Consider the following 288,358-nt stretch of genomic DNA (forward strand, 5'->3'; position numbering starts at 1 on the left):
TCAACCCTTTAAAACCACCCTTAATAACATTGCAATTTTTAGAAGTAGATAATTAAATAGATCTGTACAGAAAAAAAGTAGAATTAAAGAATTACAAAAACATTTATTTACACAAAAATACGAATTTACAAATATGTGCAAATACAAAAAATACAAATAGTTTCTTAGTCATTTTCCAGTATAAGAACCGGTTCTGTGGTATTATACAGCGTGTCCCGAAAAGATTGGTCACAAAGTATACACACATTCTGGGGTCAAAATATGTTGATTGAACCTAATAGGTCTGGATCCCGCGTATGAAAAAAAGTTGGTTAATAGCAAGCTGAAAATTTGGTAATAGCTTGAGGGTGTCTAGTCGGATAAACTTTGATATATGGAAACACTGGAACAGAGGCAGTTTTAATTGTGGAACAGGTTAAAAATTTGGAACTGTCAGACCACGAAAACGGCACATTCATTTTGTCCGACAGAACAGACTTAAACTCTCCAAAGAGAGATTAAACTCTCATGCAAAAATCAGACTGCTATTTATCACCTGTCATAATTCCTGTCATTTGACATATTCTACATGTTCCACTCATTAAAACGCCCATTTGGTGATACATAGCAGTCTGATTTTTGCATGAGGGTTTAATCTTTGTTCGGAGAGTTTAAGTCTGTTCTGTCGGACAAAATACATGTGCCGTTTTCGTGGTCTGACCGTTCCAAATTTTTAACCTGTTCTACAATTAAAACTTCCCCTGTTCCAGTGTTCCCATATATCAAAGTTTGTCCGACTAGACACCCTTAAGCTATTAACAAATTTTCAGCTAGCTATTAATCAACTTTTTTTCATACGCGGGATCCAGACCTATAACTTAGCTTACTACAAATGTGCCCATAAAAAAATAAATTTTTTTCAATATTTCGAAAACTATTAGAGATTTTTTATTGAAAATAGCCGTGTGGCATTCGTGTGGCAGGAACATCTTAACAAAAAATTATAGTGAAGTTGGTGCACTCCATAAAAATTTTATGGGGGCTTTGTTTCCTTAAACCCCCCTAAACTTTTGTGTATGTTCGTATTAAATCATTGTTAAAGTACTATTAGTTAAACACAGTGTTTTTAAAACTTATTTGTCTCTTAGTACTTTGTCGAAAAGCCAGTTTTTAACGAGATATTTTGAATAATATTTGTCAAATCCAAATAATAAAAAGTTTTTCAAAAACGATTTTGTAAGATCTTTGAAGAGCTATAAGACTGTGTAAATTAAATTCCATAAGATCCCTTAGTTTATAATTGGGGTGGGTTTAAAGGGCTCGAATAAGGGGGTGTTTGCTCGTAAATATAGGTCGATATCTCGCTAACTGTCCACTGTCATGACAATCTGTGCACAAATGCATTTTAGGTATTAAAAAAGCTACAATTTGATTGTCCATAATTTTTTTTTTATCTCCAGTATTTTCGGAGATATTTTGAATAACAAGGTGAAAAATACAAAATTGCAAAAAATGAATGTTTCTTTAAACTCAAATTTTTTTATGATTGGGCTTTTAAAATAGGACAAACTTCTTAGGCGTATTGATATTGATAATAATAATATAACTACAGAAAAGCGAAGAGCAATTTTTAATTAGGAGGGCAGTTAGTGAGTTGTTTTCACTGATTTTTTCGTAGAGAAAAGCAGGTACACACCTTTTTTGATCGTAGGTCGCTCAATGTGTATGCTAGAAACTTTTTGTTATTTTTTTTAGAGGTCTAACTGTACACCTGAAAGAAGATTATGTAAGTTTTCCTCGAAAAATGCAAAGTTTTCCCGTTTTTTGGCTTTGAATATTTCAAATTATGCATTAAATTATTATGTGTTTCAAATAAGAAGCATAGTTTAGTCTATACGATAACCAAATTGATTCAGCTAAGAGCGTTTAGTTTTAATATAGCCTACTAATTGCTTTTAAGAAAGCAACTTTAAAGACAACTACAAAAAGAGTTTTAAGGCATATTGTGTTTTACTGACATAATAGTCTTGAGATCAAGTAGTTTTAATAATAGGTTTTATTAGTCATATTAGGAAAATTTTTAAAACTGCTTTAAAACTAAAAGGTAACAAACAAGAATCTAATAAAACCAAACAGTCCGGAAGTTCTTTATAAAACTGATTAGTTTTAAGGTGAACTGAGAATAAACCATTTTAAAACTACAATAAGACAAATTATCTATTAAGATTAATTAGTCTTATTTGATACTCTTATTAGATACTTTAAAACTAGTGACAAATGCTTAACAGTTTTAAAGTTCTTGCTGTATATCTACAAGGTAACTTTAAAACCATTATCTTCTTATTTAGCGCAATAAAACCTTTATAAACCTAAAATAAAACTAAAATGTTTTTCTTGTGCTACTTGGGCGTCGAAACGTTAATAAAACTATTTTTTCAATTTAATTGTGGCTTATTTCCCATCTAAATAGTTAATCATAAAAATGCCACAAGGAAATAGCTTCAGAACAACATTTAAAAACTGTTACTTTCAACCGCGAATAACTCAAAAAATATTAGTTTTACGAAGAGAATGTGAAAAACATGTTTTTCTTATAATTACTTTTTAAATCGATTTACATGGTTAGAATATAATAAAAAATCCCACCCCCGAGATGGGGTAGAAACCACCCCTAAGGTTTTAGCGTACAGCGGCATGATATAGAAAATGATCCTTGGACTATTTCCTACCTTCTGTAAAAATTTCAAATAAATACATGCTGGACGAAAAAATGGCGAGCCAAAATGCTCCATTTGCTGGCCTATAAGAGGCTAGTGAGACAATTCGTGCAGTTTGTCCTTGACAGTACCTATTATAACAGGATAATATTATTATAGAAGTTATATTTTTCTTTAGGCGCGATTGAGAAAAAGGTTGAGAGTGATTTTTTATAAACGTGACGTGAAGGTAAGTATGAAGTAGGCGCATACCGACGGTATGAAGTTAGTTGGTAAATCTTTTAAATTACTTACGTATCAATGAAAATAAAGTGGGAACAATGTCCTTGTATTTTTATTAAATATATTTTTTATAATTTTTGTATTCTGGATTTGTTTTTGTTGGAAATAATATAATTATTAGCATTAAAATAAAATGAAAAGAAAATTAAAGATTTGTGTAGAAAATCTGACGTTTTTTAAATGTTCTACGATTCATGAAGGTAACAGTAATTACGAGGAGGCTAAAACTCATAAAAATTACGTATTAATTTATTACTTTATCTCCCATTTGGTATAATTTTTTAGTTCTTCCTATTATGATATGATCAGGTTAAACAATAGAGGACTCGCGGAGTCTCCCTGTCTTATCTCATTGCCAGCTTCAATTGAGTCAGTTAGTTGTCCAACTCCTTCCCAGAGAGTGGAGAGAATAAATATTGTTAGCTTGATATATCCATTATATTTAGAGGTCTTTCTCTTGGTCTTAGGCCTTCTACCCTACCTTGGCGTAGGTGGGAGATTATTATTTAAATATATCATTATTATATCAAATGGTCGCCTTAGTAATATAACGTTTACTATAACTTAGGGTGCAACGCTAGTTCGCGTCCGCAGTATAATACTGCACGTGCACCCTGGATGAACTAAAGAACTAGCACAAGAGGCGCCAGACAATCCTTTTCAAGATCTCCTGGCAGAAGTATATTGCAGTTTTTTTAAAGTAATTAAAGATGACACAGTTGACGAATAGACTTTCCAAGGAACAAATAACAAAAGAAATTGGATCCAATGTAAGAGTTTGCCAATTAAATATAGAAGGTATAAGTAGAACAAAATGTCAAATTCTATACAGACTATTAAAAGATAACGATATTATCTGGTTGCACTACAAGAAACATACACAGAAAACGAATTTCAATTGAATTCAAGTACAGTGGAACCTCGATAACTCGGATTAATCGGGACCGCGGCCGATCCGGGTTATCGAAAATCCGAGTTCGCGGGAGAATATGGTAAAAATTAATAAATACGGTATACTTACAGATAAACTCCGTTAGAATTGACATAACATGAAATATATATAAATATGCACAGTACCTACACACCTAAATTACTAAAAACATGCAAACATAAACCTAAGCAAACGAAAGCGAACAATACAATACTGTATTCTGTACCTATTCATACAGTCACAATCGGAACGATGTTTTGTTATTATGTATTAAGAACAGTGAAAACTAAGACCATTGATTAAAAACGAATTTTTTAAATAGTCTTTCTTAAACAATGCTAACACAGTTTGAAATAAAAAATAAAGGAATACTACAGACAGGTGCCTGTTGTTTCTGCCGGCTTGCTCCATGAGTCCTTTTTACTATCGTATAGTTCAAATTACACACTATCTCTCAAATATTATATTACATACATACATTTTTATTGTTGAAATGTTTATCTGATAATTAACTATTTTGATGGGAAATAAGCCGCAATTAAATTGAAAAAATAATTTTATTAACATTTCGACGCCCAATGTTTATTTGATGAAAATCGGTCCGGGTTAGCCGGACTTCCGGGTTATCGGGGGCCGACTTATCGAAGTTCCACTGTAGTACGTTCGTTAACGGTAAAATATTGCAATACCTCTAAATTCTAAAGAACCGCTCCGATTTAGAAGAAATTTTTCAAATAAGCTCATCTTATCCTTATCTTCAAAACTTATATGACTACAATGTGTGCTTTTTATTTTTAAGGGGTAAAAACTACCCGTTTTTACCAAAAATTAAAAACAGCCGATATAAGCGTTATTTAAATGTAAATTATGTGTAGATACGTTAAATAGTATGTTAAATATAGGAATTTGATTGTTTCTCATATTAAAATGTATTTTATAGTTTAAAACTCTTTTTAAACCCTTAAAAACTACCTTCTAAATAAGAATTTGTATAAAAAATATTTTGTAACTTTAAATTAGGTAATGATGTATTTTGTAGTGATCCAAACTTTATTTTATGTTTGCAATTTAGTTTATTAAATATTTAATATTTTTCAACCCTTATAAATTACCCCTACAAATAGATTTATTAGATCATTCACTCACGGTAAAATATTGCAAACCTGTGAATTTTAAAAAACCGCTTGGGTTGACATGAAATTTGGCATTCACTTACCTAATAAGTTAAGGAAAAAAAGTGATATAGTACCGATGTGTACTTTTGCCCTGGGGGTGAGTTTCACCCCTTCTCGCGGGTGAAAAAATATAGGTCCAAAATAAGTGGAAATGAATAAACTGACTAATTATAAGCAACTTTTGTTCTATGAAGTTTTTTCACTAAGTCAATACTTTTCGAGTTATTTGCTAGTGCATATGTTAATTTTTCAACAAAAGAACCACGTTGTTAGACGGTTTTTGGCAAATAACTCAAAAAGTAAGTATTTTATCGAAAAAATATTCCGAGCAGAAATATAATTATGAAAAACTGAAAAAATCTGTGTATGTATGAAGTTTGGAGGCCTAGTAAAGTAGAACAAGAGTCGTAGCTAATGAAGTTCCAAGATACGGGGTGTTGAGATTTCTCTTACAAAGTGAAGATTTATTTATTGCTCTAAGACCGGCTGAGATATGCAAATGAAAGTTGATGGGTTTTAAGAGGTAGTTATTACGCATTTATTGACAGACTTGCTATTAAGAATTTTATATTCACCATTGGCGCGCATACGGGTAGTCGTCTGAATTAAAAAACAAATAGTACGCCACTGAGGTATTTCAAATTAAAAAGCATTTTTGAGTTACTTATTTAATTTGTGACAGAAAATATATCTTCGCTTTTTTCATACGATGCGCCTTTTTCATGAAAAGAAAAATAAAGTACTTGTATCAACGCTTAAAAAATATTCGACATAAGTTTCAATGTGGTTTTTTAACGATAACTTCTGTAATTTTCAAGATATCTTATTGTTTCAAAGCTTATTTTGTGGAGAATTGTAAGTGCTAAGAGTATTCAGAAGTTGGACTTTCTGAAGGTCTTTAATTTTTAAAGCATGCGATTCAAAAAGCTTAGAAAACTGCTTCTCACACGTGCAAACTTAAAATATAAATATCTCAATCAGTTTTTACCACGGAGACATTGAAAAAACTGAATAAGTTTTAGTATGAAAAATACTACATTTTAGTATTGATATATATTTTTCAGATTTCTTTTAGTTTTCAAGTAATTTTGGAAAAATGAAAAACATTTATAAAATATCAAAAAATAATTCAATACTAAATTGAATTCTTTTTCAAACCTAAGCAATTTAAACTGGTTAAAACTTTAGGACGCGTAGTGAGGTTATAAATAAACCTAATTGTGGTTGGAATAATGTTAATTTTTGTTTTTGTGGAAAATTCACCAATTTAAGTAATTATTCTTTTGATTTTTCAACGACATAATCGTTTTGTTTTTGTAATAACTCGGCCATTTTTCATCCAAATCACTTTTATCATAGCACCTTTTAAAGGTATCGGTAAAATATTTAGAAGATGTCTCCATAATTTTTTTCCAAAAATCTCTATTTCTTGCGTTATTTAATGATACAATGTTTGATTCAAGGTTAATTCGAAAAAAACCCCGATTTTAAGTAGGCTCTAACTTAGGTTTTGTTATTGCTATAATAATTTAAAGAACACCACTCCATTCACTAATTTAATAGGTTTCTTTTTGATTATAATGACTTTTTCGTAAAGATGAATTTTAGAGATATTTTTGAAAATCCACTCAAAAACATGCATTTTTCATGTAGTAAATCATCAATTTCGATCGTGAATAACTTGCTAAATATCAATTTACCGAAAAAGTCGTATATAAGATTTTTTACTCAGAATTGAAATATCTATCAATTTCCGAGGTTATTTTGAGGTTAAATATTTCCACCCCCGAGAAGGGGTGGTACCCACCCCCAGAGCAAAAGCACCGGCACACTATCACTTTTTTTCTTCGACATATTAGCTATATGTATACCAAATTTCAAGTCAATCCAAGCGGTTCTTTAAAATTTACCGCAAAAACCGTCAAAGAATGGACTAAAGAGGAAAATTCCCCGCCTATGATCTACTGGGTACCAACTTAATTTTTGTTTATAAAAATTAATTATTTATAATGTATTGTTATCTTTATTTATATACAAAAACTGTGATAGCCATACGATAAATAAATAAATATAACTTGATAACTCCAAAATTGACGTTTTTGAAATAACTAGTTTAAAAGATGTGTTTTCAAGCCTCCATATTGTGTAAAAACTTGCTCCAAACGGATTAAGTATTTATTTATGATTGACGAAAGTTTATAAAACTCAAATGTCCCTAATATTCAGTGCTAAAACTTGACAAGATCAGTTATCAAGTTATTGTTTAATGGAAATAATTGTGAATGCGTCATACACTGAATGCTACAACTAGCTAACTCTAGTTATTGTAGTTATCTAGTTTTAGCACGCGTTTTTCTGAAACCATTGAGATTACCACGTGATTGCTATGTGTTGATTCGGTTCATGTTAATGAAAAAATTTGAGAATTGATAGCAGATCTATCAACCTCCATGGCGGAGGGCTAATTGTCACCAAAATAATGCTTAAAATATTAGTTTTGTTAAAAAATTAACTTAGATGCAACTTGGCACGACATGCGACATTACCAAATGTTCACATTATGGTAGTGCTTAAAGTTGATAACTTTACTTTTTCATGTTATTTTCCATATTGGAAAGCAAATTTGCATCGTATTCCTAAATAGATCAGTAGTAAAAGAGTTAAGGAACAGTATTTTAGAGCTGCAGAGTAAATTCCGGATTTACTAACATCATGGTAGCAGCACAAATATTTTAAAATCTTTAAACCCGTTTATCTCAGAACTACTAATTTCGAGTTATCAAGTACCTATACATATTTTGAAATAAATACTTCATCTGCTATCAATCGTTTGATATCGATGTTAGTGTCGACAACTAAGCTCCTAAAATTAGATTGAATTGCAGTGAAAATAGATAGTGCGAATAAAATGTCCCGAAAACCATTATCAGCTGCAATACTGCAGCAAGATATTGCTAATAATTTATGGAATTTCGATGATGAAGAATCTCCTCAAGTAGGTGGCATTGAAAGTGACTCTGAAATTCAAGCAAGTGAAGAGGATGATCAGCAAGTAGTATTGAGTGATAATAAAGAAGAATGTGTAGCTAAAATTCCCAGATTTCAGAGTGTGTAATTTTTGAAACTAAGGATAGAATTAACTGGATGAGTCAACCACAACCGATAGGACTTATGCTATCTTGCGACATAATAAAAAGCAAAACGCACAAAGTAATTTTAGCCCCTGGGTCCTGATTCTAAATCAAATTTCGACACTAAACAAGTCGCTTTCAATATGGCGACGATTGTGCGAGCCTTGTGGATTTTAGTTTAACTAACGAAGTGATGTCATGAAATAGCGACTATCGAAATTAATAGCGACTTTAAAAAGGGTGTTGATATTATAATTTCGACTGTCGAAATTATGTGACACGGAGATGAATGAATGGCCAAAAGCGAGGTTAGGTTTAGTTTAGATGTGTTTTGTTTATTTCTTGCAAGGAAAACTAAAGCAAAAGGTATTATAATATAGCTGGGTTTAATTGAAATTTGCTTGTTTTGAGGAATTAGATAGAATAGTATTAAATTAGAAATATAATAATTGAGAATGTCCACAACATGAATCATCAACTCAATGAAAGATGTATGGTAATAATCTGGGAAAATTAGTAAAAAACAAGGAAAATTAATTACCAGCTATTTTATTGCTGGACATGCTGAAATCAAATCTTAAGATTTCCTATATTAGTAATATAGCTGTGCAAGGTCCACAGTTTGCTATTTTGTTTATAAACAAATTAGCACTCCGAAATCTTTTTTTTATTATTGCTCTATAACTCCGAAAATTTTAACTTTAAACCAAAACACTCACATAAAAATTGACAGTAATTTAATTCTGCACATTGATAATTTATTCCAATTTCTTTCGACGGAAATTTTCCTCGGAAAATTCGGGTTTTCCAAACAAAATCTTTAATTTTCAACTAAAATTTGAGGGAAGTAATTATTTATCAATAATTAAATAATTTGGTGACAGTGATATAAATCTTTTTGTTATGAGTGTCTTGAAGATATGAAAATTTTTATGTACAAAGAGGACCGGAATTAAAAGGTATCTAATGGTTCAAAGATTAAAATCCTGTTGTTTATAACTCTCTCGCAAATGCAGGTCAAATTTGACCGGTTATACCGGGAATGACTTCTCGAAATTCAATTTTTTTTCTTCGAAAAGGACACAGAAGCCGTACCCCTTTCAACAGCGTTAACTTAATTTAATATAATATAATATTTTCTGAGGGGTTCTATTTGTTTATAAGCCAAAAAATTGTTTCTTTATAACATTCCTGAGACCGCTCAAATAGTCCAATTTCAATCCTGAAAGGTACGTTGAATAGGTATAGTGCTTTTTTATACGAAAATCTTAGTTATTGTGGTGTATCATAATCTTTCTGGTTATTATTTCGACCGAAATTTTTTAATTAACATTTTAATTATTGCTAAACTATTGGTTAGATTGTCGCCGGTCTCCTGATATACAGAGAGGGGCTAAATTATGGAATAAATTCATTTTCTCTAAAATGGACGATTTTAGAGAAAAATCCCGAAACAGGTCGATTTTTATTTTTAAATTAAATTTTTTGGCATATATTTCAAACTAGTGACGTCATCCATCCGAGCGTGATGACGTAATCGATTATTTTTTTAAATAGGAATAGGGGTTCGTGTTGTAGCTCATTTACAAAGGCGTTCAATTATCTATTAAGTATTATAAACATTAATATCATTATTTATATAGGGAGGCCAAAAAAAATTTTGAATTAAATTAATTGACGCAAGAAGAAGAATGCATGTAATTTATTTAACTCAAAATACATTACATTGCTGTCAGAAAATAGAAAAAAATGTTTATTTTGCAAATAAACATTGCTTTTAGCTTAAATTAAATGTTCAAACTGCCAATAGGTAGGAGGGAGGCTGTTTGTGATTTAATTTAAGCGAAAAGAAATGTTTATTTGTGAAATAAACCTTTTTTTCTATTTTCTGACAGCTGTAAAATGTATTTTGAGTTAAATAAATTACATACATTCTTCTTTTTGCGCCAATTAATTTAATTCAAAAATTATTTTTTGACAACCCTGTATAAATACCTAATGATATTAATGTTTATATTACTGAATAGAGAATTGAACGCCCTTTCAAATGACCTACCACACGACCCCTATTCCCATTAACAAAATTATCGATTACGTCATCACGCTCAGATGGATGACGTCAATAGTATGAAATATATGCCAAAAAATTGTAATTTAAAAATAAAAATCGACCTCTGTCGGAAAATCGTCCGTTTTAAAGAAATAAATTTATTCCATAATTTAGCCCCTCTGTATAATGTACTATAATAAACCTTTCATGTCATCAATTATTTAATTATTGATAAATAATTAGGTACTTCCCTAAAATTTTAATTGAAAATTGCAGACTTTTTGGGAAAACTCGGATTTTCTGAGTAAAATTTTTGTTGAAGGAAATCGGAAAAAAATAACTTTGTGCAGAACTAAATTACGGTGAATTTTTATTTGAGTGTTTTTGGCTCAAAGGAAAAATTTTAGGAGTTATACAGACCACATATTTAAAAAAAAAGAAGATTTAGGAGTGCCAGTTTGTTTATAAATAAAATAACACACTTTCTGCGGACTTGTCATACCCCATATTACTAATATATGCAATCTTAAGATTCGATTTTAGCAATAAAATAGCTGGTAAATAATTTTTCCCAAAAATGGCATTCTTTCGATAATTTTCCCAGGCTATCAACAAATTCCAATAAACCGGAGCGCCAACCCAAATTCTGAGCAGTCTCAACATGATAAGGTTAATATCCCCAGTTGTAACTAATATCGAAATGAATGAGAATCGCTATACTCTGCGGCTGTCATGGCGGTGTCGAAATGAAATTGCGACTGTCGAAATGAATTAGAATCAGGCCCCTGGTCAAAGTGTAGATGATCCTGTTGATTCCTTTTGTTTGTTTGTGCACGAAGAACTTGTGAACGATATGGTGAGGTGTACAAATGAAGAAGCCAAAAAAGTCCTGGGGATAGAGAACTGGAAATATTGCGACTCTACAGAGCTATGTGCCTTTATTGGACTACTACTAACTGCAGGGAACCTGAGTACCAACATCCATAATGTAGATATACTTTAGAATAAGTCTTATGGACCTACTATATTTAAAGCTACCATAGGGTTAAAATGATTCAAAAATTTGCTAAGATTTATTCGATTTGACGATAAGGACACGAGGTCTGAACGAAGAAGGAAAGACAAATTAGCAGCAATACGCGATGTGTGGAATCAAGTCAAACAAAACTTTCAGAAATACTATTTACCAGAAAAAAACATTGTGGTAGATGAGCAACTTGTTACGTATTGAAGTAGGTGTTGTTTCAAGCAGTACATGCCTTCAAAGCCAGATAAGTATGGCATGAAAATATGGCAAATCCTTTAGGTAGATCGCACTCTCAAGGTAGACCTCATACTATAGTAGCATCTTTTATTAATCTAGACAATTTAAATTTAACTTTAGTAAAAAATGAAAAAAGAATATTAGAAATATATGGGTAAATATGAGTAAGAGAAAACTTGAATATCTGGGGCATATAATGAGAGGTAGCAGATACAGGATGCTGCAGTTAATACTCAATGGAAAGATCGACGGAAAAAGAGGAATTGGTCGAAAGAAATATTTATGGCTCCGAAACCTTCGTCAATGCACTGGCTTATCAGCAGATCAATTGTTACATGCCGCACAAGATCGAGAACGATATCGGCAAATTGTTATGGAAGCTACCCACGCCTAAAAATTTGGGCACGGTACTTAAAGAAGAAGAAGAAATAAGAGTAGTACATTTACGAAGAGTGGTGGGCCCAACGGACCCGATTTGCCCGGACACGTAAGTAAAATGTGTTGCTCGGATAAGGGTTCATTTAATAATATATGTATAATTTGAACTATATTAATGATATAATAAAGAATGATGATGATGGTGAATATAAAGGATAATGGAATATAATAATGTAGGTTATAGAAATTTCAATAAATATTTTTTGTGGTTTTAGCATAAAACAAATTTCTTCAATTTATAACTTCATACAAGGATTACTGCGTTTTCAACGAAAACTTTTCGTTTATAAATTTGCAAAAGTCTGTGTGTTATTGCGTTGCCGCTCCTGCAATACTTAGAGCAGGTGTATCGATGGATTCTTATGTAGTTTTTTCTTCTGAATACAAATCTGAAAACGGCATTTCGATATATCTAACCGTCTTCGAGATAATCGACCTCAAAGTCTAAAATGTGACGCCACAATCCGGTTATCTCCTATAGACGCACTAAACGTCAGCTCAAATGGTTGATTAGGAAGTAGGCTACTTTTTTTTAAATCTCGATTTGCCAAGCATAGGTTATTTACATTTGAGTTTGACACTTCGTGAATGTCAAACTAAATTTTAAATTAAGTATTAATAAAACATCATGACATTTGATAGTGAATTTAATTATTATATAAAATAAATAAGATGTTCAAAAATACAATATGAGTATAAATATTTTAAAAGCAATAATTTATTAACAGTTTTAAAAAGGTTTATACCAGTATAAATACGGCCTCCCCTTTATGATAAATGGACTGGTCCATTTGCTATCAAATTAATAGTACATTATATACCGCGGGACTGAAGTAGTACATTTAATCCTGAAGGTAAAGTTTATGGCCCGACCGCAGGGAGGGCCATAATTTACCTGAAGGATTAAATGTACTTCAGTCGCAAGGTATATACGATACTTTTCGTACTTCCGGTATGATTTTATTAATTATTTCAATAATTTCAATCAGTTTTTTCTCTCTTCAACTCATTTAATAAACTGTCTTTAAAATAAGTTACCATAGTAACATTGCGTTGTGACAGTTATAATTTAGAAACATTGTCATTACTAGTGTCATTGTAAAGAAACATTGTTATTGATAATTATTGGTATCATGAGTGAAGAAGGTGTATCTGATATTGATAAAAGAGCAGCCGAAGTAGGTGAAGAATTGTTACCACCGAAATCTAGAAAACTATACGAGCAGCAGTACGATGCTTTTAAAAAGTGGTGCCGCTTAAAAAATGTGAGACAACCTACTGAAAATGCGCTGTTAGTCTACTTCGATGATAAATCAAAAGCGGTTTGTGCCTCAACTCTCTGGGCACATTACTCAATGCTGAAATCGGTTATTAACATTAGAGAAGATATTGATATAAGTAAATTTCCAAAATTATTAGCTTTTTTGAAGAGAAGAAATGAGGGATTTAAGCCAAAGAAGTCAAGAATTCTCACGTCTGAGCAGGTAGATCAGTTCTTACGGGAGGCTCCGGATGATAAATATTTAATGCTTAAGGTAAATTTGGAAATTTGTTTATATTCAGAAATTTTAAGAAATCAATTTTTTTGTAGGTTGCACTTATTTTGGGCGTTGCGGGAGCTTGTCGTGGAAAAGAGTTGGTTGATTTAGAAATCGACGATGTGAGAGATTTGGGCGATTCCTTCCTAATTGCGATTAGAAACACCAAAAATAAAATTGACCGAAATTTTGTGATCAAAAATTCAGAAAACAGTGCCATCAGTTTTGTGGCGATATTTCGGAAATATGTGGCATTGCGAAAGACAGGGACAACTCATTCAAAATTTTTTGTTCAATACATCAACAAAGAATGTACTACGCGAGTAGTAGGAAAAAACATGTTTGGTACAATTCCACGGCAAATAGCAGCTTTCTTGAAATTAGAAAATGCGACGTCTTATACGGGACATTGTTTTAGACGCACATCTGCGTCTTTGTTAGCTGATTCGGGAGCAACAATAGACGTGCTGAAGAGACATGGAGGATGGAAATCCTCCAACGTGGCCGAGGGATATATTGAATCGTCTATTAAAAATAAACAAAAAATTTCAGATAAAATATTTGGTCAAGTCGCCGATTCGTCCACTATAGTTATGCCACAGTCCTCATTCTCGCTTCCTGTTTCCGCAGGATCTTCGAAACAAACACCAGTTCAATATGAAAAGGACCTATCTGTTACTCGTCAGTTACCTGCTGCATTAACCCAGGAAAGACTGGTCAATATGACGAACTGTCACAATATTAATTTGAATATTAACGTTAATTACCATTCTAATTAATTATATTTTTCAATAAAATATCCCTTAAATTCGTTTGTTTGTGATTTAATCGTTCCGGGAGTTTCGTCAATATTTAATCCCGGAGGGATTAAATGTGACACTTTAGTACCTGTCACAAGGGAGTGAAGTTGTCACTTTAGGCCCGGAAGTACGAAAAATATTATGTATACCTAGTCGTTCCCTAAACTCGACACAACTGGATAGTGATTGTAGAAGGTAATTTTTTTTTTTTGAGAATTTTGCCGAAATTGGCAAAATTACTAATTATTTAGTAATAATTATTAACTATTTAGAAATTATTTTTTTGTCGAATTGGCAAAATTATTGACTAAAATCACTAGCCAGTATTGTGTCTGTGTACATCCTTCTAATGGAAAAAAATATTTTAAGATTTTTCTCAAATTATGGATACCAAGAACGTTTTCATTTATAACTCTTTTATTTTTAATTTGACAAATAAAAGTTATTCTCCATAAAACGCTTTTCTTGTTCTAAGATTTATGAATATAACCGTGTCCCAAAAGTATGGGAACGGTCGAATATTTCGCGAACTAAACATTGGATAGAAAAACTGAAAAATGCGTGTTCAATCATTTTCAAAAATCTATCCAATGACACCAAACACCAACTTCCACTATACCCCCTGGAGGTGGGGTGGGGGTAGATTTAAAATCTTAAATGGAAACCCCTAGTTTTTCTTGCAGATTTGCATTCGTTACGTAAAAGTAAGCAACTTTTATGCAAGACATTTTTTCGAACTGTGGATAGATGGCGCCATAATTAGGAAAAAACGATTTATCCTGATACCATAGGTAAATTATAGAAACGGTCTAATATCTCGAGAAACACACTTCCAAATAAGAAACCAAAAAACAGATTTTTATTATTTTTCGAAAACCTATCGACAAACACTAAACATGACCCTACAACCCACCCCCTGGAGGTGGGGTGGGGGTAACTTTAAAATCTTAAATCCCCCACTTTTTATTGCAGATTCGATTTCGTCATGAAAAATTAAGCAACATTTGTTCGAAACATTTTTTAAAAATGCTGATAGATGGCGCTAATAAATCGTATTTTTCCAATTAAAGCGTCATCTATCAACAATTCTAAAAAATGTTTCGAATAAATGTTGCTTAGTTTTTCATGACAAATACGAATCTGTAATAAAAATTGGGGGTTGCTATTTCATATTTTAAAGTTACCCCCACCCCACCTCCAGGGGGTGGGTTGGAGGGTCATGTTTAGTATTATTCGATAGGTTTTCGAAAAGTATTAGAAAATTTGTTTGGTTTCTCATTTGGAAGTGTATTTCTCGAGATATTAGACCGTTTCTATAATTTACCCATGGTATCAGGATAAATCGTTTTTCCCAATTATAGCGCCATCTATCCACAGTTCGAAAAAATGTCTTGAATAAAAGTTGCTTACTTTTACGTAACGAATCCAAATCTGCAAGAAAATCTATGGGTTTCCATTTGAGATTTTAAAGTTACCCCCCACCCCACCTCCAGGGGGTGTAGTGGAGGTTGGTGTTTGGTGTCATTGGATAGATTTTTGAAAATTATTGAACCCGTATTTTTCAGTTTTTCGATCCGATGTTCAGTTCGCGAAATATTCGACCGTTCCACTACTTTTTGACACCTTGTATAAAATTTTATTAATTTTATACGAGGTATATAAAAAATATGAATTTCGATCAAAAGTAAACTACCTTTATAGTTCATAACATTTAAATTAGAATGATATAATTGCACATTAAAACATAATTATTAATTCTAAACTACTTTTCATAATAGAAATTTTCCATATTATGAATTAAAATACGTAAATATACAAAGTTTTCGTTATGAAAATGCTCGCATTTTCAGCTTGTATATTTATACACATTAAATGCATAAAACCATATTTTATTGCATATTTTAACTGTTTTTTGTGCATATTTGCATGCATATTTTAGGGTTTTTAAGTGCATATTTCCCGAGCTCTATTAATAACGATTTACAAAATTGTGTTAGCCAAAGTGTAAATACTGTAAAAACTGTTAATACCTACTGTAAAAACCAAACATTTCTTGTCCACAATGTCAATATTTTTTGCTAAAATTTGGTGCGTTGCTTTATTAAAAAAAATTAATAAACCGTTCAAATATGTACACTATGCTTTTAATTTTACGTAAAAATTCTAAAGCGGTATCACAAAGCGATACTCGCAAATAACGTAAAATTAATAAACCTCGCGGGTTAAGGGTTAATTATTTTTATACTGGTTGTCAGAAATCATGAAACATTGTTATAAAATAAATCATAGGTAGTAGGTATAAAATTTAGTTTCTTATGTAATATCCAATAAAAAATCTGTTAATTTTTAGATTTATATCGATGTTTATTTTATGTGTAAACCTAGCTGATTTCAGACATTATCATCATCAGCATTATGATATCTACTAACTAATATCTATTAACTAGTGACGCGATTGCCCTCATCTTTGAGATCTCTGATTCATTTGACGCGGGAAATTAATCCGAATTATCATTTAATAATTGCGAATCCGAATTGCGAATCCGAATTCGGATTGATATCCGAATTTAGATATCAATCCGAATTATCATCGAATTGCATTCGATTGGTGAATGCGTCAGAAAACTTTGTGACCCCTAGCCATGAGATAATAAATTAAAAAACTGCGTACAAAAAATGCATTCTTAAAGTGTATCTCAAACAGACAATAAAATAAATTCAGAGCTCGTCAATTATCGGCGAAAATGAGTTCAATTTTGTTACTCGGAGGTTATTGGGGTCGTTGAAAAGGAATATGTCGTCGTAAGTGATCTACGGAGTACCTGTGCCCAGTATACCTACTGTTTACCTCGTCTTGTGGAGCTTTTGGCAAATTCGTTAAAAAATTAGTCAAAAATCATTACTCGAGGGGCTTTTGGGGTCGCTAACGACGAATATGACATAGAAAGTGATCTCCGGAGAACCTGGTGTCCAGGATATCTACTGTTTACCTCGTCTTGTGGAGTTTTCGGCAAAAAATTTATTAAAAAATCAGTCAAATATCATTACTCGGGGGTTTTTGGGTCACTGACGACGAATATGACATCGGAAGTGATCTACGGAGTACCTGGTACCCAGGGTACCTACTCTTTACCTCGTCTTCTAGAGTTTTCGGCAAGTTCATTAAAAAATTTGCCAAAAAGTCAAAAATTATTACTTAGGTGGTTTTTGGGGTCACTGACAACGAATATGACATCGGAAATGATCTTCATAGTACTCGGTGCCCAGGGTACCTACTGTTTATCTCGTAACTAATGATTTTTGACTATTTTTTTAATGAATTTGTCGAAAACTCCAGAAGACGAGGTAAATAGTAGGTATCCTGGGCACTAAGTACTCCGGAGATCACTTCTGATGTCATATTCGTCGTCGGAGACCCCAAAAAACCTACGAGTAATGAATTTTAAGTAAAATGTAATAAAAAATTTTGTCCTGGTAACACGTATATTAGTTTAAAAAGCCCCTATAGGGCTACAAACATAATATATAAACAAACGTTTTCGCTCTGTAACAAGAGCGATAACTAATGAATTTTGACTAATTTTTTAATGAATTTGCCGAAAGCTCCAGAAATAGAGGCAAACAGTAGTTACCTGGAGTACCAGGTACTCCGTAGATAAATTCCGATGTCATATTCGTCATCAGCGACCCAAAAACCGCCCTTGTAATGATTTTTGACTAATGTTTTAATAAATTTTTTGTCGAAAACTCCACAAGACGAGGTAAGCAGTAGGTATCCTGGGCACCAGCTACTCCGGAGATCACTTCCGATGTCATATTCGTCGTTAGCGACCCCAAGAACCCCGAGTAATGATTTTTGACTAATTTTTTGCTGAATTTGCTGAAAATTCCACAATACAAGGTAAACAGTAGGTACCCTAGGTACAGGTAATCCGGAGATTTCTTACGAAATCATATTCCATTTCAGCGACCCCAAGAACCGCCGAGTAACAAAATTGAACTCATATTCGTCGATAATTGACGAGTTCTGAATTTTTTCTATTGTCTGTTTCAGATGCACCTTAAGAATGCATTTTTTGTATGCAGTTTTTCAATGTTATCTCATGGCTAGGGGTCACAAAGCTACCTGGCGCATTCACGAATCGAATTCAAAAAGAATTATTAAGATCCGCCTTGTCGTTTTTTTTTTCGGAAGTAAGGCAGATTTTAGTGCTTCATTGCTTCCCCTATAGGTTTTATAATTGGTTGTGAAGCCAACTTATTCTCTACACACGCACACACCCATATTTGGATATTTGACTTGGCGTCATTTACAATATTTCTTCATTCGTTCCTGTTTTGCTCAGGTTGGGTTATCCATTCTCTAACTCGCATCTCTTTAATTTTCGAGATATATGGTTCTCCCATCTTGTTTTCTGTGGCTGCTTCTGGATTTCTCCGTGCTATATCCGTGTCCATCTGAGTTTCTGTATCTTAATAAATCTGACGATGTCTTCTTCATTCGAAAGTTCTCTGTCTGTTTTCTTAGTTTATCAGTTTTCTCTAAATTCGTTATTACTTAAGTTTAGTGGGCTTACTATATTCCGAATGATTTTTCTTTGCAGGATCCCTAATCTTCCTTCATTCGTGTATATCAGGCAAAGTATTTCAGCACGATATGTGATTACTGATGTAATTGCTGCGCTTTAAATTTTCAGTTTACTATTCTGAGTAAGCTTTTTGTCTTTGAGGAAGTTGAGGAAGTTGTTTGTAGTAAGCTCTAATAAGAGATGTACTTATATAAATGCCTATTTGTACTTTTCACTTATTCTTAAAATCCAGTATTTTGTTGATGTTTTACCAAAACTATATTTAATAAGTATTCCTTTTTTATTACAGGTGAGCAAATCACGAAATACCAACTACTTTTTACTCACGGTAAGTTATACTGTGTATCTAGCATAATAGTTCAGGAATAGCTATTTGTATAACAAGGGAGGAAAGTGCTACTTTTCCTCCCGAGAATGAAGTTTACTGCCCGACGCGTAGCGGAGGGCAGTAATCATTCAAGGGAGGAAAAGGCACTTTACTCCCATGTTATACATATGGTTTTTCCACCTTCCTCAAATAACAAGTCATTTTTTCATTTTTACTTAATTTATTTATGTAACTAACCAACAAAATTTATTACAACTAAAACTAACAAGTACTTACAATATAACTGTCAACTGTCAAATATAAGTCAAATTAATAATGTAAACATTGTTAAATCAAAATAACAATTTACTGTTTTTTACCATTCTGCAAAATACAGAGTGTTTTATAAATAAACGTTAAAATGTATAGAAACTTACGTAATAGAAAATAGATATTGTACAGGGCGTCAATAAGTTACATTTCATGAATGAAATACCATGACGTCACTTATACTTTTCCTCCCTAGGGAGGAAAAATATTTACCTCCCTAGGGAAGAAAAGTAAAAGTGACGTCATGGTATTTCATTCATTCAATATAACTTATTGACGCCCTGTACAATATTTATTTATATTACGTAAGTATCTATACATTTTAACGTTTATTTACAAAACACCCTGTATTTTGCAGAATGGTAAAAAACAGTAAATTGTTATTTTGATTTAACAATGTTTACATTAATGATTTGACTTATATTTGACAGTTGACAGTTATATTGTACCTACTTGTTAGTTTTAGTTTTAATAAATTTTGTTGGTTAGTTACATAGATAAATTAAGTAAATATTAAAAATGACTGGTTATTAATTTGAGGAAGGTGGAAAAACCATATGTATAACATGGGAGTAAAGTGTCTTTTCCTCCCTTGAATGCTTACTGCCCACCGCTACGCGTCGGGCAGTAAACTTCATTCTCGGGAGGAAAAGAAGCAATTTCCTCCCTTGTTATACAAATAGGTATTTCTCAAGGGATTGTTATAGTCAGGTAGGTACTCGACAAATATTTTCGGTAAATACTAGGTTGTTCAATAAGTTTTGCGGTTCGATTAGAGAAGGAGTTGCTACTAACCTAATTTTATTAGGTTATATTGGTACACTCTACATATATCAACGTGTGTGAAGTTTAATTTCAATCTATCAATTAATTCTTTGTTTACAAGCCACTTATTATCGACGTGTCATAGTTTTTTTGACAACGGAAACAATCAAGTATCGTGCAGTGATTGAGTTTTTATTTTTTAGAAGGTTTGAAAGCACACGAAATTTATGAGCTAATGTTAAAAGTGTCTACGGACTTTTCCCCTTCAATTCGTACGGTACAAAGATGGGTTGCTGAATTTATACGTGGTCGTACAAGTCTTGAAGACCATCTACGTCAAGGACGTCCAAAAACAGCAATAACCCCAGATAAGGTTTCTGTAAAAAAACAGAACTCGTTTCCGTCTATTAATATTTCCGATTTGGGAAAACATGAGAAATAATTCTATACCACTATATAATTACTTACAATTAGGAAAAAAACCAAAACCGATGGCAGCCATAGAAGAAGACATTTGGATAAGACATTTCGAGGAATTATATAAAGCAACAGGTGAGATGACATAGGAAGGGGACATAATAAGGATAAGACAGGACGCGGAGGAATACAAGGAACCTACATACGAAGAAGTAGCAGAAAGTATCAAGAAGATCAAGAACAGAAAAGCAGCGGATTATGACAACATAAACGGAGAACTCATCAAATATAGTGGAGAAGCTCTAACTAGAAAAATACATGAATTAATTGTAACGATTTGGAAAGAGGAAAGAATGCCAGAAGACTGGAAAACGGGAATAATTTTAACGATATCCAAAAATGGAGACCAAAAAATATGCAAAAACTACAGAGGAATCACCTTGCTAAATGTGACATAATATAAGATGATGACGGGAATAATAAATAACAGACTAGCAGAGCATACCAAAAAAATTATAGGAAATTACCAATATGGATTCAGAAAAGAAAAATCGACGATAGACGCTACTCACATAATAAGACAAATCACGGAAAAAGCATATGAACACAACATGGAACTGCATATGCTTTTTGTGGATTTTAAACAGGCCTTCGATAAACTAAAAAGAGGAGAACTAATAGAAGATCTAACACGCATAAAAATACCAGGCAAATTAATACAGTTAATAAAAATGACAATGAAAGGGGTACAAGCAGTAATAGATTTAGATCAAGAGACAACAGAGAAGACTAGGGTCCAAAACGGAGTCAGACAATGGGATGCCCTGTCAACTGAGTTATTCATTACAGCACTAGATTGTTCAATAAAAGAAGCAACAAATAATGGAATAATTAATAAAAATGCAGTACAAATAGTAGGTTATGCAGATGATATCGTTATAATAGCCCGGGACAAATGATCATTAAAATTAAGACATTCTCTGAAATAGAAAAAGGGGCAAAAAGAAGAGAACTACATATAAATATGGAAAAAAACAAAGTACATGAACGCAAGCAGATTCAAGAAAACAATACTAACACAAATGATAATAGATAATTTTGTACCCAGGTACCTGGGGCCCAGGGTGGAACTCGTCGCCTGGGACAATCGAATAATTCGCGGGATGATCGAATAATTCGCGAAATGAAGATTGTATCGAAAAACTGAAAACTACGCGATTATTTTTCAAAAATCTATCGAATGACATTAAAGACGACCCCCACTCCATCCCCTGGAGGTGGGATGGGGGTAACTTTAAAATCTTAAACGGAAACTCACTTTTGTCATTACATATTTGAATTGCTTACGTAAAAATAAGCAACTTTTATTCAAGAAGTTTTTTCGAATTGTGGATAGATAGCGCCATAATCGAAAAAAAAAAAACGATTTATCGTGATACCATAGGTAAATTATAGAAACGGTCTAATATCTCGAGAAATACACTTCCAAATAAAAGACCAAAAAATACGTATTTAATATTTTCCAAGAACCTATCGAATAACATCAAACACGACTCTCCCTCCACCCTTTGAGGTGGAGTGGGGGTTAACTTTAAAATCTTAAATTGGAATCCCCATGTTTTATTGCAGATTTGGATTCCTCATGAAAAACTGAGTAATATTATTCGAAACATTTTTTAGAATTGTTAATAGAAGGCGCTAATAATTAGTATTTTTCCGATTATAGCGCCATCTATCCATAATTCGAAAAAATGTCTCGAATAAAAGTTATTTATTTTTACGTAAGGAATCCAAATCTGCAATAAAAAATGGGAGCTCCTATTTAAGATTTTAAAGTTACACCTCACCCCACCTCCAGGGGGTGGAGTGGAGGGTCGTGTTTTATGCTATTCGATAGGTTATTAAAAAACATAAATAACGTATTTTTTGGTTTTTTATTTGGAAGTGTATTTCTCGAGATATCAGACCATTTCTATAATTAACCTATGGTATCACGAAAAAATCGTTTTCTCCGATTATAGTGCCATCTATCCACAATTCTAAAAAATGTCTCGAATAAGAGTTGCTTACTTTTACGTAAGCAATCCAAATCTGCTATATCAAATGGGGTTTCTATTTAATATTTTAAATTTACCCCCACCCCACCTCCAGGTGGTGGAGTGGGGAGGTCGTGTTTAGTGTCATTCGATAGATTTTTGAAAAACATTGAACATGTATTTTTCAATTTTTCGATCCAATCTTCATTTCGCGAATTATTCGATGGTCCCGCGAATTATTCGGTCGTCTCAGGCGATGAGTTCCACCCTGGGCACCAGGTACTTCGGAGACCTCCAAAACCCCTAAATATAAAAATTGAACTCATTTCCGTCAATATTTCCTGAGTTAGTTTAAAATTTCCTAAATTTTTATTTTCCATCTCTTCGAGATGCACTTTAAAGATGCTTTTTCTCATGCACAAACATTTTTGCCGGAGATCAATTTAGTTCACAAAATTGCCTGACACTCTCACGAATCGAATACAAAAAGTTGCATGACGATTCATTTTACTGTACAAAATTCCTAGGTTTAATGCTTAGTTGCCTCGTCTATGTACTTGCTAGTTTTCTTCAAACTATGTTTTGTGTTTGAGAAATTAAAAAGAAGATTTCCTATTACTATCAGCTTCCAATAATCTTTTTTAAAAAATCTAAAAGTGCTTGTCAACAAGTTAACTTATAAACATTAAAGTGAAAATTGAGCCGGAAATTCAAAGGCTGTCGGCACCGCCGCGTTGTATGTCTTCGATATTAGTTTGGATAGGACTACAAAACGTTATGAAAACTCATACAATATGCGAACGACGTGGTCTCGAAAAGCAAACAAGGATCATGAAATTAATAGCTGCTATATGACTTGAAGGAATATTTTGCCTTGCATTTTCGAACAAGGAAATTACTTTTACAACACCGACGGCGTATATGCTGAACTAACTAATAATTTTAGATACTTATGTACATGAGATACATAGTTACACCAAATTATATGGGGTATCAAATATGGTTATTAAAAATAACGGTAATAGGGATACTATATGTACTTCAAATGAGAAATATACTAAAAACTAATTGTTTAAATTCAAACGTGGTTTAAACTCCATAACGTCAGTTGCAATGCATAGACTCTCGGAGTTTCGTTACTTGGGGCAGAGAGCACCATACCTACGCTGACGTCCTCAATTCAAACGCGGTATCTGCAAAAAATTGAAAATAGAGTTTTTTTCATATGTGGTTTCCTTATATATGTTCTACAATGTCTGAAAGCCGTATCATTTTATTTACTACCAAAATAAACAAATTGGAAAATGCCATATGTGCTCAATTCCAATAGCTGCTTAATTAAAATGCGGCATCTACAGAGTACTCAACTAAAAAGCGGTACGTGCTAGCGAGTATCATGTACTTGCCGCGTTTTAATTAAGCACAGCGCATTTACCGCGTTTTTATCGAGACACGTGTTGCCACCTAGTATTTTGAACATTTATGATATGTAGGTATTTTGCGTATATAATAAACAATTATAAGCTTTACATTTTTCTTTTTTGGTAACTATTCTTCCTTGTAAAAAATCCTATTTGTAAATAACATGCAGATACGGCACTATTTCTGATCCAGTAATATGTCCGCTGCTCAATTAAAACGCGGTATATGACTTTTCATTTACAGCTTTGATAAAAACATGATTTTCTTTTAGAGCATATTTTTAAATAATGTTCAACTATCATTAGAACATGTTTTGCGTTAAAAAGTTGTCAAAACATAGAGAGTCCTGAGAAAAAATTTTGAGAGCCGATTTCTCGGTTTTAAGTTGGCTGCACAAACCAAGTTTTATTTGAAGACGGCAGTACGCCTCTCTGATGATGACTCCAATTAGTGTCGAAAATAGTGCTGGTTTGCGCTCTCTGTACTAAGTAAAAAATAAGACAGTTTTGCCTTCGCATTACAACTGAATAAAAATGGTATACATTTTTATTTGATATTAGTATTACTCCTTTGAGTAATTTAGGTCCATTTTCCATTGGAATTTACCAGCTGAACAGACGGGGTTGTGAATTGCAAGTTTTAGAATTCCCTCTTGTCTTCTCCGCTTCAGCATCCATCTGGCTTGCAATTTTTACAAGCCATGGAGGTGTTACCAGAAAAATGGTCCAATAAGTTTTTAATTAAATATCTTTTAAGAATATTTTGGATATTTTTAAATATTTTAAATATTTTTATTAGGTTGAAAGCTTTGACTTTTAAACGTGGTTGTATGAGGTAATCCATACATTTTCTCGTTCGTGTTAACCATTTCGACTCCTTTCGGTGATAATTACTTTCGCAATTGATGAGGGGGGAATCAAGTAACAACTAATAGCCAGGGAGGTAGTGTCAAATTTAACCGGAGCATTTTAGCATGGCTGTTTACTTTTTATTTAGTTAGGTGTTCCAAAGCTTATTAACAAATGATGTGTCAGCTAGCCCAAAACTGGGGATTTTAGGCAAGAAAAGGTAAAATGTGAAACGATGGAAAAACCCTACAACTTATATGTCAAATATTTATCTCCGTGACTTACGTGTATGTGTATAATAGCCAAGAATACCTAGCTACTGGCTTTCATCCAGACGACTCGGGTTCAAATCCTGCCCCTGAAAGTCTTTTTTTGTTTTTAAAATTGACATTCTGATTTTAAAAATAATTATTTTTTGATAATACCACGTTTCTATTATTTATACGACACAATATAAAAAAGTCTCTATGTCTTTTATAGAATCGTAAACTATGCATTTGATTAGGATATGATAATATCATAATATTATTATGATTGACCTCCTTAATAAACAAAGTTGTTGTACATAATGCCCTAAGTTTCCTTAGTTAGTACGACCAATATAACTGAAAAAGGGGGTTCCCCCCTCCCGACGTTCTTTTTTATGTTTTTGGACCCTAATTTTTCACTTTTCTATCACCAACCCCTTATTAATCTAAATATTTCCTTGTTATCTATCTATAGTATATAAAAATAAATGTTTGTCTGTATGACCCTTATCGAATCGTAAACTATGCATTCGATCATTACGATGACCTCAAGCAAAGTTGTTGTACCTACATGAACCCGGGAAGTTTTCTGAGTTAATACGACCAATCTAAGTAATCATTATTTTTGCAGAGACCACAGAACAATATTGTTTATTAGAAAAAAGTATACGCAATATTTTTTGAGTATTTTTTGGCTTTCTGGTAATTTTTAGGTATTTAACTTTAAACATTATTTTTTAGTTCTAAGGCGGTACCTACGAAGTTTGCCGAGTCAGCTAGTTAATAATAAAAAAATATTCTTGAACTATGTAATTTGGCAAAGATTAAAAAGTATAAATCATTAAAATTTATGAAATTTAGATTGTAAGAAAAAAGCGTCAGCTGAATATATATGATCAAATGCAAAGTTTACGATTCTATAAAAGGCATACAGACTTTTTTATATAGTGTCGTATAAATAATAAAAACGTCGTATTATCAAAAAATAATTATTTTTCAAATTAAAATGTCAATTTTAAAAACAAAAAAGATTTTCAGGGCCAGGATTTGAACCCGAGTCGTCTGTGTGAAAGCCAGTAGCTAGGTATTCTGGACTATTATACACGTAATTCACGGAGATAAATATATGACATATAAGACGTAGCGTTTTTCCATCAAGTTTTACATTTTACCTTTTCTTGACTAAAATTCCCGGTTTTGGGCCAGCTGACACATCATTTGTTAATAAGCTTTGGAACACGTAACTAAATAAAGAGAAAACAGCCATGCTAAAATGCTCCGGTTAAATTTAACAATATCCCCCGGGCTATTTGGGGCACTAAGTTTTTGTTCCCTTTAGTAATATTTTGCTTTGAATTTCTGGTTTTTATGTTTCATTCGTGCTTAATGCATCTTGCAAATATATGAAACTTTATATACATAATTTCAATATCATCCTCCAGTTATTCAACTGTGCGTCTCTTTCTCCCCGCTATTACCTCTGATATATTTTTTATCTATTGATTATATATTTTTAGTCTAGTCTCTTTTGTCTGTTTTTATAAATTGTAAATATAGATACATATTTCTGCTTCAAGAGATTGATGAGCATTATATTAATAAAAATGTAAGAAACTTCTACCAGAAGGCGAAAAGAAGCAGTGACCAATGTGCAAGAAAACAGAACTACTACAAGAGCAAGGAAGGGCACCTAATAGGAGATAAGCAGGGGAAGCTAAGTAGATGGAAGGAGCATTTTAGAGAGCTTTAATGAAGAACCTGATAGAAGTGATGAGGAGCAAGTGGGAATGGTAGAGAAAGTCAGAGATCCGGCGGAAACAATGGAGACTCCAACCGTGCAGGCAGCAATGGTATTACTGCAGAATTATTCAAGCATGGGGGAGAAGCACTTATAACGCGAATATGTAGCCTGTTGACGAAAATCTGGGAGCGAGAGGAAATGACAAAAGTATGGAGAGAGGCCATAGTATATCCCATTCATAAGAAGAGAGATAGAGCAGTGTGTGAAAACTATAGGGATATCACTCTCCTAGACGTAACATATAAGGTACTTGCCAGAGTCGTAAGAAGCAGACTGGAAAGGCACTTAAACGAGCAGGTTGGTGAATACTTAATACCAGGGAGGATTCAAAAAGGGCAGATCCACCATAGATGAAATATTCGTGTTAAAAATGATTCAGAGCAGTACATACGAGCCACAGTTAAAGTTAAACCTCCTCTTTATAGATTTCAAACAAGCTTACGATTCTGTGATAAAAAGGCGTTTGTACCAGGCCCTAAGAGTACTTGGAATTCCGGAAAAGATGATCAGACTCGTAAAAATGACCTTAGTGAAGACCGACAATAGAGTAAGGATAGAAGGAAGACTAACAGGAAAATTTGAAGTTAAAAGGGGATTAAAGCAGGGAGATCAGCTGTGCAAAATATTCTTCAATTTCTTGTTGGAGGCAATATTGAGAGAGAGTGGACTACGAACGAAAGGTATGATCTTTGACAACAGAAACCAGGTTCTGGCCTTTGCGGACGATGTAGTACTAATGGCAAGAACGGAAAAGGAACTGCTGAGGATTTTCAAACTCTTTGAAGTAAAGGCCAAGCAGTATAGACCGAGGATTAATGAGCAAAAAACAAAGTATATGGAAATGGGACAGGCTTCAGATGAAGACACACAACTGAAAACAACCACAAACAACGAGAATAAAGAGTATTGCTTCAAAACGGTGACGGAGTTTGAGTATCTAGGAGTAACGCTAACACGTAAAGGGGAAGAAAGCCATGAAATTGAAAAACGAATTTCGAGAGGAAGAAAGACAGTCGGAGCGCTACACAAACTGCTAAAAACCAAAAACATCTACACAGAGGCAAAATTAAGACTCTACCGAACAGTGATCCAGCCCACAGTTCTTTAAGGAAGCAAAACATGGGTCATGAACAATAATCAAGAAAATATGATGAACATCTGGGAGCGGAGTGTCCTAAGGAAGATATTCGGGGGAGTAAAAAACGATGAAGACGTTTGGAGCAGACGAAAAAATGCCGAGATCAGAGAGCTGTACCGGAAACCAGAAATAAGCCAGATGATCAGAACAAAGAGACCAAGTTGGTTAGGTTGTCTTGGGAGAATGTCTGATGGAAGGTGTGCAAAGGACTCACTGCTGAGAAGGGAGGGAAAGAGGACGACCCAGGAAAAAGTGGCTTGAAGCATGTAAGGAAGACCTGGAAACAATCGGGATATCAAATTGGAGAACTGCGGCCATGGACAGGAGAAAATGGAGATGAGAAATTCCAAGCCATGGGCCTTTAAGGCCTATTGAGCTATATTATATATACAGGGTGTCCCAGACTAATTTACCCACGCTATATCTCTTAAACGAATAGAGATTTTAGAATGGGACAAAAAGTGTTCTATTCTACTTGTAATACACTTTAATATGGCGTACAAAAAAATCATCCCCTAAATAGTCATCCCTTAGTTACAACCCCTAACTTTAATTTTTTTAATAGCACCCTGTATATTTTTTTATAGTTTTGGATGTGGTCTTCTATCGTCTATTCAACACATTTTTTGAAAATAAAATCGGTTCGTAAATAACCAAGAAAATATCAGTTTAGTTTTGTTAATTATGTGTCCCAGACTAATTTATCAAGGCTATATTTCATAAACGAATAGAGATTTTCGAATGGTACAAAAACTGATCTATTACATTTGTAATACACTTTAATATGGCGTAGAAAAGAAATATCCCCTAAATATTCATCCCTTAGGTACAACCCCTAAGTTTATTTTTTTTTAAATAGCACCCTCTAAGTTAGTATATGTAGGGGATGAATTTTTTCTATGCCATATGAAAGTGTATTACAAATGGAATAGATCAGTTTTTGTGCCATTCGAAAATCTCTATTCGCTTAAGAAATATAGCCTGGATAAATTAGTCTAGGACACACAATTTAACAAAAATAAACTGATAGTTTCTAGGTTATTTACGAACCGATTTTATTTTCAAAAAATGTGTTGAATAGACGATAAAAGACCACATCCAAAACTATAAAAAATATACAGGGTGCTATTAAAAAAATTAAAGTTAGGGGTTGTAACTAAGGGATGATTATTTAGGGGATGATTTTTTTGTGCGCCGTATTAAAGTGTATTACAAGTAGAATATATCACCTTTTGTCCCATTCGAAAATCTCTATTCGTTTAACAGATATAGCGTGGGTAAATTAGTCTGGGACACCCTGTATACAGGGTGTCCAGAAACTCTACCGACAAACGAAGAGAAGAGATGCCTCAGATAATTTTAAGACAATTTAACCCAATTCACCTAGTCCAAAAATGCTTCTTAAGGGAGCTAGAGCTCTTTGAAGATGGCGTCATAAAATTAGTTTTTCTTAAATATCTCCAGAACGCTTATATTTAGAAAAACAAAAATTGGTATGCATATTTACTTTTCAGAGATGAATCGATTCCATTTATTGCAAATTTCTAGTATCGGTCATAGGCGTCCGTTTTGGGTAGAGCAACGGGTATTTTATCGCATAACTTTTTTGTCGTTAACTTTTATGCATTTTTGATACCGGAATATTAAATTGTGAGGTATTCTAGTACTAAAAGATACTCTTGCTTTAAGTCGGTAAGCCACGCCGTTTTCTAGAAAAATCTATTTGAAAGTTTTTCGTTTTTTTAATTTGAAAAAAAAATTGAAAGAACTTTTCAACAAAAAACGAAGTATTTTACCAACATAAAGTAAGAGTAACTTTTAGTACTCGAATACCTCATAATTTAATAATCTAGTGTCACAAATGCTCAAAAATTCAAGACAAAAAGTTATGCTATAAAATAACTGTTGACCTACCCAAAACGGACGTCTATGACCAGTACTAGAAATTCGCAATTAATGAAATCGATTTATCTCTGGAATATAAATAAATGGACCAGTTTTCGTCTTTCTAAACAGTTTTTTTTTTGAATTTTTTTTTAATTCAAAAAGCGAAAAATTTTCAAATCGATTTTCCTGGAAAACGGTGTGTCCAATTGTCCAACCGGTATAAAACAAGAGTACCTTTTAGTACTAAAATACTTCACAATTTAATAATCCAATGTCAGAAATGCACAAAAGTAAAAGATAAAAAAGTTATGTTATAAAATAACCGTTGCCCTACCCAAAACGGACGCCTATGATCAGTACTAGAAATTTGCAATGAATGGATTAGATTTATATCTTGAAGATAAATACGCTTACCAATTTTTGTTTTTCTAAATAGAAGCGTTCTGGAGGTATTTAAGAAAAACTAATTACAAGACGCCATCTTCAAAGAGCTCTAGCTCCCTTAAGAAGCATTTTCGGACTAAGTGAATTGGGTTAAATTATCTTAAAATTATCTGAAGAATCTCCTGTCTTCGTTTGTCGGTAGAGTTTCTGGACACCCTGTATATACTGTATTTCTGCTCTTCCTTCTTTTCTGGGAGTCATAGTGCTAATGTCATCGGTGTATCTGGTAATCTGTATTGCTTTGTTTGTTAGGAGATCAGCTGTTCCTATATTCACCTGTATTATCACATATTAGAGAGTCAATCTCAAATAATTAGTAGTTGTCGGCGTACTACTGCCCTATTAGATGCTATAAATTAACATTTCTATGATTAATTTCATTTCCTCACACTTTTGTAAAAGCTTGACAGTGGACTATAAAAATAATATTCCTCTCGATCTGCAGTCCAATGCTCTACCACTGAGCTGTAATCGCTATCTTTATAATAGATTACAAGATTTCCCGGATATAGTTACACAGATCAAGTGAAGTGTATAAAAACGTTTTAAAATTGGTCCAAAAGTTTGCTCTCAAATTTCAAAATCAATGTATTTGGCATCAAAAAAGTGGATATTTTCTGTAGAATTCCACAGACGAAAGAATAATAAAATACACATTTTTTATTACTTTTTAAGAAAAGATTTTTTCGTTAATTTTTTTTATAAAAATGCAAAAAAGCTAATAAAACGAACATTTTCTACGGAAAATAACTGCCTGTATAAGTAAAAGCCATAAACCGAGAGAGAGTTTAAGCGTATTTTTTCAAGTTTTTTCGTTATGATATGTAACATAACGTGACCCTGTCGGGATGAGAGCCCATTAATAAAGTTTCCTGAGCTCCCTGAATTACTTTCTCCATTAATGGGAAAAGTTGTAAATGGATTTATTAAACAAATATCTAAGAAAAATCAAAACCACTGATACTCCACGATCAAGCTACCAACTGGAATATAGTAGAGAAATATTAGGAAATGAAGTAAACCTCAACATATCTTTAAAAACACACCAATAACTGGAAAACCAAGTAAAAGAATTTATAGGATTAATATATTATGCCTGGTAGGAATCAACTCCACCAATGGTCAGAACCCAAAGCAGAACGAACTTCCCTCCTAGTACAAGAAGGAAGATTAAAGAAAAATGCCACCTAAGAAAGATTTGCCCAAACACGAGACATCCTGCAGATAAGATAAAAGTAACTATAAGAGGTTATTCAAATGCCTAAAAGACTACCTATCAATCATTAAAAATGATATTTACCAAAACGATATCCTACGAAAACCTACGTCAAGAGAGGATACAAATTATACCTTAAGAAAAGCAACCTAAAAATTAAAGGAACTCAAAGAACATCTCACCTATAAGAAAACCTGATGTAAATTTGGCAAAAGCAAATAAGGAAAACTCACAAATTTTTGCTTTAAATCTTAAAAAGCCAACGAATTTAAGACCAGAAAAGCTTATTACAGGGATGCTCTACATCTCCCCCAAGTAGCAATTTGTCGACGCGACAACGTTGTCTACCGCGTGGCAACGTTTTGTTACAAGGTTGTTATTGCCTAGAAGACGACCCTATTCTGCACTAATTTGGTGGACGATTTTTGAGTTATCTTGACGTTGCCACACGTTGCCTAGGCAACCTCCTATGTTTAAGCAACATCGTTTCGTAAGCGTTGCGTAAGACAACTGAAGCGACTATAAAAAGCGCCTGCGCGTGCAATGGTTGCTCAAGGAGTCAGACTGGTTATATTTTGTTACCTATATTTTTAACATCTGTATGGTGAATGCGAAAACCAAAAAGTAGGTAGGTAAACTATTTTGACATCGTATTAGGTATTTAAATTTATATAAATACATACAGGACTTATTACCTGATGTGAAATTTATAAACGCATGTCAGATTACCGTCAAATATGGATATTTCACCTTTAAAAAACACACGCGCTCCTTTTTATGACATTTTTGACAAAAAATAACTTACAGATTTCAAGTAACAGTGCAAGCAGTATTTCAGGTGTTATTGAAGAGTTCTGGCATTCGGTGAGCCTATTAGAAACTAACGATGGAAAACTAAAATATATAAGCATATATGTAACTTTGCAAAACAAAAAATGTTGTGTTTACGTGTTTCTAATATAAAATGCGAAACAATTGTTTGAAGAATTTAATCCAGACATGCAGATGTTAAAATCAGTGGATGACAAAATATTCTAGTTGTTAAATGTACCTATTCTTTTTTTTTTCGTATCATGAGGAAACTATAATAAGCATTTTTGAAAAATTTAAACGCAGAATAAAAGACTGCATTATTTATAAAAACCAAAACGTTTCTTTTGAATGAGATATTTGGAATTAAAAGACACACTAAATTTTTTCTTTTTTTTTCACCCCTGTAACTTATTAAAATAAACATTATAGAAATTTTCAGGGACTTTCGGTCCTCGGTAATAACGTAAACTTTCTTTCTGCGTTTAAATTTTTCAAAAATATTTATTAGTTTTCTCAGCATTCGCAAAAATGAAAACACTTAAAATACATTGAACATTTTAACAGGCGACATTTTGCCCTATCCCCTTAAGTTAGCTGTTGTTTTTATTATAAAAATCCCAAAAATCTTTAAGTATATTTTAGTTTTTGATTTAGTAGATTTTAGCTAAAAAATGTTAATTACCAGTTGGTGGTTTGGAATAATTACCCGTGTTGAGCTGCCCCCCCCCCCCACTTGCAAAAATTAAAAAACAAATATAGCCCTGATTTATGAGCTATTTATGAGCTCTCATATTCCGCAAACTAAAAATTTTGAGCTCGTTCCACTGAGCAGGAATTTAATACCCTAGTGGGGGGGGCTGAGTCAGCCCCCCCCCCCACTACTTAAAAATAGGAATATTGAATCGGTTTTTGCGGCAGAATTACGAGCTATTTATGAGCTCTTGAAATTATATAGTTTCGATTTGTGAGCTCATCCCCTTCGCCCCCAAACAACCCTTTAATTGATTTAACTTAAGCGAAAGATGCTGAGAAAACTTAAAATATATCGTATTGCGGATATAATTCCTATAGCTTATATACTCTAAGAATAAACTATTAAATCAAGGGCATTTCGATTATTGAGCTACAACCCCTTCGCAAGAAAACCACCCTATCTTCCCGGCTTAAGAGAAAGTTGTACTTAAAATGCGTTAAAACTAATTATTTGGCGACTACATATCATTTAATAATTTATAAGCTTCCAAATTACGCGCATTTAGATCAGTAAATTGCAATTTATTTTGTATAGTGCAGTCACTGAAGGTAAAAATCAACGATAACCTTCAATTTCGGTGAACCTTCATCGATTTTCACGAAAATTGGTCAGTGGTTAGAGGATACGTCAAGAAACAAAGGTGACATGGTACCACCTTGCGCCTTTACCCTGAGGGTGGATACCGCCCCTTCTCGGGGGTGAAAATTACTTTATAAAAAATAACTGCACAAATCAATAAAGGAACAAAAGCAAAATTTATTATATAAATTTAATAAAATAAGTCAATACTTTTTAAGTTATTAAAGATCAAAGATTTTAATTATTTGTGAAAAAAATGCATGTTTTGAAAAGGTTTTTTGTAAATCACTGAAAAACTGTAAGTTTTTACAAAAAAGTTAATGGTAGTTTAATTCGTATAGCTTATATTCTAAGAATAAACTCTAAAATCACGCGCCTTTCGATTATTGAACTACAACCCCTTCGCAAGAAAACCATCCCATATTCCCGGCTTAAGGGAGGGTTGTACTTAAAATAATTTAAATTAATTATTTGTCGACTATATATTGTTTAATAATTTATGAGCTCGCAAAATATACGCATCTCAATTATTGAATTGCCATTTTCTTTCTATAGTGCAGTCACTGAAGGTAAAAATCAACTATGACCTTCGATTTCGGTAAATCTCCATTCATTTTCACGAAAATTGGTGAGCGGATTTTGATACTATCAACTTTTTCTGGATCTTATTTTTGATGGGTATTTCTAAGTACTTTGACAAGTATTTAGTACCTAAGTGTTATAAAATGCATCTTTTTCCCGTTATTTAAGCTTGAACCCTTAGATTTGAACAGTCGCGGAAAAAAATATATATTTAATTACCAATAACTTACTTTAAATTAACATTAAAGGTTTTTCAAGTAAGCAATTTATTATATTTTTTATTGGCTTCAATTTTAGTGATGAAAACATTTTTGTAAAAACTTACAGTTTTTGAGTCATTTATGAAAAATCGCTATAAAGCATGCATTTTCTTTCCAAAAATTAAAATATTTGATCTTTAATATCTCAAAAAGAATTGATTTATTTTAATCACATTATATAACAAATTTTGCTTACAATTTGTCCCTCTCTCGATTTGTGGGGTTATTTTTAATAAAGTAATTTTCACTCCCGAGAAGGGGTGACATATACCCCAGGCTAAAACCCCAAGTTGTTATTGTCAATTCGTGAAAATAAATGGAGATTTACCGAAATCGACGGTAATAGTTGATTTTTACCTTCTTTGACTGCACTATAGAACGAAAATGGCAATTCAATAATTGAGATGCGTATATTTTGCAAGCTAATAAATTATTAAACGATATGTAGTCGCCAAATAATCAATTTAAATTATTTTAAGAACAACTCTCTCTTAAGCCGGGAAAATGGGGGTCGTTTCCTTGCGAAGGGGTTGTAGCTATATAATCGAAAGGTGTGTAATTTAAGAGTTTATTCTTAGAATATAAGCTATAGGAATTAAACTACTATTAACTTTTTTGTAAAAACTTACAGTTTTTCAGTGATTTACAAAAAACCTCTTCAAAACATGCATTTTTTTCACAAATAATTAAAATCTTTGATCTTTAATAACTTAAAAAGTATTGACTTATTTTATTAACTTTATATAATAAATTTTGCTTTTAATTTGTTCTTTTATTGATCTGTGCAGTTATTTTTTATAAAATAATTTTCACCCACGAGAAGGGGCGGTATCCACCCTCAGGGTAAAGGCGCAAGGTGGTACCATGTCACCTTTGTTTCTTGACGTATCCTCTAACCACTGACCAATTTTCGTGAAAATCGATGAAGGTTCACCGAACTTGAAGGTAATCGTTGGTTTTTACCTTCAGTGACTGCACTATACAAAATAAATTGCAATTTACTGATCTAAATGCGCGTAATTTGGAAGCTTATAAATTATTAAATGATATGTAGTCGCCAAATAATTAGTTTAACGCAATTTAAGTACAACTTTCTCTTAAGCCGGGAAGATAGGGTGGTTTTCTTGCGAAGGGGTTGTAGCTCAATAATCGAAATGCCCTTGATTTAATAGTTTATTCTTAGAGTATATAAGCTATAGGAATTATATCCACAATACGATATATTTTAAGTTTTCTCAGCATCTTTATCTTAAGTTAAATCCATGAAAAAAAAATCCAAAAATCGAAACTATATAATTTCAAGAGCTCATAAATAGCTCGTAATTCTGCCGCAAAAACCGATTCAATATTCCTATTTTTAAGTACCCCACTAGGGTATTAAATTCCTGCTCAGTGGAACGAGCTCAAAATTTTTAGTTTGCGGAATATGAGAGCTCATAAATAGCTCATAAATCAGGGCTATTTGTTTTTTAATTTTTGCAAGTGGGGGGGGGGGGCAGCTCAACGCGGGTGGAATAATTTGGTTTCCAATTTTTGAAATTCCTTTTGGGACCTTTAGGACGGATATGCAAATCACTGTATATACTGTATTTACGTGGCCTAAAAAGAATCTACTGATTTTGTGCAAGCAAAACTACTGAAAGAGTAAAAACTGACCTGGCAACCCTGTCTACCAAAGCTGATACAAAGATTAAGGTTATCAAATCTACTGATAAAACAGTGGACAATGAAATGGAAACCAGCTATTAAAAATCAAATAAACAGGTTGTTAAATTAATCGAAAATTTCCAGCAAACTAAAATATATAATAATAAGAAAAAAATAAGGTTATAAAGTAAATTCTTTTTCTCCTTCTGAAGTTGCCGCAAACGTGTCACAAACCTAATTAGAACAACATCTAGCGTGACCTAGGGTCGTGACAAACAACTACAGAGTCGGCCAGAAAACCCAAATCGGCCAGGGCGTAAATTAGTTTAGCATTATAACGTTTTTAGATCGTTCCGATTGTTGAAAAAACTGAACTGTGATATGTAGTTGTCACAATGGTAATAAATTAGTTGCTCGTGTAACTTAAGGTATTACTTAACGTTGTTGTAACATCGTAATATCAGTAGGGGTAGGGGACGTTGGCCGAAACAACTGAAAATGCTCTCGGGCAACGTTGTATACAGTGCATTTGTTTGTACTGACAACCAATGTGTCGAAAAATTGCTACTTGGGGTCGAAACTGTTCAAGATATTTTTAAAACAAATATTAAAACTCTAGAAAAGGAACTGTAAAGGGATCGGAATACTAATCCAGGACAACTTCTTGTACACATCAAATTTTGCCGATGACCAAGTGGTAACCGCTCAAGATGATAAAGATCTGTCCAATCTATATGCTCCGAAAATTAGAAGAAGAATACACAAAAAATGAACTGGAAATAAACCTAGAAAAGACCGAAAACTTATCAACAGAACAAGAACCAGCGAAAAACTTGGAAATGGACGATGACAGGGACCTTAACGGCACTGAAAAATTCAAATACTTAATATTCAAACTCTCAAAGAAAGGAACCACCGAGCAAGGGATAACCAGGACATTGGCACAGACAGGAACATGTCTTCAACTAATGAAGGGAATACTCTGCGATATACAGTTTACCAGAAATACAAAGAAGAGAAAATATATAACACGTTGGTATGTAGTATAATGACATATGGATCAGAGAATTTGGTAATAAACAAACGAAACAGGTCCAAAATTACAGCAACTGAAATAGAGTTCACGAAAAGAAGCTACAGAATAGCAAGAATAGACCGCATTGTGTAGAAATGAGAAGATAAAACGTAGAATGGCACTAGAACAAGACATACTCAGCTACATCGAAGAAAAACTTTTAATTTGATATCGTAAAAGTGGATATCAAAGATTTCGGATCGGAGCCCAAAGGAAAGAGAAGAAGACGTTGACCCCGAAGATCATGGAGGGATGAAGTGGACGAGGCAATGGAAAGTCGAGATGTAGGAGATGAGTATGCCAGATCAGAAAAGACTGGGGACGTTGGCTGAGAGAAAGAAGGAATTATTTTGCGAAGCAATTATTTTTTAAAGTCAACTTGTGCTTATGTGCTTGTGTGTTTGCACAGTAAACGAACAATAAAAAAAATTACTATTATTCACTTTTAGTTACGTTAGTTTTTCCTTCAGTTTTAAGTACGAAAGAACAAAAAAAAATGGTTCCAAATGTGTGCTCTCAAATCTCAAATTTCAAAATAAATGTTTTTGGCATCAAAAATGTGGATATTTTCTGTATAATTCGACAGACAGAGCAGTAATAAAATACACGTTTTTTATTACTTTTTAAGAAAAGATTTTTTCGTTAATTTTTTTATAAAAATGCAAAAAAGATAATAAAACGAACATTTTCTACGGAAAATAACTGCCTGTGTAAGTAAAAGCCATAAACCGAGAGACAGTTTAAGCGTATTTTTTCAAGTTTTTTCGTTATGATATGTAGCATAACGTGACCCTGTTGGGATGAGAGCCCATTAATAAAGTTTCCTGAGCTCCCTGAATTACTTTCTCCATTAATGGGAAAAGTTGTAAATGGATTTCTAGTTGATGTTTAACGATTTCTTTTTGTATTTGTGGCCACTTTGTCCTCTCTTATATACGTCCTTTTCCTATATGAGAGAATGTTTTCCTAACTACTATCAAAACTGAACATTTTCTGTAAATATCAAACTTGGACCATTCTACAAGTTTGTAATAAAAGTTCTTCTGATGTTTACCAGACACTTATTGAAATAGAAATACGAGGTTAAGGAATAAAAATTGATAATTCAATATTCAATATTCAACTCTGGAAAAAGTGGAAATCGCCTGTACTATACAGGGAAAATAGACGAAACATATGGTGGAGTAGGATTTCTTATCAAAAAGTATCTCACACCATACATTTCAACATATTATTATAAAAACGTTTCTTATAGAGTATCTTATATTATAGTAGACCTAGATAATAAAACTAAGATAAAGGTTATACAAGTGTCTGCTCCCACAACATCACATCAGGAAGAGGAAGTTGAAATGTTCTACGAAGATCTGATAACAGCATTAGATGAAAATGATACAAGATATACTATAATTATGGAAGATTTCAACGCAAAATTAGGTAAAAAAGAAGAAAATACTGAAACTAAAATAGGGATGCATGGTTATGGCACACGAAATGTAAGAGGAGAAAAATTATATAACTTCTTAAAACAACAAAATTTATATGCCATGAACACATATTTTAAAAAACAAGCAAACCGAAAATGGACGTGGATATCCCCCGATAAAAAAAACGAAAAACGAGATCGATTACTTCTTATATGGGAACAAAGACATTTTTGAAGGCATTACTGCTCTCAATCAATTCACAACTGGTAGCGATCATCGTCTTTTAAGAGCAAGGATTGTTTTTAAACAGACCAAAACCCGTAGAAACAAGCCACATAATTATAATCAGATGGATCAAACTAAAATTTGACAGAAGGAAGATGAGTACAGAGAAGAATTTGTAGGATATTATCAACAAGAAAATACCGACATGAACACAATTAATAGAGAAATGCAACGAAAGCTCTTGAAAGCAGGCCCCCCCCACTACTTAAAAATAGGAATATTGAATCGGTTTTTGCGGCAGAATTACGAGCTATTTATGAGCTCTTGAAATTATATAGTTTCGATTTGTGAGCTCATCCCCTTCGCCCCCAAACAACCCTTTAATTGATTTAACTTAAGCGAAAGATGCTGAGAAAACTTAAAATATATCGTACTGCGGATATAATTCCTATAGCTTATATACTCTAAGAATAAACTATTAAATCAAGGGCATTTCGATTATTGAGCTACAACCGCTTCGCAAGAAAACCACCCTATCTTCCCGGCTTAAGAGAAAGTTGTACTTAAAATGCGTTAAACTAATTATTTGGCGACTACATATCATTTAATAATTTATAAGCTTCCAAATTACGCGCATTTAGATCAGTAAATTGCAATTTATTTTGTATAGTGCAGTCACTGAAGGTAAAAATCAACGATAACCTTCAATTTCGGTGAACCTTCATCGATTTTCACGAAAATTGGTCAGTGGTTAGAGGATACGTCAAGAAACAAAGGTGACATGGTACCACCTTGCGCCTTTACCCTGAGGGTGGATACCGCCCCTTCTCGGGGGTGAAAATTACTTTATAAAAAATAACTGCACAAATCAATAAAGGAACAAAAGCAAAATTTATTATATAAATTTAATAAAATAAGTCAATACTTTTTAAGTTATTAAAGATCAAAGATTTTAATTATTTGTGAAAAAAATGCATGTTTTGAAAAGGTTTTTTGTAAATCACTGAAAAACTGTAAGTTTTTACAAAAAAGTTAATGGTAGTTTAATTCGTATAGCTTATATTCTAAGAATAAACTCTAAAATCACGCGCCTTTCGATTATTGAACTACAACCCCTTCGCAAGAAAACCATCCCATATTCCCGGCTTAAGGGAGGGTTGTACTTAAAATAATTTAAATTAATTATTTGTCGACTATATATTGTTTAATAATTTATGAGCTCGCAAAATATACGCATCTCAATTATTGAATTGCCATTTTCTTTCTATAGTGCAGTCACTGAAGGTAAAAATCAACTATGACCTTCGATTTCGGTAAATCTCCATTCATTTTCACGAAAATTGGTGAGCGGATTTTGATACTATCAACTTTTTCTGGATCTTATTTTTGATGGGTATTTCTAAGTACTTTGACAAGTATTTAGTACCTAAGTGTTATAAAATGCATCTTTTTCCCGTTATTTAAGCTTGAACCCTTAGATTTGAACAGTCGCGGAAAAAAATATATATTTAATTACCAATAACTTACTTTAAATTAACATTAAAGGTTTTTCAAGTAAGCAATTTATTATATTTTTTATTGGCTTCAATTTTAGTGATGAAAACTTTTTTGTAAAAACTTACAGTTTTTGAGTCATTTATGAAAAATCGCTATAAAGCATGCATTTTCTTTCCAAAAATTAAAATATTTGATCTCTAATATCTCAAAAAGAATTGATTTATTTTAATCACATTATATAACAAATTTTGCTTACAATTTGTCCCTCTCTCGATTTGTGGGGTTATTTTTAATAAAGTAATTTTCACTCCCGAGAAGGGGTGACATATACCCCAGGCTAAAACCCCAAGTTGTTATTGTCAATTCGTGAAAATAAATGGAGATTTACCGAAATCGACGGTAATAGTTGATTTTTACCTTCTTTGACTGCACTATAGAAAGAAAATGGCAATTCAATAATTGAGATGCGTATATTTTGCAAGCTAATAAATTATTAAACGATATGTAGTCGCCAAATAATCAATTTAAATTATTTTAAGAACAACTCTCTCTTAAGCCGGGAAAATGGGGGTCGTTTCCTTGCGAAGGGGTTGTAGCTATATAATCGAAAGGTGTGTAATTTAAGAGTTTATTCTTAGAATATAAGCTATAGGAATTAAACTACTATTAACTTTTTTGTAAAAACTTACAGTTTTTCAGTGATTTACAAAAAACCTCTTCAAAACATGCATTTTTTTCACAAATAATTAAAATCTTTGATCTTTAATAACTTAAAAAGTATTGACTTATTTTATTAACTTTATATAATAAATTTTGCTTTTAATTTGTTCTTTTATTGATCTGTGCAGTTATTTTTTATAAAATAATTTTCACCCACGAGAAGGGGCGGTATCCACCCTCAGGGTAAAGGCGCAAGGTGGTACCATGTCACCTTTGTTTCTTGACGTATCCTCTAACCACTGACCAATTTTCGTGAAAATCGATGAAGGTTCACCGAACTTGAAGGTAATCGTTGGTTTTTACCTTCAGTGACTGCACTATACAAAATAAATTGCAATTTACTGATCTAAATGCGCGTAATTTGGAAGCTTATAAATTATTAAATGATATGTAGTCGCCAAATAATTAGTTTAACGCAATTTAAGTACAACTTTCTCTTAAGCCGGGAAGATAGGGTGGTTTTCTTGCGAAGGGGTTGTAGCTCAATAATCGAAATGCCCTTGATTTAATAGTTTATTCTTAGAGTATATAAGCTATAGGAATTATATCCGCAATACGATATATTTTAAGTTTTCTCAGCATCTTTATCTTAAGTTAAATCCATGAAAAAAAAATCCAAAAATCGAAACTATATAATTTCAAGAGCTCATAAATAGCTCGTAATTCTGCCGCAAAAACCGATTCAATATTCCTATTTTTAAGTACCCCACTAGGGTATTAAATTCCTGCTCAGTGGAACGAGCTCAAAATTTTTAGTTTGCGGAATATGAGAGCTCATAAATAGCTCATAAATCAGGGCTATTTGTTTTTTAATTTTTGCAAGTGGGGGGGGGGCAGCTCAACGCGGGTGGAATAATTTGGTTTCCAATTTTTGAAATTCCTTTTGGGACCTTTAGGACGGATATGCAAATCACTGTATATACTGTATTTACGTGGCCTAAAAAGAATCTACTGATTTTGTGCAAGCAAAACTACTGAAAGAGTAAAAACTGACCTGGCAACCCTGTCTACCAAAGCTGATACAAAGATTAAGGTTATCAAATCTACTGATAAAACAGTGGACAATGAAATGGAAACCAGCTATTAAAAATCAAATAAACAGGTTGTTAAATTAATCGAAAATTTCCAGCAAACTAAAATATATAATAATAAGAAAAAAATAAGGTTATAAAGTAAATTCTTTTTCTCCTTCTGAAGTTGCCGCAAACGTGTCACAAACCTAATTAGAACAACATCTAGCGTGACCTAGGGTCGTGACAAACAACTACAGAGTCGGCCAGAAAACCCAAATCGGCCAGGGCGTAAATTAGTTTAGCATTATAACGTTTTTAGATCGTTCCGATTGTTGAAAAAACTGAACTGTGATATGTAGTTGTCACAATGGTAATAAATTAGTTGCTCGTGTAACTTAAGGTATTACTTAACGTTGTTGTAACATCGTAATATCAGTAGGGGTAGGGGACGTTGGCCGAAACAACTGAAAATGCTCTCGGGCAACGTTGTATACAGTGCATTTGTTTGTACTGACAACCAATGTGTCGAAAAATTGCTACTTGGGGTCGAAACTGTTCAAGATATTTTTAAAACAAATATTAAAACTCTAGAAAAGGAACTGTAAAGGGATCGGAATACTAATCCAGGACAACTTCTTGTACACATCAAATTTTGCCGATGACCAAGTGGTAACCGCTCAAGATGATAAAGATCTGTCCAATCTATATGCTCCGAAAATTAGAAGAAGAATACACAAAAAATGAACTGGAAATAAACCTAGAAAAGACCGAAAACTTATCAACAGAACAAGAACCAGCGAAAAACTTGGAAATGGACGATGACAGGGACCTTAACGGCACTGAAAAATTCAAATACTTAATATTCAAACTCTCAAAGAAAGGAACCACCGAGCAAGGGATAACCAGGACATTGGCACAGACAGGAACATGTCTTCAACTAATGAAGGGAATACTCTGCGATATACAGTTTACCAGAAATACAAAGAAGAGAAAATATATAACACGTTGGTATGTAGTATAATGACATATGGATCAGAGAATTTGGTAATAAACAAACGAAACAGGTCCAAAATTACAGCAACTGAAATAGAGTTCACGAAAAGAAGCTACAGAATAGCAAGAATAGACCGCATTGTGTAGAAATGAGAAGATAAAACGTAGAATGGCACTAGAACAAGACATACTCAGCTACATCGAAGAAAAACTTTTAATTTGATATCGTAAAAGTGGATATCAAAGATTTCGGATCGGAGCCCAAAGGAAAGAGAAGAAGACGTTGACCCCGAAGATCATGGAGGGATGAAGTGGACGAGGCAATGGAAAGTCGAGATGTAGGAGATGAGTATGCCAGATCAGAAAAGACTGGGGACGTTGGCTGAGAGAAAGAAGGAATTATTTTGCGAAGCAATTATTTTTTAAAGTCAACTTGTGCTTATGTGCTTGTGTGTTTGCACAGTAAACGAACAATAAAAAAAATTACTATTATTCACTTTTAGTTACGTTAGTTTTTCCTTCAGTTTTAAGTACGAAAGAACAAAAAAAAATGGTTCCAAATGTGTGCTCTCAAATCTCAAATTTCAAAATAAATGTTTTTGGCATCAAAAATGTGGATATTTTCTGTATAATTCGACAGACAGAGCAGTAATAAAATACACGTTTTTTATTACTTTTTAAGAAAAGATTTTTTCGTTAATTTTTTTATAAAAATGCAAAAAAGATAATAAAACGAACATTTTCTACGGAAAATAACTGCCTGTATAAGTAAAAGCCATAAACCGAGAGACAGTTTAAGCGTATTTTTTCAAGTTTTTTCGTTATGATATGTAGCATAACGTGACCCTGTTGGGATGAGAGCCCATTAATAAAGTTTCCTGAGCTCCCTGAATTACTTTCTCCATTAATGGGAAAAGTTGTAAATGGATTTCTAGTTGATGTTTAACGATTTCTTTTTGTATTTGTGGCCACTTTGTCCTCTCTTATATACGTCCTTTTCCTATATGAGAGAATGTTTTCCTAACTACTATCAAAACTGAACATTTTCTGTAAATATCAAACTTGGACCATTCTACAAGTTTGTAATAAAAGTTCTTCTGATGTTTACCAGACACTTATTGAAATAGAAATACGAGGTTAAGGAATAAAAATTGATAATTCAATATTCAATATTCAACTCTGGAAAAAGTGGAAATCGCCTGTACTATACAGGGAAAATAGACGAAACATATGGTGGAGTAGGATTTCTTATCAAAAAGTATCTCACACCATACATTTCAACATATAAAAGCGTTTCTTATAGAGTATCTTATATTATAGTAGACCTAGATAATAAAACTAAGATAAAGGTTATACAAGTGTCTGCTCCCACAACATCACATCAGGAAGAGGAAGTTGAAATGTTCTACGAAGATCTGATAACAGCATTAGATGAAAATGATACAAGATATACTATAATTATGGAAGATTTCAACGCAAAATTAGGTAAAAAAGAAGAAAATACTGAAACTAAAATAGGGATGCATGGTTATGGCACACGAAATGTAAGAGGAGAAAAATTATATAACTTCTTAGAACAACAAAATTTATATGCCATGAACACATATTTTAAAAAACAAGCAAACCGAAAATGGACGTGGATATCCCCCGATAAAAAAAACGAAAAACGAGATCGATTACTTCTTATATGGGAACAAAGACATTTTTGAAGGCATTACTGCTCTCAATCAATTCACAACTGGTAGCGATCATCGTCTTTTAAGAGCAAGGATTGTTTTTAAACAGACCAAAACCCGTAGAAACAAGCCACATAATTATAATCAGATGGATCAAACTAAAATTTGACAGAAGGAAGATGAGTACAGAGAAGAATTTGTAGGATATTATCAACAAGAAAATACCGACATGAACACAATTAATAGAGAAATGCAACGAAAGCTCTTGAAAGTAGGCCTGACTGTGGCAAAGAAAACGAAAAGTAAAGAAGACAAAATAAGCGTTGGAACAAAACGGTTGATGGAAAAGAGACGCCTATTTCTAAGCGAAGGAAAGCGAAACACCGAAGGTTTCAAAGAATTGAATAAACAGATAAGGAAGGGAGTAAAGGAAGACTTAAGGATCTACACTTAAAACAACGTAGCAAAAATTATAGAAAAGAATCGAGGCCTAAAATGCTTAAGACCAAATATAGGAAAGCCTCTAATAATCTCATTAAAAGATAAAGATGGAAAAGAAACAAGAGAAGAGAACGAAATCCTAAAAGTTACACAAACATTTTACGGTGATTTATATTCCTCAAACAAAGACCCAGATAACACAGCAAGGGAAAATCTTAAGAAAAAGATATAAATGTGAACTCAGAAGTACTCCCTAATATAGAATCCTTCGAAATAAAACAAGCTATCGCACAACTAAAGCACAATAAGGCTCCGGGCCCGGATGGAATACTTGTCGAAATGTTAAAGGAGAGAAGTTAAATTAATCTCTAAAAATTGAAAAATATTTTCAACGAATGCCTTCACAAAGGAGAAATGCCAGATGATTGGAAAGAAAGCTTGACAATAATTCTCTTCAAAAAAGGAGACAGGGGAGATCTGAAGAAATATAGGCCAATTTCCCTGTTGTTCCAAATGTACAAACTGTTTATGAGAGTAATATCTAATAGGCTATCGTCGAAGCTTGATCTATCAACCGGTAGAGCAGGCAGATTCCGAAAGGGTTACACAGTCAGAACGCTAATAGAGAAAGCCAATGAGTATCACTTGAACTTATACATTGGCTTCGTTGATTATGAAAAGGCATTCGACTCCATAGAACTTTGGGCAATAGAGAGAGCTATGAACAACTGCAGGATAGATTCTCGATGCAGAATGCTCATACATAATATTTATAAGAAAGCTACAATGAAAATACAAATAGATGAGAAAACTAAAGCTATACCAATCAACAGAGGAGTTCGCCAGGGAGACGCTATTTCACCAAAGCTGTTCACACAGGGACTTGAAGACGTGTTTAAAGACATTAACAGGGTAGATAAAGGGATAAATGTTAATGGAAGAACACTGAGTCATTTGAGATATGCTGAGGACATTGTAATATTCGCTACAAATTTCGAAGAATTACAGACCATGATGACGCAACTATTTCAAGCTTCGGAAAAAGTAGGTCTTAAGATGAACTTGGAAAAAACAATAGTAATGACGAATACACCGAACATTATAAAAATAACGTTGAATGACATAGATTTAGAAACAGTAAGCGAACACATCTACCTGGGACAGATAATGAAAGTTAGCAAAGAGAATCAATCTGCCGAAATTACTAGAAGAATAAGGTTAGCGTGGGCAAGATTTGGAAAACTGAGTTGGATCTTGAAAAACACTAAAATAGAACAATATTTGAGAACCAGAGTTTACGATCAGTATATCCTCCCTATACTTACGTATGGTTCACAGACGTGGACACTCACCAAGGCCAATATGGATAAAATAGTAAAGGCACAGAGAGCGATGGAAAGATCAATGCTCGGGGTGAGGCTCATAGACAACAAAACAAATACATGGATTAGAAGCAAAACCAAAGTAAAAGATGCAGGAGAACATGCTGCCAAATTAAAATGGAGCTTCGCAGGACACAATTCCCGACTGAAGGATAAAAGATGGAATCACAAAATACAACAATGGAGACCGTGGTTAGGAAGAATAAGTACAGGAAGGCCGCATATGAGATGGGCCGATGACATAAAGAAGTTTGGAGGACACAACTGGAAACAGGTGGCGCAAAATAGACAACACTGGATTAAATTGGGGGAGGCCTATGTCCAAAGTTGGATTACTGAAGGCTGAAAAAGACGAAAAATCCAATATTGTTGTTTTTTAAATACTCACTACACTAATGGTACATCTTTTGGCAAATATAAAGTTCCCTCTTCGGCCATGGTCACTATAGCAAATGAAATTTTGAAATAAGAAAAAAGCCCAATAATAATAAAGAATTGGATGACCGATATAATACTAGACCTTATGTAACAAAGAATTGAGTGAAAAATAATAACGAGAAATATAGAGAAATACATCGACGAATAAGATACGATGAAGCGAGGAAAAGAAGCCACAATCGAACAAAAATGTCGTGAAATGAAAGAACTACGAAAAAAAAGAACTACCATTTCATGAGAAACTCCTAAGGTAAAATAATTCTCGACTAAAACAAAAAAAACAGGAAGAATGGACTAATTAAATAAAGGGATACGAGGCCATCACTTAACACTGCAAAATATACGAATACAGTTTCTAGTATTTTAAAACGGAAGTAGAGAAAGCCATCAAACAAATCAAGAACTGTAAAACTGTAAATAACCGTAAAAGAAAACTAAATTTTATTTACTATTATAAAAAACACATTTATTACTAAACACATTTTACAAGCCATCACGTAGACGCCTGTATACGTGTAAATCACCTAGAGACAACGGAGAAGACGTCACTATAAGAAATCAAATAGACCATAATAGAGTAACGGGTACAGTTGTTGGCAGGTCACTAGTGATTGGCCACATTCACGAAAATCCGAAATATTAAGATTTTCAGAATGTATAAGAAAATAAATGTATTTGCATTGCAATTCAGCAACATTGCTATATATTTGGTCTAGCCATTATCTCTCTCAGTTAATATTGTCTAGTTGTGACGGCGTGTGTTGTTCAAAGCTTAACAGGTGCATCCAGTTTTAAGAGTTTTTTAAAGAATTTGTTAAGGAAGGCAATTCATGAGGTGGGTTATCTTGGCTAATAATATTATGTATCTGCTTATATTAATGTTTTGTGGCGATTTAGTGGGGTACATCTTACATTATCGGTGGTTTTAAGAGTAAACAGTAGCGATCAACAGGTAGCAATAAAATATAACTTCGGGAGATAGTATCATAAACTTTGGCAACATGGGTAATCTTTGACATTATGTAAGATTAATATTATTGACAATTTAACTCATAGGCGCGCTAAATGGAAGTAACCGAAAACAATTTTGTTATTAGTAAATAAATATTTATAAAAATAAACCCAAATGGGTGAAAATTTTATGTTAACACAGGTATTTGTACGAAATAATAATAATAAATAATAATTTCATTGTGAAGCGAAACGAGAGCAGTCTTATTTTATTTAGTTCATAGAGTGCCAAAGGCACTCTAGAACACCCTTTAACCCTTCTTAGGGTCCCATCAGAGGTGCATATTTCATTCTCTTTGAACTACTAAAATTCGGGCTACCGTTATCGGTTCACAACGAAATGATGGCATGAATACCGTGGCGGTATCTGCTAAAGACGAACGAAAGTTTTACTTCTAATATTAACAATATCAAAAATAAAATAAAACTTATTAGAACTAGTCTTCTGGTTAAACCAATCGTGGCTTGTGGCTTCTAAAATTTGCAAGCCAACGAATTGCCGGAGCTAAGAAGGCCGAGGGAAATCTACCAGGTTAAGTCGTACTTCATGGAATGATTATTTATTATTTTGATTAGTTCTACTCGTAATCTGAGTATTCGGAACTAAGCTTTGTTGGAATTTTACCGTGCTGGACAGGCGGGAAGTGAGATGCAGCCTGATAGATCTTCCTCGGCATTGTTAGCTCCTGCACTTTTTATAAAAATACACTTTCTTCAATTTTTTTATCCGATGCCTAGATTTTGTGTCATTTTGGAACTACTAATGAAATAAAAAATTTTAGTAGTTCCAAAATTACACAAAATCTAGGCATCGGATAAAAAATTTATTTGAAGAAGTTGTATTTTTTTGTTCTTCTTAATGGCGGTACAGGCTCGTTTTTTTAATATTTTATTTAATTACAGAGTAATTTCCACATATTAATATATTTTTCAAATTGGGCCCTGTACCGCCATTCTTTATTTTATTACGAATACGTGTGCCAAATATCTCGAAAAAATATTCAAAATTACAGCCGCAATCTTGGAACGCGTTTTTGCTACCTGTTGATCGCTACTGTATCACCTTGAAAAAACTTGTCAGAACAGTTTTTGCTTAGAATGACCCAAAAAATACAAAAAAAATGTTTTGTTTTGCGAGAAATCGCTGTTATGTAATTCCTCAAGTTCTTTGTTTATAACAATCTTATCGACATCCGGGTCAACTGTTACCCAACAAATTCGTGTTCTACGGGTCAAGATACATAAAGAAATCTTGGGTAAGACCATCTGAATAAAGGAGGCCGTTGTACCCCCTTGGCGACAGGACTATGAATATCTACCTAAAAAAAATTGGCATTTGTACTGTAGTCAGGATTTCTGTACCTAAACATAGATTTATTACGAATTTCATTTTCATGGGAAACAACTTTTCATACTTTTTTTATGTATGACAACAGTAGATTACTTCTCATAGGTACTTACATTGTTAAAATTTGTGGTGGCTCCAATTTCGATGTTCTCATAATTTTGGCACGGCTTTTAATGGACTTTTTCTTGGAATTATTCGCTTTATTTGTCGTTAGATTAACTTTTCCCATTTCGCTAAACTATTGATAATATGTTAAAAATAAAATATCCTCCTAAAACTTTATACTCGCATTAGAATTCGAAATGTTTTTACGTAAAATATACTTACCTACCTACATAGAACTGAACTAAAACACAATTAACAACAATCTATTATTTCAAACAGGCCAACAACTTATACAACAACAACAAAAATATAATAAATAACTATCAATAAACACTATTTTCCTATGAAACAACTATAACGAATTCTTAAATTAACACACTACTGCACTGGACTGATATCAATAAAGATGACAGAACAAATTAGAGAAAATCTGACGCAGGTTTGTCAAAATGACACTGATAATTTCTCTATGTTGCCTAATTAGTTATTTAGTTATAATAAGTTCGATTTCTTGTTAGAAATAAAAAATTTTAGTAGTTCCAAGATTACACAAAATCTAGGCATGCGATAAAAAAGTTTATTTGAAGAAAGTTTATTATTTTTTTCTTCTTAATTGCGGTACAGGCTCCTTTTTTCAATATTTTATTTAGTTATACAGTAATTTCCACGTACTAACATATTTCTAAAATTGGGATCTGTACCGCCATTCTTTATTATATTACGAATATGTGTGCCAAATATCTCGACAAAATATTCAAAATTAGAGCCGCAATATTGGAACGCGTTTGCTGCTACCTGTTGCTCGCTACTGTAGCCTCTTAATAGTAAGGTTATAATTTTTTGGCGGTAAATTTTCATGGCCAGCACTGTATCTTAAATATGTCCGCGTTATAATGATTGGCCTACCGGCCAATTACTGTACCTACTTTAAATTAAAATATTTATTATAATTTAGGCTCTTTTAGCTTAGTTTGGTCCAACACAACATATTTCAAGCATTTTTTCTTATTTTTTATGCCAATAACCAGTAGTTGGCCGACTGCCAATCACTAAACCACAGGGTGGACAATAACTGTAATCTGTAATAAGAATTTATTTTTTGTCCGGATTCGTTTTTCTAAAATTACAATGATTTTAGTTGTTATAAAATTAGTGTCAATGCGGGCAATCTGAATCAAATTTGAAACGTCCGTATTGTAGCTAACATTATTAGATACTATTAAATGGTTTTTATTTTTAGAATCAAAAATGCCAAATATCCGGAAAGATGAAACTTATCACAAAAAATATACAGAACAAGATCTTCAGTCTGCTTTTCAGGCCATAGAAAATGGCATGAGCCAACGGAAAGCCGTTGAACAATTTAATGTGCCAAGAGCAACACTGCAGTTTAGAGCAAGTGAAAAATTTAATGAAAAATCTACCGTTGGTCCCAATCCTATTCTTTCGTTGCAGGAAGAGAATCGTTTAAAGAATTGTATCTTAACATGCCAAGCAAAGGTTTTCCAGTAAGAGTGGAAGATATACAAGACTCGGTTAAAGGTTCTCTTGACGCAAATTCACGTGCTAATCCTTTTACTGACAATCGGCCCGGAAGAGGTTGGTATAGATCCTTTTTAAAGCGACATCCAGATTTAAGCGAGCGAACTCCAGAAGCGGTAACAGCAGCAAGTTCAGTTGCGTCTGAAAAAGATATAAGAAACTGGTTCACCGGTGTTCAAGAATATTTGCGTCATAAAGGTTATATTGATATTCTTCAAGACCCTTTAAGTGTTTTAAATGGGGATGAAACCTGCTTCCTCTTGTGTCCCAAAAATAAAAGAGTGTTGGCTGTAAAGGGAAGCAAAAATGTATATCAAATAGAACATCACTCCAAAGTTAATTTGACCGTTATGTTTACGTTAGCAGCATCTAAAGAAATAACAGCACCGATGATTATTTACCCATACAAACGACTTCCTAGCAATGTTATAAATTTAGTTCCTCGAGAATGGGGCATAGGCTGTAGCGATACGGGATTGATGAAAAATCAAAACTTCTATGAATACATAGGAAACGTCTTATATAAGTACCTAGTTGCAAAAAACACTAAATTTCCAGTCATTTTGTTCGTTGATGGACATAAAACTCCATTCAAACCAGTGAATTATGTTCAAAGTTACAAATTATTTTAGTGGCATTATATCCCAATGCGACTAGAATTATACAGCCTGCAGATGTTGCTGCATTTAAACCATTAAAGGCAAATTGGAACCGGTCAGTATTAAAGTTTAGACGAGAAAACCCAAACTCAGTAGTCACCAAAGAGAATTTTGCATTAGTATTAAGCACAGCCATTAGTCAATTAAAAATCAGATTCCATAAATTAATGGCTTTCAAGCATCTGGATTGTATCCATGGAACCCTGAGGCAATAGACTATTCCAAATGTTTAGGAAAGAACTAAGACCCGAATAAAGGTATTAATCACACTAGTTCAATGACAAAATCAATAACATATGAAGATTTTGTACACACAGTTGGAGCCGAGAAAACACTAGATTTTCAAAGTTTGGATAATTCAGAAGAACTAAATGGAGATTCAAAATTTCTGTTTAATGTATTTAATTTATTTAAAAATACCGTAGATTTACACACAATTCAGACTACAGAGATAGGTGGTATCACAGATGATATACAAGATATCATCACAGAAACTCATATATCTTCAGATCTTACACTTAAACCTGCAGGTGACAATGAAATTATATGCAACATACAAGATATTCTTGTTATTACAGAAGACAATCTTCTTTCTGATTTTCTAGTACAACTTCCCGAAGACGGTGATATTACATATAATATAAAAGATACTATTGTCACAGAAGATACAATGACTTTAGATATTCAATCGACATCCGATAATCTGCCTTTAGTAAATGAAGACAACTCATTATATAAAGAAATTGAAACCTCAATTGACAAATTTTTTTTGGCCAAAAACCCCAGAAAGAAAGTGTAAAAAGCAAACAGAAAGGTTGCCTTTCGTGCTCACTCCTTCAGATCGTTAAAATGCAGAGAGGCGTAAAATTGAAGAGAAAGAAGAACAAGAAAAAATAAAGTTAGAACGAAAACAAAAGCGAATTGACGCAAAAGCAAAAAATAAAGGTAAACAAAATAAAGAAACCAAGAAGAAAGTAATAAAAAAATTGCCACTAGAGCCAATTCCGAGAGCAAAAAATGGCAAAATGTTGTGAAGAATAAAGAAAATGTTACCCTAAATACAAGTGATATTGTAGATACAAATACTTTTAAAGCAGACACATTTCTTGATTATACAATTAAAAGCACTACTTTGGGAAGTAGAGTTAGAGTACATATACCAGAAGTGATTAACCTCAAAGAAAACCACGAACTGTCACGGAACAATTTCCTGATTCTGTAGAGGAAAACGCTATTCTGCCCTGAATTTATAACGTATTTTTAATGTCTTTAACAATAAGAATTCATCAAATTTGAGAAATATTTCCCAAAGCAAATGTACAAATTTGGAAACCAGAAAAGAAAAACGTGCTGGTGAGTCGGCTAAAAGGAAGTTGCTATTCGAAACAGAGGCATATCCAGAACATGAAAAAATACAAATTCTCTCAGATATATTGGTGAAACAATCAGACAACACCAACATACCTGTAAGGAATAATCTTTTTTATACAGGATTGTGCTATTCTTGTTCCTATAACATTTCTAAATCAAAAGTTGGAATAGAATGTTTATTTTGTGTCACAGGCTACCATATTGGTAGTTGTGTTAAGAAACAAAAAGAAATTGAAAATCTAAATAGTTTTGTGCGCTTTAACTGCACAAACAAAAAAAGAAAATTAGGAATTTTATGAGTGGCCAATAACTGTAATTCTATATGCCAATAACTATGTTTGCATGGCCAATAACTGTGTAATTTTGTATGGTTTTAAATTTGTGTTAATTTTTTATATAAATTATTATTTTTTATTAAAATAACCTAAATTTTTATAAAATTTGATATTTCATTGTTATTAAAAAACCCTTACAAAATATTTCACTTTAAAATATACCAATTTACAATTTTAATTCAATTTGAAATCCCTTAAGTGGCCATTCACTTTACCGGTTACCCTATGCTTGTTAAGAAAAGATATCGACATAGTTTCAACTGTGTTAAAACCTACCCAGGCTCTGATATTCAATCTGACCACAATCCTTTAGTGGGCGTGTTATACACAGAACAAAGTTAAAGAAAATACACGGAAAAACTATAAAAAATATGACATGAGTATACTGAAATGTAGCGAAGTAAAATAAATAGTCAGCAAAACATTAAATAGAAAATTCAAAGAAATCGATAGTACAACGGAAAGCAAAGAAGATAAGATATAATCCCTTAATAAAACGATAGACGACACTAAAGACAATTTTATGAAGAAAGAAGGAGGTAAGAATAAGACATGGATGACGACAGAGATTCTGCAACTACTGGAAGAAAGAAGGAAAAACAAGAGAGATAACTCAATGTGTAAAACATTACAGCGAGAGATACAAAGAAAGATCAGAGAGGCCAAATAGAAAGAACTGGAGAAAAAATGCCAAGAAATCGAAATTCTGCAAAGTAAATACGACGACTTCAACGTGCATAAGAAGATAAAAAAAATTACAGGCAAATGTAAAAACAGAAGAATAAATAAACTTGTTAATGAAAATGGAGAGATAATCGTGGACAAAGAGAGTATCAATAATACCTGGAAAAATTACATACGAAATTTATTTTTTGATGAGACGGAGAACCAGTCCACAATACCTACGGAAACAGGACCACCTATACTAGTGGCAGAAATAAGAGCAGCCATAATATCACTAAAAGAAGGTAGAGCTCCAGGACCAGACGGAGTACAATCTGAATTTCTTAAACTTCTTGATGATGAATCTTTACGAATATTATGTAAAATCTCCAGTTATATCTATAACACAGGCAATATCCCAAAAGATTGGCTAGTTTCAGAATTTATTACCTTACCAAAGAAACAGGAAGCAAAAAAGTGCGGACAATATAGGCTAATAAGTCTAATCAGCCATATATTAAAACTTTTTGTTAAAATGCATGGAATATACAAGCTATGCGAAGAGAGAATACAAGACACACAGTTTAGATTCATGAAAGACGTAGGTACAAGAGATGCACTATTTTGTCTACAGGTTTTATTTCAAAGGTGCAGATATATGACTTGCGATATTTCCACCTGCTTTGTGGACTACCAAAAAGTGTTTGATATAGTTTAACACCGAAAAATGATGGATGTTCTAACAAAAGCCCAAATGGATGATAAAGACCGACGTATAATACAAAATTTATACTGGAACAAATCAGCCACAATAAGAACGAATCTTGGAGGTGAACCAACGGAAGCGCTCCAGATTCTACGAGGCATTACACAAGGTTGTATAGTTTCACCTATATTATTTAACCTATATTCAGAGGAAATATTTAGAAATTTTGAAAAATTGCGAACATGGAATACTTGTAAATGAAGAATGCCTAAACAACATCCGCTATGCAGACGACACCGTTATTTTTGCAGACAATTTGAACAGTTTACATCAACTAATAAACAAAGTAAATGAAGCAAGTGAAAGATTTGGACTTCAAATAAATATATCAAAAACTAAATTTATGATCATCAGCAAAAATAAAATAGAGACGCCTAACTACTTATCAATAATACACCAGTGGACCGAGTAAAACAGTATAACTATCTTGGAAAATAGTAAACGAACAATGGGATCACTCACAAGAAATAAAATGTAAAAGAGAGAAGGCTAGGAGTGCATTCAATAACATGGCCAAACTCTTTAAAAACCACAACCTTATTCTGGAGATAAAAATAAGAGTCCTACGATGTTATATCTTCTCAATATTGTACTATGGAGTTGAATCCTGGACACTCACTGAAGCAATGGAGAAAAAACTTGAAGCCTTCGAGATGTGGCTATACAGGCGAATCCTAAGGATATCATGGACGGACAAGATAACCAACGAAACCGTATTACGAAGAGTGGGTAAAGATAGAGAGGTGATGTATACCATTAAATGGAGAAAGTTAGAATATCTCGGAAACATAATAAGAAACGGCACTAAATACAGATTACTGAAGGTAATACTTCAAGGTAAAGTATTCGGAAAGCGAGTAATTGGGAGAAGAAGAATATCATGGTTAAAGAACCTGAGGAAACAGTTCTCCACAACAACAACTTATCTATTTGAAGCATCAGTTAATAAAATAATTATATCCAGAATAATCGCCAATATTCGAAATGAATACGCACTAAAAGAAGAAGAATTATCAAAAACGTAATAACAATAATATTAAAATACAGGAACCAATCGTGCTATACGGAATAAATATATAAATAACTACACACAGAATCGAAGCCACATTTTACCTCACTCCGGTATAATCACACATAGTCGCGCAATAAAAACATAGATAGCTATACACACAGCTACCAATACAACACCTCCGGATCGGAGATGGCAGAAACCGCTCACTATGTGGTTACAAAGTTACAAGCGACCATCTCTTCAATACAGAGTTCCTTCGCCCCGGCAGGTTCTGACTCAATCCGTCGCATAACTCAATCCGTTGGGAACTGGGTGAGTTCCTTTTTAGTTCAGTACAATCAGTGAAACTGGAAAGTACAAACACACTGCGATGAATAAGTGAGACCAATAGTACAAGATAACGACGAAGTAGAAATTGCCACAGAAGAAGAAGTACAAAAAGGAATTAAAAACCACCGAAACGGAAAAGCAGTAGGAGAAGATGAAATAGCAGTGATATTAATAGAATACGGAGGAAAAGAATTACGCAAAGAAATAAACCAGCTAATACAACAAATATGGATACAAAACTGACTAGCAGACGATTGGAATAGAGGTAACTAGTTATAGAAAAGGATATCGGGAGGGGTGCGAGAGTTACAGAGCAATAATAATTTTAACACCGCATATAAAATTCTAGCGAACATACTAAACATGAAAACTAAATTATGCGCTGAACGAATATTATGGGTTAAGACCGGGAAGATCGACTATTAATTCCCTACTTACAGTAAACCAAATAATTTAATAATGGAGAAGATTCAAAATAGAAATGCATCTAATATTCATAGATGTCAAAAGCTCTTTTGACACAATAAATCTGGCGAAAATGATGAAGGATCTAGAAAATCTAAGAGTCCCAGAAAAATTAAGACATGTCGAATAGTGAGACTAAAGAACACCACAGCAAAAATTAGTTTCGATGGAACAACTTCTAAGGAGATCAATGTAAACAAAGGCGTGAAACAAGGTAACTTCATCTCACCGACAGTATCTAATATGATATTGGAAGTAATAATAAGAAAGAAAAACTTTGCAAACAAAAACATTATTACAGATCAACTTACAGATGATCTAGTCATCATAGCGTAGACGAAGATGACACTTATAAACGCAGTTGAAAAATTAGATAAGGAAGCGAAGAGAATACGGCTAGAGATAAATCAGCACAAAACAAAAAGATGACGATAGAGAAGAACGACACAACAACAACTCAGAAATATCTAATATTACAGAACTATAAATTTGAAACTGTATCCACCTTTAGTTACTTGAGAGAAACAATAGGAAAAACCGGAAAAGAGAGAACAGAGGAAAGAATTCTAAAAGGCAAAAAATGTGGAATAAATAGAAATCTGCTGAGAAAATAAGAGAACAAAGATGAACCAATATAAGACCTCAATATAACAAGAGGGGGAGAAATAAGGATAAAAACAAATACTGAAATTGAAGAAGAATTACATAGAGAAAATATAGTCAGATACATAAAATATCTTCGCTTGGAATTTATAGGACGTATACATAGACGCCCACAATTAGATATGTTCAGAAGAACAACTAACTTTACACCACTATGACCCAGTTGTAGAGGAAGGCCTAGACGAAGATGGCTAGATGATGTAGAAGAAGACGTTAAAGTAATGAATGCGAAAAACTGGAAAGTTTCTGGAAAAAAAACCTAAAAGCGGTTTTTTAATTCGCAACAACCGGTTTTACCGGTTGTTTTTTTGTCCCGGCTATAACCGGTTTTTTTCTTTTTAAAGCAATAACCGGTGAAAAATCGAATAAGTTACCTTTTGGAAACAATAATTGATTCAGAGAAAAAATTTCAGAGATTTCTATCTAGTTTCGATCTCAATCATATACATGTATTAAAAATAATATGCGAAGTAATTAACCCAAACAACCATAATTCAAATTTTATTTTCTAATAAAGAACTAGACGAAAGTGCCACATCAGCTTCTATGAAACAATTAAGTTTTATTAGTTTGGGATTTGGGAATAGTTATTTAGATAATAATATTTACATAAAACTATAAGTGATCTGCTTGAAATCGATATTGCAACCATCATCTAATATAATAATTGTTTATACTTGAGTACTAGAGATTCTTGTATGACAAAGTGGGCTCCACACCCTCGACGAAGTTACTTTGCCAAAGTTGACCAAAGTCCGAAGTACCTCTCTACATACTCGTTCTACTTCGCGAGGAACACATTCAAGTAGTGCGATACCGACAAAGATCCTTTTGACTCTGACGCGCCAGACCGACAGAGAACGGAAGTAGAACGAAGCGAGGCAAAGTTGCAAAAGGTGGCCGTCTACACTCTCGTACTTGTTGAACCTCAATCGACTTCGGCGAGAGTGTGGAGCTCAGATTATGATTGCGAATACCGAAATATGATAAGGAATCTCCATTATGTAATTTTTAAACAATACATTATTCTTTGGAATTAAAAGTTATTATACAAACGTATTAAAATACTACTCAATTATTTTTGATGGTAATAGAAATATAAGATGAATTGCGTTGTCGAATTTATTTTTAAATAAAATATCAGTGCATTTGGATATTTTTTTCAACTCTGTATACACGTCGACGCCGTCTACAATGAGCGACGAATCAGGGTTGCCAGATTGGGGTACCTACTTTCGCCCAATTTTAGGGTAATTTGAAAGCGCCTGGTAAAATTTTTATAAATTGAAATGGTTGGGCAATTTTTCGGGAGGAAAATTGAGCAAACTAAAGAGCAATAGAAATGTAACGTTTTAACCTATTAAGTACCTATTTGCTATTGGTTAAAAAAACCGAAAGCCGGTTTTTAGAATAACCGGCTTTTTTGACCGGTTATAACGGCAAGTAAAAAAACCGGTATAACCGAAAACCGTTTTTTTTTATCAACAACCGCCATCCCTACTGCAAAGACAGGTAGAAATGGAAAAGAGTCACAACAGCAGCAAAGACACAGAGCAATCCAGTGCCGGTTTAACCTAACTTCGGGCCCTGGGCGCTGGAGGTTTCGGGGCCCCATTCATTGCTATTCGTTGTCAGCTTTAACAAGAAAACACATGCATTAACTATAAAGGTTTATTGTAAAATCCATAAAATATTTTTTTTAAACAAGCAAGAAGAATAGCCAACGTAAAAAACAATCCCGAGCCGGCGTAGCTCAGGCGGTCGTATGCTTGACTCGCGTGCTGGTAGACCGGGGTTAAAATCCCAGCGTCGGCAAGCACAACTAGATATTTTTAAAATATCGATAGGCCCCAGGTCGACTCAGCCTGAATAAAATGAGTACCTTGGGTAAAACCAGGGGTAATACCCCTGGTATAATGTTCTCTTTGGTTTCATCAACATCTTTTTATATTTCTCGCATAAAGTATTAATTGACGTCTTGACTTCTTCTTTATCTAGCGTAAAAGAACATCTAAAAGCTGATGTTACATCCTTGTAGCTTGTAGCATTCAATTCTCTTTAAAAGATCTTGAGTAATATTGTCGCATATAACATTAAATACTTCAATTCTGAATATCTCTTGCCCCTTTAAGATGATTTGACTTTCACCTACTTCTTCGAAAAATGTTTTTATTTTCTTTATTCTTTGAAGGTCAGTTGTATAGTAGATGTTTGAGATACCTTCGCCTTCGCAAAAGAAAGTTTTCGCTTCTTGTTCAATTTCGCTAAACTTATTTCTTACGTCTCCAACAAAGCCCAAAAGAGATGTCATTAATTCTACTCCAATTGACACGTTTAAATCCTCAGTTTCTAACGTTTTTCTTGTTGCATTGACTCGTTCCAAAATTCTTGCTCAAATCCGTGTCAATAGAGGTGTCTCAAAGGTTATTGTGGCCTTGGCTTCACTTCTATCTGCTGATTTTTCATCTCTATTAGATATTGTTTAACTGGAAATAATATGGATCCGTAGTTTTTAAATAATGCATTTACAGCGTCAAATCGGGCGGACCATTTAATTTTACTTTTTACACAACATTTGCCGCTTTCTTTCAGTAAATTCCACCTTTGAGGAGAAGCTGAAAAAAAAGTGTAGATATTTTGAACAGTTCTAAAATAACTAGTAGTCTGGGCAAATTATCGGAGAATAGGCCATTTTTGGGAAAAGTTATTTACCAGCAATTTTATTACTGGAATCGAAACTTACGATTGTATATATTAATAATATAGGTATACAAAGTCCGCAGAGAGTGTGCTATTTTTTATAAACAAAATGGTGCACGAAAATCGTGTTTTTTTAATTTTTGCTCTATAACTACAAAGATTTTAACTTTACACTAAAAACACTTAAATTAAAATTCACCGTAACTAAATTCTGCATAGAGATGTGTTTTCCCGATTTACTTCGACGAAAATTTTCCCCGGAAAATGTGGGTATTTCCAACAGAATCTTTAATTTTCAACTAAAATTTTAAATGAGCAATTGTTTATAAATAATTAAACAACTTGGTAATATAAAAGCTCTTTTCGTATAGATTCTAATTCCACAAATCGATGGAAATTGAATGGACAGTTTAGCAACAATAGGGAACTTGCACATTTTTTTTATTACATAATCATGTTCAGTTTTGTATAAAAATGAGATTTCTAAAATGTTGCGCTTCAAAAACTCATAATAACTTAGATGTACAAATTTAAAATCTTCTTTTTCTTAAAATAGTTCAAACGAACCGTGACGTCACAGAGTTTAACTATGTGGTTCAGTTTATGGTTATATTTACGTATATGCTTCTTGATCTTCTTTAGTTTATTGGCCTCCACCTACTTGGGTATTTAGCCAGGAAATAAAGGAAAAATATTTATATTCTAATGACATTTATCGTATGTCATTTTAATAAAATATACCAGTTTGTTGAGATTGCAGTTTGATACAGTTTTTGAAGGAAAGGAAAGAAGGTTTACTATTGAAAATAAAACCATTTTGTAAAAGTACAAATTTTCTATGAATAGTTCAAACGATCAAAAACATTTGTAACGTCACATAACTGTATTTTCTACTGACGTTTATAATGTCTAATTTAAAATTATATATACAATTGGTGTAGAATGTAAACATACAACCCCGTGACGTCACGACGCGTTTTGGGGTGGCTGGTACAAGTTGAATTTTTAGTCGTCTTTAGGGGCCAAACGAAAGACAAAAAAAACTTTTTTATTTTTGATACAAGTTCTAAATTATGTTCTGTTGTGATTTATACCATTTTTTTCGAATTTAAAATTATGTGCAAGTTCCCTATTGAATTGTTAATTAAAAATTTACGATCGCTATAATAACCACAATAATTATGATACATAAGAATAACTATGATTTGTGCATAAAAAGACACTGTACCTATCTAATGTACTTTACAGAATTGAAATTTTACTATTTAAGCGGCCTCAGGAATATTTTAAAATTATAAACAATTTTTTGGCTTGTAAACAAATAGGGTCTCGGGAAATATCAAATTAAATTAAATCATGAAAACGGTATTGAGAAAAAAACAGTACGACGCTTCTTTTAAAAGAAAAAACGTTTAATTGTGATGAGTGCTTCCTGAGATACAACTGGTCAAAGTTGACCTGCATTTACGGCAAAGATATAAACAATAGGATCATAATTTTCGAACCATTACCCTTTTATTTTTTTCCTTTTTTTTTCATACAAATGTTCATATCTTTAAAGTACTTATATCATATATTATTATAATAAAAACTATCGATATTATGAGTGAAAATTGTCAGAAAAGCAAAATTCCAATCAAAAATTAGGTTGGAGAAAATGTAATCTCAAAGTTCAAAATCGGTATACATACGTTAAAAAAATGCATTTTCTCGGCTTCCCATGAAGCAATTTTCTTCATTATATTTTTGTTACCAAGCAACTCGAGTAGAGTCATCTAATTAATGCATTAACCTTCGGAGTACGAAGACTGGGTCAAACGTGACCCGAAATTCACTTATTTCTTAATATTTTATGAAATAATTTTTTTACAAATCCGATTGATCGTAAGTTCTCCTTATTTGTTTCAATCTATTTTTTCGTATATAATTCGTGAACATGCAAATTACAGTTTTTCCTCTACGTAACATCTATGATGCCGGGTCACTCCTGACCCGGTCTTCGGATTTCTAAAAATATTTTTAATATGTTTGTAGGTACACGTAAATCGCAGCCGTCTCTGTTTACGGGTATACGTATTCAAATATATGGCCGGAGCGAATTTACCTATGCCCGTTTTCTGTAAGGTATTAAAATCTGGCCGCCGGAGCGAACTAGTATATACCCATGGGAAACCATCTTAAAAAATTTAAATACAATAATCTAGGATTATAATTGTTATGTTTGTTTGTTTTTTGTTGAATTAAAGATACTGTTTATTAATACTGACTATTTAAAACATCCTTATAAATAAAATGAGAATGGGTCACGCTTGACCCATCTTCGTAATCTAAGTAAGTCAAATAATCTCCGTACTCCGAAGGTTAATAAATGTCAAAGTTGCTTTTGTTTTGTTATAATAAATTAATTTATTTATTATAACAAAATTTTTTAATTTGCTAAATAAAGATTGTTTTAATAATTATACAGCTTTCAAATGAGAATATTTGTGTTTTGAAAGTTAAAAGGTACACTTGTAGGTAGTAAGTTTATCTAAAAAAAATCCAAAACTGGAAAAATATGTTGTTTTCTTTTCTTATAAAAAAATTAATCTATTATAACAAAACAAAAGCAAGTTTGGCATTTAATACTGCGTTAGTTAGATGGCTCTATTCGAGTTACTTAGCAACAAAAAAAAAATAAAGAAAATTGATCCATGGGAAGCCAAGAAATGCATTTTTTTAACGTATACCGATTTTCAACTTTGAGATTACATTTTCTCCAACCTAATTTTTGATTGGAATCTTGCTATTTTTGGCAATTTTCACTCGTAATATCGATAGTTTTTATTATAATAATATATGTTATGAGTACATATTTTAAAGATATGAAAATTGGTGTGGTGAAAGAGGACAGAAATAAAATGGTGATGGTTCGAAAGTTATGATCATCCTATTGTTTAAATCTTTGCCGTAAATGGAGGTCAAATTTGACCGATTGTATCTCAGGAACCACTCATCATAATTAAGCGTTTTTTCTTTTAAAAGAAGCGTCCTACCGCTTTTTGTCCAATACCGTTTTCACGATTTAATTTAATATTTCCCGAGATATTCTATTTGTTTATAAGCCAAAAAATTATTTATAATTTTAAAATATTCCTGAGGCCGATTAAACAGCCCAATTTCAATTCTGTAAAGTACATTAGATAGGTACAGTGTCTTCTTATAAAAAAATCATAGCTTTTCTTATGTATCATAATTATTGTGGTAATTATAGCGACCGTAAATTTTTAATTAACAATTCAATTGTTGCTAAACTGTCCATTAAATTTCCATCAGTTTCTGGAATTATAATCTATACGAAAAGAGCTTTTATATTACCAAGTTATTTAGTTATTGATAAACAATTACGTGTCTAAAAGTTTAGTTGAAAATTAAAGATTTTGTTGGAAAAACCCGCATTTTCCTGGGAAAATTTTCGTCGAAGTAAATCGGGAAAAACAAATCTCTATGCATAATTTAATTACGGTGAATTTTAATTTGGGTGTTTTTAGTATAAAGTTAAAATCTTTGGAGTTATAGAGGAAAAATTAAAAAAAACACGATTTTCGGGCACCATTTTGTTTATAAAGCACACTATCTGCGGACTTTGCATACATATATTATTAATGTATACAATCATAAGATTCCATTCCAGCAATAAAATTGCTGGTAAATAACTTTTCCTTGTATTTTGCTAATTAGCCCAAAGTATAGTTAGTTCCAAGCTGCATTCAGATGCAAAATTCACTACAATTCGAGACATCTTTCTGACAACTTTCTGCAGTTTTTGGAAAAAGGCCCCTCCACAAACATTGACATGGGGCCCCTTTGGGGCTAGGCTACGCCACTGTGTATAGGCGTGAAGATATTTAACAATAGAACATAGGCGTTTGCAGTGTATTGGCGTATCTGCGTATGAGATTATTTTCGGAAAATATATAGATTATTTAGCTTCTGTACTTTTACTTGATCGTACTACATACGCAGTATGAGTATAATAAATAAAGTTATAGGATCGTGCAAAAAAAATTTTTTCAAATTTAATTTTTTTCGACGTTTTGAGTCCCCCTGAGTCTAAAAAGCAAATAAAAAAAACATGTCGGAAGTATGTACGTACGTATGTCGCCACCGCCCAGCAAAAACTACTGGACCGATTTCGATGAAATTCGGTATGAGTAAGTTTAAGAGAATTTTGTCGAGAAACTAAGCTTTTGAACAAAACCTCTCAAAGGGGGGCCGAAATAGGGGGGTTATTTGGGTCCCATTTTTGCAAATATTGACCGAAACGAATTAAATTTAACTTAAAGTTAGCTCATCAATAGGTAAATAGAAATACGGAATTTGAAATTTCCAAATCCAAAATGGCGGCCAGCATGGCCGACCGCCCACCCGATACATTTCCCTACCAATCTAAAAACTTGTTTAAGATAAATTTAATTTGAAAAAACATTTATATAGCCTAAAGATGGGGCTATAACAAGAATATTATCGTTTTTCTAAAAAAGTTATGGGTTGCCTATATTTAAGGGGTGAAAATTTGACATAATTTTGAACTAAATTTTCTCAAAAATGACTCCAAGGAATTTGTTTATTTTTTGATATATTTTTGATATCTTATCGGTAAATTGAATAACATTGGTCAGATTCTTAACTCCTCATAGGGGGGGAGTTATGAATTTTTTATAAAAAAATATTCGAGTGCCCGTAACTACCTCTGTAATATAAACTAAAATTTGAAATTTAGCAAACATATATAGTACTTTGTTATCTATTAGCACAATAAATTTTACCCACAATATGGCTTCCGGTTTAAACGGAAATGAAAAAAAAAATCTTAATTTTTTACATACGCCCTGTATATTTTAACATATTTTGAAAGAATGTAAAATTATCTTTCCAATGACATAAAAGTTGTTGCTGTAACTCAAAAACTCGAAAAGTTAGAGAAAATTGAAATTTTGCTAGAATCTTGTGTGTGTCCCCTCTCACGCGATCATAGCAGGGGTGAGAGCACGCCAAATAGAATTCTATTTTGCTGACGTCACAAAATCGAATTTCACAATGGGAGAATCGACGGTTGCTAGGCAACGTGACGTCACTAAAATAGAATTCTATTTGGCGTGCTCCCACACCAAAGCATTATTATAGGGCAGTCAATGAGGGTATTTGGCTCCGAATTCCATCCTACTACATCGATGTACTTAATATTTTCACAGTAAGTAGGGAATAGCTCAAGAAACAAAATCTACCCTATATACTATGGCGCTTTTATCTTGGGGCAATTCCCACCCCTTCAAGGGGGTGGAAAATTTATTGGTCAAAATAAGCATGGAAGTGGCTAGAGAACCTATTTTTAAGCAAAAACTGATCTATACTTTTTTTGAGGACTCAATATTTTTGAGTTATGCGTAGTTGAAAATTGGCCATTTTCATTTAAAAATGACACGTTTTCGGACGGTTTTTTGTGAATACCTTAAAAACTATGCATCAAAATAAAAACACTATATAAATTTTTTTTTAATTATAAATAACAAAGAGATTCGTTCCTACGTAAATTTTCTATTTGTAGTACAAAAAGAGATATGGTAGGTAAAAAGAGTTTGTTTTTTGGTGCATGCTCAAAGTCTTATGCTTTTGTAGTGTTTGAAAAGGCGTTTAAAACGAGCACCGTTAAATGTCGGTTACATTCAAACTAAGCGAGATATGGTGCAAAAAAATATATGACTAATATACTTTAAGGAAAAATGAGAAGTACATACATTTAACCCCTCATTTACCAGAATTTAAATGCATTGTTTTTCTTTTGCAATACCTCTTAATATAGTGTTATTTCTACTTTAAAAAGTTGGACGGGTGAAAAAAATAAGATCAAATTATAGAGCGCATTTTTAAATTTTCTTAAAATTCTTCCTTTTGCTCCATGCAATTCGAAAATAAAAATGTTCTATCCCCGAGAATTGGTGAGAACCGCCCCCATGATAAAAGCGCCATAGTATATAGGATAGACTTTGGGCTTATTATTATTGGAATTATTATATTATTATATTATATTATTATGGAATTAGGAGATTGGGCTTTGGGCTATTCCAAAAATTTCATTACAATCCATGCAGTAAAATGCAAATATTGTAAACTATTAATTTCTCAGAAAAATGGACTAATTTGAAATGGAAGTATGACTAATATTCTATTGATTTATGCAATAATCTATAGTGTATCCCCGAACATTTTCTCAAATGCGGGAATTAATAATGCGTAGAACCATAAAATATTTTCAAGTATACAAGTTGTTTCTAAAATATCAAAATAACGAGTAACTTTGTTATTTTTATAGAATGACAGTATCTAGTACGATAACGATAATAGATCGGTACGATACTCGGGCGGCCCTTCCGTCCAGCGTTTTTTATAATTAAAAGGAACGGGCCCTTTCGGGCCCCTCCGGGACCTGGGCCCCTGGGCGCCCGCCCCATGCTCCCAGTGGATATACCGGCACTGGAGCAAGATATAAATGACAGATGAGTGATCCACCTTACCCAAGAATAGGATTTTGATTGCCATGGTATTAGCTGCAATCCATAGGAATTGTAATGCTTAATGAATAAATGATTAAATGGGACATCCTAAAAACAAGTTTCTTAGTATGTATTAATATTAGAAATACTTGGGATGCAATTTTATTAGACTTTCAAAAACAATATTGTAATTTTCTGCTCATTAAAATGCATACCAACTTGTAATTAAACCGCAAAACACAACAAATTACTGATAACATCAAACAAACACGGAATGTCTCATCCTGCGTCCAATAACATTATGATTAATACTACTCGTGGCCTCCCATTATGATTGAATTGTAATTTATATGAACCAATGAGGCGAGGCAGAAACACAGCAATCCATCATAAGGAATGCTGTAGGAAAAAGTGTGTGGAATAAAAGAAAGGGGAAACTTTATACGGGAACGGATGTTCAAAGAAATAATTCATAACCTGCCCAGAGGAACCGGGATTCTTGCTTGTATGAAACAAAGGGATTAATAAAATTCTGATACAAATGTATTTGCGGCAAAAAATGGAAATGTTTCTCATGAAAACCAGCGATTAGTATTAAAACCCGTAGATGTTGTAAGATGTTATTTTTTAATTTAACATGGTCGCATCAACCTCTGAGGTTATTGCGTCATACATACATATACATGAGATAATTCACTTATGTATAATTTATTAAATTTTGTTCAGTATATTTAAATCTTAAGGAATTTTACCAAATGATCAATTTTACAATTTCCTCTTGGTCCCGTTAGTTAATCGGATGATGTTGGTTTGTCTCTGCAACTGGTTTCTTGGACACTCTTCAACTACATGCTTACCACTAAGTGGAATATTGCAGTTGTCACATGAAGTGAAATTAGTATGACCCACATTGTATGCACAAGCGAATCAGCAACGAAACAAAAACTTTAGTGAGACAAATAAAAAGGGAACACTGTCAGAGTTTCTCAAAACAGATGGAACACGACTTCTACGGAACAAATAAAGGAGTATGAAGAAAGACCCGAGGACAAAGAAAGGAGATAAACGAATTAATAAAAACAAAACACATTCCGAAGGAAACATGGGCAGACTACTTCCGATCTATAGGAAGCATTAAGGAATTAAAAAATAGAAAATCTCCAGGAGAGGATCGAACGATCTCCTAAAATACAGAGGACAAAATCTGACTAAACAACTATTAAAACTAATACAAAACATAATAGAATAAAACAGAATATCCCAAGAATGGAGATCAAGCATCCTAATACCGCTCTTCAAAAAAATTAACTAAACTAAAAGTTAAGAGTTAACTTATTAAACAAAACATGAAAACCAAACTAAAAAATGACATCAAATGGAAGAAAAACAAATTATAACAATCTGCTATGCAGACGATGCAGTACTAATCTCTCAAAATGAAGATGATTTACAACGTATGCTGCACCAATTCAACATAACTGCCAGAAAACTTAACATGTTAATTTCCCCAAAAAAAGACAAAATGCATGGTTATAACAGCAAATCCAATAAGATGTAAATTGGAGCTGGAGGGTCAGATAATAGACCAAAAATTATGTAGTTAAAATATCTAGGCATCACACTATCTAGCTAGGGAAGGCCCGAAAAAGAAAAGGAAGATCAAGTGAATAGAGCAAACTGAGCTGCAGGTTGCCTGAATGACACAATAGGGAGAATTAAAAATATCGGATAATAGTCCAGGGACCGAAGCTTTTGATCTCGCAATTCAGAATGGATCGATTTGCTTGAAAATATGAGAATAAGTAGTGGATAATCCAATGATCAAAATCTATATGATGCCGAAAGGCGCTTTTACCATGGGGGTGGTTGCCACCCCATCTCGGCAGTGGAAATTTTTTATTATATTTTGACTGCAAAAGTTGATAACAGCATTCATTCTAAGCAAAAAATATTGTATACATTTTTTGATAAAATTAATACTTTTAGATGTATTAGCTATCGAAAGTGTTAGTTTTATATCGAAAAATCAATGTTTTTCTATATATACTTATTTACCATTTACTCAATTTGTGCTGTAGAAAAAAATTTTTCAAACCAAGTTCTTGGGGATTAAATAACCTACAGTTTCATATTAAAACATTTTTTCGTATATCTGATGCTAATCTGTCTATTCTGAAAAGAATAACGTTTTTTAAGAAACTACAAAAAGTCGTTATTCGCTTTTAACTCCAGTTTTTAAAAACTAATCATTCTAAGCCAGACAAACCTCTATAATGTATTAACAATACATAAATAAAGAATAATGGATAAGGCCATTGACTAAAAACATCGCTAACTTAGATTATTTTGCTTCAAATTGGATTTCTCCTTTTTTTTTATATATTGATTTTTTAATCGTAACCTTTTAATCTTTATCTTAGAAAGTTTGGTAAAAAAGAAGTATGTAGGTTTTTACAAGACCTATAAGACTATTAATAGTAAATCCTTTTAAAATCCTCAGTCGCATAAAGTGAAGACTTTGAATGGGTTGGTAAAGGTGATTTTTACATGTTATTACAAGTTTTAATTGTCAATAGCTCACTCAACTTTTACCGCAAAAAAAAATTTTTGCAAAACATGTTCTCGGGAATTAAACAAGCTACAATTTCATATTTAAACATTTTTTCGTATCTCTGATGATAATCTTTCTATTCTGAAGAAAAGGGAATTTTTTACCAAACTCTAAAAATTCGATATTTGCTTTTGACTTAATTTTTTTTAAACTAATCATTCCAAACCGGTCAAACTTCTAGGACCTGTTAATAATACATAAATAAAGAAGACCACATAAGACCAATGACTAATTTTAATTAGGGTAGTGATTAGGGGTTTGCTTCCGATCACCTTTCGCTGAAAAAAATAGGGACTGACATTCTTTTTATTATAAGCCACTTAACTTTTGAGCTAAAAACTTTTTTTTATTTCTGGAGATACATATTTTTAAATACTTCAAATTAGTTTAAACAAGATATCCTCGAAAACTGCATAGTTCTCCCGTCTTTTGACTTTGAAACTACAATATTTAGCATTTGACGAAGAAGAGCTAACATATAATAAAGTATAGCTAGATTACTATTGGTCTTAAAGAAAATTAAAAAATAAAAACGGTTTTGTTGATTTTTTCAAATGGTACATTTTTGTTAAACACAGTTGTGTTGATAAAACGAAAACTTTTTGAGTTATTTGCAGAAAACTGATTAAAAACATTGATTTTTTCGATTTAAAACTAACATTTTCGATAGCGAATAAAATGTATGCAACGTTTTTTGCTTAGAATGAATGTTTTTACCAACTTTTGCGGCCAAAATATAAAAAAAAAATTCCATCCCCGACATGGGGTGGCAACCACCCCCATGGTTAAAGCGCCTTTCCGCATCATATAGATTTTAATCCTTGGAATATCCATTACTTATTCTCAAATTTTCAAGCAAATCGATTCATTCTGTAAAAATTGCGAGGTTTTGTACTATTTTGAGCTTCATTACTTGGACTATACGAAATGAAAGGCAGAATTTATAAAATAGTCATCAGACTAATAATGACATAAGCGGCAGAAACACGACCTGACCAGAAAGGAAAAAAAGATTGCTCAAAACAGTGGAGATGAAAGCCCTTCGAAGAATCGATGGTAAGACTCTATGGGACAGGGCTAGAAGTACAGATATACGACGGAGATGCAATGTGGACAACCTTAATAACTAGGTAAGAAACAGAACAATAGATTGGAATGACCACATAAGCCGAATGACAACAAATGGAGTAGTAAGGACAGCGAGAGACGGTTCCCCAAAAGGAATACGATCAGTGAGAACACCACGAAAACGATGCAACGACAACTTACTAGAGGCACACTGAAATAACAGAAAAATATACTGAATATACAAAAAAAAGAAGAAGAAAATTGTATGCTCATGGGTAAGTCGGGTATGTGCTAGACGAAGTCGAGTAATAACGACTTGATAAGTACTGTTGAGAATTTGGAATTTCCACGAATTTATATTTTTTACACTTCGCGAAGTTTTGAAGTTGAACTGTGTCACCGGATTTGCCACAACCTTTCGACCTTCATTTTAATAAATGATTTTAAATCATTTTTGGCTTCGCTCGCTGTTTCACTACTTCTTGCTTGTTAGGCTATGCCCTTTGACATCTGGTTCTTACTTTCCTTGAATGGGTGTGTTTGTGTTTTTTTTTTGGAACTGGTTGTAGCACCCAACCAGCCAGTCAATATGTTTTGAGTTCTTTCTTTTACAAAATAAATATATGCCTAGTATCTACATTTAAAACTCTTACTACTACTAGGTTTTTTACTCTGTTTTTTTTTATTTTTTTATTATATTTTTTACAATCCTTTTTATTATGCTTTTTATTATATTTTTTATTTAGTTTTTTCTTCTTTTGTCTTTTTATGTATTCTTTTAGTACTTTATTTATGTATTTTATTTTTTTTTATATTTTTTTACTACGCTAAGACCTAAACCCAATTCAACACTTCGGAGGTTTAGAACTTCTTAGTAACTTTTTATTTTATTTTATTATTATTTTTTATAATTTTTTTTATCAGAGCTTTAATTTTAAACAATTAACATAGTTGTATAAAATTTTATAAATATCTAGATTGTTTGGTTGTAAAACGTATATAAGATTAAAAGGAAATTGTACAGTAACTTGAACTCGATTGGTATAGAAACTTGATGTTTCAATAAAATGTAAAGGACATTCTAGATGTCATCAAAATGTTTATGTAGATCAGCTAACTCTCCACATAAACATTCATCATTATCTACAAATCCTATTTCTCTTTTATCGACTTGAATGACATTGTGTGAACTTACTTTCCGTGTCCGAAACACCAACAACTTTAAATTCTGTATTTCCAATGGTTGGCCACGTAGATCACCCTGTCATTTGCTAAAATTAAGTCTTTTTCTGTGCAGGTCTCTCTCATCTCTGTGCATGATAGTAGATGCCGGCTGGTCTGAACCGTGCCACAGTCGCAGGTATCGTCCTCCTGGTATCCCCATTTTTTAAGGTTACTAGCACAACGTAAAACGCCGGTTCTTAATCTGTTTAGCGCTTTCCAAGTCGGATACGGTAAATTGTGTCCAGCAGCCATTTCCTCTGAGGAAGGAAAATGTGTCGCGGTAGCTGACGCTTGCCATACGTGTACTCGGCGCGTTTCTGGCGTTTCGGGGATGGATCTTTAATTTTAAACAATTAACATAGTTGTATAAAATTTTATAAATATCTAGATTGTTTGGTTGTAAAACGTATATAAGATTAAAAGGAAATTGTACAGTAACTTGAACTCGATTGGTATAGAAACTTGATGTTTCAATAAAATGTAAAGGACATTCTAGATGTCATCAAAATGTTTACGTAGATCAGCTAACTCTCCACATAAACATTCATCATTATCTACAAATCCTATTTCTCTTTTATCGACTTGAATGACATTGTGTGAACTTACTTTCCGTGTCCGAAACACCAACAACTTTAAATTCTGTATTTCCAATGGTTGGCCACGTAGATCACCCTGTCATTTGCTAAAATTAAGTCTTTTTCTGTGCAGGTCTCTCTCATCTCTGTGCATGATAGTAGATGCCGGCTGGTCTGAACCGTGCCACAGTCGCAGGTATCGTCCTCCTGGTATCCCCATTTTTTAAGGTTACTAGCACAACGTAAAACGCCGGTTCTTAATCTGTTTAGCGCTTTCCAAGTCGGATACGGTAAATTGTGTCCAGCAGCCATTTCCTCTGAGGAAGGAAAATGTGTCGCGGTAGCTGACGCTTGCCATACGTGTACTCGGCGCGTTTCTGGCGTTTCGGGGATGGATCTTTAATTTTAAACAATTAACATAGTTGTATAAAATTTTATAAATATCTAGATTGTTTGGTTGTAAAACGTATATAAGATTAAAAGGAAATTGTACAGTAACTTGAACTCGATTGGTATAGAAACTTGATGTTTCAATAAAATGTAAAGGACATTCTAGATGTCATCAAAATGTTTACGTAGATCAGCTAACTCTCCACATAAACATTCATCATTATCTACAAATCCTATTTCTCTTTTATCGACTTGAATGACATTGTGTGAACTTACTTTCCGTGTCCGAAACACCAACAACTTTAAATTCTGTATTTCCAATGGTTGGCCACGTAGATCACCCTGTCATTTGCTAAAATTAAGTCTTTTTCTGTGCAGGTCTCTCTCATCTCTGTGCATGATAGTAGATGCCGGCTGGTCTGAACCGTGCCACAGTCGCAGGTATCGTCCTCCTGGTATCCCCATTTTTTAAGGTTACTAGCACAACGTAAAACGCCGGTTCTTAATCTGTTTAGCGCTTTCCAAGTCGGATACGGTAAATTGTGTCCAGCAGCCATTTCCTCTGAGGAAGGAAAATGTGTCGCGGTAGCTGACGCTTGCCATACGTGTACTCGGCGCGTTTCTGGCGTTTCGGGGATGGATCTTGATGTTTTCAGGAAGCTCTTCCGAGATCTTAGTCTGCTTGCCTGAGTTTGGTGGTCATATAAGGGGTGTCTTCGGTACGTCTCCTGCTTTTTTCGTTCTACCTCTGACGTGACCTTCCTCCTGATAGGTGGTGAAGCAATCCCAGCTATGGGGTATACCTCTTCGATAGGTGTCGGTTTCAGGCAACCCGATATTATACGAACCGTTTCATTTAGAGCTACGTCGACGTTCTTTAAGTGAGCAAAGTGTGCCCATACTGGTGCTCCAAACTCCGCGGCCGGAAAACATAATGCTAAGGCAAAAGTGCGAAGAGTGTGTGGTTGTGCTCCCCATTTTGTATGAGTTAGCTTGCGGATGATATTATTTCTGGCACTTACTTTCTTCTTGACATATTGACAGTGGTATCGGTAAGACAGAGTTCTAGACAGACGTACGCCAAGGTGTATTGGCGTCTCGTTGTGTTCCAGCATCTGACCACGCCATTCCACCTCCAGCGGCCTTCGGGCATGCTTGTTTCTAAGGTGGAAAGCAAAGCACATACCTATGTTTATGTAGGATTTGGCCTCAGATGGTTTCCATCGTAGTATAGAGCTAAGTCTCCCAGGGCATCTGTCAGTTTCACTTCGACTTCATTGAAGGTTCTTCCCTGAGCTGCCACAGCTGCATCATCAGCGTAAATAAATTGCCTTGTTTGTTGGTGTATGGGTTGGTCGTTGGTGTATATGTTGCAAAGAATCTGCGCGAGGACACTTCCCTGTGGTAGCCCATTTTTTTGGTCCCTCCACCGACTTTTTCTGGACTGGAGCGTTACTTAGAAGCGTCTATTCTGGAGGAGACATTTCACTAACCTTGTTAGTCGGAAATCCTTTGTGGTTTCATAGAGTTTTGCGAGTAGCCGTTGATGGTTAACTGTGTCATAGGCGACAGTTAGGTCTATAAACGCTACTCCTGTTATTTCTTTCCGTTCAAAACCATCTTCAATATGTTGGGTGAGACTAAGAATTTGACTGCAACAGCACTTTCCGGGTCTGAATCCTGCTTGTTCTGGAATAATTTTAGTCTCCACATATTCAGCGATTCGGTTCAGTATCATTCTTTCAAATGCCTTGAAAAGGTGACACAAAAGAGAGACAGATCTAAAACTCTTTGTATCCGCCGGATCCTTCCCTGGTTTTAAGAAGGCTACCACTCTAGCTTTCCTCCAGATTTTGGGGATTTGTAATGTACGGATGCAGACATTCATAATTTTTACGAGCCACTCTACGATTTTTAGTCCAAATTTCTTTATTTGTTCCGTTCGGATATCGTCCAAGCCAGCCGCTTTATTATCTTTCATTTGGTGGATCGCCCCTCTCATCTCCTCTAGACAAAAAGAAGCACCTAGAACATCTCTTTCTTCGTCGATATTCCGTTGAGCTCTCACCTTGTTCTTTCTTGATGTCGTCTTACCGTTCATTAGAACATGATGGGCTATCTGATCGGCTGTGACTGCTGTCATGTTGACTGCCGGAGCAGCGCAGATCGTTGCCAAGATTCCGAATCAGATTCCAGGCACGTCTGCTGTTTTGTTTCATGTTCAGACTCGTGACCAGCTTGCACCACCTTTCCGTTCTGTTGGCGGATATCGCATGTGTAACATTTCCTCCCCAGCCTGTATTGTTTCTTCCGAGAAAGGGTCTTCTTCATATAGCTGTTCATATCGTTTAAGTAGGGGTTTAGATTCTTCATTGAGCCCCGCTATATACTCAGTTGGACAACCTCTAGGGATATATTTCCGTGATACTTGCTTTACGATTTCTACAAATTTATCGTATGAATCAGAGCAAGGTTCTAGCTGGGAAACTTCTTGATCCAATGCTTCAGAGAATTTTTCCCATTTTGCTTTAGTAACGTTGAACCTTCTCTTGAAAGGAACAATTTCGTATATGATTGCCGCGTTGGAAAGACAAATTATTGGTCTGTGCTGTGTCTTTGGGAGCGCGTTTCCAACGATTTTTGTCACCTGGTCTCCAATTCTGTCTCTGACAAATATATTGTCTGGGTTGTAACCTCTGCGCCATCTTCTGCTGTTGAACGACGCAGGCTGCTTTGGATCGTGAATAAGTTTTAGGTTCATGCTTTCAGTCCATTTTTTCTAGTTCTTCGCCATTGGAATCTGTTTCGTTATAACCCCACGCGACACTGTGACAGTTGAAGTCACCCAGTACGAATTTGATTTGCTGTGATTGAAAGTTACTCGGTTCCTCAACAGCAAAGTCAGCGTTTGGTGGTTTGTAAATTGACGTTACTGTACAGGGGTTTATCTTTACTGTGAGGACCTCGATGTTATTTTGATCTGTTAGAGATGTGGAAGCTACGTCGGTATCTGGTCTGACGAAGACTACGCTTCCATATTGGTCGTGTGGTCTCTCCAGTATAAGCTTCATACCCCGAATCCTTGGTCTGCGGCTTGCAGTACCTCTATGGGTTTCTTGAACCAGTAGAACATCGACACCATGTCCTCTGCACATATTAGATAGTAGGTCTTCTTTATCTGCTGATAGTCCTTCAATATTAATTGAGGTCGTCATCAAAAATGGCCTTGATAAAGACCGTTTTGATTCTGATTGCATCTGTGTTGTTGGTGCACCGGTGTTGAAAGGATTAGCCGACATTACTCGTTTCCAGGGGACGCCCGATTGTATTCACAAGTGATCACAATCTACGTGGAGGCTCCTTCCATGTCCCCTATTGTCACCATTGTGTAAAGGAACCCATATAAATTGTAGAGTATGGTTGCTGTTTGGTATGGTAGCGAGTTCTTTTTTAATTAGGAGAGCAACTGGATGTGTTGTCTAAAGTCGGTTAGTCGTATTGATGAACTAAGGGAGTCGATAATATAAATAACATTTCTTGTCATGAAATAATCTACTTGTGAACGATTTTGTCCACTTGTAATAAGTTGAGATGCTCTCTTTTTTCTGAATAGAATTATATGACCAATTTCACATAATTATCGCGAAATATAAAATATATTAAAAAAACAAAATTGGGGCTCATATTAGGAACTTCTTCTCCAATAATCTTAGATTTATAGTTAAAACTGAAACAAGTTAAATATAGTAATCATTTTATATACTTATTTTTTAATTCTGAGTTGTTTTACAGTTTTTAGCGCTTTTTATAATAAAATCCCTACATGTAAACTCTTCAGTCCATTATACACTCGTCCATTCTGTTCACGATAAAATTAATATACTTCCGAAGTATCCAATCCCACACATCTGTTTAAATACAAACATAATTCAGTATACGCTTACGAGCCTCTATCCCATGAAAATGCATATAATGATCCTGAAAAGAATTTTCTAGTTGCACACTCTTTGAAAGCGTCTATCAAAGCAAACATGCAATATTCCGTTTTATTCCATATTCGTCCTACTTCATACAGTCTCTCTCTATGCATGTATCTGAGATATAAAATGTAGGCTTTATAGACAGTGATGTACTCTTTCTATCAACTTTTTATTTAAACCACAAAGAGCTGATACAGACGATAGATAGATAAATACGTTTATTGACAACTTTTACATAGTAAATACTTCATGTCATGTAACAATATAAATAAGTCACTTTTGTGGAAATAACTAAGAAATAATACAAGAACACATAATATATACAGGGTGTAACAAAAATACAGGTCATAAATTAAATCACCTATTCTGGAACCAAAAATAGTTCGAATGAACCTAACTTATCTTAGTACAAATATGCACATAAAAAAAGTTACAGCCCTTTGAAGTTACAAAATGAAAATCGATTTTTTCGAATATATCGAAAATTATTAGAGATTTTTTATTGAAAATTGACATGTGGCATTTTTATGGCAGAAACATCTTAAAGAAAAAATATAGTGAAATTTGTGCACCCCATAAAAATTTTATGGGGGTTTTGTTCTCTTAAACCCCCCCAAACTTTTTTGTACGTTCCAATTAAATTATTATTGTGATACCATTATTTAAATTTAATATTTTTAAAACTTTTTTGGCTCCTAGTATTTTTTTGACAAGGCAGTTTTTATCGAGTTGCAGCTTCTTTTCTAATATGTTTACATAAAGATTTTATGGGGGTTTTGTTCCTTTAAACCCCCCAAATGGTTGTGTACGTTCCAATTAAACTATTACTGCGATACCATTAGTTAAACACAGTGTTTGTAAAACTTTTTTGGTTCTTTGTAGTTTTTCGATAAGGCACCTTTTATCGAGATGTGGCTTCTTTTTTAATATGGTTCAAAATATACCTAAAAATGTAAATGATAAATAAATTTTCCTATTATTATCAAGTCTCCATAATCGTATTTAGCCATATACCAAAAACTGACTTTTGGAAAAAGTACAAAGAGGCAAAAAAATTTTTAAAACATTGTGTTTAACTAATGGTGCTACAATAATAATTAAATTGGAACGTACACAAAAGTTTGGGGGGGTTTAAAGGAACAAACCCCCATAAAATTTTTATGGGGTGTCTAAATTTCACTATAATTTTTTCTTAAGATACTACTACCATAAGAATGCCACATGTTCATCTTCAATAAAAAATCTCCAATAGTTTTCGACATATCGGAAAAAATAGATTTTCATTTTGTAACTTCAAAGGGCTGTAACTTTTTTTATGTGCACATTTGTACTAAGGTAAGTTAGGTTCAATCTAACTATTTTTGGTCCCAGAATATGTGATTAAATTTATGACCTGTATTTTTGTTACACCCTGTATAATGAAAAATAGAAATATGAAAATATAAAAAAAAATTCAGTTAGATATAATATAGTTTTCATAAAAACAACCACACTAGGAGCTCAAACAAACAAATTCCTGTATACTATAGAAACAGTGTTCCAGCAGGAAGTGTTTTGCTAATTTATAAAATTGTGGAGAATTCATTGCCTTATCAATATTTTTGTTTAAGTTTAAAACAATATAGATTATACTATTTTATTAAGAGGAAACAGTAGCGATCAACAGGTAGCAAAAACGCGTTCCAAGATTGCGGCTGTAATTTTGAATATTTTTTCGAGATACTTGGCACACGTATTCGTAATATAATAAAGAATGTCGGTACAGAGCCCAATTTGAAAAATATATTAATATGTGGAAATTACTCTGTAATTAAATACAATATTAAAAAACGAGCCTGTACCACCATTAAGAAGAACAAAAAAATACACTTTCTTCAAATAAACTTTTTTATCCGATGACTAGATTTTGTTTTATTTTGGAACTACTAATGAAATAAAAAATTTTAGGAAAAGGTTAAATTACCCCGGTTGCATGGTTCCCACAGCAAAATTTAAGATTTAAACGTTTCTATCTCGGTTACTTTTTACCCTATAGAAATACTAAAACAGATAAAATATTTGGCACAGAACAAACTAAAATTTAGTTATTTACAATTTTTTACGTATATTGAGTATTTTTGGAGTTATTATCAAAAGAATATGAGACTTACAATAATTTTAAAAATTATGATTTTTTTAAATTATATCTTTTTTTCAAAAATATGCATTCTAAACCGGTCAAAATTATCGAACACATTACTTATGCTAATATAAAGAAGTTCTTGTAAGGATTACTATAAATTTTAATTTTTGTGGAAATGGCGTATGTTTTATTTTTCACTTTCTCCTAAAAAATTCGAAACGGTTCTTTTATTTTAATTATAACTTGCTTAATTTTGACGCTATTACCTTGTTATCGACAAAAAATTTAACAAATTCTTACTGGAGCTACAGCTACAGCTACCAAAATTTCCTTTTTTCGAACATGACTTTGAAGTTCTGATAGACAAACCAACCCTTATAATGCCATCTTATTCAGACTTGCCAACTTTAACAAATCTTATATATAAATCCATACTAAACAAATTAGGGAAAAATTTAACAGTAATTTATACAGATGGATCAAAAAGAGATGAAAGTACTGGTTTCGAATTTTTTGTTTCAAACAACAATTATGCAGAAAAATACCGAATTCTGGATTGTTGTTCTATTTTTACAGCCGAGGCTGCTGCCATACAGAAAGCACTAACTTGGTGTGCTTCTAATTATTGCGAGAACGTTGTAATAGTCTCAGACTCTCAGGCAGTACTACAAGCTATTTGTAGCCATCCATTAGATAATTTCCAAGACTCCATTATTCTTGATATCAAAAAAATATTACATAACCTAAAATCCACTAAAAGAAAACAGATATTTTACTGTGGGTTAAAGGACATAGTGGAGTAGATGGAAACGAAATAGTGGATGGAATGGCAAAAATACATCCGAGATAGCAGAAATCACAAACATTTTCAACTTCAAAGACCTATTTTCTATTATCAGAAGTGTTGGCAGGGAAATATGGAGGTCCAAATACGAAGATGTTCAGCAGATATCAAGAAATCATTACTTTTCTATTCACCCATTATTACCCAAATGTATACCTCATTTTAACTACAATTATAACAAAGTACATTCCTCATTAATAACCCGGCTAAAACTTAACCATGGCCTTTTTCCAGAGCATCTACATAGGATTGGAATCTATGAAACTCCCTTCTGTTCGTGTAACAATGAGTCCATCGGGGATCTGAACCATGTATTCTTTGATTGTCTTAATCATAGAGATCAGACTCGAAACTTATATTTAGGTTTAATTGACCTTAATACAGTAGAAGAATTATTTCGCGCAGCAGCCTATAGAGAGAGATTTCAGGAAATTGTAAACATGATGACGGCCAACGTCTGAATACAGACATGGCACCTAAAGAAGAAGAAGAAGAAGACCTTAACATTAGCCTTCTAGTTAACATCAGCAATCTCTTATCTTATTCTGACAAATCTATATTTAATATTTAATCAAGTTTATAAATGATTCTAAGATAAAAATTTAAACATATTTATAACAAAATTCTGTGGCAAAAAGACTCTTTGTCTAATCTGAAGCTCATTTGATAGGTATTCCGAAGTGTTTTCGCAAATGTTTAGCAGGAATATTTTATACTTTGCATCGTTTTCCCGTTATTTAAGCTTGAATACTAAGATTTGAGTACTCATCGAAAAAAATACACATTCAATTGCCAATAACTCACTTTGAACTAACATTAGTTTAGTTCTTTATGTGAGGAATGTATTCAATTTTTTATTAGCTTCAATTTCAGTATTTTTTTTTAAGCTCCATTTAATTTACAATATGTTATCACTCGTAACAATAAGTAAATTTTATGACAATTATTAGAAGAACAAATGACATGTAGGAATTCTCTCCAGTGAGAAGCTTCCTTTAACATATAATTAACAAACAAAGTTAATAATGTAGTGGTAAATGTTAATTAATTTTATTTAAATCTGTTTAATAAGTCTGTAGGCTTAAAACGCTTTAGTCGACGCACTTCATCGTTGTCATTAAACAGTTCGCGCACTAAGTGATTAGAGTGAGCACTAGTTTTGTTTTTGTATTTTTCACTGTACTTTGTGACTTCAGTTTTTACGGATTGAACTTGTAGGACTTTTTCTATTATGTTGTTCGAGAAAGACCTACAAGTTCAATCCGTAAAAACTGAAGTCACAAAGTACAGTGAAAAATACAAAAACAAAACTAGTGCTCACTCTAATCACTTAGTGCGCGGACTGTTTAATGACAACGATGAAGTGCGTCGACTAAAGCGTTTTAAGCCTACAGACTTATTAATTTCAGAAATAATAACTTTTTTGTAAAAGCTTATAGTTTTTGATTTATACGTGAAAAACCGATTTAAAACATGCATTTTTTTACGAAAAGATAAAATCTTTGGTCTTTAATAACTCAAAAAGTGTTGATTTATTTTAATAACTTTATACAACAAATTTTGCTTATAATTTGTCCCTCCATCGAATTATGATATAATTTTTAATAAAATAATTTTCACCCCCGAGAAGGGGTGGTATCCACCCCCAGGGTAAAAGCGCAAATTGGCATCATGTCACCTTTGTTCCTTGGTGAAACGAAATTGGAGGTGAAAACCTTCAGTGACTGCACTAAACAGCATTCCAGCAAAAACGGTAATTATAATGACAAACGTAATACAGATACGTGTTATAACGCGAGGCGATACTTGTATTCGAAGCGTGACGTAGTCTGGAGCAGACGCGGCACTTGGAGTGTTGGTAGCTGGTGTACAATTCTGAAGTCAGAACTAATTTAGGTTCCATCGTCAATTTGTTCGTCTTTTAAAGAAAATCCAGGTGGTCACCGTTGGCACCCTAACCGCTTGGTCGGCTGTCTGACTGAAGGTGAGGCAGCTGGCTGACTGAACGGTGGCGTCTGGTGGACTGAACGGTTTTGACAAAAGTTTTGCATCGACAAAGGTGGAAGCAAATTCATCTTCTTTCAGAATCTTTTTAACAGAGCACGTGGCTTCAGTAGAAGTGGGTGTGGCTCCAGAAACATCTTCTTGGTTTAGAGGCTCCCAAGTAGTGGTTGATAGATTGTAGGTTTTTGCCTTGTAGTCAGGACCTTCCATGGTCTGTAGTTCTGCATCCCTGTGAGGCGGTACAGGGCTGATGTTATCGAGGTGGATGGTTCTGTTGACGTCTGGGTCCCTGTAGACTTCGTAGGCTAGGTTCCCTACAGCCAGTGCATGTGCTGCCGAAGTTCCCCTTTTTGTGGTCTATTATGAGCAATGATCCTGAAAGTAATTTTCTAGTTGAACACTTTAAAACGTCTATCAACGCAAACATGCAATATTCCGTTTTATTCCATATTCCTCCTACTTCATACAGTCTCTCTCTCTATACATATATCTGAGACATAAAATGTAGGCTTTATAGACAGTGAAGTACTCTTTCTGTCAAATTTTTATTTAAACCACAAAGAGCCGATACAGAATATAATTCACAAATTATATTTTAACGTTGTAATATTTAAATTATCTTGGTTATCAGTCATAACTTTTTACTTGTTCAATATTTTATTATTTTCTAGTAATATTATAACTATTCGTCAATCAGGCAATCGTTTTTACTGCTGGACATAGGCCTCCCTCAGGTCTTTCCAGTGTTCTTTAAACTTGGCCGCTTGTAGCCAGTTTCCCACTACTCTTTTTATGTCGTCGGTCCATCTAGTCGGTGGTAGTACTTGATTTCTTTTATAGTTTCTGGCCTCCATTACATGATTCGTCTTGTCCACCGTCCATCTTGTGTTTTAGCTAAGTTCCCTGTCCATTTTCACTTTGTGTCTGTCATTTTTAGCTCTTTCGATGACGTCTTAAACTCCTGATATTTGCGTGATTTGTTGGTTTGTTATGTGGTCTCGAAGACTTACATACTGTTATGCTCTACTTTATCTCTTTTATTAGATTGATTAGCAAATTCCTAATTTAATTAATTACTCAATTATTTCAATTTCTGCTTATGTAAAAACAAAACCAAAATCAAATTAAATTTTCAGTAGTAATTGCACAAGAGCTCTAAAATTATTGAATTTTTCCCGAGTGATACTTTGACAGTTTTAATTTCACGAGCCGAAGGCTCGTTAAATTATGTCAAAGCGTCACGAGGGCGAAAATTCTATTTTAATTTTAGAGATCGAGTGCAACTTGTTGCGATTATTTCATGAATAAAACTGTTCAAAACCAAAATTTTATTGTAATTTATTTATGTAAGTACAAATTAGTACAATTAAACACACAGTTAATATAATTATTTGGCGGTTGAAAGTCATCAATTTTATAATTTAAAACATTAATTGTCATTAATGTTACTGAATGTATTTTTTCATAGCAACGAAGGGCATCTGACGTAATATACTTGACGACGGGCAATTATCAAATTATCAATTTAATTTGTATTTCTGTAGCTTTCTATTGGTCAGAATCTCCTATGAATGAAATAATCTAATAAACTTTATTCTCTTTTTATTCGATGCAATACCTTTGATTTGTGGCATCTAGTATCTCTAGTTGCTTACTCCTTCCAGGATAAAACAGAGAATTTAAACCCATTTAATATCATATAAATGTAACCTATTATTTATTTATCCAATATGCCGTATAAATAAGATTTGAAAAGAAATAATAAAATCTAAATTTTTTGCAACAATTTCTTACTAGTCGAGAAAATGAAGCATTTTGGCTCGCAATTTTTTCGTCCAGCATGGATTTACTTGAAATTTTCACAGAAGGTAGGGAATATTCCAAGGATCATTTTCCATATCATGCCGCTGTACGCTAAAACCTTGAGGGTGGCTGCCACCCCATCTCGGAGGCGGGAATTTTTTATTCTATTTTAACCATGTAAATCAATGTAAAAAGTAATTCTAAAAAAAATAGTTTTTACATTTTCTTCGTAAAACTAATAATTTTCGAGATATTCGCGCTTGGAAGTAACAGTTTTTCGATGAAAAAATCGATTTTTTTAGAGGGTTTTTTGAGAATACCTCGAAAAATATGCATTTAATAAAAAAACTGTAAATATCAAAATTGTATCTTTTAGTAGCACAAACCGAATTATTTTTCTGTAATATCTTTAGGACCAATACAAACCGAGATACGGCATGTTAAAAGTTAGCTTTTTTCGTCAAATGCATAATTTGAAATATTCAAAGTAAAATAACGGAAAATCTTTGCATTTTTCGATGAAAACTTAAGTAATATTTTTTGAGGCATACAGTTAGACCTTTCAAAAAATAATAATAAAAAGTTTCTAGCCTGAAAATTAAGCGACTTATGATCAAAAAAATTCGGTGCCTGCTTTTCTCTATGAAAAAATGAGTGAAAACACCCCCTAACTACCCTCCTAATTAAAAATTGGTCTTCGCCTTTCTGTTATTCCTTTTATATTTGTATTATCAATACACCCAAGAAATTTGACCTATGTAAAAGGCATAATTTTAGAAAAATTGGAGTTTAAAGAAAAATAAATTTTTTGGAATTTCCCATTTTTCACCTTTTACTTCAAAATATCTCCGAAAATACTGGAGATAAGAAAAAAATGATGAACTACTAAATTGTAGCTTTTTAACAACTAAAATTCCGTTGTGCATAGATTTTCATTGTAGTGAACAGTCAGCGAGATATAGCTGTTTAAAACCTCTATTTACGAGCAAACACCCCCTTATTCGAGCCCTTTAAACCCACCCTTATTAAAAACTAAGGGATCTTACGGAGTTTAGTTTACACAGTCTTATAACTCTTCAAAAATCTTACAAAGTCATTTTTGAAAAAACTTTTTATGGCTAAAAATAAAGGAGCTATGTTTATAAAACGAATTATTTTTTTTCGAAAAATTCGGATTGTCCGCTTATGGATAATTTTCAATGTAGGGTAAGCGGTACAGTCATTGGCACTTTAAGCAATACCTCGTTAATTATTATTTCACCACAGCTGTGTTTTTCGTTGAAATAGTTCAAAACAAAAATTACAGTGTCTCAAATTAGTGAAAAATCAAATTTTGGTTTTAACTTTGTGTTAACTTTTGACGTATTAATAATAAAAATTAATAAACAGGAAAATACCCAAAATCATAGTGATTGGCACTGGTCCTATAGAGATTGGCACATTTTGGTACACAGTGATTGGCACAGCTAATTTTGAGGGACCAAATTAAACATGAACAACCAAAATGGAAGCTAAGTACAGTAAACTCTCTCTTAACGGACACCTCATTTCTCTGGACACCTCCTCTATACGGACGGTTTACAAAAAATCATTTGATTGTAAATAGATAATGGTACCTATATAAACAATTTTTTTTTAATTTAAAAGAGTACACTTTTTCACTTGCTGCATAATATATCATAAAAATATACCCAATATCATAAAAAATTGTTTATTTATTGTCAGCAGAAGACTCCTTGTCTTCTTATATATATTGAAACTGTCCCTTAAACTCACTTCAACGGACACTCTTAACACCCAACACGGACAATAAAAATGTTGTGTACAAAATTTGCACAACATTTAATTTGCAAAATTCGTAGAGTAAATAACAAAATTAACATTTTGTCCAAATATTTTACAATGTAAAATATTTATTTTAAGACAGATGTCCAGGAGCGATAATATTTGATACTTATTACATTTTCGTGACTATGTACGTATTAAAAAACTCATAAAAATAGTTTGATGTCTCCGCTTCACATTTTGTAACTGTTTACCAAAGCAAGCGAAATAATAAATTTTACTAATGTCTGTCTCGATTAGCGATGTGAAATTACGTGTAATTTCAGAAATTGTAAGTTACACGTGTAAAATTACCCAAAAATTACAAACCAGATGTAATTTATGTAACTTATGTAATTTATGTTCATTGTATTAAAAAATCAATTGTTTGCATTCATATTGAATATAATAAACACAAAGTAACTACATACTTATGAAATAAAGAAAAGTGGATAAGAAATACATACAAATAATAAAGAAATGAAAACATAGGTTCTTTAGTTTTGTTTTAAGCGGCTTTTATAAATCACAACTTCCTTTTTCGCAGACAACTGGAGACCTTCTTGTTATAAAACGTCGAAGTTTCAATTGTTTGCTCTTCCAATGAGCCTTGTGTAATTTTTTTTATCTCCGGCAAATCCAGAACTGCATCCTGAAATTAAATAGGAAAGTGTAAACATAGAGAGTAAAAATAATGGGTTTATAATATAATATATACAGATCTAACTACCTTGTTTTCGGCATCTGAAGTATCCTTCTCGACTTCCGTTTTTTTTTGGGGTTGTTCTGTGCCTTTACCCTGAAATTGATAATTTTGGAATATAAACAATAAATATGTATGTGTTTACACTAATTTACCGATTTCATTAAGACGTTTTCTAAAATGTTCACTTTGCTTTGTCTCAAAATGCGTGCTGGTCTCTGTTCCCTAGTTTCCATTCTTTGATCAATTTCATCATCGGTCATTGCAAAGTCAGCAAAATTAAAATCATCGTCGGAATTTCCATTTCCTGTTGTATTTGAATGCCATGATGATATTGTCTGAAAACATAAGATTTATAATTTTTTATTCGAAAACGGTGGAATGCATTGGAAAATCGGAAAAGAAGCAAACTGCATATATCACATGCACATATCACATATCTAAAAAATGCCTAAATTTAAAATTACCTCGTCTAATTCTTCCTCTTCGGAAATATGGTTTTCAATTACTTCTATCTCCTTCTGTAAGTTTCTACCTTCTATCGAAACGTTGTTCTGTACAGTCTCTTCTATAGGATATTGACTTTGTATGTGATGTTGTCGTGAACGTTTCAGCAATTTTGAATTATATTGTATATAATTTAAATTTGCTGCCCTTTGAGTTGTTAGGCGATTTCTTCTCTTCGTATGAATGCTGCTCTGGGAGCTAAAGCTTCTCTCTGTTGCCGCAGAAGTGCACGGCATTGTCAATATCCTGACTGCAACTTTGGAGAGGCATGAATGTCCACAAAATCCTTTCCACCATGTAACCAAAGAGACATTATCGAGTATGTTCCATAAAAATGTTTCGCCAAAAAAGTCTGTTTTAGCTAAATAGTTTCCTAAATCCTCAGTAATCTTTGACACTCCTTCATCACCAATCTCTATCGTGGTCGTGGTTGACATAGTAGTAATGTATTTCATCGCTTCAATCCTTTCGGCTGATGATAAATTTGCACCAACAGACCGAGGGTTTAGTAAGTCTGCGGCAAAATGGATCGGTTGAAGGGCGTATTCCTTCCTTGATATAAATTTATCCATCGCTTCTGTTTTTTCGCAATCCGTTAGTTTCACGCATTCTAAATGAGTAGATATGTTACTACCGATTTTCGCGAAAGTTTCACAAACCAAATGAATTGACGAAGAATCTCCTTCAAGACGTGTTATTGCTTCAGTAATTGGCTTAAGCAATTCAACAAGAGCGCTAGAATTTATCCAGAATCCTTCATCAAGTAAATTTGCTTTTGCGCTGCGTATTCTATCTTGAATTGTTTTATCTGGAGATATTGCTAGACGTTGTAGGACGGACTTGCATTTAGTCAGATCTTGAAGACATTTTACATGTGAACCCCATCTTGTTTTTACAGGTAGGCTAAGAGACACTCCACACTTCATCTCATTTCTTATTTCTGTGAATTGAGCTCTCAGTACTTGACACTGGTTAATAGTTTTAACGATATGTATAATATGTGACAAATGTGTCTCTATTGAAGATAATTTCAAAATATCGCTGCACAATAAATGTAATGTGTGCGCTAAACAGCCGTATGATACAAGATGGGGATACATCTCTTCACATTGTCTCACAGCCTTCCTCATATTCTTTGCGTTATCAGTCACAATAGCGAAAAATTTTTTAGGTCCATACTCCTCCAGAACTTCAACCATTAATTTTGTTATATATTCTGCGGTATGCTTCTCTGCTTTTGTTAGTACTGATTTGACAAATAACGGTTCGGGTGTTGTAACAATGAAATTAATTACACTTTCATTTCGCAAGTTGGACCAACCATCGCATTGCAATGATAAATTGTCAGCTTGCTTAATTTTATCATTAACTTGAACTTCAACTCGCTCGTACTCTTCGGTCAGGAGACGATTTGATAACATATATCTCGATGGTAAGGTGTATGAAGGTCTAATTTTTTTAAAAAACAATTTCCAATCTTCATTCTCGGTAATTGAATGTGGTGCTGAACTGGTGTAAATAGCTCTAGCAAGCAAAATATTCAATTCGTTATTTTGTTCGTGTGTCATTCGATCACAAAATGATTGTATTCTGTTGATTTTTGTGCAAACAGGTGTTTCCACATGAATGTTATCAGAAGCAGATGTTGATGCTGTGGAAACCGTTGATGATGTACAAGCAGCATCAGTGTTATCGTTATCCAATTTTGCCGATGTGATCTTTTTCATGGATGTTTCAAATGGAAATTTAGAGTGATTCCCCTTTGACTTTGGAGTTAAAATATTGAATTTAAGTTTTATCATATGCGGCACATAAGTGCATTGTTGAAGATGAGATTTCATTCTTGTAGCATTTTTTGCATGTACACTCTTGCAAAATTTACACCTCACATTTATGGTCTTTTGATTAGAAGAACCCGCAGGTAACACTTCAAAATAAAGCCAGATATCTGTCTTACGTTTCACCATGTTTTATGACCTAAAAAAAATATTCAGGTAGACTTAAACATTAAGAAGGGAAAAAACATTATTTTTCAAAGTATTTGATGGGCACGAGGGCATAAAAAATTGTTAGGCATCCTTAAATAGAAGAAAGATTAAAATTGAATCTGTGTAACAATTTAATGAAATTCGAATAAGCAGAATACTGGATCGGACAACTACATTATTTTGCCCTCAACGTTATCAAAATTTTTTATTTAGTAAGTTATGTCAGTGTAATTCAATTACACATGCTACATGCACAAGTACCCCGTTGCTCCTATCATTCTTATAGTTATTGTACAGTAAACTAATCTAAAAAATCGAATAAAACTTGGTAAACCGAATTCAGAATTAAGTACTGTAGCCACATATAAAATGACGCGCGTTAGATTTAACGTACAGTCGATATGCGATAGGCCCGCCCCTGTGTTTCCCAATCTAAGGTTGCTATGGACATCACCGGCACGTGTTTTGCTGTTTGTAGAAATAATATATTTCTTACCTTATAGTTTCTGTGCTTCCTTATAAATAAATGTAAAGTAACCAACGCTGCGTGAATGAATAGAGAAAGAACAGTCGAAAACTAACTTATACATACACATTACACATACAATAACAGAAATGTAAACATAACCTGCCTGACTCAGACTAAGGAACGACTAACGAGCGACGAGCGTAATAGCACCCACTGGTTCGCGCGCGCCGGCACCGGCGCACCGCACTTACGACAATTGCGCGCGCATAAGTTGCCATAATATATGTAATTTTACCAGTAATTACATAAATTACGGTAATTTATGTAAATTTATCATAAGTTACGTTAAATTTCATAAATTACGTAAATTCCAAAAATTACATAAATTACATTAAGTTACGGGTATCATGTAATATTACCGTAAGTTACGTGTAATTTATGTAACGTAAGTTATGTAATTTTACAACTCACATCACTAGTCTCGATGGATAAATAACTGCTGACACCAGGAACATTAGGTGCCCTAATAATAACGTTGTTAATTGTGTTTTGACTGGAATAAAAATGTTGACTCAAATGTCTGATGAGAGACAGAGTAATTAAACAGATTATTAAAAATTAAAGTAATATAATATTTTAATATAAAAAATATATAATGAGATATAATAACATATTTATTTTTTTCTCTTCAACGGACACTTGATTCCCAGAAAGGTAAAGATGTAAGTAAATAGATGTAATAGATTCCCAGAAAGATGTAAGTAAATAATAAGCGTAGATTGAATAACTAACAACTGTTTAATTCTTTTTTGTTTTACATATTTTGCATTTAAAAATCTCGTCTGTTAATACATTAAACAGATTATGTTTATTAATACAATTTTCATGGTAAGCTCGACTGCAGTTCAAGCATTTATAACCTGGACATGTATTATGTATGTTTCTTGTACAACTAAAACATAATCCCTTAGTCACGCCTTCCCCGCGTATTTTAGATACTGCACCCACAACTTCTTTATTCCCATCATCTTTTTCATCACTAAATAGATTTCTCTTGGCACTTTCTATCGCACTTTTTATTTTAAGATTGGAGATTATATTAATATTCTCCGATTCAATAGTATTATCATTAATGTTCTCGATTTCAGTAGGTTTTTCCGTTACGCCAATTTTATGGACTAAATTGGAGCTAGCTTTATTCAACACACCAGAGCTAGCCTTGAATATTTTTTTGATTGAATTGTTTTTCAATGTCTTTTTTCCTCCACAAATTCTTTTGGTAGCGCTCTTCTTCGATTGGGTTTTTGCTTTCTTTTCGATTTCATGTGTTTCATCAATAAGCAGATATCTCTTGGCACTTTCTATCGCACTCTTTACTTGAATATTGGAGATTATATTTATATTTTCTGACGCACTAGTGTTATCACTAATGTTCTCGACTTCTGTTTTTTCCATTACGCCAATTTTATGGCCTAAGGTGGCGTTAGCTTTATTCGACACATTAGGGCTAGCCTTCAATATGTTTGTGTGTGTAATATTTTTCAATATCTTTTTTCCTCCACACATTTTCTTGGAAACACTCTTCTCCAATTGTGTTTTTCTTTCTTTTCAATTCTTTTACGTTTCCTTTCTTCTTTTTCCTTCTCAAGATTTTCTTTTTTTTCTCGTTTTTCCAAATGTACCTTTTTCCATTGTTCTGAGGTGAGTACGAAAGGAATTCGTTCAGTATCTCTTTTACCTTTCCTAAGGGGACTCTCCGGCCATACTAAATAATCTTTCATTGAATTTTTAGCCATATTGTTTGATTCAGTTCTAATATTTATTTCACTACTTGTTGATGGAAGATTATCATCTTTGTTATGCCCATGTTGTGGGCTGCTGTTTATTTTTAGGTCTTCTGTCCCCAAAGCATCAAATACTAATGGATCCTCCCCTGTATTGAATAGTTCGCTAATGTTGTTGATGTCAATATCGTCAGCTATATCAATGATAATATGGCCAGAGTCAAATTCGTTTAAATGACTGTGTTCATTTAGTACTTGCTCAATGTTGATTTCTACACATTCTAATTTATCCTGAGTGGTTTTGACTTCTATGTTCTCTAATTCATTTTGAGCCTCTTCATACGGTTCTGGATCTGTAAGTACTTTTTCAACACTTTCCACACATTCGAAGTTATTACGGATGGTTTTTACTCTTATGTTCTCCAATTCATTTTCAATCCCTTCATAGGGTTCCGGTTCTGTGACTTGCTGAGAATTTTCATTATCTTTAATTTTGTCGAATTGTTTCCATAGTTTATACAGAATCCAAAATTCTTCAGTCCCATCATTTGTAATTTCTTTTATGTTTTTAAAATTTTCAAGAAGTGTTGGTCCTACAATTTCTTTAAATTTTTCATAAGGTAGGTCGTTTATTTTTAAATCTTGAGAAGAAGGGGAAATAAAGTTTTTCCCAATGCATTTGGTATAATCTATGGCATCTGGATTCCATGGACATAAACCCGTTGCTACAAAGCCATTTTTTATTATCTCTGGTTTCAAATAAACGTCAATCACTGTTTTTAAAATACCTGCCACTTTGTCTTGTGTGATTGCTTCGGCGCTATGTTTTCTCCTCCATTCCATAACACCTTTTTTCCAATATGATTTAAGTGGCTTAAATACAGAAACGTCAGCCGGTTGTAGAATTCGGGTTGAATTTCCATAAAGACAAATTAAAATAATTTGTAACTGAGAACACAAATCACTCAATTGATACGAAATGTGAGAACTGTGGCCGTCCACAAACAAAATAACGGGAAATTTTGTGTTTTGTTTCACTAGGTAAGGATGAAAAACATTTCCTATATATTCAAAAAATAGCTCAGTTTTCATCCATCCATTTGGACTTGTACCAACACCCCACTCGTCAGGCACTGAAGCAGCAATATTGGCAGGCAGCCTTTTGTATGGATAGATAATAAAAGGGGGGGGTCACCCGTCCCTCAGCTGAAAAGGTAAATAAAACAGTTAAATTGGACTTAGCTGGGGCATTATCTACTTCATACACATTCCTTGCACCTTTTGGTGCTAATACGGATTTGTTCTTAGGGCATAACAGAAAGCACGTTTCATCGGAATTAAAAACTCGACCAGGCGAATTGAGAATTTCGAAGTATTTTTCATCTCTCAAGTATACTTCAATTCCACTAAACCATTTTCGAATGTCCATTTCGCTAACTCGAGAACTCGCCGCAGTAACTGCTTCAGGTACTCGTTCGCATAATATTGGATGTCTCTTCAAGAATGCCTTATACCATCCGTCTCCTGGAAGATTATCTTTGAATGGATTCGGTCGTGGTTTATCATCCAAAAAAGTCTTCACACTTATTTGCAAGTCTTCTTTTCTTCGGGGAAAACCTTTTCGATGACTTTCCAGTATCCAATCTACCAATGTTTGCTCTTCCTCCACTGAAAGAATAGGGTTTGGCCCTAAAGCTGTTTTCGTAAAGTTTTGACTTAGACGAAACTGCAAAGTTGAACGTGGAATTCCATATTTTTTTGAAGCAGCTTTTTTCGACAAACCATTATTTATGTCATCTAATGCTTTCGAGACTGTTCCTTCATCATACTTCTTTGAATATTTTAATCCAGTTTTTGATTTTGGCATGATGATTATCTGCAAATAATTTGCAGTGTTAGTCAAAAACGGCGAAAATAAGAATGAAATATTATAAACAATGGAGCTGAAGCTAACCCTCCTACTCCGCAAGTAGCTCTACAAGTCTGTTGGAATTTTACTTGCATTGTCTCGTAACAGGGTAAACAAAATTCAAAATTATGATTTCTGTAAAATAAAATGAGATTTTTTAATTACACAGTGATTGGCACCAGTACAATACAGTTATTGGCACTAGTGCCAACAACTGTCTATGAAGTTATTTGGTATAAAATACGAATATTTTCAGATAAAAGACTTAATTATGAAGAACCTTAAACTAAGTTTTATGCATTTTACATATTTAACAACTATTGCAGTTATTGGCACCCTATGCCAATAACTGTAATTTAACGGTTTTGGTATACAGTTATTGGCACCCCCCAATTTATAGCTTAAACGTTTAAAATATCCCGAAATATACTTAAATTAACGTAAATTAATGTTTCCTTAATGATATAAATAAATACTAACCTTTTATTTCAAGTAATATGCGCTTCTACTCAACAAATACACACAAAAGTTCTTAAGATATTCACTAAAATTCACTAATATTCGCACAGCGTTAAAACAGGTCGACTATACAGTATGTCTATAACTACCATGTTGATTATAAGCAAACGCAATGTGTACTACGCATGTGTGATATGTATCGCTACGTTTTGCCGTTTTTAACACACTTCGTATCGAGTAGAATTCTTATTTTTTACAATTTTATTCCAGCAGTGCCAATCACTATAAGAGTGCCAACCACTGTACTGCTTACCCTATGTATGTACCACAGAACCGGTTCGTATACTGAAAGATGACTAAAAAAACTATTTTTATTTGTATCTGTACATATTTGTAAATTCGTATTTTTGTGTAAATAAATGTTTTTGTAATTCTTTAATTCTACTTTTTTTCTGTACAGATCTATTAAAATATCTACTTATAAAAACTGTAATGTTATTAAGGGTGGTTTCTAAGGGGTGAAATATTATGATATTATATCCTAAAGTATAAAACAATAATTATTTAACCAATCAAAACCAAATTTTACCCATATTAAAGTTTAAAATGTTTTTTATAATTCTTGACAATAAGGGGTAGTTTACACCCCTAAAAATAATCAAGGCCCTTAAGCATGATATAGAATAATAAAAACAGGGTGAGATGATCCTAATCCTAAATTTTAAGTAAATAGTAAATCTATACAAGCCGAAATTATTCTTTTAGGATAAGTAAATTTTTTATATGTAGCTCCAACAAGGGTGGTTTTAAGGGTTGAAATATTATGATAGTATATCTTAAAGCATATAACAATCATTATGTAACTAATAAGAACCAAATATTGACAATAAAGTTTAAAATGTTATTTTATAATTTTTTACAATTAGGGGTAGTTTTCACCCTTAAAAAACAAAAGCGTACAACGGCTCAATATAGAAAATGAACTAGAGAGTGTAATGAGCCTAATCCCAAATTTTTGTACAAGTCGACGCTGGACGAAAAAATTGCGAGGTTTTGCCATTTTTTCAGCTTTATTTCCTCGACTATACTTAATAAATCAAGTTTTAATTCTGATGTCTCCTTGTTTTAACAAAAAATTATTTAAATAAATTATTGTTTATTCATACTAAATTTAATAAAATTTACATTTCTCCTTTTGGAGTGATTACTTAAAGTTGGAATGACTAACTGAGTTATAGAACTGTTCAATACAAAAAATGAGCAAATGATATTGTGTGGATATAAACAAGCTCTCTCCGTTTCGACAAATGATTTGACTAACCTTTTTCTTTCTTCACTCCTTCTTTTCCCAGATTGCGTTGTCCTTGATTCTCCCACACGTACTCTTTTGACGTTGCGAAAAGGTCACTCTCGTCCAAACTGCTTCAAAAACAAACAAAACCAGGACTCGCTCGAATTCTCCACTCAGTTTTCTCCTTGCTCGATATCTTGTGCAAATAAATACCAATTAGCTACTCGTTATAGACAGAACAAAAGAATCTTCCTCGGACACAGGAAAATTTTACTTCTCAACCGGTCAAAAATTTCGTTTCAACTTGATTCTGCTCGCAAAGGCCGATTTCACCACTTTACACTAACTTCTCACTTTTCAAAAACTGGACTGCTCTCTCCCGATATTCATCACACAGTGACCATCTTTTCTCTCTCAAATTCCGACTTTCACATTCTCATCCCTCCCATCGATCTTTCTCTACCAATCAAAAACAACCTCTCTACCCAAAACATCCGTACCTTCCTTTCCTAAGAAAAACCAACCTAATTTGTATCCAACTTTCCATTTTGTTAAATCTAAGAGACATTAAATTTCTATCGTTTTTTCAAAAAACTAAACAAAAGGCCTTACATTCTAAACTCAATTAAATTTTGTTTATCGTTTAAACCTTCTACGAATTATTTACAAAAATCCTATTGATGTTCACAAAACGAAATAACATGCACTTTCCAATATTTTCTAACCATTGTCTGCAAATCCTTTCAAAAAACTCATTAACGAAAACCACATTAACGATTTCACCTTCCCCGAAAAAGCTCTGTTTATTAACTAAATTAGACTCTATACAATTTTTGGTCATATAGAGGGTGAAGAAAATCTACGATCTCGTGGTCCATGATATAAATTTATTTTCTGAATTTTTTCAATAAACCATTCTACAAAAATTCATTCAGCATTGCACGTTCCATGGCTCGTTGTGTAACCCTGAGTTTATTCGCGGATTTTTGCGTCAGTATTAAAGTCTCTGCTCCATAAGTTTGTACAGGAAACACACATTGATTTTTATGCCTTAGTAGAACTTTTTAGAATATGCCTTAGTTTGCCAGATGCTGCCCATGTTAGGTCTATTCGCCTCTGTACTTCATGCGTTTGATTATCCTGTAAGTTATCTCCGATTAATACATCATCATGATTTAATCTTTCTCCATCTATATTGATGCCTATATCTTGTAATTGAGTGTTCTTAGGTATTGACTCAAGGACTGCCGTGAACAATTTTGGTGAAATATTGTCTCCTTGTCTTACTCCTCAAACTAAGCTGAATTTTTCTTTGTCTTCGTGTAGTCGTATACTTGATGTAGCGTTCGCATAGATGTTTTTGATTGTGACGTGTGCCTGTAGTGTATTCGGCTTTCCTTTAGGGTCAGTACTGTTACAAACTCTACAGAATCAAAAGCCTTCTGGTAATCGACAAAAATGCGAGTGGTATGTTGGATTCGATGCACTTTTAAATTAATATCTTTATGGGATGGTTATTATTATAACCAATGTTCATAAATAAATGTAATGAATCGTCAGTATCAATGTTAATTTACTATCCTATAAATAGACCACTGCTATATTTATTTCACTCGTTTCATTCGATTTGGTCACGATTTCTTTACTGCTTGTCCGTCTGTCCATGCGTCCGCGAATATAACTCCTTCGTTATTAACCCTCGTAAGGCGGTGCGGGGTGCAACTGCACCCCAGACCTCGTTTTTCTCACCTATATTTTTTAATAATTTTTTTTTGATTTTTGTCCATTTTTTTATTCGCATTAAATTCAATTCTAAACGCATTCCACCCATTACAGCATCTAAAACTCTTTGCGGTTACGTGTTTTTTTTTTTGGAAAAATGACTGTGAGGTGCGAATGATGAAAATTTCATCCTGAATTAGACGTTTCTGCTGTTCCACCTGGAACTAACAGAGCTATTGGACAATGTCGGTGTTATTTATGTCAGAGAAAAAAGACGGAAAGTCCCGGCATAACTGTATTGTGCGCAAAAACTTTGTGTTGCTCACACTGTGAAAAATTTCATTTGTTTGTCTTGCAGTGATAATGTTTTTAAGAAGAAATGAGTACTTTGTAAAATTATGTTTCATAATATGAAAAACCAGTACTAATTATCTTTCAAGTCAATTTCCCCAACATTCACATATAAAAAATGGATATACGGATGGGGTGCAAATGCACCCCGCACCGTTGTTTACGTAAGAATTTAAGCACCGCCTTACGAGGGTTAATACATATAGAATGACAAATTAGGTGTCAAATGAAAGCTTCTAACCCAAGGATGGTATTAAAGATGAGAAATTTGCAGTTCAGTTTTAGAGTTGCAACTACAAGTTCTATTTTAAAGTCACTGAAATAGTATAAGCGATATATTATTCGACGTGCCTCAGCACGATTAGAACAAATATATGCACTTTTTATATAATTTCCGGTTAAAAAGTTTTAACTGGAATTGCCGTATTATAGTCGCAGAAATAGTACATGTGACCTATAAATCTAAGAGTGTTAAAAAGTCGAGCTTGACTCTTTAATCCCAGTTTTGAAACCATTTCCGTTTAAACAATTATAACCAATATTTTAGTAAAAATTACTCAAAATTAGTCAAATTGTATATATTCCAGGGCGCATCTGTTTTGAGATGGACTTTGAAAGGTGACTCAAATTTTTTTGCAGAAATTGCTTGAAAATAACTCAAATAATAATATTTGAGTTATCCTCCCACTGAAAACGGTCCGGCACATTGTTTAAATAATCAAAATGTCAAAATATGAAGGAAAAATTCGATTTTTTTATTGGTTTTCTGATTATAACTTTAAAACTATTTATTTCCGAGAAAAGTTGTACTGACATAAAAGTTGCGAAATTAAGTTTCCTACAATACAGAATTGGCTAGTAATTTTAAAAATAGTCACCCTTGTTGCAAAATAGCAATAATTGCGAAAAAAACATACAAAAACAAGTATTCGCATTTTACGTTTTTCAACCAATTAGCTACACTTAGAATCTTCATATTTTACTCAGAAAAACTTTATGATATAGTAAAACAACACTGTACAGCGGTGTTCGATTCGCACAAGTTGATTTCCACCAAAATTTCTTCCAATCTTTATCTAATATATTATATTCTTACTCTATATTTTCTTGTATTTTAATATTTTAATTCCACGAAAATCAAACTAATTCTAATATTGTTTGTGAAATATTTTTTAAACAATTTAATAGGTTTTAAAGTAATAAACTTTTATTCTGTAAGTTAAAATATATAAATTATAAACAAAGAAAGTTTTTGCTAAAAAAATGTATCAAAGGATAGAGTATGTGGTTTTATTTTGCAATAAACAAATTTATTTATTTATATCGAAATGAAATAAAAATTAAAATATATCAATCATTATCAAAGGTCATTGGAATGCCCAATCAGAGCAAACTATCCGCTGTCCTGCGCGTAGCACCAATAATTAATGTTTATTTAAAAAATTCCTGACGCCGTGGTAGTTAATCGATTTTAGTTTTGGAAATTGTAAATAAAAGGTACAGTAAAGCAAAAACAATTTCAACTTGCTAACTGCTTTATTTTCAGTCCTGTAATATTTTGAAAAAATGATTTTTTTTGCGAAAGCTGGATTGCATCATTCATTTTGCAAAATCTATTGAACCGATCTTAATGTAATTTACAGTATTGCTTTACTGTATCATAAAGTTTTTCTGGGTGAAGCATGAAGTGTAGCATAAATGGTTGAAAAACGTAAAATGCGAATACTTGTTTTTGTATGGTTTTTTGCAATTTTTTTTTTATTTATTTTTTTTTGCAAGAAGGGTGACAATTTTTTAAGTTTTAACTAATTCTATGTTATAGGAAATTTAATTACGCAACTTTTATGTCAGTACAACTTTTCTCGGAAATGAACACTTTTAAAGTTATAATGAAAAAACGAAGAAAAATCGAATTTTTCCTTCATGTTTTGATATTTTGATTATTTAAACAATGTTCCGGACCTTTTTGAGAGAGAGCATAATTCAAATATTATTATTTGGGTTATTTTTAAGCAATTTCTGCAAACAAATTTGAGTCACCTCTCAACGTCCAAATGTACTAATATTTTTACAGATGCGCCCTGGTCTAATATCAATCGACGCAAAGTTACACGAAGAGTCCTCGAGTATTATTTTCCGTCAATTTAAGCGTTGATTAAATACAGGAAGTGTATTCTTGTATTCAATTAACGCTTCAAGTGAAAACCTAAGACGTACTAAGTCCAGTTACTTGTTGCATAAGTCTTAAAATTTTAGTGTATGTAGCTGAATACTGACTTATGTATCACCACAAAAATTCGCCCCTTAATTAGCATGTTTGCACCTAACATGTGTTATAGTCAAACTAGTCTAACATTGTTGCAAACTTTACTATCTACTACGACGTTCTGCGTAACCCTGAAAGTTCACTTCTGGATCTGAGATAACCATCGAGACACTTATAGACTAAGAGCCGTATAGGAAAAATTTGCTAATCGTTTTAGGCACCATAAGATTCTATAACTTAAATAGTAGAACCTAAAAGAAAACGTTTGAACACTGTGCCGTCACTTTTCAGTGGCACATGCGTCGACAGTGGCGCATCAAACTTTTCACTTTTGGACCGGATAAATAAATTATTTTTAAATTGAAGGCATTAAAACGCAAGGAAGATATTAAAAATATAAGACATAAAAACTATATGCCGTACAAAAATAATGGTTCTGCCACATAAAAAAAAATTTCATTTTCCGCAAATTTTCATTGATAAAAAAATTATAGAAAACTGTACGGCATGCATAATATTAAGTAAATATATATATTTTAAAGTTATATTTTACTATGCCGTACGAATCTACTGGCTCAAACAGTTTCAACCCTTATGTAAATTTTCTCATTTCAACCCCTATTGACAAAAGTTATTTAGAAAAATACGGCACTGACTTCAAAGTATTACTTATGCTCTAAAATGATGAAAAACATGAGTGCCGTACAAATTATTTGGCAAAAAAATAATTATTTCATAATTTTGAGTGTTCTATACTAAACGCCATTTTTTGTAGTGAAAAATTATTATTTTCTGAACGGCATAAATTTTAGAAGCTAGTTATTATACTTTATAAACTGCATGTGAAAATGCCGTACAAATATATTGACATAAAAAAAATTGATGGTGAATACAAATAATTATGTTTTTTCAATTTTACTATTTGGAAAATCCATTTCCCAGCTACTATAATAATATTTAATATCATATTTCCACATAGTTTTAGAATATTCTGTGACTAATAATGACAAAAATGTTTATGCCGTACATTTTTACCTACATATAGGGTTTCCCAAAATAAGTAGGTAGGACTTACAAAGTAATTTTCATCACATTATGAAATCATACATTCCTGTACGGCACACACTCTATAACATCAACAACATCAAATGATGATGAAAAAATATAATGCCGTTCATTTTTAATGGAACATTTATATACAGTGGGGTTCAAATTTTGAATTCTCTCGATAACCCTGTTTTGTCAAAGTTCCAGGCATTCCTATGCACACAAAAATTTGACAAACGTTTACTGTTTTTCTCAAAATATGTTTAATACTATAATTGATCCCAGTTACTGAATATTTAAATGTGCTATTTTTACTATTAACTGAAGCAGGTTCACACCAATGCACAGAATTCTCAGATTCGTGGCTTGAGGTTCCTCAGAACAAAAATTTTCAATCGGTACAATTTCAAATAATCCACATATAGAAGGTATATCTAATCCTTATTGAACATGGTAATTCAGTTTTTTTTATATGTCGATTTAAGCTCTTACCTTAGTAGGAAAGTTGGTAATAACTGAAATAAAGTGTGTCAATGTCAAAGTTAAAGTTTTTTTATTTATTCTTGAATATTTCCTGGCAGGCATGGGACAACAACACGAAATTTCGTAAGCGGGGTTTTCTGAAACGAGAAATCTAAATTCGCTACCAAAAATGATACATTACCCAGAGGGCGCCACATACGTCTTTCAGCGCTCATTTAATACCTCCAATTTTTGTATCCCGCACTCTACATACTTTTTGAGTCAAAACTTTTATTCTCTTAATATTTTTACTTAAAATAGATTTATGATATATTATGTACTACATTCATCTCGCTAAACTCAACCGTTTTCGAAATAAACGAATTTTAAATCTGCGATGCTACAGTAGTTATATCCGAAAAATAAACTTGAAACCATAACTGTAATTATACACATAGTTTCAAAAGTTATGCACCACCCCTCTAATTCACGATGTTTACGCTTTTATAAATCCGTATCTTTATCACATATTTAATGGGTCTTTTTTATAAAAAATATACCTATTTTGGTTTTTTATTTTATTTGAATACCCATTTAATTTATTTAATAAAAAACGAGGGTAGGTCGTCATACAGGAAGTAATTATTATAATATCAAAAACTCCTACGATTTCCTGTATGCCTACCTCCCCTTGTTCGTAAAATGGACTGCTCCGGACTTACTTAACCAAGCCACCACCTAAGTAGCTCCAGTGCAGCTGTACCTAATGCAGTGAATTTTAAAAATATTCACGGAATTCCCGCGCATGGTTATCTTTTAGGTTTTACTATTTAAGTTATAGATTCTTACGGTGCCTAAAATCATTAGCAAAATGGTTTTCATCCTTGATTATTTTTTTAATTAATAATAATATTATTATATATAATAAATATAATATATAATATTATTATATTTATACAATATTATTATATAAAAAAGAGGTACTTTGTGTATACGAACGTAAGAAGTTGCTTTTCTCTTGATGAATAACCAATCGCGCCTAAAGAATTATAATTTAAATAAAAATTAATATTATTTTTTTAATTTCGGGTTATAACGTGTTAAACACTTTCTTGTGTTGAATTATTTTGCAAATATACAAGGCTTTATTGAAAGTTAAAAAATAATTTGTAAGGCAAAGTAAACAAAATAGATTGTGAGGTAGCTGCGCGTACAAAAATTTAAAAACAATGCATTTGAAAAAATATTTCAGTTAATATGCAAACGATTTTGGAGGCTTTTTGCTTCATCTTTATACGGGATTAGATTTTTAATAGTCTATTTTTAATAAATTGAAAAAAGACAATAATTTTTTTACTAAACCTTAAACGGAAAATTCGTTTTCCTACTGTGACCTCATGTGCCATTCAAAATGTACGGCATAATAATTTGGGGACTATTTTTATATATAACCTTCTAAATGTTTTGGTTTTAGGGTGCCTGAAATAAATTACCTTATTCTACGTAAAATGTGAGGGTTGAGCAAGGGTTAAAACTGCATTTGGGCCAGTGAATTTGTACGGCGTAGTAAAATATAGTTGTGAAATAAATATATTTACTTAAAATCATACACACCGTACAGTTTTCTATAATTTTTTTATCAATGAAAATATGCGAAAAATGAAATTTTTTTTTACGCTGCAGAACCAATATTTTTGTACAGCATATAGTTTTTATGTCTTATATTTTTAATATCTTCCTTGCGTCTTAATGCCGTCAATTTAAAAATAATTTATTTATCCGGTCCAAAAGTGAAAAGTTTGATGCGCCACTGTCGACGCATGTGCCACTGAAAAGTGACGGCACAGTGTTCAAACAGTTTCTTTTAGGTTCTACTATTTAAGTTACAGACTTTTATCGTGCTTAAAATGATTAGCAAATTTCACCTATCCCGGCTCTTAGTCTATTATCGTAACCCTGCTGCAGGCGTGCCGTGTATTTTGCTCACAAATCCATTTTAGGTGATTTACATAATTCTGCTGGATTTAAATGATTTTAGTTAATGAAAAAACATGAATTACCGTAATAGTTACACATTAAAATAAAGTACATTGGGTACAAGAAAATCGCCAAGTTATAATAATATATAAAAAAAAATACGAAAAATTTTTTTAAGAAACGCTTTTCTTTAGTTATGAGTGACTAAAATTAAAAATATTATAAAAAAATCAATCAAAAAGTAAAAAATAAAAAAATCAAACTCGAAGGATTATTCGAAAAAAAAAACGTTCGTTATAAAAATAAAAAAATCTAACAGATTCGTTAGAGAAATGCGTGGGTCGCTATCCTCAAACCGTTTATTCAATGAAGACGCGCCCCACGCTTTTCTTTAACGAATGTGTTAGATTTTTTCATTTTTTTAACGAACGTTTTATTCGAATAATCCTTCGAGAGTGATTTTTTCTATTTTTTGCTTTTTGGTTGATTTTTTTGTAATATTTTTAATTTTATTTACTAATAACTAACGAAAAGCGTTTTCTAAAAATTTGTTTTTAATATTTTTTTATTTTTTACTTTTTGGTCTTATACTTTTCAAACATTAAAATATATGGTCATGTTTAAAAAACGGATGTAAGTATATAAGTATATAAGTATCATATTATTATAGACACATTTTTTGAATTTATTTTAACTTTTGATACATACATTGTCCATTTTCTGCAATTTCTTCATACATTTCTTAAATCAAAATCAGTATTTACAGTTCCAGTTCTATTCCAGTTTTCGCAGTTTTTACATCTCTTTTAATGCTTTACTATTGCACGGTGTAGACCATGTTAATGGCAGCTATGTACGCCGTTGCTCCCGCTTGGCGGCGCTAGTGTAGTTGGGGGTCAACGTTTTGACAATTGGTGTAGTTTGTATATGGTGTTTTTGATTACTATTTAATAAATAATAAATTATGGCAAGAAAATACGGATACTGGACTGTTTGTACGTTGAAAAACGAATCGAGGAGAAGGAATGCGAGAGTTACTGCAAAAAAGGAAAGCCGTTTAACAGACTCCACTGTTTATATAGCCATATCTATTTCCTAACTGCCCTGTCCCAGGGGCTTAGTTTCTTGTTGCCACAAGATCAAATTTATATTTTTTGGCTTCGTTTACTAGACGCTTCAGTTTCCCTTCCTTGGATGATCCTCTTATATTCCACGTCGCTATTTTAACTAGTTTTTCCGTTATTGCCATTATCTCGTTTATTATTTTTCGATTCTCCTTTCCGTTTTCTTAGCCGGGTCATCTTTGTTGGGTCTCCTAATACTGTATTCAATTCTAGTATTTTGCAATGCATTCCTCTATTCTTTCCAGCTGCTCCTTTTTTTTTCATTTCCATAATTCATTGTTTATTGTCAGTCTTTGGTACCTTGTTTTTGTGCTATTTCCTTTGATTTTCTCTTCCTTAGCAATTCTTCTTATTTTGGCCATTATTTGATGTAAATAGGTCAAATCCACAGTTCAGATATTACCTAGGGCAGATTAGCTAAATATTTTACACATCCCTATTTAATTTAGCTTTTTAAACCAATGTTTCCTTGACGGACTTCTTTTACTGGGCTTTGACCCACGTATTTTTGTTAAATACTATCTTGGTGGTTAGCATGTATATTGCACGTAAGCACTGATGATGACTGGTAAACCAGTCGAAAACTAGTTATGCGATTTTGATGTGGCCATTTTGAGGGTTTTTAAATATACCTTTTATACATGATTTTACTGTTTTTTTGTATTACATGGTATACAGCCAACCACAGGAATACTTCTTCCTTGTGAATTTTAAAAAATATTTAGTTATCTCATTTTTCTGTTACATTGTGCAGCTCTTCGCTTATTTAGATATTATATGACAATATTTAAACAACTCATAAATCAAAACGAGGAGGTGGTTGCACTTCTAGGTCCACTCACACCCTTCTCTCCAACCAACCAATGAGTGTGTGTTTTTTACATTATTTACAAATTTACATTTCTTTTTGATCTGTTTGTGTCCAGCTTTTAAACGCCAATTTTGTATTGTGATTTGGTAGTAAAATCTGGTAGCATGGACTTTGATTTAAGTGTTGCCCTGATGAATCTATCTCTTGATTGGGACCCACGACCCACATACATTAGACGGTGCAACCAACGTGACCAACTTTCCGCACCGCTCGACAGCTTGCTGGTAACATGGATAGTTTTGTACATTCCAGTCTGGCATGATGTAATGCAGGAACTTATATCTTCATTCGAAACTCTGCAAAGAACTGGTGGATAAGATAGTTTTGCAACATTCCAGTCTATTATTTGAGTGTAGTCCTGTGCTTCAAAATTTAAAGTGAGTTAAATGAAATTTCTAATACTTTGGCCCTTGACATTAGTCTGTCCGGTTTTTAACGCTCTCCTTAGGCCTAGCTCTGTAATGTGTTTCCTTTCTCTTTACTACTTGAAATTTTATAGCACAGGACTAAACTGAAGTAATAGACTGGAACGTTGCCACACTATCTTCGCCACTTCTTTGAAGAGTTTCAAACGAAGATATAAGTTATTGCATTACATCGGGCGACATGCCCGACTGGAATGTACAAAATTATCCCTGCCACACGCAAGCTGACGAGCGGTGCGTAGAGTTGGTCACGGAAGCATCGTCTAATGTATGTGGGCCCCAGTCAAGAGATGGATTCATCAGGGCAACACCTAAATCAAGGTCCATATTGCCTGATTTTACCACCAAATCACAAAACAAAGTTGGCGTTTAAAAGCCGGACACAAACAAATCAAAAAGAAATGTACTTATTATGTAAATAATGCAAAAAAAAAACACACTCATTGGTTGGTTGGAGAGAAGGGTTGGGTGGAGCTAGAAGTGCAACCACCTCCTCGTTGTGAGTTCTGGGTTGTTTAAATATTGTCATAGAATATCTAAACTAGCGAAGAGCTTCACAATGTAACAGAAAAATGAGATAACTAAATGTTTTTTAATTTATCAAAATCGTCAAAAATTTCATTTTTTTCATAGATTTTGATTGACCTTGCGGGATCGGAAGATATTCGTTAAATACGTAAAACTAAATTTTTATTACTCAACCATGCAAACTGTAAATAAACTTGACTATAGCGATAAATAAAACGTACATGGAGGTTATATAAAAATTTTTAATAAAAGGTAAAATTTCATTTGTTTCATAATATTTAGGCCCGTTGCGGGATCGGAAGATTAAGTCCGATTTGAATAATATTTTTTTTGTTTTTCTTGTAATTACCAATCGCAACTTTTTCGTGCTATAGCGACACGGAATTATCAACTTGACTTTTTTCGCACCACCCTAATAATCAGTCAAATGTTTTATTCCTTATCCAAAATAGTCGCAAATTCGTAAAATATACTACACATATAAAAAGTATCTGTTTTAATTCAATGAACTTAGACAGTTCTCTGCAAACATACAAACTACTAAACTAATTCCACAAGAACATTTTGCATTCCAGACGTAAGCACAAACTCGTACATGTCCGAAGTATCTGAACTAGTTTGCATAAAGACATATCCGTAAATGCAGAAAACTTGATTGACCAAGTAAGAAGTTTACACTTACGCCTCGCAAATGGCTCGGAGAACCTCCATCGCATCGGGATCTATAGAGATTCCACTTTGCAAACAATTACTCAACCGCTTAGCTAAGACCCAATTTCAAATCCTACCTTATATCATTGAAGGCAGCTTCGAATAGTGGATCTCTGCTTTAATGGGCGATACGCGTTTAAGGATGTTTACTATCAGAATTACTAGTCGATATTGCAGTGTCTTAAGTGTGCACTATGATAAGGGCCTTTAACTTGTTGAAATTGTCTTATTCTGTTTAAAAATGAATGTTTGTTTACTTGGTACGCACGTAAGAAGGTATACTTCTATTAAATGATTTCAACAAAAAAAATTATTTAAACAGTTTATTTTTATTTTAGTTAAATATTAAACTAATTTTAATGCTTACCACTTTACAAAAATAAAAAAAGAGAATGTGTGTGTACTTTGTACGCACGTAAGGAGTTATACTTCTATTATATGATTTCAACGAAATAGATATACTTTCAATAGATTATTTGTATTTTATTTAAAGATTAAACTAATTTTTACTTACTACTTTCCAAAAATTTTTATTAAAGCAATACCAAAAATAAAAAAAATAGAAAACACACGGATTCGAACCGGGGACCTCTCGATCTCTGGTCACACGCTATATCACTGAGCTATACTCCCTTTGCTTTGACAGTTTACAAGATTTCTCATACATACTGACAAATTTAATAGACGAAGTGAAGTACACAAAAATACTTTAAATATACCTACTATTATTAAAAAATATCTTATTCCCGAGGAAGACAAATCCAAAGACTCAAAAATTTTAATAAATATATTTACTAAAAACACTAATAGTATAGTAAGAAAGGCGTAAAGACAGATCCTACGAACTATCGAGGAATAACACTACTTAGTTCTACATCAAAACTATTGACAAAAATTCTATCCCAAAAAATATATAAGAAAGCCGGTGTATCGGAAGAACAACAGGGTTTTCGCCCAAACAGATCTACAATAGACGTTATTTTCATAATGCGAAAATTAATTGAGAAATCGATAGAATTCGACAAGCCCATGTTCACATGCTTTGTACATCTGAAACAAGCATTCGACAGAGTACGATTAAAGGACGTGCTCACTATCCTTGAAAAGAAAAACATAGGTCAGAGGTATAGGAACATAATCAAAGAGCTCAATAGATCCAACAAAATACGAATTAAAACCACACACGGGCTCACGGAAGAAATCAAAATCAATGCAGGCATTAGACAAGGGGACAGCCTCAGTCCATGCCTATTTAATTTAATAATGGATGAAGTTATAGGTAGTGTTAACATAATGGATCAGGGATACAAAATGGGTAACCGAACCATGAGAATACTTTGCTACGCAGATGATGCAATCTTAATAGCCGAAAACGAAGATGACTTACGACGCCTACTACAAAAATTCAAAATAACCGCCGAAAAGTATAACCTGACACTATCCAAAGAGAAAACCCATTCGATGGTAATATCCAGGAACCCAATTAGATGTAAATTAGTAGTGGACGTCGAACAGGTAATGGATTGTAGATACTTAGGTGTGGAAATATCTAGCGACAGGCATCTGTGGCAAGAATCAAAACAGCAGGCAACGAAAGCAGCGAGAATATCTGATTTCCCGAGGGATACAGGGTGTCTGCGTAACTTGGAACCATATGGGAAACTTTTTTAATATCAATTTTACGAAAAAAATTCATTCTTTATAAAGTGCTTTGCATAGTCTAAAACCAAAGATGCAATCATCAGATATCAAATTTTGTAAACAGTATACGAGGTATGTCAAAAAATATGAATTTCGCTCAAGAGCAAACTACTTTTTTATTTCAAAGTTCAATAACAGCCTTCTACTCGAAAAAAAAATTTCTGAAATTTTCCTAAATTCCCAATTCCGCTCATTTTTATTTATTAGACATGTAATAACTCTTTTATTAATAATTTTAGGAAAATAAGTTATTCTTCATAAAAATCTGTGCATGGTCTAAACCTCAAAATGCAACCATCAGTTATCCAAGTTTGTTAATTTTATACGAGGTGTGTGAAATAGAAGAAAGAATTCTTTCTAACATTTAGAATTTAATTCTTTCTAAATTTATATTATTTGACACACCTCGTGTAAAATTAACAAACTTGGATAACTGATGGTTGCATCTTGAGGTTCAGGAGGTTTAGACCATGCACAGATTTTTATGAAGAATAACTTTTTTTCCTAAAATTATTAATAAAAGAGTTATTACATAATAAATAAAAATTATGTTCGGAATCCGTCATTTAGAATTTCAGAAATTTGTTTTTTTAAGTAGAAGGCTGTTATTTGAATATAGTATTTGAATATAGCTTTTAATTGAAAATAACTTTCCATAATAAATTTTTTTGGTATTTTGAAATATAAAGGTAGTTTGCTCTTGTGCGAAATTCATATTTTTTGACATACCTCGTATACTGTTGACAAAATTTGATATCTGATGATTGCATCTTAGGTTTTAGACTATGCAGAGAACTTTATAAAGAATGACTTTTTTTCGTAAAATTGATATTAAGAAAGTTTCCCATATGGTTCCAAGTTACGCAGACACCCTGTATAATCTGGCGGAATAAATATATGAGCACAGAAAGCAAAGTGTCCGCATTTATAAGACATACGTGTTAGACCCGTACTGACATACGCAGCTGAGACAAGGGCCGAGACAACAAAGACCAAACAAATAATGAGAACAACAGAGATGAAAACCATAAGATCCATAAGAGGTATCACACTCAGAGATAGAATACGAAACGAAGACACATTTAGAGAGCTAGGCGTTCAGGACGTAGTGAGATGGACAAGAGCGCGACGACGCATGTGGAGAGACCACGTAGATCGGATGGACCCTGTACGTCTGGCTTATTGGGCGAAAATACAGAAGCCCAACACCAAGCGACCCATAGGAAGACCCAAAAAACGATGGTACGAGAGTTGGAGCTCCGGATCGCAGCAAATACTGTAACAGAAGAAACAGGACATAGTCCTATTACAAGAAGAAGAAGAAGAAGAAGAAGAAGAAGAAGAAGAAGACTAATAGTATATTCTTTTCACTCACACCTTATTTGCGCTACATAAAGATGTAGCGACTAATACCATACTGTCGGTGTGCGCATGCGCCAGGGAGTGTAAAAATTCATCCTCGTGCCTAAAGAAGTATAATTAAAAAAAAAGAAGGGGAATGGTCCGGATTTGAACCCAAGACCTCTCGATCACTAGTCGAATGCTATACCAATAACACTACGAGCTCTCTATATACATAGTCTCGGACATACTGACAATTCACGGTAACAAACAGACGAAGTGAAGTACAATAAATAAAAATGTTTTAACCATACTTATCTTACTCCCAAGGAAGATAAATCCAAAGACACCAAAATTATAATAAATATATTTACTAAAAACACTAATATATTCTTTTCACACCTTTTTTTGCACTGGTATATTTATACATAACTTGAAAGATTTAGCAACTAACGCCATACTGTCTGTGTGCGCATGCGCGCAGAATAATAAAACTTCACTCCCAATCGCGCCGAAAGAAGTATAACTTCAAAAATCCACAAAGAAAACATTCCTGTAGCTGGCTGTATACCATTAATCACAAAAAAATTGGGAAAATCCTTTACAAAAGGTATATTTTATTTAAAAATTAGTTAAAGGGCTATATCACAGAACGTTTTATAACTAAAAAGTTCATCATCAGCGATGTTAACCTGAAATAAGTATAACCGTTTTAACCATGAAAGGAAGTATCCATAGTTAGATTCTTAAGCAATTAGCACCCAGCGTCCTCGTTTGAGGACGGTTTGTTTAGGTGGGGATAAAACAATTTCTGAGTGAATATTTTGTGATTTCCTACATCAGTGGTTTAGTAGAAGCACTTCCGTAGACATAAGTGCATGTATTCATGCTTTATTTTTATTTGACGAAATACTAGCCCAAGGCGAAAAGTACGATTTCTAAGTTTACTAAACTATACTTACATCGGTATGCATAAGTTTTTTATATAAAAAGGTGAGTTCTAAAAATTTGTAGTTTTTATTAGGTTAGATCCACAACTTGCACAAAAAAATACAAAAATATCTACCCAGTAAAAAAAATGTTAAAAAAATTATAAGAGTATTATGCGTCCTCAAATGAGGACGCTGGGCAAATTCATATATTTTGTGTAAAAAGTCTACATTGGCATTTGTAGTAATTAATTATTTTTTTCGATTCTAGTATGAGACAAAAATATTTATTAGAGAAAATTATTATAGAAAACCGAACTTCAAAGTGTCCTACCGAACAATAAAAATACCTAGAACAGAAGCCTTGAGGTGCATATGACTGGTGCTTTGACAACAAACATACAGTAAATGTGTTTCTATTGGATCCAATTATGATACGGTTTTTTTCACCAACCAAGTTCAACAATGGAGTAAAAAGGAAAAAAAGAAAGTACAAGTTTCCCAATTATCCGCTATTCCCAATATATGGGCGGCGTGGATCACCATGACTGGTTGTAAGAAAAACACCATATATCTGTAAGAGAAAAAAAATTGTATTGGTCTTATTGGTCTTATTACACGAATGATAGATATGGCTATCGTAAATGGATGCGTGCTATACATCATGATACATAAGAGAAAAATATATCCATCAAAGAATTTAGGCGACACGTAGCTTATTCATATCTAAAAATTGGACATGACGTAAGAATAAGCAAAGATCGTCCATTTAGTCTTCCAAGTACATCAAGAATAATATCTCTGAAAACATTAGATATGATAGTAAAAACAACATTGTAGCAAAACGAAAACAACGAATATGTCAAAATCGAAACGTTAGGTCAAAACCGCGAACATATTGCAGAAAATGTAATGTAACGCTTTGCGTGTCGATTTGTTTTGAACAATTTCATAAAATAATATAGGATTTATATAAATATTTTTTAACTCCATAGTATATAATATGAATATAATTTGAAAAACTACTAAATAAACTTATTTTGCTAAACTAAATTTTGTCTTTAATTTCATAGTAATTGCGCCCAGCGTCCTCAAATGAGGACAGTTGTTTTTTCAAAAATTTGAAAACAAGAAACAAAAACATCATTTACAAAAAAAATATAGGACATCATTTTGTACCACAAAATATATTACGGAACAAAAAATTACGTTAAAATTGCAAAAAAATAATTTGGGCGTTAATAAGTTAAAATCAAGTACTTTGTTATAACCATTTTATAACTAAAAGAAGAAATCAAGAACAGGAAAATTCCAACAATAACAACTCAATCAATAGTAAATTGCCATCTTGACAGAAAGCGAGACAGCTGTTAAGGCACTCAATTTGGTAAACGTCAATTCTAAGCTAGTGAGATTGTACCAGAGTAAAATGATCATAAAGGCAATGAAAAAGCATTTGAAATGGCCAAACTGGGCTCATCAATGCCATTCGTTGGACCGGAATTCTTATGCGGCATTGCAAAGACAGTAATCAGAACGGCTACAAGAAAGTGGCTAGCTAATGACCAAAGACAGGGAAACAGTCAAAGCTATGGCAGTTCTGCTAACAGCCCACTGTAATGAAAATAGGCACTCGAAGCTAATGAGATTGTCAGATGATCACCTCTTCAGATTCTGTCCCATGGAAAAGCACATTCTATGGTACTGTGACAGTGTCTGCTACCATATATGAAAGGTTTATTTCGAAACTATTAGACCTTTTAGGCTAGAGAATATAATCTAGGACTAGAGGACCACAATAGATGCGAAAAAGATCGTAGTGGAATAAGGCCAAAAGGGTACCTCGTTAAATCTATCTATCTATCTAGTTTGTTTCTAAATGAGGACATTGCTGCAAGAAGGGGGCAGCTTCATTTATAGTAACTAGAGAGCGGAATATATGCAAAGTGCATATAGATGCATATATTGCATATTTTCAGACAACAAACACAACATTGCATATTTAAGCTAAACACGATTTATTTTGCATATTTTAAAAATAAATTATATAAAAGTTTAAAATTTTCCTCTCTTAGTTGGAATTTTAATGAACGAGCTCGTTATTTATCTATCTATCGCTCATTATTATCTATCTGGACTTTCCCATTACTACCTGAATTTAACAATTGTGGGTGTTCCCAGAAAAATATTATGTTATTAGCGTGGCAAGTCGTAGGTACCTACCTGCTTTTAAGGGTCTAATATTTATTTGGTCAGTTTCTGGCCAATATTTGTTTAAAGTAAACGTTGTATCGTATTTAGTGTTTTTGAAGTGATTGGTATATATTAAATTTAAATATATCTACCATTCAAAAAAGTGCTTAGATAAAGTGTTTTTCCGAGTTAAAGCTAAGTGGAGACAAAGTATTTTGCAAGACCTGTTCCAAAATCGTAAGTTACATTCATTTTCACGTTTCATTTTTTAAATGAGGAACTGACAAACAAAAGCATCATGTCCCACAAAAGAAATTTTTCTGGAAAGAGTGTTTTTATTCGACAAATTGGCTTTTACTTCTATAAAGACGGACAAGACGTTTTTTACCAGATCTAATAAAGTCATTAGAACAAAGGAATTTACAATTAAGTGATTCCGTTAATCTTGTTAACACTTTTTCTGCTCATTCTCAAAAAATTCGCGAAAATACAGGGATTACAATTAGAAATAAATTAAAAAATGTTTTAGAAAAAAATGAGGGCTTCGATTGTTTGAGGAAAGTTGTACGTATTTTTGAAGGCAACTTTTCTGAAGATCTTACGACTTGGCAAATTAGTTTACTGCCTAAATTAAAATATTGTCCTATAACATCAGTAGATGTAGAACGAACTTTTTCTGTGTCCAAACACGTTTTAGTGATAGAAGGCAAAAGTTGCTAGTTGAAAATTTTGAAAAATATTTGATTATAAATTCATACTATAATTTAGATTCTTAATTTAATTATAATATCAGTTTTTGTGTGTCATTTCATTTGTTTTTATGTGAAAAATAAATATGTATTAAACCTAAATGTAGGTTGAATTTTTTAAACATAAATGTTTATATTTAATATATTGTTTTATTTTTGAGTATTTTTAATATGCATTTGCATATTTAGACAAATTTAGAAAAAATACCTGCATATTTGTAGTAAAAGTAATGCATATATATGCGCATATTTTTGGTAATGTTGTGTTGCATATATTCCGCTCTCTAATCATAAGTAACTATTTTCTACAACCGTGTTAAAAATGCAATTTTTAGCACTCTATACGAGTGTTAAAAATGCTACTTTAAGGCACTAGTGCTTTAAAATTTTTATGGCACTGCAATTCGTATTGATCGTATAGGCAATTTTGATGTAATGTCAAAAAAATATAAAAATGGAATGTCAGTCAAGTTCAAGTAAAAGTTTTTGTATATATTTTTTTGTACCTTTTTTTTTGATATTTTTAGTAACTTTTGGGAAAATAGAAAAAATATTTTATAAAAATTTACTCATGTATTAATTACAATAAAACAGTTTAGTTAAAACATAATCATATTGGTACACTTGCCAACTTTTTCCTTTATTTATATAAACATCTTTCTGCAGAAAAAATACAAAAAAATTTGGAGCTGCTCCTCTCTTGCACCAAAGTTACAAAAAAATAGTATTTATTGTAGTTACTATTGGAAAAGAAAAAAAGTTACTGCAAAATCTTTTTATTATTATTAAAAATTAACAAAAAACGTTTTTTCTTTTGTATTCAAACAGAAAATCAGTCTATTCGCCTGCTTGGCCGACGTCATCCGTGACTGAAATCTGGGAAGCATGGTTATCATTACCAACGTCATCACATTTAAGGGATTGCTAAAGCTTAAGTTGGTAGCTAACTGCATTACGTCTTTGTACTTGTCCTTTTTAGGGGTATTGATGACTCGTACATCATTAAGTTAATTTCAACTAAAAGATTATTTTTATTGTACCTCAAAATGTAGTACGATTCAAAAATAGGAATACCAATTGTAAAAGACACATTAACTATATCCATGTGGTCCTTGCTGTATTCAAAAATCCGGTTTTGAGAAATCTTAAACCTCTGTTTCTGAGAGTTCACTATAACTTTTTTAAAATGGTTCTCAAAATGACTGCTAAAGTTGGAGATCATATCTTGATGAACCATTATGGGTATGAAATATTTGGATGTTTGTTGAATAGACTGACAGTATTGTGTAGTGTAACGAGTACGCGATGGACTACCCTAGCTAATTGAAACAATATTCGAAAATATTACCCCAATCAACTAAGATAGCCATCGTTACACCCTCAGCTTAGCTCAGTCACTCAGGTGTGTGTTCGTCTTGTCCTAACCTTAGAATGAACTCTGAAAATTTAGAATGGTAGCAAACAAAACAATATATTTTAACTAATCATGTTTATTGTTCATAAAGATATAATAAATAAAATGACTTAGTAAATTGCATTAACAAATGTATTCAAATTCTTGCCAAAAACTAACAATTCTGGATTATATCTATGGCTTTTGGTAGCTGATGGTATCTTCTTGATGTCGTATGGTACTGCTGTAGACTTCTTGTAGGCCTGGGCGGATCTTCGGCCCTAGGCCCCTGCAGCTAGAGATGGTGGTCGTTGCAGTCTGGATGTCATTGTCTTCGCCTTCAAGTGTGCATCACCGGTGATGTGAGGCTTAGGTTCCCGAAGAGGGAAAGGTTGATCTCTTTCCAAAAACTATAAAATAGAGACACATATCAATCATCAAGAAGAAAACCAAATTGTACCTTTGCCAAATAGTATTCAGAAATAGTAAATGGCAAGGTTAAATTACATGGAATTTAGATGAGAACAGTTAAAATTTTAATTAGTAAACGTGCATACATGTAAATTAAAAGGATAATTATATTTGAAACTAAAATATCAGAGCACATGGTCTAACATTGAAATTTAGGTTAGATATAAAAAAATATTATAAAAAGCTGGGTATGGATGGGACATAATGACTGTAAGAAATTATTAAAAAAACTATATGTAATTCACCCCAAGAGGAAGATAATTGTTGAAATAGAAATGATTTATTTTTGAAGCTGCTCTGCCTTTTAAAACATAACCCCTCCATTTTGAGAATGAGATATGGGGGTTGTCACTGTCATTAAAATGACATGACAACGAACCTTGGACCGAAATTTGAAATAACGAACATGGAACACAAGAGATGATACAATGTAAATAGGGTTGCCTATTATAGAACGGACGCCAACCAATGTTTAAAGGGGAAATGGGTAAACCAAATAGAAGAAGATAATTATTAATGAAATATTAAAAGAAATAAGGTAAAATATTTATTTAAAAATAAAATATCAAAGATGTGACGTTTGCAACGTTGCAGTAGGAGAGAAAATATAATCTTTTTTCCTAAAAACATTTCTATAACACCAAAACAACGGTCACACGGTAGGAAACTGTGTCCTGGTTCAGGAAAACGATGTTGAATATTCTCCCAAGACGTGGTTCTTACAAGAAGATGCAGAAATTGTAGTGTCGTTGAATTTTTATTTTGAGCTGCAGCATTATCGGAACGGAGGTACAGTTGTCTGACCTTTTTTTGGAAGGATATTGTTTATGTAGTCATAAATAAAAGAAACAACTTCATTCGGTGATTTTCTAGCGGTTATTTCATCGTAAATGTAAAACTGAGCTTTGTCGGTTTTGCCCGAATGTACCGGGTGTCCCAATAAGAATGGCTCTCGGCCATATCTCAGGAACCATTTATAGTAGAGCTTTGAAATAAAAATTTTTATAACAAAAGTTGCCTCAGGAAAAGCCTGGAAATTATTTTCATAATTGTGGGACCACCGCTAGAGGGCGTAATTGAATATCAAAAATTAAAAAATCTAAATTTTACAAAATTTTCTTAATGAAGGGGCACTGGAAATCCGATCGTCGTATTCTTCATAAAATTCTACTCATATTTGATTTGAAAAGTTTAGGTCTACCTTTGGAAATAAGAGGTGGGGGTGAGTGGGAACCTTGTTATGAAAAACTGGCTGTGAGTCCGGTTCTGCTTAATCAAATTTTGCAAACTTGGTCTTGTTGAAGACAGATCTTTTTCGTCAATGTAAAAGTTATGATTTCGGACCAACTTACTGAGTAATATGCCAGCTAGAAGGCGTTATTTAATTTTTTTCAGAAATCTAGTGTTCCTTGGAAAATATTAAATACAAACATGCATTTTTAATACCATATTACAAAATTAGACAAAATTAGCAACAGAATAGCGAAAACCGCATGTTAATACCTTTTTTTCTATCTCGAGATATCTTACAAAACGTGTAAATTTAAAAACATAACTGTTACTGTCACCGGTAAATGAAATTCATTAAAAGTAGTGTGCTATGGAAACAACAAAGAAACATTTTCCAGCTGCCAACGTATATTAGGTCTTTTCAACGCTTCTCATTTGTTTCGAGCCTCGTTTATATCTCGTATATTAATATTATACACGGATTATACGGCATATGACAGAGGCTCGAAACAAATGAGAAGCGTTGAAAAGCCCTATTACAAAGAAATAAAAACAACTATTTAGTGATGACATAAACGTCCAAATTTTTGCCCATCATTTTCGTTGCAAACATTTACTCTTTCAAGAGTAGATTGAACAGCAGTCTCAATTTCTGCTCTCGATATGCTTTGAATGGCGTTTAGTATTCTCTGGATAATGTATTCTAGAGTAGTGTATGATGGGCAACAATTTGAATATTTAGATCGTCACTAAGTATTTCTTTTTGTTCTGTGTTATATTTAATTTTAATAGTATTGTTTCTCTTTATATTGTTGTTTTAATTAATTATATTTTTATACTTTGACATCTGGAAAATGTTATTTTGTTTTTTCCACAGCACACTACTTTTCATTAACTTAGTTTACCGGTGATAGTAACAGTTCTGTATAAAATTTACACGTTTCTCGAGATATCTTGAGATAGAAAAAAGATATCGACATGCGGTTTTCGCTATTCTATTGATAATTTAATCTAATTTTATAAAGTATGATTAAAAATGCATACTTGTATTTAATATTTTCCAAAGAAAACTACATTTCTGAGAAAAATTGAATACCGCCTCCCAGCTGGCTTATTACTTATTAGGATGGTTCAAAATTATCACGCTTACATTGAAGAAAAAGATCTGTCTTCAACAAGACCCAGTTTTCAAAATTTGATTTAGCAGAACCGGACTTACAGCCATTTTTTCATAACAAAGTTCCCACTCACCCCCACCTCTTATTTGCAAAGGTAGAGTTAAAACTGTTAAATCAAATATGCGCAGAATTTGATGAAGGATACAATAATCGGATTTCCAGTGCCCCTTCATTAGGAAAATTTTGTAAAATTTAGATTTTTTTTTATATTCAATTACGCCCTCTAGCGGTGGACCCACAATTATGAAAATAATTTCCAGGCTTTTCCTGAGGCAACATTCTTATTGGGACACCCGGTATGCAAAAATTGTAGACCCATAGTTGACGTTTGTAGAAGGCTTCGCCAGCCGGAATTTTCGGCAGAGGAAGATTCTGCTGAAAAGCAAACGTTAAAATTTCTATGTTGTTATTTTGTTGGCTCAGTTTTGTCTTTTCTTTTATGTCTGTAAAAAAAACGACTTGCTGTAACTGCATCTACTTTCTTTTCAAGTCGTAAATTTTCCTTTTCAGTATCATCAAGAGCTGGATCTTGAAGGCTATTGTGTAATATGTCACGTCTTTTGCAGGTTTCTGAATGAGGTGCCCCAAAACTATAATTAAAATTTGCTTTAAAATACCTAAAATAAAAATCGTAGGTTTCTTATCAACAGTAGTTTTTATCAACAGCACTTTCCCGTTCATTCACTTGCAAATAAAGTTCATACATCTTTTTAACATTAAGATCAGAAGACAAATAAAAACGGGGCGTTTTTACTCGGCTGTAGTGTGACTCACGTCGTGGAAAATTTGTATGTGATTATCTACCTTCTGCAGTAAATCTTTTGAAATGCGGTTTTTCTATTTTTATGTTTACCTTGTTTGCTGTTCGGGGGTGTAATGTTGTTACTGCGCAAAGTTATAGCAATATTATCCACTCGTTTTTTGGATATCCCTTGTATTGCTCCGAATGCAGTCCTACAAACTCGTATTTTTCCATACCCAGCTTAATATAGTACTTGTGAGCACAAATACGCCTCTCTCACTCACCAGATTTAGCTCGAGTTCTGGCAACATTGTTGTTGTTATTAAACCACCCAAGTAGATAGTTTGAATCTGTTTGTCTTCTATTTCATTAAAGTTTACTAAAACTGCTTGCATTTGTTCTTCGTTCACCTTTTCAAAACATTTAAACTTACATTCACAATTAGGTCCAGTTTGCCTAGGTATCAAGCTATTTCCAGTTAATATAACTTTTTCCTTCTGCAATACACTTTTTCTTAATGTTCCGTTTCCACTTAGCTGGATCAACACTTTTTCTATTCTTCGTAAACGAAACACTCTGAACCTCGTTTTGAAATGTATTGACTGGAAGCTTGTGTTTTTTTACGCGCCTTCTTTTCACTGAAGGTCCTGCTTCATCAGGATCGGAGCTTTTTTCCGATTTGGATGGATTATACAGATCAGATGAATCTCTACTAAGCAGACTAACATTATCAAAATCAGATTCTGTACCACTTACGATACAAATAAATAATAAAAAACACTTAAAAATAAATAAACAGTTGTATAGAAACACACGTGGTCAACTTTCGTAAAATGCACTGCGAGAATACGTTAGACCGTTAGAGCAATGGACTTCAATCGACTGAACCATAGACTGAATACTAAACTTCCGTTAATTCCATTCGAGGCCAAGCTAACGGTTACAGCCGAAGCGTCTCGATGTTTGGCGAAAGAAGGGGGCAGCTCCGGAGCTGCATACTTCTTGCAGCAAACAATTTCGGAGACAGGTACATAAACAGTTATACGTTTAACATTTATAAATAATAAATTCAACTAATTTTTTTTCCCTAATATGCATCCATAAACTAAAATTTGACCAAAAATGGAGCTGCCCCCTTCTTGCAGCAAGGTCCTCGTATATCAATATTATTAGCCACCACTTGTATATGCCATAATAAGAATATTGAAAACGAGCTTAAATATTTACTTGATTTTGGATTTCTCGTCCCTCATTTATTTTAGCACACTAGACATCCCGTATACATATTACGTTTTAATCTATTTCATACTAAAACTAACAACCCGAATTCTTCGTTCTCATTCATCTTAGGAGGTATTACCCCCGCTTTAGAAATACAAGGAAAAGGAGTTTTTAGTTGCCAGAAAATTTATGATTGATACGAACTCGTGAATGAAGTTGCGCTTATATTTTTACAAAATAAACAGGCCTTTAAATTTGCCCATCTATCTTCCGCCTGCTACCTTGTTTAACAAAAAGCTGTAGGTGAAAAATTGTGAATGTTTGCCAAGCGAAAATTTTATCAGAATGAAATTTATGAGTTACTGCCGTTATTTTCTTGATGATTTTTTTTTTCTAATTGTGTACATACTTATAGCAAGTAATTGTGTGTGTGTGTGTGTGTGTGTTTGGCATCAGAAAAAGTCTATCTGCCACAGACTAACAGCAAGTAATTCTAAGGAATTATTGTTTTATGGTAGACATTGATGCATTAAAGTCTATGAAAATTAACGAAATAAGATTTAGTCCTGTCGCCAAGGGGGTACAGCGGCCTCCTTAATTCAGATCGACTTAACAAAGTTTTTTTATGTATTTTGACCCGTAGAACACGAATTTTTTGAGTAACAGTTGATCCGGATGTCGATAAGATTGTTATAAACAAAGAACTTGAGGAATTACATAACAGCGATTTTTCGCAAAACAAAATTTTTTTGTATTTAGCAAAAAATGTTTTTACAAGTTTTTCGTAGGATGCATAGTTTTCGACATAAACGCCACTGAAATTTCAAAAAATCGAAAAATTTCAATTTTTGAATCCGAACAACTTTTGATTAAAAAATAAAATAGCAATGCTGCTTACCGCATTAATTGAAAGTTCAAGTCAAATTCTATCGCTTTTGATTATGTTCATTGCTAAAATTAAATTTTTTTATTGTTAAACAAAGCTATAAACACGTAGTGCTTGAATGATGTTTTCAATGCGCGAGTAGGCGCGCATACAGACAATTTCTACGTAGATTATGTGCATTAAAACGCATGAATTGGGCACGGGAAACATTATGTGTTTATCCGCTCCGAGCTTCGCTGGTATCGCCACCTACCTACAGGATTACTAGTATAACCTTTACCAGAAATTTTCTGGAAAGAAAAAAGTGTTGCCTATACTCTGTGAGTTTCGGTGGTATGGCTGCTATCGCCATCTAACGGTTGAGTAGTGTTCCTATTTAGGCCGGAATTTTAAAGAGGACAGTAGAAAATCAAGTAATAGTTGTTTCAAACTTATTATTTAATTCTTATCGTGTAATATTTACAACCAGTGTATAAACCAGACTCATGAGCTGAAGAGAAGAATCGGTCTTGGGTGGGCAGCATTTGGAAAACTGAGAGAAACTTTTAAAAGTGAGTTACCCACATGTCTAAAGAGAAAGGTATTCGATCAGTGCGTCCTCCCAGTCTTGACGTACGGATCAGAAACACTTACCTTAACTAAAGCCTCGGCTACCAAACTAAGAGTCACGCAGAGAAGAATGGAGCGGTCAATGTTAGGAATAACTCTGCGAGACAAAATCAGAAACGAAGAAATCAGGAGAAGAACAAAGGTGACTGACGTCATCGAGAGGATAGCCAGGTTGAAGTGGAGATGGGCAGGACACGTAGCCAGAATGACAGATGGGCGATGGACGAAGAGGTTATTGGAATGGAGGCCAAGAGAAGACAAGAGAAGCGTCGGTCGACCGCCTACAAGATGGACTGACGACTTAAGAAAGGTAAATAAAAACTGGATGAGGGCGGCGCAGGATAGATGGGGTTGGAAACGAGGGGAGGAGGCCTATGTTCAGCAGTGGACTTTTGAGGCTGGATGATGATGAATGAATATTTACAACGTAAAGAAGTAATTGGATTGTACTATATAATTATTAATAGGAGTAAGTACAGAATTTATTATTCATTATGATTATTTTTAAGATTTTGCTTATCGTTTTAACATTTATGTTGACAACTAATATTAGAAAAAATTTATTCTGCAAAAAAGTATAATCTTCTTCTTCTACGGCACTACAGCCCAAATTGAGCCTTGGCCTCCTTTATTTTTTGCCTCCACCCTTGCCTGTCTGTGGCTGCTCTTCTCCATACACGGACTCCTAAAAGGGCTTGTGCGTCGCTGTTTACTGTGTCTTCCCAGCGCTTTCGTGGCTTCCCAACCGGTCTCTTTCCTTGCATTCTAGCATTCAGTGCTCGTTTTGGTAGCCTATCCTCTCCCATTCTTATCACATGTCCGGCCCATTGCAATCTTTGTAATCTAATGAAGTTTGACAGGGGCGTTTCCTTATAAAGTTGATAAAGCTCGTTGTTGTATCGACTTCTGAAGATTCCGTTTTCCCTCACAGGTCCTAGTATTCTCCTAAGTACTTTCCTTTCGAATGTGTCGAGTTTGTTTTTGGATGTTTCTTTCAGCACCCAGGCTTCACTGCCATCGCATGTTATTGGTCGAATTAAGGTTTTATAGATTCTCATCTTTGTATTTGGGTGGACAATTTTAGACCGAAATATATGGGAGAGGGCAAAATAAGCTCTGTTTGCCTGCGTTATTCTCTTCCGTATTTCTCCATCTTCTGATCGGTCGGCATATATTTCTACTCCCAGGTATGTAAACTTTTCAACCGTTTCAATGTCATCTTCATGTATAATGTTTTCTGGGACTATATTTTTTCTCGTCTGAGTCATTATTTTTGTTTTTTCTGTGTTAATTTCAAGACCTAGTATTTTTGTTTGTGTTTTTAACTCTGCATATGTTTCCTGTGCTCCTGTTGATGTTCTACTCATAATATTAATATCATCAGCATAAGCGGCCAGTTGAACCGTTCGGTTGGTCAGTAGATTTCCTCGTCCAGTTTGCATTTGCCTAACCGCATATTCCAGTACCAGGTTAAACAATGTTGGGGCCAGCCCATCTCCCTGTTTTAGTCCCTGCGAAATGTTAAAAAAGTCTGTCCGGTGGTTTTGTATTCGTACACATGCCTGAGTTTCATCCATTGTGGCTTTAATGAGTCTTATTAACTTGTGTGGTATTGCCAATTCAGCCAATATATAGTATAGTTTGTTCCTTTTGACTGAGTCGTATGCCTGTTTGAAGTCTACAAACACGTTGTGAATATCAACATCGTGTTCCCATGCTTTGCTCAAGATCTGTTTCACTGTGAATATTTGATCCAGTGTCGATCTTCCCCGTCGGAAGCCCGTCTGATACTCTCCAATAATATTTTCTGCTAGTGGTTGGAGCCGCTGGTTTATAATATACGTGAGGACTTTATATGCTGTACATAGTAGAGAGATTCCACGGTAGTTTTTGCACTGGAGTTTGTCTCATTTTTTTTAGATCGGGCATACTATACTTTTCTTCCAGTCATCGGGTATTTTCTCTTCTTGCCATACGTCTTTGATGAGCGCGTGGATGTGACTTGCTAGTTGGTCGCCACCTACCTTATATAGTTCTGCTGGTATTTCATCAACTCCCGGAGCTTTATTGTTTTTCTGGGCCTTAATGGCTTCGAAAACTTCCTCTATGGTTGGAGCTTCTACTCCATTCTCTTCTACGTAGATCATACCCATTTCATCTTCCATGTCTACTTGAGTTCCAAGTAGTGTCTGAAAATAATGCTTCCAGGTTTTCGTGACTTCCTGTTGGTCACTGATTATTTGCCCACTTTCATCTTTACATAGACTTGTTTGAGGTTTATACCCACTTTTTATCTTTTTTAGGTATTCATAAGCCCCTCTAATTTCGTTGTTTTTGAAATTTTCTTCCATTTTTTCTATTTGTCCATTTTCATAGGCTCTCTTTTTATTTCTACATGTCTTGTCCGCTTTCCGTCTTGCGACTTCAAATAATGTTCGTCTTTCCCGTGTTCTTCTGGTTATGTACATTTTGTGTGCTTCATTTCTTTCCTCTATTGCTTGTCTGCACTCGTCATCAAACCAAAAAACGCAAAAAAGTATAATAATTTAATACAATTATAGTATAATACTTCTTAAATATTAACTTATGAATGACAGTTAACGGCATCCTACGTTTGCTGTGATTGGCCGTTATCTTAACGCATTCAAATTTTGTTTCAGGATTGGATTGTAAAATTGAAACCGTCAAAATTCGAGACTGTGCTAACTGATCCTTTAGCTCAAATTTTTCTATTGTTTTAAAATTAAAATTGTGTTTACTTACTTTTTGAAGTTATACTTGTTTAGGCGCGATTGAGATTGAGGGTGAATTTATATTGATCTGCGCGCATTCGCACACCGACAGTTTGGTATTAGTCGGTATACGGGCTCTGATTGGGTGTTGAAATGATCTGTCAATAATAAATAATTGTTCAATATGAAGGTAAACAAACCTATACTATATTAGTTTTATTGTTGTGAGGACAGAAACAAAAAAGTTTATAATTGTAGTGACATTTAAATGAGGAGCTGAGTATCAAAGACGGACTACTCCATTTTGTACTTTTTTCAGGAAAGCTGAAAAACTGTAGCGCCTTATATTCTCAACATGCAATTGTGATTTTTTTTATGAATATACCTCTAGCGTCTCTGAATACTTCTGAATAACGAAAATGTAAATATATTTATGGTTTATTCCCTAAAATCAATAAAGAAAATGGAGTTGGCCGATTTTGCAACCAAGCTCTGGAGCTGTCCGTTTTTGAACCCAATGTTGACCATTTTTGTCAAATAATTTCTTCCTGGCTTAATTTTTAGGTGCTTCAACTACGTTCACTTGCATTTTTCGGAAAAATAACGCGAAAATATTTAAAAAAACACATAAAAACGGTTAAAATAACGTCGTAAACTGTTGCAAACTTAAAACGCAATGGCCACTCTCAGTAGGTTTATTCTAGTGCGCATGACAACGTGACGGAAATACTACTATTCGATTGGCTGTAACGGAGTAGTCCGATTCTGCTACAAAATCAAGTTGGAGCTGTCCGTTTCTGAAGCTGATGCTCGTTTTAAAATGCAATTTTTTGCATTTTCTAGCCGCTTTTGAAACTAAAGCAATTCAGATTTGAATTCCCCGGAAAAAATCCTATAAGACTGTACCTTTAACTCAATTTTGATAAAAATGGAGTTGTCCGTCTTTGATACTAAGCTCCTCAAATAGTTTTTAAAAGCAACAGGTACGTAATAATTGTAAATGTATTATAGGTACCTACCTATTTGAACCTACCAAAATACATAGTATGTAATACTTTTATTTACATAATTTGATTACCATCAAAATTTATATCAATGTTCACCTAATATATTGTTTTCTTACTCTTATGTTTTGTTGTATTTTTTCAATTCTATATCATTTCAATTCAAAATCAAAATAATTTAATTTAATTCAAAAATGTCTCAATTAGTTTAATTCAATTAGTCAATTAGTTTAATTCCTCAAGTTCTTTGTTTATAACAATCTTATCAACATCCAGATCAACTGTTACCCAAAAAATTTGTGTTCTACTGGTCAAAATACATAAAAAAACTTGGGTAGGTCGATCTTAATTAAGGAGGCCGTTGTACCCCCCCCCCCCCTGGTGACAGGACTCATTATTATTAATCTGAAATTGCGGTTAACTATAATTATTGCTCTTTTTTTCTCATTTTGAAATTTTTGAAAATTAATGCGGCCACGATACAAGAGAGAGGTCCTAGAGAGAGATAGAGAATGTGCTGGAAAATTTGACAGGCCGTGTAATTTCAGTTGCCTATATCAATTTAAATCGGGGAAATGGACCTCATATTTTTTAAATTTTATTAATTTAACTTAATTTTTAAATACTGCCTATCAGCCCTGATACAAAGTTAAAAAATATGAGGTCCATTTCCCCGATTTAAGTTGATATACTCAACTGAAATTACACGGCCTGTCAAATTTTCCAGCACATGATCTGTGTCTCTCTAGGACCTCTCTTTTGTATGTTGGTGATAATCTCGCTTCACTATTTGAATGGGACAGGGCCATTCCATCCGTATTGACAGTTCATTGATTTCGAAACTCTTTAATACAACAACTTTCGTGAGACATTTAAAAGCTATAATATGCAACTCTTAATGCAGAACGTCAAAAGCAAATTTCCAGTAAAGGTTTACAAACTTGTCACTACTGGCGCTGGCGAATTTTTAATTAGCCCCTCTACCTACGAGCTCACAGCGTATAGCTTTGTTTAAAAATAAAAAAATTAATTTTTAGCAATGCAAATAATCGACACCGATAGAATTTGAATTGAACTTTCCATTGCAGTAAGCAGAATTGCTATTTTACTTTTAATCAAAAGATATTTGGGTTCAAACATTTAAATTTTTCGATTTTTTGAAAGTTCAACCGCCATTATCCCGAAAACTATACATAGTATGCAGTACGCATCCTACGAAAAAACTTGTAAGAAGAGTTTTTGCTTAGAATCACCCAAAAAAATAAAAAAAAATGTTTTGTTTTGCGAAAAATCGCTGTTATGTAGTTCCTCAAGTTCTTTGTTTATAACAATCTTATCGACATCCAGATCAACTGTTACCCAAAAAATTTGTGTTCTAATGGTGAAAATACATAAAAAACTTGGGTAAGTCGATCTGAATTAAGGAGGCCGTTGTACCCCCCCCCCCTGGCGACAGGACTCATTATTATTAATCTGAAATTGCGGTTAACTATAATTTTTGCCCTTTTTTTTCTCATTTTGAAAGATGCATCTCAACTGTTATTGGTCATTCACATATACTTATAGCCCGGGAGATAGTGTTAAATTAGACCGAATTATTTACCGCATGGCTGTTTTGTTCCATTTAGTTTGATGTTCCAAAGCTTATTAACAAATGATGTGTCAGCTGGCTCAAAACCGGGGCTTTTAGGCAAGAAAAGATAAACTATGAAAGTAGATGGAAAAACACTGTAAGTTATACGTCAAATATTTATCTCCGTGCCTTACATCCATAATGGCCTAGTGGGTAGAATACCTGGCTAATGACTTTTAGCCAGGCGAGTCGGGTTCGATTCCCGGCGTCGGAAATCCTTTTTGTTTTTAAAATTGACATTTTGATTTGTAAATATTTGTTTTTATAATCTTCTTCTTCATGTGCTTTGTCCGTTTTGGACGTTGGCTATCATCATAGCAATTTTAATTTTTTTTACGGCGTTTCTGAATAACTCGATAGATGTTACTCCAAACCATTGGCGTAAGTTTTGAAGCCATGAGTGTCTTCTTCTTCCGGGTCCGCGTTTGCTTTCTATTTTACCCTGTATTATCAGTTTTTTTTGATACACTGCATTTTTACAATCTACTCTAAACAGAAAGTAGTAAGTAAATAGTCTGAAAGTAAATTAAGGTGAGTTAGGTACCATCCAGTGACGGTTCTCTAAGTATTATCGTTTATTGTGGTAGGTCGTCTGGCCATATCCTCTTTGGTCTTCTGTCAGCAAGTGGTTGGGTGAATAAATTATGTATCAATTCGTTGGTGTGGTAAGTGGTGCGATTTTTATATTTTATTGAACTGTTTTTTATTAAGTCCTTGATTAGTGGGATGTCCAGACCATTGTGAAGTGTCTGGTTGGATACATACCATGGAGCTTTACTTATCATACGGAGAATTTTGGATTGGAATGTTTGGAGTATATTCGTATTTGAAGTTTTACTGCAGCCCCATAGTTCTATTTCGTAAGACCAAACTGATATAAGTATAGCTTTGTACAGAAGCAGTTTATTTTCAAGAGATAACTAAGACTTCTTGTTAAATAGCCAGTTCATATTTTTTAGTTTAATATCTAATTGTTTACGTTTAATTTTAATGTGTGTTCTCCATATGAGTTTTTCATCCAGATGCAAACCCAAGTATTTGACAACTGGCTTGATGGGAATCGGAGTATTATTTATAGAAACTTGACGACATGTATATTTTCTGGTTGTAAAAGTAATTTGTACTGATTTGCTGGCATTATCAGTTGGAGTATATGATATCTATCATGTCTCATAATATGACCGAGGTATTCAAGATTCCGGTTCTTAATTGTGAAAGAGATTTCTTTTTGTTTTCCCATTTGGCGCAGTACCTCTACGTTGGTGGTGTGAGTCGTCCAAGATATTTTGACGATACGTCGATACACCCACACTTATAATGCCTCCAGCTTTCTCATTAATGATTCTCAGTGTCCACGCCTCTGCGCCATACAACAAGACTAGAAATACATGGCACTTTAGCACTTTAGTGTTTTTATAATACCTGTTTATCTTGTTTCGTCTAAATAATAAAAACGTGGTATTATAAAAACAATTATTTTTCAAATCCACAAGAAAAAAGTTTTCCTGTAGTTGGCTGTATACAATGTGATACAAAAAAACAGTTAAATCCTGTATAAAAGGTATATTTAAAAAACCCTCAAAAGGGCCACATCAAATTCACATAACTAGTTTTCGACTGGTTTACCAGTCATCATCAGTGCTTACGTGCAATGTACATGCTTAACCACCAAGATAGTATTATACAAAAATATGTGGGTCAAAGCCCAGTAAAAGTAGTCCGTCAAGAAAACATAGGTATAAAATGCTAAGTTAAGCCTGGATGTTTAAAATATTATCTAATTTGCCCTAGGTAACATCTGAGATCTAGATATCACTTGCCGTCTCACTTCCAACATGTGAACAAGTCATATCTAGATCTCAGATGTTGTCTATCTAATCAGCCCTAAACATCCATCCTTGGATATAGGCCTCCTCTTCCTTCTTCCATGCCTCTCTATCTTGGGCAATTTGCATCCATTTTGACCCAGTGTGTTTCTTCAGGTCATCTGACCATCGCATCTGTGGCCTTCCCCTTTTTCGTTTGTGGTTCCATGGTCTCCAATGTATTACCATCTTAGTCCATCTTTCATCCTTCTGCCGTAGGGTGTGTCCGGCGAACTTCCATTTAAGCTTTGCTACTTGGGTAGAGACGTCTTTCACTTTTGTTTTGTTACGGATCCATTCGTTTCTTTTCCTGTCTGATAATTTAACACGTTAAGCCCCGGACCATCATGACATAATTTTTCTGTCAGACCGGAACATTTTTTTAATAATTTTGAAATAAGAATGTGTATAACTATTTATTTCTATTCTAAAATAAAAACAAAATACATTTTTTAAGTAAAAAAACAGCATGTACCAACAGGGTACACACGGTCTATTTATAATTATTTTTGTAATTTGTTTTAATGTGGACCATGTGTGCCATATTGGCTCACACCAGGAAGATAATCAAATACCTTCTCCCTAAGATATTTTAAGTTTAAAAATACAAAAACAATTTATTTTTTCAAAGAACATGTATGAATATTCACAAAACACTTAACACACATATATGCGGTATTAACGGCACATGCCGGACAAAAAGTGTATACCCTTTTGGCATTCTTCATCGCTGATGCTCTTCCTTCACGGTTCGAAAAGTTCTTGTAACATGCTGAACACCTTCCCCTTTTCTCTTTCTCGTCCAACGTATGCAGAGTTGTTAAAAAAGAGTTTTCAGAAGTTGTTAAAGAGTTTTCAGAAGTTGTTTGAGGCATTAAAAGACTTTGAAGAATCTGTTCACGGAACTCAGTAATTGAGAGATGTTTGCCAGTAACAGATTTGTAGAGAACTAAAGAGTTCACAAGTGCGGTATTTGTTAGTAATTCCACAGCCAATTTACGATACCACTTCATACTTCGTCGAACAGGGGAATTATATGCAGCCTTTTGATCCGACACATCGATAAAAGATTTTGCAGAATTATAGTCAACAATGGTCGATGGTTTGGGAACAGGTCCACGTTTTGTTTGAACATCTATCATCAAAGGAATATCCTTGGTCGTTAAAAACAAAACGTCCCGTTTATCTTTCCATTTTCCGATAACAACTTTTGTATTACTCTGTAGATACTTCATGTCACCTCTTTTTAATTTTGCATTGACTACCGCTTTGGGATTATGTTTCCTATTGGAACGTAATGTTCCGACTAAATGGGTTTTCCTATTATTTAAATCATGAGCCAAGTCAACACTCGTATAAAAATTATCAGTATATAAACTTCTGCCTGTATCTAGAAGCGGTTGCATAAGTTCCATCACCACTCTGGATGCTAACGACTTTTCAGATGATTGCATCTCTTTTCCACCGTACACTTTAACGGCGTACGTATATCCATCTGCGACGCAAAGTTTAAACAATTTGACTCCATATTTGTGTCTTTTTCCAGGAATGTATTGCAAAAAACTAAGTCTACCACGAAATGGCACCATAGTTTCGTCAATACATAACGATTCTCTAGGAGTACACATTTTCTGAAACTTTTCATTTAGTATTTGTACAAGAGGAGAAATTTTGTAGAGTCTGTTTCCAGGTGGGCAGCTCTCGTTATCTGAAATGTGAAAGAAGTGTAATAATATTTCAAATCGACTTCTACTTATTTCACACATTTTAGAAACTTCATTTTTGTAAAGTAAATTGTTACTCCAATAATTTCTGAGTTTCGGTTTTCTGTCTAACCCCATCCAAATAATGAGAGCCAAAAATCGAAGCAATTCTTTTCTGTCAATTGGTCTCCAGTTACTCATAAGCGAATGTTTCGTTATTGACTCATTTACAATACCAGCGATTATGGTTTGTTCGGCGTATTTCTTAGTTTCAGTAACCAACAAATCTTGCACTTGACGGTCGATAAACAGTAGGTAGAAATCTATTGGTTTGTGGTCTGTAAGTTTTGCGAGTTCTTCCTGATTTATTCCTGAAGTAAATGATAGTTCGAACTTATTGAGATCATCTGGATTTGGCACATCGCTCCATGTTATTTTATTTCTTGATACAACATCGTCAATAACAGCTTCCAGGCTAACGTTTGCAGATTCAGCTTTTTCTACAAAGCAAAAAAAAAGTAAACTACAAACAGAATTTGTACATTCCTAAATAACTTACCTATCCTTCTTGTATCAGCCTCCTTTTGGATACAACTAGGACCTGCAGTTATTTTATTTCTTGATACATCGTCAATAACAGCTTCCAGGCTAACGTTTGCAGATTCAGCTTTTTCTACAAAGCAAAAAAAAAGTAAAGTACAAACCGAATTTGTGCATTCTTAAATAATTTGCCTATCCTTCTTGTATCAGCCTCCTTTTGGTTAGAACTAGAACCTGCAGTAAATTCTTTGCAATTTTGTGTTTGTTTGCAAATTTTAGCTTTTTTTCTACGAGACTCATATTCACTACTGTATGAGTCTGAAGAACCATCAGTAACATTTTCATTGTACACTGGATCGGCATCAGAATCATAAAACGTACTTTCAGACATACTACTATCACTAAAGTCACTCTCCTCAGCAAGTCTGCGAAGTTCGTCTTCCGATAGTCCTTTACGGAACATTATCTTATTTTTTAGTTCCACTTTTTAACAAAAAACTGAAGAGAAAATAGTGTTAGCCTCGTTAGACGTTCGAACCGATACTGACTGAAGCATGTTAGAAATTATAACCTAACCTGTTTGTGAACACGTGGTTTAACGGACCAACCTCTGATTTTGTTTACCACAGACCGTTTACACACATTTATACATAAGAAAGCACGGCAAATGCGATCCTCGACGAGCCACGGCATTAGGAACACGACACTTCGCTGTGGCCTGATAGGTACACACGGTCCCAGATAAAACTAGAGTGTGTGCCAGTGTGGTACACATGGGGCTTAACGTGTTTGTTCAGCATTTGTCTTTCCATGGCTCTTTCTGTCTTTGCTATTTTTTCCATATTCTTTTTTGTAAACGTCCATGTCTGAGAGCCATATATTAAAACAGGGAGTATACATTGATTGAAGACTTTTGTTTTTAGGTATTGCGGGTATTTTCTGTTCTTTAGAATATAAGACAGTTTTCAGAATGATGCCCAGGCCAACCTTATTCTTCTCTTTATTCCTTCGGTCTAATTTTCTTTATTTAATCTGGTGATTTGTCCTAGATATATATATATATATATATATATATATATATATATATATATATATATATATATATATATATATATATTCTTTTACTTGTTCTATTCTTGTTTGTGCCACTGTAATTACTAGTTCTTCTTGTTGATTGGTCATGGTTTTTGTTTTACTGTAATTCTTCACTTCTTTCTGCAATTAATACAATATCATCAGCATATCGTAAGTGATTCAGATATTGCCCGTTTATGTTTATACCCAAACCATACCAGTGCAGTTGTTTGAACACATCTTCTAGCGCTTGGTTGAATAGCTTGGGCGAGATGGTATCTCCTTGTCTTACTCCTCGGTTTATTTTAATAGGCTCCGTTTGTTTCATTAGCTTGATAGTTTTTGTTGCCTTATCATATATATTTGTAATTAAGTCGGTATATCTGTAGTCTATTCTGCTGTTTTGTAGGGAATTCTTTACTGCCCAGTGTTCCACACTATCAAATGCTTTTTCGAAGTCAATAAATGCCATGTATAGCGGGATATGATATTCGTTAGCTTTTTCGATTAATATCTTCATCGTTAAAAGGTGGTCACTTGTACTGAAGCTTTTTCTAAATCCGGCTTTTTCTCTTGCCTGGTATCCATCTAATTTAGTTGTTAATCTGTTTGTTAATATCTTGGTTAATAGTTTGTACATCACATTTAGTAAAGTTATGGGTCTGTAATTCTTTAGATCCTTTTTATCTCCTTTCTTAAATAGTAACAATGTTACTGCTTCGTTCCAAGTGTTGGGTATTTGTTTTGTCATTAATATTTTATTCATAAGTGTGTACAAAACTTCTCTAGTTATTTTCCCACCATTTTTTAGCATTTCTACAGTTATCCCGTCTTTTCCTGGCGATTTATTATTCTTCATCTCCTTGAGTGCTCTTTTTATCTCATTCTTACTGATTTCTGGTTGTAAGTCGGAATTGACATTTTTTATTTTTATTTGTAATTGCTTAAGGATTTCTTGTGTTGGTTTCTGTTTTGTATTGTAGAGGTTTTTATAATATTCTTGTGTTATTTGTATAATCTCTTCTATATTATTGGTCTCTATGCCTTCTTTGTTCTTTATACTATTAATCTGTATGCTTCCAAGCTGTGGTTTTAAGCACTTCATATTTTTATTTTGTTCAATGGTTTTTTCTATTTTTTCTTCCTGTACTATCCTTTGACTTCCCTTGATGTTCCTTCTGATAGCTTTGTTTACCTCTTTGTAATCTACTGTGTTTCTCTTATCTTGTTCAATTAATGTTTTTCTTTTGCTCATGAGGTTTTTTGTTTCCTGGGATATATAGTTTTCCTTTTTTATTCTTGTTTGTGCTACCTCTTTTCCCGCCTTTGCTAATGTATCGGTTAACAGCTGATTTATTTCATCGATATTTTTGTTTTCCAAATCTCTAGTGGCCGGTATACTTTCCCTTATTTTTTGTTTATATTCCTCTTTTGCTTTCTTAAGTTTTCCCATATCTAGTTTCGATCTATTTTCCATTTTCTTTTTTGTTTCGAATTGGCTATTAATGCTGAGTTTGGCTCTGACAAGTCTATGATCACTACCGGTTGAGAAACGATTCAGCACTGTAACATCTTTGATGATGGCTTTTTCTGTTGTAAGGATGTAATCTATTTCGTTTTTAGTATTGCCGTTGGGACATATCCATGTCAATTTTCTTTGCGGTTTTTTGTTAAAAAAACGAGTTCATAGCAAAAAGTTGTCTTTCCTCCAAGTAGTTCATTAATGTATGTCCTCTATTATTTCTTTCGCCGTATCCATATTGTCCTATTCTGTGTTCGTCTTCGTCCATTCTTACCCCTAATTTGGCATTGAAGTCTCCAATTATTAGCGTCAATTTAGTTTTCTTTTCTTCCACAGCGTGTGTTATTTCTTCGTAGAAGTTTTTAATATCTTCATCTTTATATGTGCTTGTTGGTGCGTATACCTGTATAATTTTCAACGACGTTCTTTTTAATTTAAGCATAATGTAGGCTACTCTGTCTGATATACCCTTGGTGGATTGGATTGTATGTATCTAACGATTCTCTTGTTTATTATAAAACCAACTCCGTTGTTGGTGTTATCTTCATTACCTTTGTAGTACAGCATGTTTCCCGAGTTTAATAGTATTTTTTGTTCTCCTTTTCTTCTTATCTCGGACAGATCGATGACATCCCATTGTATATGAGTTAGTTCTTCTTCTAATTCGTGGAGTTTAGTGTCTTCATTCATGGATCTGATGTTATATGTACCTACGTTTAGTTTAGTCAAATGTTTGCCTCCCCCAGAATCCTTGAGGCAGACCGGTTTGTCGGTGTGGGACTGTGAGTTGTTATCTATACCCACCTGGGGTAATATTCCGTTTGTTTTGTGATTCGACATGTTTTTCTTTGAAGAGGGTTTTTTGACATTAAAACGCCACGTTTGTCAGGCGGGTTGGCGAGTTTTCATTCAGCCGCCCATTCTGGGTCAGACGCTGTTGTCAGCCGCTCATTCTGAGTCAGACGTTGCTCTGTTTTGATTCCATACAAACCCTAAAATCAAGGGGTTGCCACGTCCGCCATCCATACCGTACCGAAGGTGTTCTTCTTCGCCATAGCTGCCGTTGTGGACTTCATCCGTAACCCTGGACAAGGGACCCTAAACAGGTACTAGTTTCCCGGGTCAGGAAACCCCTGGAATCTACGGAGGGCAGGGATTGATTCATTTTCCCTGGTAGGACTATCCAAAGGAGTTCCTATCCGCTACCCGCTCAGATGTTACCTAGGGCAAATTAGAAAATATTTTAAACATCCAGGCTTAAGGTAGCATTTTAAACCAATGTTTCCTTGACGGACTACTTTTACTGGGATTTGACCCACATATTTTTGTATAATACTACCTTGGTGGTTAGCATGTACATTGCACGTAAGCACCGATGATGACTGGTAAACCCGTCGAAAACTAGTTATGTGAATTTGATGTGGCCCTTTCAGGGTTTTTAAATATATCTTTTATACAGGATTTTACTGTTTTGAAGATATTCTTCTTTAGCGGCGAATCGATTGAGGGTAAAATTGTACATGATCCGCGCGCCTGCGCACACTGACAGTATGTAGTTCTGACAGTATGTGGTTCATTGCTAATCTTTCAAGATAGGTATGTATGTATCTGTAACCGTGCAAATAAGTCATTAAAAGAATATATTAGTGGTTTTAGGAAATGTATCATTTATTATAATTCTTGTGTTTTTGGATTTGTGTTTCCCTGTAGTAAAATAATAAAATATTATGTAAGCATAACATTTTTACACTATATGTCGCCGTGTTGTGTAATTCGTAACAAACGTGTTACGTAATTCGAAACTTACATGTCTATTTCTAGGGCCTCGCTGGGCTAATGGGAAATGCGTTAGTACTGAGATTAGAAGGTTGCGGGTTCAATACCTGGGCGATTCATTTTTTTTATTTTTTGTTGTTTTAATAAAAAAAATTTTGAAAGTTGTAGATAAGGAAGTTAGTTTGATTTTTAAATAAGATACAAATAAACTTTTAAGTATATTTACTTCGTTTAAATTACCTATTACATAATAGAAGAATATCTTCTTACGTGCTTACAAAGTACACACACATTATTTTTTAATTATTTTTCAAATCGAAATATTAATTTTAAACATTAAAAGGGATTTCCGACGCCGAGAATCTAACTCGCCGACTCGCTTGGGTGAAAGGCAAGAGCCAGGTATTCTAACTTTTAAGCCATTATGGATGTAAGGCACGGAAATAAATATTTGACATATAGGTTGTGGGGTTTTTCCATCTACTTTCATATTTTATCTTTTCTTGACTAAAAGTCCCTGAGTCGCGTCAACTGACAAACATTTTCATTATAAAACAAGTACTATCTACCAAAATAAATTCATAGAATCCGTGCTAAAATCACCATAAAAATTGGACACTACCTCCCAGTCTATTATATTTACATTTTCAATATTTTACATTGGGTAAATTACAATACTCAAAATACTTTTCACAATTCTTAGTACGACTGCACGTGGCAAAATATGTAGCACAACTGTAAGAATAAGCAGAGGGGAACCAACTGCTGTGCCACCTTGGATAAATTATAATAATAACAGTAATAGCAGGCCGATGTTCTGTATATATTGCGTAATTGACTTCTAAAATACTGTGTACATATTATTATGTGATACAGAAATGACAGAACTCTAACTATGTGCTGAGCCCCTATAAGGTAGTTGTGTCGTTATTGAAATACACGCTATGTTAGACCTTGTTTCAGATGTATAATGACGCAACTGTAGATAGGGTTGAAAAAGGGGGATTAAATTAACATAATGAAATTCCAAGAAATAGGGATGAAAACAAAAGATATCATTCTAACAATAAAAGCTATACCAATGCTCCTCGATAATTACTTTTCATTTAATCACTATTTTAATATTAAAAAAAAATTAAGATAAACAATGACGCAACTGTAGATAGGGTTGAAAATAGTGGGATTAAATCAAGATAATGAAATTCGAAACAATATCGATGAAAATAAAAGTCATCGTTTTAAGAATAAACACCATACCGATGCTGCTGGACCATTACTCTTCAAATTTAATCCCTATTTTAAATACTTAAAAGTCGTTTTTGTGCTCTTCTGAATAATTTTGTATTTTGCAGTTGCATCATTCTTCTTCCTGTCCGAAGATTTTTCCTCAAACAACTCCTTGTGCCTTTTCTACATGCTTATGTTTCTAAGTTTTGAAGTGGGGAGAAAGGTTAAAATTAGTTTAATAATAGCATAGGAATGTAATATCATAATAAATTGTATGAATAAAAAATTCTATATACAGAAAATTAAGCCTAACGTTTTGTTTTTATTATATCCCTATGAGTATTCGAGAATCTGGTCAAGTTTGGAGCGCTGCAGAACCTAGATTAGTAAATAGAATTAAACAACTTTATAGTGAAAATTGTTTGTTGAAAAACCCTCTACAAAATTGTTTTGATGTAATTTTATTGTAAAATGAAATGAAAAAAGTTATAACATCCAAAAGGAAACTGGTTACAAAATTTTAACTTATTTTTGTTTATAACTTTTTTTTTGTCACTTGACAATAAAAAGTAATAAAAACAAAATTGTAGAAAATTTAACATTTTAAATTTTATGTTTAATTAAATTTTCTGTAGAGTTACTAGTTTACGAGAAATAGCGCGAAAACCCTTTGGACCCCTTTTTCTAAGATGTTGGCCGGGGGACAAGGGTGGTGACCCCATAAACTTAAACTGATCCCTCCTAGGCATTTAAAAAGAATGTGTGTGTACTTTGTACGCACGTAAGAAGTTATACTTCTATTATATGATTTCAACGAAATCAATATATTTAGTTTAAACAGCGTTTTTGTATTGTATTTAAATACAATATTGCCCAAAATAAACAGTACTGAAACTGAAACACACATGTCTCTTTGTGCGCGCTGTCATATTCAAATTAACTAGTTTAGACCTGTCAAGTAATCCTTAAACCATTAATTATTAAGGCCTAATTGTTAAAAATGGTGTTAAGTACAGAGGAGAAAGTGTTTCTTGTGGAGCATTATTTTCGCTCATACGGAATCGGCCGACTTAATAGTGCAAGTCTTCGATACGTGTGTGATCAATTCACACAAGGATTTAATAAACGTTCTCCAAGTAATGCTGTAATTTTCAACAACCTTCAACATTACAGCATTACTTGGAGAACGTTTATTAAACTGTTGTGTGATTGTGTGAATTGATCACACACGTATCGCAGACTTGCACTATTAAGTCGGCCGATTCCGTATGAGCGAAAATAATGCTCCAGAAGAAACACTTTCTCCTCTGTACTTAACACCATTTTTAAAAATTAGGCCTTAATAAGTAATTATTTAAAGATTACTCGACAGGTCTATACTAGTTAATTTGAATATGACAGCACGCACAAAGAGACATCTGTGTTTCAGTTTCAGTACTGTTTATTTTGGGCAATACTGTATTAAACTAATTTTAGAAAGAACTAAAAGAATAGCAAAAATTAAAAAATAAAATATGTTATGAATTTTCCAGGATTTGAACGGGGGACCTCTCGATCTCTAGGCGAGTGTTCTGCCGATGAGCTACCACCGTTGTGTATACGTACGATCATTTCTCGGACATAATTACAATCACGATAACAAATAGATCAAGTGAATAAACATTTTCAATAATACTTATAGTTCTTGGGCCCACATATAAAATTTTTATTTATGACCACACCGCCGAAACTTTTTGTACTTGTTATTTTGTGGAGTCGGAGAAATTTGTAGCTTAGCGCATTTAGGTAGTGGGGCGTTTGTCTTTCAAGCTGTCACGAAGTTGTCAATTTTATGCAAGAAAAAAATTTATAACCACATTGGTCACTTTATTTTAATCAATGGTTTTTATCATATAAACTGCGAAAACAATTTTGTCGGACAAAAATATTCTGCCGTATGACGCGTCGGACACGCTAAATATATCACATTTATGAAAATATTAAATTTATTACCACATGGCTAATTTTAACAGAATCTACCATAAAACTTTTTTACAATAATGTGGTAACCTTGGACAATTTTCACAGGGTTTATTCGCAGTCGGATGCGCCGAAGATACAACAATTTTTCTGACCAAAATAGGAGGTTATAAGTAAATATATTCTAAATAAAAAAATCTAAGTGTCCGACAAAAATATTGGGGCAAATCCACAGTCGGACAAAATTTTTTATTTTTATTAGTAAACTATACTTTTAAACTATGCTGGGTTCGTGCATCCCTTATCTTCACGACCATTTTTTCGACAAAAGTAGTAGGTTACAAGTAATAATTATATTCTTAAACCAAAAATATAATTGTCTGGCAATAATGTTGGGACAAACGAACAGAAAACTTAATTCTTTTAGGTTATCGACGTCCTTAAAATTTTTTTTTTGTTTTTTTTTTCATTGTCAAAAACATTTTTAAAACAGTTTTTCTCGGTTACTTTTGAATCGATTTAGCTCAAAAATTGGTACACATAATAAATACAACGTTGAAAAGGGCGTGACGTAGAGTTTTACTGAAAATTTTCCAAAAAATTTTCCGACCAGAGGGAAAATGTTGGGAAAAATTTTGATCTGAAAATTTGTGTACATACTCCTTGAACAATGACAAACACCGTTCTGTAGTTTTTTCTCGAATTTTTATAAAAATTTCCGAGAAGAGGGAAAATATAATTTTTGTCCCATTATTTTTGTTTAACAAGTAATCCATTATGCATTACACAAATTCCCGGAAATTGACATCTTCGGCACATACGACTGCGCATATACCCCGTGAAAATTGTTCGACAATGTTACCACATTATTGTAAAAAAGTTTTATGGTAGATTCTGTTACAATTAGCCATGTGGTCTTCTTTTTCATCTAATGGCGCTACAACGCTTTGGGAGCCTTGGCCTGCTTAACAATGTTTTTCCATTCTGTCCTGTCGGATACTTTTCTTCGGCACTGCCTGATGTTTATGGTTTTAACATCCCTCTCTGCGTCGTCTATCCATCTTTTATGGGGCCTTTTTCTTGTTCTGTTTCCTTGGGGCTTCCATCTCTGGATTACTTTTACATATCGATTATCTGGCATTCTTTCTAGGCCATGTGGTAATAATTTTATTATTTTCATAAATTTGATATATTTAGCGTGTGTACGGCCCAATATTTATGTCCGAAAAAATTGTTTTCGCTGTTTATATGATAAAAACCATTGAATAAAATATAATGACCAATGTGGTTATAAATTTTTTTCTTGCATAAAATTGACCATATCCTGAGAGCTTGACAGATAAACGCCCCACTGTCATAATGCGCCAAGCTCCAAATTTGTCCGACTCCACCCAAATAACAAGTACAAAAAGTTTCGACGGCGTGGTCATAATTAATAATTTTATAAAATCCACAAGGAAAAGAAAAAGTTTTCCTGTAGTTGGCTGTATACCATCAATCACAAAATTGGAAAGAAATCCTTTGTAAAAGGTATAAAATTTTTTTTTTATTAAAAATCCCTTAAAAGGGCTACATCACAACAAAAAGTTTTCGATTTTTATAAAAAATCATCATCAGTGTTCGATAAACTGGATGCTAGCTGAGCCACAAAAGAAAAATATCTGGGTAAAAACCTTTTACATAAAATATAGATGCCTTTAAAGTGCATACTTTAATAAAAAGGCCTGTGATGGTCACATGGCAAACAGGATAATGCCCTAAGGTAAGGTATACAGGTTTCCCAACACGTGGGATCCAAATTGAGTTGATCACATTTCAATTGAGTTGCCATTAAGTCATTGAAATGTGATCAACTCAATTTGGATCCCACGTGTTGGGAAACCTGTATACCTTACCTTAGGGCATTATCCTGTTTGCCATGTGACCATCACAGGCCTTTTTATTGAAGTATGCACTTTTAAGGCATCTATATTTTATGTAAAGGGTTTTTACCCAGATATTTTTCTTTTGTGGCTCAGCTTGCATCCAGTTTATGGAACACTGATGATGATTTTTTATAAAAATCGAAAACGTTTTGTTGTGATGTAGCCCTTTTAAGGGATTTTTAATAAAAAAAAAATTTTATACCTTTTACAAAGGATTTCTTTCCAATTTTTTAATAATTTTATATGTGGGCCCAAGGACTATTATATTATCTTACTCCCGAGGAAGACAAATCTAAAGACACAAAAATTTTCATAACAGTTCAATGGACAAATAATGCTCTTATTAGAGTGAAAACGGTCTGTGATAGATTTAATCGATGATAATAGCCCTTTAAAGGTTTTTTTATAAATGTACATTTTATAAAGAAATTTTTTCGATAAAACTTATTTGTGGTTATGGGTCTACAGTCAGCTAAAGGAATTTTTCTTGTGGATTTTCAATCGCAATAACTTTGAGGACTTTCGGAGAATTAAGGTAAAACAATAAAAACCTCTTAAATATAAAACTATCAAGCTAAGTGATTCAATATAGCAAGGCAAAAGTTCGCAGAAGTTTCCAGTCATAAATATTAATAAGAAAATTGCAAAGTCAGTCATATTGTTAAAAGGGACAATCGTTTTCGTGGAAGAAGTGGAAAACGAAATGTTGCTGGAATATGAAAGTTTGAGAAACAAGTGTAAAATTGATAGGCCCCAGTTTGTACCGAACTTTTTCACATAAATAAAAGGGAGGGATTTAATTTCGAAAATCAAAAATTTTTGGAGCGGAATACTTTTTTCCCTTAGGGTTAATAATGACATGGAAGTTTCAATACACTTATATAAATTAAAAAATCTTACATTCTATAAATTAATCAACCAGAAATGTAATATTTATGGCTAAATACATTAACATAAAGGAATTATATATTATATTATTGTTATCGCTATGCGGGGCCCGCTTGTACAGTAAGGGTATAAACCCTTATATTATAATATATATCGGAATACGGTATATTAAAAGTAAACCATATGTTTATCTAAAAGTAGGTCGCACTACGGTGTTGCATTGCTACCTATGTATAAATAGAGGTGAAGGTTAGTAGTCTCTTTGTGCATACGACCCTGTAGTAGAATGTGTAAATCACGTTAATACAAAGATCGATGTAGAGAAGAGATATAAAAGACGAGGTTTTAAGAATGGGATTATTATTATTCGACATGTGTACCTTAACGACATGACGCGAGCAACACCTCGGTAGACCCTACAATCATGTGTGTGTATGTTCAAAATAAAAAATAGAGAATAATCTGTGTTTTTCCTTAGTTCTGGAGTTGTCTTTCCATCCCTTAAGGTCCAACACGACATGCTTGTCTAATTACATGTCCAAAAGTTTCTACCTCGAGTCATTTAATTCTCCAGAGGCTAAGAAAAGACAAAGAAATAATTAACACCGTAAAGAACAGAAAATTGACTTACTTCGGCCACATTACGCGTAATGAAAAATACCGACTGCTACAGTTGATTCTACAAGGCAAGGTTGACCGCAGGAGCGGCCCTGGACGTAGACGTATATCCTGGCTAGCCAATCTTAGAAAGTGGACTGGTCTAACGTCAACTGATCTATTTCGAGCTGCCGTAAATAGAACAAGATGGGTCAATGTGGTCGCCAACAGCTCCAGAAGATAGGTACTTTTAGAAAAAGTCATATCATTAACAATCCCCTTTTCCAACATATCCTTCCTAAGCGTCTCCCACAGATCTTCTTTGGTCTTCCTCTCCGTCTGCTTTCAGGAATATGTATGTATGTATCGGTTTTCGAACGTCTTTCGACGTTGTCCGATGCCTAACTTCCACGTCCTTCTATCATCCCATTGGCCATCTCTAAGATCCCTTGTACTCATTGCTTTGGCTTCCCCTTCTTTCCATGTCTTTTTGGGTCCTCCTCGTTTTTTGTGGTTTGGTGGTACCCACTGCATGATCTTTTTGGGAAATCTTGTGTCTTCCATTCTTTGAACATGACCGTACCAAATCAACTGTTTCCTCTCAATGTCTGTTGTTAAGTAACCATCTATTCCAATTCGTCGTCTAACTTCCTCATTTCGAACTCTTTTCCTACGGGATATACCTAAAGATTTTCTAAATACATCCATTTCTACAGCTTCCTAATTTTTTCCTGTTGTTCTCGGTTATTCTCCAAGTTTCTGCTCCGTAAAGTAGGCTGCTTTTAATAAGTGTTTCCTAGATATTGTATTTTCGCTGTATTCCTATTTAGGAGCTCCAAAGTATTCCATTTAGACAGCCAATTGTTCTTCTAGCTTGTGTTACCGTTTTCTGTATTTCCTCATCGTCGTTTCCCGTTCTATCGAAGATTACAGGAATATGCAGACCAGAAATAAATTCTCGTCACTTCCGGCGCAAAAAATTTATAAATTCGAATTCAGCAGGTCAAAATATTATTCGAGTTTTATTCATATTTGATAATTATTAGGTAGCACCCAGTTTAATTTTAGAAATATAATTTAAATAATGAATACAATAAACTTAAATATTTTATACACGACAAATGTCTAATGCACTTATCACAATAACCATCAACAACTAACAAACAACTAAAAATTGCCTTGGAAATATCAATGGTCTTGGCGAATGTAAAATGTAAATCATGCGATTCCCATGGTAAATCACTGTAAATCCCAAAAACCAAATAAAAACATTGTATATCCCGTATTTACAGTGTTTATACTTGGGGATATGGATATAATGTGTTTAAAATTGTTGAAGTGAAGATGGAATGTGATATAATATGTGTTTCATAGCAATGTTAAACTGCGGTTCTACTAATTTTTTATTTTTTTCTTCCTTGGTAATTGGTAGATAACAACACCCTAAATCCAAAAATGCAATAAAAGTGATTTTGAAAAAAATGGATATACAGTGTTTCTACTTGGGGCAGCCTCTTTGCTCTATAAACATATATTATATATCCGCAATTGCTTCGTTTCCGAGATAGGGGGTGTTGAATTTTTTTTAAACTGCCAATTTATTTATTAGTCTAACACCTGTTAAGCTCTGCAAATGAAATTTAGTAAGTGTTAAGATGTAGTTATTGCGCATTTTTTGACATACAAATAAGAATTTTGTACCAATCGTTGGCGCACATACGGGTAATGGTATGAACATTTTTAAAGAAAAAAAAAATAGAACGCCACTTAGATATTTAAACTAAAAATTATTTTCAAATTCCACAATAAATTTATGGTAAAAATCCTTTCTTGTCTTATTTTCATAAGATGCACCGTTTTTATGTAAAAAATTAACATCTTAGCTCGTATTTTTCATTTCATTAATACTTTATCAAGAACTATCTAATACAATGATATTAAACTAGAACAATAACAGAAACAAACACTAATAAGGTTTCAACTAGGCGCAAAGCTACAACAAATGTTCAAAATGACCTTTACTGGTGACAGCAGAATTTTATATTCACCAGTTGTCTGAATTAAAAAAAAAATAATATGCCTGAAATATGTATTACTGAGATATGTTAAATTAAAAACTATTTTTGAATTACTAGTATAATTTGTGACAAAAATATATCTTGGCTTTTTTCATATAAGTCGCCGTTGTTATACAATCACACAATAAACCGTACGAGCGCCAATGATGAATATAAAATTCTTCTGTCACCTCTGAAGAAGGTCGTTTTGAACATTTGTTATAGCTTTGCGCCTAGTTTAAATCTTATTAGTGTTATTTTCCGTTATTGTTCTAGTTTAGTATTATTGTATTAGTTCTTGATTTAAAGAAATGAAAAATACGCGCTAAGATGTATATTTTTTACATTAAAACGGTGCACTATTTGAAAATAAGACACGAGAGCTTTTTATCATAAATTAAACAAGGAACTCAAAAATAATTTTTAGTTCGAAATAAACGAAACGTTTGCTGGCATACGGTTATAGAGCAAACTGTCATTATTTTTTCATGTCGAATTACCCATTAAAGTTTGTCATACATATTTAGAAACACCCTGAATGTATTACTTACCTACTTACTTTTATTACACATCCTTGTATCTTATCCAAAAACAGAAAAATAAGAAACCTTTTTTAAATTGGTAGCCAGTCGAGCATACACTGCCGTTTTATTGCTCTTTTTGTAGGATCCCGATAGCTGGGGCAGATGTAAAGAATCAGCCAGTTTGTATGTAAGTCTGATAAAAGATGCATAAAGTAAAGGATAGAATGTGCCCCATTCTCTCACCAGAATATTACATGCAAAATGAAAGAAGAGGAAGCAAAGGGCTGTTGTTATTTAAAAGTCATTTTCCAGAAGCCAGCTTGAATACGGTGGAAGATTGTTAAGGCACTCTCATAAAATTTAGACATGCAAATCATCTCGTTATATGTAAATATTTAAGCTGTCTGAAATTTTGTTTTTATTAAATTATTTCGTGTTGAGTATTTTCTAGGAGAAAAGGGCCGTGTATGGATGTAAACAGACACTGTAAAACGACACTGTAAACTTTTATAACTCTTTTAAAGTAATATGTTACGAAAATGTAACTTTTGATATTTAATGTGTAAAGTTCTATTTGTACTATAAATATTATGTTTATATGGAATTAAGCCACAATATAATATAAAATGACAATTACATTTTTACAACTTCTTTGTTTGTTCTGTACATATTTCACACAACATTCACACTACATTCAACAATGTAGAATATTATCTAACGATAATTTTAATAAATAGCAGTCTGATTTTGGCATGAGAGTTTATAGACCAGGGCGCATCTGTAAAAATATTAGTACGTTTGGACTTTGAGAGGTGACTCAATTTTTTTTTGCAGAAATTGCTTAAAAATGACAGATAATTAAATTTGAGTTATCCTCTCCCTCAAAAAGGTCCGGAACATTGTTTAAATATTCAACATATCAAAAGATGAAGGAAAAATTCGATATTTATTGTATTCGAAGTTTTTTTATTATAACTTTAAAATTATTCATTTCCGAGAAAAGTTGTACTGACATAAAAGTTGCATAATTAAATTTCCTACAATATAGAATTGGTAAAAAATTTAAAAAATAGTCACCCTTTTTGCAAAATAGCAATAATTGCGAAATAACAATGCAAAAATGATACAGTAAAACAATACTGTAAATTTAATTAAGATCGGTTCAATTGATTTTGCAAAATACATTTTGCAATCCTGCTTTCGCAAAAAAATTTCATTTTTTCAAAATATTACAGGACTAAAAATAAAGCAGATAGCAAGTTGAAATTATTCTTTCATATAGAAATGTACTGTACCTTTCATTTGCAATTTGCAAAATTAAAATCGATTAACTACCACGGCGTCAGTAACTTTTTTAAATAAACATTAATTATTGGTGCTACGCGCAGGACAGCGGATAGTTTGTTCTGATTGGGCATTCCAATGACCTTTGATAACGATTGATACATTTTAATTTTTATTACATTTCGATATAAATAAGTAAATTTGTTTATTGTAAAATAAAAACACATACTCCACATATCCCTTGAAATAACACTTTATTTTAGCAAAAACTTTCTTTGTTCATATATTTTAACTTAGAGAATAAAAGTTTAATATTTTTAAACATATACAATTGTTTAAACAATATTTCACAAACAATAATATAATTAGTTTGATTTTTGTGGAGTTAAAATATTAAAATACAACAAAATATAGAGTAAGAAAATAATATATTAAGATAAAGATTGGAAGAACTTTTGATGGAAATCAACTTGTGTGAATCGAACACCGCTGTCCTGCGCGTAGCACCAAAAATTAATGTTTATTAAAAATTTCCTGACGCCGTGGTAGTTAATGGATTTTAATTTTGCAAGTTGCAAATGAAAGGTACAGTTCACTTCTACAGCGTGTCTACTTGAGTTGGAAACATATGGGAAACTTTTTTATTATTAATTTTACGAAAAAAAGTTATTCTTTATAAAAAGTTCTGCATGCCCCAAAACCTAAGATTAAATTATCAGATATCAAATTTTCTCAATATTATACGAGGTATGTCAAAAAATATGAATTTCGGCTAAGGGTAAAGTACCTTTATTTCTCTCAATATCGAAAATTCTTATTATGAAAAGTTGTTTGGAAATAAAAACCAAGCTCAAATATGTAATTACATGCTTCTAATTGGAAAAAAATATTTTCCAAATTTTTCTCAAATTTATTGATACTAACTTCGTTTTTATTCATTACACATACGATAACTCTTTTATTATTACTTTTACGAAAAAAAGGTATTCTTTATAAAAATCTCTGTATGTCCTAAGACCGAAGATTAAACCAACATATATGAGATTTTATTAATTTTATACGAGTTATGTCAAAAAATATGAATTTCACTCAAGACCTTTATTTTTCACAATATTGAAAACGGTTATTAAAAAAGTTGTTTAGAATTAAAAACTATGTGTCAATATGCAATTACATCCTTCTAATTGAAATACTGTGAAATATAAAGGTGCTATAATATTGAGCGAATTTCATATTTTTTGACACACCTCGTATAAAATTAATAAAAGTTGATATATCATGGTTTTGTCTTAGATTTTAGACCATGCAAAGCTTTTTATGAAGAATAACTTTTTTTTCGTAAAATGAATAATAAACGAGTTATGATATTTGTAATAATTAAAAACGATGTTGGGTATCCATAAATTTGAGAAAAATATTTTTTTTTTCAAAAAGAAGCATGTAATTGCATATTTCATCTTAGTTTTTAATTCCAAACAACTTTTTATCCTAAGAATTTTCGATATTGAGAGAAATAAAGGTACTTTACCCTTAGCCGAAATTAATATTTTTTGACATACCTCGTATAATATGGAGAAAATTTGATATCTCATAATTGAATCTTAGGTTTTGGGGCATGCAGAACTTTTTATAAAGAATAACTTTTTTTCGTAAAATTAATAATAAAAAAGTTTCCCATATGTTTCCAACTCAAGTAGACACGCTGTATAAGTAAAAAAAAAATTCAATTTGCTATCTGCTTTATTTTCAGTCCTGCAACATTAAAAAAAATGATTTTTTTTGCGAAAGGTGGATTGCAAAATTTATTTTGCAAAATCTATTAAACCGATCTTAACTAAATTTACAATTTTGTTTAACTATATCATATAGTTTTTCTGTGTAAAATATGAAGATTCTAAGTCTAGCATAAATAGTCCTGTCGCCAGGGGGGGTACAACCTACTCGCCTTTATTCATATGGACTTACCCAAGTTTTTTTCATGTATTTTGACCCGTAGAATACGAATTTTTTGGGTAACAGTTGATCCGGATGTCGATAAGATTGTTATTGACCAAGAACTTGAGGAATTACATAACCGCGATCTCTCGCAAAACAAAACATTTTTTGGTATTTTTTGGGTCATTCTAAGCAAAACATGTTTCTACAATTTTTTTCGTATGATGGCTAGTTTTCGAGATAACCGCGGTTGAACTTTCAAAAAATTCGAAAAATTGCAATGTTTGAACCCGAATAACTTTTGATTAAAAAATAAAATAGCCAGTCTGCTTGTAACGGGTAGTTCTTTCAGGACGACAGACTCAGTAAAACACAGGTTGAAAACAAAGCAAATTTATTAACTCTAAATTATAACAATATAACGCAAAATAATAATTTGATATTTTATCCCGTTCCAGCGAAGTCTTCCTCCGGATGGGCGTCTGTAACAGAAGAACCAAAATTAACAGAGGTATTCAAATATATTATATCTATCGGGGCTCGCTCAATACGCTTGCCTCCGTTGAATTACGAGTCGCACATTACCTCACTTCGGTACACCGTGCGTCTCGTCTCGAGTTGGCCTGCCTGAGTTTACGAATCACCTCACGAACGGTGCACGTCGCGATTCAGGTTGGCCGGCCTCGCTCACTTCGCTTGGCTGGTTATGGAGCCCAGAACGGTCGTTCAGGACTGCCGGATCGTCGCTTACGATGCTCTTAAATATCCCTCTGGCGGCGTTGGTTCGGAGAGGTGGAACTTAGTGGGGGCACCTGCGCGATTTGAGAGAATCGCACGGTTCCGAGTGTCGATGTTTGGACGGAGCGTCAGCCTATCATTACACCCCCTCTTCTTCGAAAAAAAAAAAAAGAAGTAACATACCTTTTTTTTTTTTTGGCGTCTATAGTCGTTTGATTCCATCTATCCCTCGTGGTATCTTTATTACAATTTTTCTCCCGTTATTGCATGAAATTCTGTATCTTTTGGTCCCTCCTTCAATTAGTCGCTTTGGGACGACTTCCAATAGGTCAGAGTATTCTGCGGTTTGAGGTTCTCCTGGAGTGGATGCGGCTTGGGCTTCGAGCCCCGTTGGTGTATCTGGGGCCGCCGGGGATTCGAGGACACTCTGCTTCCTTGGCGGGGATGGCGGCGTTCCAAATAGTTCGTGGAATCTCTTTAACATCCGTTCCGCGTCTTTCCCTGGTGTCACGGGCAGACCGGGTCTCTCTGGCGTTCCTAGGGGGGTCATCTGTTCAGGAATTTCTAGAATATCTTCCATGGTGGATGTGGACGAACTAAATTCTGAATGCTAATATTGCTGCTTATATAGTGATTTCCTTTGGTGGGGATGGGATTTCTGTCGAGACGTCTTCCCCCACCCATGGCTTTAAATCTTTCACATGCGCCGTTATCTGCTTACGGCTGTTGCTGTCGGCAAATTTCAGTTTTACGATTACTGGCGATATCACGGATGTTACTGTGTATGGTCCTGAGTACTTTGGCGCTAACTTGCTGGTGAACGCTGCGCTAGCCGATGATAGATAGTGTTCCTTTTTCATGACACGGTCTCCTGGATGTGGCCGCCAGTTTCTTCGCCTTAAATCGTAATGTTTCTTTTGGTCCTCGAAAGCGTGTTCCATGTGTACTTTTGCCAATTCCCTCAACGCTTCTAACTTGCTTAAGTTTTCTGCGTACCCCTGTATACCCTGGTCATTTGTCACATCTGTTGTATCTAATTCTCTTCCAAAATTGAGAAGCGCTGGTGAAAATCCTGTCGAATCATGTTTTGACGAATTTATGGCATAGCAGAATTCTGGTATGAATTTGTCCCAGTCTTTATGGTTATCCTCCACGTAAGTAGCTATCATTGTTTTCAGTACCTTGTTTGTTCGTTCTACTGGATTGCATTGAGGCGAGTATGGTGGTGTCAGAATGTGATCTATATTGTATGACTTCATGAATGCCCTAAAGCTGCTACTTGTGAACTGCGCGCCGTTGTCCGAGATGATTTTCTTTGGGATTCCGAATTGCATAATTACTTTTGATCGTAGAAAGTCGATGAGGGAGTTCGTAGAAGCTGCTTTTATTGGTTGGGCGACGACCCATTTAGTGAACCGGTCTTGCACGACTATCAGGAAAGCGTTTCCCTTTGTAGATCTTGGGAATGGTCCCACTAAATCGATTGAGACAGTATGCCAAGGCTTTTCTACAGCTGACGGTTGCATTTTCCCGGCTGGTTGCATTTGAGACGGTTTATATTGAAGGCACTTCGTACAGGTTCTAACGTAGTCTGCAATTTGTTTGAACATCTTAGGCCAGTAGTACTTCTGCGCTATCCGGCAAATTGTTTTTGCAATTCCTAAATGGCCTGCTGTGGTTGAGTCGTGATTTTCTTTCAAAATCTCTTTCCTTTTATAACTTGGTACGCATAATTTCCATGGGATGTTAAATTCTGGGTCGGCTAAATTGCGGCTGCTCCAAATGTGTTTATATAGTTTCTCGTTTGATATCTGTAAATCCGGGAAATTACCTGGGTTTTGGAGCACATTCCTATATAAATTATCGTACCAATCGCATGATTCTAGTTCCGATGCTAACAACTCCAGCTCTGGTTCCTCATTAAGGGTTTCTTGTGGTTGCCGTGATAAAGCATCTGCTACCTTGTTCAGAACTCCCTTTCTATATATGACTTCGAAATCGTACTGCTGCAGTTCTAAACTCCATCTGGCTAATCGACCTGACGGGTTTTTGAGATTCTTCAGCCATTTGAGAGATTGGTGATCCGATATAACCTTGAAGTTGTACCCTTCTATGTATGGCTTCATTTGCTTTATCCCGTACACTATGGATAGACATTCTTTTTCCGTTGTGGAATATTTTGTCTCGGCTGGTGTGAGGGTTCGACTAGCGTATGCGATTACCTTATCTTGGCCGTCGTATTTTTGTGTTAGCGCAACTCCAAGTCCGCAGTTTGATGCATCTGTTTGTAGGTAGAATGTTTTTGAGAAATCGGGACACGCTAATACTGGAGCCGTCGTAAGTTTCGCTTTGAGTTCCTTAAACGCGTTTTCCTGCTTATCCGTCCATTTCCATCTTATCTTCTTCTTTAGAAGCATGTTTAGTGGTCCTGCTATTGTCGAATAATTCTCTATGAATCGCCGATACCATGAGGTTATTCCTAAAAAGCGACGGAGCTGACGTGCATTTCTCGGTGGTGCAAGTTCGGTTATAGCGCTGGTCTTCTCCGGGTCAGTTTTTATTCCTTCTGCTCCCACAACGTGTCCTAAATATTTGAGTTCTGGCTGGCAGAATGTACATTTTTCGAAGTTAAGTTGTAACCTGGCTTCTTTTAGTCTTCGGAAGACCTCTTGTAGGTGATATAAATGCTCTTGGAATGTCTTCGATATTACCACGATATCATCCAAGTATGCGAACGCGAATTCTACATCGGGCGGTATTACTTTGTCTAGCAGTCGTTGGAAAGTTGCTCCGGCGGAGTGCAGTCCGAACGGGGTAGTTCTGAATTGGAAATGACCTTTTCCGGGTACGCTAAATGCTGTCACTGGGCGGCTTGTTTCTTCCAGGGGTATTTGAAAATATCCCTGCTTCAAATCGAGAGTTGAGATGAAATTTGCTTCCTTAAGTCTATCCAAAATTTCTGATATCCGCGGTAACGGATACGCGTCCTTTTCTGATAGTTCGTTGACTTTTCTAAAGTCAATGCAAAATCTGTACGAGTTATCTTTTTTTTTAACTAGTACAATCGGTGAACTCCAACCACTTGCAGAGGGTTCGATAGTTCCTTCTTTCAACATTTTATCCACCTCTTGGTTGATGATCTGCAACATTGCGGGATTTTGCCGCCTATACGGCTGTTTGACGGGATCGCACCTTTTCTTCAATTTTATTTCGTGCTTTATTAAGTTGGTGGGACCTGTTAACTTCTCGAATTCCCTAAGCTCTCTTCTTAGGAACCTTTCTATCTCTGTATTTTGGGTGGAGTCTTTTAAAATGTTACATGTTTCCTCTTGATGTTGTTCGTACTGTTTGGATGTATCCCTATCGAACTTAAGTTCGATCGAATGTTCCCTGAGGAATTCCACTCCTAGTATTGCATCTTCCGTTAACCCTGGCATTATTATAAATGTTTGTCTTGTTTGTAAATTATCGATCTCGCAGTCAATTGTTAATTTCTGGTTGAGCTCCATTGAAGATCCGTTTGCTAGTCTAGTTCTTCCGTTATAGCTATGTAGGGAGTGTTTGAATATCTGCGCTATTCTATCTCCGGCGTAATTTTGGGTGGTCCCTGTGTCAATTAATGCTTTGTAGGAACTTTGTCCGATTTTCAGTGATGCGAATAGTCGCATGTCGTTTCCTGCTTGTTGTGTAACGGCTAGAACGAGCGGAGTCGAATCTTGCTCCTCAGACTGGGACGACTCCTTGTTTCTCCAGTCTGTTATTCGTTTCCCTGACGTCTGGAACAGCAGTCACTGCTGTAGACCCCTTCTTTGCCGCATCGCGAACAAAACTTTTTCCATGGGTTTTTACAATTCCTACGGAAGTGACCTGTCATCTTGCACCGGAAGCATGTCCTTTTGGCATCGTATTCTGTAGGGTCTGTACGTCTCCAATTTCCGTGAAAATTTTTATTTTCTCGGGTCCTTTCGTCTTCCAAAGTTTCGTACTCTTGGGCCAATTCTTGCAATCCCGATAAGTCTTCGAAATCCCGGCGGCGAGCGTAGAGCTTATATTCTGGCAGCATATTTTTATATATCCTGTCGAGTTCTTGGTTTCTTGACAAAGATCCCTCTCGTCTGATCAATGTTTGAATATCCGTGATGTATCTATCCACTGGTTCGTTTTTCCTTTGCTTCCTGTTTCTGATTTGCTCCTCTAGCTGTAGCAAATATTCTCTGGGATAAAAAGCTTTCTTAAAATCTTTGACGAAGTCCGTCCATGAATCCCAATTTCTGTTGTTGTTTCGGTACCATGACAATGCGTGGTCTCCTAACAATTCTGGTAATGCTTTTAGCAGATCTTGCTTATCGACCTCGTAGGCTAGGCTTAATTCATCTATCCTTTCTATGAAGTCTACTGCATCCGAATGTTTCTTGTCGAAGTGTGTGTTCCACCTCCGCACTTGATTTAGCAAATCTGATTGCCTCATTTGTTTTGTCATTGTTAAGTCTTGTAATTGGTTTCTGATTAATGAAATTTCTTGGGTCAGTGTTTCTGGTTCGGCTTCCTTGGAAGTATTGCTTTTTGGGATTGTTCCTGTCGCTTCCCCGCGATCCTTATAAAAGGTTCTGAGTCTTAATCTTAACTCGTCGACGGTTCCTTTGGAATCCAACCCGCATCTTTCGGCGTCGCGCTGTAATTCCTCTTTGGAAAGACGATTTATCCATGACGTACCCGTCGTGGCACCTGATACTGAGTCTGTGTCTTTATCTGTCGGCATTTTTGTTATTATCTGGGCGTCGAATAACGACGTTTACTTGCGTATATTTCGACTTTTGCTCGGGCGCCAAATTTGTAACGGGTAGTTCTTTCAGGACGACAGACTCAGTAAAACACAGGTTGAAAACAAAGCAAATTTATTAACTCTAAATTATAACAATATAACGCAAAATAATAATTTGATATTTTATCCCGTTCCAGCGAAGTCTTCCTCCGGATGGGCGTCTGTAACAGAAGAACCAAAATTAACAGAGGTATTCAAATATATTATATCTATCGGGGCTCGCTCAATACGCTTGCCTCCGTTGAATTACGAGTCGCACATTACCTCACTTCGGTACACCGTGCGTCTCGTCTCGAGTTGGCCTGCCTGAGTTTACGAATCACCTCACGAACGGTGCACGTCGCGATTCAGGTTGGCCGGCCTCGCTCACTTCGCTTGGCTGGTTATGGAGCCCAGAACGGTCGTTCAGGACTGCCGGATCGTCGCTTACGATGCTCTTAAATATCCCTCTGGCGGCGTTGGTTCGGAGAGGTGGAACTTAGTGGGGGCACCTGCGCGATTTGAGAGAATCGCACGGTTCCGAGTGTCGATGTTTGGACGGAGCGTCAGCCTATCATTACATGCTTACCGCATTTGAAAGTTTAAGTCAAATTATATAGGTTTTAATTATTTGCATTGCTAAAAATTTATTTTTTTATTGTTTAACAAAGCTATAAACACATAGTGTTTCCCGTGCCTTTACATGCATTTTAACGCATGCTACGTAGAAATAGCCTCGATTACACTAGTACCTATTCTACCTACTCGTTAGATTTTAAATGAGAAATCATAGAAAACATCACTCACGCACTAGGTGTTTGTAGCTTTGTTTAACAATAACACAATAAATTTTTAGCAATGCAACTAATCAAAACCGATATAATTTGACTTGAACTTTCAAAGGCGCTAAGCAGAATTGCTATTTTATTTTTTAATCAAAAGTTATTCGGGTTTAAAAATTGCAGTTTTTCGATTTTTTGAAAGTTCAACCGCGTTTATCTCGAAAACTGAGCATCCTACGGGAAAACTTGTTAGAAATTTTTTTACTTAGAATGACCCAAAAAATACAAAAAAATGTTTTGTTTTGTGAGAAACCTCTGTTATGTAATTCCTCAAGTTCTTGGTCAATAACAATCTTATCGACATCCGGATCAACCGTTACCCAAAAAATTCGTATTCTACGGGTCAAAATACATGAAAAAAACTTGGGTATGTCCATCTGAATAAAGGAGGCCGTTGTACCACCCCTGGCGACAGGACTAAAATGGTTGAAAAACGTAAAATGCGAATACTTTTTTGTATGTTTTTTTTCGCAAATATTGCTATTTTGCAACAAGGGCGACTATTTTTTAAATATCTAACCAATTTTAGATTGTATGAAATTTAATTACGCATCTTTTATGTCAGTATAACTTTTCTCAGAAATGAATTGTTTTAAAGTTATAATCAAAAAACCAAAAAAAAAAATCGAATTTTTCCTTCATATTTAGATATTTTGATTTTTTAAACAATGTTCCGGACCATTTTGAGTGGGAGGATAACTCAAATATCATTACTTAAGTTATTTTCAAGCAATTTCTGCAAAAAAATTTGAGTCACCTCTCAACGTCCATCTCAAAACAAATGCGCCCTGGACTATTAATGAAACAGTAACAAATCAATTGAAAGTTCTGTCCTACAAAATACATGGGACGTTTTCGTAATATGACGTTCTAAATTTGTAAACCTTTCCACAATTAAAACTTCCCCTGTTCCAGTGTTGCTGTACATCAAAATTCAACTTTTTTGGTACGCGGGATTCAGGCCTACATGCGATGGGGAATACAATCAATTGCCTTCTATAATCACTGCACTTAATTTTTTTTACTTCCTTCCATTTTATCGTATCTCCTTAAAATTTTTTCTGACACCCTCCATTTTTTTCTGATTCCCTCATTTTTTCTGGCACGCTCCAAGTTTATCTGATACCCCCCATTTTTTTGACTTTATATTTTTTTTTATTTTACAACTCTAAAAGAACTGGATCGATTTGGCTACTTTTGATTTTTAAATATTTGTGGAAGTCTAAGGAAGAAGATTTTTACAATATCCCAAGAGATATCAAATTAATGTTATTATGTAGTTGTATAGAATGTGTGTCAAAAATGTGCTCCTTTTTCAAGAATATCTCTCTTTTTGACAATATAGAAAACTAATATACAGAAGATATGTTTATAATTAAAATAGTTATTTTCCTAACTAGTGCGGAAAGTGATATTTTCACGCACGAGACTGCTGTTGACCCGTACGCCACGCGTGTAGTTATGTCATAACTTGATGCGCGGGTAGTTAAAGGTTAAATTTTTTTTATGGCATGGACTTTATGTCGTTCAGCCAGTCACAACATGAGTATTAGTATCATGTGTAGTGTGTATGTTGAGTAAGCGTTCGGGCAAGAAGTCGAGTGCGGGGAAGACACTTTCCGGATGAGTTAGAAACAATGTTTTTTCTAGAGCCGTACGTTTGGAAAAAAGCCACAAAAAATAGAGTTATATCAGTTTTTATTTAGGAGTGAAAATACACAAATTAATTCTCTGACAAAGTTGTCAAAACCAAACTTTCAATATGGGTTTACCACCACGACGATATTGGTTTCCATGACGACGATTGAAAACCATTGTAATTGTCTACTGATCTGACTTTTAAACATTATGTCAAAATAATTTTATTTCATCGGATTATCAGTAGTACTGGCACTTCTTCTTCTTGTAGTGCCTATCCGTTTCGGATGTTGGCGACCATCATGGCAATCTGTACTTTGCACACTGCTGCTCTGAAAAGATTTGTAGTGGTCGTGTTGAACCACGTACGTAGATGTTTCAGCCACGAAATCCTTCGCCTTCCTGGTCCTCGCTTTCCCTCTACTTTTCCCTGTAAGACCAGTTGCAGCAGTCCATATCTTTCACTATTCCTCATGATGTGACCGAGGTATTCGATTTTGGCTGTTTTTATTTTGATTAACAGCTCTTTTTCTTTTTGCATTCTCAGCAAAACACCCTCATTAGTAATGTGGTCGGTATAAGATATCTTCAGGATTCGGCGATAAAGCCACATCTCAAAAGCCTCAATTTTCTTGCAGGTGGCGTCTGTGAGAGTCCACGACTCAACTCCGTACAACAGTATAGGGAAGATATAACATCGTAGTAATCTGACTTTTATGGGTATCGACAAATCATGACATTTGAACAACTTTGCCATTTTTTGAAATGCAGATCTTGCTTTCTCTATCCTACATTTGATTTCTATAGAATAGTCCCAATTTTCATTGACGTTCGTACCAAGGTAGGTATATGTCTTTACTCTTTCTATTTGTTGACCATTTACACTGAGTCGTCCAAATTGCTGTTTGTTCTTAGAGATAATCATACATTTTGTTTTCTTAGTGTTTAGTGAAAGTCCGTATCTCTGACTGACCTCCGCGATTCTGTTCATTAACTCCTGTAGGGCTTCAGAACTGTCAGCGAATACCACAGTGTCGTCTGCGTATCTTATGTTATTGATACATTCTCCGTTAATTCGAATTCCGGCTTCAACATCATCCACTGATTCTTGAAAGATTTCCTCAGAGTAGATGGTAAACAGCAGGGGGGATAGTATACATCCCTGACGGACCCCACGTTTGATTTTGATATCTTCGGATTCTCCTGCCTCTGTCCGGATAGAGGATGTTTGATTCCAGTACAGATTGCTGATAATCCTTAAATCACAGGTGTTAATTCCAATATTGGTTAATATCTCCATCAGCTTGTCGTGCTTTACTGTATCGAACGCTTTATGGTAATCAATGAAACATGCATAAATATCGCAATTTACGTCTCTACATCGTTGAAATAGCACTTGTATACTAAATAGAGCCTCTCTTGTACCCACTGCATTTCGAAAACCAAACTGTGTTCGGCTGATTTTTTCTTCGCACAGTCTATATATTCTTTGGTGTATAATTTGTAGAAATAGTTTTAAAATATGGCTCATTAAGCTGATGGTTCGGAAATCACTGCAGGATACGGACTTTGTTTTCTTTGGTAAAGCAACAAACGTCGACTTCAACCATGTTTTTGGTATTACTCCGCTTAAATATATGTCGTTAAATATTTTGGTTAGGCGTTGAGTACCGTCGGTTTTAAATAGTTTTATGAGTTCAGCATATGCATTGTCAGGTCCAGGAGCTTTGCCAACTTTTAGTTGTGATATTGCTATTTCCACTTCATCTGATGTGATTGGTAAGTGGTCATCACATATGTAGGATGAAGGTTGTTCGGATCTAGTATCATCAAAGAGTTCCTCTATGTATTTTGTCCATATGCAGATTTCTTGATTTCTGTCTGTGATGATATTCCCCTGTTGGTCTCGCAATTTGCTAGCTGTGTTGGATTTCTGAAGACCAGCTGCTTGTTTCACCTATTTATGCATGTTAAACGTATCATATTTTTGCTCTAACGACTCTATCTCTTCACACTGTGATTTTAACCAATTTTCTTTGGCCTTTCTTATTTCAGTTCTTATTTGTCTCTGAATCGTGTTGTACATTATTTTGTTGTTTTTTGATTTTCTTCTTTCTTCCATAAGTTGTAGTATATTGTCGTTCATCCAACTTTTTCTCATCTCTTTCTTTTCTATTAGATGTTCTTCTCTGATGCTGTTAAAGGTTTCACATATATTTTGGAGTGATTCTTCGGCATTATATGTTTGCTCCATATTAATTAGTTTCTCTGAAAGAATCTGTGCGACTGTCTCTTTTGTTTTCTTATCTTTTAGTATTCTCATATCGCACTTTTTGTTGCTGTTCTTTTTTGCAACCTTCTTGAATCTAAACCTAAATTTACCAACAACAGGAACATGATCTGATGATACATCAACACCGGGGTAACCCTTAACCGATAGGCATCCATTACGGAATCTCTTATTCACCATTATGTAGTCAATTTGATTCCGTATTACGTTTCCTGGTTGATCTTGCGGGGAGACCCAGGTGTACAAGCGTCTTGGTGGTAGTTTAAAGAATGTGTTTAGTATTGCAAATTCTTCTTCTTCTACAAACAGTTTTAATCTGTCTCCCCTTTCATTTCTCTGTCCTAGACTAAAATCACCTATGAATTCACCGCTTCTCCCTTTACCAATTTTCGCATTGAAGTCACCCATAATAATAGTTATATCTTCTTTTTTAAGTCGTTTAAGTGACTTTATCAACAACTCATAGAATTGCTCTAGATCTTCTTCTGGTTTATCGCTCGTGGGGGCATACACTTGTAATATTATATTTAATTTGACAGGGCTAGTATTCAGTTGGATTATTATTAATCTTTCAGAAATAGGTATAACATTTGTAACATATTGACGTAATTGGGGATACACGATTATTCCAACCCCATATATATGCTGACCATCGTCATTTCCTGAGTGGTATACCACTGGTATAGTACTGGCACAAGAGCTCTAAAATTATTGAAGTGTCACGAGGGCAAAAATTCTATATTAATTTTAGAGATCGAGTGCAATTTGTTGCGATTTTTTCATGTATTAAAACTGTTCAAAACCAAAATTTTACAAACAAATTCGTACAATTAAACACACAGTTTTTATAAATGTTTGACGGTTAAAAGTCATCACTTTTATAATTTTTAAAACATTAATTTTCATTAATGTCACTGAATGTATTTTTCATAGCAACGAAGGGCATCTGACGTAATATACTTGACGACGGGAAATTATCAAAAATTATCGGGTATAATATCACAAGAGAGTGAGAATAAATTGAAAATAATGCGACAGTTTTTCGAAAATTTGTTGTCTGGCAATAGACACGAGAGCCCGCAGGGCTCGAGTGGCTATTGCCCAACGAAAACAAATTTGAGTAAAAGTGAAGCATTATTTTCTTATTTATTCTTACTGTCGTGTGATATTCGTAAGATTATTTTTTAATACGTATATTATTGATATTTCCTTAAATGTGACAGTTGTCAAAACTAGGAAACTGGTTGCCATTAAACAGAAACAATCTATTTAAAAAAAAATTCTATCGGTAATTTTCTACAGTAGTTAATTCTCAGTATAATTTTAATCTGATTGGACAGCATTAAAAATGTGATCAAATATCTTACTATACGATTGGAAGTTGAAATCATCAAAAAATAATCAGTTTAATTTTTATTTCTGTAGGTCAGAATCTCCTATGAATTAAATAATCGCGCTAATTTCATTAACACATGAACACAATAAGATAAATTGGAAATAAATTAGTAAATATCTAAATATTAGTTTCGTGCATGTATTATAATATATTCTAATGCCATATTACAAGGTATTTTACTTTCTCGCACGCCGTGCGGGAAAATTTACTTTCACGCACGCCGTGCGAGAAAGTGGCTCTTGTAACACGGCCGTAGAAAAATAATTTTAAAACATTTTTAGCATACGATAATAAAAAAAACTATGTGTGTGTACTTTGTACGCACGTAATAGTCTAAGAGCTAGTGAACCCTCCGACTAACGGTCGTCCTGTAAGGCTAGAAATTTTTCTAGTGATAATTCATAGCACACCAAGGCTAAAAACCATGACCTGGCAGGCCTCAGTGGTGCACGTGTATCTACCAGGTGAATCGAAAAGTGCAAATTTAGGGGGTAAAATAAACTTTCTCCTGTAAGGTTTAAATTTAAGTATGTCTTTGAGTAAGTCATTCAGAAGAAATGTGTACAATGACAGACGATTCTGAAGAGCATAAGACCTTGCCAGGCGAGGGGAAAGATTAGGGGTTTTTCCTAAAATTATTCTTTTTGCATCGACCAAATTTTTTTTAGGTTTTTTGAATCATTCCAAACAGAAAACGTCTTTAGTGATTTTTCTCTTAAGTTAATAGATTTTGTTATATAAGCGATTGAAAATTTAGAAAATTGCGAAATCGGCCATTTTTAACCCTAAATCGGACATTTATCTAAAAATTTCAATGTTGCCAAGATACTTAGATATTCTTTAAACATTGATTGATGAAACCCCGAAGAGTTTTTGCAATAAAATATCGAAAACCCCTTTGTTTTTTTAATTGCTAATCAAGCAGGTGCGACAATGTAGTATAAGTGAGGACGTTTGAGTTTGCATAAATTCATTATCTCGAGAATGGGCAAATTTCAAGAGAAATCCTCAGACAGGTCGATTTTTATTTTTAAATTAGGACTTTTTGGCATATATATAATACTAGTGACGTCATCAATCTGAGCGTGATGACGTAATCGATGATTTTTTTAAATGAGAGTAGGGGTTGTGTGATAGCCCATTTGAAAGGTTATTTAATTCTCTATTCAGTAGTATAAACATTAAGATAATTATTTATACAGGGTGTACAAAAAAATTTTTTTTATTAAATTAACTTTGATTAAATTTGACAAATAGAAGAAAAAATTTTTTTGTACACCCTGTATAAATAATTATGTTAATGTTTATATTACTGAATAGAGAATTAAATAACCTTTCAAATGAACTATCACACAGCCCCTACTCTTATTTAAAAAAATCATCGATTACGTCATCACGCCCAGATGGATGACATCACTAGTATTATATATATGCCAAAAAGTACTAATTCAAAAATAAAAATCGACCTGTCAGAGGATTTCTCTTTAAATTTGCCCATTCTCGAGATAATGAATTGATGCAAACTCAAACGTCCTCACTTATACTACAGTGTCGCACACGCTTGATTAGCAATTAAAAAAAACAAAGGGGTTTTCGATATTTTATTACAAAAACCTCTTCGGTATTTCATTAATCAATGTTTAAAGAATATCTACGTACCTTGGCAACATTGAAATTTTTAGATAAATGTCCGATTTAGGGTTAAAAATTGCCGATTTCTCAATATTCAAAATTTTCAATCGCTCATATAACAAAAACTCTTAACTTAAGAGAAAAATCACAAAAGACGTTTTCTGTTTGAAATGATTCAAAAAACCTAAAAAAAAAATTGTTCGTTGCAAAAAGAATAATTTTAGGAAAAACCCATAATCTTTCCCCTCGCCTGGCAAGGTCTTATGCTCTTCAGAATCGCCTGTCATTGTACACATTTCTTCTAAATGACTTACTCAAACACATACTTAAATTTAAACCTTACAGGAGAAAGTTTATTTTACCCCCTAAATTTGCACTCTTCGATTCACCTGGTAGATACACGTGCACCGCTGAGGCCTGCCAGGTCATCGTTTTTAGCCTTGGTGTGCTATGAATTATCATTAGAAAAATTTTTAGCCTTACAGGACGACCGTTAGTCGGAGGGTTCACTAGCTCTTAGACTATAAGAAGTTAAACTTCTACTACATATTATGTGATTTTTAAGACAATACCAAAAATTTAAAAAAATAAAAGAATAAAACGCACACAAACACATTGAAAATGCCACAAAGAAAAAATGATGTCTGAACGATAATAATTGTTGGCAAAAATTTTAAATACGCATTTTCTGAAAAAAATTATATAACAAATATATTTACAATCATAAAATGCATAAAAAAAATAAAAAAATAAAAACTTGCATCGGGAATCGAACCCGTAAATTTCGTGGCGCTTTGATTCGTAATCGAAGCATCGAAGCCTAGACTCACTCGTCCCATTCCACAATATTTGTTATGTGGAAAAATAGGTAACTGAACGTTTTATTGTTTGACAGTTGTTTTGAATATAATTAAATTATGTAGTTTAAATTTTGTGGAAGAAAATATTAAAATATAAGAAAACAGTAAGAAAACAATATATTAGATGAAGATTGGTAGAACTTTTGTTGGTAATCAAATTAAGTATGTAAATCAAAGCATTACGTACCTACTAGATAAATAAATCTACGCCAAAAAATCATAATTTAAAAATAAAAATCGGACCTAATTTGGGATTTCTCTCTAAAATCCCCATTCTTGAGAAAATAAATGTACAGTAGAGCGTAGATTATCCGAACGTCGATCAACCGAACGACCGCTTATTCGAACTATCGACTCCCGCGTCCCGCACTCGAATACCGAGCAAGCGTTAGTAATTGACGCTTAAAATGTCTTCAATTTTCTTCAATATTGTATCCAAAAATAATTATGTTGTTGCAAAGACTGCACTTTTTTGTTTAGTTGCTAGTTGTCATTATCAAGATATAAATAAATATGTAGGTATATAAATAAGGCTTTTATTCACTTGTGGATAAACATGTATGACTATAAATATGTATCAATATATTGTAGTTCGATTATCCGAACCAATCGGTTTTCCGAACACCTATGTCCCCCAATTAGTTCGGATAATCGACGCTCCATCAAATGTATAATTACAATATGATTATAATAAAAACTACTTACTAAATTAGAATGAGTTTTCCTTGTCCAAAAGTCCAAAAATATAGGTATATGAAAACTATTTAAAAAGGCAGTATAACTATTAACTAACTTTTGTTTGTTGTTTCTTTTCACACAAATTTTAAAACGCAACAACCATAAATAATCAAACTACAGCTACAGCTGTGCCACAGCCGCCATATTGAATAATTTTTGACATGTCATTTGAACATCCAATCAGAACAAAGTTATAATGCGCATGCGCCGGGATCATAGGTTTTAACATATAAAAATTCACCCTCATATCGCCGGTAAAGAAGTATAGCTTCAAAATATTATTTTTTTAACATTTCCTCTGCGATAAAGTTGAAAATTCAAGTTTGTCCGTTAATGCAATACATTTTAAGGGGATGGTTGCGTAGTTTCGGCTCTAATGCTATTTAAGTTCATGGGATTCACTTTTTTCAACTCCTGAGAAAACTAATAAGTATTTTTTAAAAATTTAAACGCAGTATGAAAGATTAAATTCTTACCGAGGGCCGAACGTCCCTGAAAACTTCTGTAATGTTTATTTTAATAAGTTACAGGGGAAAACTAAGAGAAAATATACAGGGTGGGGCATTAGTGTGACAAAGTCCAATTACTCGTTTGTCGTAAGAGATACAAAAAAAAGTTATTTCGGTAAAAGTTGGGGCACATATAGTTCCATAATTTAAATATATTTTCAACTATACAGGGGCATACATATTGACAGGGTGACACAAACTTATGATTTTTTAAATAGAACACCCTGTATATTTTTACATTTTTGGATTTTCCTCAATGTTTCCTGTCTTAAAACATATGGTTTTGTAATATTATATGAGCTAGTTTAAAAGATAATTACGTTTATTTGTTAATTTCGTAGCAAAATCTACACCCTGTAGACTTTTAGTGATTTGACATCAAATTTTCTATTTATATTCAAACGATGTTTAATATAGTCTACTACTGTTAATCATTAATAGTATAGCGAAATGTTAAATTTTAGTGTACAGGGTTGATCGAAACTCGGAATGACTATTTTCTAAGTTTTATTAAATAGAACACCCTGTATTTTAATATTGAAATGAAATGATATTTTATGGTACTTTTTGATTTATTAAGCATTCCCTATACCTAAGTGCTTTAATTTGTAAGTTATTCGTGATTCCTTAAGCCAAACATTAAGTGCAACAAAAATTACATGAAATTTTATTAGGTGGCCGTGAAAATATCGAATCAAAAATAGTTTTTTGAAAAAAAAAATACATAGTAATCTAGCCTGATCCTTAATTTATTAATATTGGATGAAATATCCATATACATTCGTAGTTAAGTTTGTTTGCTTAAAATATTAATCAAACATACAAAATTGTCCCTAGTTGGCAACAACACACAATTTGCTTAAACATTTGACATTATACTATTTATATAGTTCCAGTTGATTTGTTACCATTACTAATATTACTTTTTCTAATGAAGAACTGATTAAAATGGATTTGTGCTAGGAGAGTATAACAAAAATTAGCTACTTGCAATAAAAATTTATCATCAGCAATTCCTTGATAGACGACAACCAAAAAGAGAAACTTTTGAAAGTATACTAAAATGGTTTCAACAGACTAGATACTTAGATTGTAATGATTAATATGCAGATCCTCAGTGACACTAAGGATTACATTTAATTCCTCTTTTCTTCACTTACAAAAGTTTTTGTTCGAGCAGATTTATCATAATCTAAGTGATCAGTCCGTTAAAACCGTTCTAGTATATTTTTAAACGTTTCTCTTCTTAGTTGTCGTCCATCAGGGAATTTCTGATGAAAAATTCTTATTGCTAGTAGCACATTTTTGTTATACTCCACTAGCACAAAAATCTTATTAATCAGTTCTTCATAAGAAAAATTGATAGTAGTGATGGTAACAAAGCAACTGGATCTATAAAAATAGTATAATATCAAATTTTTAAGAAAATTTATTATCATAGCCGACTAGGTAGAATATTGTATGTTTTTATTAATATTTTGCGCACCAACAACCTTAACTACGGATTTATTTGGATATTTGGATCAGGCTAGATTATGATGTATTTTTCTTTTCGAAAAATAGTTTTTGATTGAATATTTTCACGGCCACCAAATAACATTTCACGTAATTTTTCTTGTAATTAATGTTTGGCTTAAAGAATCCCGAATAACTTACAAATTAAAGCACTTAGGTATAGGGAATGCTTAATAAATAAAAAAGTACCATAAAATATCATCTCGTTACAATACTAAAATACAGGGTGTTCTATTTAAGAAAACTCAGAAAATAGTCATTCCGAGTTTCGATCAACCCTGTACACTAAAATTTAACATTTCGATATACTGTTAATGTTTAACAATAGAAGAGTATATTAAAAATCGTTTGAACAAAAAATAAAAATTTGATGTCAAATCACTATAATTCTACAGGGTGTAAAAGTTGCTACGAAATTAACAAAAAAACGTAATCAACTTTTAAACTAGGGTAAGCGATACAGTTGTTGGCCTCCATACAGTAATTGGCCGTTTCACATTTAATATGTATTATTAAGAATTCCGACTATACCGCAGATCTGGCAACCCCTATTTCAACCTCGGCAACTTTCCTTGCAGCCGTCACCGAAAGAACAGTTCTCAGTTTATTGATAACATTTACAGGAACGTGTTCTATGTCGAAGGCTGTTGCGTATCAGTGAAATTTGTGCAATTTTTAGTGAATCAGGTAAGCGAGGGACATTTAATATCATCCTTTTAACGTAATATGTAAGGTAGTACACTTGAAACATTTGTTAATTTCAAGAAACATTATAATAAACTATTAGAGGAGCTCGAATTATTGTGTAAAATTTGGCGCGAAATTATTTATTTATGGGGCCAATAACTAATCCGTAATAAGTACACCAAATGCAGTAATTGGCCACCCGGCCAACAATTTAAACAGTTGTTGGCCGGGGCCAATAACTATAATAAAACAGAGGCCAATCACTATATAATATGCTCTGTTTTGTATTAACTACCTTATTCACATTTACGTGAATTTGTAAAAAAATGTGAAAATTTGTAAAAAAGTGAAAAATTTGTAAAAAAATCACACGGTCCTCTTCCTGTCTTATCGTTTGAAGAAGAGAAACGATTAGTGGAGTGGATACTCGATTGCCACCGCAAAGGATTTCCAAGAAGATCCGAAGATATCCAAGTATCAGTAAAACAGTTCCTAGATGAATCATCTCGGGAAAATCCTTTTGTAGATAACTACCCTGGAACTGGTTGGTATAAAGCATTTATGCGACAACATCCTGAAGTATCTCTAAGAAAATCAGAAGCCGTAACAAATGCATCGTCTAAAGTCAGCGAAGCTGATTTTAGGAACTGGTTTAAACACATTTATTCATACTTACAAGAAAAGATGTACACAGACATTTTAAATTATCCGCAAAGAATATTTAATGGCGACGAGACTAATTTTCAACTCTGCCCCCAAAACAAAAAGGTATTGGCACCCAGGAGTGCCAAAAACGTGTACGAGGTGGACTGTGGAAAATCTAAAACTAACCTTACGGTTCTATTTACATTTAATGCTTCTGGATTAACTACTCCACCGCTAGTCATATATCCGTACAAGCGACTCCCAAGTGAAATAGCAGACTCTATTCCAGAAGGATTTACCATTACCTGCAGTGATTCGGGCTGGATGAAGACTGAAATCTTTTTGGATACATAGCTAATTGTTTTTACCCTTTTGTCAAGAAACAAAATATAAAATTTCCAATTATTTTATACGTTGATGGGCATAAAACCCATTTGGACAAAAAAGTAAGCGATCTTTGTGCAAAACTTAAAATAATTCTAATTGCACTTTATCCAAATGCTACTTCTATTCTTTAACCAGCTGATGTGTCAACATTTAAACCCCTAAAAGATGGTTGGAGAAAAGGAGTCATAGCCTGGCGTAGAACTCATCCCGACGCAGATCTAACCAAAAAGGAATTTGCGCCTTTGCTCAAGTGTGTTCTGGATGAAACAATAAAGCCTGAGATAATTGTTAATGGTTTCAGAGCTTGTGGACTTTACCCCTGGGATCCTAATCTAATTGACTTTTCAAAGTATTTGGGAAAAAATAAGGGTGAGGAAAATATCAACAGTAAAACTGATGAAATAAACAGTATAGGAACTTTTGACAGGAAGAAGTTTGAAGAAATAGTGGGCAAACAAATAATAGATTCATTTAAATTGGGACCTATTTTGGATCCGGATAGTGATCGTTTTATTATTTACAAACTGTGGAAGCAATTTAATTTAGAAGGACACATCCTCCTGAAAACAATGACGATGTTTTATATGATGATATGTGGAGTATACGGGATAATGCTCTGATTGCTAATAACAGCAGTCAAGAAATTCCACAAGACGATAACAGATAGATATCATGAATATTCCTATTATATTTAATAGTGATGCACTAGAAACCTCTAATAAAGTACCTGAACCGGATGGTACAATTGCTAATTATTTACAATATTTTAATACACCAGAAAGGAAAGGTGTGAAACAGACCGATAGATCATCTTTTATACTTTCTTCTACAATGTGGAGAGAAACTCAGGACAAAAAAGAAAAAGAAAAACAAAGAAAAATCGAGGAACAAGAAAACAAAAGACGAGAAAGAGAAAATAATAAAAAGGAGAGAGAAGCCGAAAACCAAGAAAACAAAAGCCGAGAAAGAGAACATAAGAAAAAGAAGAGAGAAGCCGAAAAACTTGATAAAGAAAATCAAAAGTTTAAAAAACAGAAAGAAATCAAAATACAAAAAAATAAAAGAAAGATGAAAAATGATTTAAATGAAAGCGGTAAACTGAACTAAATAAAATTGAAAAAGTAAAAAGAAACTTGTCTTTTGATTCTGTGGAATCTAGCATATCCAAAATTGCGACTCCAAATGTAAATTCATTAGCTTATCAGTCTTTTGACAACGAGACTATAAATAGTGGTTTGTGTTTTTCATGTGTACTTAATATAAACATCACTTGGTATCAAATGTAATTCTTGTACTAGGTCTTATCATCTTAAATGTATCGAGAAACATGCGTTGCACAAATCAAACGTTAATATTTTTGCATTCAAAACTTGTTTAAATAATAAACATATAAAAAATTTACCTTTTTAATTTAAGTCATTAAAAGGATAAACTGAAACTTTAAGCTAACCGCTCGTAGATAGGTAGGTACTTCATCTTCGATTTAAAAAACTAAGAAAGTTAGGGTTTTGTTCATTTTAGTTAGGTGTGTAAAATTTTTTAAGAATCTCATTTGTTCTGTTTAGCTTTGGTATCGACAATATTATTAATAAAACTTCAATAATTAGACATTTTGTTTGTATTTTCTTCAACTTAACAATTAGATCGATAGGGCCAATAACTATAATATTTGGTGGCCAATATCTATATTTATGGGGCCAATTACTGTCAAACGTACATTACTTTATAAAAGATGTTTTTTTCTATTTTATAAATAAAAATAAAAAATAAGTGATATGAGATATAGAAACTCTATAAACTGGTCTAGAATTTGATCTAATATTTTTGTTGCTAAACAATAATATTATACTTTTTATACCTTCTTTAAGAGGAAGAATGGCTTAAGAGGCCAATAACTATATCGCTTACCCTACCTCGTATAATATTGCAAAACTATATATTTTAAGAAAGGAAACATTGAGTAGAATCCAAAAATGTAAAAATATACGGTATTCTATTTAAAAAAACATAATTTTGTTTCACCCTGTCAATACGCACGCCCCTGTATATTTGAAAATATTTTTATATTATGGTCCTATCAGTTCCCCAACTTTTACCTAAATAACTTTTTTTCGTATCTCGTACGACAAACGAGTAATTGGACTTTGTCACACTAATGCCCCACCCTGTAGTGTGATTTTTAATTTCAAATATCTCATTCAAAAGAAACTTTTTATTTATTCTAAGGGACTTTCGGCCCTCGATAATAATTTAGTCTTTGATGCTGTTTTTTAAATTATAATTTTAAAATATTTATTAGTTTTTTAAGATTTTGATAAATAATTGATCTAAGACGTGAACTTATTAAAAAGGTAATTGTTTGTTATTTATGGACGATCCAAGCAGAGAATTGGCCAGGATATATTCTGTGATCCAAGTATGTTGTTGTTAAAGATGTTCAAAATTGTAAGCGTTCCATGGTAACAATATATTATTAAAAAACCACTTTAACACTGTTCCTCTTTTCTCGATTGGGTATTAGTTTTTGTTGTACAGCAAATAAATTATTACAATCACAATACACAGTTAGTGAAAAAATTATCATATTAATTAACTGAATAATTATTAATGTTGCAATTATACAAGTAACAGTTATCCAAGAACATTCAAAACCCATCTCTTCAAAGTTAATGATGACATTATTAGTAGTAATGTTCAAGTAGTAATGTTTACATATCCATACAAGTGAGAATTTTACTACACGTAATTTGCCGTGTAAAGACAGAAAAAGGAGGGATAGCCGTAAAATATTTGCGAATGATGTACCGATGACCTTAATAATTATAAATTCTAACCTACCATATTTAGATAAAACAAAGTGCCAAAAGCACGGATTTCCCGGGAACTATAAAGAAGTAACTGTGTGAATATGACAATCGTATTGTCGTTTCTAGTATTTTCTTCAAATTAACTGATTCTCTTCAGCCATTGTTGAGCTGTTAAGGATATAACTAGGGCGCGGATTATATATGTAAGTTACATATTTTTACATATTTTACATATTTATAGATTTTTTGAAAAAAGTACATATTTAAGTGGTAAATACATAGGTATATTTTCGTCACTTTACTCTGCAATGGAAAATATCTTCAAAACAACTTGAAAAAGCCAACAATTTGACAAACTTCTTTTTGTCATATGCTATTCCATTAAATAAATTTGTGATTTTCCTGTGATCAGTAGGTTTCCTCGTCCAGTCTGCATTATCTTAACCGCATACTCCCATGCCAGGTTAAACAATGTTGGGACCAGCCCATCTCCTTGCTTCAATCGCTGCGAGATTTTGAAAAAGTCTGTCAGGTGGTTTTGTGCTCATACACATGCTTGAGTTTCATTTATTGTGTCATTAATAAGCCTAACTAGCTTGTGTGGTATTGCGAGTTCAGCCAAAGTATAGTCTCTTCCTTTCGACGAAGTCGTATTCCTGTTTGAAGTCTATAAACACGTTGTGAACATCAATGTCGTGTTCCCATGATTTGCTAAAGACTTGCTTGACTGTAAATATTTGGTCCATTGTCGATCTTCCCCATCTGAAGCCCGTCTGAAACTCTCCAATAATATTTTCTGCTAGTGGTTGGAGCCGCTGGTTTATAATATACTTACGTGAGGACTTTATATGCTGTACATTAGGGTGGAACGAAAGAATAGGAAAACATTTTTTTCTTTCATGGAACTTTCTAATAGCACTCGAAAGTTGCCTTAGCATGTCTACAATAAAACTACAAAATATTTTTGTTCTAGGTTTACATCTTGAGGTGCCGCAAGAGCTTTGAAAAGATAGGTTTTTAACAAAAAATACAGAAAATTTTAAATATTTAATATATGTAACCTGGTGACGTAGCTAACATTTCTTAGTCAAATATTGTTTCTAATAACAGCTAACATTGTTGTCACTGCTATATGGACACATTGCTATAAGATTTCTTTAGTTACAATATTCATCTTGATACTTAAATAAAAATGGTTTCTTGTCTCAAACTTGGGCATGACCTCTTGGGAAGAAATCTTTGCTCTAACAAAGCCATTTTTGCTTCTAGACCACAGACACTAAGAGATGACTCAGTCACGAGCTTTATGGCTCTTTCCACTGCCTGTGTATGACAGGGAAAACACGGAAAATCCATACACTGTACCTGACAACTAGGGTATCTTGCTTCACTTATATATTTTTTAAGTCTTCGCCAGTTCTATGTTTTGTCATAGGAGGCTAAGTAATTTTATTCTTCCGTCCAGTTAATTATATCTATATCAAGGTAAGTAGAAGTAAGTAATCGAAGTAAGTAAACTTCCTTCACCATTTATGAGTTCCGATTTTGCCTTCAAAAGTCGCCGCAGACCAGCTCCCTTATATGTTTTCTCTTGTCACATTCCTTTGAATTACTGGAGGATCAATTATTTGGAGATGTTGCTCACAAAGATAACGTGAAAATTTGATGAGTCTTCATAGATGTTTAGATCCATTTACACAAAATGGTTTCAGTTTGATATGAAACCAGACTGGGACATACACCTTCATCACATACATAGTTACAGTTTTCAGATTATTTGAAGGATTCTCTGTTGCAACATATAACCCAAGAAGGCGATTGGCCAACGTAAGCCATCGTGAATGAGCTAATTTCCCATGGGTTTTTAAAGAAAGATCAGAAGGAGATACACCACTGGAGATTGCTATTCACATTTCAAGTAAATATTTTTGATCTGTGCTTACATCATCTTTAATCTCTAGAATAAGGAGGTTGTTTTGTATGGGAACGAAATTAACCACATGAAGCTGGTTACACATTTCAAGTTCTTCGTCTAAAAGTCCTCCTAATAAGGTCTTTAGTTTTTCCATTCAATGTGCAAAACAAATTATGCAAAGGCAATTATTCATTGGTATAGGACAAGCAAATCTGCCACTTCAGCGGCTTGTTTAGGTTGTCTTCTATAAAAGCAATTACACCATTGTTAATACCGGTGTTAGCGGCAGTTCCATAAAATCCGACAGCTGTTATATTGGAAATGTTCAAAAGATTGTCCTCTTAAAAATGCTCCATTATCTTTTATAATTTCACGTGTTCCGGAAGCAGAAGTTATATACCCTAGCAAGGTTGATCCAGGCTCCTCTACTATTGAAATGTGCTCTTCTGCTATAGTCAGAATGTTAAATTGTATTAAGGAATGAAATAAAGATTTCCTATTAAATATTTCTTTAAATGTGGAATTCAAGTTTAAACTTTGCCAGTTTTAGTAAAAATAAACATTGGATTGTTGTAAGTTAAAACTAAAATTATCTTAAAAGAGTAGTTTTAGAGTGTTTTTTTTATTATTTAAAATAGGAATTAAGACATTACAATAGCTATTTTTTACGAAACCAAAATCATCAAAATTTAACTTAAAATTCTAATTTTCAGCCCTTTTGCAGCACCTCTAAAAATATTTTGTTTGGAAAAATATTTTATTTGTGACTTCACAATGGCTATAGGCAACTTTATATCACTATTACACATTGAAATTATGAAATCATTTTTTTCGTTCCACCCTACTGTACATAGTATAGAGAAACTCCGCGGTAGTCTTTGCACTTCAAACAATGTTGAATTATTGAAATATAAATTTTATTTACGAGTATTGCAATATTAAATATTAAAAATTTTATTAATTAAAAATTGCAATCTTAAAAATTTAAATTTTTGGTGCAACTGTATTTCTATTAAATAATTTTTTTTTTATTAACTCCTTGAGAGATCTGCAATTTGCCCATTAGGCAATAAACGTTTTTTCTGACAATGAAGCTGATGACATGTAGAGTATTATTCCAATGAATAATCTCTTTTAAATATATCGAAACCTAAGTTAAACATTGTTGGTATGAATTTACAATAATTTGCCTTAAAAAAAAACTAAACTAAAGTCTGTGTGATATAGATAGATCGGATGACATTAGACGTTTCAGCCTACGGATTTCATTGGCATCGCGCACGTTTAGTTGGGCCACTAACCGATTCGGGTGCACTGACACTTTTTCACTATAGTTGACACTAAAACGATGTATGGCATCTTTGATGGATTCTAAAGGGATATCATGCTGAATGATTTCGTTACTGACGTAGTAGGGAGCATCAACAATATTTCGTAGTACTTTATTTTGGAACCTCTGCAAGATGGATATGTTGGAGTTGCTAGCAGTTCCCCACAGCTGGATGCCGTAGGTCCACACAGGTTTTAAGATTGTCTTATATAATAATATTTTATTGTCTATGGAGAGTTTTGATCTGCGACCGATGAGCCAATACATGTTTCTTAATTTTAGGCCAAGTTGCTTGCGCTTAGTGAATATGTGTTTTGTCCAAGTCAGTCGTCGATCCAGGTGCATTCCGAGGTATTTGGCGCTATCAGATTGTGGAAGTTGACAATTAATAAATTGAACAGGTGGGCACGTTTCTCTGCGAAGGGTAAACGTCACATGTGTTGATTTCAATCCATTTGCTTTAATACGCCATCTTTTTAGCCAGTTTTGGATCTTGTTTAGACTAGTTTGCAGGTTCCTAGAGGCTGATGTTGAGTCAGTGTGGGACGCCAAAATGGCTGTATCATCGGCAAATGTCGTAACATTGGTAAGTCGTGTTGATGGCACGTCTGCAGTATACAATAGGTACAGAATCGGTCCAAGTACGCTACCTTGTGGAACTCCTGAATTTATTGGATGCAGCTCTGTATATTCACTTCCATGTTTTATTTGGAAGTGCCTATCTGTCAGGTATGATTTTAGAAGTTGAAAGTGGGGATGGGGCAGTAGCTTCTTTAGTTTAACCTGCAATCCTTCATGCCACACCTTGTCGAAAGCCTGAGATATATCGAGGAAAGCTGCTGAACAATATCTTTTACTATTCAGATCCTTATTGATTTGATTTACCACACTATGAACTTGTTCTACTGTCCCGTGTTTATTGCGGAATCCGAATTGGTGATCCGGAATTATCTTCTTTTCGTCTATTATAGTTTTTAGCTGTTTAACATATAGCTTCTCAAAAACCTTGGAAAGAATTGGCAGTAGACTTATTGGTCCGTAGGAAGACAACTCTTCTGTTTTCTTTCCGGGCTTGGCTATCATAACGATCTGGGCAACTTTCCAGATGCTAGGAAAATAATTTAGTCGTAGAATAGAATTAAAAATTTAAGTAATAAGTCTACAGCACTTTTCGGATAGTTCTTGAAGAATTTTTCCAGATACCAAATCGAAACCAGGAGCTTTTTTTATGTTAATTTCTTCCAGAATTGTTTGTTTGACCTCTCTAATAGTGAACTTGTTATGAGGCAGGTCCATTTGGAAGGGTACATTTAGATAGTCGGTGATTTCGTGTTTTTCTTCAGCAGATAATTCTGAAGGAAAGGGCATGAAGACTTTTTTCAGATATTTGCTAAAAGCTTCAGCTTTTTCTTTATCATTTCTGGCCGATATTAAATAATTAATACATTTTTGTTAGGCGCCCGAAAATTAAGTAGTGCCTCGGGCCTGATTTAAAGTAAAATAGGCTCTGCTTCTTGATGTCGAATGGTACTGCTGTTGGTTCTGCAACTGGCTTTGGGGTTCTAGGTGGTATGGTTGCAGTCTGGATAACATGTTCCTCGTTCTTGTATCGCCGGCGATTTGAGGATGCTTGAAGCTCCCGGAGGGAGAAAAGTGGTTTTATTCCCAAAAACTAGAATACAAAACGGGAATAAGTTTGACATCAAGGAGAAGAGGTACCATTGCCAAAAAGTATTCAAAAAGTAGCAGATGGCAAGGGGTAAATTAAATGGAATTAAGATTGAATATTACTAGTTACCATTTTATTACTAAACGTGCACATAATATGTAAATTAAAAAGATATATTTAAAACTAAAATATCAGAACACATGCTTTGACATTGGACGTTAGAAAAAATATTATAAAAACTGTTATAAGAAACTAGGTATGCATGGAATATAATGAGGAATATAATGATTATAATAATTAGAATTTTTAGAATTCTTACCTCAAGAGAAACGTCGTCTATTGAATAAAGAATGTTTATTTCCAAGCTCCCTTGGCTTTTATGAGTTTACCACCACCATTTTCAGAATTAACAGACGAAGTGTCACTATCATGACAGTAGGACGTAGGAGGTGGCAGGCATGTTCCGTATTAAAAGACAGATACAGAGTAAGAATATATGAAATACGTTCCGTGTGATGATTTAGATTGTAGATGAAAAGAGAGATAGGAAATAGAGGATAATAAAAAAGGGCGCCAAAAAGTTTTTAACGAAAAAGCAAGTTAAAACGAACAGAAGATAATTATTAATGAAATATTAAAGAAAATAAAGTAAAATAATTATTTAAAAATAAAATAGCAAAGATGTGACGTTTGTAACGTTACAATATAACATTCCCGTTACAATGTTTGCTGCTTCCTCTAAGCCATACAGAAGTAGGTAAATTTTACAACACGTCGCCAATTTGCACAAAACATTTATTTTTTGAAAGCTCGATAATAAAGAACAAGAACAAAAAACCGCTAAACGCCGTAAAAATGAGTGGCGCATACAACATTCCAGCTACAAAAGATCTGATATGAATATTACGTAGCGCGAAAATGTATTTTCATTTTGATGCAAAACAAAATTTTAGTTTTATTTTAAAAGATTTTTTTATAATATTTGCTCAATTTGAAGTAAAACGCGCTACAATAGAGTAACTTTGATACAGTTTGAATTTTGAAACTCTTTTGTGGCGCGTTTACTTCAAATTTAGCAAATATTATAAAAAATCTTTTAAAATAAAACTAGAATTTTGCTTTGCCTCAAAATGAAAGTACATTTTTGCGCCACGTAATATTCATATCAGACCTTCTGTAGCAGGAATATTGTATGCGCCACTCATTTTTACGAATTTTAGCGGTTTTTTATTCTTGTATCAGGAGTTTTTCAAAGTTATTTATAAACTAAATGTATAAAGTTGAATGCAATGTTTCTCGATTACACGTTAATCTTTTAAATGGTCGCCTTTGTCGCATTATCTCCCAAATGATCTAGTGTACATCGAATGTTTTTTTTAATCGAAATATATTGAAAAAAATATTGGGGTGGCCGGTAAATGAACTCGGATTGCCCGTTGCCAGATTAAATTAGCGTCGTAACCACTACAACTACATAAACCATTTAGGGAATAATCGTTAATTGAATTATACCTTTGTAGCTTAATAACTTCTAAACAGCGTAACCGATTTTGTTTACTAAACATGAGTTTGAAACGTATTGACAAGTAGTATCTTATGCATCTTAGGTTAAGTATGATTACTGAAGCTATTAGAGGAATTATTGAGCTTGAAACACAGTTTTTCACATAAGAAATAGATTTGATCATATTTATGAAGCCTATAACTTAAAAATTCGAATTTTCCCGGATATAAGGTATACACCTTTAGATTCTTCTGGAGCCCTTCTACAAACGCTCAGTTATTGGCGTAATTTGTAGGTTGAAATTTTGAGTAATTGTCGAAAATCCAATATCTTCAAAGTTTAGTTTTTCAGTTTTTCGGCTATACTGAGCCGTGTGTATGTCTGATCCTGACAACTTACACACCATTTGAAAGCTTAACTCAACGCTATTGATCTGGTGTATTTGCTGTTCTCCTGTCTCTTCTGGAACCGAAGATATATACCGCCAAAAATATGCCGTATTGTACCTACCAAGTCCTATAGCTGGCTTATGGGTAGTCAAAACTCACAAACTACACCGGTTCTGAATCGGCCCTCACCCCCTCTTAAAAAAAATTCCGATTGGTTTAACTTTTCCACACACATACATACATACATACATACATACATACATACATACATACATACATACATACATACATATATACATACATACATAGATACATACTTACATACATATCCACATTTTCTCTTTTTTAAATAAAAATTGGCTCATATTTCTGAGCTCGGTAACTTTTGAACGGTATAACCGATTTTTAAAATTAGACATGCGTTGGAAAGGTAATGATCGCTTCTATTAGAAGCCGCAAAGGTCGAAGTTAAATTTTCGAATTTTTTGGGAGTTTTGTGGACGAGAACGAAAAACAGACCCTAAGTAGGAAGGGCGTAAAATCCACACCCTTGGACCAAAATGGATGGTTGACATATAAATGGGTGAGTCTTTTCCTGAATTTTAAGGTGGGAGTTGGCCCAATTTTCAATTCAGTCAGATTTAGAAAATCGAAAATTTCATGTATATATACAGGGTGTAACAAAAATACAGGTCATAAATTAAATCACATATCCTGGGATCAAAAATAGTTCGATTTAATCTAACTTACCTTAGTACAAATGTGCACATAAAAAAAGTTATAGCCCTTTGAAGTTACAAAATAAAAACCGATCTTTTCCAATATATCGAAAACTATTTGAGGTTTCTTATTGAAAACGGACATGTATCATTCTTACGACAGAAACATCTTAATAACAAATTATAGTGAAATTTGTGCACCCCATAAAAATTTTATGGGGTTTTTGTTCCCTTAAACCCCCCAAACTTTTGTGTACGTTCCAATTAAATTATCATTGTGGCACCGTTACTTAAACACAATATTTTTAAAACTTTTTTGCCTCTCAGTACTTTTTCGAAAAACTAGTTTTTATCGAGATATTTTGCATATTTGTCAAATCCACCACATATTTGTATATGGTTTTAAGTACGATTAAAGAGATCTCACAATTTATTTATAAATTGCAGTTTGAGGTATATTTTGAACCATATTAGAAAAAAAAGCCACATCTCGATAAAAGGTGCCTTATCGGAAAAATACTAAGAGGCAAAAAAGTTTTAAAAACACTGTGTTTAATGGTACCGCAATAATAGTTTTGTTGGAACGTACACAAACATTTGGGGGGTTTAAAGGCACAAAACCCTCTTAAAATTTTTATGTAAACATATTAAAAAAGAAGCCGCATCTCGATTAAAACTGGTTTATCGAAAAAATGTCGAGAGGCAAAAAAGTTTTAAAAACAGTGTGTTTAACTAATCGTACTACAATAATAATTTAATTGGAACGTACATAAAAGTTTGGGGGGGGTTGAAGGGAACAAAACCCCTATAAAATTTTTATGGGGTACGCAAATTTCACAATATTTCCTTTTTGAGATGCTCCATAATATTGCCACATGTCCATTTTCATTAAAAAATCTCTAATAGTTTTCGATATATCGGAAAAAATCAATTTTCATTATGTAACTTCAAAGGGCTGTAACTTTTTTTGTGTGCATATATGTACTAAGGTAAGTTAGGTTCAATCGAACTATTTTTGGTCCCAGAATATGAGATTTAATTTATGACCTGTATTTTTGTTACACCCTGTATAGTGTCGCGTGTAGGGGGTGTAGGTGTGCGCCACTGGCGAGAACTGCCGTTTTCTGGTAATATTTTTTTGCATTAGTTATTTTAATTTAAAGAGCGCAACATGAAATTGCTAAGCATAAACTGCAATTAATTGAGTGAGTCGATATTTTTTTCTCACCAGTATTCAAGTTAACCCTTAAACGCCCAACCTTTTTTAGGTTCCATGTACGCCCAAGGGTGGGTAAAAAATGTCCACCTCGAAAATAGCTAATACATTTATTGAGAGTTGTTGGAAATGGATTAAGCTTAAGATTCTTATGCTTAATAAACACAGCATCTTCTAAAATATTAATATGAACAATTTAAAAACCTTACAACAAAATGTAGATCAAAATTAACATACCAGTAAAAGTCGGTAATTCAGATTTGTCGATTTTCCCCACATTCTTCCTTTCAACTTCCTCATTGGCGGATAATTATGTAGACTATGTAATTATACGTCGATAATTATATGGATTATCTTCCTACCAACGAGAAATTATATAGAAACCTTTAGTAACAAGTTTTACCAAGGGTGTACTTTTTATGCCCAACCATATTTAACTCAAGATGCTACATTTATTTTTAAAAATATCGGTAGAACCAAACTAACATTCGATAACTGTATTTTTAACAATAAATATTTTTTTAAAATTTTTTTAAACACGTAATAAATAAGTTACAAGGGAATACGCATTAGGTGGACATTTTTTACCCACCCTTGGGCGTTTAAGGGTTAATACTGTGTATTTAGTTTGTCATCATGGGTGTTAGAACTAAAACAGAATCATCTCTGTGATAAGCTCGGAACTATTTACCTCACAAATACAAAGAGAACGCTTTTTTTAACGTACTAAATCTTTGCATACATTTCTGGGTACATCCCTGCAATATCTTGTGTTTTAGCTTCTGGAGCTTCTGTAACCTAATATTTCGACATCCGGATAAAGTGTTGCAAGTATCTGTCTGAACCATAAACGTTGATTTATTAGAAAACGAAAATAAATGTTTTGTTGTTTAGTTTGAAATATATTCAACTTTCTGAAATACATTTGAAATAAGCAAACCTTTAGGTATAGTATGTGTTGACATTTTTGACTTTGAAAGACATTTAAACAACACAATATATTCTCAATAAAGAAAATATTTTAAAATATAAATATTCCTTTTTCTGTTGAAACGGTTTTGTTTTTCTGGAAATCGAATGTCTTGCGACGATTTTCCCCTTATGCCATTTTAAGAACCAATAATAGAAGGAGATTGATTCTATTTTTAAAAATTGTAGCATAATTTTACAAATTGTAGCATTAGGATTACTAGTGCCCTAGAGTTATTAACTATATCTAGACATGTAATAAAAACAGGTCAGGGTCTGTGATTTTCTCCTTCGGACCACTTAACATTTTTTTAGTTTTCAAGACAAAGAAGCTTCAAAAAAGCATGGTCGCCGATCGTCAAAATTAAAAATTTTATTTCAGAAAAATTGCGAAAATTTTTTAGCATATCGATTTACAAAAAGAGCTTTTATAAAAAGAGTCTTATAGCAAGAATAAAGATTTTGTTCTATCAGATTAACAATTCAAGAAGTCTATGGAGGAGGTCAAAGTCGTACATTTGTTAAAAATTTTAGTGAATGTTGATATACAAAACAATGTTTTGCTTTTTTCTGTTCTGCCACTTTGCATACATATTTTGTAGAAAATTACGTTTCAAACTCATATATGAAAAAAGAACATAATTAACCATTAACCATTTTTCCAGCCGTACCTCAGAGCAAAACTGTATTAAGTCCAAAATTTCAGTTTTCTACTTTTTTAGCTCACTGGGATTAACATTTTTCGCTCTATTCACTGGTGTTTCTTATTCACTGTTTCGACTGAAATTATTCAAAATAGCCCTGTATGAAATATGCAGAAATATGCAAAATACAAAGAGGTGTCAGACAGGGTTGTATACTGTCCCCACTGTTGTTCAATTTGTATTCAGATAGAATATTTAAGGAAGCGCTGCATAATTTGGAATGGGGTGTGAAGGTTAATGGAATTCTGATAAATACAATCAGATACGCAGACGATACAGTTATTTCAAGTGATGATATGAATGGATTACAACACCTTTTAAATACCATTGACACAGTGGGAAGAGAGTTTGGCCTAAATATAAACTGTTCAAAAACAAAATACATGGTATTTAGCCGTTTGGCCCATCAAGATTCACGTTTATATGTTGATGGTCATATAATTCAAAGAGTACCCAGTTTTAAATATCTTGGTTGCCATATTACTGAACAACTAGACCCAGATAAAGAAAAAAAATGTAGAATCGAGATAGCCCGCACGACATTTTTAAAAATGAGGTCATTCTTCTGTAATGATACCTTGCACCTTCAACTTCGAAAGCGCATGATTAAATGCTACATTTGGTCAGTCCTGTTGTATGGTGTCGAAGCATGGACATTAAAAATATCCACCATTATCCGTTTGGAGGCCTTTGAAATGTGGCTGCACAGACGTACTCTGAAAATACCATGGACGGCTATGCTGACAAATGTGGCAGTCCTTAAGAGAGCAAATGCTACCCGCGAGCTGCTTGATAACATCAAATATAGAAAGATGGCCGATTTTGGACACGTAGTAAGGGGAGACCGGTATAATATTCTTCAACTTATTATGATGGGTAAAATCGAAGGACGCAGAGGAATTGGTAGAAAGCAGGCCTCTTGGTTGAAGTATATCCGGGAGTGGACAGGAATAAAGAAAGCAGAACACCTATTTAGAATAGCTCGAGACAGAGACAGTTTCGCCATGTTAATCGCCAACGTCAAGGGGACTTCATAGGGCACGTTAAGAAGAAGAAGCCCTGTATGAACATTACTAAGTCCACACTTCGCTTAGCGAAAAACAGTATCTTCTGCACTTCAAGTGTATTAGATCCAAAATGGTGTATACGTTTCCCAGGGCAAAACAATATTATGTCCAATAAATACCATTATGTCCCGCATATTGCAATTCAGGCAAAGCATTAAGTCCACAATCTTTTAAAATTTGGCAAGTTTGTGTCTCAGAGAGCACACATTTACCGACAATTTTGGAATCATGAGATAACCATAGATCCAAAAAGAGAGTTTTTGTGTTCTTATCTTGAAAAAACGTGTATCAAAAGAAAAAGAGAACGAACAGGTGCTCAAGCTAGCCATTGTAATTGGAAATATTTTTTACCATCGAAGAAAAGAGACTCTAGATATTTCTCAATCTATTGTCAGATGTTCACTTAAAAAAATGCAAACAAGTGAAGTTTTAGAATGTGACAATAGAGGAAAGCAGCCATCTTAAAATAAAGTAAAGAATAAGATAAAGGATAGGATTCATGAGAATATAATGGCCTATCTATATGAAGAATCACATTATAGTCGAAGAAGGACGGTGAACAAATATTTAGGAGGTCACTAAAATATTTCTACAATATCTAGGATGTTTAAGGAAGAATGAGATTTAAAAAACATTCCTTCGGAAGAACTAGACAAAGAATGACTTTGCAATCACATTTTCACTGCAGAATTTAATTTATCATCCGTTGTTCCTTCAAAAGACAATTGTGATACATAATGTGATGAATTGTCACAATATTAAGTCAAAGAAAAAATTTGATATTGTGCCGATGTGTGCTTTTGCCATGGGGGGTGAGTCTCACCCCCTTTTGAGGGTGAAAAATATATGGTCGAAATAAGTACGGAAATGGATAAAATATGACTAATTCTAAGCAACTTTTGTTCTACAAAGTTTTTTCACCAAGTTAATACTTTTCGAGTTACTTGCGAGTGAATATGTTAATTTTTCTACAAAATAACCACGTTTTCAGACGGTTATTCGCAAATAACTCAAAAAGTAGGTAAGTATTTGGTCTAAAAAAAATTCTTATCAAAAATATAGCACGTGACAAAGTGAAAAACAAGGTGTATATATCAGGTCACTACACCTAGTAGAAGTAAAAACATACGTAAAGTAACTTGTGAAGTGGTAACGATTAATTTCATTTAAGTTGCTAATTGGGGGTGGGGGATCTTCCTGATTTTTTATTGCCAAAACAAAAGGGACCAACTTTATTTTGAGCGTAACTTGCTTACATTTGATGCTAGAAATTTTTTTTATAAAAACAGAAATAAAGATTTGTTTAAACACTTTAAAAAGGTTGTAATGTGTTTTCCCCAAGAATGCTTCATTGTTTGGATATTTCACATTGAATTATTCTATAATTTATGATTTAACGGAAAAACAGGCGAACTGTCTTATGTGGAATGAATCAATTGCTGGTTGAGCTGGAAACGAAATGGCTTCATGCTTGGTCCATACCTCAAAGCACAACTTCTATTGTTATTTGGACCAATAATTGCTTATCAAAAAAACCGGAAACTACAAATGATTATGTGCTACTTTTATCTGCTTTCAAAATATCCACATATAAAAGAAATCACTCACAAATTCCTTTTGCCTAGGGCATACGCGCATGGAGCTGGACAGTATACACTCAGTTGTAGAACGTATTATCTACTTCATTGCTTTGGTTACAGTTGGCTAAAATTTTCGGAAAAAACAAATATGTCAAAGCGTATGAAATGACAATTTCTAATTTTAAAGATTTTTGTGTAATTCTTGCTATTCGCCGTTTTAAAATAAAAATTAAATTAGTATGTATGTAATTCAGAATTCAGACCAGAACATCCTGGGATTCTGTACTTTAAAACAAACTTCGATTTGGAATTTAAGAGTATATATTTAACCGAAGAGTTGGTAGAAGAAATCATCAATCTGTAGAAGATTCTTTGATTTCGTTGAGATATTCCGTAAATCCGATAAGTACTAAAAAATTCATTGATCCTCTGCTAAAGTGGGTTCCAACGAGAATTCACGATTTTTTTCAGACTCTAGTGCATAAAGACACAATTCAAATTACTGATATAGCGGCAGTAGCCCTGCATTTGTTTGTAGGTTTGCAAGTTTTTAATTATTTTTTTATGTATTTCAAAAAGTTATTGTTAATCTTTTTTTGTCAATAAAAATACATTTGCGTTATTAGTACATTAAAATGTTACAATTAGGTTGCATTTCTTAGAGGAGTCAATTTTATTTTTTTAATATGTAGGAGGGTTCAGTAGAAGCTTAAGTTCAAGTTTTTGGGGTCGCCACCCTTGTCCCCCGGCCGCCATATTGGAAAAAGGGGTGCAAAGGGTTTTCGCGCTGTATCTTATAAACTAGCAATCCTACGGAAAATTTAATTACACATAAAATGTAGTAAATTAAATTTTCTACAATTTTATATCTATTACTTTTTATCGTCAAGTGCCCAACAAGAAAGTTATAAATAAAAATATGAGAAAATGTTGTAAGAAGTTTCCTTTTTGAGGTTATAACTTTTTTTCCGTTCATTTCACAATAAAATAACATCACAGCGATTCTGTAGAGGATTTTTCAATGAACAATTTTCGCTATAAAGTTGTTTAATTTTATTTATTATCTAGGTTTTACAGCGCTCCAATCTTGACCAGATTCTCCAATTCTCATAGGAATACAATAAAAAAAATACTTTTCTATCTATACAGAGTTGGGATAAAGTATGGAACCAAGCAAATATCTTTGAAACGAAAAGAAAAATATTTATGAAACTTTGCATGAAAGTACAGTGACCTAAAAGGCATCTGATGCCATATTTTTTGTTACTACTCCACTTCCGGTTTCACCGGAAATACCCTTAACTTATTTACTTTAAATGGGACACCCTGTATATTTTTGCAGATTTTTAAAGAACTTGTTATTTTTAATTCATACATACTAAGTTTGGAAGAAAAAACTATTAAAACAAGAAATAAATCTCTTAACAGTTAAAAAATAGGTTAATTTATTTACGTTAGATCAAAGATATTAAAACAAGAATGTGTGTGTACTTTGTACGCACGTAAGAAGTTATACTTCTACTACATATTATGTGATTTTTAAGACTATACCAAAAATTTAAAAAAATAAAAGAATAAAACGCACACAAACACATTGAAAAATGCCACAAAGAAAAACTGATTTCTGGACGATAATAATTGTTGGCAAAAATTTTAAATACGCATTTGCTGAAAAAAAATTATATAACAAATATACTTACAATCATAATATGCATAAAAAAATAAAACTTGCATCGGGAATTGAACCCTTGAATTTCGTGCCGCTTTGACTCGTAATCGAAGCGTAGACTCACTCGTCCAATCGCACATTATTTATCATGTGGAAAAATACGGTAACTGAACGTTTTACTGTTTGACAATTGTTTTGAAAATTATGTAGTTTAAATTTTGTGGAAGAAAATATAAAAATATAACAAAACAGTAAGAAAACAATATATTAGATGAAGATTGGTAGAACTTTTGTTGGTAATCAAATTAAGTATGTAAATCAAAGCATTACATACCTGCTAGATAAATAAATCTACGCAAAAAAATCATAATTTAAAAATAAAAATCGAACCTAATTTGGGATTTCTCTCTAAAATCCGCATTCTTGAGAAAATAAATGTATGTATTTCAACCTAATCCAAATGTATAATTACAATATGATTATAATAAAAACTAGGTACTTACCAAATTAGAATGAGTTTTCCTTGTCCAAAATAGTCCAAAAGTCCAAAAATATAGGTATATGAAAAGTATTTAAAAAGGCAGTATAACTATTAACTAACTTTTGTTTGTTGTTTCTTTTCACACAAATTTTAAAACGCAACAACCATAAATAATCTAACTACAGCTGTGCCACAGCCACCATATTGAATAATTTTTGACATGTCATTTGAACATCCAATCAGAACAAAGTTATAATGCGCATGCGCCCGGTCGCTAGGTTTTCCCATATAAAAATTTACCCTCTATCGCCGGTAAAGAAGTATAACTTCAAAAAAATAATTTCAAATGTTGAAAATGCTTGCTGTTCACCTCCTGACAACGTGCAAGCCTATAAATGAATTCGTAAGTCACTGGTTGCAAGATTTCTCCACGTATTAGTTCACAGTCATCAATTATTATTCTTTGTTTCAAATCCTGCAAGCATGTTGGTCGCCTAAAGTAAACACGTAATTTTAGATGAGCCAAAGAAAAAAATCTAACGGGTTGAGGTCCGGAGAACGAGCGGACCACTCTTTATATCCTCTACGGCCAATCCATGGATTTGGAAAATTCACTTCCAAAAAATGAAAATTCACCATAACCTATTATCAGTAATATTTCAATACGATCTTTTCCACTTAAATGAACCATTTTTAATACAACTTATTTCTGTCAATTAGTGCAGTAACAGTTTTACCTACTATATTAAATTCAAATAAGTCATGCAGTGCATGTAAACAATAATTTTAGTCTACAGTATAGATGGTACTCGTTTATTTCCTATTACGTTGTATTAATAAAAAAATTATCTACAGACACTTTTTAACAAATTTTCTCTACCAAATTTGGTATGTATGAATTAAAAATAACAAGTTCTTTTAAAATCCGCAAAAATATATAGGGTGTCCCATTTAAATTAAATAAGTTGGGGGTATTTCCGGTGAAACTGGAAGTGGAATAGTAACAAAAAATATGGCAACAGATGGCTTTTGCGTCACTCTACTTGCATGCAAAGTTTCATAAATATTGTTCCTTTTCGTTTCAAAGATATTTGCTTGGTTCCATACTTTATCCCAACCTAGTATATTAGTCGAGCGGCAGTAATCTTTATGCCGACCACGAAAATCAAATTTAAGGTGAATGACCAATTTAGTCTATTTTTATATTTTTGAGGTCGCTGAATCCGAATATGAAGTTTATTTTTATCTAGATTTGGTGGAACATGTTCAAAAATCAAATTTTATACAAAAATGCCGAAAATTACTTTTGATGATTTTTCAAATTTACCTCGCTGTATCTTTGGTCGCTGTAAATATTTCCTTTTAAAAATTTTACTGTTTAATCTCTGAAGTATGTAGATAACAATGGGATTTGTCCTAAATATTTAAACACATTAAAAAGGGAGTTGTTAGTTTTTAAACATTTTGTCATCATATTTCGTTAGTTTCATGTTTACTTAAAAAAGTTGAGTGACAAACTTTTTAGTTTATAACGTTAACCAACAGAAAAATAAAATATAATTTATGAAGAAGTTTTTTGGAAAATTTTACGTCAAAATATACGATAGGAAAAAAGTTATGTTACTTCATAAACAAGCGGCACACCCCAAAAAACGCTTATATTTCGAGATCCTGCCCACGGTGTGGTGAATGGCTAATTTTTATCATACTTTATGATTATGATAACAAAAATTCGATTTTTGCTTTTCTTAAGAATTTTGCAATATGCGGTTGCGTCATTCTTCTTCTAAACCGGCGAATGTGTCCTCAAACAACTTCTTGGGCCGTTTCTATATATGCTTCGAGTTATAAGTTTTATAGTGGGGAGAAATGTCAAAAACAGATTAATAATAGCATAGGAATGTTAAAATCATAATAAATTGTATGAATAAAAAATATATATAGAAAAGTAAGCCTAAGATTTGTTTTTATTGTATTCCTATGAGCATTCGAGAATCTGGTCAAGTTTGGAGCGCTGTAACACCTATATAAATAAATAGAATTAAAGAAATTTATAGTGAAAATTGCTTGCTGAAAAATCCTCTACAAAATTGCTCTAATGTTATTATTTATTTTAAAATGAACTGAAAAAAATTTATAACCTCCAAAAGGAATCTTGTTAAAATTTTTTTACATATTTTTGTTTATTATATCTTGTTTGTTGGTCACTTGACGATAAAAAGTAATAGAAATAAAATTGTATAAAATTTAATTTGCTACATTTTATGTTTCATTAGATTTTCTGTAGGGTTGGTAGTTTACGAGATATAGCGCGAAACCCCTTTGCACACCATTTCTAAGATGGCGGCCGGGGGACAAGGGTGGCGACCCCAAAAACTTGAATTTAAGCTTCTACTGATCCCCCCCTACACATTAAAGAAATAAAATTGACTCCTCTAACAAATGCAAGGTACGGCTTAAAAAATGTAACATTTTAATGGAGTATATAACCATTTCTGTTTTTTTAATTCGACTTTTTAAGTAGTTTTTTAGTACTCGTATTAATGGTTTTTTTTACAAATACGTCCGTATAATATTTTTAGTCCTTTATATCCAAACATTTCCTTAATTTTTTACAATAGGTATGATATTTTTCGTAATAGAGCTCCGTTTTTGCCATAGGATAGGTAGCAAAATTAATATTAAGTCACAGTCAAAAATTTATTTTTCATAGAGAAAATGTGTTAGGTCCATTTTTTCCAAAATCAGTCATTTTCAAAAAAATTTCTTTTTAGTGGTAAAAGAACAATGATCATTATTCACATTTATAAGAATTTGCTAAATACAATTTAATGTATTAAATGGAAAATGTTACAAAACACTAAAAATAATTTTTAATTTCGTAATATTCTCTCCTGTAAAATTTATATTTTGTGACTTAATACACTTTTGTTCTGAGGTAAGGATAATGAAAATTACGTTTCAAACTTATATATGAAAAAAAGAGCATAATTAACAACTTGAATCGATTTTTAAACAATAAAATGGCTTTCAGTGTGAATATCTAAACTAACGTACCACAAACTTTGTGATTGATTTAAAATTGCTGCCTGGATCAACGATATCTCTGAGTGTTTACCACCAGAAATGTATAATGTTTATTCATAATAAATAAGTAAATGTTGTAGTGTGTTGCATCTCTGCCAAGGGAATAATAGATTTAGTTTAGACTTGAAAGACGTTTAACTAAGTTATTAAGCTGAGGTTCTACTAAGTTTCACTAAATCCATAGTGTACATTCTAATTGTAAGCCACCGATGCATAGTTAATCACTTGAACTTAACTTACTAGGTCACTTATATTAGCTAATGTACGTGTAAGGTAATTATTTACATAATATCACAGATGATGGAAATGTTGGTATAGACCTAATTTTAACAGTTTAGAAATTAAATGAATTATTTTACACAGTTCAATGTTTTAAATTTGATACAAAGAGAAAAAATATAGAAAGCTTCTTTAATACCAAATTATGTTTTTTTATATGGGATTAGCCATAGGTGATTGTAATGACAATTACAGTTTTACCTAAAAACTTTGACGTTTGGACCTTGACTTAACTTTGACTTGACTTTAATACTAAGATGTAGTCTATTTGATTCCGTCGTATTCTACTTTGTTGTTCATCTTGAGGAGATTTCTACTTGAACAGACGCCTTCCTGGAAATTGAAACCACCTACTTGTAATGATGAAGTCATTCTCTTGGCAGAATTCAATTAGATTCTCACCTCTTTGGTTTCTCTTCAACAAGTCAAAGTTTCCAATGACAGTTTGCATTTTCTTCTGTCCACATTTAGGCGTGAAAGTGTCCCCTAATTATTATTCTTTCTTGTTGCTTATTTATTTTTCACAGTTCATCTATTTGATGGTAGAATGCCACCCATGTGCAATACAAGAAATGCCACCCATGACGTGAAAAGTGTGGTATCTGTCGATTGTCATCATCATCATCATCATCATCAACCCGTACGCGTCCACTGCTGGACATAGGTCTCCCTCAGCTCTTTCCATTCATCTCTATTTTGTGCGGCTTGCATCCAGTTACCGACAACATGTTTCAAATCATCGGCCCATCTGGTTAGTGGGCGTCCTCTGCTCCGTAGTGCTTCTTCTCGCGGCCTCCACTCGACAATACGTTTTGTCCATCGGTTGTCTGGCAATCTGGCGACGTGTCCTGCCCAATTCCACTTAAGCGACGCGATTTTTTCGACAGCGTCTGTTGTTTTTGTTCTACGGCGTATTTCTTCGTTTGGGATTCGGTCTCTCAGGGAGACACCCAACATCTGGCGCTCCATAGCCCTCTGAGTTACGCGAATCTTGTTCACTACCTTTTTTGTTAGTGTTAATGTTTCGGCTCCATAAGTGAGTACAGCCAACACACATTGGTCAAAGATTTTCCTTTTGAGGCATATGGGCAAGTCCGATTTAAATACATAGTTAAGTTTACCAAACGCTGCCCAGGCTAATCCTATGCAACGTGGGAGTTCGCACGTCTGGCTATCTCGTCCCAACCGAATTTCATGTCCTAAGTACTTATAAGATGCAGTCTGCTCAATATCCATTCCATCAACAACAATATTACGATTTAGCACCAGATTAGTCATTATTTGCGTCTTGTTGATATTAATCTTTAGTCCGACCTCTAAGGAAGCGTAATATAATTTGTTCAACATTATTATTGCATCATCCATACGATCGGCTATAAGGACAATGTCATCTGCGAATCTCAAATGACTGAGCTTCTCTCCATTTATATTGATACCATATTCGTTTAGATCTGCCTTCTTAAATGTGTGTTCTAAAAGGGTTGTGAACAGCTTTGGTGAGATGGTGTCTCCCTGCCGTACTCCTCGCTGTATACAGAATGTATTTGTTTGTTGTTCAGACAGTCTTACGCTAGCCGTTGCCGTTTGGTAGATATATTTGATCATGTTAATGTAGCGATGGTCTATTCGGCATTCTGTCAATGCTTTTAACATTTTCTGCTGGCTTATGGTATCAAATGCTTTCTCGTAGTCCACGAATATCAGTGCCAATGGTTTGTTGTATTCCGCAGACTTCTCTATTAGATTTTTTATTACCAGTAAGTGGTCGTTAGTGCTATATCCAGATCTAAATCCAGCTTGTTCTCTAGGTTGATAGAAGTCTAACTTAGCCTCCAGTCTTTTTTTGATAATTTTTGTGAAAAGTTTATATATGTGTGATAGCAAACTGATAGGACGGTAGTTTTTCAGATCTGTTATGTCACCCTTTTTGTGTAATAAAACAATGACTGCATTGTTCCATTGAGAAGGAGTTTTTCCTTGGTAAATGCATTGGGTGAAAAGTTTGGCCAAAGCCTGGATAATTTTATTTCCACCTTGTTTGATTGCTTCGATTACTATTCCGTCATCGCCAGGGGATTTATTATTTTTCATTTCTGAAAGTGCCTTTTTAACTTCATGTGGTGTTACTTCTGGCATTAATTCTGATCCCTGGTTTGTGATTTTGGGCAGGGGCTGATCTTGCCTTTCGTTGGTGCTCTCATACATTTCGCGATAAAACGATTCGACAACCTTGAGGATTTCGGCTTTATCCGTGGCAATGTTGCCATCTTTGTTTCTGATTTTGTACATATTTTTGTTACCGATGTTATTCGTATTACGCCTCAAAACTTTTAAACCTTTGTTTTCTTGAATTATGTGAGTTATTTCTCTTGTGTTGTTTTCTCTTATGTCTTTTCGGATTGATCGGTGGATATCTTTATTTAATTTCTTCAGTGTTGTGTAGTTGGAGTCGTATTTTTCCGTCAATTGTCTTCTTTTACTTATTAACTCTTTGGTATTTTGGCTTAATTTTTCTTTATGGGTCACGACAGTCGGGCAGCACTCCCTTTCTGTTTCTTTTAGTGCTTTCGTTATGACATTATTTGCTTGTTCAATGTCTTCTATGTCGTTTTGAAGGTCTTGTATACGTCTGGTTAGTACATCTTCATAGAGGTTGTTGTTTCCTGGGGGAATCCATTTCGTCTTTCGTGTTTTGAAGATCATCTTGGTTCTTTCGAAATTGACATTTAATCGTATCTTTGCTCGGATTAATCTGTGGTCGCTTCCTACCGAAAATTTGTTAAGTATTTCAATGTCTTTAATGATTTCTTTTCTGTTTGTTATGATAAAATCTATCTCATTTTTGACACTGTCATCTGGGCTTATCCATGTCCATTTACGCTGAGGCTTTTTATCGAAAAAAGAGTTCATCATGGATAAATTTTCCTGGTGTAAGAAATTAAGCAGTCTTTGTCCTCGTTCATTTCTGTCGCCATACCCATACTTGCCCATTGCTACTTCTGCATCATCTTGTTTGAAGCCAATTTTCGCATTAAAGTCGCCCATAATTATTGTATAATATGCTGGTGTAGTATGTAATGCTGTTTCTAGGTCATCATAAAATTTTTCAATTTCTTCATCGGAGTGGCTTGTCGTTGGAGCATATGCCTGGATTATCTTAAGGTTATATCTTGCATTTAGTTTGAAGATGAGGTATACAATCCTGGGACTTATGCTGTTAATTTTAGTTATATTTTGGGTGTGTTTTCTATGTATAATAAATCCTACTCCACCGTGTGAAGTGTCTTCTTCTCCTCTAAAATGAAATAAATGTCCCGATTTAAGAGTAATTTGGGCTTCTCCTCTTCGTCTGATTTCGCTGAGGCCGATGATGTCCCATTTTATTGTTTTCAGCTCTTCCTCCAGTTCCATCATCTTCTGGTCCGATATAAGGGTTCTAACATTGTATGAGGTGATATGCATTTGTCGTTCTTTGTGGTAGCCTGATCTTTTCCGGGGATTCTTAGCACCCTCTGCTCCAACCCTTTTCCATCCGCTACCTTGGTTGGGGGTATTGGAGCGGCCGGAGACTGAGGGCCGTTCAGTACTATCGTCTTTCATGAAAATTTGCCTTTGGGGTTTTAAGCCATTAAAACGCCACGCTTGGCTAGTGCGTGTTGGCGAGTTGGACTGGATGTGGAGGGAGGAAAGGGTGGAGATGGGATTGCTTTGGGATAGGACATGGTTTCTCCGGTGAAGGGATGCTGGGGAAATCCATGAGCTCGCGTGGGCAGGTGTGCTATTCCTGAAGTAGATCTATTCCCTGCCGGGATCGCTGAGAAGTATCTACCTACCTGTCGATTGTATGTACGTTAAAATCAGCGTTATCGTACACCTGTTATGTAAAGCATGGCTGGTCAATTTTCTGCGGATCGCCTGCGATTGCTGACACTTCTAGATGAGCAACGCGTTTGCTCAAAGTCTTGAAACGGCAGTAAGGCCCAGATAATTCGTCTCACCATTCCTTGCAGGGTTGACCGTTTTCTCTACAAAAAGTAGGGCTCAAGAAAATAGGTTGATGTAGTTTCCTCTTTGGGGTTTTGTTCATCCTATAAAGAAGCTGTTTGCCTGGACGTGTCAGCATTCGCAGGCGATCCGCAGAAAATTGACCTGCCTTGCTTTATACAGCAGTTAACGTACATACAATCGACGGATACCACACTTTTCACGTCATATGTGGCATTTCTTGTATTGCACCAAAACATGCAGTAACTCGTAACCAGTCCATTTCTCGGTTAAAAACGAAACCCGCGCCTGAGGTTTATGGAAGTCAGAAAGCTGTTCAAATAATTCATTTTAAAAGGACAAAGCCTCAAGGTTTATTAGAAATCAAGATAACAGATCTGAAGGAAATGTTCACACCAACTGAAACTGTGACTCCATCTGTGCCTGATCTTCCGGGGCTCTAAGGGAAAAGCAGAGATATTTTCGGCCTCTAAGGATGGAATGGATTCATGGAAGCTATCAGAAGAGACATACCGTATTCATATTATGAACTAACATTTATTATTTGTACAGAAAACTAGGAGAAATTTATCAAATGACAGCATTCTAATAAAAACTAAAGTTTTCGAAAGTAAAAAGTGGGTTTTGCCGAGACCGTTAAAAATTGGCAATTTTCAACTTGCACTTTAGACCGAACGGTTCGTCTGAAAAAAAAGTAAATAGTGATATTTGTAGAGAATTTTAAGTACCTTAATTTCTGTTAACAGACCATTTACTGAAAGTTAATTGTTTTCGATATTTAACCCTCGTAAGGCGGTGCGGGGTGCAGCTGCATCCCAGACATCGTTTTTCTTACTTATCTTTTTTAATATTTTTTTTAGTTATTGTCCTTTTTTTTATTCGTATTAAATTCAATTCTAAACGTATTCCACCCATTACAGCATTTAAAACTCTTTGCGTTTACGTGCTTTTTTGAAAAAATGACTTTTGGGTGCAAATGATGAAAATTTCGTATCCTGAATTGGACGCTTCTGATGTTCCACCTGGAGCTAACAGAGCTACGGGGCAAGGTTGGTGTTACTTATGTCAGAGAAAAAAGACCGAAAGTCCCGGCATAACGGTATTGTGTGTAAAAACTTTGTGTTGCTCATTCTGTGGAAAATTCCATGTGTTTGTCTTGCGACGATAATAATTTTGTTTAAGAAGAAATGGGTACTTTTTTTGTAAAATTATATTTCGTACTATAATAAATAAGTCCTAGTTATCTTTCAAATTAATTTCCACGACGTTCACATATAAAAAATGGATATACAGATAGGGTGCAAGTGCACCCTGCACCGTTGTTTACGTAAGAATCTAAGCACCGCCTTACGAGGGTTAAGCAAAAAAGCGAAAAAAAAAGCAGAAATTTTACGTTTTTTCGATATTTTTTCAATGTTTCGTCACGAAATTTTGTCCGCAAACCTCATATTCAGATTCAGCAGCTCAAAATACATATATAGTGGAAGAAATCAGAATTAGCCCAAAATTTCCTAGTCAAAACACAATTTTATTGAAGTATAGAATGATAAAAGAAAAACGTGATGAATTAAAACTTATAGGATTTTTGGGTCGGTTCAGTGTATTAATGTAATCTTTTATGCTTTCATTATTTGATTTTGTAAACAAACCAATTCACCCGAAAATAATTCCCCTCTTTATACTTAAATAGAATATATTATTTAAATTATGTTCTTTATCAGATTTAAACTGAATACACTTTATCCGAATAAACGTCTATCATCCTCGAAAAAATGTTTTCTACCTTCCGTGTATTTTTATTGTTATGCTTATATTTTCCTCTTCAATCGAGCTCGCGTTTTGAAATTACTATATAAACATATTTTACGTATTTACCCCATAGCGTACATATTGTGCAAAATTTGGGAGTGTATAATATCGATCCGGGTCCAGGCTTGTGCTGCCCCAGAATCGTCAGCGGGAATTGTCAGAGTTACAAAAGTCCTTTCGTACTGGATGCGGAAATACACAAATGCCAAGTTTAACTGCATACAGGCCTTGGTATTGTAATGTAAAATGCCAAGCGAATACCGGATATATTATTCGGTTAATTATTTTTTAACGTATGTATTAACTACTAAAAATTACTTACTTTTTATAAACTGACCACAATATCGTTTAATAATAATAAGGCGCAAAATTTCGGGACAATACTTTTTAAATACATTAATTTTTTCCAAACCTGAAAAAACCAATAAGTATTTTTGACCAATAAGTATTACCGAGGGCCGAAAGTCCCTTAAAATAACCGAAAAGTTTCTTTGGAAGAATGAGATATTTGAAATTAAAAATATTACACTTCTCTTCTTTTTCGTCCCTGAAGTGTTCAGGGACTTTCGGTCCTAGGCAATAATGTACCTAATCTTTCATTCTGCGTTAAATTTTTCAAAAGTATTTATTAGTTTTTTTATTTAGAAAACATTGGCCCAATATTTTGCGCCCACATCCTTAAGATATACAGGGTGTTAGTAAATAAGTATGAAAAATTTTGAGGGCTAATTCTACATGAAAAATTAATGCCAGTTTGCTCTATAAACATATGTCCGCAAATGCTTAGTTTCGAAGATACTGGGTGTTGAAATTTTTATTTCAAACTGCCAATTTATTTATTGCTCTAAGACCAGTTAAGCTATGAAAATGAAATTTGGTGAGTTTTAGGAGGTAGTTATTACGAATTTTATGACATACAATTAAGAATTTTGTATTCATCATTGGCGCGCCTACGGGCAAAGGTCTGAATTATTTTAAAGAAAAAAATAGTACGCCACTGAGATATTTCGTATTAGAAATTATTTTTAAATTTCACGTCTAATTTATGATAAAAAACCTTTCTTGCCTTTTTTTCATATGATGCACCGTTTTTATGCAGAAAAATAAAACATCTTGGCGCATATTTTTCATTTCTTAATACATCATCAAGAACTATCCAATATAATAATACTAAACTAGAACAATAACAGAAAATATTACTAATACCATTTCAACTAGGTGCAAAGCTACAGAAATGTTTAAAATGATCTCCTTTACAGGTAACAGAAAAATTTTATATTCATCATTGGCGCGCGTACGGGTAATGGTCTGAATTTTTGGAAGAAAAAAATAGTGCGCCACTGAGATATATGTCAAACTAAAAATCATTTTTGAATTTCTCGTTCAATTTAGAACAAAAAATCTTTCTTGCCTTTTTTCATATGCGGCGCCGTATTTATGCAAAAAAATTAAATATCTTAACGTTTAGAAAGTATTTGAACTAAGTTTCTATGCATTATGGAAACTACCTCAAATACTTGGTAAGCGTTAAGATGTTTTATTTTTTTGTATAAAAACAGCGCCCCGTATGAAAAAAAGAAAAGAAAGATTTTTTGTCGTAAATTGAACGAGGAATTCAAAAATGATTTTTAGTTTGACATATCTCAGTGGCGTACTATTTTTTTCTTCAAAAACTTCAGACCATTACCCGTACGTGCGCCAATGATGAATATAAAATTCTTCTGTTATCTGTAAAGGAGATCATTTTAAACATTTCTTGCAGCTTTGCACCTAGTTGAAATCTTATTAGTAATATTTTCTGTTATTGTTCTAGTTTAGAATTTTGGATAGTTCTTGATGATGTATTAAGAAATGAGAAATACGCGCCAAGATGTTTTATTTTTCTGCATAAAAACGGTGCATCATATGAAAAAAGGCAAGAAAGGTTTTTTATCATAAATTAGACGCGTAATTTAAAAATAATTTTTAATTCGAAATATCTCAGTGGCGTACTATTTTTTTCTTTACAAAAATTCAGACCATTGCCCGTAGGCGCGCCAATGATGAATACAAAATTCTAAATTGTATGTCAAAAAATTCGCAATAACTACCTCCTAAAACTCACCAAATTTCATTTTCATAGCTCAACTAGTCTTAGAGCAATAAATAAATTGGCAGTTTGAAATAAAAATTTCAACACCCCGTATCTCCGAAACTAAGCATTTGCGGACATGTTTATAGAGCAAACTGGTAAAAATTTTTCATGTAGAATTAGCCTTTAAAATTTTTCATACTTATTTACTAACACCCTGTATATTTCAGCGATATAAAAACTTTCTTGCATTATTTGTCTACATACGTGGGTGGTTCAGTAAATACTTAGCATCGCTGCCTGATTGCTCCACTATCGCAAGGGAAATAAACTATCGTGTAATACTTTCTTGTCGACGACATATGTCAAAAAGTTTTGTTTTGACAGCGTGTAAGCGGACGTGTCTGGGGATTTTAGAAAAATAAAATAGAGCAATACGCCAGTCAATGGGGGCAAGAACAGGATAATACCTCCGAATTATATCCTACTGCATGGATTTTAATGAAATTTTGGGTCTAGCCTCTACTTATCTCCTAATTCAAAGTCTACCCTATGCCGATGTGTGCTTTTATCTTGGGGGTGGTTCCCACTCCTTTTCAAGGGTGAAAAATTTTTTGGTATAAATTATCACGGAATTTGCCAGAGAACCTAATTCTAAACAAAAACTTTTCTATATTTTTTTTTGAAATCTCAATACTTGTTGAGTTATTCATTGTTAAAAATTGGCTATTTTCATTGAAACCTAATACCTTTTCGAACGGTTTTTTGCGAATACTTTAAAAACTATGCATCTAACTAAAAAAAACTATATTCAACATTTTTGTAAGTTATAAAAGAACAGAGACACTGGCCTCCATAACTCTTCCAGTTATAATACAAAAAGAGATATGGTTGGTGAAAATAGTTTGTTTTTTGGTACATTCTCCAATTGCTGTATTCAACTTGAAATAACAGAGAAACAGTCGATTTTAGGTGTATAATCCTACCAATACCTTCTGTAGTGCTTAAAAATACCTTCAAAATGAGCTATACTAAATGTCCTTTACATTAAAACTAAGAAAGATTTGCTGCAAATAAAATTGATAACTAATTTGTTTTAAGAAAACATGAGAAGTAATTGTAACCCCCATCCATCTACAATACCTTTTACTATAGTGTTATTTCCATGTTGAGAAAGTTAGACGGTTTAAAATTAGTCCAGAGAAATAAAATTTTTTTCGTGACACATTCCCCTCCAGGCCGAAACCAAATTTTTTGAGTAGTATGGACATCTATATTAATAACCTTTATGTTTCCTGCAGCCGATTTTGATGATATACATAGTTATAAACAAATGAATATCAAAAAACGGTAAATTTTCGCTTTTTTCGTCTATAACCAAAAAGTTAAGAATTTTAAACAAATTTGAGAGTAAGAAACTCATAAATCGTCTAAAAAAATTTCAATATGGCGTTCGCTGAATATGTCTATCCCTATTGGTTGCTTAGAAAATTGGAAAATAAATAATAAATTAAATATAAATATTCCTAACTTATTTAAAAACTAACTTAGAACCTTCTTATTACACGAATTGCTGATACTTTTGGTGCTTAAATTATATTTTAAATTTAAAAGCAATTGGTCAATTGGTCAAATAGTTTAAAAGTTATTTAATTGATTTATCCCAAATTAATTTTTTTTTGCAACACTATAAGTCAGAAAATTATGAGTTTACAGTAAGACTTCTGACAGTTTATGGAAGAAGAATATTCATACTATGGACTTAATTAAAAAAATGACAAAAGTACTTTTAAACAGTGTAAAATTATTTTGCAAAGCACGTCGATTTTCTGCTTACTTATAAACAATTAGAATAACTTGTTAACCGTTACCGGTAAAAAAAAATATTTTTTCATATTTGGAAAGACTGAATTTTAATACATATTTAGAAAGAAAAACGATTATCCTAGGACAATTAGGGGCGAAGTTAGCCCCCATTTTATTAATTCACATGTTTTTGCAAAATAATTTTGCAGTATTTAGAATTATTTTTTAGTCATTTTTTTAAAAAATTAATAGTATAAATATTCTTATTTCATAAACTATCCAAAGTATTAGTGTAACTTTATCATTTTCTGACTTATAGCGTTGCAAAAAAAATAATTTGGGAAAAACAAATTAAATAACTTTTAAACTATTTGTCCATTTGCTTTGAAACTTTATAGCATGATTTAAGCACCAGAAGTCTCAACGTTTTTTGTAACAAGAACATTCTAAGTTAATTTTTACATAAGTTATGAATATTTATAAAAAATCAAAATTTATTATTTATTTTGCAATTTTCTAAGCAACCAATAAGGATAAATATATTCAGCGAACGCCATATTGAAGTTTTTTTATACGATTTATGAGTTTCTTACTCTCAAATTTGTTCAGAATACTTAACTTTCTGGTCATACACGAAAAAAGCGAAAATTTACCGTTTTTTGATCTTCATTTGTTTATAACTATGTATATCATCAAAATCGGCTGCAGTAAACATATAGGTTAGTAATATAGACGTCCATACTACTCAAAAAATTTGGTTTCGGTCTGGAGGGGGATGTGTCACCAACAGCATAGTTTTTCCTTATATCTCTGATCTAAATGAATGGTTTTTGAAAAAAAAAAGGTCAAATTATAGAGAGCATTTTTAAATTTTCTTAAAAATCTTTCTTTTTCTCCATGTAACTTGAAAATGATAAGAGATACAGTAATGAAAAATAAAAAGGAAATTTTTATCTGAAAAAACCCTACATTTTTGTGTGGTATCGTTTTTTCGTATCTCTTATCATTTTCGAGTTACATGGAGAAAAAAAGATTTTTAAAAAAATATAAAAATGCGCTCTATAATTTGATCTTATTTTTTCAGAAACCATTCATTTTAAACCAGTTCAACTTTTTGAACATATAAATAACACTAATAAAATGTATTGTAGAAGGAAAACGATGTATTTAAATTCTGATGGATGAGGGTTTAAATATCCTTCTCATTTCTTCCTAAAATCATCAATCAATAAAGTCATAAATTGTTTGCAGAATATCTCGCTTAGTTTGAATGTAATCGAAATTTGGTATTGCTCATTTAAAGGTCTTTTCAAGAACTATAACAGTTGTAAGTATCATTATACACCTAAAATCGACCGTTTCTCTGTTATTTCAAGTTGAATACACCGATTTGAACATGAGGCAAAAAACAAACTTTCCTTACCTACCATATCCCTCTTTCTATTTTAACTAGAAGATTTATGAAGGCACGAATCTCTTTGTTTTTTTATAACCTACAGAAATATTTTATATAGTTTTTTTGTTAGATGCATAGATAGTTTTTAAGGTATTCACGAAAATCCGTCCGAAAAAGTGTCACTTTTCAATGAAAATGGCCAATTTTCAACCACGAATAACTCAACAATATTGAGTTTTCAAAAAATGATTATAGAACAGTTTTTGCTTCAAATTAGGTTCTTTAGCCCCTTCCGTGGCTATTTTAACCGAAACATTTTTCACCCCCGAGAAGGAGTGGGAACAACCCCCAAGATAAAAGCGCATATCGGCATAGGGTAGACTTTATTTCATGAGCTATTCCCTACTCACTGTGAAAATATCAAGTAAATCGATGTAGTAGGATGGAATTCGGAACCAAATACCCTCATTGACTGCCCTACAATATCAGTCGGTGATTCCAATCTTGTTTTTGGAAGGGAAAAAAAGAAAAATAAAATAGCGCTTAGATACTATATATAGTGACTCTTTAGTATATAGTGACTCTTTAGTATATAGTGACTCTTTAGTATATAGTGACTCTTTAGTATATAGTGACTCTTTAGTATATAGTCACTCTTTCGATAGCGACCATCAAAAATTGGTTTATCGAGTTTCAACGTAGTCGACGTCAGTATTTGATGTCACACCCAGGTGCTCCGAAAACGGCTATCACGGAGGATAGCCAATGTGCGAGATAGCTGAGACAGTAGGCATCTAAAAAAATTGAGTGAGTCGTATGATACCTTGCATGAAATTTTGTGGATAAGAAAGCCATCCTGGAATAGAGATGGCGGTTGTTGACAAAATGACCGGTTGACCAAAATGTTTGACCGGTTATAGCCGGTTATAATAACCGGCTATAATAGTAACCTATCGGTTATAACCGATATAAAGGTTATATACCAGTAATATATCGGTTATAACCGGTCAAAAAACCGGTTATTCCAAAAACCGGTGTTCGGATTTTAGTCAATAGCCTATACCAATTAGGTTACAATGTTATGTTTACATTGCGCTTTAGTTTGCGATTCTCAGCAAGACGAATCTAGTGGTCTCAGTTATTCTTCATTCTTCTGAGGACGTCTTCGTTTACGACTCCTCAGTGCACTAGATCTTAAGTATTTTTCGATATAGCAACATCCTGAATGCTTTCAATGTTCTGCACATATCTTCGTTCAAGATCCACGATTCAACACCCCAAAAAAGGGGACAGAAGAGGTATGGCATCGCCACATTCTTACTATTATACCAAGAGCGAGATTGTGGCTTTTGGAGGAGGCCCTCATCCGGTTGAAGGTGGATTAATCTTTTCCGATGAGCGCTCTTATATCCTGGTTGCTGGTCCATTCTTCATTAGTTATGGTGCCGAGGTATGTAGCTGTAGTTCATCACTCTTTCTACTGGTGTTTGATTGACGTAGATTTGACCTTCTGTAATTATTTTCTTGCTAATTATTACGAGTTTTGTGCTCTATAATTACAGTTATCCATAATTTTCACACACTGATGAAGATAAAGTCGATCTAGAATAGTCAGATCCGTGTTTATCGTCCAGCCAATACTTGGTTTAAACTATTGGCTGTATTGGAATTTATGTACTAGCTCTCTAGCTTATATACTTTTATATAGACGATTATCAGTAAATATACGAGGATGGATTATTATATATATCTATCTCTATCTATGTAGCCATGTAACTATGTAGTCTTATCCATTTTAAGACGCAGGCCTCCTCTTCTTGTCTCCATTTGTATTTGTCCTGAGCTTTATCCTGAAGATCATCCATCTGGGACCGGCCTACTTCCTCAAGTTATCAACCCATCTCATATGTGATATTCCTGTGGATTAATATAAATATATGGACTCCATAATCTACGGATGGACTCTATAAAAACCCCATAAAAATTTTTTTGGACCCCATAAAAATCCACGAAGAGAAAAATTTTCCTGTAGTTGGTTGTATACCATATATTACAAAAAACAAATAAAATCCTTTATAAAAGGTATAAAATTCCCTAAAAAGGGCTACATCACTCATATAAAAAAAATCCCCATTTTTTCTCTGAATTCACTATTTATTCAAGAGGAAACTTATCGTTTTTTGTCCGTATATTACGTTAAAAAGAAAAAACCGGTTATAACAGAGACAATAAAACAACCGAAAAAACCGATTATTGCGGTTTGAAATAACCGGTTTTATGTTTTGGACCGGTAGGTTTTTCCCATCCCTACTCTGGACATTAAGCACAGCCATAAAAGACCACTGCAGATTAGTATCTGAGGCTGTTTAAGCGTAATCGAAAGGAGCTTCTACGTTGTTGCATAATCGCCGACTAAATATGGTTCCATGGGATACACCAGAGACCAAGGAGCAGTCGATACAGTGGACGTCACACCGCGAAACTGCTCCGAAGAGGGTGAAACTGTCCAATCGGCCGAAAAGGTGATAGCCATCATTTTCTGGGATTCATAAGGTGTGATATGTACCAAGTTCCAGTAGAAGGGCAAAAAGGTCACAGGTGACACTTCGTCTGTAGACCAAGCTGGTTGTTTAAGCTTTCGCGTAGAGATTCTTCATGTTCCCGGAAGGTATCCATTAATATAGGCTTTAATCCTTTTCAATTTTACGATTTAACAAGTTGACGGACAGTACGTCCATAGACGTCAAATTCCCATTGATATAATGTGACACAACGTCTATAGACGTTGCATTTTTTTCATATTCTACTTTGTAAAATACATATAGTGTCACAACACTTGCTTATACATTTGACGCACTGTCCGTCAACGTGTTAACAATGTAAATTGAATTCTAAGTATAACCACTTCTTCGTTCTAAAGCTATTTAGTACTGATGATAGACTAATGGGTTTAAAAACGTTCTGAACACATTTATGTAATTCATTTTGGATCTTTTAAGATTTTTCATTAAATTATATCTACTACTAAGGACATTTTTAATGCGATGTTAGAGTTTTTCACAATATTATAAGTTTAAAAAATCTTATTAACTATCTGCGATTCTGTCACGTTACATATATCGGCTTCACACGCGGGTTAGCTGGTTAACGGATTGTCGTCCACATTTTGCAGAGATGTGTTGCCAAACGAAAGCTAACACACGAGAAATAGGTTACTGTCCACGATGTTTGCTTTCGTACTGAGATGTAGCCCAAAAAAAAGCTGTCGTAATTTTGGCTTCACGCGAAGAAGGCAGTGATGACAAATCTTTAGAAGAAGAGATAGCATCGCGCGTTGAGACGTCTCAGCATTGTCTGTATGGTTAGGTAGGGAGTGGGGTGCAACAGTAGTAGAAATTATAAGTAAGGGATGGATTAAGAAGTAGTTCAAAATTAGGGATGGAAACAGTTAATTATAATTCTACAAGTACAATTGTATAAATTATTAATTGTAAAATAAAAATTGTACAATAGTTATTAGGGTTAAACAAACAACTGAAATTACTTATTTATAGATAAAGCAAAATATATATTAAAGAAAACAAGGTTCATTGTAGATGAATAGATAGAGGTAGGTAGATAGATAGACAGATGGATAGATATATTTATTGTAGATTTGGGCCAATTACACGGCGACTTTTTCTTCAACTTAATTGACGTCTTTTATTCCTAAACTACATTCTCTAGCCTGACCCTTTTTAAAAGTTTTATTAACTTCGAAAATGAATCTTCCATGTAGTATTTTGCCAGTTGCTTTTCTTCGCCTAATGAAAAGAACTGTACATTTGCTTAGCTGTCACACTGTCATAAAAATGCTGTGTGTAAATTTTGGCAAATGTTCTGTAATGAACTCTTTCTCTTGCCTTTTTTCTGGTGACTTCTCCTACTATTCCAGAAGTTTATGACCTAGCCGTTTCCGTTTTTCGGTTCTTCCAATTTTTGTTACTACCTTTGCTAACGAAAACGGAGAACAGGAGTGACAGATGCCATAAAAATAATTATGACCCTTAAGTGGAACAATGGAATAATAGACTGGAGACCGAGAAAACAAGTATATCGAAGTAGAGATTGTCAGCCAACAAGATAATGTGATGACATAGAACGGATCGACAAAAATTGAATACAAACAGCACAAAATAGGAATACATGGAAAATACTGAGGGCGACCTATATCCAGCAGTGAATAGATCCGGGTGAATAATAATGATGATGAACATGGGTTGAAATTAGTCGATCACAATCACATTTTATATTAAAACTTTATATCATTTCAATACTATTATTATTAATACATGTAATAATTCACTGTATTTTAAAAACACGACGACATCCGCAACGAAAATGCACAATGAATTATGGTACATGGAACGTCCAAGGATTAAAAGGAAAAATTAAAGACGTAATGAAAGGAATGAGACAACACAAGATCTCAGTATCCGTTCTTACTGAAACAAAAAGAAAAGGTAAAGGTATAGAAGAAATTGATAATTTTATCCACATCTTCAATGGCGTACAAAAACATCAAAGAGCCGCCAAAGAAGTATCAATCCTTATCGATAAGATATATAAAAATAAAATAACAAATTGGGAAGCAATAAACGAGAGAATTCTGACTGTCAACTTAAACATCCATGGACAGAGAACCACAGTAATAGGTATATATGCTCCTACCGAAGATACATTAATAAACGAAAAAGAGATATTAATCAACGGGAGATATTAATAATGGGCGACCTGAATGCAAGAACAGGAAGACAGAAGGACCACCTAATTGTAGGAAACTACGGGGAAGAAGTAACCAATGATAATGGAGAAAGCCTCATTAATCTATGTCAACAATTAACCTAAAAATTTTAAACGGATTTTATCTCCACAAGGACATACATAAGTTCACTCGGCATCAATAGAAAAGACAACTACGATCGATTATAGACTATATTATAATAAAACAAAAATCAGAATGGAAAATCCAAGACCCAAGGGTATATAGAGGTGTAGAATGCGGATCTGACCATTACCTACTAATATCTCGAATCCAAATCCTCTTCAAATATGCAATAAATGAAACATCGAAAGAGGAAAGAGAAAAAATAATTAAAGAACCCAAATACAAGCTAACTGGGCTATATGACGACAGCACCAGGTTCCTATACCAGAACAGACTGGATCAAAAACTTGATCAAATTAACCTGACATGTAGCACCAATATAATATACGACAAAATAACACTTGCGATTAAGGAAGCAGCCGGTGAAGCATTAGGCATGAAGGAGATAACAAATACCAGGAAAAATAACAACATAGTCTGGAGCAATGAACTTGAACAACAGAAACAAATGAAACAACAGAAATATCATAAATGGTTAGAATATCACAAAAATCATATGGTAAAACCCAATACCGAAAAGAATTAATCAAATATAAAAAAATGTTAACAGAAAATGAGAACAATACCTGGGAACAGAGATGTAAGGAAGTGGAATGGCATCTAGGTGGAAGCAGATCCTCAGAAGCTTGGAGGTTCATTCGAAATCTAAGAAATGAAAACAGAAATAATACAAACCTTCAAATGATTGATTTAAAGAAATGGAAAACCCATTACAAAGAAGAACTTCAAGAAAATAGACAGGAATACATAAATACATCACCAAAACACTACAATTTAAATGGTCAAGTCGTAGAATTAAATGACGAATTCGTTGAGAGAATAATTAAATCACTAAAAAATAAAAAGCATGTGGTCCAGAAGGAATCCCAGCGGAACTTATAAAAAATGGAACTGCAAAATTGATCAAACTAATAACCATAATTTTCAACAACTACACAAATGGAGAAAAACTACCAAAAAATTGGAAAACAGGATGGATAACCCCAATACACAAAAGGGAAACAAGGAAGACTGCCAGAACTATCGCTGTAGTACTGTAACCAGCACCTGTAGCAGATTATATGGGAAAACTCTAAAAACTCTAATAGAAAATGAATATGCACCTTTAGAGATCGAACAACAAGCAGGATTCCGAGCAGGAAGATCCTGTATCGACCACATCTGCACGATCAACCAACTCAATGAAAAAAAAAAGTAGCCAAAGACAGAGAAATACATCTACTATTCGTCGATCTAACTAAGGCATATGATACCGTACCACTTAGTAAATTATAGCAAGTCGTGGAAAAACCCCCTATTAATATAACTATAATAAAAGCAGTGCAACAGTTCTATAACAATATCCAAGCAAACACAAAAATCAACAGCAGAATATCCAATAGCTTCATGGTGAATAAGGCACTACGACAGGGATGCAGCTTATCGCCAACACTGTTTAAAATCTATATAAATGAGGTCTTGAATAAGTGGCGGAAATCGTGTTCTGGAATGGGGATACAGCTAAACGACGACTTAACACTATACACACTGCATTTTACTTACGATCAGCTGGTGATTGTCCAGGATAAAGATGATCTAATATTTATGACAAACCGGCTGTTTCGAGAATACAAAAAATGGGGCCTACACGTTAATGTGAAGAAAAGCAAATATATGTGTATAGAAGGACGGAAAAGTGAGTTTACAACTAGAGGATGATATGGTTATCGAGCCAAGCTCTGATTATGTATACCTTGGAACGATGATCCAACAAAGTGGAAGGACAGAATTCGAAATAGAGGAACGAATTATGAAAGAAAAGAAGGTAATAGGAGCTTTGAACTCACTACTTTGGTCAAAAACCTAAAAACCATATCAAAAGAAAAGAAAACACAGCTCTATAATAGCATCTTTAAAAGCGTGGTACTGTATGGATGTGAAACTAGGCAACTGAATAAGCGAATAGAACAGAAGTTTCTCGCACTGGAAATGGACTTCTGGCGCAGATCGGCCTGCATCTCCAGACTCTCACATATAACGAATGAACGAGTGCGAGATATTATTAATAGAAAAACAGACATAATTGAAGAAGTCCAACAAAAACAACTTTGTTGGTGTGGTCATGTACAAAGATTGGAGAAACATCGACTCCCAAAGCTAATAAAGGAATGGCAACCCCCGGAAAGAAGGAAAAGGGGCAGACCGAAAACAAACTGAATAAGTGGAATCCAGAAAGCGATGTATGAGAGAGATCTCCGACCAGGAGACTATATACGCAGGACGCTATAAACCGGTGTTATATAATATATAACAACATACATATTATATAATTATGTACTGTTACTCAAAGTATTCTTCTTATTTATCTGTAGACATGTCTGTATTTCTTTTTTCAATGTGCCTAGTAAGTTGCTGTTCCATCGTTTCGTGGTCTTCCCACTTATCTTATTGCTATTGAGGAACCGTCTCTTGCCATCTTTATTGCTCTGTTTGTTTCCTTTTGGCTTATTCGGTTATTCTTCTTCTTCTTCTTCTTAGCTCAGGAGAGACTCCTTAGTCTCTGGCACTTGGTCATAAGACCTTTGTACCATACTTTGTTTTTCCTTAAACTCTAATAAGTTCTGTGGCCTCAACAAACACCAATAAATTTCTTATTGATAGTTTTAGGATCTCTTCTGATTCAAAGTTCAGTTGACCAGTGAATTCCTGTCTTACATCCCTTAGCACACTGCAATACCACAGTATGTATATGGCAGTCTCTACTTCCATTTCGCACTTTCTGCAACATGGTTAATTCGCCTTACTTAGCTGGTAGAGATGGTTTCTTAAAGGGTAATATCGTCATCATTCCAGTGACCGTTTGGATCTCTGATTTATTGAGGTTCATCAGACTTTTCGAGAGTTTTTTTATCAATATTCTTGACTAATTTTTTAGTCTGGATTTGTCCTTGAGTGACTATCCATTTCTTTAGTGATGCAACAGAAAGGTTCTGAACCTTCAAAAGTTTCTCTCGAGCTTTGTTTGGCCAACATATCTGCTTGTTCGATCCCATGCACTCTTTCATCACCCGGCACCCATATTAAAGACACTGTATTGTCTTTTGCCAGGTTGTTGAGGAGATCTTTGCAGTTTCTCACCAGCTTTGATTGTGTGAGTGGGTACCAGAATAGCTACTTGGCTATCTATGTAAGCGTTGATTCCTTTAGCTTTAGGGTCTTCATTAATGATCTCATCAATGCAGGCCACCAAAGCAAAAACTTCAGCCTGGAACACAGTTGCATGTTGACGTAGGCTGTAAGATTTATTAGAGTTACATGTTTGTTTAAACACTCCTGATCCAGTACCATGGGCAGTTTTAGATCCATCAGCTAACCATATTAAGTCCCCATTAATATTTGAGCCTTTTTTTCCTCTAGATGGTATAATTGTGTTAATCTTCTCAGTGACGGTTAGTTATGGTGTCTTCATACCGGTGTTCATCACAAAGATGGATTATTCACGTATATTAAGGTGTTATTCCATTCTATTTTTGTGTGTTCTACCTAGTTATTAATTTTGCCTACCTTGCATCTCCCTCGTATGTCTGTAGTTTGATATCTGTCCAATAGTATCTTACCATCGGTTTTTCGAAGAATTTTCATCTAAGTATGCTATTTTTAGCATTATTTTTTGTGTCAGGTCACGTTTATGCTGCGAGTGTCACTCTTAACTCAATTCCTTACTTATTGAAATTGATTATAAAAATTTACTAGTTAAGCTTTTCCTAGGTGACACAACATAGAAAGCAGAATTGTTTTGATATATTTTTCTTCTTGTTCTTTTTGCATATACATAACTGTCTGTTTTTTCAATGTGCCTCTAGTAAGTTGTCGTTCAATTGTATTCGTGGTCTTCACACTGATCGTCTTTTCTGGTCGATCTGGTCTATTCTTCTCTTTCTTACCCAGTTATTAGTGTTATCCACCTTGCATCTTCGTCGTATATCTGTACTTCTAGCTCTGTCCCATAGAGTCTTACCATCGATATTTCAAAGGGGTTTCATCTCCGCTGTTTCGAGCAATATTTTCTGTATCAGGTCGTGTTTCTGCCGCGTATGTCATTATTGGTCCGATGACTGTTTTTAAATTCTGCCTTTCATTTCTTTTCCGATATTTTTATTTCTCCATATTGTATCATTCAGGCAACCTGCGGCTCTGTTTGTTCTATTCACTTGATCTTCCACTTCGGTTTCGAGTCTTCCGTAGCTAGATAGTGTGATGCCTAGGTATTTAAACTCCATCACTTGATTTATCTGAACTTCCAGCTCCAATTTACATCTTTTTGGATCTGCTGTTATAACCATGCATTTTGTCTTTTTTAAAGAAACTAACATGTTATGTTAAATTGGTGTATCATACGTTGTAAATCATCTTCACCTTAAGAGATTAGTATTGCATCGTTTGCATAGAACATTATTTTAAGTTGTTTTTCTCCCATTTGGTATCCTTTTTAGTTCTTACTTTTTTTATTATTTCGTCAATGATCAGGTTGCACAATAAAGGACTCAAGGAATCCCTCTGTCTTATCCCATTGTCGGCTTCAATTAAGTCAGTTAATTCATCTTCCACTTTTACTTTTATTGTGTTGTGCCAGTAGATGTTTTCGATCGTTTTAATTTTTCCTAGAGGTATCTCTCTCGAGTATAACAAATGGATGACGTCCTTTAATATGACCCTGTCAAATGCTTTCTTAAGGTGCACGAAACATAAATATGCCGTTTTGTTGTATTTCAAGATCTCCCTTGAACTTATCTCATTGTAAATATAGCGTCAGTGCACGACCTTCCCGACCTAAAACCTTGTTGTTCTTCTGCTAATGTTATAATTTAATTCAATTTGTTTGTTATTACTTTTGTTATTAATTTTAATGTTAATGTTATGTTTAATAAGTTAATTCCTCGGTAATTCCCCGGGTCCGATTTGTCTTCTTTTTTGAAGAGAACTATTAGGATGCTTGATATCCATTCTTATGGTATTCTGTTTTGTTCTATTATTTTTTGTATTAGTTTTAATAGTTGTTTAGTTAGATCTTGTCCTCCGTACTTTAGGAGTTCGTTCGATATTCTGTCCTCTCCTGGAGATTTTCTACTTTTTAATTTTCTTTATGCTTCCTTCACCTCTCCCTCCATGATGTTTATTTCTTCGTTTGTCTTAACTTCAGGTGTTCGTGGTTCATTATCGTCGCCTTTAGCAAATAGAGATCGGAAGTAGTCTGCCCATGTTCCCTTCTGAATGTGTTTTGCTTTTACTAATTCATTCATCTCCTTTCTTTGTGTACTCCTTTTTGTGTTCCGTAGAAGTCGTGTTCCGTCTGTTTTGAGAAACTCTGCCAGTGCTCCCTTTTTATTTGCCTCACTAAAGTATTTGTTTCGTTTCCGATTGTTATATGCCCGTGGTGTTTGTTTTGTTCTGTATTGTAAAAAGGCTTTCTTCTTTTCTTCACATTTTATCTTTACTTCCTTTATAAACCACGGGGTTTTCCTCAATATGTGTGTATTCGTTACTTTTCTCTCTCCAAGTGATTCTGTTGCAGCGTTGATTATGTTATCTTTGCGTTTTCGCCAGCTTTCATCGAGGTTATCGTTTTCTAACATTCCATTCTCAGCAATCTTTTCTGCTATTGCTTTCCTATATAAGTATTCCGTGGATTCCATATATTTAGTCCTTCGACTTTGATTTTGGTTTGTGTTGGTGCTGCCCTCTTAGTTGTGAAGTATTTCATAACGGTTCCTATTTTACATAAAACTAGGCTATGGTCGCTACCTACATCTGCTGAGTTGAGGCATCTTACGTCGAATGTTTTTGATGGATGTATATTGTATATCTCTGTTGGTTACAATATAATCTATCATAGATCTTTGTCCACGGGTGTTATTGAATGTATATTTGTGTTGGTCTTTGTGGTCAAAAAATGTGTTGTTTATTCTAAGTTCATTATCCATGCAGAAGTGCTCGTTATTTGTGATATCTTTTTAAAACCATAAATTAAATATTTTCTAATTCACAGTTCCAATATAAGTCACACTTGTTTAGTTTACGTTCTGCTTATAACCAAAACCCAATAAATAATACTTTCTATTTGTGACCCAATTTTCTATTGAAGCCACAAAGTAAAACCTTCTATTCCAAACATACATTTTAGTTATTTCGTGTACTGAAAAATGATAAAATGTTATCCGAGATTCAGAATTCTTGATGAGTAAATAATGCTCTGTTTTATCTTCGTTCTTTATTTCCCATTTCTGACAAACTGTTGTTGTCGGCGATATATTCTTGCAATATCTTCTAAAATAAGTATATTAAACTTTGTGATTTACTAAAGGTAAAAAATACAAATTTGTTATAAAAATATGATGCATAATATTGATTTTGATTTTTTAATTGCTGTGTTCTTTATGGATCATTGATCAGTTACAATACGATACTAAAAGATACCACGGATGGCAGAAAATAATAAGTAGTAAAAAAGACCTTGTAAAGAGCGACAGAGCATAAATTATTTCACAAAATAATCGTCAATGTCTAAATATCACAACCAATCAATTGCACTTGGAGAGCATTCTGCAATATTCTGGAGGCCCCTACTGTATCTAGAAATTGGACAGTCCATGATTCTGTGGTAGATGGTCTGTCTCGGTCATTTACAATTGCACTGTGGATTGTCTGCGTGGAGTTAGTACATGTAAATGGGTTAAGAGAGTCAGCACATTTGCCATGCACTCTTTGTATGCGGTTCCTTTTTCCCCGTGTGGGACCCGGAAGAATCATATAGATCACATTTTAGTAACTAAAAGACTCTGAAACAGCTTTACATTTGTCAGGATAGATCCTGGAGCAGACTTGAAGATGGACCGCGTTCCACTGATGGGAGTATTTCCACCAGTGGAACTGGTGCCAGAAGTGTTTTTGAGTAAAACTTAAAAAATACACAAGAGGATATCACAAAAACAGATAAACATTTAAAGACATATATAAATTAATGAAGAAAAAATCATGCATGATAGATGAGGTCGTGAAGTTATTAAACCAAAGAAAAAAAGTCAAAAATGCCCCAGACGTAAATAAAGCGATAAATATAACAATAACAAGAAAAATCGGAGAAGCAAAAGAAAAAGAAGCAAAGGAAATATCTAAAGAAATTGAAACTCTACTCGTATAGTCAAGGTACCATAAGCACTAACATAACACAAGGAAACGAAGGTTGAAATTCGCGAAATATATGTGAAAATCATGCATGCAGTGAGGCAAGACTATATTTTGTCTCCTTTAATAGTCGAGGAAATAAAGCTGGAAAAATGGCAAAACCTAGCAATTTTTTCTTCCAGCATCGATTTGTACAAAAATTTGGGATTAGGCTCATTACACCCTCTAGTTCATTTTCTATATTGAGCCGTTGTACGCTTTTGGTTTTTTAACCTTCGAGTGGTAACGTACGGTCCCTGACACCGACATAATGGATTTTTCGCGGTAAAACTCAAATGCGCATGTTTTTTTGTCTGCGCGGCCAAGCTTTCAAATCCTCATCACACTATTCAGTCTTGAAAAATCTGTGGCCAAGTGTGGATAGTTCATATGTTATTTGACCTGACGGTGTGAGAGACCGAGGTTACCATTTGTGTTATACCTAACGGTAAGTTTTTGTCGTTTTTTGGTCCATAGTCAGTTTAAATAATAGATATTAATTTTAGGAGTTGTATGTGAATATTGATTACGAAAGAGAACAAGTCAGGTTGCAACAACTTTTTGACGAAATTGTTGCTAATTCCGAACCAGAACCGTACAGTGCGGTGCAGTGGAGTGTATAAGAAAATGAGGAAACAAACGGACAATAATTTCAGTTTGTGTTGGACATTTGTTGAATAATTTTATTTTTTTTTGTGACATTTCAACCCTTGTCGATATGTTTGTTGATATTTTTTATTTAAAAACTTGACATGTTTTTGTAAATTGTTTGTCAATTAGGTTAATATCTAAAAGAAGCCAATTTTTTAATGTGCATTTTTTTCCCGAATATAAATAAATATTGATCATTTCTTACTATATTGTTATTTAAATATAGTTATATTAAACATTTAGTCACATCAAAATATTAACAGAAAATCACAACCTAGGATATTCATTATTAAAAAAGTCGGTGTCGTAGACCGACGTTACCAACTATGTTACAAGAATTCACGTTACCGGCGGAAGGTTAAGGGTGAAAACTACCCCTAATGGTAAAAAATTATAAAATAACATTTTAAACTTTAATATTGTCAACATTTGGTTCATATTAGTTACATAATGATGGTTTATTCTTTAAGATATACTATCATAATATTTCAACCCTTAAAACCACCCTTGTTGGAGCTATATATAAAAAATGTACTTATCCTAAAAGAATAATTTCGGCTTACATCGATTTACATAAAAATTTGGGATTAGGATCATCTCACCCTGTACTTCATATTCTATATCATGCTTAAGGGCGTTGATTATTTTTAGGGGTGTAAACTACCCCTTATTGTCAAAAATTATATAAAAACATTGTAAACTTTAATATGGGTAAAATTTGGTTTTGATTGGTTAATTAATGATTGTTTTATACTTTAGGATATAATACCATAATATTTCATCTCTTAAAAACCACCCTTAATAACATTACAGTTTTTATAAATTGATATTTTAATAAATCTATACTGAAAAAAAAAGTAGAATTAAAGAATTACAAAAGCATTTATTTACACAAAAATACGAATTTACAAATATGTACAAATAGAAATACAAATAGGTTTTTAGTCATCTTCCAGTATACTAACCGGTTCTGTGGTATTATATATACATTAAAAATTATCCATAAGCGGACTATACGAATTTCTCGAAAAAAAAATTTGTTTTATAAACATAGCTCCTTCATTTTTGGTGATAAGAAGTTTTGTCAAAAATAACTTTGTAGGATTTTTGAAGAGTTATATGACTGTGTAAAATAAATTCCATAAGATCCCCAAGTTTTTAATTAGGGTGTGTTTAAATGGCTCGAATAAGGGGGTGTTTGCTCGTAAATATAAGGTTTAAACAGCTATATCTCGCTAACTGTTAACTGTAATGAAAATCTATGCCCAAGATAATTTTAGTTATTAAAAAAGCTACAATTTAGAAATCAATAATTTTTTTGTATCTCCAGTATTTTCGGAGATATTTTGAAGTAAAAGGTAAAAAATGGGAAATTCCAAAAAAATTATTTTTCTTTAAACTCCAATTTATTTAAAATTAGGCCTTTTAAATTGGTCAAACTTCTTGGGTGTATTTATAATACAAATATAAAAGGAATTACAGAAAGGTGAAGACCAATTTTTAATTAGGAAGGTAGTTAGGGGGTTGTTTTCACTGATTTTTTCATAGAGGAAAGCAGGGTACCGACTTTTTTTGATCATAAGTCTCTTAATTTTCAGACTAGAAACTTCTTATTGTTATTTTTTGAAAGATCTAACTGTATACTTGAAAAAAGATAATTCACATTTTCGTCTAAAAATGCAAAGTTTTTCCGTTATTTTACTTTGAATATTTCAAATTATGTATTTGACGAAAAAAGCTAACTTTTAACATGCCGTATCTCGGTTTGTATTGGCTTTAAAGGTAAAACAGAAAAAAAAAATTGGATTTGCGTTACTAAAATATACAATTTTGATTTCTACAATTTTTTTGATTGAATGCATATTTTTCGAGATATTCTCAAAAAACCCTCTAAAAAAGTCGATTTTTTCATTGAAAAACTGTTACTTTCAAACGTAAATAACTCGAAAAATATTAGTTTTACAAAGAAAATGTAAAAAACATTTTGTTCTTAAAATTACTTTTTACATCGATTGACATGGTTAAAATGTAATAAAAAAATTCCCGCCCACGAGATGGGGTGGCAACCACCCCCAAGGTTTTAGCGTACAGCGGCATGGTATAGAAAATGATCCTTGGACTATTCTCTACCTTCTGTGAAAATTTCAAGTAAATCCATGCTGGACGAAAAAATTGCGAGCCAAAATGCTTCATTTCCTCGACTATAAATTTCAATCTCTGCTCTAAAACTCTAAAGGATTATTTATAGAAGTTTTGCACGAAATTGGGAATAGCGTTTTACTAAACGGCTAATGGCTAAACAAGATTAGGTAAGCAGATTACACCATGGTATTTGCGAACAACTAGTAGACTTTCAAATTCTTATGGAAAAAATTACGTAATATAGTCTACAATATGGATTCAATATAAACGTAAAGTAGACAGAGCTATAATAAATTAGCAAGCAAAAGATAACATAACGTCAATTCTGCGCCAAAGAAATCGTAGTAGAAACTGTGATGCATTATAACAACCTCGGCACCGGCACCATAGTAAATGAAGAATGGTAACAAGCCAGTTGGCAAGAGAGGGCATCGGAAAAGATAGACACCTTCAAACCGAGGGAGTCTACTTCAAGAGCCACAACTTCTCTATTGGTATAAAAGTAAGAATGCTGCGAAGTATAACCTTTTATTTCAAACATAAATTTTAGTTATTTCGTGTACTGATAAAATGTTATCGGAGTTTCAGAATTCTCAATGAATAAATAATCCTCTGTTTTATCTTCGTTGTTTATTTCCCATTTCTGGCAAACTGTTGTTGTCGGCAATATATTCTTGCATTATTTTCTCTAAAGTAAGTATATTACACGTTGTGGTTTACTAAATGTAAAAAAGAGAAATTTGAAATCAGTCCTCTTCTATCGTTCTCTTATGGTCTCCGTCCATCTCATCTTTGGTGTTCCTCTTTTTCTTTTCTGTTTTCATGGGCTCCAGTGTAGAATTCGCTTATTCCATCTTTCATCTTTTTGCCGCAGATTGTCGCCGGCGAAGTTCCATGTAAGTTTTGCAACCTGTCTTGATACATCGTTCCACTTTGTTTTTCTTTGATCCATGAGTTTTTTTCCTCTCTTTCAGACAGACATCCAGCATCTGTATTTCCATTGCTCTTTGTGTTTTGGATATCCTGTCGATGGTCTCCTTTGTGGAAGTCCATGTTTGTGAGCCATATGTGATAACTGGTAATATGCACTGGTTAAATAATTTCATTCGTATATATGGGGAACTCTTTTTATATTTTAGAAAACATGACCGTTTACCAAATGATGCCCGTGATAATTTAGTTCTTTCTTCTGTGTGATTGTGCCTGTTCAGCTTTATTATCTGTCCTAGGTATAATATGTATTCTGCCACCTGCCCTATTTGATTACTATTTCTTATTTGTCTTCTTGGTTTGTTATAGTCTTGCTTTTACTATAATAGTTCGGCTCTATGCCTATCTCTATCGCTTTTCTACATGTTCCTTAACCATCTTCTGCAAATCTTCCTCCTTATCTGTTATCAGAACTATATCGTTTGCATATCTCAAGTGGTTCAAGATTTCTCAATTTAATCTTATCCTATGTTTTTCCAATTCAAAATTTTTAAATATCTCTTCCCTAACCTAAGATTCCGTAACAGCATAACATCAGTCAAGACATATCCAGGAGCTGATATCAAGTCAGACCATAACCCACTGATTGGCAAAATTAAGCTCAGGCTAAAGAAGGTTAGACGTAGTGTCAATCCAAAATTCGACATCAGGCTATTCGGTGTAAACCGGTATATACAGAACAACTTAAATAGCGTTATTCAATCGGATGTAACGGACCAGGAGATTGAATAATGGAGGACCAGGAAAAGTTGCATACAGTTTCACAAGACATACGTGAGAAATTCCTCAAACCACCAAAAATAAAGAAGAAATCGTGGATGACAAACGAGATTTTAGATATGACGGAAGAGAGGCGAAAGTTCAAAGATCAGGACATGTCATTATAAAAAAGAATAGATAAAGAAATCAAAAAAGCAATTAGAATAGCTAAGGATACACGACTAAGAGGACAGTGTGCGGAAATCCAGTAATTGCAACATAAACGCGATTCATTCAATATGCACAAAAAAGTTAAAGAAGCTGCAGGCTTATAAAAACCTAGAAGAGTTGGGTATTTGGCAGATAACCAAGGCAAACCACTGTTAAGTGTGGAAGAAAAACTAGGCACGTGGAAGAAATACGTGGAAGTAACTTTTGCAGATGAAAGGCAGAATACCATTGAAGACACTGAATGCCAAACAGGACCCCCGATTACCATTGAAGAAGTCACGTCAGCTATTAAAACAACTAAAGATAGCTTGACCAGTTTTATGTAGAATTCCTAAAACTTATGGATGAACAAGGAATAAAATGGATAACAACTAACAAAATATACGTAACTAAAAAAATACCCCAAAGCTGGTTAAAATCGACCTTCGTAACTTTACCCAAAAAAGTAAATGCCAAAACATGTGAAGACTACAGAACAATTAGCCTAATGAGCCACTTACTCAAAACGTTTTTGAAAGTGATACACGGCAGAATATAAAAAAAATGCGAAGAACAGGTATCATGGACGCAGTTTGGATTCGGCGATGCCTTAGGCACCCGAGAGGCTCTATTCGCTGTCCAAGTGCTTATGCATAGATGCAGGGATGTTGACTGTGACGTTTATATTTGTTTTATCGACTACAAAAAGGTGTTTGATAGAGTAAAACATGATAAACTCATAAACATCTTCAAAGAAGCGAGAGTAGATGGTAGAGACTTGAGAATCATATATAATTTGTATTACAACCAAACTGCCAATATTAAAGTGGATGACCAATTGACAGAGGCAGTCTCCATTAGTGATGTAACGAATATTCGTATTCGCATTCGCATTCGCGAATATTCGCATGTTTTTGCATATTCGCATTCGCGAAATTTGTGCGAATGTTTTTCGAATAAGAAAACAAAAAAAAAATAATTTTAAGATAATATTAGGTTAATAAAATAAAAATATATTCACTTCTCATCGGTTTTTACTAAGAAAAGGTAACTTAACCTCAAACATGCAGCTCTCAAATGGAAATATGCAGGACACAACAGCAGACAAAGAGACGGAAGATGGAATGAAGCGATAACTCACTGGAGACCTTGGCGCTACAAAAGAGAAAGGGGCAGACCACAGACGACATGGTCGGATCGACTGCATTAGCACTGAACCGAGAAGAGTGGAAAAATAAGGGGGAGGCCTACGTTCAACTTTGGACAAATGAAGGGCAATAGATAGATAGAAATTAACCTTGTATAATCACATTATCAGCCTTCACTTTTTTTTATTATTTGGTATTATGTAATAAAGCTTAAGATTCAGATTGATTTACACTAAATATCAATTAACTTTTCATTATAAATTTAGAAAACATCACAAAAATAGAAACAAATTTAAAAAAAAAACTGAATATACGCATTCGCATCCGCATTCGCGAATGTCGGTAGCAGATATTCGCATTCGCATTCGTATTCGCGAATGTTCAAAAAATGACATTCGTTACATCACTAGTCTCCATAGATAGAGGAGTGAGGCAAGGATGCATCCTGTCCCCGGTGCTGTTTAATATATACTCTGAATGTATCTTCGAGAGCAAGCGCTGGGAGAACTACAGGAAGGCGTATTAGTCAATGGAGTGCGTCTGAACAACATTAGATATGCCGACGACGCTGTAGTTTTTGCAGACAGTCTAGTTGGTTTGCAAAGAATAATGTCGCGCATATCAGATACAAGTAGAGAATACGCACTTGATCTCAATACGAAAAAAAAACAAAGTATATGGTAGTCAGTAAGCGCGAAATAATAAGTACACAGCTTTTGGTTAACCAACAACTAATTCACAGGGTCGACAGCTACACATACCTTGGTACCAACATAAACAGCCAGTGGGACCACTCAAGTGAAATAAAACAACGCATAGGAAAAGCGAGATCAGCGTTCATAATGATGAAGTCTCTTTTCAGAAGCCACTATTTACCTCTTGCTACCAAAATCTCTATCATCAGATGCTATGTATTTTCTAGGTTATTATACGGAGTAGAGGCCTGGACACTTTCCGAGGCTTCTTTGAGAAAACTCGAGGCATTCGAGATGACATCTCGAACATTGTGGTGTTACAGGCGCGTTTTGAGAATTTCGTGGGTGGATCGTGTGACTAATGTTGAGGTTTTACGTAGAATAGGCAAGGAATGCGAGATTATTAACACAATCAAAAAGCGCAAACTAGAATATCTTGGCAATGTTATGAGGAATGAACAGAGATATGGCTTGTTGCAACTCATTCTTCAAGGCAAGGTATTTGGAATGAAAGGACCTGGGAGAGGAGAAGAATATCTTGGCTTCAAAACCTGAGAAAGTGGGTTAATACATTGACAACCGGACTATTCAGAAGAGCAGCAAGCAAAGTTAGGATAGCCATGCTGATCGCCAACATCCGGAGCGGATAAGCAACTTAAGAAGAAGAAGAAGAACCTGAATGAACAATTTTGGCGGTATTGTGTCTCCTTGTATGACTCTTCTTTTCAATTTTATTGGTTTTGTAGTGTGTTCGTCCGTCAATTGTATTGTGGTACTCGCGTTTTTGGATATGCTTGTTATTAACTCCTGCACTTGTAATAAATTCTGCCTTTCTGTAGTGAGTTTTTGGTGGCGTAATGTTCTATGCTGTCGAACGCCTTTTGTAAGTCTATGAATGCCATGCACAATGGGATTTGATATTCGTTCGACTTTTTATTCAGTATTTTCACTGTTAGTAGATGGTCGTTAGTGCTAAAACCCATTCTGGATCCCGCTTGTTCTCTTGCTTGTTATCTCTCAAACTTAGTTGTAAGTCTATTTGTCATGAATTTCGTTAGCAGTTTAACCCTTAAGTACTAACACCTTATAGCAATGACGTAAACACTAACTAACCGCCTGGCAGACGGGTTTAATATTTTAGTGGTAATTTTTGTTTTTGTTAAATATTTTAATGCAAAAAAATATCTCAATGACTTACTAAAAGTATTAATTATCTAAAAAAGACAGTGATTAATCTAGTTTTTCTGTATTTATTAAATAAAAAACATTATAACAAGAATGAAAGGATTGTTTGTGTGCCTTTTTACTCCTGAAAAAAAGTGTGATAAAAATTAAACAAAATAAAGAATCTTAATAAAAATTTACAATCGAATAAAACAAAGAGTAAGAAAAATTATAATAAAAAGGTTTTTCAAGAATGTTAAAACAAAAAAAAAACTGACAGTTACTACAGTTTGTACAGTGTAGCAATGGTAGTCAGTGGCAACATTTTCATCACAAATTGATTCCACTTCGCTTATGTCGTCTTCTACCTCATCAAACCATTTCAAAAGAGTTTCCTCAGCGTCTTTATTCCCTTATTCGATATTTTTTAACGAACTGGGGCACATTATATGTAATGACGAACTGGGCACAAACACTAACGTCTATTAGACGGAAATCACATTTTGAGCCTAAATATCTTTCGAATAACAACTTGCCGCAAATTGCCGAATTCAATGCTACTAAAGAACAACCCAACTTGAAAAGTCATAAACGGGCGACGTTCAAAATTCTCTAGGAAGGGAATTATCCCACTTTCGACAAGCGATGCCGTCTGAGACTTAAGGGTTAATTACAACACTTAATAATGTTATTCATCATCATCATCTTGGTGCTACAGCCCTTAGAGGGCCTCGACCTTCTCAAGCTTTCGACGCCATTCTGTTCTGTCCCTTGCTTGCATTTTCCAGTTGCCGACTCCGATCTTTTCGGCATCCTGTGTTACCCGGTCCATCCACCTCAGCTTTGGTCTACTTCGTCTTCTCTTTCCCACGGGTTGCGCTGTTAGAATTTTCTTTATCATGTTCGATTCAGGGGCCCGGGCTACATGTCCTGCCCACTGCAGGCGGTTTCGCTTAATTATAGTGATAATATATTTTCCACCAAACGTATGCTTGTAGATATTCTGCAGTTCAAAGTTATATCTACGCCTCCATATTCTGTTCTCACAGACCGCTCCGAATATCTTACGTAGCACCTTTCTTTCAAAATTTTATTAGTATTTCTTTAATAATGTTATTAGTCTGTAGTTTTCTAAGTTCTTTCGGTCACCTTTTTTGAACATTAATAGTGTCTCCGTATCGTTCCAGCTATCGAGTATTTATTTCGTAATCAGTATTTTGGTTATGGGGATATGCCGGACTTCTTCCGTTGTTTTTTCTCCTCTCTTCAGCATCTCTGCAGTTACTCCGTCTTTTTCGTCTTTTCTATATGAATACTATAAATAAATTAAATATTTCTATAAGAAATAGAAATAGCATAGAAATATTTATTAATACTTTAAAGACATTTTTACAAATGTATAGGACAGTTCATAGAGATGATTCTACCTACATTGTAGAACAGTTACAGGCTAACATTTTTCAGCCACAAATTTTATATAGGTACCTAACACCTAATACATGATAACATATTTAGACATATACAAAACAATTTCTAAATAAAAAATAAAATAGTGGTTTATAGAGGATCTTCAAGGAATTATTTGACTGAACAATAGTATTTGGCTAATAAAAAATTTTTGATTTTATTTTTGTAACTGTTAAAACAAGCAATGTCCTGCACTTCATCGGGAAGTTTATTGTACAAATTCATTTCCATACATTTATATTAAAGCTATTTTCTAATCTTGATATTTTATACTGGGGTATTCGGAGCTTATTAGAATTTCTTCTATAGTAATCATGTCGATTCTCATTAGTTTCAAATTGATTGAAATTTTCTTTGACAAACAGAAGAGCGTGGTAAATGTACAGACCATAGAATGACATGATTTTTTATATTTCCAGAATCTCCTGCAAATATAACTTCCTCAAATATAAAAAGATTACTCAGAATACTAAACTGAAAATTTACAGAGAAGTAATTAGACCAGTAATCACATATGGTGTAAAAGTAAGGTATCTGAAGCAGAAAGATTAAGAAAGAATAAAAATCATATAGAAAAAATAATTTAAAGAATAGCTAGTCCACTAAACTTGGGTAATAATAAATTTAGGAAACTGTTGAACTACTAAGTAAGAGAACTTTTGAAAGCAAAAGACATCGCATATTTATGCACAGAAACTCAGATGGATGGGACATGTACAAAAGAAAAATCCAGAAGCAGTTATCAAGAAAATCACCAAATAGGGACCAGTATCACCAAAACCAGATGGTAGAACTATACAGTTGAGTACATTAATAAGATAGGAGTTAGAAAATGGTCAACCCTAAACAAAAGCAGTAATACATATTTGTATGTATTAAATCTAACAGAAAACGTGTAATAAATTGGATTCACGAAAATGATTTAATCAAAAATAAAACTTATTAACTATAGTCCAGAGAAATAAGATTTTTCTCGTGACACATCCCCCTCCAGGCCAAAACCAAATTTTTTAAGTAGTATGGATATCTATATTAATAACCTATATGTTTTCTGCAGCCGATTTTGGTAATATACATAGTTATAAACAAATGAAGATAAAAAACAGTAAATTTTCGTTTTATCGTCTATTACTAAGAAGTGAAGCACTCTAAACAAATTCCAGAATAATAAGCTCATAAATCACATAAAAAACTTCAATATGGCGTTCACTGAATATATTTATCCTTATTTGTTGCTTAGCAGATTGCAAAATAAGTCATAAATTTTGATATTTTATAAATGTTCATATCTTATGTAAAAACTAAGTTAGAACCTTATTGGCACACAGAAAGTTGAGACTTCTTATGCCCAAATTATATTTTAAATTTCAAAGCAACTGGTCAAATAGTTATTTAATTTATTTATCCAAATTCATTTTTTTTGCAACAATATAACTCAGAAAATTATGAGGTTGCAGTAATACTTCGGAGAGTTTATGAAGGAAGAACATTTTTGTACTATTAGCTTAATTGAATAAAACTGACAAAAAGTAATTTTAAATAGTGTAAAATTATTTTGCAAAAATATGTCGATTTTTGGCTTACTTATAAACAATTAAAATAACTTTTTAACCGTTACTCGTAGAAAAATTATTTTTTCATATTTAGAATGACTGAATTTTTATACACATTTAGAAAGAAAAACAATTGTCCAAGGACAATTAGAGACGAAGTTAGCCCCCCTTTTTTTTAATTCACATGTTCTTGCAAAATAATTTTGCAATATTTGGAATTATTTTTTGTAATTTTTTATAAATTAAATTAATAGTGTACATTTTCTTCTTTCATAAACTATCCAAAGTATTACTGTGACTTAATCATTTTCTGACTTATAGTGTTGCAAAAAAGTTAATTTGGGTAATCTAATTAAATAACTTTTAAACTACTTGACCAATTGCTTTGAAATTTAGGGAATGGCTTAATCGCCAGGAGTCTCAGAATTACGTGTCATAAGAAGGTTCTAAGTTATTTTTTACATAAATCATGAATATTTATAAAAACTCAAAATTTATTAATTATTTTACAATTTTCTAAGCAACGACTAAGGATAGACATATTCCACGAACGCCATATTGACGTTTTTTTATACGATTTATGAGTTTCTTACCCTTAAATTTGTTTAAAATGTTTACCTTTTTGGTAATGGGTCTAGGACGTTTCATCGCCGCCGTTTCGATGCCGCCAGTTCGATGCCGATGCCGGCCGATTCATCGCCAGTCAATTAATCGCTATCTGATATATTTCCGAATTCTCGACAGTTACAATTATTAGGTATTTTTAGTATTAATTAGGAATTCTAGGAAATGCGAGATATGACGGCGATGAAATGGACTGGTGATGAACCGGCGGCATCGAAACGGCCGGTGATGAACCGGCGGCATCGAAACGTCCCATTCCGTTTGGTAATATACGAAAAAAAAAAAAGCGAAAATTTACCGTTTTTAATATTCATTTGTTATAACTATATATATCATCAAAATCGGCTGTAGGAAACATATAGGTTATTATTATAGATGTCCATACCACTCAAAAAATTTGGTTTCGGCCTGGAGGGGGTTGTGTCACCAACAGAATATTTTTTCCCCTATTTCTCTGAACTACTAGCCCTACGTTGTTGTGCCACCATATATTATACTGCAGTGAATTTCCATGTGCAACTTTACGGGCATTATTAATTTCAGTAAACACAATCGATATTTAGTGAGTGTCTGGTGAAGTTGTGTCTAACTCCCTTAATATGTCAGTACATCATAGAAAGAGTCGGAGTAAGTACAGTATTACAAATGGTTCAATAACAAATAATGTAATTATTTGGTTACGTTAGATGTAAAAATGAGAATTATGTGGGATGAAAGATAAACCTGTTGAAAGTCAAAGAAAAGAGAGGTAGAGGAAACAAGAGAAGAATGGAGGAGGATTTTGTGGCAGAGGACTTAAGAGAGGAAAGCGCGTTGGACAGGAACACGTGATGGTTATCTAAATTTATAATTATCTTATCTGTATTTCTTATTATGTTGGTTTTTTGCTTAAGTCTAAAACCCACAAATTCCTTAATTGTCTTGTGAATTTTAAAAACCGTCGTATGGACTATTACAAATACAAATAAAAAATACAAATAAAATAAAATTTATTTCTCCAAAAAAATTATGAACGCATGCATCACATTAAAAAAAAATGGTGTGGAGGTTCTTACAAAGTCCTTTATAAACTAAATTACAAAAAATCTTGTGCATTTATAACTAAAAAATAGTAAAATAATGTTGAAAACACTTGAAAGTAGAAGAATTGGATAAACTTGCTGCCATACTTGCAGTGAAAGAATACACAAGATTGCTTTTAACTATAGAAACGTAAACACTGCTACTGCGGTACGTGATACCGAAAGAAAGATTTATGTCAGCGTAGTTTAAAGACTAAACCATGATAACTAAAACTGCAGCAGTTGAGAGCAGATACAATTATACACTACTTGAAGTTACACAGATGGTGTCCTAGAAATCTTTTATATACCCTATTCCACGAACATACGCCTGTTTTGGATTATTTCGACAACGAATATTTTACTGTGCAAAATAAGAAGAACGAAAGTAAATTGCAAATTACATGGTTGTTTATTGGAATAATTATTAGCGCCATTTACTTTCGTACTTATTATGTTGCACAGTAAAATATTCGTTGTCGAAGTAATCCAAAACAGGCGTATGTTCGTGGAATGGCCCATACAACATGTTTTACAAGAAAAAATATTTTCAGCGCGTTGTAACATACCGCATATCAGTGGTTAAGGGTTAAATAAACTATACATGTTTCTCGTCAAGAAAAAGCTTTTTGTGATGGTTCGTATCTTCTGATGGTTATAATATATAAATGATTAAACCCTCGAAACTCTTATTAGTCCAGTCGCATCTGTTTTGAGATGGATGTTGGGAGGTTTCTCAAATTTTTTTGCAGAAATTGCTTGAAAATAACTCAAATAATAATATTTGAGTTATCCTCCCACTCAAAATGGTCCAGAACATTGTTTAAATAATCAAAATGTGAAAATATGAAGGAAAAATTCGATTTTTTATTGGTTTTTTGATTATAACTTAAAAACTGTTCATTTATGAGAAAAGTTGTACTGACATAAAAGTTGCGTAATTAAATTTCCTACAATATAGAATTAGTTCAAAATTTAAAAAATAATAACCCTTGTTGCAAAATAGCAATAATTGCGAAAAAACCATACAAAAACAAGTATTTGCATTTTACGTTTTTCAACAATTTATGCTACACTTAGGACCCTCATATTTTACCCAGAAAAACTTTATGATATAGTTAAACAACACTGTAAACTTCATTAAGATCGGTTTAATAGATTTTGCAAAATAAATTTTGCAATCCAGCTTTTGCAAAAAAAATTCATTTCTTTAAAATGTTGGAGGACTGAAAATAAAGCAGATAGCAAGTTGAATTTTTTTTTGCTTATAGAAGTGTACTGTGTCTTTCATTTGCAATTCGCAAAATTAAAATAGACTAATTACCACGGCGTCAGCAAATTTTTAAATAAACAATAATTTTTGGTGCTACGCGCAGGACAGCGGTGTTCGATTCACACAAGTTGATTTCCACCAAAATTTCTTCCAATCTTTATCTAATATATTATTTTCTTACTCTTTATTTTGTTGTATTTGAATACTTTAATTCCACAAAAATCAAACTAATTTTAGTATTGTTTGTGAAATATTTTTTAAACAATTGCATATGTTTCTTCTTCTCTTCTTTCTCGAAACTCCTTATGCCCCTCAGGGGCGTCGGAGGTTTTATTCATCTTCTATCCATCTCTTCCATTTCTTGCGGTCCTTTGCTAACTCTTTCATTTGTTGATGTGTTTTTCCTTTTTCCTGTCCAATTTCTATAATCTGATCGATCCATCTCTTCCTTGGCCTCCCTTTCCTTCTTTTACCATATCTTTTCGATTCCATCACCTGCTTTGGTAGTCTTCCCTGGTCCATTCTGTTAATGTGTCCATACCATTTTAATTTTATTTTTTGTATCTTGGTTATTATCGATTCCTGTTTCAGTCTTTGTCTAATATCTTCATTTCTTATTCTGTCCAATTTCGTTTTCCCTGCTATTTTTCTTGGCTGCTTCATCTCCGCTGCGTTTATTGTACTGTCTATTTTTGCATTGTTTACCCATGTCTCACTTGCATACATTAAAGTTGGCACAGAGATTGCGTTGTATACCTTCAGTTTTGTTTCTTTATCTATTTCTTCCTTTCCAAATATTGTTTTATTTAGTGCATAGTAGATCTTATTTGCTTTTTTCGCTCTGTATGAGATTTCTTGATCTATCTTTCCATCCTCGGATATTATTACTCCAAGGTATTCAAACGTCGAGACTGTTTCTCTTATTTCGTTTTTGCACCTAAATATCGTTTGGTTTATTTCTTCCCTTTTCTTTTGGGTTACTATCATGGTTTTCGTTTTCTTTACATTTACCTCCATTTTCAAATTTTCTATTTCCTCCACCCATATATTGATTAATTTTTGCATTTTCTCTTTATTGTCTGCTATTATTACTAAGTCATCTGCATATAGTAATCCCTTCATTCTCACTGGTACTAAATTCCTGTACCCTATTATTGACTGTAATTGCCTTGACCTTCTGTTAGCGCTCTTCATTACTCTATCCATTACTAATATAAACAAAACTGGGCTGAGACTGTCCCCTTGTTTTATTCCTCTCCTTAGGTTTATTATTGGCGATCTGTTTCCATTTATTTGTACTTTAGCAAGTACGTTTCTATACGTACTTTTTACCACGCTTACTATCTTTTGCGGGATTTGCAGATCTTCCATTACTGACCATATTACTTCTCTATTTATAGAATCAAAAGCAGCTTTAATATCTATAAACGTAACATATAAGTCTTCTCCTATTTCGTTTTTCCTTTCAATTATATTTCTCAGTATGTATATATTATCTGTTGTTCCTCTTTACTTCCTAAAAGCCGCTTGTTCTTCTTCTAGTTTTCCTTCCAGTTCTTTCCTGAGCTTCCTTTCTATTATCCCGGTGTAGACTTTATATGCCACTGATGATAAGCATATAGCCCTATAGTTATCACATTCCGCTTCATCTCCTTTCTTGTGTATTGGTATCAATAAATTTTCTTCCCAGTCTTCCGGTATCTTTTCTGTTCTCCTTGCATCCCTCATTATTTCCAGCAGCCAAAACTTGCCTCGTTCTCCCACGTACTTCATCATCTCCGGATCTATGTCATCGGCACCTCCCGCTTTTCCAATCTTTATTCTTGCCAATCCTTCTTCAATATCTTTGATATGAATTTCGTCTACTCGATTGTCCCTATCCACTTCTCTTGCCTGCTGTCCTCTCTCCTCATCTTGTTGGTTACTTGCCTCGAATTTTTCTTTATAGTGCTTATTCCATATGGTTAGTATGTCTTGTATGTTTGTTTTCAATTCATTTCGCTCATTTCTAATTCCTCTTATTTGTTTCCTTTTTGTTCCTTTCATGCTTCTTATTTTATTCCAAAACTGTTTATTGTTCTTCCCAAAACCTTCGTTCAATTCTTCACCTAATTCCTTCCAGCTCTTCTTCTTCGCATCTTTTACTAGTTCTTTCACTATATTTCTCTGTCTTCTGTATTCGTCTTTGTCTTGCTCTTGATTTGTGTTTATGTATCGCTTCCACATTTCTTTCTTCCTTTTTACAGCTTCCTTTATTTCCTTATTCCACCATCCAGTTCTTTTATTATTCTTACCATTCTTTCTTATTCCACATACTTGTTTTGCAGTGTTCCGTAACGTGTCTCTTAATTTTTTCCATCTCTCTTCCATATTCCATATTTCCTCATTGTTTTCAAACTGTTCCAGTATTTTATCTGTCTCTCTTTGGTATAACTTCCTCATTTCCATATTTTTCATCTTATGTATTGCTATTCTTGTATATTGAGGACTCTCTATTATTTCCATTAGTTTCATGTTTATCTCTGCTGTCACTAGTCTGTGTTGGGTACTGAGTTCGGCTTCGTTCTCTGTTTTTATATTTTGTATCGTTAGTTCTGCGTCTCGAGGATATACTATGTAGTCAATTATGCTTCTCGCATTTCTTTCTTCTGCTACGTATGTATATTTTTCGTTTCTCGGTTGATACCAGAAAGAATTACCTATTAACAAGTCATTTATTTGGCAGAAACTTATCATTCTTCTTCCATTTCTATTTATCGTCTCTTCTCCATACCTTCCCAAGCAGCCTAATGCCATATTTTCATCGTTTCCTATTCGTGCATTCCAGTCTCCTAGTAAAATGATGTTTTTGCTTTCCTCTTGTATCTCATCAATAAATTTCTGTATCTCATCATAGAATAGTTTTATTTTTTCTTGCTCTGTTCCTTCTACCGGTGCATATACCTGTATTATGTGACATTCTTCTTCTTCTAACTCTATTTTTATGTATATGGTTCTTGATGATACTGGTTTGAATTTGGTTATTCTTCTATGCATTTCTTTTGTTACAACTATTCCCACGCCTTCTTTTGCCCCTTTGTCCTATCTGAACTCCGGAATAGTATAGTATGTGCTGCCCTCCAATATCGACAATTCCATTTCCTACTTTTTTCGTCTCGCTTACTCCTATCAACTGCAGCTCAAATCTTTCCATTTCCTCTGTTAATTCACGTTCCTTTCCTGTTATCGAGGTTATATTCCATGTACCTATTCTCGTTTGACATTCGTTTTCATTTTTATTTTCTTCCTTGCTATTAGTTTTCCTCGTTGTTTGCTCTTTCATATTACTGGATGTTCCATGTCCTTTCCTGGTCGTCATCAAAGTCTCTCCGTCCAATTCGCTTATCAGTTTTTTGGATGGATTGTTCCTGGGTATTTGTTGCTTATCTCAGGTATTAGTTTATCCGCATCATTGTCCCATATCGTTGCTTAGCTTGATCAAACAGGTTTTACTGCCTAACTTTTTAGCATGTGCTACTGTTACTTGCACTCCTAGCTCGTTATCTAGGAAAGTTTTCATTTCCTCTTTTAGAATGCTGTGTTCATCCGTCTTGACATTAAGGCCTTGGATTACGATGTTATTTCTCCTTTCTTTGTTTTCTAATTTGTCTAATCTATTATTTATCATGTTTATATGATTTTTCAGTATCTTGTTTCCTTCTTTAATTAATTCATTCTCTTTCACTATTTCCTTCATCTCATTAAAATTCTGCTTATTGACCTCCTTTATATCTTTTATTTCTTGATGCACGGCTTGTAGCATCTCCAACAACGCCTCCATTTGTTTCTCCATTTTTATTTGAATGGAATCAGGTTAGGCATCCACCGCGTCTCGAGTGCAGTTCATAAGGCGTGAACCCTACTCAATTCAAGCTCACCCTTCCCTGTCTTCCGAGCTGGCCGTGTCTACCTTCCTAAAACCTCAAAATATTTTCTCTATTTTTGATGTTGTCTGCCGTATTTGAAATATCTCTTAGTCCGGCCCTGTTTTCTTTCCGCTTCCAAATAATGTGGTTCTTATCAGTACTGATGTCGCTTTTCTGCTTTTTATTTTGGCTCAGCTGACGGCGTTTATTATTGTCTAAATTAATTATGTGTATTTAAATTTGTTCTACTTACAGTTTTTACCGCTTTTGTTTCCTACATGCAATCTATGCTATGGCACTTAACTACACAAACGGTCTAATGAATTAAAATACACTAATAACCCTCCAAAAATTGGATTTGATTAGGAGCACTTTATACACAGCTAATCGCTTTCCACTCGCAGGACCGTCTCAATTGCATATGTTTAAAAATAATAAACTTTTATTCTCTAAGTTAAAATATATGAACAAAGAAAGTTTTTTGCTAAAAAAGTGTTATTTCAAAGGAGAGAGTATGTGTTTTTATTTTGCAATAAACAAATTTATTTATTTATATCGAAATGTAATAAAAATTAATATGTATCAATCATTATCAAAGGTCACTGGAATGCCCAATCAGAGCAAACTATCCGCTGTCCTGCGCGTAGCACCAATAATTAATGTTTATTTAAAAAAATGCCTGACGCCGTGGTAGTTCATCGATTTTAGTTTTGCAAATTGGAAATGAAAGGTACAGTACACTTCTATAAGCAAAACAAAATTCAACTTTCTATCTACTTTATTTTCAGTCCTGTAACATTTTGAAAAAATGAATTTTTTTTGCGAAGGCTGGATTGCAAAATTTATTTTGCAAAATCTATTGAACCAATCTTAACGAAATTTACAGTATTGTTTTACTGCATCATAAAGTTTTTTTGGGTGAAATACGAAGGTCCTAAGTGTAGCATAAATGGTTGAAAAAAGTAAAATGCCAATACTTGTTTTTGTATGTTTTTTTCGCAATTATTGCTATTTTGCAACAAGGGTAACTAGTTTTTAATTTTTAATCAATTCTATGTTGTAGGAAATTTAATTACGCAACTTTTATGTCAGTACAACTTTTCTCGAAAATAAATACTTTTAAAGTTATAATCAAAAAACGAAGAAAAAAATCGAATTTTTTCTTCATTTTTTGACATTTTGATTATTTAAGCAATGTTCCGGCCCTTTTTGAGAGGGAGAATAACTCAAATATTATTATTTGAGTTATTTTCAAGAAGTAAAAAAATTTGAGCCACCTCTCAACGTCTAAATGTACTAATATTTTTACAGATGCGCCCTGGTCTATATATCAACTAAAATCAAGATAATGTTTATTAAACGTTTAGGTAAAACGTAAAATACGACGTATATGAGACTCGAGCACAATACAAAGTTTCCAAGCAAATAATTCTAAAAAGTTAGAAGTTATGCTTCTGTTAAAGTTTAGGAGAAATATAGTTTGGCCGAAAGTTTAATGTATCTTGAGCTAGGCAAACAACTTTCAAGTAATTCCACCAACTTCTTGTAACCTGTTAAAGTTATTTCATATACTACCAATTTAACTAATATGAAATATAATGAGAGATTAATGGCAAAAGAGGAATATTTGTTGTGCATGCTAAAGTGTAATATAAGAAGACGTACAAGTATTTATTTTTAGGTTCACCTTGGGCTCGTTGTAAATTAAAGTGTAAACCTACCCTTCCAACATATTTATGTGTTCTGTATTGTGTAATATATAAGAAACTTTTGGAAATTAAAGTTCCGCCATATTCTCTATAGTTTAAATGAAACACTGGAATTTATGCTAAATTTTCGCGAAAGTTATTTAACTTAGGAGAGGTCTGAAATTACTTTTTTTAAGTGAAATACATACTGAATATAACTTTCAAACATGTAGTCGTATAAGTGAAATACAAGAAAATTCACAATTATTAGAAACAAAATTAAGTAAACAAGGGAAAGGTGAAGAAACGAAAAGCGCTCTGAAATTGAGGTATAAGTCTGTTCGCTAAACTCAGACGCAACTTTCTAGATATTTTAGTTGGTAATTTTGCCAATTTTAGTAAAATTGGCAAAAAATAATTACTAAATAGTTAATAATCACTAAATAGTTAGTAATTTTTCCAATTTTTGCAAAATTGGCAAAAAACAAAAAAAATATCGACTAAAATATCTAGCCAGTTGCGTCTGAGTTTAGCGAACCGACTATTTTATATAGTCAATACGACGGGCTTAAAGTTCACAAGAAGAAATCATGGATGACAGATGAGATCCTAAAACTAATGGACGAAAGAAGAAATGCCAAAAATGATCCCGACATATACAAAACAATCAATATATCAATAAGAAGGAAAATTAGAGAAACGAAAGAAAAAGAAGCAATGGAGAGATGCCAAGAAATTGAGATTTTACAATCAAAGTACGATAGTCACAATGTACATAGGAAAGTTAAAGAACTCACGGGTGGACTAAGACGGAGACAGAGAGGAAATCTAACTGATTGTGACGGAAACATCATTTTAGATAAACAGAGTAAAATTAGAACGTGGAAAGAATATCTAGAAAATCTCTTTGAAGACCAAAGAGATAACACATTTGAGCTAGAAGAAGAGGTAAATGATGGACCAAGAATATTACAGCAGGATGTTTATTCTGCAATAACACAGTCAAAGGATGGCAAAGCAGCAAATTCCGATAGTATACAAGCAGAACTACTCAAACTGATGGACAATGAATCAATAGCAATAATCACAAAGATGTTCAACAACATATACAACTCTGGACAAATACCAACAGAATGGCTGAAGTCTGAGTTTATTGCACTTCCAAAAAGACCAGGAGCCAAAAAGTGCGAATAATACCGTACGATAAGCCTGATGAGTCATCTCCTAAAATTGTTCATAAAGGTAATCCATACGAGAATTTACAAGCTATGTGAAAGTCAAATTTCGCCCAACCAGTTCGGGTTCATAAATGCTGTTGGTACGAGAGAGGCTTTGTTTTCAATACAAGTAATATTCCAGAGATACAAAGACGTAAATTGCGACGTATACGCATGTCTGACTGATTACGAGAAAGCGTTTGATCGAGTACAACACGCCAAAAAGATGAAAATACTAAAAGAAGCAGGAATTAACAACCAAGACCTGAAAATAATTAGAAACCTTTACAGGAATCAGACTGCAAACCTTAGAGTTGACGGTGAACTCACCGAATATGTCAAAATCATGCGTGGAGTGAGGCAAGGCTGCATTTTGTCCCCCGTAATTTTCAATCTTTACTCTGAAACAATATTAATCGAAGCTTTGCACGAAACTGAAAAATGTATTCTACTAAACGGGTACCGGCTAAATATTATCAGGTATGCAGATGACACCATAGTATTTGCGGACAACCTAGAAGACCTACAAGTCCACATGGACAAAATCACATATTACAATCAACAATATGGACTCAATATAAACGTAAAGAAAACAAAGCTTATGATCGTCAGCAAGAAAAAGATATCAGAGGGTCAACTCTATATGAACCAAACCCCTGTAGAAAGAGTGAGGGACTACAACTACCTCGGCACCATAATAAATGAAGAATGGACCAATAACCAAGAAAAAACAGCGCGCATCGGAAAAGCTAGATCAATCGTCAACCATATGGGGGCGTTTTTCAAGAGCCACAACCTTTCTCTTGGTATAAAAGTAAGAATGCTGAGATGTTACGTCTTCTCTGTCCTTTTTTATGGTGTTGAATCATGGACCTTGAACGAGGATATGTACCGAGAATTGGAAGCATTTGAGATGTGGCTATATCGGAGAATTCTTAAAATCCCATGGACTGAATGGGTCACCAATGAGGAGGTTCTTAGAAGAATGGGGAAGAACCGAGAAGTATTAACCACCATCAAATCTCGAAAGTTGGAATACTTTGGACACATTATGCGAAATGAATCTAGATATACCCTCCTACAAGCCATCCTGCAAGTTAAAATATTTTGAAAGCGAGGTCCAGGAAGAAGAAGAACATCCTGGTTAAAGAACCTCAGAACCTGGTTCAACACAACATCTGTGCAGCTTTTCCTCGTTGCTGCAGATAAAGTGAAGGTTGCCATGATGATCGCCAACATTCGTCACGGATAGGCACATCAAGAAGAAGAAGAAAGTTCACAAGAATATTAAGGAATTTGTGCGTCTTGCATTTACACAAAAAAACCAACATTAAGAAATGAAAACCATACTTTAACATAAACTTTTGATATAATTGCTATAAGTGAAACTTGGTTAAATGAGGAGGTATCCAGTAATGAATTATTTACTGATGATTACGATGTACATCGAAAAGATCGTAAATTTGATTTAGTGGATAAAACAAAAGGCGGTGGCATTTTGCTTGCAATAAAAATTTTTATAAAGTCCGAGTTAATGGATACTTCACCATTTGATCTTCAGTTTCCATTAATTTTGATATGTTAGTTATTAAATGCAGCATAAGGTATATCGTTTTTTATGTAATGGTATTATATATTCCTGATAAGTTAAGTTTATTAGATTTTGAATTTTTCTTTGAATCTTTAGAGCAACTTGATTATTTGAATGATAATTTTGTGATTCTTTTCGGAGATCTTAATGCGCCTAAATTTATTGAGAATGACATATCGGATAGAAAAACTGCAGCAATTTAAAATTTATTTACTACTAATAACTTGGATCAATATAATATTATAAAAAATACACTTGAACGAATACTTGACTTGATAGCATCCAATATAAAATGTACTGTGTCTTACGATGATTTGCCTCTTGTAGCTGAGGATGATCATCATCCGGCTCTACTAATAAATTTTAACAACATATTTTCTGAAGAAGTAACGTTTATTCCAAATTCACTTGATAAAGCTTATAATTTTAGGAATGCAGATTTTGTTAACTTATATTCAAGTATCCTACAGAGTGATTGGAGTTTTATCGAATGCTGCGACGAAGTAGATATTGCTGTACAAACTTTTTATAATAAAATTTATGACATTTTTGATAAGCATATTCCGGTTTACAAAAATCACGCTCATAAATATCCACCTTGGTTTGATTCCGAGATTATAAAAAACATAAAACTAAAAGTTAAATTCCGACGCAAATATAAAAAATCTAAGATTCATTCCGATTTTATTGAGTTTAAAAGATTACGACGACTAATAAAATATCAGGTCAAGGTGGCATATGACAATTACTTGGAGGATATTCAAACAAATATTTCTCAAGACAAAACTAAGTTCTGGTCTTACATTCACTCTAGAAATAAATCATCACGAATTCCTGGCAACATGAGTTTTGAGGGAAGTGATTACAAAGATCCGCAAGCCATAGTGAATGCTTTTGCGGAATTTTTCAGTAGTGTTTATTTAGTTTCTGATGATGAAGGTGGTTGCAATTATCCAATAAACCCATATATGACATCAATTAATTTTCAATCGGTTACAGAGGATGAAATAAATGCTGCTATCAGAAAGTTAAAAGATAAGATGACATCAGGCCCTGACAAGATTCCCTCGTTTCTTATTAAAGATTGCGCTGGTGCATTTGTCATACCTTTAACCAAGATTATAAACTTATCTATACAACAAATGAAGTATCCAGAACTATGGAAGGAAGCAAGGGTGTGTCCGATATTTAAGGCTGGGGTGAAGTCAGAAATAGAAAACTATAGAGCTGTCTCTATTTTATCTAATTTTTCAAAGGTTTTCGAAATCGTATTATATGTACAGGGTGTCCCGAAAAGATTGGTCATAAATTATACCACAGATTCTGGGGCCAAAAATAGGTTGATTTAACCTCACTTACCTATATACAATATTGCACACAAAAAAAGTTACAGCCCTTTGAAGTTACAAAATGAAAATCGATTTTTTTTCATATATCGAAAACTCTCAAAGATTTTTTATTGAAAATGGACATGTGGCATTTATATGGCAGCAACATCTTAAAAAAAAATTTAGGTAAAATTTGTGAACCCCATAAAAATTTTATGGGGGTTTTGTTCCCTTAAACCCCCCAAACTTTTTTGTACGTTCCAATTAAATTATTATTGTGGCACCATTAGTTAAACACATTATTTTTAAAACTTTTTTGCCTCTTAGTACTTTTTCGATAAGCCAGTGTTTATCGAGATATTTTGAATATTTGTCGAATCCACCACATATTTGTATATGGTTAAGGACGATTATAGAGACCTGTTAATAATCTGAAAATTTATTTATAATTTACATTTTTAGGTATATTTTGAAAAAGAAGCTACATCTCGATAAAAGGTGACTTATGAATAAAAGACTAAGAGGCAAAAGTTTTAAAAATACTGTGTTTAACTAATGGTACCACAATAATACTTTAATTGGAACGTACACAATCATTTGGGGGGTTTAAAGGAACAAACCCCCCATACAATTTTTACGTAAATATATTGAAAAAGAAGCCGCATCTCAATAAAAACTGACTTATCGAAAAAATACTAAGAGGCAAAAAACTTTTAAAAACGTTGTATTTAACTAATGGTACCACAATAATGAATTAATTGGAACGTACAAAAAAGTTTGGGGGGGTTTAAGGGAACAAAATCCCCCTAAATTTTTTATGAGGTGGACAAATTTCACTAAAATTTTGTTTCAAGATGCTCCTGCAATAAGAGTGATACATGTCCATTTTCAATAAAAAATCTCTAATAGTTTTCGATATATTGAAAAAAATCGATTTTCATTTTGTAACTTCAAAGAGCTATAACTTTTTTTATGAGCACATTTGTACTAAGGAAAGTTAGGTTAAATCGAACTATTTTTGACCCCAGAATGTGTGGTATAATTTATGACCATTCTTTTCGGGACACCCTGTATAATAGGATCTTATCTTCTGTTCAACTTTATATTTCATCTCATCAGCATGGTTTTGTTAATAAAAGATCAACTGTAACCAACTTGGTTTATTTTACCCAATATCTTTCTGAAGTTATTGACGATAATGGCCAAGTTGATGTTATATATACCGATTTTTCGAAGGCTTTTGACAGAATTGATCATGAAGTATTACTTAGCAAGCTTTCAACATTTGGTTTTACTGACAGTGCTCTTTTATTGTTAAAATCGTATCTTCAGGGAAGGATGCAGTTTGTAGCATATAATGGTTATGTCTCAGAAAAACATCTTACTGCGTCTGGTGTGCCACAAGGTTCCAATCTCGGTCCATTGCTCTTTCTACTATTTATTAATGACCTTCTTGAAAATATTTCATGCGAAAGATTGGGCTTTGCTGACGATTTGAAAATATTTTCTACTATTAGGGAGCTGGATGATTGTAACCAACTTCAGCAGAATATAGAAATATTGGAAAATTGGTGCAACAGCAACAAATTACAACTTAACACAAAAAAATGTAAAGTAGTCACTTTTTCTAGGAAATCAAGTTTATTTGTATTTAACTATAGTTGTCACGATAGAATATTAGAAAGGCAGAACACGGTTAAGGATTTGGGTGTAATTTTTGACACAAAACTCACTTTTGTGGAACATATGTGTGTTAAAGTTTCTGAAGCGTTGAAGGCTTATGGGTTTTTAATTCGCAATTGTAAGTCATTTAATAATATAAACTCATTAACATTGCTATATTATACTTATGTCCGCTCTAAACTTGAATATGCCAGTATTGTATGGAGTCCTTTCTATGATTGTCATAACATTGCAATTGAAAGCGTTCAGAGAAAATTTCTAAAATTTTTAATGTTTAAAGTAAATGGTCTTTATCCGGCTAGAGGTATAGATAATAATTACTTGTGTGATCGTTTTAGTATGTGTAGCTTAGAATTAAGAAAAAAAGTTGCATCTTTAATTTTTTTGTACAAACTTGTTAATAATGCAATTGATTGTATTTCAATATTACAAAACATTAATTTTAATATTCAATATATCAATATCATAGTCAATAAGTTAAATAAAATAAATAAATAAATCGAAGTTAAAACAGAAATAATCAATTGCAAAAATTTAAATAAATTGCAAATTCATAGTTAGTCCTGTCGCCAGGGGGGGTACAACGGCCTCCTGTATTCAGATGGACTTACTCAAGTTTTTTTTATGTATTTTGACCTGTAGAACACGAATTTTTTGGGTAACAGTTGATCCGGATGTCGATAAGATTGTTATAAACCAAGAAGTTGAGGAATCACATAACAGCTATTTCTTGCAAAACAAAACATTTTTTTGTATTTTTTGGGCCATTCTAACCAAAAAATGTTCCTACAAATTTTTTCGTAGGATGCATAGTTTTCGAGATAAACGCGGTTGAACTTTCAAAAAATCGAAAAATTGGAATTTTTGAACCCGAAAAACTTTTGATTAAAAAATAAAATAGCAATTCTGCTTACCGCATTTGAAAGTTCAAGTCAAATTATATCGGTTTTAATTATTTGTATTGCTAAAAATGTATTATGTTATTGTTAAAACAAAGCTATAAACACCTAGTGCTTGAGTGATGTTTCAATGATTTCTCATTTAAAATCGAACGAGTACGTAGAGGAGGTACAAGTGCAAGCGGGGCTATTTCTAAGTAGCACGCATTAAAACGCATGTATTAGGCACGGGAAATACTATGTGTTTACAGCTTTTTTTAACAATCAAAAGATAAATTTTTAGCAATGGAAATATTCAAAACAGATATAATTTTACTTAAACTTTTAAAGGCGTTAAGCAGAATTGCTATTTTATTTTTTATTCAAACGTTATTCGGGTTCAAAAATTGCAATTTTTCGATTTTTTGAAAGTTCAACCGCATTTATCTCGAAAACTATGCATCCTACGAAAAAACTTGTAGGAACATTTTTTGGTTAGAATGACCCAAAAAATACAAAAAAATGTTTTGCTTTGCGAGAAATCGCTGTTATGTAATTCCTCAACTTCTTTGTTTATAACAATCTTATCGACATCCGGATCAACTGTTACCCAAAAAATTCGTGTTCTACGGGTCAAAATACATAAAAAAAACTTGGGTAAGTCCATCTGAATTAAGAAGGCCGTTGTACCCCCCCTGGCGACAGGACTAAGTCTACCTAATAATTAATAAAAAAGGTTTAAAAATTAAAAAGTTAAGCTGCTGCATATGACACCCAAATATAGATAAAAAAATAATAAAAATACTACTTGTGCAAAGGGTACTGTAATTTCTTAGTTATTGACTAAAATAATCTTCTACTGAATAATATGGTTTTTCAGACAGGTAGGCTTTTGTCAGTTTACGGAATTTGGGAAAAGATGGTGCAGATTTTAGTTGTAGGGGGAGATGGTTGTACATTTTTTTTGCGGAATATAATATCGATTTCTTTACTAACTCCGAGGACGGGGTCGGCAAATAGACGTCAAACGTAGAATTTCTCGTGAAGTAGTGATGATTAGGTCTTGGTGGAAAGACATGTAGATGTTTACGAATTAAGCAAACAGTTTCTAAAATATACAAAGATGGAAGGGTTAAAATTCCGTGATCTTTGAAGTAACTTCTGCAGTGTGTTGTTCTTCTGAGGCCAAACAGATATCTTATAGCTCTTTTTTGTAATTTGAAAATAACATCGAATTGGGCAGCTGTACCAGAACCCCAAAAAGGAAGACCATAACGAAGATGTGACTCAAACAAAGAAAAATATGTTAGTTTGGAAGATGCTAAATTGAGTTCATTCGAAACAGATCTTATAGCATAGCAGGCTGAAGAGAGTTTCTTCCGTAACAAATCGATATGGAGGGACCATTTAAGGTTGCTGTCTAAAAAAATGCCAAGAAATTTTACAGAATCAACGGTACTGATCTGGCTGTTATTAAGAGGTAAGGGTTGAAGAGCTCCTTTATAAGACAATGCTACTGTTTTATCTACGTTAACGAGAGTAAATTTGGGTCAGACCAGGTTTTTATTGTAAGTAGATCAGAAGTTATAGTAGCATGAAGAGTTGCAATATTTGAGTTGTTCCAAGTGATACTGGTATCATCAGCAAAAAGAAAGACTTTTCCATCGATTTTTAAACTAGTGATGTCATAAATAAAGATAAGAAAAAGTAGAGGACCCAATACTGAACCTTGAGGTACCCCACATACAATGTTTTTGAGAATAGAGTCTTTATCATTTGCTCTAACCAGTTGTTTCCTATCTTCCAAGTAAGATTGGAACCAATCTAAAGAAATGCCTCGAATTCCGTAGAAATTTAGTTTTTTTATCAAAATGTTGTGACTTAAACAATCAAAAGCTTTGGCATAGTCACAAAAAACGGTGGCAGTGTAAAGATTATTGTTCAGTGCTTGATAAACCTCATGTAGTACAGAAAACATGGCATCAGTGGTGCATTTATTATTTAAAAAGCCGAACTGATTTTGTGATAAAATGTTGTTTTCAACTAGAAAGGACATAAGTCGGGCTTTTATGAGTCTCTCAATAATTTTGGAGAGTACCGGTAGTAGTGCAATAGGTCTATAATTGCAGGTATTAGATATTTCACCACCCTTATGAAGAGGAATAATGATGGCTGTCTTCAGGCACTCTGGAAATTTACCTTTCTCAAAAGTTAGTGAGATGAGGACTTCTAACACATTTTCTGGAAGATTAGAAAAAATTTTGATCGATAGACCATCAGTACTACAGGAAGATTTGCTTTTGATACTATTAATTGTTTGGATTAGTTCAAATTTAACGACTGGTTTTATAAAGAATGAATTCGAGACCTTTCTTGAATTAGGGAGATATGAAATGGGATCTTGTTGTGGCAAAATAGTTGATGTAATATTTTTACTCACATTAACAAAGTATTCATTTAGATTTTCAGGGTCTGGAAGGAAAAATGTTTGAGCAGTGTGGGTTTTATTTCGAAGATCGTTTATTATGGACCAAGTTTCTTTTGCAACACTTTTGGAGCTTCCCAGACGGTTCTGGTAGTAGTCTTTTTTAGCTGATTTTATAAGTTTAAGATAGGTTGCCCTATACTTGGTGATATATTCAGTGATAGAGACATTGGTAGTAAATTTCTTGATATAGAGAAGAGAACGCATATTCTTGGAAGATATTCTGACACTAAAGCCATAAATTCCAAAAAAATAAAAAAAATAAAAGAAATTAAAAAAAATCCCACGCCTTACAACAATCTTCCTCGAGGCACTTACGAGTGGAAAGTTATGTTGCAAAATTTTTCATCAAATTATCACGGAAAAGGATAAAATGTGAGATTTTTCCTAACGGCGCGACTGCTCCCGGGTTAAATCTCTAATGACCCTGACTTTTTCCCCAATCACGTAGTTCCTGATGTTGTTGTTTCTAGTCTCATCCGATGTCATTTTTATTTCATTTTCATTTGTTACCACCATCTACTTTTTCTGAGCCCAATTTACAGGTCACTTCACCGTACAACAATGCAGGCCTTACCACACTCTTGTATACTGCTCCTAACCAGGTGGTTTGTATCCTGTGCACAATTTCTGGATCTAGGATTCCATTTTCCTTTATGTAGGAGCGAAGTTATTTAAATTTTTTTACGCATTCTAGTTGTCACCGGTAGCAGTTCGATGTCGTTAACCATTACTCCTTCAACAAACCCCATATACTTTGTTTTTGACCTGCTAACCCAATGTCCTCACTCTTCCATAGCCCTTCTTTACCCTCCAATTTCCTCTCCATGTTTCTTGGCTGTAATGTACTTCACAATATGTTTCATCGCTTTTTAAATTTTTTGGATGTCATCTAACCACAGGAATTCACATGCACAAACCCTAAAGAGTTCTGCTCCGTAACACATTCAAACAAATTTTTGGATCGAATCTTGGACGAAGCAATATCCAGACAGGAGATTATCAACTTCCAACAGCACAGGTAATACCAACGTTAGTAATAAGCTCTCCTCTTTCTAATACAAACCTTTTAACATACTTAGTGTTGCCCCATTTTAATTATTATTTTTGGCAGTTTTGGTACCGCTGTCACTCCGGAATAAAATATCTTTTAAAAAATGCCCTAGCTCTTAACGGTGTATTGTGCATACAAATAAATGGTAGGACAAAATTTTAATGTATCTTAAGCTAGGCAAACAACTTCTAAGTAATTCCACTAACTTCTTGTAACCTGTTAAATTATTTCATATACTACAAATTTAACTAATATGAATTAATAATAATAATAATTATAGTCTCCCGCTGGTCTCCCGTTTTATACCGCTGACCCGCCTTTGGGATTATAGCAGGGTGCTATATCTAGGGCCTAAGATATACAAGGAAGGTAACAGGGCCAGTGCTACTACGCTTCAACCGCCTATTATTACCCCGTGTTTTACCCAAGGTACTCATTTTATTCAGGCTGAGTCGACCTGAGCTTAGCATTCAGGTTCTTATACAGAGATGTCGGGATGTGAATGTTGAGGTATGTACCTGCTTTATTGGCAATGAGAAGGCATTTAACACTGGTCAACACGATAAATTAATGGGTAGATTAAAAGAGATAAACATGAATAGACGAGACATTCGGATAATAGCCAATTTGTACTGGGATCAAACAGCTGACATCGGAATTAACAACTAGACATCTGAAGAAATTCCTATTCTGAAAGGAGTTACACAAGATGCAAGGTTACGTGCTCTATCCGCTTCTGTTCAATTTGTATGCAAAAAAGATCTTAAGAGGAGCAGGAGAAGACAGAACAGAGGATATAATGGCCAATGGAACAGTCATCAACAATCATCAACAGTTCTGCTAGCAACGGGCAGGGACGATTTGCAGGCACTCCTACATTCAGTGACGGACCATAGCCAACAAGTGGGTCTGAAAAAAATATAAAGAAAATCCAATGGATGGTCATCAGCAAAAACAAAAATATAGCTTATGACTTAGCAGATATTAGAATAAATGGAGACAGTACAGACAGTATATAGTGCAGACAGTACAAGCATATAAGTATGTAGGTTGCTGGGTCAATGAAAAATGGGAAATATCACAGTAAATCAAAGGCAAAATAGAGCAAGCGGGAACATCATCTAGGAAAATGTAAAAGGTGCTAACCAAGAGAGAGCTAAAAATTTCGCCAAGAATACGCTTATTATGCTGCTATGTGTTCAGTATTTTGTTGTATGGAACAGAAGCAAGAGCCCTTACGAAAACAATATGTATAAAGATTAAGGCTTTTAAAATGTGCGCAAATCGCAGAATATTCAGGATATCGTGGATAGACAGAGTACCAAATCAAGCGGTAATGCAGGGGCTAAACAAAGAAAGAGAAGTATTGAATATCATAAGAAAAAGGGAACTAGAATACTTTGCCCACCTGATGAGAAGTCTACAGCTAGAAAAATGCTAAATGTAATTATCCAATGACAGACGGAGAGAAAGCTCGGTCTTGGATGCAGAAAAACTTCCTGGCTTAGGAATCTCCGCCAGTGGTAAAAATCATGCGACTGATCGTCACTGTTCTGGAAGGACAAGGCACTTCAATACGAGGAAAACAGAAAAAGAATCATAAGTTCCTAATTTAGTTGAATTCTAATTTTTTTTTAACACAACTCATGCTTTCAATAGGTTGACGATTTTTAATTTAAATAAAGCCGCCTCCTCCCGAAGGATATTAGCGAGATAACGGTTATAATATATACAAATAACAATAATATCTGGTAGTTACATGATTAAATTTGACAACATATTGATACAAGATAAATACCCTATTAGTTTTCTGTAATCAAAGTTCTTTCCCAGTAACAATTGCAAGCTGTTCGGGATGCCGTATATAGTTCTTTCAATACTATATTTAGTACAATCTGTCTGCTGTATACTGTCTGCTACATTACAAATTGGAACACTTTGGAGCTTCGCTGTTTGTGAATAGGTGTGCGTGTGTATACCTACTAATATGGCCCAGTCTCAAACGTGTTAGGATTGTTTGGGATCTTCTGCTTGCTGATGTTGGTTGCCACGGAGAGTTGTCACTTTTAATCAGTTTTAGTTTCGAAACCGAATTTTGCCACTCCCGGTTCTACGCACTTAACACTTTTTTTTTGAAGATGGCTTTTAAATCACTTGCCACACTCCGATGTTCGACCTTCGATTCGTCACTACCAATAGCATCGCGAGCACTTATATCTGCCAATTCTTTGGCCATCGATACCAATGTGCGAAAGTATCCACAAGAAGTTTACTGTTTTGGAAATTTCTTGAGCTATCTGAAGTTCCAATTTTATCATTTTTTTCTATGGGATGTTTGAATATAGATTTTGCATAGCTTTAATAGCGGAGAGTAATTGCTCAGTAATAAGTAGTTGGAGAAAAGCGTGGTGATGGAAAAATCCATCAATATTCCATTGAAGTAATGACGTGAATGTTATTTTTGACTTAATTGAGAAGTGTTACTGTCAAAGTTAAGTGGAAGGGTGTCGGGTTAAGTGGAAGAACATTTTCTGTAAATGGCGACATTTCAGAAAATGAACTTCGCCCTTTATTTCTGAAAATAATATATTATGTTTTATATAAAAATGTACATTTCTATATTGAAGAAATAATAAAGACGATATTATTATTATCCAGATTTAGCCATACGGCTCACACTCCCTCTAAGGGGAAAATTGACTCATCCCAGATACCTACGGTATCAAAAGGATTGAGCTCTGGTGGGACTCTTTCCGTGTTATCGAGCCCTAGGTGACTTGGAATGCAGGTGTATCTCCCAGAAATTTTCGTACGCATCTGGCCGTCGCGAGTAGTACAGCTTTCTGCATGGTCTTATAAAGATGTTCATTCAGACCCAGCTTTTTTATGCTTTCGAGGAGGGTCTTCGGAATGACTCCAGTAGTAGACATAATAATCGGTATCGTCTGGGTACTTTGCATTCTCCATTGCCTTCGTATTTGAATTTCTAGATCTCTGTACTTGGCGATCTTTTCAGTAAATTTACTACGTAGATTATTGTTGTTAGGTATCGCCACATCAATTAGTGTTTGTCTTGTTAATTTATTAACTAGTACGAGATCTGGTCTATTATGTGCCACTGTTTGGTCTGTGAGCACAGTGCGGTCCCAGTATAGCTTGTAGTTGCCATCCTCAAGCATACTCTCAGGGACGTATTGATAATACGGGAGATGGTCTGTTTGGAGAAGTCCCAGCTTGATAGCTATCTCTTGATGAAGGATTTTTCCCACTGCGTCATGCCGTTCCTTGTATTCAGTTGCAGCAAATGCCTGGCAGCCCCCTGTAAGATGTTGGATGGTTTCTTGGGCTTGACATCCATATCGGCATCTGTCATTTTGAATCTGAGGGTCTTTGATGATATATTTCAGGTAATTTCTGGTTGGTATAACCTGATCCTGAATGGCCAGTAATGAACCCTCCGTCTCAGGGAACATCTTTCCTGATGTCAACCAGTAGTTCGACGCTATATTGTCGACATAATCTTGGCTGACCTCATTGGGATGTCGCCCGTGCAGAGGTTTACCCATCCAGGCGCGCACTTTTTCGTCCTTAGTAAGGTGGTTTATGCGCATTTCTGGTTCCCTCAGTTTGATCGGTGTTGTGTCATCTACTGCGCAGATAGCGCGATGTAGAGTAGATGTCTCAGCCTGCATCTGAAAATAAGTTCTTAAATTAGCAATTTGTTTATCTAATTGCTCACCTATATCCATAAGTCCTCTTCCTCCTAGATTCCGTGGTAATGTTGTTCTTTCTACTGCACTTTTAGGATGGTGTTTTTGTGCCTTTGTGAGGTGTGTTTGTACTTTTCGTTGAAGAGCCTCTATATCTGTTTTTGTCCACTTAATAATACCAAATGAGTAGCTAAGCGCGGAACATGCGTAGGTGTTTAGTGCCTTAAACAAATTTCTACTGTTAAGGTGTGAGCGAAGCAGCTGTTTTACCCTTCGTATAAACTCAGTAGTTATCTCTGTTTTCATTTGTTTATGGTCAATTTTCCTCGCTTGCTTTACTCCAAGATATTTATACATATCGTTTTCACCCATGGCCTCGATGTTCTGGCCATTTTGCATATCGAATCCTCCGGGCTGTACTTTTCCTCTGACTATATTTAAAATACGACACTTATCTAGTCCGAAGTGCATATTAATATCATTAGAAAAAGTTTCTACAGTTTTTAGCATCTCGTCGAGTTGGTTTCGAGTGGAAGCCATTAATTTCAAATCATCCATGTACAATAAATGATTAAGCTTCGCCACCACATTGTTGTTATTTTTGATGCTAAAACCTGCATCTGAGGAGTTCAATAGCTGAGATAGTGGGTTCATAGCTAGACAGAACCACAGAGGACTCAACGAATCTCCTTGAAACAGGCCACGGCTGATTACGATATTTTCAGTTTCGATGTTACTTTCACCAGGTATTTGAAGGTGAATTCTAGTTTTCCACTCTGTCATTATATGTTGTTAAAAGGTCACTATATTATCATCGACTTTATATATTCTCAAAATATCTATAAGCCATTCATGCGGCACTGAATCAAAGGCCTTCTTGTAATCAATAAAAGCCGTAAATAGATTCCTCTTTTTGGAATATGCTTGATTAGAAATGACTGAGTCGATGATAAGTTGTTCTTTGCAACCCATGGAACCCTTAGCGCATCCTTTCTGTTGAGGCTCTATGATATTGTTTAGAGCACAGTGTTGGTAGATACGCCGGGCTACACAGGATGTGACCAATTTATACAAAGTTGGAAGGCAAGTAATTGGGCGGTATTTTGCTGGATCTTGGGTGTTATTTTGATCCTTCGGTATTAAATAAGTGGTTCCCTGAGTTAGGAATGATGGAATATCCTGCGGATTAGAAATAACATGATTAATTAGTGTTGATAAGCATTCATGAGCACTCGAGAACTTCTTGAGCCAAAAGTTTTGAACTCCGTCTGGTCCAGGAGATTTCCAGGAGATTATTATTATTATTATTATTATTATTATTATTATTAAGTCAGAAATCTCTTTACCAAGGTAAGCATACATTTTCTTCTTAATAGATGTTAATTTGCGCTTTATACTTCTGTATTTTAAGTGGGGATATACTTTTCCGAACATATTAATGAGACCGAAGTAATCTTTTGTGTATTATTGAATGATACTAAAGGGTTCAGAAGAGCCGGTAATGTTAGTTAGAAGCATAACCAGTTGGTTGTAATCAAGAACGAAAGATGGAGAATGATTTTCAATGAACGTTTTTGCGGGTTCCAGTAGCAGTGATATAGATTTACTACTACTTTCCGTTGAAACAGTTTTAGTTTTTTTATTTTTGGCAGAATTTTAGGCTCACGGAACGACTCACATTCTGTTGAAGAAGACTCAATTTCAGGTGAAGTTATATCGTCAACGGTACGCTTATGAGAGTTAGATTCTTGAACAATGTTTGTTATCGGGGTTGTTGTGTTTGAATCGTGGGATGCTAACGGTGGTTCTTCTAATACCTGATGTACATGTTGGGAATCTGTATTGGTGGAGACGTGGGAGATTGACATTTCTTCAGATGGTGTATGTGTTTGTTGAGAAGCTGCATTACCTAGACTGGGTAAAGATTTTTCATTATTTGAATGTTGATCTTCCAGAACTATTGATTCGGAACACTGGGATGCTTTGTGGTCAGGCTCTTTGCAATTGTAGCAGACCAAGCCATCTTGTGATATGAAAATCCTATGATAGGTGTTATCAAACTCAAGTAAAAATGATTCCGGAACTGTTAAATTATGGGGACTGGTGTATATTTGCCTTCTAAAGCAGAGAATATGGTTATATTCTGGTAAGGTGGCACTAATTTTAAGGAATGTCATAGGTGAGAAGCCCGTACTAAACCAATATTTTGTAATTCGTTGATTAGTATTTCATGAGGTATGGAAGGGCTTACGTTGGAGAGGACAATCCTCTCTGCTGGTGTTATTAATTTCCTAGGTCGAACAATTTCGCCTTGAATTTCAATGTATCCTCTGTAGGTCATGAAATCTTCTACCAGTTGTTTGCTAGATAGGTACATACAAATGCGATTATTAGACAGTCGAGAGCAGAATATAATATTTTTGGGTTGGAATATATTTCCTAAGGGGATGAGGTATTCTTGAAGTTTGGTATTGTCAAGTGCATTAAAAATGATCGCGTTCTCTTTAGAAGGAAACTGAACTTTTGATGTTGCTAAAGAATATATTTGTGAGACATTTTGTTGATATTGGACATTGGATTGCATTGTGGTGACATTATTTTCCATGGTTAATTAATTTCATTTAACACTCTTTGTCGATAGAAAGGATCCGACCCTGACCACCTGCAAAAACAAGTATTTGGGTCTCTTTCACGACAGGTGTATTTAACGTGAAACCACTGATAACGAAAAATTGTTTATAATAATTTTAACAACTGTCGCAATATATTAAATTTAAAACGTTTTTTTACAAAAAAATCAAATAAATTTTGAACACTTACAGTTTCGATTATAATTCGGCACAAATTCACAATTTATAACTTTATTTTAACGCTTAAAAATAACAATTTTACGGAGCTCGTGTTAGAAACAACATTTTTCTTTTCTCCATGCAGGGTCGCACTCTAGGTTGACGTTATTCTTTTGTATAATGGTACATATTCGTAAATAAGTATATAAAATATTGTAATATAAATATATAAATTTCCAACATTACAAAGCTAATTACATGGATGTTAATAGTATTAAGCATGTATTGTACGTTTTTTGCAAAAGCCACGTAAAACCTCGCAAACTGCTCTTTTGTTAAAACGTTTTCCAACAGATTAGTTTGCGTTTCCAACTTCCAAAAATTTGTTTTATTTCTTTAACAAAGGAAACAAAAGCGCGATTCAATTAGCAGGTGCCTTCATTGTTCGCGCTTCCATTCTGGATAGTATAAAAGGAGAACCAATTTCCACATTGTACTGACTTACTTCGATAATTTATAAATTTCATTACTGTGTAGGTAAACAGACAATTCGACCTCGAGAAACAGTGCATCAAAAACGAAATTACCTCGTAAATTTATCCGAATTACAAACCAATCTGCTTCTTTGTTCTTTCCTTTTGGTCCTTTTCATGCTGGATAATTTTCTAATTTATACGCATTAGCAAATTTCCAATGCATTTAATCGTGTGGAATTCGTAAAGTAGCAGGTCTCTTGTTGGGGAGAAAAGATTTATGGACCCGATAATTCGCACTCAATAGCGATAAATTTTACATTATTTATAATTTCTTTAATCATTTCGACGTTGAGATATTACTTCCTCAAGTTTTAATTGTTCATTTGTTGGAACCTGACAGTTGCAATTTAAAGCCGGCCACTCACGATATTTCTGCGTTGTTTAATTTTGTCGAATTCGACTAGTTGTTAAAAATTTTGATCGTGTGTGACCGCGCATCCAACAAAATCCTTAGAATTTTATCACATAGTACGTTCTTTAACGGTAAAATGTTGCAAAACCTCTAAATTTTAAAGAACCGCTTGGATTGACATGAAATTTGGCATACACATAGCTAACAAGTCAAAGAAAAAAAAGTGATATTGTGCCTATGTGTACTTTTACCCTGAGGGTGGCTTTCACCCCTTCTGGAGGGTGAAAAAATATACGTTCAAAGTAAGTCTGGAAATGGATAAATTGACTAATTTTAAGTAACTTTTGTTTATAGGGTTTTTTCATTAAGTCAATACATTTCGATTTATTTGCGAGTGAATGTTCATTTCTTAACAAAATAACCGCGCGTTTAGACGTTTTTTCGCAAATAACTCAAAAAGTAAGTATTTTTTCGAAAAAAAAAAACATTCCTAGCAAAAATATAGCAAAAATATAGCAACAAAAATTGAAAAAAAATGTGTATATTTTAGGTCTCTATACTTGGTAAAAGCAGAGTTATAGCTAATAAAAAATAGGTTCATATTCGTTCAATTCCAAATGGAATACTTTAACGTGAAATAACCAAAAAGTGAAGCACTTTTTGGGGAAAACTCATTACAAATTATTTAAGGTACATATTTAAAAAAAGGTTTCATTTTTGTTTTATAAAAAATCTTTCTAGCATCAAAAGTAAACAAGTTACGCTCAAAATAAAGTTGGTCCCTTTTTTTGGTAAAAAATCGGGAAAATCACCTCCTAATTAGTATCTCAGATGAACTTATTCATTACTACTTCGCTAGTTTCTTTACTCGTGTATGTATTGTTTATATGATCTGTATATTTCATCAATTCAAAGTCCTTGTTTTTGCAAGAGCTGTAGTTAAAAGGGCTTGAACGAGTCACTGATCACGAGTGTATGCAAATTTAGAAACACCAAATCTTAATAAATTTTTGTCTTATAGAAAAACAAAAAATAAAAGATATTCGGAAAAGTGATACTGCCTTATTTTGTTTTTTGAAATTTTTGGTATCTCTAACAATTATTAAGTTATTTTGAAAATAAGCATATTTTTCAATCCATCATCTCCAATACTGCGCTTGCATATCTGGTTTTTGTTTCCTTCGTTATACGATCAAATTATTCCAGTGTTCTATTTTTCACTTTTTGTATTAGCTCATATTCTAAATAAATTCGTAATAACACTTTTTCTTTATTTATATGATCTTACTGGAGGTACCTATATTGAAAAAACAGAGTCATGTCTACACAAAAAGAAGAAGAGATCCAATGTATGGGCACAAATTTAAATTCCAAAAGCAAAGGTATTGGTCCATGAAGGTCACTATTAATCAATAAAAGCTAGAGATAGCGATCAAAAGACGTTTTCTGAAGAGAAGGATGCCAATGTGACCGAAGCCTGTTTAGAAAGTCTTCTTAATGTTAAAAATTATTTAAACATCATAAATTATAATGTTCAATCAGTGCACAGTTGTTTTCTTGATTTGAAAGTACTATTCAATGATGTTTTGGCTGATTATTTGTGTCTTAATGAGCATAATAAAGGGGACTCTGGTCAATGCTCTTTGAAAATAATATCATATTAGCATAGGAGGGCAATGAAATGTTGGAGGGTTATAGAAAAGTTATTGTTATTATAGATAAAGAACTGAAGGATAAAAGGGCGAAAACAAAGTTTATATGGTTGGGGGGTTGGGAGGAAGATAAATAATTAGAGCCATCAAATTGCTTGGGTAAAAATGGGAAGGCATTGTAGAATTTAATTACCTTGGATTCCATATGAAATGGAGAAATGTCCCACAGAACATAGGATGGTTGGTGTAACTGGAAACGAATGAGTCGGTATTTTGTGATCGAACATCGATAAAGGGCTCAAATGAAAGATTCACAAGAATGTGGTGACGTCTGCGAGATTCTAAAGATGGTTCTGGAAAAGAAGATGGAGTTAACTTAAATTAAAATGTTGCGATCTATTTTGGTTGAGACTAGAAGGGACCAGATCAGGATTTATATGATTAGGGAAAGAGACAAGGTAGTTACAGTCTCAAAGATGCTTCAAGAGCAAATAGTGCAATGATTTGATCACGTTAGACCTATAAATGAGGACAAATGATAGAGCTGTTGGAAGTTAAGAGAAAGAGAGGTGGAGGAACGCAGAGGAGGAGATGGAAGGACTGTGTAGGTAAACATACAATTCGACCTCGAGAAACAGTGTATCAAAAACGAAATTACCAAACTGCTTCTTTGCTTTTTCCTTTTGGTCCTTTTTATGCTGGATAATTTTCTAATTTATACGCATTAGCAAATTTCCAAAGCATTTAATCGTGTGGAATTCGTAAAGTAGCAAGTCTCTTGTTGTGAAAATAAGATTTATGGACCCGATAATTCGCAGTTAATTGCGGTAAATTTCACATTATTTATAATTTCTTTAATCATTTCGACGTTGAAAGTTGGTGGAACTTGGATAGTTGCAATATTAGACGTGCGAGCCAAAGCAAACTACTGTAATATACAATTAAAGTGTTTACTTCTTCTTAAAGTCTTCTTAAAAGTAAGCATCCGCAGGTCCGCATCGTACGCATCGGACGCATCTTAGTCATCGGATTAATTTTTCATACTGCGTCCACTGTATCGGCAGCGATCGGATTTGCCGACGTGAGTATCAGCAATCGGATTGCCGATGCCATTTCATTTGGATTATTGCTTGTTTGTTAACAGAAGAGGAAAAAGTAAATAGTAGAAACATGACGGTAGACCATATAATAGCACCCATTTTTCTAACTAATTATTCATTTGAATATAAAGAAATGCACAAAGCTGTTACAACTTGATTTAAATGGAAAATAGTAACTACATCAGTAAAAGTTTGTTTTAGTACGTTTTTTAACGCTAAATTATTGCAAAATCTCTAAATTTTAAAGAACCGCTTGGATTTACATGAAAGGGCCTAGCCGGGTAAGATGGTGAAAAGTGCCCCCAACCCAATCTAAATTCCATATAGGTCACTTTTTAGCACATATAGAGGAACTCACTTTCTGAAATTTTTAGCACCCTAGGTGGTCACGTGACCCCCCTAGAGCCTAATTAGGCTTTTTATGTTTTTATTTTTTATCTCAGCCGCATTAAGAGCTAGCCAAAAACTTTATTTAAAACAGTTGTAAGTTTTAAAATGATCTATATGAAATTTTTTTTTTTATTTTTTTGGCGGGAAATTCGAATTTTTAGAACAATTTTAAACTTTTAAATAAATCTGAAAAAAAAACTAAGACACCCGTTTTTACGAAAATTAATTATAATGTGTATTTTTGCACAATCTTTCACCCTGAATTTTTTCAGATTTTTAAAATTGGTGAAACATACCGTTAAAAATAAAAAACCGCATTTTTTCGTTTTTTTTTTCGTTTTTCTGATACAATTTTATACATATTTTTCAAAAAATTTAACACCGTCACTAAAATAGGTAAAAAACTGAAAAATAATTGGGATTTTGTTCATAAAAATTTTTTGTAACGCCATCCATTTTCAAGATACAGGGCGTTGAAGAAAACAAAATTTTACATATTTTTTACGATTTTGCCGAAACTACTGGCAACATTGTAATAAAACTTGGCGGGTTTTAAGAGGTAGTTATTGTGCATGTTTTGACATACAACTAAGGATTTAATATTCATCATTGGCGCGCATAGGGGTAATGGTCTGAAATTTTCAAAGAAAAAAAGATAGTACGCCACTGACATATTTCAAATTAACAATCATTTTTGAATTCCTCGTTCAATTTGCAATAAAAAATCTATCTTCTCATTTTTTCATACGACGCGCTGTTTTGCTGCAAAAAATAAAATATCTTAACGCTTCCAAAGTATTCGAATTAATTTTGATAATGGATGTATTAGTATAAGAGCTGTGAGACATTTTTGAGTAGGTATTTTAGGCAACCTGAAAATTTTTCTGGTGACTTTTCTATAAAAGCCTAATACAAAAATGCCGGTCTGGCTGGAGGGTAGCGGTTATTTTTCCCAAAAATCCTCCCCCAAAGTTTAAAAAGGGTAAAAATTGTTATTACAAAAAATATCATTGATATGACTTGAAAGTAAATTTAAATATTCAAATATAAAGAAAATAAACAAGCCAGGCGATTTGAGGGCGATTTTAACTCTGCAAGATACTTGCATGGGCGCCCCAGGATTATTTTAAGGGGGTGCATCTGAACTTCAGAAGATTTCATCTGAATCTGTACATACTGTTAACGAGTATAAAATATACAACTATACATGCATAGCTATGTACATTCCTTCCGGACAGGGAGGTGCAATTGTTATTTTGACAGGGTACTTTTTAATTTTAAAAATAAATATTCTACAAAAGACAGGTTTTTAAAAAAAAAACCGCTATAAGTAAGCAGCAGTGTGAGACAGAGCGTATACCGATAGCTGTTTGCGTCCTCTGTTGTAGTTGAGCGAGTCCGTTCGCTCGAGAAAATCACGTGACCTGGCGATATCCATGTTGTTGTGTCTCGAAACGTTAGAGTAATTATTATATATATTATAGTTTTTTAAGTAATTTTTCTTAATTAAAGGAAAGTAATACGTACTATACAATAGATTTTGCAAATATGATAGAAAAAGACAAATTTATTATTATAAATATACAGGTAGAAAAGTATAAAACTATAAACTAAATTAATTCGGTGTCCGAATCTTGTACTTTTTCTTCAAACTCCTCATCTGAGCTTAAATGTTCATTCTGTTCTTCTTCGTCAGACTTCGTCAGAATATGTATTTAGAATTAATTAAAAATTAATCAGTGATTAATTAATTGAGTTGCTACGTATTATCTGTAATTTTATACGGAGTCGAAGCCTAGAGAATCACGGGCGCACCTGAAGAATGACTTACCATTGTTGAGATGTGGTGTTATCGAATAATGTAAAAAATATCATGGACACAACACTTAACAAACACGGAAACATTAAGAAAGATGAAAAAGGCAAAAGAAATACTCAACACTATGAAGGAAAGAAAAATGAGCTAAAATAAATATTCATTCTCTTCTTCTTCGTCAGACTCCCCTCGAGACTCAATTTCTTCTACCTGATCTGTAAATATTTGTAATACTTATTTAGAATTAGTGAAAAATTACTAACGCTTAATACTTTTCCTTATATAACCAATAACATCACGTGTTTTATTTCTTAGTGTAGGTATGACCAAAGTAGCTCATGTTTCTTTCTTTTATAGTGTTGAGTATTTCTTTTGCCTTTTTCATATTTATTATTGTTTCCGCTTTTATTACGTGTGTCCATGATATATTTAACATTATTCGATAACTCCACATCTCAACAACGGCAAGTCTTTCTTCAGATGCGCCCGTAGCAACTCAACTAGTTAATCACTAATTAATTTTTAATTAATTCTAAATACATATTACAACTATTTACAGATCATGTAGAAGAGGAATCTGAGTCTCGAGGGGAGTCTGACGAGGAAGAAGAGAATGAATATTTAAGCTCAGCTGAGGAGTTTGAAGAAGAAGTACGGACACAGAATTAATATAGTTTATAGTTTTATTCTTTTCTACCTATATATTTATAATAATAAATTTGTCTTTTTCTATCATATTTCCAAAATCTATTGTATAGTACGTATTATTTTTCTTTAATTAAGAAAAAGTTACTTAAAAAACTATAATATATTATAATAAACACTCTAACGTTCCGAGGAACAACAACATGGATATCGCCAGGTCACGTGATTTTTCTCGAGCGAACGGACTCGCTCAGCTACAACTAGGACACAAAAAGCTATCGGTACACGCTCTTTCTCACACTGCTGCTTGCCTATAGCGCTTTTCATTTATATGCACGCGTAATTTGTTTAATCACCTGACAGTTGGAAAATTTCACCAAAAAGAACCTGTCTTTTTAGAATGTTTTTTTTAATATTAAAAAATACCCTGTCAAAATAACAATTGCACCTCCATGTCCGGAAGGAATGTACATAGCTATGCATGTATAGTTGTATATTTTATACTCGTTAATAGTGTGTACAGATTCAGATGAAACCTTCTGAAGTTCAGACGCACCCCCTTAAAATAATCCTGGGGCGCCCATGCAAGTATCTTGCAGAGTTAAAATCGCCCTTAAATCGCCTGGCCTGTTTATTTTCTTTATATTTGAATATTTAAATTTACTTTCAAGTCATATCAATGATATTTTTTTGTAATAACAATTTTTACCCTTTTTAAACTTTGGGGGGGATTTTTGGGGAAAATAACCGCTACCCTCCAGCCAGACCGGCATTTTTGTATTAGGCTTTTATAGAAAAGTCACCTGAAAAATTTTCAGGTTGCCTAGAATACCTACTCAAAAATGTCTCACAGCTCTTGGACCATATGAGTTTATTATGTATGTAGATGTAGATGTAGAAACTACTCGAATACTTTGTAAGGGTTAAGATATTTTATTTTTTGAATAAAAATGGCGCGTCGTATGAAAAAATAAGAAGATACATTTTTTGTCACAAATTGAACGAGAAATTAAAAAACGATTGTTAATTTGAAATATGTCAGTGGCGTACTATCTTTATTCTTTAAAAAAGTTCAGACCATTACCCCTATGCGAGCCAATGATGAATATCAAATCATTAATTGTATGTCAAAATATGCACAATAACCAGCTCTTAAATCCCGCCAAGTTTTATTACAATGTTGCCAGTAGTTTCAGCAAAATCGTAAAAAATGTGTAAAATTTTGTTTTCTTCAACTTCTTTGTATTTCGAAAATGGATGGCTTTACAAAAAAATTTTATTAAGCAAACCCCAATTATTTTTTAGTTTTTTACCTATTCTAGTAACAGTGTTACCTTTTTTGAAAAATATGTATAAAATTGTTTCAAAATACGAAAAAAAACTGAAAAAATGCGGTTTTTTATTTTTAAAGGTACGTTTCACCAATTTTAAAAGTCTGAAAAAATTCAGGGTGAAAGATTGTGCAAAAATACACATTATAATTAATTTTCGTAAAAACGAGTGTTTTAGTTTTTTTTTCAGAGTCATTTAAAAGTTTAAAATTGTTATAAAAATTCGAATTTCCCGCCAAAAAATTAAAAAAATTTTTTTTCTTATAGATCTTTTTGGAACTTACAACTTTTTTTAATAAAGTTTTTGGCTAGCTCTTGATGCGCCTGAGATAAAAAATAAAAACATAAAAAGCCTAATTAGGCTCTAGGGGGGTCACGTGACCACCTAGGGGGCTAAAAATTTCAGAAAGTGAGTTCCTCTATATGTTCTAAAAATTGGCCTATATGGAATTTAAATCGAGCTGGGGGCACTTTTCACCATCTTACCCGGCTAGGCCCTTTGACAAACACATAGGTATCAAGTCAAAGAAAAAAAGTGATATTGTGCCGATGTGTGCTTTTGCCCTGGGGGTGAATTTCACCCCCTCTCATGGGTGAAAAAATATATGTCCAAAATAGGTCCGGAAATCGATAAACTGACTAATTCTAAGCAACTTTGTTTTATAGAGTTTTTCACCAATTTGCGCGTGAACATGTTTATTTTCTAACATAATAACCACGTTTTTAGACGGTTTTTCGAAAATAACTCAAAAAGTAAGTATTTTGTCAAAAAAATAATTCTTAATAAAAGTATAGCCTGAAAAGAGATGAAAAAAATGGTGTATACATTAGCTCTCTACAGCTAGTAGAACCAAAGTTATAGCTAATGAAATATAGGTTCATATTCGTCAAATTTCAAATCGAATATTTTAACGTGACATAATCAAAAAATGAAGCACTCTTTGGAGAAAACTCATTACAACTTTGTTAAAGTATTAAAGTGTGAGTTATTCGTAAGGGGATTTTTCCACATTCTCTATTTCATTTGTTTGATTTTGTTAAAGTATTTAAAAAAAGCTTTATTTTTGTTTTATAAAAAATAATTCTAGCATGAAAAGTAAACAAGTTACGCTCAAAATAAAGTTGGTCCCTTTTTGTTGGTAAAAAAATCGTGAAAATCACCCCTTAATTAGCACCGCAAATTAACTTAATCGGTACCACTTCACAAGTTTCTACATTCAAAAATGTATTGTTTATATGATCTATAAGTTTCATCGGTTTAAAATCCTTATTTTTGAAAGGGCTGTAGTTAAAAGGGCTTGAACGATTCTCTAATCACGAGCGGATGCAAATTTCGAAACACCAAATCTTAAACAATTTTTGTCCTACAAAAAAAAAACAAAAATTACAAAATATTCAGACAAGTGTAGCCGACTTTTTTATTATTTGAGATTTTTTGTATCTCTAACAATTTTTAAGTTATTTAAAAAAAACATTTTTTTTTAATTAAAAATTTAAAAATTTTTATTTTAAAACCAATTTTTTTCAAAAATAAGCACTTTGAATCGATGAAGCTTACAAATTATACAAACACAACATAACTAAATAACCTGTAAAGCAGTAATGATTAATTTCATTTAAGTTGCGAATTGGGGGTTGATCTTCCCGATTTTTTTTGCCAAAACAAAATTGACCAACTTTATTTTGAGCGTAACTTGCTTACATTTGATGCTAGATTTTTTTTTATAAAAACAGAAATAAAGCTTTTTTAAAACACTTTAAAAAGTTCTAATGAGTTTTCCCCAAAAGTGCTTAGTTTTTTGGATATTTAACGCTAAAATATTCCATTTGCAGTTTGGCGAACATGAATCTATTTTTCATTAGCGGTATAACTCTGGTTCTACTGGGTGTAGATACCTCATGCGTACACCATTTATTTTGCTATTTTACAGAATATATTTTTGCTAAGAATGTTTCTTTCGATAAAATACTTACTTTTTGAATTATTTGCGAAAAACTGTCTGAAAACGTGGATTTTTTTTTGAAAAATGAACATATTTACTCGCAAATAACTAAAAAATGTTGACTTAGTGAAAAAACTCTATAAAACAGAAGTTACTTAAAATTTATCAGTTTATTCATTTCCGGACTTATTTTGGACATATATTTTTTCACCCCATGAGAAGTTGAAAGTCACCCTCAGGGCAAAAGCACACATAGACAATATCACTTTTTTTCTTTAACATGTTAGCTATTCGTATGTAAAATTTCATGTCAATCCAAGCGGTTCTTTAAAATTTACTATTAAAGATTAATCAAAGTTGACTTTCTGAAATCGGTAAAATAATTTCTGATTATAATTTTCTTTCGGTTTCCAACTACTTGTAACAAACTTTGTTTTTATCATGTGTGAGGGAAAATGAAATGTTTTGCATCAATTTTACACCTCTCCTCATTAACAAATCTAATATTTAAAAAATCATTGCTTTAAGGTATTGTGCGTTTTCCTCCCATGTTTGCACTGGAGTTTTCAGCCTATTATTTTCCATTTACATAAACGTGTAACAACTTTGTGTCCTCCTTTATTAGGGCAGTCAATGAGGGTATTTGGCTCCGAATTCCATCTTACTACATAAATTTACTTGATATATTTTCACAGTAAGTAGGAAATAGCTCAAGAAACAAAGTCTACCCTATGCCGATGTGCGCTTTTATCGTGGTGGTGGTTCCCATCCCTTCTCGGGGGTGAAAAATGTTTTGGTTAAAATAGCCACAGAAAAGGCCAGAGAACCTAATTTTAAGCAAAAACTGTTGTATGATGATTTTTTGAAAACTCAATACTTTTTGAGTTATTCGTGGTTGAAAATTGGCCATTTTCATTGATAAATGACACCTTTTTGGACGGATTTTAGCGAACAACTTAAAAACTATGCATCTAACAAAAAAACTATAAAAAATATTTCTATAGGTTATAAAAAAACAAAGAAAGTCGTTCCCTCATAAATCTTCTAGTTAAAATACAAAGAAGGATATGGTAGGTAAGAAGAGTTTGTTATTTTGCTGCATGCTCAAATCGGTGTATTCAACTTGAAATAACAGAGAAACTGTCGATTTTAGGTGTATAATGATATTAATAACTTTTGTAGTGCTTAAAGAGACCTTTAAAATGAGCAATATTAATTGTCGATTACATGCAAACTAAGCGAGATATTCTGCAAAAAATTAATGACTAATGTATTTTAAGAAGAAATGAGAAGTATATTTTTTAACCACTCATCCATCAGAATTTAAATACATCGTTTCCTTTCTACAATACTTTTTATTATAGTGTTATTTCTATGTTCAAAAAGTAGGGCTGGATTAAAATTAATGGTTTTTGAAAAAAATAGGATCAAATTATAGAGCGCATTTTTAAATTTTCTTAAAAATCTTCCTTTTTCTCCATGTAACTTGAAAATTATAAGAGATACGAAAAAAAGATACCACACAAAAATGTAGCGCTTTTTCAGATAAAAATTTCTTTTTAATTTTCATTACTATATCTCTTATCATTTTCAAGTTACATGGAGAAAGAGGAAGACTTTTAAGAAAATTTAAAAATGCGCTCTATAAATTGATTTTTTTTTCAAGAACCATTCACTTTAAACCCGTCCAACTTTCTGAACATGGAAATAATACTATATTAAAAGGTATTGTAGAAGTAAAACCATGCTTTTACATTTTGGTGGATGGGGTTAAAATTACTTCTCATTTTTTCTTAAAAAACATTAGTTATCAATTTTTTTTGCAGCATATCTCGCTTAGTTTTAATGTTATGGACCTTTAGTATAGCTCATTTTAATGAAGGCAAGTGTCTCTTTGTTTCTTTTTATAAACTACAAAAATACTTAATATATTTTTTTTAGTTAGATGCATAGTTTTTAAGGTATTCGCAAAAAACCGTTCGAAAAGGTATTACGTTTCAATGAAAGTGGCCAATTTGCAACCACGAATAACTCAAAAAGTATTGAGTTCTCGAAAAAATATATATAGAGCAGTTTTTACTTAGATTTAGGTTCTCTAGCGAATTCCGTGGTAATTTTAACCAATAAATTTTCCACCCCTAAGAAGGGGTGGGAACTACCCCCAAGAAAAAAGCACACATCGGCATAGGGTAGGCTTTGAATTAGGAGATAAGTAGAGGCTAGGCCAAAAATTTCATTAAAATCCATGCAGTAGGATAGAATTCGGACGTAATATCCTATTCTTGCCCCCATTGACTGGCGTATACAGGGTGAGGCAGATAACTGGTCTATTAGAAATATCTCGAGAACTAAAGGCAACAGAATCATGAAAATTGGAATACAGGGGTTTTGAAGGATGATCTATTAAATGAAAATATTTTCATCTTTATAATTTCGTTTTTTTTAATGGGACACCCTGTATATTTTTACGTTTTTGGATTCTCTTCGATGTCTTCTTTCTTAAAATATGAGGATTTGTAATGTTATACAGGGTATTTTAAAAGATAATTACGTTTTTTTATTAATTTCGTAGCAATATTCACACCCTGTAGAATTGTAGTAGTTTGACAACTAAAACTCTACTTACGTTCAAATGCTTTTTAATATAGTCAGCTATTGTTAAGAATCATTAGTATAGCTAAATTTTTAATTTTAGTATACAGGATTGGTCGAAACTCGGAATGAGTATTTTCTGAGTTTTCTTAAATGGAACACCCTGTATTTTAGTATTGTAATGAAATGATATTTTATGGTACTTTTTTATTTCTTAAGCATTCCCTATACCTAACTGCTTTAATTTGTGCTTAATTGTTAGTCGCACCAACAATCTTAACTACATAGGTATTTTGATAGCTAAACCATTATTGGTAATTTTAAGGATCAGTCTGGATTAATATGTATTTATTTCAGAAAAATTATTTTTGATTCAATATTTTCACGGCCAACCTACTAAAATTGTACGTATTTTTTGTTGCAATTAATGTTTAGCTTGAATCACCAATAACTCACAAATTAAAGCAGTTATGTATAGGGAATACTTATAAAATAAAAAAGTACTATGAAATATCATTTCATTACAATACTAAAATACAGGGTGTTCTATTTAAGAAAACTCAGAAAATATTCATTTTGAGTTTCGACCAACCCTGTATACTAAAATTTCAAAATTAGCCATACTAATGAATCTTAACAATAATAGACTATATTAAAATTCACTTAAACGTAAGCAGAGTTTTTAATGTCAAACTATTACAATTCTACAGGGTGTGAATATTGCTACGAAATTAATAAAAAACTAAATATCTTTTAAAATACCCTGTATAATATTACAAAATCTCATATTTTAAGAAAGAAGATATTGAGGAGAATCCAAAAATGTAAAAATATACAGGGTGTCCCATTTAAAAAAACTAAGTTATAAGCAACTTCCGGTAAAAACGGAAGTTGAAAAGAGATGAAAATATTTTCATTTAATAAATCATTCCTCAAAACCCCTTTATTCCAATTTTCATGATTCTGTTGCCTTTAGTTCTCGAGATATTTCTAATAGGCCAGTTATCTGCCTCACCCTATATAGTCAAATGTATAAATAATTAGACAAAGGTGTTTTTTTAACGAGAATAGTTTTCATAATTAGATACTCAAGATATCTTGAAGACTGATATCTTGATATCTGAGAAAGACCAATAAACATGAAAAATTGGTAATATTTATCATGTTTTAATCCCCATAATAAACTTATCATAATCGAAAAAAACAAAGTTTAAATAATATGATAAGTTTTGTTGTTGTTTAGTCATATAAACCCAAATAAACAACAACAAAACTTATCATATTTAAACTTTGTTTTTTTCGGAACACCCTAATAAATAACGAAATAAAGTATAAAATGAAATGGAATGGATTAAAATAAAAATTAACCAACTTACCATTTTGATTTAATATTCTTCCAATTTTCCCCCAAATATTATCCCTTTTTTGTTTGGTCGAATAATTAGCATCCATAATGAAAAATCAGGTGTTGACAAGACGATCGTCAAATGAAAATATCCGTAGATTAGCTCTCCCACTGGACCTTTTTTTTCTGGAAGCCATCTGTTTTGAATCAGTCGTACTGCAGCCACTTGGTTTATTGTACAATATTGTACATACCACTGGACCTTGCGATCATGCGAAATTGCGAACAGAGCGCGCGGGATGCGTCCACTGATCGGCATTCCGTATGACGTCATCGGCACGCGTCGCAAAATTTGCCTCTGGAAACAGCGCTTCGCCATGCCGATGATGAGATCCGTACGATACGGATCAGTGGACGCAGTTACATAAGTTTTTATACAAGGCAAACTAAAATAAATCCGTTGCGTACGATGCGGGCCTGTGCCGCTTGCCTTAAAGCTAGCCCTCCACTTAGCCCCTCCGATTTGTAGTTGCACAGATTGAACACATTGTTTCTATTACAAGTTAATCCATTTGCGACTAAATAATCACAGCGTGTAATAAAACGCAACTTGTTCTTTATTTACCGCGACGCTATAGTCCCTCTCCCACAATTAACTCGGTAACTCTGTAACCTTCTTTTTCTTCTTTAAGTACCGTGGCCAAATTTTAGGCGTGGGTAGCTTCCATGACAATTTGCCGATATTGTTCTCGATCTCGCGCGGCATGTAATAGTTGATCTGCTGATAAGCCAGTCCATTGACGAAGGTTTCGAAACAATGAATATTTTTTCCATCTGGAACCCTGTAACTCGGTTATAAAAATTGGTGGGGCAATAAATGTAGTATATCTAAAACCGCACCAATGACCTCTATTCACCATTCAAGTATTTCCGTTCCCCAATGAAACACCCTGTATATTAATTGCATTTATAACTGTCGATGATCTTATTAATGAAAACGTGTTCAACTTAATTGTATACCAAATTGAACAAAGTAAAACTCTAAACCGATATTACGTCAAAATTATATAAAATCATTGGAACCAAAAGGGCACGCTGTAAATTTCAATACCGAATTAATTTTATAGAATCATTAATTCGTGTCAGTTGCCAACTAAATTATTAAAATTCTCCCGAAATGAAAAGACAAATTGTTTTTCTTGCCGCGTTCTTTTGTTCTTTTTTATTTGTTATTTTTTTTACCGCGACGCCATAGTCGTTCTCCCATAATGAACTCGGTAACTCTGTAACCCTTTTCTTCTTCTTTAAGTACCGTGGCCAAATTTTAGGCGTGGGTAGCTTCCATGACATTTTGCCGATATCGTTCTCGATTTTGCGTGGCATGTAATATTAATCTGCTGCTAAACCAATCCATTGACCAAGGTTTCGAAGCCGTGAATATTTTTACCTACGAAACCTTGTAACTTCTTCTTCTTCTTCTTCTTGTTCTTATAATAGGCCTCTTGGCCTGTTCCCTACCGATTTTGATCTTGTATTCGTACCTGTGATGTTGACTGCCAGCTATCTCGCCACCTTTTAAAGGGCCTTCCTATTGGTCTCTTGCCTGTTGGCTTCGAATCCCTGGCTATACGGGCTCTTCTCTCGCTGTCCATTCTCGTCGTATGCTGATTCCAGTCTTGTCGTCTCTTGTCGTACTTTCCCTTCCAGCCTCATATCTTTGTTCCTCCAGATGACATACCTCAGACATCCTGACACATAATTGACTTTATTTGCTTGCTTTCTAACATCTCCATAACTACATATTTCGATTCCCACATATTGGAATCTCGAGACTTGTTCAATTAGTTCGTTGTTAATTACTAATTTGCATCTTATGGGTTCCCTTGACACTACCAGGAATTTTGTCTTGGCTGTTGATATTTTCATGTTGTAGTTCTTCGCCACTGTATTGAAAGTTTGTGCCATTCACTGTAGGTTATCCTCGTTATCGGAGATTAAGATTGCGTCGTCAGCATAACAGAGGATTTTTATTTGTTTTTCCGCCATCTTATATCCTTTTTCAGTACCTTTAATGTTTTCTATGATTTTGTCCATGACCAAATTAAAAAGCAATGGGCTCAAGCTATCCCCTTGTCTGATTCCCGAGTTGATTTCTACTTCCGATGTTAGTTAATTCTCGACTTTTATTCTGGTTTTTTCTTCGTATTAATGTTTTTAATTATTCTTATCATCTTGTTGGGCTGATTTTTCTCCTTTAACAATCTAAGCGCATCTTCCAATCTTACACAATCGAAGGCCTTAGTCAGATCTATAAAGCACATAAATGCAGGTTTATTACAAATATTCCAGTGCTTTCTCAGCAATTTTTCAGGCTATGGATATGGCGTCTATTGTGGACCTATTTTTCCGAAAACTTTGTTGCTCCTCACTAATTGTGTATTCTTCATTTATTTTATTGGCAAGTATTTTTGTTAAGAGTTTAAGAGTTGTGCTCAGCAAGGTGATGGTACGGTAGTTGCTAGGGTCTTTGCTGTTTCCTCTCTTGTGAATAGGTGTTGTTATACTCGTCCTCCACTGGTCTGGTACTGGCTGGCTACATATTATTTCTTGAAAGAGGATCTCTATGTTTTCGATTAAGGTTTCTCCTCCGTGTTTTAGGAGTTCGTTTGGTATCCCATCGGGTCCTGGTGCTTTTCTGTTTTTTAATTTATGTATGTTATTCCTTATTTCTTTTTTTGTGATTTCCAGTTCTGTGTCTATGTTGGATTTGTCTTAATTTCCTGTTTCTTCCTCTTCTTCAGGTATAGTATCTTCCTTATATAGTTCTTCTATATGGCGGTCCATTGTTCTGCTTTTATTTTATTTAAACTTCTAAAAACCTGTAACTCGGTTAAAAAAATTGGCGAGACAATAAATAAAGTGTATCTAAAACCGCACCAGTGACCTCTATTCACCATTCAAGTATTTCCGTTTCCCATTGAAACACCCTGTATATTAATTGCATTTATAACTGTCGATGATCTTATTAATGGAAACGTGTTCAATTTAATTATATACCAAATTGAACAAATTAAAACTGTAAACCGATATTACGTCAAAATTATATAAAATCATTGGAACCAAAAGGGCACGCTGTAAATTTCAATACCGAATTAATTTTATAGAATCATTAATTCGTGTCAGTTGCCAACTAAATTATTAAAATTCTCCCGAAATGAAAAGACAAATTGTTTTTCTTGCCGAACAAGCTTATGCCCACCACGAAAATTTATCCCAAATATAATCGCATTCATTCGAAAACTCTATTAAAAAGTTCGGAAACATTTCAATACGTATTACAAGATTTGATTGATAACCTGTTTCATAATTTATCATCCTTTATATCTCCAGAAACTTCAATTTTATGGCTTGCAAGTGTTTAGTCGACTTGCATCGAAAAGTTTTTGCTACAAAACTTTCCCGAGACTGTAATATATCAAGACGTGATAACTGAGTCTCATCACATCTTCCAACGATCCAGAAATTTCATTATGATGGATTTTTCGAACATTGGTTTTTCGAGCATTTTTTTGTAAAAAAAGTTTATAAAATATTTATTATTGAAAAGGAAAACCACATTTAAAAAACTTTATGCTAATGACAAGTTGGATAAAATTTTGATTATTTTTGTGAAGTTACTCTTTCGTAGAATTTTGATGTAATTTACTATTATTATTCAGAATAAGCCAAACAGAGATGCCTGTTTTCTCCGCTATTTTTAACCTTCCGATGACCAACCTTTTTTTGTTAAACGGATGACCAAGGGGGGGGAAACTACCCCACGTCAAAAATGTCAAAAATGACAATTAACAAAAAAATGAAGTTTTTTTTTAATTTTTGTATGGCATGTACTTTATGTCATTCAGCCAATCACAACACGAATATTAGTGTCATGTGTAGTGTGTATGTTGAGTAAGTGTCTTGTTACTTTGCAAAGTCGACGTCATTAGCGTAAAACTACTTGGAATTATACATTATAGACGGTATTTTACTAAACATCAACTTCAGAATATATTTTTTATTCGTAAAATAGAGGAAATTTTTATTATTTCAAAATATGAGGATATCTAGAATGATATTAAAGTCAAATAAAAAAATAATGAGTTACAAATTGAAAATACTTTTGAATTTATTAAGGAAAAACATACGCTGGGGTCACAATTTCACCCGCTTGGTCATCCGAAGGTTAAACAATTCTGTAGACTATGCTCTCTTTAAACTAGACTCTGACACCAAAAGGATACAATGGAATAATGGACGTTAACCACACGCCTACGCGATCTAGAATACGCCTTGTCTAGTCGCAACATAGGGGGTCCTCTGAGAAATTCTAGCTCGTCATGATTTGATGGTGGTATTATAGGTTTTTTGGGTCGCTGAATCCAATGGAAGTGGTCTGTAAGCCCAAAAATTGTGCGTTTATTAACAAATTATGGTAAAATTCGGTACTTTTCAGGTATTATTAGAAGCCCTGTAAATAAATTGATAGTGTTAAGGTCTTCTCTGATGTATTCCAAAGCTGCAAGAGACCATAGGCGTAACCAGGATGATCCTAAGGGGGGTATAATTTTAAGCGCATAGAGCTCAAAGTCCATCCCAATGGGGGGTTATAACCCCCAAAACCCCCCAAACTCCCCCTGGTTACGCCTATGCAAGAGACAAGCATTTAGACATGTCATAATAGAAAGCGGCGGTGCAGAAGACGATATTCGTATGCCGATGCTGTTATCCCGCCACCATCGCGTCGTAGGAATTGTATTAAATCGACACCCCATCGAACAAGGTTGTAACTCAAGTTACATTTATTTTCAGATTTCAACACAGGCGAATTCAGCAAAAAATTGCGCACACGTCAATATAAACGACATGGTTTAATTCTCAGTAGTTTGGCTAATACTCCATTGAAAAAAAGTTGTATTTTAACACTAGAAGCACCAACATTTTTACATACCTAGAAGCACCGGAGCGGTCAAGATGACGGCTATTAGAATTTTCTATCGCCAGTTGTTTTCGTATTCTTTTTTATTTGAAAAAAACTATACTGAATTAATACCAACTATTAAAATACATATTTAGTTAATTTAAATAAATTAACCCCCCGATGTAAATCCCCCGCTTGGTCATCCGAAAGTTAAACAATTCTGTAGACTATGTTCTCTTTAAACTAGACTCTGACACCAAAAGGATACAATGGAACAATGGACGTTAACCACACGCCTACGCGATCTAGAATACGCCTTGTCTAGTCGCAACATAGGGGATCCTCTGAGAAATTCTAGCTCGCCGTGATTTGATGGTGGTATTATAGGTTTTTTGGGTCGCTGAATCTAATAGAAGTGGTCTGTAAGCCCAAAAATTGTGCGTTTATTAACAAATTATGGTAAAATTCGGTACTTTTCAGGTATTATTAGAAGCCCTGTAAATAAATTGATAGTAAGGTTTTTCTGATGTATTCCAAAGCTGCAAGAGACCATAGGCGTAACCAGGATGATCCTAAGGGGGGTATATTGTTAAGCGCATAGAGCTCAAAGTCCATCCCAATGGGGGGTTATAACCCCCAAAACCCCCAAACTCCCCCTGGTTACGCCTATGCAAGAGACAAGCATTTAGACATGTCATAATAGAAAGCGGCGGTGCAGAAGACGATATTCGTATGCCGATGCTGTTATCCCGCCACCATCGCGTCGTAGGAATTGTATTAAATCGACACCCCATCGAACAAGGTTGTAACTCAAGTTACATTTATTTTCAGATTTCAACACAGGCGAATTCAGCAAAAAATTGCGCACACGTCAATATAAACGACATGGTTTAATTCTCAGTAGTTTGGCTAATACTCCATTGAAAAAAAGTTGTATTTTAACACTAGAAGCACCAACATTTTTACATACCTAGAAGCACCGGAGCGGTCAAGATGACGGCTATTAGAAGTTTCTTTCGCCAGTTGTTTCCGTATTCTTTTTTATTTGAAAAAACTATACTGAATTAATACCAACTATTAAAAGACATATTTAGTTAATTTAAATAAATTATTTAATTATTTAAGTACAATTTATGTAATAGCAAAATTTTTTAATTTTACAAAACTTACACACAAATTTTTTACATAGGTATATGACAAATTTCACATGTTTTATTTTTGTTGCAGTTCCGTGTTTGCCACTTCTTCTTCTTCTCAGCTACGGATGTTGGCTATCAACATAGCTATTTTAATTTTTGGGTCAGTAACTCTAAATAGTTGTTTTGAGCTGCATCCAAACCATTCTCTCAGGTTCCTCAGCCATGAAATTCGTCTTCTTCCGATGCTTCTTCTGCCATATACCTCTCCTTGCATTATGAGTCGCAGGATGCCATACTTCTCACATGTCCGAGATACTGTAGCTTTTGTCACTGCCTACGTTTATTATTTGATTGAGGTGTTGTATCTCTGATTTTTACCCGTTGATGTTGTCCTGCCCTTAGTCATATGCTCTTGTCGCAATTCTTGTGCTAACTGAAGTAGGAAAGTTTGCCTAAATATTTGACAACCAGTAACTTCCTTATATAGAATGCAAGCATTTATTCCTACCATACCTAAGATATCAAAAAAAAGTCTGCAACGGCAATCTTCTTGAAGCTGATTTGGTTGAATATTGTATGGCCATCTGATCTACAACGTCTACTCCGTATTTTGTGTGGTTGTAGTAGGTAATGGCTTCAGGTTTCTTCTTTTTATCTATGCCTATTTCAATATTGTTTGAGTATAGAGAACTCAGCGCTAGAAGATTTTTAATCATTTTTCTCTGGTACACCTGGTTTCCCTGGTTAGCTCAATTCGTGTATGAAAATTTTTGATTTTTACAATTCCATCCTTTCGTTTTTTTTTTGACGGAGAAATGTCCTTTCTTGCTCGGTTTATTGTTCCAGTACTGCTGGTAGCCTTCTTTCGTAATTCTTTTATGTGCCATGACATTTCTTCCTTTATTCATAAATGGGCCCATTAGACGTCTAATTACATGTTCCCCTAGAAGTTGATTGTCTGGTAAATCTTTCCGTAGGTAAGGAAATCCGTGCAATAAATATTTGGACTAGGCATTAGTTGTAAGCCAGAATTTGATTCCAAATTTGTCGGGTTTATACACCATGTACCTACTGGGTCAAGTGATAACTTGCCTTTGTAGGAAAAAGCTGTTCGTCGATGGATACTATATTTTAGTTAGTTGTAGGCATAGCAAAATATACAATTCTCTGTAAATAGGTTCCATATTGCCGACGCAAGTGCAAATTTATCTGTTGATCATCGCTCTGATTTGGTACTTCTCCTCCGTAAGAAGGACCGCATTTTTTCTAGGTTGACATCAACATATTCAAAAAGTAATTAGGTACACTAAGTATCTACCGGTAAATGTAATCCTTAAATAGATGTAGCAAAGTCCTAAGTTATTAAGTTTCTACAATAACTATGAATAAGTAGTAATACAGAAGTCATTAATAGAAAGCAGTCAAAATGACCGCCCTGGTGCTTCTAGGTATATATTAACACATCTCAAAAAGTAAAAACACTAAGTACATGTAAAAGAGGAATTATAATCCTCAAATAGATCTAGGAAAAGTCCTAAATTATCAACTTTCTAAAACAACTAGGAATAAGTAATACAGAGGGTCAAAAATAGAAAGCAGTCAAAATGACCGCTCTGGTGCTTCTAGTGTTAACTTACGTGTGCCATTTTAGCGTAAAAAAGGCAGTAACACTGGATACTCCCTGTGTTAAATATTTACTTTCTTTATACTTGACGATTAACAAGGTTGTTAAATGAGCTACAACTTTGTTGCACGTATGTTTAATTTATTAAATATTTAAACATATGGTGTATATCATAAGTCAATTTATCGAAATGAAAATAAAAAAAGGATTTAAAGATTTTTTCCATTTTGATAGTTGCGGTGGACAAAATAAATATAGAATAGTTTTTGCTACATACCTCTATACAGGGTGTTTCATTATTAATTGTCCATATAGTAACTGGAGAAACGTTAGCACAAAATACGAAGATTTAACCTAAAACGCTTAGATAAAATGTGGTTCCTTACTGAGTTACAGGGTGTTTTATCTAAAAATTTAAAAACTATGTTTGCTCAGCATTTTAAAACTATTTGACGTATCCTTTTCATACTTGGCAGAAAGTGCAACTACTATACACCCTACTAAATTATGATCAACAAACATTTATAGCTACTACCAGAGGCGTACGAGAGGGGATAGTGAATGGTTGACCCTTCTTAAATTCTACGCCATTGGAGGAATTACTACTTTAGTGCCATTTTTAAATTCTCCAATACTTTCTACGTACATAATATACTCTTCATTGGTAACGATAAAATCATAAAAGCATTAGTTTTCGAGATATTTGAAGTTAAATATGAAACGGCAAAGTTATTTTGATTAATTTGCGATATGATTCATATGATTAAAATTTAAAAATTATTTGTACCCAGTACTTTAAAACTATTTGGCGTATCCTTATGATACTTAGCAGAAAGTGTAGATAGTGTACACCATACTAAATTAAGATAAATAAACGTTTCTAGGTACCACCAGAGGCGTACGACAGGGAATAGTGGCTGGTTGACCCTTCCCAAATTCTACGCCACTGACGAAATTGCTATTTTAGTGTAATTTTTTGAATTTCCAATACTTTTTATGTAAATAATATACTCTTCAGTCGTAACGATAAAATGATTAGCTTTCGAGATATTTGAAATAAAAAATGAAGCGACACAATACATTACTTAAATAACCGTGTCGTTTCATTTTTAACTTCAAATATCTCGAAAATTAATAATCTTTCGTTACGAATTAAGGGTATATTATTTTTATAAAAAGTATTGGAAAATCCAAAAATTGAACTAAAATAGCAATTCGGCCAGTGGCGTAGAATTTGGAAAGGGTCAACCATTCATTTTCACCCGTCGTACGCCTCTGGTAACAGCCAGAAACGTTTGTTTAACATAATTTAGTAGTTTGTACAGTACCTATACGTCCTGCCAAATATGAAAAGGATACGTCGAATAGTTTTAAAATTCCGAAGGAAAAATATTATTTAAATTTTTAGATAAAACACCCTGTAACTCAGTAAGGAACCACATTTTATTTAAGTGTTTTAGGTTAAATCTTCATATTTTATGCTAAGGTTTCTCCAGTTATTATATGGACAATTATTAATGAAACACCCTGTATAGTGAAACAGTGTAATATTAACATTACACATGTATTTTTCGAAAAAGCACATTCACAAAACGAGGGTGATTCAATGCATGACCTTAAACGTAAAAAACATTAAGTCGTATATGCTCTAAGCCTAAATCCGTAACTGAATTAAATCAGAACCAAATGCTAAATTTTAACATATTTAAGGACACACATGTTAATTTTGATGTTGGTATTAATAGTAAAAGACTAAAGTAATCAAGTAAAATGGTCTAGAATTAAATATTTACAGATACGCAATAAAAATGCGAAAAATTTTAGATATTTTATACCATCATTTTTTCATAGTGATAGAATATTTTTGTTATTGTAAAATTTATACATTCCAATTAAAATTTTGAAAACTGTTAGTTGATATTTTGTTAAAATATCCCTTAAAAACTAATTTTCTCCTAGCTATACTGCAAATAATTCAAAACATACGACCTTTTAATAGTTAAACGGGAAAAATAATTAACGCAGAGAGTGTAAAATGGCTGTTAGGCGACTTACAACCTTCTTCTACGAATACTCATGTTTAATCTCAAGGTTGTATCTCAATCAAACTCAAGATTTTCAATAGTTATTAAAATTACAAAACATACATCTCAGAGTAATCCCTTATTATGATATAAATATCATATCACATTAGTGTAAAAGAGTCTAATTATTTCGCTACAAATTTTAAAAAGTCATGTTTTCGTTTTTTGCCTCTCCTGTAAAATCGCTAAAACTGAGTTACAACCTTGTTCGATGGGGGTATCGAAATACCTATTGTCTAACCTCCCAAAATCATTTGTGACACTAGGCCCATATTCTACCTGTTGTTCATAAGATTCTCAGACTGTTTTCTTGTGGCATCTCCAGCATGTATTGTGGCATCAGCCTTTGGTTGCCAATATTACAAGATAAAAGTCAGCAACACAAATATACCAACAATAACAGATAAGAAAATCTGGATCACATCGTCTACAACAATCATACACGATTTATGAAACACAAAATACTTAAAATATAATAGCAGTAAGAAAAAGTTCGTTTGTTTAAACTTGTATTTTTAATGGTATCTTTTTTTCAGATTGATAGTGTGTAGAAGCTTGACATCTACTGCTGACAAAAAATTACAGCTTTAACAGGTATGTTTAGTTTTTTACCTTTTTAATAGCCAATTATCCAGACATAATACAGGGTGTTTCATTAATAATTGTCCATATAGTAACGGGAGAAACCTTATCACAAAATACGAAGATTTAACCGAAAACACTTAAATAAAATGTGGTTCCTTACTGAGTTACAGGGTGTTTTATCTAAAAAGTTAAAAACTATTTTTGCTCAGCATTTTAAAACTATTTGACGTATCCTTTTCATACTTGTCAGAAAGTGCGACTACTATACACCCTACTAAATTATGATAAACAACAGTTTCTAGCTAGTACCAGAGGCGTACGACAGGGGATAGTAAATGGTTGACCCTTCTCAAATTCTACGCCACTGGTGGAATTACTATTTTAGTGCCATTTTTAGATTATCCAATACCTTCTACGTAAATAATATACTCCTCATTGGTAACGATTAAGTCATGAGTTTTCGAGATATTTGAAGTTAAATATGAAACGGCACAGTTATTTTAATTAATTTATGATTACGATTATTCATATGATTAAATTTAAAAATTATTTGTACCCAGTACTTTAAAACTATTTGGCGTATCCTATCATACTTGGCATAAAATGTAGGTACTGTACACCATACTAAATTAAGATAAATAAACGTTTCTAGCTACTACCAGAGGCGTACGACAGGGGATAGATGGCTGGTTGACCCTTTCCAAATTCTACGGCACTGACGAAATTGATATTTTAGTGTAATTGTTTGATTTTTAAATAGTTGTTGCTTAAATAATATACTCTTTATTCGTAACGATTAAATGATTAGTTTTCGAGAAATTTGAAATTTAGAATGAAACGACACAATACATCAATCAAAATAATCGTGTCGTTTCATCTTTAACTTTAAAGATCTCGAAAACTAATGACTTTATCGTTACGAATGAAGAGTATATTATTTTCGTAGAAAGTATTGGACAATCCAAAAATTGAACTAAAATAGCAATTCCGCCACTGGCGTAAAATTTGGAAAGGGTCAACCATTCACTTTTCCCCATCGTACGCCTCTGGTAGTAGAAGAAACGTTTGTTTAACATAATTCAGTAGTTTGTACAGTACCTATACTTCCGGCCAAGTATGAAAAGGATACATCAAATAGTCTTAAAATTCTGAGCAAAAATAATTTTTAACTTTTTAGATAAAACACCTTGTAACTCAGTAAGGAACCACATTTTATTTATGTGATTTAGGTTAAACCTTCGCATTTTGTGCTAAGGTTTTTTCAGTTACTATATGAACAATTATTAACCCTTAACTACAGACATCCGGTATTTTTTACCGGCGGGCATTCCCAAAATGTGGATTTCGTGGTAACCTCACAACTTACAAGTTCATGTGTCTCTGTACCTCTCGGGCAGTTTGTATAACAATGCTAGTCAAATCGTGTATTGTGTATTGTCAATATTTTCTTTTCTGGTACACATCAAAAATCTTAACCGGTAAAAATTACCGGATGTCTGTGTTAAGGGAGTATTTTTATATGAGTACTATATTTGTAAATCTGAAATGTTTACATTATTTTTTTGTGTTTTTGGGGAAAAAGTAAAGAAATGGACTGTGGAAGATATCCTGGACCTTCAATGAAGGTTAAATTTTAAGATAAAAATTTTGAGGCCACTTTACAAAAATGGAATTGCCATTTAATTTTATTACAATTTTACCCCTTGCAGATTTTTTTTCATGGATGTAAAAATTTTCGTGGATGCTATTTTATACTTCCTTTGTGATTCTATGTTACGTTTATTTGTTAAAAAAAAGTTTAAATTTTTGTCCATAGCATTTATGGCCGTTTGTTTCAATAGACCAAAAATGTTACCAAAATTCTGGTTTAATAGATTATTCTTCAAAAATCTTGTCATTATATTATTAAAATCACTCATTTTACCATTTTTCCCATATCTAGAAACTCCATAAAAACACATTATACAAAAAGTTTTTGTTTTTTATTATTAACTTTATATTTTGACTCTATTTTATAATGACCGGTAAAAAATACCGGGAGTCTGTAGTTACGTGATATTATTGGGATGTCTGTAGTTAAGGGTTAATGAAACACCCTGTATATGCATGCCTGTTTATTACATACATATTTTATTTTTATATAAAATTGATACCCATTAAAAACGTCCAGAGTTTGTCTAAATGAAAATTAATTCTCAAGAAAAACAATTCAACTGTAAATTCAAAACTCTATTGCATATTCAAAATGGTTAAATCGATGCATAAATCAACCAAACTGTAGTATTTTAATAATGAAACCTTTTCAGAAATATTTCTTTTTGTACTCCACTCCAAAACTCGACTAAAAAAGCTCACTCTACTTCTTCTCTGCTTCGAATCAACTCTCGAGTACTTCTCGCTCGTTTCTTTCGCTCCGTCTATCGATGTTATCTTTACGATTGGGCTTGTTTGCGGCGGTTTTAAAGTGAAACTCCGGAGTTATCATTTATTTTTATGAAAATCACTTGTCCACCGACTATACAAAAAGGTTACAAAGCGAAAATATTTAATGCTGCGGAAAATACAATGAACAGAAAAGACGAAGTGGCGATGATAAAAAGTAATGATAATAGTAATAATAATAAAAGTTCATTGAAGAGAGCAGAAATTTATATAAAATATACTAGATATGTATAATTCTGAAACTATTTTCTCCTTCGGATTTCGTCAGTTGATAATTCATTGAAGGGTAACTTAAAAAGTTACATATAATAATTTCTCTCAACCTTTACTGCTTTTCTAAGCTACGATTATTATCTGTCACTTCTTGTTACCTATTGTCCAGGATTCTTTGTACGTTATTATTAGCAATATACCTTTAGCATTTTCGATAACGATATTTGATGTTCAGTGCGTTCATGAGCAGTGGTTATTTCTCTTTATTTTATTGCTCAATAATACACCTGGCTGCTACCACTTAAAAAAAACATTTTTGCACGATTGATCATTTTTGACTGTTTACCCTGACAGATTTTACGTTAGTAGGTGACATTTACTAGCAACTCGACGGTAAGTAATCCAACTCTACGGTAAGTAATTCACTTACCGTCGAGTTAAAAACTCTCTTAATTTTAATTTATTTTTTAAAAGAATAAAGAAAACTAACGAATTATTTATTAATATTGAAACTTATGGTACAATTTGTTAAATTATTTAATGAAATCCCACTTGTTTGGCCTGTGGTTTCACTTCTAACAGAAACTCCTGCAGAATCGCATACATTAGTAGTATTACTAGTATTGCACAATATTTTTTCAGCAAAATCTATTTTATTTTGAAGAGAATCTTCTACATAGCTTTCTGCCACTGTCGATGAACGCCAACCTCCATGACGCTTTAATCCGAGGACATCAACACCTTTATTAGCCAAAAGCGTTGCTGATGTCCTCCTGAACGAATGGCCAGTATAGTTCTCGGGATTAGGCAAATTTAAGAATTTGGAAATTTGAGAAGGCCATCCCCCGATTGTCCCTTTCCCTATTACTTGAGCAAAACATTTTTCTTTGGCGTATCTTAAGAAAAAATGATTTGATTTTACTTGTAATGGACGAAGTTTTATATACTTTTGCAGAATTTCTAAATATGGGATTTTATCGTCTGGTTTATTAACGACTGTAAAATTACGCTGGATGTTCGTTTTCGTATTGGGTAGTTTTACAATCATTAAGCCATCGGTTTGTTGGATGTCATTCATAGTAATATTATATAATTATTCTCTTCTACAGGCACCAGATATTCCCAATATCATTACGACCTACAAATTATGAAAAAATCTTCATTAGAGTATTACTTTTACCTAAACTAGCTTATATTACCTTGTGAACTGGAAATTCTTCATCCGGTGTTTCCATCAGAAATTTTTCAAATTGCTCCCGTGTAAAAATGCTCGCTTTCTTAGGCCCATAGCCAACATTTTTTCTCTTCACATACGCGATCAAAGTTGAAAACTTGGAAATATCAATGCCATCATAAAGAAAAACGGTGGATTTAATCATTGAATATTCTGCCCAGAGGCTTCCAGGAGCTTTCAACTGCATATGTCTTTGAACGAAATATGCCAATAGAGTCTTCTCTTCGATTCTTAAATTCTTGCCTCCGCATCATTTTTTAAAACTTTGGTAGGTATTTTGATAAGAGATTTTGGATTTTTCGGGAATAATTGCGGAACACCCTTCTTCCCAAGCCCGTTCAATTTCTTTAAATTCACTTTCGCTCATATTTTAATTTATAATAATCAAAATTGTACTTAAAATTATTGACAACTAAATAAAAACTCAATTCTCCATTGTTGTTATGCACCCTAGTTACTACCTAACAACCAAAGTATCTATCTTGATAAAATGAATGAAACTAGTCAATATGACGAAAATGTTTAATTTTATAATTCATAATGGTATAAATCGTGCAAAAAAAGTTATAAGCATGTCGAACGTTAAGGGTAACCGATCTCAGACAATAATTGGAGTCGTCGCTCCGCTTCTCCTCCAAACAATTGTCTTCGATCGCTATAAAACCCTTTCCGTTCTCCATACTTAATATACTATTAATATGGATAGTCGTAACCAACACTGAAAAATTCGACTATAATGTCATTACAAGGGGTGATTGATTAGTGGGTAAAGCTCACTAGATCCGCTATAGTAATAGATAGCAATAATAATTAATAACAAAAATTGTAGCCAACTTTGAGCTTCACATTACAAAATTAGTTAAAATGTTACAGGTTGTTCGATAACACAGTGGCAGACCAAACATAATATGTTTTTTTTAATAGAACATCCTATATTTTATTTTATATTTCATTAATAAAATAAACACAATTACAAACTCTTTCACTAAAATTGTTGTCAACAAAAATAACAAATACAAAAAATTACAACCATGGATATCTACGGCAATAATAACATCCATTCATAAACGTCATATCCTCAAAAAACAACTAAATAAAACGCCTACACCCATTCTAGAAGCACAGTATAAGGAATATAGAAATAAACTTAATGTGTTAATAAAAAAACTGAAAAATGATTACTATAAACAAAAATTATACGGTACTCATGAGAATACTAAAAAATTATGGAATATTATTAATGAGGTTGCAGGAAGTAAAAATACACTAGATATTTCTAATATTGATATTGTTAATGAAAATGGGGACTGCGTTAAAAATAATACAGATAAGGCAAATGTTTTTAATAATTTTTTTATAAACTTAGGAATGAAAATGGCAAATAAAATAGAAAATTCAAATTTACCTGATAATTTGTTGAGAGATATTTATATAGAATCGTCTATTTTCTTAAAACCGGTAACGCAGGCCGAAATAACTATTTTGATATCTAATTTAAAGAATAATTGTTCTCCTGGTCCCGATAAGATTAGTAGCAAATTAATAAAATATATCCATCTTAATATATTGGGCCCATTAACCCATATAATAAATCTCTGTCTCTCAACAGGACAAATACCTACGCAATGGAAGCAATCTATAGTTTCTCCCATTTTCAAAAGCGGTTCTAGAAATAAACTAACTAATTATCGACCGATATCTGTAATAAATAACTTTGCTAAATTATTTGAAAAAGTATTAACAAATAGATTGGTTAGCTTTCTGGATCAGCATAATGTTCTTTCTAAAATTCAATACGGTTTCAGAAAAAAATCCTGTACAGAAGATGCCGCATTGAATCTAGTTGAAACAATAATTAAAGCTCTCGATAATTCTAAAAAATGCCTAGCAGTCTTTCTGGATTTGGCTAAAGCCTTTGACAGGGTATCTCATGCCAAACTCTTAGGTAAATTGAATAATTATGGTATTCGGGGTATTGCATTAGATCTTTTTAAAAATTCTTTAACAAACAGAACGCAGCAAACTAAAATCGGTGACAAAATAAGCACTAATATTAATGTTCAGATGGGGATACCACAAGGAACGGTGTTAGGACCTATTTTATTTCTCGTATACATAAATAGTATTGCAACAATCCAGAATTTTGAGGGACAGTTGGTATGTTACGCAGATGATACTGCACTCATAATTACAGGAAATACTTGGGAAGAAGTGCATTTTGCGACAGAGGTTTGTCTTAAAAATATTAGAATTTGGCTAAATCATAATCTTTTAACTTTAAATGTCGAGAAAACAAAATATGTAACATTTTCCCCAACAGTTACGGACCAACCATCTTTAAAGATTAGACTGCATAATCCCAGATGTAAAGATAATATATGTGATTGCCCCATACTAGAACAAACCCCTGTAATAAAATATTTGGGTGTTATGATTGATCATCACACAAGGTGGTCACATCATATTACCTATGTCTCTAAACGTATAAGAGCTTTAATACATAAATTTTATAAAGTAAGGTTCATCCTATCTAAGTCCAATCTTATTATGATGTATAATTCATTAGTTGAATCAGTTCTAAGATATTGTATAACTATTTGGGGTGGTGCATTCTCTACTAATTTAAAAAATTTGCAAACTACACAAAATATTTTACTTAGAATAATATTTAAAAAACCTAGATTACACTCAACATCTCTACTCTACCAAGAAACAAAATTATTCAAAATACGTCAAATTTATATACACCAATGTCTCCTAAGGACCCAATTTTCAAAAGTAAAAAACAATAAAAAAACTTCAATTACTAGAGCAGCTACTAATCTACATCTAAATACTAATTTATTTAAAAAAACTGTGACGCAGAAATCATTTTCCTATTATGGTCCTAAACTATTTAATATGTTACCAACGCATTTAAAAGAAATTAATATAAGACATAAATTTAGTAAAGAAGAAAAGAGTTTAATTATCAGTAACCCGGAAATGTTTAAAATATTTGAAAATGTTTGAATTTGATTTGCACAACCAATTCGTATTTTCTCCTTTTTTACTCTTTCATCTAATCATCTAATAATCATCTAATAAAAAAAAAAAACTAAATCACATAAACAGTTAAAATCTAAAAAGAAATGTATCGATTTGCTATTGTTATTGAATGTTTTGATTTATATTTTACTTTAATTTATACATATTATAGACAGTGTATTTAATAAATTATATCTACATTGTATATTATATTGACTGACATCAGTGGGAGGTATCCGACAAACAGATGCCTTGTGTCTAGGTCTGCCTCCGGATGAATCAGTCAGTATAAGTATATTAATTAGGTCTGTTATATGTATATTGTATAATAACTAAGTGGTTGAATAAATTATTATTTGATATTCGAAATCATGTTAACTTCTCCATCATAAAAATATAAAGGTTTGTTATGTTATACGGGGTATTTACAAAGTTATATCCAAATTTATATGAAAATCGTAACAAGTTCAACTCCCTGTATAAATAAAAATAAGCACAACAGCAATAGTTTATTAATGCCATATTTTTTGATTATTGTCAAAATTTTCAAGAATTATTGATACTGCTAATTTTGCTTTTGTGAATTGCTTTTTTGCGAATGTAAACAAAAACTGCCTTTATCATTGCTAATTTTCTTTATATCAAATACAGGGTGAGTCAAACCGCAAGTACATTATTTTCTTAGTAATGTTAAATGGAACACCCTATATTTTATATCATTATTGAAAAGTAGCATTACCGTTCTTTAATTTTTATATAACATTATTTTAGGTGTCTTAATTTACCTAAATTCTAAGTAAGCCATGACTGAATTGACAATTGACGATTACTGATTATCAATCCGGTAATCAATGTAACAATGTAGTAAATAAATAAATAAAAATAATTTATGGGTAATACATTTTACAAAAAAAAAAACAACCACAACATGTAACATTTTTGAAACAATTGAAAACTACTTTTTTATGTAAATGTAACAAATAAAGAAAAAAGGTAGTAATAAATTTTACAAAAAAAACACACAAACACAAAATAAAACATTTTGTGAAGACAATTAAACACTACATGGGAATTTCTCTCATGTCAAAAAATAACTTCGAGATAGAACTGAACATCATTAAACAAATACTAGTAAACAATGGCTATAACAAACAAACAATTAACAAAATTTTAAACCAAAAACTCCATAAGAAAGCCCTCAAATTAGTCTATCCACCACCAAAGAAAGAACCCAGTACCTTCTGCTCTATCACATTTACTGGCAAGATAACAACAAAAATAGCCTCTTCCTCCTCAGTCGTTTCCTCATTGCTGAGTGTCGTGATTCCCTATAATACGAGCAACTATCTCTTTCCATCGGCTTCTGTCCTGAGACTCCCTCATGGATTCAGAGAATGTTTTTCCACTGACTTTCTGTACTTGATCCGTCCATCGAGTAGGTGAGCGACCCCTACTTCTGCGCCCTTTAACGTTTCCCAAAATTATAAGTCTCTCAAGATTATCATCACTTCTTGCAATATGGCCGAAAAATTTGAAGACGGTGGAGAGGCAAATAGAGGAAAGTTGAGTCTGAATATTAAGCTCTTGAAGGATTGAGTGATTTGTTCTGTGTTCCTTCTATGAGATCCGAAGCATTCTTCTTCAGCACCACATTTCAAAGGCGTCAATCCTTTTTCTGTCGCCCGATTTCATTATCCATGTTTCGGATCCGTAATTAAATATGGGAAAAATTAAGGCACGTACTAATCTTATTTTGGTGTTCTTCGACAAGAAGCGATATTTCCAGATATTCGATAATCGACTCATAGCGTTTTTGGCCATGCCTATTCTCCTACGTATTTCTGTTTCAAAATATCCTGTATTACTGATGTAGTATTATAGATATTTCGTTGATTGGGAAGAATAATATGATATTTCAAAAACATTAAGTTTACAGAAAAGACAATTAAAGATTGCGATGGGTTACGAGATCGGATTACTTAAGCAATATAATATTAAATATCCTTTTCATTAGAATAATTAAAACTTACAATATTAACTGACAATATGGGGTTTACATCCAGTCGATATACCACCCCCAACTCATATTTTTCATCCCCATTTTGAGTTATAATACTTTTCTTTATAAAAATTTTGTACTATTTCACAATTATAAGGTTATTAGGGACAATAAAACGGAACAGTTTTAATGTTTTATTAAAGTTTAAACAACAATGAATGAAAAAAATCGCAGTCATAGTACAATACCAATATAAAAAAACAAAAAATTTGGGCTCCCATTAAAAAAATGCTTTCTACAAGTTAGCGTAAAAATCCCTATAGAATTGTGCCATAACCGCTACATTTTTTTTTTCTTTTCAAAAAGAGAGAGCAGGCCAGCTTTCTTTTTTTCACTTATTCCCACTTTTTCTTGTAAGCTTATTTTAGAGTAACGTCACGTGCTGATGGAAGTCGTCGTTTGCTTTGAAGAACGTTTATGGTTTTAAATTCCTGTTCTTTTTACGACATTTTATATTGCAGGTGACTAGGATTTTCTTTGATAACTTTTAAAACGCATATTCCTGAGAGAGGGACTGACCCACCTTCTTCAGTCTTGAAAGAATCCTTCATGCCAATATCACTTGATAGTTGTTTTAGATAAAAAAAATTCTCATGACCCATTTCATGTACGTTGAATGGATTTCCATTCTTCTTTGCTTGTCTAACCAATGTTACATATTGATCTGGTACGTAAAAGTTCTATAACACTATAATATGTTCTATAAATTTAACGTTCTATTATAGCAGAATGAACGTGGTCTCTCTCGTTCTGAGTATCACCACTAATTAAAAATTTATGGGTGATGGACCTAATATTTTCCAGAATAGAAACTGCATGGATGTATAAAGCAAATACGAAGCGGTTCTTATTTTGTCCGAAATAGTTGTCAGTATAAAATACAACATCTACCATTTCAGTATTTTTGGCGTTCACAGACTGCAAATAGTTACAAGCGCACGAACCCACTTCATTTTCACCTCTGTGCGCAAGACCTTCGTGCCACATAAAGCACATTGCTTCCGTACTTTTAAGCTCGTACAATTTTAAATTATACACACTTAGTTTTGATAAATAATAAAAAGAAGACCAGTCCCCTTGTGGAAATGGAAATTCTGCCTGCATATCATAAACAGCGTCAATTTTATCCGGACAATTTTTATCCATGTCCTTCTCTTTTCTTGCCAATTCTTTGTCTTCAATATGGTTATTGTACTGTTCCTGAAGTTCTTGTTTGTCTACCTGGGAGGCATTAGTAAAACCCTGGCAAAAATCGCACTTATCTTTTTTTTGAAATAAAAAAAGATAAATTAAACTCTCTTTTGAATATATTGGAGTACATCAAGTAGTTTACGTTAGGTTTCCCGAGGTCTGTACAACGCTGCTCATAATCTCTGTGCAGGTCGGCAATAGTTTTTCCTTCTTCAATGTATTCTTTCTTTGATTGAGAACGGCAGTAGTGGCTCTCCATTCAAAGAATAGATCGAATATGACTACGCACTTCTTCTTTCAACTCCTCAGGAACACTGTTATGTTTTTCATGTCTAACTCGATTATCTGCCTGTATTATTCCATTTACTTCATTATTTTGTTTGCGTAAAATGGTCTCAATTACTTGAGAGTTAATGCAAAGAGTTGCCATAAATAAGGATTTGCAAGCACGAACTTTTTCTCCTGCGTATGTGAAAAAAATGCGTTATTAAGTATCTAGTAAGAAAAAAATATTTTAAGGAATAGAATGATAAAACGAAATAATTTCTTGGATTTGAGTTAAATTATGTTGAAGACAATGTTAACTAAAAATATCACGTTATACTTAGGGCAAAATTATATTCAAAACTATGTTAACTCAAAATGAAATAAAGATAAAATGCCCACAGGTGTACTTATTTTATTCAAAAGTATCATATTATTTGTAATCATCATACTGACCAAAATTATAATAAAAATAAATGCTTACCTGTTAAAGAAGAGTATGATATTTTGAAATATTATTCTCTTGCTCCAAAAATATTCACTAATAAGATGCAAGCAGTGTTAATATTTTGACTTATAATAGTATTGATTAAATAAAAATGACCTAAACTTAGCACGAACTGTAGATAACTGAGTTATCCGAGTCTTGTCCACAGCGGTTGTGTGGAAGTGGCAGATGCCATAGTTGGTCACAGAGCTCTCTAGTGCTTGTCGTTTAAACTGCACTTACAATACTTTTCTCCATAATAGATCCATTCATTCTGAGTAGTTTGTTGATATAAACTAAAAATGAACCATTTTTGACTTATCATACTATTCTTCCCAATCAACGATTTGAACTCGTTAACCACTTTAAACTGGTCTAAGGCTCCTGTTGTCTGAAGTGAATTTGAATAATCTACTATCAAATTTTTGTTTTTTGTTTATTGATCTTGAGACCACATCTATTGCTTTCGGCTTCCACTAGCTGCAGCAGGCTGGACATTTTTTCTTCGGATGCAGTTATTAATGTTGTATCATCTGCATATCTGAGATTTCATATCTTGTTTCCTGCGATAGAAATACCGCAAAAATAGAGCCGAAAGAGAAAACAACTACAGAGTGATGTTTACAAACCAACTTGTGGTGACTGTCCGAAAACTTACATCGATCAAACTGGCAGAACTTTTGACAAACGGATAGCAGAACACAAAAGGGATTTCAACAATATAAACACAGACACTTCTACATACGCACTTCATCTTCTAGATCATAATCATTATTTTCATGAACAGTTTCAAATTCTGCATATTCAAAATAAAGACCATAAGCTATCTTTATTAGAATCTATGGAAATTAATAAATTGAAAAATACAGATATAATTCTGAACGACCAACTCGAGACAAACAGCTCCCCACTCCTCAACCTCTTCAGTTAAAGACTTTAAAAAGGCAAACCCATAGTAATCTAAATCACTTGAGAAAGGCACTCTGCCGAAACAGCTGTAGTCACATAGTTGTAATAAATTTTGTGGAAGTATAAAAAACAAACGTTTTCAGTGTTTTATTGTTAGACAAAATGAACTTCCATCAAGTAACGGTCGAATCCATCAATTACTTTCAAATACATTTATTAAAATGCGACAGCAAGCGTGAAAATCGCAGATAAAATAACTAACGCATTTAAAAAAATAGGAAGTGTGACAGGGAGACAAAATTTCGCCAAAAATTTTTACAACATTATTAGAACGTAATATATGTTTAAGAACGCGAATATAAGTGAAAAATAATTAATGTCAATGGCGAAATAGTTAGTTATCTGAGGTTCGTTGACCATATTGTTCTTTTTGCTGGCAGTTTCGATGATGTAGTATCGCAAGAAATGGATGATAGCATCGATGATGTAGTATCCCAAGAAAGTTGGATTAAAAATCAACCACACAAAAACACAAGTCTTGACAAATTTTGTGTTAAGCAAACATTTCAGTGAACGACATGCATATTGAAGAAACCACCTCTTACAAGTACTTAGGGCATGAGATACGCATAGGAAGAGCCCTGCACACAGCTCAGTGTACAATAACGAACTACCTCTTAAGATTCATCAAATTTTATTGGCATGTCTCAACCGGTTTTAGAGAAATAAATAAATCGTCAGTTTGTAAGAAAAATTTCAACACCCCCTATCTCGGAAACGAAGCATTTGTGGATATAGGTTTATAAAGTAAACTGTCATTATTTTTCGTGCAGAATTCCCCTTAAAGTTTGCCATACTTATTTAATAACACCCTATATTGACGAAAACTAAGACTAGTTGTTAAAGTACTTAACTGCTTTATTATTCAACAAAAGCGAATGAACGAATCCAATCTTATAGATGCTAGAATATTCCACAGTGTGGGGTATAGCCAACAAGGCTATAACATATTAAAAATAGCACTTAAAAACATGTTTAGGAAATTCGAGACATCAAAAATGACCAATTTTTAAAGTTATGCCTCAATTTATTGGAGAAACGTATATTATTAAATACGTTTATCAAACTTGAATATGACTATTACCCCAGCCTGTGGGTGAAAAATAGGTCGATTTCAGGATATAATTCAGGAATTTTTGAAACCTATCAGGTGTTCTAAAGGACGAAGCCAGGAATAACTTCTACTAAAATGTAACCAAAAATATTGTGCGCTTTTTTTTAATTGCGATTTTCATTTGTTAAATTTGCAATTTTTATTAATTTTTAATTTTGTAGCTTAGGATATTGATTTTAGAAAAAAACTTTTTAATAGAAAGTTGTAGTAAATTAACAAACCTACAATTTGAGCTATGGTAAGTTTAATTTCGTTAATTGGTCATTGCAAAACAGCCTGCGAAAGTTCCAAAATGGCCGTTTTTTACAATTGCATTATTTATTGTACAAATATTTTTTTTATTTTTTAAAGCTTTAAAATGAAGATCTTTCAATTCCAAACATAAAAAAAAATTGTAAAGCCAGATTAACGAATTTGTTGCTTAGATATTATAAATTGTTTATCACAAGAGGTCAAACGTCGAAGGCTATAACTTTTTGAAAAAAAAAAATCGTAGAAAGTTAGTAAAACATCCAGTCTCCTTCGAAAGATTTTGTGTTTTCATATTCTGATGTAAATAAATGCGTAAAACATTTTTAAACCTCTAATTTTTGGATTTGAAAATAAGGGGGCATATTTTGTTAAAAACATTTAGAGCTGAAGCGGCCCTGTACATCGTATGAGTTTTTAACTTACAGATTATTGTTGCTAAAGATGAAACAAAGATTTATAAAAAAATAAAAAATTTCTACGACCAACTGAAGCCGAGATAATTTTTGGGTTTGCAAATAAGGGGGCAAATTTCGTTAAAAACATTTAGAGCTGTAGCGGCCCTGTACATCCTAGGAGTTTCTAACTTACAGATTATTGTTGCTGAAGACAAAACGAAGATTTATAAAAAAACAAAAATTTTCTACAACCAACTGAAGCCGAGATAATTGTTTTTTGTTTCTGAAGTCGTAGTGCCTTTATTTATAACAATTAAGAAATTATTTTACAGTCATTGACTAAAGAAAGGCTTATGTTATCTTAAAATAAAAATTATTATAAAATATAATTACATTTAATTATTAAAAATTATTTTTAAAATCGGTGCTTTTGCGAACGGCCGAATTTTGCAAATCGCCCGGCTCGCTTCAAATCCGCGCGGTCGGAAAATTTTCACGTAACTTGTATTAAATTTTGACAGAAAACAATTTAATAATATTACCGTTATAATATACAATCTATTTACCACTGTATTTGTTTTTCTTGATAAACATTTATATGTGAAATTTCATTTCTGAAGAAATAATATTACAAAAATGATACATATATATGAAATATATAACTCTATTTTTAATTTTTTCATTGTTATATAAATATAATAATAATAACGTTACTTCTTACTATAATAAATATAAAACTTTTTCTTCTTGTAGTGACTATTCTTTTTGGATTTTACATATAAAACTTTATAAAGAAAAACAAATACAGTGGTAAATATACTGTATATTATAATGGTAATATTATTAAATTGTTTTCTGTCATTTAATACAAGTAACGTAAAAATTTTCCGAGCGCGCGGATTTGAAGCGAGCCGGACGATTTGCAAAATTCGGCCGCTTGCAAAAGCACCAATTTTAAAAATAATTTTTAATAATTAAATATAATTATATTTTATAATAATTTTTATTTTAAAATGATATAAGTCTTTCTTTAGTCAATGACTGTAAAATAATTTCTTAATTGTTATAAATAAAGGCACTATGATGTAACAAAAAAAAAAAACAATTATCTCGGCTTCAGTTGGTAGTAGAGGAGACCTCAGGGAACTGAACCTAAACGGACCTCAAGGATCAACCTGGTATAAGGATACTGCAGGTGAACGTGGGCAGAGCGCGCAGATCGCACGATCTTGTCCACGCAAAAGCCTGCAAGCTAGAAATAGATCTGCTCATCGTCCCCGAACCAAATAAGAAAATTACATCGGTCGGTGGGTGGGTACAAGATAGCCAGCAAAACGTGGCGGTGCTCATTAGGAATGGGGATGTGGGAGTTCGTGCCATTGTCAGGGGGGAAAATCATGTCCTCATCAGACTTAGGGACTTCAGCCTCCTGGCATGTTACGTGTCTCCAAACATCCCTCTACCTAGATACAAAGACATAGTAGATGAGATAATGAGTACCGCCGCGAACGAAAAAGAAATTATGATCGCCGGGGACATCAATGCAAAATCTAGGTTGTGGGGTTCCCCCATAAACGACAAAAAGGGGGAACTCTGGAATGAGTGGATAGCCCAGACTGGCCTCCAAGTTCTAAATAATAATAAACCTACGTTCGTAAGGGGGGCCAGTCAAACACATATTGACGTTACTATTGCAAGCGAGGGGCTATCAAGAAGAGTCCACGATTGGGATGTTCTCGACGATCAGTTATTTACCTACCACCGATACATCAAATATGAAATAAAGGTTAAAAGGAGAATAAGGCGGCCGATAGGACACACTAAAACGTATTTTAACACAAATACGTACCTATCGGAGGTCAAAAAAATAAATGAGGAAGAGATTTCTGACCTTGGCCAACTGAGAGGAGTACTCGAGAGCGCAGTAAAGTTGGCCACCGTGAAAAGGAAAAACAACCAAAAAACTCCCTACTGGTGGACGGATGAAATTGAAGATCTACGGGAGAAATGCCTCAGAGCTCGAAGGAATTACACGAGAAGCCAGGGCAACCTCGATCTCAATGAAATATACAAAGAACAGAAGAAAAAATTAAACAAAACAATAAAACAAAGTAAAAAAGAAAAGTGGCAGGCCCTGATTAAAGCTTTAGATGAGGATATATGGGGCGACGCATATAAAATTACCATGAAGTCCTTGAAAATAATGGCCCCATATAAACTTGACGAGGACCAGCGGATGGAATCAGCTGAACTCCTCTTCCCCACGAAGACAGTCCAAAACTTTGTTAAGATTTTTCCAACAATGGTAGAGGAGTTCACGGAAGATGAAATTAAAACCGCTGGTCAGGAGATGAAGACGGGGAAAGCTCCCGGCCCCGACGGGCTGCCTCCAGAGGCAATCAAGATAATAGCAACAGAGAAACCAGGTTTGATCAGAAGAATATGTAATGACCTACTGCAGAAGCAAGAGTTTCCCAGGGACTTAAAGGAAGCGAACTTAGTTCTACTCCTGAAGCCTGGGAAGCCCCCCGATTCGGCAGCCTCTTATCGGCCAATATGCCTCCTGGACTGCCTTGGTAAGTTCTACGAAAGACTTATCAAGAAGAGACTGGAAGTCATGTTGGAAGATGAGAGAGCGTTATCTAATCAACAGTACGGATTCCGGAAAGGCAGATCGACAGTAGATGCCGCAACCTGGATAAAGGACTCGGCAAAGGCAAGCAAGAAAAGGTGGGTAGTCCTTGTTCTGTTGGACATAAAAAACGCTTTTAACTCAGCAAACTGGGGCCTCATTGTAGACAGAATAGTCGAATGTGGAGCTCCGGAATATTTGTCCAACATAATAAAGGACTACCTATCTGAAAGAACCGTATGCATATCAAAGAAAAAGAAGATGAAAATGACCGCGGGAGTACCCCAGGGGTCAGTCCTGGGACCCTCACTATGGAATATATTATATAACGGGGTACTAGAAATAAACAAAGAGAGAGGAGTAAAAGCGATTGCATACGCGGACGATCTGGCCTTACTAGTCGAAGGCGATTGGGGCATAATAGAAAAAGTAAACCAAGCAATAAAGAGAACCGCGGAATGGATAGAAGAAAACGATTTAAAACTTGCAGTAGAGAAAACTGAAGCGATAATCTTGAGGGGACCGAGATACAGAAACAACATAATATTCGAGTACAATGGCTCCGAAATAAGACCCTAAAAGACCGTGAAATACTTAGGCATCACGTTAGACGATAGACTAGCATTCGGACAACACGTTCAGGAAGCATGTCGAAAGGCTGAAAAAAGGACCTCGGTACTAAACAAGTTAATGCCAAACATAGGGGGCCCAGGATCACAGAAAAGAACAGTTATGTTACAATCCATTCCATCGATAGTATTATATGGGGCCCCGGTATGGTACGAGGTCCTCCGGATGAAAAAATATAAAGACATGCTTCTCAGGGCACAAAGGAAACCTCTGATCAGGGTGTGCAGCGCGTACAGAACCGTATCAACCATTGCGTTACAGGTGGTGGCTGGTTCTGTGCCGGTGCACATCCTGGCTGGAGAGAGAGTCCGAATGTACCAACGGGGCAACGGGGCAATAGGTTCAGGACCATTAGAAAGAAAGAGAAGTATAGAGTTGTGGCAGAGGGAATGGGCAGCCGAAGTCGAGAAGGCGGTCTGGACGAGATCCTTGATCCCGGATGTGGTGAGGTGGTGCGGGTGTCGGCATCGGCGCGTCAACTACTACTTCACACAGTTTTTGACGGGGCATGGATCGTTCAGAAAATATACCCACCGTATAGGGAAGACCGCTGACGATCTGTGTCCCGAGTGTGGGGTGGTTGATGACGCGTGGCATGTCGTGTTCGTGTGCCCTGCGTACCATGCGGGGCGTGCCGAGCTGCAGCTGGGTCTGTGATCCCTTCTAGGTGAGCCACACGAGCTAATGGACAAAGCCATTAATAGCGAGAGAGACTTCGACCTGGTCATTGCTTTTGTCACCAAGACAATGAAACACAAGGAAGAGAAGGAGAGGCGTCTGCAGACGGGATGACCACTATATTTATTTATTTAAAAAATGTGTTTATGTCGTGGCGGGCAGTCAGAGGGGGGAGGACCCTTTACATCCAAACCACACTGACTGTCTATTTTTATTCTTACATGGTTTTATTTATTTATTTATTTATTTTATTGTAGTTTATTTATTTATTTACTTAATTTTATCTATACAAGTAATCGTCTTTTGATCAATTTTATCTTTCTATTTCCTGTTTATGTTCTCTATCTTTACTTTTTCTTTTCTCTTTTGCTTCTTTCCTATTCTTCTTTTCTCTTTCTTCTCTCTTCTCTAATTCTATCTCCACTTTCTCTTTTCATCTCCTTTTACTCTAGTTCTTTCTTTGTATGTTATACCATGTTTTGTATCGTTTTGGGACAGTCAGTGGGGAAGGACCTTTTACATCCAACCTACACAGACTGTCCCATCTAAATATCAGAATGAATGGGTGGACGAGTAAGTGTGCATAGATGAAAGTAAGGAATGTTTGGGGTTAAATGAAAGAAAGTATGAATGGGTGGATGAGACAGCGTGGATAGATGAAAATATGAATGACTGGAGTTGCTCGTAACT

This window comes from Diabrotica virgifera, chromosome 9 (genome assembly GCF_917563875.1).
Source record: "Diabrotica virgifera virgifera chromosome 9, PGI_DIABVI_V3a".
Classification (NCBI taxonomy): domain Eukaryota; kingdom Metazoa; phylum Arthropoda; class Insecta; order Coleoptera; family Chrysomelidae; genus Diabrotica; species Diabrotica virgifera.